Source organism: Rhamphochromis longiceps, linkage group LG18 (assembly GCF_057381845.1).
Source record: "Rhamphochromis longiceps isolate RC_006_pf linkage group LG18, R_longiceps_female_GT1.1, whole genome shotgun sequence".
NCBI lineage: Eukaryota > Metazoa > Chordata > Actinopteri > Cichliformes > Cichlidae > Rhamphochromis > Rhamphochromis longiceps.
This window is the reverse complement of record NC_140574.1, coordinates 24071774-24340520: the sequence shown is the minus strand read 5'-3', so window position 1 is coordinate 24340520 and position 268747 is coordinate 24071774. Positions and strand designations below refer to the sequence as shown.

Here is a 268747-nt window from a genome sequence, read left to right as displayed (position 1 = left end):
AGAAGGAATTCATTGTCAGAAAGACCCCAGGAGACATCTAAAGTGCATGATAAGATAATTATTTCCATGGTTAAAAAAAACCCCACTACAACATTTAGACACGTGAAAACACTCTCGAGGAAGTAGGTGTGTCATTGTCCAAGTAATGTGAATGCACAGGGTGCAAACGCCTGGTTATACTCAAGAACAGGGAGGACTTTGCCCCCAAAAAAGCCTTCACCGTTGTTTGGATTCACCTTTTATTATGGATGAAGTTTGGAGAAAGAAAGAACAGCTCATGATCCAAAGTACACCATGTGTTAAACACGGTGGAGGCAGGGTTAGTGCACGGGCAAATATGTGTGCCAATGGAAGTGGGTTACTAGTGTGTACTGATGATTTGAAACTAGTTTCACCCACATATTAAAAACTATCCTGATATTTAAAATCATTTATTTGACCAATTAATTTTGAAGCTGAGAAATTCGGGGAGAGGGTTTAAAAATGGCTATAACTCTACAACATTTAATGCAAAATTGTTCTCAAATCCAAGCTGAAACTATCCTGTTTTAACCTGAGCAGAAGAAAGCCCCATAAAATATCAGTGATCTAAGCCCAGGTGTATCTCCTCAGTGTCTGAGCATCCTCCTGGTCATAAATACAGCTGGATTTCTTTGTACATGTAACAGATGATACCGTCATACAGGTGTGCGGCAGGCTGATTCAGTGTGAGGGTAAACGCACCAGAGGGCACTTACTCATCCTGCTGTCTTATGTGATTACATCAGCTGACTGAGTCATAGGAGGAGTGACGTAGGCAAAACATTCTTTAGCCTATTGAACATGTTGCAACCCAAAGGCAATCAGAATTACAACCAGTAGGTGCCGAAAAACTGTTGCTTTACTACACATATGGCCAGTTTAAAAGGGTGGGATTATACTTTTAGACTAGTAAAATGTACTGTTTAATAACAGAGGACCTTTTGTAGCGTGGGCCCAGTAAAATCATAAGAATTATTGATGAATTTGAACCGATATTACTCTCATCATTTTACATCTCTGGTGCAGACAAAGAACACACATGGACAATGTGCACCCCCACATGGACGACATGTGTAAATGCACCAATTAAAAGTCCACCTTCAAACAAAAGGCACAGTTTAGATTAACTACTTAAACCATAAAAGACCTGACGGCAGCCAAGATTTAGATCTTTTTATTTTTCAAACAACTGAGAGATGTTAAACACTGAACAAATAAAGATGCCCCATCAAAACTCCAGAAAAAAACAGATTCTTTTCAACCAGTTGTAGCACTTTTCCATTATTGCCAGTGGTGTTGTTGATGACGACGTGCAGTTTCTCGTTGTCTGTAGCTTCACCCCCTCACTAGATCAGCGCGTAGAAAAAGTAACAGAAAACGGTGCATATACCAGCGTCAGATTGATCGTGGGGATTTGGGATTCTTACGTACAAATCCAGCTCCAGGCAGGCGTGTTTTAGGCGGAAGCAAATCCAGATTCACTGTTTTGTTTTTAAACCAAGGCACATTGGTAGGTAGGAATGGATGACCAAAAAGAATGAATGGACAGAGAGGCTGCACAGAAGCCAATCTTCATTTAAATCATGTGAGAATGGTGGTAGCGACTAAAAAGGGAGTCGAACTGAAGTACTGTCACATGGAAAACGCCAAGAACATTGGATGCGCACAGCTCGCTCTGTGTTTCTCTCTTAAATGTTTGAATCACTGTTTTGAACGGGAGCAAAAGAAGTGCCACCCTCATTCTGCAACTTAAATGATTTCTAAAGCCTGGAAAAAGCAGCTTCGAGAGCCGTAAATGTGTCTGAAATTCGTATTAATCCATGGGCACATTGTGGGAGAATCAGTCAGTTCACACTCGAATGAATGAATCAGTAAAGAAAATGACCAACAAGTCGTCAACTTATGTACAAGTGCATAAGAGGTCTCAATTCTGTACATTCACTAAGGCGGTATAAACTCAGAAAAAATATATATATTAGCAAGGAATTTCAGAAGGCAAACGATATCTAAAGAAACAGAAAAAGTTCCAGCATTCAAACATGTCCTTGCTTTTGTCATTGAACACCACCAGCAGCTGGGACATTCTTTAATATTTCGGAGAGAATTAATGGATGGAAACATTTGACTGCACTATTTTTTTTCCTTTTTGCATTAGCACCACACTACTTTAAAACGGTTACATCTCCAGAAGAATCTTCATGACCTGGAACCTTTTAGGAGCCGAGCTGATGAGACAGAGAGAGCGGAAATTGGTTGGAGGGTGGAGTCTGGAATGTAAATAACCAACACAACAAAACAAATCCGCACCGGCCAATCTTAAAGAAAGGACAGCACATGGGCTTCCTTTAACATTTAAGATTCAGCTGAGAGCACAGTGATGCAAACAGAAGAGAAAGCAAAAAGAATCTATAGTTGTTGTTATCGTCCTTTTTTTAACATTTGTTTTGATGAACATCCCGTAAATGAACTGGTCAAAAATAAATAGATGTATATATGATAAGAAGTTTATAATTTACTCTTTTATATCTCACATAAAGCTTCTTGTAACTGCCAAATATGTTCCAGTAACTTCAAACCCTGGACATATTCGGCTCTAACTGTGCTAGATGAACTCTTATTAACATCTTTCTGGGCACCAACATGGTGGTCTGTGCAGGACAGCTAAACCCCAGCCTTCCCTCAGGTTTAACCCTAGTTCAAAACTTCTTGTTAGAAACTAAACAGATTAAAAAAAAAGAAACAGCATCATCCCAGTGTGCCTCAAAGAGGGGTACAATTCATAATATTCAAAAAAAGAAAAACCTCACATTGTTACACCTATTTGGGTGATCTGGGATAATTCTGTCTTCTTTTTTTGCCTTTATGGTTAGCAGCAGTACTCTGCAATACGGGCCTCATTCCTGTGGCTTTCAGTTTGAAAAATAAAACAGAAACAGCCCTTGATATTACAAACTCAACTAGTCTTTTAATCTTTACACTTCTTTTATACCAAAATCTTAATAGATTATCACAGAAAGAGGAAGAGGCGTGGGGGAGTGGAGTTTGGCAGGCCTGATTTTTGCCAAACTCACAGTGAACAAAAAAAAAAAAAAAAAAAAAAAAAAATTAAATCACAAAGTATCTCGTCTCTGTGGTGAGATGAGGAAAGGAGTGGAAAAGTACTGCAACCTTCCCGTACCCCTTCAGTCTAGGCAAACGTATGGCAGGATGTTCAATTTGCTTTCATCCCCGTGAGGGTCCAGTGATATGCAATCTGTCCAATCGTACCAGGTGCCCTTGGTGTCACAAACGCCATTCACCCCCTGCCAGTGCTGTGTGTGTATCCTGTCCAAGTCCTCATCTGTCACGTCCCGGCTCACGCCCGGTAAATCCCCTGTCAAATTGTCCGTTTGGAGAACGTGCATCTTCCGCGACTCCTTAATTTCCTGTTCTTCCCTTTTCAGATATTCCGACATGAAAAAGTGTGCACTAGGGGCCTGAACCCCCGAGGAGTTAAGGACATTGCTCTGAAGGTTCAAGTAGGACTGGATGATTTCATTTCTAGACAGCTCCTTCCAGTTTGTGTGGTGGAAGGGGTTAGGGCTAGGACCTGGGACTGTGGCGGTGGCAGCGCACTGTTGTACAGTGCTTTCAGTTCTCTGCCTAGACTCAGCGAGGTCAGGAGTGGGTGCTTCATCTGTTTGAGAAGGTTCTTTATGCACCAGAGGTTTAATCTGACCTGTGACCGGGTCAAACGTTAATCTGCGTTCTTTTAACCGAACGGGTTTAGTGGTGTCCTCCATTTTCTGGCCATCTAAGTTGACAGAGTAATCTCTAGACCTGTACTTCCTCCTTTTATGTTCCGAATTTGGTACGGTTAGCCCATCTGCGTCATCAGACACAACCATAGCTCCCTCAGAAATCTGTCTGTGTGGTTCTGAGTTCTGCTGGGAGAGAGAAGGTGAGGGGGAGACTGATGGGGATTCCAGTGTTGCAGATATGTCTTGTGACGGGCAAAGAGAGGAGGCTTCTGAACTGCTGGCCCAGTGCATTGAAGACCTATTAGAAGAATGTGGCAGCTTGTCAGCATAAGATGAGGCCGGGGACGACACAGTGTGGGAAAAAGATAAGGGAGAGTCCCTGGAGGAAGGGCTTGGGACCGGCGTTCCTTTTGGTGCATATGCTGAAGAGCGCTTGGTCATTGTATCTTGCTTCGTACTCCTTGGGCTGGTAGTGAGACCACGAGGACTTCTGGCTTGATAATAGCCCCCGCCTCCTTCATCCAATCTGGCCTGTTGCTGCATCACAGCAACTTTAATCAAAGAGGAAGTGCTGGGTAGTTTGGCCACCCCGGGAGAGCTGGGGCGAGGCTTGACAGCATTAACAGGAATTCTGTTCATTTTATCATTATCAAGGTGCTCAACTCGAGATCTGTCAGGAGACGGGACAACCTCCTGGTCAGGGAGGGCATCCGGACTGCCTGCAATCCCATTGGTGGGTGGCGTTGAAACAGAGTTATCATATGGGGACATTTTGGAGATTTTTTCTTGCAAGTACACTCCACTGTCTCTGTGCTCTGCCCGCCGCTTGCGGCTGCTTGATTTCTCAGCTTTTGGTGAGTACGTGTTGTGAACGTCATTTCTGATTTTGACCTCAGGGACACCTTTCCCTGGCACAGAAATGTCAGAAGGAGAGGCATCGGTTCTGCAGGGATGAGAACTGCCATTGGTAGAGCCAGGAACACTTGCAGCCACAGCTGGCCCAGGTTCAATCAGCTTTTGCCAGTTCCTCAAGAGTTTCTTAGCTCGTTTAGCCAGGTCTTCATCCTTCGTCTTCTTCCTCACATCATTGATCAACTTTCCTAGTCGAGTTTCCTACGTTAAAAAACAAGCACTAGGATTAGAAACACTATTCAGTTAAACAGTTTGGTATAAAGCAGCAGCTAAGTTCAGTCGACTGTCTTACCTCAAGTGCTTCTTTGGTGATAGGATACTTTTCAAGGCAGGCAATTACTTCCAGTACGACCACCATATTGCATATCTGCAAGGACGATATATAGAGCTTCTAAAACATCACGGTCACACAAAGTGTATATTACCCAAAAATTACTGCTTACTTAAGTAACAACAAAAGAAGCTGTTAATGAGAATTACAATCACATTTATAATATTCTAGAAAGGCCAATGCTGGTGACAATTCAGTGATTAGCCAAGAGCCCTGCACTAATGCTGATCGTGGAAACTCCCCAGAAATTAGACAAATTCAAGGGAATTGAATCGTGCCTGCAACGTGTTTGAGGGGCAAGTTAGCTTAGAAGTTAGCAAGGGGAGGGAGGGGGGCATTAGCTTGTCTGTCTGCTTCAAGAGCAACAAAACGACGTTGCAAAGTAAAGATGGAAGTGTCAACTCACAAAACCTTCTCCTTTGTAATCATTATAACAATAGGGTAGCATATAGACCAAAACGGAGAGCACAAATTAATTAACTTTACGCGAGTTTCTTATCTTGTTGACAAAGTCAAGCGGAGCTCAAGTGTCTGTGAATTTGCCTGTGCTAGCCGATTTAGCCGCGGCTAGCATTTCAGCTGAGAAGGAAGGGTGGACTGTTTCAAAAAACGTAGCTTTAGCCGCTGGAGCTAAGAGTTTGCTAGCTCCCGTCCATGGCTTAGTAACACGAGATTTTTATTAAGATGAAACAGTTTAGGGTGAAAAACAAGTACGAGGTGAAAATAAATTCAGAATGGAAAATGAATTTGGAAGGAAATTAAGCAAATAGTTTTCTTTTTAACGTATACGCAAAACCCGCTGTGGCTAAGTTAGCCGCTAGCATGCTACACGCCAGATTATGGTCTGTCCAGGGTAACGCTGGTAGCTAAATTAGCTTTCAAGCTGTCAACTCAAGTACCCCCATCTCTAATTCCAACTTAAAATATACAATAAGAAGTTTGGGCACAGGAATATAATTAAATAAGAGTTGTCGGGCGAATTCTCAAGTCGAGTTGCCCCAGAGTGCAGGGAAACAAGGTAACTTAAGCTAGATAGCCTGCTCGCTTTAGCGCACTCACATTGCTCTGACTGTCGATGGCCTGCAGCAGCCGTTCCCTCATCTGCTGCGGGGTTGCTGAGACCGTTGTCATTGCCTGTTCGGTGCGATCCGGAGGATGGAGGGAGGAATCCTCCAAAATGAAAACCGGGTGACAATGATGACTCAAAAGCCGCTTCGGGAACACGTCAGGCGTCCGTACAGCATATTTTCTGTCGCCTGTAAGGTAACGGCTCGGCTTATCTCACATGGAGTAGGGAAACGTGTGAGCTATGTTGCCCGTTTGCTGCTGCCTCCTCGGCGCTCTCGCAACTCACTACCAGCTGCAGGATCGCTCCACGGCCTCCTGCTGCATGCCGGGATACGTTGTGTGCGCTTTGACGTCTGCACGTCCTCAAGTAAACATACCTGATACACTCAGGGATGTGCACCACCGCAGGACTCCATCTACTTGTGGTTACACAGTAAACATTGTACAGCAGATCATGTAGTATGTAAACGAATTACGCACTGCCTTTGACCCCTAAATAACAAATACTGATAGTTTTATAAAAGTGATTTGTAGCGCAAAATCTAATGGTTTTCCAACAGTTTCGTGCTGTGTTCAAAATTGTTCGCCACTGTCAGAAGCCAGCTAGCCACATCCCAAAAATACCAAAGCTCCCCCACGTTATCTTCTCCAAGACAGATTTAACCACAACCACTTAGTATTATTTTTTTAAAGTGTCTAAACGTTTGCTTTGTTTTGTTTTGTTTAGTTACGCACTCTGTTGCCAAAGCTGCACACATTCTGTCAGGCATTCGAATAAAAGAAACATATGTGTGTGTTTATCGCAACGAAGTACAGTAGTTACTCATGTCTAAAATCGATCCTTCTATATTACAGCATTTCACCAGTAGATGGAGTCCTGCAGTTTCTAAAACAACAAAGCATACGTCAAAGAGCACAGCCTGTCCCTGTCCACAGGAGCAAAGCAGGACGGGCTGTGCTAGATTGATGGGGCCATCAGATATGATGCAAGAATGACTTTGCTTTAAATGTGACCCCTTCTTACATTCAGAGTTGTCATATTTCATCAAGGTTTCTGAGATTTTGATCCATATTGACATACTAGCATTACACAGTTGCTGCAGATTTGTCAACAGCACATCCGTGATGTCAGTCACCGCAGCAGAAATTCAAGACATATTAGACCAGACAGCATTTTTCCAATATGCTATTATAGAATTTGGGGGATTCTGTGTGAATCATAGCCTCTGTTTCCTGTTCTTAGCTGGGGTGGCACCCGGTGTGATCTTCTGCTGCTGTAGCCCATCTGCTTCAAGGTTTGATGTGCTGTGTGTTCAGATATGCTCTTCTGCATACTTTGGCTTCAATGAGTGGTCTTCATCCTGAAGATGGTCTGGGCATTCTCCTCTAACCTTTGACGCCAACAAGGCATTTTAGCATTTGGGCATTTTGAAAATGTTTTTAGTAGGTCTTAATATTTTTAAGTAATATTATATGAAGGGCATGTCCCAGAGGCAAAATTTACAAGAATCAGTATAAGTATTATAATTTAAAAAAAAATGCACTTTTACACAGCAGTTGACTCAGTCTTGTAGACTGTAGGCAAGTTAGGATAACAAAGCTTAACCAATAAACAAATAGGAAGGGCATTTCCTCCGTATTTAGTTTTTATTTTTAATGAACATTTTATTTCAGATCTAGTTTTAGTTTTAGTTAAGGATAATCAACAATAAGAAGAGACACATTTAGGGTTAACTGTTGTAACCAAATAGAATTAAAACATTTAATCTCAAACTAATTTCTTGACAACCACAGCATAATCCAATCCACGCAAAGCCCAGAACACATTTAAGTCATAGAAAAGACTGTCCTCTCACCAGCAGTCTTAGCTTTAGTATCCATCCCACATAAAAAAAAAGTAGAAACTCATTAAAACTGTTGGTGCGGAAAGAGTGGGAGAGGCAGGGCAACTGAAGTCCTGGAGTGGGTGAGAAAGTCTAAGTTATGCCAGTTATGGGGGCTGCAAACACCATGAAACTACTGCTGCACGTCTTTGTTTTCTAGTACTTTTTGGAGTCAAGCTAATGAGAAAAAAACACAATACGAGAAATCAAGTGTCTTGGCTTATTCAGATATATTTATTTTCATCTCATTTACAAATAATAATGCAAAGATACAAAGACAGAAGCCTTCACACGAGAAAAATACATCAGGTACATTTTAAATGGAAAGCCCCGCCCCAAATCTATAACGTCGCTCACATTTACAGCCAACTTGGATTATTTTGGTCCAATTTTAACAGTTAAAATAGAAAACGCACAATTTGAAGAACAAGGTTTGGACCAGTTGCTTTTAAAGGGTTAGCTCAAAAAGAAAAAGTACAGACCTGCCAAGCTCTGCTGCAGAATGCTAGATTTGCATATTATACGAGCATAATGTTTCCTGTTGCTGCGAGTGCACTACAGAAACATAGTGCACCTCTTCACGGCAACAGGAACATAGTGCATTTGCAGTGTGTGGAATAGTTTCACTCAACTTAAAATACATTGTAGAACGTTTTAGCTGCCATTGTGTGAGTCTTGAACCAGCACTGGGCCGTCCTCGAAATGCACTCACAGGATTCATAGCTGTGGGCAACCCACTGAGTGACCTTACACTCTGTTTCATCTTCCTGATTCAGTTTGTGTTTTAACAGCTTGTGTCACAGAGCCACTATTAGTCTGACTGTACAGTATTTGTATGTGATTTTTCTTACTCGTGTTATTTCTCATCGTGTCCATGTTATGTCTCAGTGTTTTTTTTTTCACTACAAAATACGATTTCACCACAAATTTATAAAACAAAGGCGAAACTAAATGGTTAGTTTAAAGCAAAATACAATATGTCAAGATACTTTGAAATTCGGCATCATGCAGAAAATAGATTTCTCATCTAGTGGACAGGATATAGCAGTCATTTCTTTAAAGGGGACCTGTTATGCTCATTTCCAGCACCAAATTTAAAAAAACAAACAACTGCTGACTCTTCTAGAGTAGACGTGCAGGATTCACAGTACAGAATAACCCCCACGTATCTTATAGAGGGCCCTGGTGCAGCTTCTCAGGACATCTTTTGTTTATGCAACAGGCTGTTTTAGCTTTTTTCCCCTTAAACATACAGAAGGTTTGAACGAAAGGTGGGTGGAGTTCAGGCCTAGTAGTTGGTGCATTGTATTGTAAATTCACTTTGGACAAGTCACAAAAAAAAACAAGCAGGCATGCAGGCGTCTGCAAGGGCCTTCACGAAAGTAGCGCCACTGGGACCCAAGTGGCCCGAGTGACATAAAATATAAGACCCACAGACACGTTTTAGAAATCAATTTCATAGTGACTTAATTGCCAAACAATCTCTAGGCGTATCCCACTGGGGCCTTTGATGAGCATACTAAGACTATCCACTCTCAGTGACATCATACAGAGCCAAGAGCAGAAAAAAACTAAGCATTTAGGACAGGCTTTGGATAAAGTAATTACTGTGGTCTTGTTTATTATTAGTGTCTCCCATTCTAAGAGCAAATATAACTGGAAGGAGATGCATAACAGGTGCCCCTTTAATTCATGTTGTAGAAATCAGTAATTGTGTCCAACCTAAACAATGACTTTGTAGGTAAATATGAAATAATTTGAACCATAATGGGATCATTTGAGGAAAAAAAGAGGATGTTTTATAAAAGTTTTAAATTTTTTCTCTTACTTATGGCTATCTTTTTTTTTTTTTTTTTTACCTTTGGTTCAACTGTTGATTTTACTTTAAAAAGAAGGAGAAAAAAGATACAGTGCTGTAGGCAAATCTGCTCTGAAGTAAAGACCAAAAGAATCTAAATAGTCTAATATGTAACAGGAAGTGGAATTCCTGCAGAATAAAAGTTTTTCAAGTAAATGAAAAGTGCTTCAAGGGCCTTGAAATGCATATGGACGAGGTCCAAACGAAATATCAGATAACTCTGAATTAATAAATAATAATATTGAAATAACTGTTCAACCTTACTGATTCACTGTTTAAACCACAAAATTGTTTAGCTAATCTACACTGCAAGTGGTTCTACATGCATGTAGTCTGTTTTTCCAGATACAGTATTTAACTCAGCTGAAACATTTTAAGGTAGAGGAAAACAAACGTTGCTCTGCTGTAAACTCTTGTCTCTGTAAACACTGGTGCGATACCTGAACGTTACTGCTTAAAAAGGTGGCAGTAACAGGCGACGCATCAGTCAGCGCTTATCTACATGAGCACAAAAAGTGTTTAAAAAAAAAACACAAAACAAAAAACAAACGGAAATAAAGAACCCACAAAAGATGTCAGGCTCACTATAAAGTCTGGAGGTCCAGCAGAGAATATAGAGCCACAATGACATATTGCAGCACAGTATTTCTCAGTGCATTTTCTTACTTTGACATCATATCACATAAAGCACGAAAAACATTGTTCCTACCATACAGAAATATACAAAGCTAGTCTATAGATTTACAATGACATAATCAAAACTGTGTGGGTGTTCCACGGGAAAAAAAGCGCATACTGGATATTGCGGTATAAAACACAGTATCAAACAACGGCTTCTACATGTGCATGAAAGGCTGATTACCACATATCTGATGCTTTTAGGCTTCACTTAGCAGTCACGTAGCCTATACACGATGCAGAATCAAAGAGAGACAAAAGACGAGTTTAGCGAACAAGGGGGGAAAAAAAAAACGCTTGCTTAGACAAACAAAACCGACCTAACCCTTAAAAATAAAATAAAAGAAATTGTTAAAAAACAAGCCATAAAGAGAAAACACTTAAGGAGATTCGTGCAGTCACAAAATTATTAAAATAGAAAAACAACCACCCCACTTTCCCACAGTGATAACTAGAACGCAGGATCACTGACCAACATGATGCATCTGAAATATTAGAGTTTTGTTGTTGTTTTTTAAAGGAAAAAGCTTAAAAATCTAATTTTAAGATTCAATCATAGTTTTGTGTTGCATGAAAATAAATATGCTGGCACAGGGTTCCTCGACGCACATCGACAGACGCGATGTTTCAGGAACATAACAGCCGAATAGTGTCCTGGGAATGAATCTATATCTATTTTACATTTTATTCTACCTGCACTGAACTGCAATATTAATTCTGCAAAATACTTTTCAGGGACTGACTCATCCCATCTGGCACAGTATTACAATAACACTTACTGCAAATGTCCAATGCACTATTTTTGTAACTTGAACCGTGGTTTGTTTTTCTTTTTTTCTTTTTTTTTTTGCTAATTAATAATTTATTACAAACGTCTTCGAGCATTGTTTCGTTTTCTTTATTCCGACATGATGCAGTCAGAGCTGCAGAGACACGACAGACACACCTGCGTGCAAAAAATGTAGGAAAGAAAAATGTGTAACAGTGTAACAAAATACTCACCGACTGAGTAACAACTCAGCTCTCTTCAATAGATTTTTTTATAGAAGTTTTCAAAAATAACTATAATTCAATTTGCTTTTTTCATTTGTCTTTTCTTTTTTCTTCGTCTTCTTTTTTTTTTTTTTTTTTACAAGAAGGCAAGTTTTATCAAAGACAGGACAGACAAGTCCAGTGCACATAACAGTCACGAGGGTAGGTGGGGACGGGGGGTTTGGTATATACACTCTGAGAAATCAGTGTTTTAAATAAATGCATAAAGTGCAATAATGAGACACGTTTCTGAATGAACTCAAAGGACCCATCTACTGAAACACGCACTGATTTCACAGAGGATTTTTAAAGCACGAAAGCATACGACTACGAGAGCGACCAGAGCGATACGGAACGAACTGATAAAGGGCACGGACAACACGAGCGCTACGAGAAAACGGATACATAGAGTCGCTGTAGTGCCAGGGAAACGAGCAAAGCAACACATAAAACTTAAAGCAGGATGTCATATCCGCTTTGGGGAAACAATATGTGTCCTTAAGGACATAAAGGCTAGTTATGAGAGGCAATGAGGATGACAGGATGGCAACAACATGGTTGTACAGATGTGACCTAAATACATTCTCTTTGTATCAACAATTCTGTTCTATTATAGAGGCAGTTCAATTGTCTGGAAAAATATACATATATATATATAGATATTTCAACTACGCTGAGGTCACATCTTTGGGAGTAATCCTGTGTGCCACGCTCAGTGTGCCTTTTCCCCCCACCATCTCTACACCTCACTAGTCTGAAAGAACGGAAACAGTTTCAAAAGTAACATGGCACGGTCGCCGTGCGTCCTCTAAGAATCCTGCACGCTGCCTTCCTGCGTATAAGGGTTCGATGTGTGTGTTTCATTTTACAGTCCCAAATCGATCGCTGTAGTTTTGCATAGATACCGTTACGCAAACTCTAATCACATTCTGTACATGTAAAATATAAAACAAAGCCTGTAAACATCTAGCTCGTATTCCTCATTTATCCGTTTAGGTGCGATAAATGAAGTTGAAAAATGATATGGTAGTGACGACACAACGGCGGATTACGTAGGCCAAACCACCTGTAAAAAATTACTCCATCCCTAAAATGCTTCTTTGTTTTTTCCCCTCTTTCTTCCTCATCTACATAAGAGTCATCTTTGCATGAAAACCAAAATGTAGACGCTATTAAGGCAAAACAAGTATGCACAGTGATTTGTGATTTCATGCATAAACTGATGACCGCCACTGACTATGATAAAAATCAAAATTCACCATTCCCTAAAAATAAATGAGCTTGCAAAAGGGTGACTCATCGCCTCACCGGGGCTTCCATTACAGCTTGGGACAGAGGGAGGTTAAGCTCAACAGGTGTTTCCTCTGAGTCATCAAGCTACTCTATGTTAACAGCCGTGCGATCGCTATAGTGTGATTTATTACGGGTTTGCTCTACAGACATAGTTTAGTCAGTCATTGATGGAGAATTAGAGACCGGGCTGTTTATGCCCCCAAATTTTCATTAAGCTTCCTCGAATAAAAAACGGGTATATCATCTAAATCGCAACAGGATCCATCACAAAAGGTAGTGAGAGAACCATTAAAGGGAAGCTAGCAGCAGTCTTTAGAAACATTTTAAGAGCTCATTTGTGGGAGTCGATTGTGTTGGGTCGTGTGGAATTGATGCTCAGCCCAGATGAGGCCTTTGATCAGCCTGATTCTAGATACCTTCTCCTCAGAGACCCTCGGCTTTAGGTAGCAGAGTTCACACACCTGTTACACCCGCTACTTTTGTTACAGCCTGTCAAGGCGAAATGCATCCTCGGTGGCGGGATCGGTGAGGACCATGTCCGGGTCATTGAGCATGTGCAGGCCATCCAACGTCAGCGGGTCGATTTTCAGATCGTCCAGCGGGAACTGAGAGTCCACATCAAAGCTGACATCTGTGGGCAGGGAGCCAGACAGGTCCTTGGGCAGGCTGGGTGGAGACTCTCCACTCACTGTGGAAAGACAACAAGAAAAAAAAAAATACTATTCATCTCACTGAGGTTTCTAAGGAAGAGAAGGAAGGCTAAAATTAGAGACAACTTCAATGAAAACAAAAGAATGCAGAGGAGTGTGGGTTATGATTTGATAACAACTTAAGGGGACAGCTTGGCATCATAATTACATATCTAAGTGAAGCTGATTATTAGGAGGGCTAATTTTTTAAAAACTAATAAAGGCAAACCTTAAGAGGATGGTTATCTTTGAATCTACATGCAGATAAGTGTTATACGTCTCTGCAGCATTTAACAATGTCAGAGCTAACATTCTAGTGATTGAATGACAGGTAACCCGCTACTTTCATACTGCTCAGACCATAAATAATCAAGTTGGACTTTCATTTTTTTTATCCTGTGATTTATGCCCGATTTAGACTTCTGACTTAACACACTGTTTGCTGCTACAGCTACACGTTTCTTTTCCAAATATTTATTTATAAGTGACTTATGTATGTATGTATATATATGTATATATTGTACTATTCTTAGTTAGCGTATTGTCTGTCTTGTCTTAATGTTGGTTTAAAATGGAGCACTGTAACAAAAAATAATTTCCCCCAGGGATCAATAAAGTATTCTGATTCTGATTCTGATTCTGTGGGAAATCTACGTCGTAACTTCCGTCATAACTGCAACCACCTTTTTTATCCTTGATGTGCAACTCGTGAGAAATGTAACAACACGTCGGGTTGCGGCAGCATGCAACGACTGAATGACAAAGTGCTGTTGCTTCCATCCATTATACAAATCCAGTAATCAACCAAATCATTGTGAAGCTTCTTCTGTTCAGTTACTGTCACAAGACCCACAAGAAAATGTGAATCACAAGCGTTCCTCCGCACTTGGATCTACCAGTTCTACACTTTAGAGTCTGGGTCTCTGCCTTAACAGGCCACTCGCTGCATGTCTTGAGAAGCCGTGTGAAGCACCTGTGAGAATGATGTTGGGGATGTTGCCATGGCTACTGTATCCAAGCTGCTGCGAGTCCTGAGGGTTGCAGTGGCCAGTCAAACCCATCATAAGAGCCTGGGAGTAATTGAGGGTGGAGTTCTGGTTGTACAGGCTGTCAGAGCTGATGGGGGTCTCCATCATGTTGAACTGCTCCAACTGGCAATCCCAAAAGAAAGAAATAATGCAACAAGTCCCTGAAGTAGGAGAAAGCTAAATGCAGGAAAAACATGCGAAGATGATTGGTTTCTATCTGACACGGACAGAGCCTGTACCTGCTGTGAGAGCGCACTGGCTTGAATGGAAGGCAGCTGCTGGTCGTAGAAGTCTGCAAACACGCTGCCCAGTATGGAGTTGTGCTGCAACAACAAACAAGCAGTGATCGGTTTATTATAGATGTAGGTCAAAATTACAAGTGCGCACCATCAATATGAGCATATATATGTATTGCATCAAGGCTTCAGACATAATACATTAAACAAAAAACACGGGATATACAAAACGAGACAGTCAAAGCAGCTAGAACACTGCAACATGTCACAACGTCTGGAAATGTGTGAGGTTTTTAATGTACAAATGCCCACCCAGTTTGCATATGCCAACACATTAAGTGTTTTTATGTGAATGATGCACCATCAGCGTATTTATTTTATCTTTTGTGTTTTAAAAAGAAAAAAATCTCGGAATTACAGCACCGTCTAGGCAATAAACTACCAGATGTTTTACTGGAATTTTACACATTTATCATGTAGTTTCACTGGTCTGACCCACTAACGATCAAAGTGGGCTGCATGTTTGACACCTCGGGTCTAGACAACCAGATACAAAGGCTTAGAATAATTAGGATTTTTTTATATGCCTCTATAAAATGCTTATAGCCGATTTTCTTTCATGAGGAGGCCTTCACAAGTCTTTGAGCATCTGCCATAACGTTTTGCACATTTGTGTGACATTACTGCAGCACAAACCTTTTCATTTTAATTGCACAAAAACGATTTAAAACCTGCAAAAAATAAAAGAAAAAAACAGTTGTAGTAATCTGCAGATATGTAAATAAATGTATTATATGATAAAATAAATAAATAAATGGCTTAATTAATCACACGAGGCAAAATCTTTCAATATCAGCTGCCGATATCTTACAGCTCTCTGTATACATAATACACTGAAATGCAAACCGGCCAAACGCCCCAAATCGTCTACGTAAGGACAACAAAAGGAAAGCCTTACATGAAAAAGGAGCTTCCTCTCCTGCCTTCTGGCTTCCACGTTTTAATTAAGACAAACCAAACAGGATGTAATGTGCGTTAAAATTAAGGGAATCACTGAAAATGTAATCCCCTCTGTGGCTTTATTCTCCCCTCCACCGACTCATCCAGCGCAAGCAAATTCTCTTGAAAATCCTGATTTGTATGTCCTCATCGAATCAGCAGCAGGAATTCTCCCGTTTCATTGTGGCCCCTTAATGTATAAGTAATTGGATCATATTCTCAGTCTGTGCTCCACCTAGTTCTAAACCACATTATCTGTGTGCGCTGCACAACTCCCCACGGGGCAGAGCAGGTTAACAAGAGAACACAGACTGTTGGTTGTGGTTTGGCCCGTGGATAACCTCGGGACTACGAGTGAGCCACTTCAGCTCTGGAAAGGCCCGAGTTGGGAAAGCAAACATATAGAAATGCACACACAGCATGAATCAACTCTGTCACTCGCCACGTTCCTCTCTCTCTCCACATCTCAAACACACAAGGGCATGTTTAAAAGTCAGAAACTATAACTTCAATCTTTGGACCAGTAAAGGCTTACTAGATGGCACTTTTAAAGGTGTAATTCAAGACAGTATTTAAGAAAGAACACTTAGCAATAAGCGATTAAAAGATTATCAGCACTACCTTTTGCAAATCTTACATGCTTTTACTAAGTCTCACGCACATCACTAACAGCCCTAATCCATGTTTACCTTGGGTGTGTTCAGTTTATCTTAATGCACTACATTGCAAGCAAGGTTCAGTTTGCACAGCTTTTCCTGAAAAATCCTTCGAAGGGGATTAATACCTCCCTTGATGCTCACCCATTCCCCCCCATGCTGGTGCAAACCCACAATAAACACAGAGATCTGACAAACATGGGAAAGAACAAAACAAACTCCACTTCACAGTCTAATAAGCAAGACTGGGAGGGAAACGGTGGAGTTGCGATGCAAATACCACAAAAAGCAGCAGAGGAGGAGGAAGGTCAGGGACACGGCTACATCACAAAACACATCAATGACACTAAGAGACTGCTTAAAGAGACTGGTGGTCAGATCTGGGCAAAACAAGAGCTGCTCAGGGTTCACAGTTTGTCAATGCTTAATGTGATCATTCAGATCAGGAATAGAACTTTTTAATGCACATTTTCTATGTATATATTATTAACTTTAAGTACACACAGACAGCTTTCTCCCAGAGTATTTCCTTCACTGCGCGGTTTCACTTCCTCTTATGTCAAGCATGGAAAACACATCAGTGATTTATAAGGTTAATGATGCCGCTGTGCATGTCGGTAGACTCAGACTCAAAGAAACCCCAGGATTTCCTGCTATTGCTCGTTAAAATGTCAACTAATAGAGGCTGCACTGTGTTTTATCTACTTATTAGATACTAATAGATATTATTCTTTTTTGGCTTATAAAACACAGAAAGTAATCATATGTAAATGCATAAATAATGACAATACAATTAACTTAAGGGGGGGAAATGCTTGTTTTGATGTTATGGGTCTTGCTGAAGGGCTCGCTTTTTTTTTTTTTTTTTTTTGCCCAGATCTGTATCAACAAGAAAAAGCTGCACGGAGTCCTACTCAGCAGAGATAACCACAGCACTACGATGCAAGGGACGGTGATGTTTATACAAAGCGAGCCAGCAGCTCGTTCAGTCCATACGCCCTTACTTGAGGCGAGCCTCCGGGTGAGAAGCCTTGATTGGAGACGGGAGAGGTTGGAGATTGATTGGCAGAGGATCCAACCCTACTGCGGTACTGTTGAAGGGACGAGGCCTGATACAAGAGGATACATTTGAGTTATTCACACTGGAGGCCGTCGTTTTGTTTCCCCCCCTCGTTCGTTGTGTGTAACTCTTCTCCTATTGAACAAGGAGCTTTGGTTAACCATGTCTGTGGTGTTTTTCTTGCAGGAGACTGGCGATCAGAGGAATATTGAACCTGTGCATACTTGTAGCTAATGCTGAAATGTAATTAGTATGATCACAATATGTGACGAGTGATGTGTAGATCTCACGTCAGTGGAGTAGTAGAAAAAAAAAAGAAAAGTGAAAGACTGAGTACTACAGGGGATTAATTAGTAAGAATATCGCTGGAAATTAAACCTGAGCAAGTGAATATTTTAAAAATAGTGACCAGGGAAAACCCACTCTGCTATCTCTTGTTCTGTCCTATCATCAGATGTTTTTTATACTGTCTAACAAAATAAAAAAAAAGTACTATAAAACCTTCCAAGTAAGCAACAGATACGCCATCAAGTAATTGAGATTTATCAAATGAGGCTGATAATGTTTAATCAAGTCAACGAGGCGTTCAAACCTTTAAACTCCTAAACTATTAAAAGATAAGTTACCAAAATAATGGTAGCATGAGATGAGAGCGATAAAAAGGAGTTCAAGGTCTGTGGATAGAGCTATAAACCGGTGACCTGGTCAGTGGCGTCGAGTAAACCTGTTTGAACTCGCCTGAAAATGAAAGAAGGTCATGTTTTCCTTGACATTACTTTGACTGTAAAATGATAAAAACATTTCCTTATTAACGGTTTAATAACAAGAATACAAGTCTAAGATCCAGATCCCAGCGAGCTTCCTCTGCGTTTTCCGTGACCTCACGCCGCACAGTCTTTTACGGAGATGAAGAGAATGTAGGCCACTTCATTTCTGCAGTAATCCAAACACATTCCCATCGCAACAGTAGAGCGAAGCAGCGAGAGCCTAGATCTGAAGGAGAAACAGCGCCTTACAGAAGCTTTCAGATTCACGGATGTTTTGCGAATCTCTTTGTGCATTTTTTTACATTCTGCTTTAGTGGTTTTTGGGGGGGACTTGAACTCTGCAGAGAAACAAAGAAATTCTGGGACTGCAAAATTATGGTTTTGTATCATAGTTAAAATAACAAAGAAAGAACAATTGCACTGTCACACACAGTCCTATTTTCACGTCGTTTTTTCCCCCCCCAAGCAAAACGTCTGTTACAAAACACACTCTTGGACAACTTCACGTCACAGCTGAACGTCTACGAGATCAGTTCTGATTACTTCGACGTGGCAGTGTGTTCGCGAAACCCCGAGCCCAACACGTTAACACCATCTGAAAACAGTTCTTTGGGAAAACTGGGAACCAGCCAAGGAGAACCAGTCATCACTGGGTTGTTGTTGCAACAAATCAGCGAGACACAGACTGCTCACCGCGTTCATGTCGATGGTCATGTTGGTTTGCGAGGACGCCTGGTTGTCTGACGGGGAGCAGGAGTTCACCGAGGACGGCAGCTGGACCAGACCCGCCTGCTGGAAAATAAGCAGTGGACTCATAAATAGATAACTAATCTTTAAGCACCACTGTATAATTTTAATGCTTGCTTATCACACACGCATTATATTCATATCTTATTTTATTACATCTTGGCAGATATGAAAACACATCAAAAGAAGAAAAAAAAATCACATAAAAGGCTACAAGTTGCCTTTTATGTGACATTTTTAGGAGTTTAGATTTTAGAGTTTTATATGTTTTTGTTGAATTTTATTGTCAAAGATCATGCCAAAATGTAAAAAAAACACACACATAAACTTTCTAGTTAAAGGTGAAGAGTCTGACCTGACTATGCACAAGGACTGCTGCACTGACAATCTCCTGTGAAATGTCTTTTTTCCCAGACCCCGAGGCAGCAGGGATATGGTTTTACTTTTACCCCTCTAAGTAAATCATTGTGTATTTTTTGTCAAAATGTTATACTTGCGTCTCATCTGTTGTTCTGGGAGTTGAGACACACGAACAAAGATTTTAGCAAGTTAGCGAGATCTCCGCAGGTGTTTTGCAGTTGGCCTTGGGTTCTTTGTACCTTCTTCAGGACCGCGTGTATTCGCACTTGCTGTGATCCCAATAGCCCCACGTCATTATCTCCTCTGTTTATTTCATTGTGGACCGATGAACGCCTAGATTCTTGGAAATGTGTCTGTAGCTTTTAAGAGGTTTGTGCAAAAACCCAGCGAGAAAGCTTTTGTGACTGAGTCATAGTTATCACAAGAGAAAACTCTCTATGGCTTTCTTACTGAGAACAACCTCTACAACCCACACTTCTAGTCTCATCTTCATAATTGGAACACCTGAATCCAAACAGCTTTTGGAGAAGCAATTAGCAGGGATTCACTTTTTTTTTTTTTTTACAGCCTCTCTGATAATAACTCAGTATGTTGAATAAAGACATGGAAAGCACAGTTGTTGGTGCGTTTTTATTTTTAGTCAACTGTGGCAAAAATGAAGATCTGCTCAAAAAGTAATCAAAGTAAATGAAATAAAAGCAGACGTGACAGGAATATCAAAGAGTTTGCGAAGTTTTCTTCCAACTAACTGGTAACTGAAATCATCATAGGTTTTATTATTTATTTGGAACCTTATTAAAAAATATAGTTATAATAATTCATTTATGAACTGCTGCTCCTATAACTCTGGTGTGGTTATTCTCTAATTCCATCTCATTAAACATCTCAACAATAGAGAGGTGACTGAATCACAGACGAGTAAACGTAAGTAAGTCAAAGTAAGTCGAATGTTCCCATGAGAGCCAAAACGCATCATCGTCATTAAATGCAGTTTATCTATTTTTCCCCTCATTTTTCATCTTACTCACTCATTCACAATCTGGATGCTATCAATCTAATTAAAAAGCAGCAGCAGCTGCAGATAAACATTAAGTCTGAGATCTTAAAGTCTGGCTAACATCAAAGTTTTGTAATATTCTTTTTTTTTTTTTTTAATGGGCTGTGGAACACAAAAATGCATTTTCATTTCAGTTAAACATGAACGGCTTCATGATTACAGTTTGTTAGGACACGTGTTCAGTAACATTTAACATAAAGCTATAGTTTCAAATGATTTAGCGTTCATGTGATAAACAGAGATAAAATGTATGAACATTCTTAGAATGAAAAGAATGAAAACATTCATAAATCCAAAAATATTGGAAGAAGTTGGAAAGACTTGGAGATTGGGATTAGCTGTACTTGCATTAATAAACATAATCCCGAGATTGGAGGCTTAGGGAGCTGACAGACTGATGAAATGGAAAGCAGACCACAACGCCAGCGTCACAAACTGAAACACAGCAACAGGTTTGTAAAGGAATGGACTCGATCCTAATTTCCAGTGAAACTTCCTGAGGTCTATACCACAGCCACTGAAAATTCAGGACTCTGATTGGCTGGAAGACCCAGAATAACTTTTACTAAGTAAATTATTTCATCAATTCCAAAATTTAGACTTAACTTCAGATGATAATGACTCATTCTCTACTACTACCAATAACAAACATGATCAGACGCTTCTCTGTATGTTGTACATGACATGACAAGTTCGAGAGTGCGATTCGAGTGTGAATCCACTGCAGCTACTATAGCGGACCCAAGAAATATAATTCCTTATAAGGAAGAGTTTAAGGAACGGCTGCGGCAGAAAAGAGAAAACCGGAGAGGAAATGCAACCAAAACTGCGGAGAAAATGAAAAGATGTCCACAAACCACGGGTAAAAGCGAGGGAGTGAGAGAGAAAGTGAGTCAGTGCCAGGGGGAGGGGGCAGCGATATGCAACATCTGCACTGGCAGCATGTTGTGTAGGAGAGCACGTTGCTGAAAGTTTCCCATTATCTTTTCGGCTTCAAATAACTCTGACCTAAGGTGATAGACATTCTAAGAGGAAGTGACTAGCAGTGATTTGGCTTTAGCGGTGGGCAGAAAGCAAGTTAAACTACTCTCAACTCTGAGGTGATTGTTTGAAGTAACTAACAACAGGGCAGGGCGACCAACTGTCAGCTGTAAAGCGGCAGACAGTGAGCGAATTGCTTCATATGCAGATGGACTAACGCTCAGCGATCCTCTGGATGTTTAAAACGGGTAAATGAAAACAAAACGAGCCACACGTCCGAGTTAAACAACTGCTGTTGACTCATTCATTGATTTTTTTTGGCAAGTGGTCATAATACTATATAAAACTGGATGTTCGTACATATGAATGAGATGAAGTTTATTATGTTTTGAGCTGTGGCTTTGGATAGAAACTCACTTGCTGGTTTGGGTGTGTCTGGGACGACGGCTGCTGGCTGAAGAAGGCGTACTGGGACAGCTGCTGCTCCAGGTTCATGGCATTAATGGCTGCCTGTTGGGAGCACGGCACTTTATATGACAGAAACCTCAAAAAGCATTCATTTCAGTATTTGTAGCCTGCCTACAAATCATGACACTGTTTCTATGTCTATTAATGTACAACGCTTTCCTCTTGAGTACCTGGGAGAGAGTGAGAGGTGGAGTTGTTGGGGAGAGCTGCAGGTTCTGGTGCTGGTGGGAGTCTCCCGCGTTCAGGATGAGAGGAATCACACTATCCTGCCCGGCCTGGATTTCCATGGCTACTGTGGGTTGAGACGTGTTCACTCCTACCCAGCACAAGAAAACAGTTTCCTTAAAGACCCAACTTGGCACCAAACAAGTGGCAAATGCTGAAATCCAAGATCCTTCATATCCTGCACATAACTTTAAGATATGTCCAGAGAGAACAGAGGAGAGAGTGCTTATTACCACCTTGTGTGTTACCCAGAGCCTGCGTGCTGCTCTGGGAGCCGAACGAGGCGGCAGCTGGGTCGTCGTGGTCGAGCGGGGTGGGCAGCGGAGGAGGGAACTGGATGTTGGTCAGATCGGGAAGAGAGCCGCCAGTGTTGTGGGCTGCTGGTTTCATCGAAGCGGTCAGCTGCTGTTCTGGAGACGGGAAAATGCTGCAGAAAAACAGATGGGTGCCGTAAACTCTCCAGCGATGACATGCTCGATATACTCGGTGATGAAATAGCAGAACCGCCAACACCAGTAGCTTATTCAGATTACTTGGAAATGTCTCCCGAGGCAAACAAGTCCAGAGATATTTGGACTTCATGCATTTGGCCCAGGGTATTTTTGCAAATCTTTTGGCTCCACACTCTCATTCCTTTGGCAGTTGAGCGAGTCAAAATGAAAATGTTGAACTACAGTCAGATGCTTTCAGTTCAAAACTACGCTTTATTCACACCCATTCATCAGATTTGTGTACACACGTACCTAGCCGAAGCTTCCTTTCTGGATTTAAACACTATATCGTAACAGTGAGACCAACGTGCCCCCCAAAAATATTTACACTGAAACATAATTTCATTGTGTTACTCAGACTATAGAGGAAGGTATCCTTAGACAACCTAAGACATTAAAACTCACTGGATTCCAGGAACTTTGCAGGGCTTGGATCTTGAAATGTTCTAAAGTGGGAGAAAAAAAGACAACTAGTGTATCAGGAAGACCAGTGAGATACTCAAGTGAAAAACATTTTGTGTGAAGATTTACTTTTTTGCTGTCCCAGTTATGTTTCTGTCCATCTTCATCCACCTCTTGTTTAATTGCTTCAGACCCCGGTACAGTGAGTAGGAGGACTGGGGAGATCAAGAGCGAGAGCGAGAGATGGAGAAATTAAAAAATAAATCTCCTCAATCTCTTGGATCTACAGATGTCCTGCCTGTTGAAGCTCATAATAACTGCCTTCATTTAATCAGATCAAGTGAGTAAGTGCAGTCGTTAATGTATGTAGCGTCAAGTTACAACATATATATACATGAATTTATATATATCCAAGCACTATTGCATTGTAAGGTACAAAATGATGACAAGGTACCCAGCAATTCCCTTTGAGTAAGCACTTGATGACAGTGGGAAGAAAAGGTTCCTTTAAAAAGAGGAAAAACAAAAACAAAAAAAGAAAGTAGACAAGAAGTGTGACATTAGTAAAAGAAAAAAGAATTCTGAATGCAAATAATGGGTAAAAGCACAAGCACTTCTCCAAGATGATACATACAAATTCAACCAAAGTGCTTCTAAAATTGACATAATTCCCCTCACATGGCCATTAGGAGCGACATTCACATGGTACTTGAATGCGCACCATCTGCACAGCAATCAATTTTCCTCCTCTTGCCTTCAAAGCCGCATTCAAACCCTTTCATCATACACTGGAGGGCGCTTCCACTGAGTCGTCAGGAGAAAGCAACAAAATACCACAAAAACTAAACAGGATCACAAAAAAAAACAAAAAAACAAATAACACTGAATTCTGCAGATAATGCAAAAAAACACTAATTTAAAAAGCACATATAGACTAATTCAAGGCAGAGTTAAAAGCTCATTTCATGCAGGGTGTCTGTATGAAGTGAGCTGACACACACCACACTAATGAACATGTCTCTTACACTACATGACGAGAACATCTTCGAAATCTTGTGTACCTCGTTTTGGCTGCAGCTCCTGTGATCCTCCAGTGAAGGAGGCCTGCTGGGCAGGAATTAGTGTGCTCTGATGCAGTGCTGAGTCAGAGTTTGTCCTGCAGCACAAGAATTTTAAACTCACATAAGGCGATCTATAGACAAAATCTACCCGAATAGCACAAAAAAGTACATAGTGGGCAACTACAGCACTGCGCGACAACAACATCACATGCAGCAGTCAGTTATTTTTAAATGTTTAACACTAGAATAAGGACACTGGAATAGTTTTAAGTGTAAATATAAACATTTCAATAATTTTTCTCAATGGCAGAAACTGTGAAAGTCATTAAATATGTGACAATGCAGAAGGATTTCACAGTCAGAGTGTTAGCCTCTTGGGTCTTTCCACTCTGAATGTGTCTTGCGTTATTATCTGAACACGTTTCTTCATGACAGGTGAAAAAAAAATGCATTTAGTTGCAAGAAGGCCATGCCGAGACATTGTGTCATTATCAGAGACCGTCTTACCTCCTCCAACTAGTATCAGGTGGCGGCGAGAGATATACTGAGCCATATGGACAGCTGTCAATGTGACATCGCAGGTTAAGAAATAACAGCTGGAGAATAAAGCCTTGGCAGAATCAGTGTACTCTCTTCTGTGAATTCAAAAAATAAATAAATAAAAAAAGCACTGTGCTTGGTGATCTTCTACAATACAGGGTACACTTTCATTACCTACAGGCCGAAGTCTTTTACAAAAATGCCCACAAAGAGTTTGATTAAGATCTAAAAATCTGAAATCAAGAAGCACTTCCGTTTCAAAAGCTAGCTGAATACAACAGCATTATTAATGAAAAGGTGTTAATAATTGCTTGTTCTGCACTGTGTATTTTCCAATAATGCTACCACGAAGGAGCATTTAAACACAAATGTATATTTTATGCATATATTAAGCTTTAAAAAACAATAATACAGTTTAAAGATTTGCATTGACTTCTGCTGGAGAATGATGAGAGCCCGCAGGTGGTTTCACTTATACTGTGTGATTAGTCCTGTTCTCAGAACTGTGTGGGTGTGTGCAGACTATGGTTTATTAACATCTCCACGATGCTAATGTTCAGCTGTTGACACCATGTTATTCCCAGCCAAACTCCTCCCACTGAATATTTATCATAATACATGAAATCTCTGTCTGTCTGTGCGTTGGTTTCTTTGTCCACCAACTCCTCCGAGAGCATTAGAAGATGAGCAACCAAACCTGTGCACACAAGTTCATCTTAGGCCCCGGAAGGTTCTTATCTATATCAGATACTGCGGCATCATCGCATTGCCTAGCAACCACCCAGCAACAGTTTGAAACGATCCATTTTTTTGCACTTATGCACCTTATAAAAGCACTGTATCGTTTGTATTTCACAACAGTAACATTTAATTTGTATTCGCAAAAGCTAAATTATGCATGACACATTATGATGGCATCGTGTTGCCCCGCAACCACCTAGCGACAGGCTAAAATGACCTGTTTTTAGGCTTCATGCATCTACAGCAGTTTATGAGACATCCCTATCGTTTTTCATTTCAAAGCTACTTCTCATTTGAATCCACAAAAAGCTGAAATATTCATGCCTAGTAAGCACCTAGGAATGGGTTAAACTGACCCATTTTTAGGATATTAACATGTTTCTTTGTTTTTTCTCAGTGTGATTAAGTATATCAGGCTTCCAACAGCATGAACAGGCCAAAACAAATACTGTAGCATGGGGCATGCATTGGTAGGATAACATCTGTGTAAATTCCTAATAATCTGCAGAAATGCCACTCTACTGCTCCTAAAGAAAAATTTGACCGAGTGAAGTTTTGACCAAGCACTCTGATTTAAACTGAAGCTCAGAAACCAGATAAAAATGGTAATGGTAAATGGCCTGTATTTATATAGCGCTTTACTAGTCCCTAAGGACCCCAAAGCGCTTTACATATCCAGTCATCCACCCATTCACACACACATTCCCACACTGGTGATGGCAAGCTACATTGTAGCCACAGCCACCCTGGGGCGCACTGACAGAGGCGAGGCTGCCGGACACTGGCGCCACCGGGCCCTCTGACCACCACCAGTAGGCAACGGGTGAAGTGTCTTGCCCAAGGACACAACGACCGAGACTGTCCAAGCCGGGGCTCGAACCGGCAACCTTCCGATTACAAGGCAAACTCCCAACTCTTGAGCCACGATCGCCCCAACATTAAACAACACTTCACCCAACAGGCAGCATAAAAGGATATCTGTCGTCCGTGTTTGTCAACAGACAGGGGTTTCCGGTGGGGCGATGTGATGCGGTTCCGATCGCGGTAGACTCTTTCCACCAATCCGTGGTGTCGCGTCGACCTGTTCATGTCGAGCCCTGAATTCTGACAAATAAAGACAAGGAAAAAAATGGGTAATGAACTGGGCAAATTGCAAACATTACTTTTCAGCTCCTCACCGGCCTGCACTATTAGAGCTGAATGTGTAACAATAACAAGAGAGTTTTTGAGGTCATTAATCTACAAAAAGCACTGCGGCAGCCACGGTAGTCAGCACTTTACCTCAGTTACACTGCTCTTGGCCAGCAGAGAATAAACACTTCCTATGAGCATGTAGCACAGGAATGAAAGGTAAAGTGGTCCGGGGTGAAAAGGATGGGGGAAGACTGGAAAAAGAAAATCTGAAATGTGTGCATTATGTTCTACGCGTGTTCTTCAACTTGTTTGTTTGTTGTTTTTTTGAGGGTTGTCATTTCATTGGCAAAGAAAATTAAAACTACGAAACTGCATTACATTTTCCTTTTTTTTAAAGGTTGGTATCTTGTTCCATTTGTCTGAAGCTATTCCGTGGAAATTTCAAGGACAAGGGCTTTTTAGCCCACATGACAGATGTTTTCTGTCTTGCTGTGCAGCTTCAGTGCCTTTCAAGCAAGAGACTGTTTCCAGCACTGGCTGAGAGAATAAAACATGGAGAAGCTCTTCTTTCTCATATACACAGACTGACACACTAAGCAACGCAGCAGTCGCGTTGCAGATAGCACTGAACGCAATGATTTTTTCTTTTTTTATTTCCCCAAATAAAATGAAACCTATTATTCAGAACAAATTACACACAACCTCCTGACCCTTTTTCCCTTCAATTTCTAACATTCATTATTGTGCAATATCAGTTTTAAGGCTTTCACTGAAGACTGACATTTCTTTTATGTTTCTGTCGACAATTAATGCAAATCCTTTCCTGCCACCTTTGAAGCTGCTCCTGAAAACAATTTAAAGCAATAAAAAAACTTCTGCTTCTGTTCACGTTGTTGCCGAGTGCACTGAAGCCCAGCATGAAGCTGTCTCCCTGCACATAAAACACACAATTCAAATTTGGTGTGACAGACGTGGCTTCAAGAACGTTCTTATTACGCTGCGGCAGCAACATATAAACTTCAAAGTTATTGCAGGACTGTGTACACAGTGTTTATTGGACAGAGCCTGCGCCGAGCCATGCTACAACCGTATACAAACCTAATGTAGGCTGTGGCCTTGGATACTTACACTGCCTCTAAATAAAGTATTATTTTTGTTCATATACTGCTTACATAAGTGACTTACACAAAGTATGTGACTTCCTGTAGAAGAATATTTAGTCCAGGGAAAAAGAACCTCAGGATGTCTAAAAAAAGCGACCAGTCAATACTGCAGGATATTACTTACCCATAGAGATTGGGAAAAAATGGGGGTATTTATTTATTTATATCACACAATATATTTTTGCAGTTAAGGCCACAGATTGAATTGACCTACACCAGGTATATTTTAGTTGTAAATGTGAAAGGCAAAGGAAAGATAAGCAATCCTGTACCTGAAAAGGCACGTCGATCGTGCTGTTTCCAATCTGATTGACGTTTGGCAAGGATCCTCCATAGTACTGCCCACGGTTCTGCCCCAGCTGCAAATATTTGGTCTTCTGCAACTGCAACTGCAAGAAGAACAACATCAGGTAAATCAGCAGGCATTTATGGGAAATTTAGAAAAGAAGTAAAAGAGTTTCTCGCTCGCATTAAGTCCACGCTCCAGTTACAGCGATGTAATAAATTAGCTATTAACACCCCACACGCCTAAAAACCAAGGACCAGGCCGTGATATTGTTAATAACGAGAGCTGAATATGATGTTCTGCTAGAACATTTTCTTTTTAAGTTGCATGATTGTTTCATTTACATTACAGGACTGTTTGCAGATTTTTCTTAAATTTTTTGAAGTGCTAAAAGTGAGATTTGTGGATTTTAGCAGTAAAGGAAAGGAAGATCGAAGTGGTGGAAACTAAAAGCTGTTTAATTTAGTGACAAATTTTGTTGCAAGCTCTAACGTTTACAGCTAATTTAGTGTCAAATTTAACGGTTTCTTTTTTATTTAATGTGAATAGATTATATGAATGCCAAGGTGCAAGCAAAGCAGTATAGATATAATTCAGTATCACTGAATGTGCCTGTCTTCATTTCAGAAGAAAACCCTCCAAACTGTCACTCCAGTGTTTATTTCAAAACAGCCTCCTTTTCCATGTCCAATCAGAGAACCCATGACCAGTCAATTAAATTGTCTCATGCAAGCCCACTGCTTACTGTTGGCATGGCAGAAAATCTAATAATAACAATTACTATGCCTGCATCAGTGGTGTATTTTGATAAGCCTCCAACCTCAGAGTATACTTCTTTAGCTACATGAACGCAGTCTCTGATGCAACGGATTAGATACTGTAACAACAGAATATGAAGTCTGGGTCACTTTAATCACAAGAAGCCGTGTACGGAGAAAAGCACAAAAGAAAAATCAGAGTGAGAGTTGAGCATAAAGGGAGGCAACAGTGTGAAAGGGTGAAACTCTAAACCCGAGGCATCCTTCCAGCATGTCTAACTCTGGCTCAAACAAGAGCTACCTAATGTTTGTCTTTCCATTAATCACTGGAAAAGTGCATCCTTTCACCAGTTTCACTGCCCCATCTCGCAGTTTTGAAGAAAGCGATCCAGCTTCGCTCTGTTTAATGGGTTTGCTCATACTCCACCTCTCCACTGGGTTTTAATTATAGTCAGCTTGGAGGTTTTTGCATAATTTTACTGACAGCCAAAAACACACAAACGACTGATTGCATACTTAATGAAATCTAGATTAAAAAAAAAAACATAAGGCCACAGACCTCCACCAACCTGTCGAGACATATCGTCTACAAATATGGACCTATAATAATAAAGTCATAACTCTGATGCAACTTGTTCTATTAGTTTCCAGATAAGGACGTGTTTAAAGGTAAAGCATAGGGAGGCCATTTTTCTTAACATGTATTCCCAAACTGATGATTTTTGGTTATTTGGTTACACGTAACTATGTTGCATAAGTGTAATGTAAAATGTTACATTTAAGTTACCTGTTCAAATGAAATGTACTTGATTGGTATATATTCAGTTTATACCAAGCGATTTTTGTGCGTGCTCTCACTGGCCACTTCTTTAAGATACACCTCCTCAACTGCTTGTTTATGCAAATATCTAATCAGCCAGACACAATGCAGCAACTCAGTGCATTTATGCATGTAGACCTGTCAAGTCAAGATGCTTAAGTTCAAACCAAATGGAGAAGAAAGGTTATTTAAGAGATTTTGATCGTAGTATGGTTGTCAGGACCAAGTGAGCTGGTATTTCAGTATTTCAGAAACTGGGATTTTCTAAACACCTCTAGGGTTCATAGAGAATGGTCTGAAACAGAGAAAACATCCAGTGAGCGGCAGTTTTCTGGGTGAAAACGCTTTGTTGATGTCAAAGGTCAGTGGAGAAAGGCGCGACTGGTTCTAGCTGATAGGAAGATACAATATCCCCGAAAAAAAGTTCATTAAAACCAAAGCATGCAGAAGAAGAAGAAGCAGAAGCATCTCTGAATGCACAACATCTTTGAATCTTGAAGCAGATAGGCTACAGCAGCAGAAGACCACACTAGGTGCCAGTCCTGTCAGCTAAGAACAGGAAACTGCAGTTAAAAAAAAAAAAATCACACAGAGGATTTAAGGCACTTCTTAATGGGCCAACCCATCACTAGTGAGGTGTAGCTAACAAAGTGTCGGGTGAGCACGTATTTCTAATAATTTTTTTTTTTAAAGCAATGCACGTTTAGAAGTTTTGCACTGCAGTCTGCCATTGACGTGAGACTGTGAACCAGCATCCACGATATCTACTGTTACATGATACTTCTGCTTTTCTGATTCTAGAAAGACCTTTAAGTTGCTCTTTATCGTCTTCTGAGCAGACACAAACACACAGATTCAGAGAAACAGAGCTTAGATAGGATAGTGGCTGATGCTTGCAATGATGTTAAGTCCATCATATTTCCACTCAGTAGCGGTTTCCACTGAAGCCCTGCCTCCATAGGATTTATTCTGGAGGCCTGTGCTGTATGTGGCTTAAATTCCACATAATCTGCTGGCCTTCATCTTTGCCGTAAATGTCACTCATGTTGCAGTGCACACAGGCCTGAGGACCCGTCAGACAAGTTCACCGCGGTTTATATGCACAGAAACACACCTTAACATATATCCCTATATGCACCACGATTTTCTAATTCATTTTTTAAAATGTCAATCTCTACGTTCACGGATCATATCATATGCTTTAGGTTAATCGCTTCGTATCTAAGCCCACGAGATGAAGGGAAAATCGCGGTGCTGGACGCGCGCTGTCAAACACGGATGCACGCCCCTTTGCTTTACACTTGCGTGGGACAAAAATTGTAGCCAATAACTTTTAGGAAAGATGGTCCCCGCAGTACGCATCTACATTTGAGGACCGACACATCGTGTCGGCTCAGCTGGCCGTCCACCGACAGGAGAAAATCGGCCACAGCTGGCAGGAAGCGTCGTTTGTTATTGTTTACCTGTTCTGCGTGCAGCCGCGGCGCTACAAATGCCTATTTGACAGCTCGCTGAAAACAAACGGAGCGCAGACAGGAGGGAGGGAAGGAAAAGGCAGCAAACGGTGTCGTTACCCTCGCTGCTCGGGTTATGCTCAGGTCTTTCATCACTTCTTCAAACGCCGCCGTCTCCTCCGCCTGCTTCTGGTTATGTAAAGCGATTTTCTCGCTGAATTTCCGCGGATTGTTCGAAGTCGCCATGTTTCGCTCTTCTGCTCCGTTTTCCTTCAATGGTCAGCGTCAAGTAACACGGAGGGAGGACGCACAGCTTCCGGTTAGAGAGGCGGACACAACGCAGAGCGTAAAAACAGAATACCCCCCCAAAAAAGGCAACGTTTACCTGCTTTTCCTTCATCCTGAATGAAAAGTCTTTAAACTTATTTTTTTAAAAGGTTTTTACAGTGTCGTGCAGGCCAAGTGGGCTTCACATATTTGAATTTACTGACCACAGGTGATACCTATAATCTACAGCTAAAACAGTCTGTGGACTGACTCTAACTAAAACAACAGGAGCCAGTGTGTGACTTATTACAGGAAGGCCACATGTGCAGGATCCCATGAAGCCTCTCCAGTGTGCTAATAAAGCGCTGCGTGATCCTGCTGACACTTATTAAACATGTTAGTGTGTGGGGAATGACGTCCGCACCGGGATCTGGGACTACCTAAATCAAATGCAGCCATTTTTAGTGTTAAAAGCTTCAAAGACCCTAAAACCGTCGTTACTAACCTGCCGAGGCAAGAAAGGGACGGCATGTGAGCCTAAAATCAACTTCCGGCCACCGTGTTTTTATCTCATTATCTGTTAAACCGTGCAGGCAGATAACCGAACAAACATTTACTTTTACTTGATTAAAACCAAACGGTTTACACATCTTTTATTATGAAATCTGCTGGTTTCCGGTGTACTCAGGGAAGAGAACGGCAAACTTGACGCTTCTCCCTAGGTAGGCTTTGCGTGGTCACGTCGCTGCGCGGGGGTGTTGTGGAGGCGCACCGCACATCTGGACTGCGGAACCCCCGCAAAAATACACTATTTAAGAAGACACGCATCATTGTGTGCGTGTCCCTTAATATTTCTGAGGACAGTGTAATCTACAGAATTAATAATAATAATAATAACAATAATAACAATAATAATAATAATAATAATATTATTATTATGTCATTACATTACATTCTCTCTCCACATTACATTTGTGGAGAGACAATTTGCAGTTTGGTTTGGCCTTAGTGTACATGACTTGCGCCTTGAGTGAGAATGTAGAAGTCTCTGAATCCCCCTGGGAGTGTCTCTCTCCTCCTAGTTTTCCCACTTAGCAGATACAAAAGCTGTATGGACTACACATTCGCTGAAGACAAACGAGTTTTTTGTGAAAAACAAATGTGGTATTTGTGCCATCGATGACAAACGAATCCGTCTGCAGGGGAAAGAGAAAAAGAAAAGGTCTTTGCGTGTCCGTACCTGTTTTTTGGCTGCATTGGGATTTTTAATTTCACCTGCACTGCTTCATCCCCCCTAACACCCCCCCCTCCAAAAAACCCCCCTCTGATTTTAATTTATGACTCCGTGTGGAGCGCAGTGAAAATAGCTTACTTGCAGATTGAAGTTCGCACGAAACACAAAACATCTGGAGCATTTGTTTTGTTTTAAGGATAAACGCACCTAATTATTGTTTCTTGTTCTCAGACACTAAAGACACAGTGGAGCTGTTTCACCTGCCATTAAGTTGAGTGTAATTTGGTTGTAATGTAACCATGGTAACATAGGAAAAGAAGTGACTCCAGGGCAGGTGGAGGATAGGAGTCTGAACACAGGATTATTATTATTTATTTATTTTTATTGTTCAATAAGCCTCCAAGGGGCAAGAGGCTTTAAGTTGAGCCTGTATGTAATTCCCTTTTAAAACGGGGGGAAATGCATGTGGAGGATTTCTGTATCCAGCTGTCCTTTGTCAGATATTGTTAATGTTTATCTAATGCAAACATGCTGCGGTGACAATAACAGCCCAGCATGCAGCGACATCTCAGCTTTAGTGCACAGCTGAAAGAACGTTTCACTTCACTTTATCGGCCGAGCTCAAAGTCTGAAAGTCATTTAAACATCTACACCAAATTTCACACTCTGGCTCCGTGTTGTTCACAAAACGCTGATGAGATGGTAACAGATATAAATGATAGAGAGTTTGGTGAACCCCATAGTCTTTGATAAGTAACATTATTCTGTCTTTTGTGCTTTGCTCCTTTAATGTAGTTAGACTTGTCCTGAAGCATGCATGCTGCTCCAGCAGAGTGTACTAAGATGGCAAATATTAATTATCAATAAAATAAGAAAGGTTTTCTTTTTTTTCAGGTATGCCAAGCCTTTTAAATGGTACCAAATCTTCCTCTGAAACACCTCCAAAAACCTTTTTAATCTTTTAACACCATATAAAACATATGAAGGCATGTGCCAGGTAACACAAGGTGATCCGCATGAACAGTCTGGTTGGGTCACTAGTTCATGACTGGGCCTTGGTGGACAAATGGATTAAACCTTTGACTATAATAATATTCTATATCTGAACTCAGTCCATCTAGTAGATGCACAGTTACAATGCCAAAGCCACAATACCTGTTTCTGTCAAGATGATCCCACACGCTTTTAATAAACTTGAGGTCTGGGCTCTGAAGAGGCCGGCCCATGACTGATAGTGTTGCACTGTGTGTTTTTCTATTCAGATATGCTTTTACTGCAATGACTGGGTTTGGGATCATTGTTGTGCTGAAAAATGAAGTCATTGCCATTCAGAATTTTCCCAGACGGTATTGTATGGTACATCAAAATTTGATGGCAATTTTTTTCCCTCCAACCATTTTGGCAAAATCCACAACAACATTGACTGAAATTCAGCCCCAAACCATGACAGGGGCTCCACCATGTTTTACAGATGGCTGTAGACACTGTTGTGCTTCTATCCTGTTGATGATTTAAACCAAACCTGTTACATTTGAATTAATTGATCAGACCTGTTGACTCTGATTGTCAGCTCAGGTGTTGTAAAATTTGGCAGACCTCAGCCTTTTCTCTCTGTTTCCCTTCCTTAAGAATGGCTTCTTGACAGTTGCCCTTTTTGAGGAGACTTCAATGAACAGTAGGTGGATCAACTGGACTGGACTGCCAAGGACCAGCTGTATCTATCAGGTCCTGTGTCAGGTCATTGTTGGATTTTTTTTTTTTTACTACTTCTTAAGGTCATGACTTTCAGATACTGCTTATCTGCTGTAGATATTTTTGTTTTGTCTTTTTAAATTCCTGCTACTTCTTCTTTCATCCTCCTCTCGCCCAGTTTCCTCAAATTTTTTAAGGAAGCACTACACACCGTGTTGAGATATGCTGTTTTTGGCTAATAGTGTTTTGGGAATCACTTTGTTGGAGCAAAATATTATTTTATGTTTATCAAACTGTGTTATATTCAATATTTTTCATAGATTCAACAAAAGAAATTAGAAAAAATGTTTTTGTAACAGGCTGCTTTTAACAAATTGTCCAAATATTCAATTTAAAAGCGGTTCCTTGTTTTGTTGGCTGTTATGTGTAGACGCAACACTGGTTCATCCCTTCAGTTAGATGGCTTTTTGTGCTTGAATGATTCATAGGTCACTGCTAAATGGCGTAATAAGGATCTCCAAAAATAGTACTGACCTGAAAATGCAACCAATTACCAGAGAAAAACTTTAAAAAGACTTCCTGAAAACCCCAAGAACTATTGCTCAAGACCACTTTAAGTACTGATTCAAATTCTTCACTCAACTAAAAATGAAAAATGACAGGCTGTGAAGTAAGAAAGTAGCTCTTTTTCTACCACATTTTTCATTTATTTATTCTGCAAAGCTAACTGAACCTTGTGCTGTAATAATGTAATAATAAAATACTATCAGAAGATGGGAATAAAAACTTAGCCTGAATCAATTAATTAGAAAAACAAAATCTGGGGAAAAGAAGGAAAATTTAAAACTAGCTCTATTTTCTTTGCTTCTAAACAGGAACATTGGTACAGTCAGGGGTTAAAGTGAGACTCAGCAGGTAAAGAAAGCCGAAAAATCAGTTTAATGACTCAGCGTGAAAAGAAGCACAGCTCAGATTTCCTTAATCTACATGCTGTGTCCAGCTGACCTGCTGCTCTTTGTAGAGTTTCCCTGGCTGACTTCCATCCTCTACCACTGATTGGATACTGTCAGTGGTAACTTTTTCCTAGACACCCAGTGTGCACAAGTCACACACATGTTAAACCCATCACAGTGCAGCAAAATCAACCTGTTTAACCTGCACTAACCTGCAGAGGATGTTCATGCTACCTTTAAATAACACAGTTAGCCACAGTTTGTTTTGCACGTTTCACAATATGAAAAACCATAATGTCACATATACAGACCCAGTATCTGATTTAAAAACATGAGGAGCTACATTTAAGCTTTAACTTTCCAGTTTATCAAACACCACTGAGCCGTCTTTACTTTTAAATATAACCTCTCTTCTTCCTCTTCTGTCTTTCTTATCTTTCTCCATCTTCGAGTGAAGTTAGCTCTCTTTCTTTTCTCTCCCTGTCAAAAACAGCAGCTGGACCTTTTCATCTGTTTGTGTGCAGATAACCTGCACACAAACAGTCTGCATGCTTGCTGATAGAAATGCTGTATTTGAAATGACCTGTCACTTAAAAAATGTTACTGCCTTTATGCTCGCTTGTCTTCTGTGGGAGTAGCCAGATGCTGAAGTACAGCAACCTATGGATACTGCAGTCGTCCCGGTGCTGTACCAAAAAAAAAGAAAAACAGAAAAAGAAAATACAACCCACTTGAACCCCTGACTTTGCCACACGATTGTGCCTCTTTGGTCTCTTTCTATCCTCTGGTGACTAATAAACGAAAAGGATTTTCATGTGTTACTTTTTAGGCTTGATGTTTGAGGGCCAGTGACCCCTCAAATGCCTTAAAACCAAAAATAACGAGTGTGTTTTGAAAATGTAAGGAGTAGAAAGTCCAGATATTAGTTTAAAATTGTAGGGAGTAAAAGTAAAAAAAAAAAAAAAAACTACTCAAGTACAGATACCTGAAAAGTCAACTTAAGTACACTAACAAAGTATTTGTACTTTGTTACTTCACTCCTCTGCAGGTCACAAATGTTAATATGTTTCTTCCTCTGGGTAACACAAAAGTAATCGGATAGTTTTTGAGACTGACTCAGATAAACATTGCCATTTTTAAATCCTTGTCACAAGCACAGCTTTGCGTTCCAAGTGTTTATGTTGATTCAAGAACACAAATTTAAACTTGTAAGTGGTGTGAGAAAGTGTTTCAACAGAGTTTTTTAAGGCAGCGTGACTTTTGTTGGTCGACAGAGACAAATAAAGGATCTTCCAGTTGATTTGGTTCAGATAGTGGCAAAGTAGCAGCAGAAGCTTAACGAAGCGTCATTAATTCACAAGTTATTAAGGTGTATGGTCAAATATCCACAGACAGAATTAAAGTGCAGAGGTTATGAAGCATGAACGTGTTCTGTATGTGGAGACTAAGACTGACAGCAGGGGGAGGCAAAGGTCCTGTTGAACCAAGTGGCAGTTTGATCCTGTTTATGTCTGTTAGAGAGTGTGCTGGTAGCACAGTTTCACTTTAACGGCATCATGAGAATCCCTTATCAACACAGCTTGAAGGGTTTACATCTGAGAGAAAAGGGCGCAAAAAAGTTAAAGTTGTTTTTCTCTGATAAGTTGAATCACACAAAAAAAGACTTTTCTGTTGGGTGAATCTGAGACTTTTTGGAAAGAGAAAGAAAGAAGTATCAATTTAACCTAAACTCTCTGCTGTTCAAAAAACAATATTGGTCATAACCAACCAAGTGAAGCTAAAGTTGGATGTACCTCAGTAGAAGCAGGAAGAGTGTTCGCCTGTTGAGTCACAAAGTTTACTATCACACTTTTTTTAAGCTCTTGTCAGCAGCTTTCTATTTTCAGCCTGAGCTACAGGAAATATTCTAGTTTCGTCTCTTTTGCTCAGTTCCATGATTTCAATAAAGGGAACTTCAACAAAGCTAACGAACGGTGCTTATGATGAGCTACATGATTACGCTCACGCCGCAGACCTTGACCCACAACACTGAAGCAGCACTTCAAGGTAACATGAGTGTTTTTATTGACTTAACCTCTGCTGCTTGACTTGGCTTACATAATCATATTGATTTAACATGTCAACTTTGACTGTTTTGTTCATTTTAATCCATTTTTATTGTGTTTTTTAAACTTGTATTCTTAATCATATATTTATAATGTTACATTTTAACAGTGGAAGGTCTCTAGTTTAGAATCAACCTTTAACTTTCCATCTCAGCTATACTGCTAAACACTGTCTTGTGCTGTAGTTTGACAGATTATCACATTATTGTTTCAGCCATGCTTTTTGAACCATTTTGTTTCTTTATCCATAATTGCAGACCATGTATACCAATGGCACAGGAGGAAATAACACAGTCAGTGACAGTTCCTCCAACTCTTCTACAAGTCTAGGAGTCGGGCTTGGGGTCTTCTTTTTGCTGCTTGCGATCATAGTTGGTGTAATCATTTATAAATTCTACTCTATAATCGCCAATGTGATGCCGTTTAGACAAAGAACAGCGCAAGAAAAGGAGGATCACTCAGAGACCCCACAAGCAGATTCCCATGAATATACTGGTATGATTCGAGAGGAGTCAATAGGACAATCTTCTATCTATGAAAACCTGAAACCTCAAACTTGCGGCTACAGCATGGCAGCTTCAAACCAAAGCAGGTGAGCTGCATTAACTGTCTTTTCTACGTGTAGATTTTCATAAAATGTATTTCTTGGAACACTTATGAAACTGCAGAAGCTCAAAAGCAACGGACGGAAGTGGATTAAGAAACAATGTGTGTGTGTGTGTGTGTGTGTGTGTGTGTGTGTGTGTGTGTGTGTGTGTGTGTGTGTGTGTGTGTGTGTGTGTGTGTGTCAGTTTCCCCATTTTGCACAATCCTGTTGTGATATAGACAAATACAGAAACCCAAAAACTTTTACAGTTTACCTAACGAGACTGTTTTCCATCACATTTACTGTTTTTTCAAAGGTTCCCAGTCGAACCTGATGACGGCGTGTACCTGCAGTGCGACGTCATAGATGAGGCCATATACATTAATGACCAATCACATGACTGTCAAGAAGAAGACGTGTACGTTTTGCCAGATTAATCACGGGACACATTTATAGAAAGGCCTGCGCATTTTGCTCCAGTTGTTGTATGCAGCAAGCTGTCTCTTTTGATTTCTGTCTCTGTTTTTGTATAACGATGTACAGCTAAAAGTCAGCATACTGCTACTGCTGCTTTTTGATACAGTCTGACTGTAAACAGAAATGACTGGATGGTAGCAACATGTCAGTGTTATCTGTTATCTCCCATTTTGGAGGAGAGTAACAAACCTTTTTTTTTTAAAAATTTAATCCACTCCCTCCTGGTACGATTATCTATGTTACACATGTTTGATTGCTACTATTATTGGCACATCTCATATCACAACCACGCTGGAAAACACTGTACAAATTTTGACAGCAGTCCAAGGTAATCAAGTTTTGTTCTCTTGTAGTTACAGATGAGGCTTTACTTTGACCTTTGGAGAGAAGTGTGGGCAGTCTATCTGAGGTTTTGTGAGTCGTGTGTGTTCAGTATTGTCCTTTTTCTCTCACTGGAAATTCTTCACTTGGTCCTAAATCAAATCTAGAAACATTTAACTTGCGTAGATATTGACATCATGTTATGTTTTTAGTATTTTGCTAAACAATGCGTCCAAAATAAATCCAAGGTTTTAAAAATCAAACTACAGATATGGATATGGACACACATATCTTTGGAATTCCCCTTTTTGTGCAAAAACGTTTAACTACACACTGAATCTTTGAGATGTCTTCATATGAGAAAAAATGAAGTGCAGTTTCAACAGTACATCTCAGTTTTTCTGCTGGAGTAAAGAAAAAAAAAATACTAACATGAAGAAATAAATGTGTAAAATTACCTAAAAGGTTCTGGCAGATTATTGCAAAGACTGTCCTGCAATAATAAAGCAAAGTCATCTATTTTTTTTAGTTTTGTTGTTTTTGTTTGTTTGTTTTTTTATTGTGGACCCACTATAAAAATGCTCTCAATTTCTATCAATTAATTGTTTTTCTATAACTTAATTACTTTTAGTGCAGTCTAAATGGCCATGGGGGAGGTCTCTATCAGTAGTTAAAGCTGTAAAACTAACAAAAAATACAGTGAGAAGTCCAAAATCAATGCTCTCCTTCACATTTTCCACTGGGGCTGGATTGGAGTCTTGGGCGTGCCAATTCTGGCCCCCAGGACTTCAGTTTGACACCCCTGGCCAAACACAGGTTGCAGTGGTTTCTCTGAATTTTTTTCCTGTTTGAATAAGGAAAACTATTTTGCTGACCAAGTCATCATAAAATTCAGCAGCAATTTAAACTAAAGGTCATGTAGTTATGGAATAGCAACCAGCGGCGAGACCAATCATTTTTCATATCACAGACATGATATCATAGTATATTTACCCTAGACAAAGAAATATGTGTGCTTTCAAACATGTTACCACGGACGGACAGACAGACAGACAGACACAGCACCCAAACTTTTCTCTGTGGTTGTTGTTGCTAAAGCAAATGACTCAACAGTTTGTTGCAGTTACACACAGACGCAACTCTACATGGTGAAAACATTACATGCTTTAGACCCGATAAAGTTAAATAATGTTTCAAAATACTAAAACTTTTATTTAAATTAGAAATTAAAAAAGGGACAAGATAAGTGAGAAGCTCGATGGCTCCCACGTGATATATTTCTGGGATTTACTCTAGCGTCGGAGTGTATAGGCAGCCAACCAGATGTGTGGGATTTATTACTCCAGTTCATGCTATAAGATGCAAGATAAGATGCAAAGAGCAGAATTTAAATAAAATTCTTATCACTTTCCTTTAAAATGATAAGCCAATGAGGCTTTACAAACACTATATTAGGAATCAAAAAACTCATGATTAGTAGTAACTGCTACACAAAAATGTTCATATAAAGCAGAAAACATGTGGTTTATGCAAAGGCAGGAAAAGATGCAATGGTCAGCACTATTTTATCTAGTCTGTGGTTTGTCGGCTTTTTCAGGCGCGAGGTCCAGAGAGGATGTGAAAATCTGTCGTTCTTTTTACAGCTCGAGTCCAGATCTGCGCGGATTTCAGAGAGCAATCGAAATATGAAAGCCACAGAATAACAAGTGAGGTTTGTGACTGTGTTTAGAGCGGTTAGGTGAAAATAGACTGGGAGGATTATTTTTAGCTTTGGTTCCAGTTATTCTGACATTAATTTCGCTGATTGTTTTCCAGGTAGGCTATTTGAGGATCCAAAGGAAGGGAATGCCCAAACGAAAGCCTGTGTGTCTCAGGCCACGCACACTCACACAGAGCACGGTTTAGTAAATGCTCTGCTTGCTTGTATCGTTTGGGTGGAATGCAGCTCAAAACCTTTCAGCACATGAGAATCAATGCCTTTCCATCCATTCACACACGACTGTGCAGCAACCCTGAAGATGTCATCTTTGAAACAAAGCATTAACAGGACAAAAGCTAAGAAAAGAATGAGCAGTGACTCAATTGAGAGGCCCAACAGATGTTCCAGTAGGTCTGCTTAATCATCTATTAACTCAATGAGCTCAGTATGTCCCACTTTTTAAAAAAAAGCTCGGTCTATTGATCGCAAAGCAGCATGGGCTCCTGTTTAACTGACCTTTATCCCTTTCAAGATAAAAAAAAACAAAAACCTATAAAGCACTTATTACAGCCAGTTGTGTCAAGCCAGATATCAATTTGCTCACTTTTTACCACAGGCTCTGTTAATATTTCCTTTTCACCCTAAACCTTGAGCTGTAATTATGAATTCAGGGTTTTTTTAAGCTTCTTTTAAGTTATTTTTCAAGTTACTTGAGAAATATATATATATATATATTAGGGGTGCAACGATACTCGTATCGATATTGAACCGTTCGATACAGTGCTTTCGGTTCGGTACGCATATGTATCGAACAATATAAAATTTGTGATTTATTTTATCAACTTTCCTTCTGACGATGCTGTCTGTGTTGAGCGCTCAGTGAATCTGCGTTCGACTGAGATCCACTGAGCACTCAACACAGACAGCATCGTCAGAAGGAAGAGCGCAGGGCAAGCTAGCGAGACTGAAGTTAAGCTCTCCTTGCAACATGGCAAATTGAACCTCCCCCACCCTCATTCAGATCTGGCGTTTGGAATTATTTTGGTTTTCATGTGACGTATGACCAGTGTTGGGTAAGTTACTTTAAATTAGTAACTTAGTTACATTACTAGTTACTTCTATCAAAAGTAACTCAGTTACTTCAAGTTACTCGTTACTTACAGAGTAACTAGTTACTAGGGAAAGTAACTTTGGTTTTACTCAGAATTCTCTTGTTAATGTGTTGCTTCCATAACCCAGCAAGATTGCCAGTGTTCTAGCTTGCTTACTTGCCACACGTGCACTGTGCCACCTACCAATAGAAAGGAAAAAATAATGTGCACATTTCCACGAGAGAAATCCCACGCCTGATTCTATCCTAGCCTGCTTTTTACATCCAACACAAAAACTGCAGTCGTGGTGCTTTCGATTGTACTCAGAACTCGGAAATTCTGCCTTCTGAATAGGAAGATGTAGGTAACCCCAGACTGCAGATGAGCTGCATACAGAGCTGGACTGGGACAAAAAAATTGTCCCGGGCATTTTGACTAGAGACCGGCCCACCATTATAGGAAAAATCATAAAGCCTTTGAATGAAAATAAACTCTGTTGTGACAGTGATGTACACTGTTCTGATGGTATATATGTATCAATCTATCGATTGTTTGTTGTAAGACTCAGATAATTTTTTTTTTTTAAAGTGAGACATTTTAAATGAGAATAAGAAAGTATTTCCTTGTGCCCCCCTTTCCCTTTTAATGCTCTACCTGGCCCCCTGGCAACACTTTGCTAGACCCGCCCCTGCACAGTTACCAGCTGTCAGCTACTTAGAAAAGGATCCTGGTGTTATTTGTCTCTCAGAAACAGTTCATTTATTAAGTGTTCATTTATTAAGTATTAATAAATAAGCGCTTTTCACAGCGCTTATTTATTAAGCGATGTGAAAAGCGCTTAATAAATAAAGTTTACTTACTTACTTACTAGTTTACTTCATAACGTCCCTTCAACTCATTCATGTTAACTAAAAGGTAAACCTGTTTCTCCATCACAGCTCTGATGATTCAGTAAGGACATCTCCTGGTTTCATCTTCATGTTTCCCTCTCACCACATAACCAAACCGATATCATGACCAGCAGGTTTACAGCTGTGGCTCCAGCCAACATCAGCTGATACTAGAAATTAATAATAAATAAATTCTAACAACAGCTGATCAAGCTTAAACTGCTGCTGTTGTTTACCGAGACATCCGCTGGTTTCCTCTTTCTGGTGCAAAGTGGGCGATAAATAAATAAGAGAGAAAAGCCGATCAGCTGATCATTGATCAATTTCATGATTGAAGTAGAAACAGGAGAGGGAGGGGGAGAGGATGAGAGAAGAAGAGGCAGCTTTGCAGCAAAGACAGAATAAATCCAGCTTTGTGTCTTTTTCATTGTAGCTGAAGTCCGGGACAAAATGTTCCTTTTCACCTCAATACTAAACGCGTAATATTTTCTGAATAGAGACGATTCCGTTTTTACGGGACGGTTGGCAACTCTAATAATTAACCTTATGAACAAAATAAAGTTCAACATCAGTAACATAGCACCACCCAGCTGTATAGAAACTCATGCTAGCTAGCACGCAGTACGGAAAAAGTCAACATAACGAAAATAAACTCCACCTAAACTTGGTTCATATCTGACCCAGATGGACTGCAGGTTATAACTTCTTACCTGAAGTTCAATTCACCTGACACTCTCGGACCAGCGGCCGCTTCGGGTCTCTCCTCTTGCCTCCCTTTTCCTTCATCCACCTGCTGGCTTCCACCACTTGCTAATGTTATTGAATCTGTGGAAGCTCCGCGATAGCCACCACATGAAGTAACGAATAACGACCCTATTTAAATCCCAGTAACGAGTAACACGTTCCCGGTTTTGGCATAATAACTAGTTATCGTGCTCGTTACCACAATAATAACGTAGTTACTGTAACGCGTTACTTAATAACATGTTAGTCCCAACACTGCGTATGACCCTGAAGGTAAGCGAGTCATGGACTAAAGTAAAACAGTATGTTGGATGTGCCAGCAATGCTCAATTACATGGGTGGGAACTAGTGTGTTAGCGCAGTTAGCTCCTTAAGGTGTTGGCTGTCCAGCCCCATGCACGGGCGATCAGGGGTAGCTCATTAAGGAGATTTGCCGTGTTGTGGCGTTAAGGTCATTTCAACGAGATTAACCTGAAAGCACTAGTGGGAACACAACGAATATGACTGCACATTTACTCTGACATCATCCTAGTGCAAAGACAAGTGGAAGCAGACAAAAACAACAAGCATGCATGCTACAAATTTACCCGAGTCATTTAGACAGCGTTAGCACATGATTCTCCTTATGGGGACCTGATATGTTTAATATGCTGCTAAGAATATAGCCCAGAAGAAGCGTATAGTATAGCTTTTATTTTGGAAAGAGCCATTTCTCTGTAATAAACTCTCTTTTCCAAAGATGAGTGATTCCTCAATCAGATATAGGGCTTGCAATATCGCTAGCCCGACGTCCCGAAGCTAGCAATTTTTTCAGTCGGGCTACCAAAATCTATCTCTTCCCTGCCCGTCGGGCTATTGTAGGAAAAATATATGTCAATGCTTTTGCATTCTTTCAGAAATGTAGCTGGGTAATTATGTCATTGGCATCGGTGAGCCACTGTCAATATGTGACATATTGAAGTCGCGTTTGAATTTGTGACATATTGAAGTCGCGTTTGAATTTGCGCTTGTTTTTTTGCTTTCACTTTGCAATCGTGCGAACTGTGTATAGAGAGCGACAGCACTGATCTGTGAGTGATGATAATTTGTGCACCAATTCCTCTGACATCGTCTTATTAATCGTTAGCTTACTATGCAAACATAACAAGTGAAATCTCCTGCAGCAAGCTTAAACATGTGAGAGGTTGATCGCGCAGAGAATCGCTGAGCTTATGTGAGTGCGTGTGTAAAACCAGCAGGATATATACTTTAGTTCTGCTGAGCCAAGAAAATCGGGCGATCGTGGCTCAAGAGTTGGGAGTTCGCCTTGTAATCGGAAGGTTGCCGGTTCGAGCCCCAGCTGGGACAGTCTCGGTCGTTGTGTCCTTGGGCAAGACACTTCACCCGTTGCCTACTGGTGGTGGTCAGAGGGCCTGGTGGCGCCAGTGTTCGGCAGCCTGGCCTCTGTCAGTGCGCCCCAGGGCAGCTGTGGCTACAATGTAGCTTACCATCACCAGTGTGTGGATGACTGGATATGTAAAGCGCTTTGGGGTCCTTAGGGACTAGTAAAGCGCTATATAAATACAGGCCATTTATCATTTATTTAAATAAGACAGGTCAGGGTGAAGAAGTGACAACCAAAGAAAAGCTTACCACAAAACGGAAAAGTTATGACAAATCAGACTATAAGGCAAAAAGAAAGTGCAGCTTTATGGTTTCATGGACAAAAGAATTTCTGTGGCTGCGATATGATGAGCTATATAACCAGGGGTGCACATAAGTGGTGCGCATTCGCTGTCAAAATAAAAAACACGCACAAAGGTTAGGGTTAAATTTAAAAACTGTACTTTTGAGTTAAAATATATATTTATAATTTTAATAAATGACAAATTAAAAAGGCATGAACATTTTTTTTGTATGGAAAAAATATCGAACCGTGACACCAAAGTATCGAACCGAACCGTGAAGTTTGTGTATCATTGCACCCCTAATATATATATATATATATATATATATATATATATATATATATATATATATATATATATATATATATATATATATATATATATATATATATATATCAACCAAAATACAAAAAAAAAGAAACTCACAGAATCAGACAATCCAGTGCAATTAAATATTAAATAGTACTAAATAATGATGTAACAAATCAAAAACAAGGCAACACAAACAGTACCATAAATAGACTTAAATAAATAACTAATAGAAAATGTTTACAAGCACAGGTATTTTTGCTTTTTAAACTAATGCATAACTCTGATTTTAAATGTAATTGCTTCGTTAATACTCATTGAAAACCTTTGTTTTTTGTGTTTTTGTGTATGTAACGCTTAAAAAAAAAAAAGACAACACACTCCAGAAAATACACTTCTTTAAATTTTGAAGAAGTGGTTGGTTGCATTTTCTCCTCAGGCACAGTAACATTTACTGACAATAAAGTCAGTGAAAGTAGTCAGTGTCAATTTTCCCCTGCTGTCGTAGTGCATGAGGACCATGGGCTCGTAGGCTGCCGGCACGCAACAGGGATGAGGTGTCCCTCCTTTGGTGATCTGGTGCAGCCGAGACTTGACCTGAGTGTGCATGCTTGCCGGCTTGTAGTTGTGGGGGCAGGTGCCGTCGCAAAAATGCATGGTGTATTCGACTGGGGCTACAACCCAGTCTGTCCAGCCGATGTCTTCGAAGGACACGGTGACTGACTTCCGGCAGCACCATCCTGGTTCAGCACAGTCATCTTCCTTGTTGGAGCGACGCTGCCTCGTCCTCTGCGCGGGGTTGGCTTGTGTGAGGTCTAATTCCAGAGAAAAGATCGGCTTGAGGGCCCCTCTGTTAGCCACCCCTACATCCACAACCAGTGGCTTCCCATTAGTCTTGAACCACTTCTCTACCTCTGGGATGATGTCCAGGTACGCATCTTGAATGTTTGAGATATTAGTTTGGGCTACAGAGTCAGTCCAGGCAGCCGGCCACACTGCTGGCTTTCCCCCATTGACTTTAATTTTAATCTCCTCCCTTGCTTCAGGCCTGACTGAAGTGAGTTTACCCAGAACCTGTCTGGAAATCTTCAGCTCTGCTCGAGCTACAGTCAAGTCATTCTGAATATTCGTATTCTTTTGGAAAACAGCTCTGTACCACCGCATGCTTGGACCTGACCGTGAACCCCTCCGAAGCGCTATAACTGGTGAAACTAAAGAAAAACACACACAAAAAACAACAAAGAAAATTAGAAACAAAGTTGTTTACATCCTTTGATCATTAGCATTGTGTCATAGAATAATTGGGAAGGGGGAAATAAAAGAGTATTGCATAAATTCTTTATGAAACTCTTGTAATTGGTTGTTATTGATAACACTAATAAAGTATCCTCAAAGTAAAGCATTGTGTATAAGGTGTGCCTGTCACGCTCATGATTTCTAAAAGCTTGCAGGAATGTGTTTGCTTTTTTACACCACAGTTTCATGACTATAGATTCTATTTTAAGCTACATCAGCCTTTATCAGGAATGTGAACTATTAGGAAAGATATTATTCATAGTATTCATAACCACATCACTATAGCAGGTTTTGCAAGTACACAGTGTTAAACCTATACTATAATAAAGCCTCAGTCTTCTTCTTGTAATCCAACTTTCTAACCTGGCTTTTCACATCACTATTACAGCAGCTCAAGTGGGCGGCCCCGTCTAACAGAGTTCTCATCTGTACCTGGAAAGAGCACAGTGGACATGGTGGATTGCGAGTTTTCCCCCATTGGCTGGCTGGAATTTCCTCTTATCTCCCTTATTTTTCTCCTGTAGAGCTGATACATCTCCCTAAGCTCCTTTTTCGAGGCCTTTTGGGTCAGTCTGGGCTCCACGTCCATACCCAAAGAGCTGAGGATCCCTGTCTTCACAGCCTCCAGAAGCAGAACTGCCTGGCTGTCCATGCTCTCCATATCAGGTGTGTTTTCGTGGGCCTTGTGAAGCTGGCCTTCCCCTGAGGTGGAGGCGAGGAGCAGCAGCGTGCAGGTGACGAGTGGGAGAATCGTGTGGGAGATGCACATGGTGAGCCAGCCGGGTAGGTCTGATTTGTGAGAGCAGCAGCAGTCAATGGATAAGGTTTGCCTATGCTATGAACTAAATTCCTGGCATGCCTTCATTTATAGTGCTCCTGTGTTGCCACACCCCTGTTTGGTCAGGTGAGCCTGTGATGGGCTCATCCAGAGCCATATGTCATAATATGGTAGCATTTTGTGTTATGTGACAACAAGATGTCAACTATAACATCAGAAATGTAAGAAAGAAAATTTTTAATCGTTTGCAAGTTTTTTTGTTTTTATCAACACACAGAAGGAGGCGACAGCAGAAATGGGATGAAGAGATTTTGGGATAAGATTTGGTTACGTCCACCTCAGCATGATGAAGCATTTGAATTTCCAGTTATTCATTACTTTTCGCAAATAAATGATCCACACGGACCACTTCGAAGAAGTCCAACAGAGTTATGCATGTGATAGTTTAATGACCCTCACCAGTCTGTGTCTAAATGTTTCCAATGCAGCTGTGCCCAGTACAGTCAAAGGTCAAAAGCAAGTTCCAACTGATGAGAGATTCACCTAACATGTGTAAGCGGGCTGGCCATTTTCTGGCAAAGATAATAAAAAAAATAAACAAAGGGAGACAGTTTATTACGTCTATATCAAGGCTCTTAATGTTGAGCACCCTACAGAGTAAATGTCTCAAGGTTAGATAGAAGACAGATAAAAGAACAAAGAGGTAATCAATGTCAAAACAGGGAACTTTCTTAATCTGCCATGACAGCAATCATGTGGTCACACAATAGACCTAAGCTTAAATGTGTATTTTAGCACGAAATGGATCTGCATATCTGATCTCAGCCTCTTCTGTCCCCTGTGCTGAACAAGAGAGCAAAAATGCTGCAGTTTCCGTCACTGATGATTGATAGGACAGACTAAAGAAGTAAACAAATACATCATGAAGCTCTGCCAAGACCTTATCAGCACGTATAAGTCTCACTTTGGTCAGTAATAAGGGTCAGTGCACTGCCAAGCATTCTCCCCACCCTTATAATTGCAGAGATGTGTGCGAATCTGTAAACAGTGAGTCACCAAGGTGATGAAACAATCATGTGCTTTCCCAGGTGAGTTTTTGCCGGATGAAAGCGAGTGAAAGGTGTAAAGTGACTCACGCTGAACTGACACCCTGGTTTAATCTGTCATTAAATGTTTACAGTCTTCTCTGTCGGTCTTCATCTATTGTTAAGTGAGATAGGAAAAAACCCTCTGACTCATTTTGTCAGCATGACTGAGGAGTTTCAGAGTACTGACAGTGAATGTCATCTCACACACTGCCCAGACCTGATGCAAAGTGTCATCAGACAAGACTAAAATGATGTAAAAGTATGTGTGTCCTTCTGTGTGATATATATATATACACACACATATGTGTCTGATGACACGTTGCATCACGTCTGGGCATCAGGTTCGAGCTGTGAGTGCATATGATGAAATTCACTCTCAGTACGATATACAGCTGTTTTATATAGCTACATATATATATAGATACATAATATGTATTTTTATATGTTTTACAAACCCTCCAGGCACAGAAACGTTCAATTCAGCAGTCATTTCGATTGAACTGCACCCATGTCATACGTGTTTTTGTTTGAAAAAGTTTTCAGAAACAACGTGACAGTGGATCATATAGATAGATAGATTTTAATTTAAAAAATAAATAAATCATGTTAATATTTCATTGACACGATTTATGACATTAATAATAATAATGGATTGGATTTATATAGCGCTTTTCAAGGCACCCAAAGCGCTTTACAATGCCACTATTCATTCACTCTCGCATTCACACAACCTTAGCTTGCCTTCCACAGCTTGTAGCCACAGCTGCACTGGGGCAGACTGACAGAGGCGAGGCTGGATATCGCGCCATCGGCCCCTTTGGCCGTAAAGTAGGGTAAAGTGTCTTGCCCAAGGACACAACGACCAGGACAGAGAGGGATCGAACTGGCAACCTTGCCCAGGGATCGAACCGGCAACCTTCCGGTTACAGATACGCTTCCTCAACCCCCTGAGCGACGGTTGCCTAACAATCATATCTGTAACTGAAACCATTCCCATAAGATAACGAGGTGACGTTTTCAAGTTCAGACAGCTTGCGCATTGACTTATTGCACCGTGGCGCCCCCTCGTGATCGTAAAGCTACACTACAGAATTTAATTAGCTAAGTGAGGCTGGATTTGGTCAGGAGAAGGACGCAATTTTTAGCATAAACCTGAACCCAAGGTTGAGACAGACCAATAATACAGAAATGCTTTCTGTTCCAGATGTGAAATATTTTCTATATCTAACATGTCTGTGATTTCATCTCTAAACTGAGAAGTAACTACCAAACTTCACAATTGTACGGGGAGTTTTATCTCTTCCTCTTTACCTTTCCTTTTCAGTGAACAAAAATAAACTTAGACTGAGTAAAAAGAGACACGGACGACTGGTGCGGTAGTAAAAAGATGACTTCAGCGGAGCTCCAAACGCTTTCACGGTCAGTCTTGACAACAGGCCGATGCACAAGAGGGATTCTGTCTGTTTCCAGTTAAATTAGATTCAAAGAAAAATGAATCAGGTGAATACAACAGCAGGCCGAGCGTCACAGGGGGAATCCACCCATCTTCAGTGTCTCATGGTTGGAAATCACTTCCTTGTAGGATTATGGTGTGCTTGGGCTGTAGTCTTGTTTGCCGAAGAGAACAGATTTAAAGAAAGGCAAACAGAAAACCCAAACACATTACTGTTTGTCTGTGATCACCATGGCTGACTGGCCGCAGAGGTTTGAAGTCAAAGACTTATACAGAGAACATGAGGAAACAATTTCAAAATATTTAATTCAAAGGTCTAATGCTTTAAATCTGCCACAAAAAGTCTGAAACACTTTTCACTTTTCATAAAAAGCTGTTTCGAACAAATATGAAAAAATGTGGATATGTTTTAGTCAAGTGTTTCACACCTTCCCTCCGTAAAGCAGTCACACAAAGACAAAACAACACACCGTAGTGTGATAAACTGAGTCACTGTATTCAGTCACTCAGCTGAAAAAACCCAAAACTTTATTCTGACACAGTAAGTTTCCACTTTAGCTGTTTCAAATCAACAGTGAATTTCACGGGAGAACAAGGAAGGGTTCACATCCCCTCCCCTTATGTAAACTCACGTGTTACATCACAGGAGAAGAGATCGACCATTGTTTTATGAAAAAAACAAAACAAACAAACCCCAAAACAAAAAACATCATAGTGTCACTGCGTGACAGGCACAGATCAGTCCCCGCTGTTCAGCTTGACTTGAGAGCTCGGTTGTTGCGCATCCTCTCACTGTTAAAGCATGATTCCTCCAGGCACAAGCTGTTATTTGGCATGATGGGGTTTTTTTTCTTTTTTCACAAGCTCACGAGAAACATCCTGCGTGGATGGCAGCATGCGGAAATGAATGGAGTGCGAGTGTTTCATGGGAATTTTGGTGGCAATGAAGAAAGGTGTCTGTTTCACACCTGTGTTGAATATTCATGAATTGGTTTTTTTTTGTTTTGTTTTGTTTTATTTATGGGGGTGGGAGGTCTTGGGTTCTTAGGGGTTAAAAAAAGGCCATTTAGCTACAGACAGTAAGGCGGTCAGCTTTTTGACAACTAGATGATAGAACGTCGATAAGAAGGTCAAAGCGCCAACCCCTCTCTTCATTAATAAGGTTAACACGCTGCATCTCTTCCTGGTCAGGTGATCAGCTGACTGGAGGACTGGTGGTGGCCACCTTTTGTGGTAGGTCGTACAGCTCGCCCAGGGGAGGAGAAGGGGGAGGAGTAGGAGGAGGTGTTGATGGTGGTGCAGTAGAAGCAGCAACAGCAGGAGGGAGGAGGAGTGTATCCAACGCTCCCGGGGAGAGAACGGAGCGCAGGAATGGGCTGACTGACCGGGGATCCGCCGTGTGCTTTCATTGTCTTCAGTGATGGATGAGCCGAATATCCTGAGACGCCGCGGTCTACAGGTAAACGGAGGCTGGCTGTCATGACAGCGCGCGGTTGTGGTTGTTTCTAGGGAAACGAGATTAGCTCAAAGTGATGAGCCATTTGCCGACGATGCAAGGCATTGATGTCAGCGTGGCTTATGTGGCGTCAGCTTATTTTTCATTTTAAAAAACCCCCCAAAACTTTCACCGTTGCTCTTTAGATCTGTGCTTTATTGATTAGATTATGTGGCATCGTTAGAAAATATTATGTGCACTGAGCATCTTCCCCATGCCCTGTGGGCATCCTTTCAGAAAAGGTGGAGTCCCACGAACCGCAGCAACGGGGACACATAATAAATTTTATGAATGTAAGGTGTGTATATCAGACCTGACCTCACTACTACTTAGCTATGTGTTTATTTTGGAGCTCTTTCTGTGTGCTTTGGACAATCTGGTTGCCTTGGTGATCTGGAGCACAAAAGCCAATGGTTCCTGGGAGACAGTCAGAAACATCTTCTCCTGGGTGCCATGTTCATTTGAGATGTTCACAGAATAATTACGTGTTTGTTTTTGCTCCATTAATGTCTGTATTTTCTGAATTCACTTAGTAGGCAAAGCTGCATTGTTTCCACCCAGGGTCTGTTGAGGCGGTAACACTGATCATCAGTCCAAACTGGGTGTTCCCATTCCCTTGTCTCTGTTTATAGTAACTAGCCTTTTCCCACCTTGCATTCATTGAATTTCGATGGAGTGGAGCGATGCAGTTACAATGAAAATAACGGTCATGGTGGAAATGCTGTTTCAGTGCACAGTTCTCCCTTTTTTAAAACCATCTTCATAGTCACTTTCTCAATTTTCAGACCACTGGAGGTAATGAAACAAGTGCAGGTAGTCTCAAATTCTGTGCACAGACTCTCGCAGTGTGACATGGTGCCACCCTTCAAATCCTGACTGGCAAGAGCAGTTTTACAGTCCTCTTAGCTGAAACTCACGGACCGAGGATTTGCAATTAAATGGCTACAAGGCCCACTTGTCATCGCCAGAAACTAGGCCATTCAGCAGCTAATGATATTTACATAGTGCCGATGAAAAAATAAACAGGAGTGACACAGAACAAGGCCACCAGGAAAAACTGCAGCGTTATTATTAGCACCTTGTGACTGTAAGCATGAAATGTAATTCATAGCAGTGTATTCAAAATGATAGGTGTCCTCCTTGACAGCAAAAGAAGACCTTTAAGATGATGCCAGTGATTTCAGAGCAAAGGTGGAAGATGTCCCCACCACCACCATCACATTTTTCTTAATTCAACCTTTCCCTCTTCTCTTATAGAAAGAACTGAGTCTTCCTCGTAGGGGAAATCTGTAAGTATGTCATCTGGGCAATTCTGTGCATCTTTCGCTCTTTGTCCCCCTTTGCACCTTTTTTTGTGCCTCAAACCAGGCCAGTCAGTTGTCTGTCACATGTGGGCTTTATTGTGCATGCATGCTGCTTTTCCTGACGGTAAACATTTACTTCTTCACATCCTGAAGTGCAGGAACTTCTTAAAGCACCTAAGAAATTTGGCTGAAAGATAGAGCAGGCTCATTGCCCAAGACTGGTTTTATGTAAATGTTAGGAGGGGGAAAACAGAGGAAGAGAGTGGGAGACATTGTAGGTCTCAGTGTGAGAGAATAAATTAAGCCGCTTCTTCTTTTACTGAAAGAATCCAGGCTTTGAATCTGCTTTTGTATTTAGTGCTAGAGTTGATTTAACATCCTAGTGCCTATATCATTGTATATTATTAGCTGAACTGAGCGAGCAAGCTGAGGAAGATCTAACAGGTAACTGCTTAGTTGTGACTGTTTATTTATTTTTTTGCCAAATGTTTAGCCTGCACAAAATTCCTACGTTATTAGATCATCGTTACAGCTCATTTCAGACATTAGGAGTAGAACAGCAGTGATACATTGGAGTGCATGAAGAAAGTTACCTGAGAATTTGTTGCCAAACAGAAGCCGTTCTGGTTAAAAATAAATAAATAAATACATGTGACTCCAACTTGTCCAGGGACTTTCCCTGGAATGGGCTAGAGCTGAAGCCAAGATAGTTTCAATAGCTGGGAATGAAAGGAAATATCAGAATCACTGAATAATATGTATTCATCTCAGCTGACAGTTTCAAAGATCTTTAGAAGCTACATGTGTTTGTGCTGCTTACCTACACTTGTCCCACTGCCAGTATAGTGTTGTGAGACAAAGTTATGTTTGTGCAATAAAATCCTTTGTATCCCATTGTCTCTGATATCTGTTGGCCAAGTCAGGTGATTTCATTAAGGCTTTTCTGTCTTCTAATATACATCTATATGCATATATTGCTGTATTAACCTTATACAGGACAAAAATGAGCACCATATAAGTCCTGACATGGGGCAGTGTGTGTGTGTGTGTGTGTGTGTGTGTGTGTGTGCGTGTGTGTGTGCGTGTGTGTGTAAAGAAGTTAATTTAATATATTTATCACAGTTAATACCTGTATTTTAAAACGTAAGAAAAAAGACTTAAACTCTCCGAACCATTGTTTTATATAGGCTTTGAAATCAATAAAAGTCGCGAGCATCCCTATAATCTCTATTGAAAAAATGTTACCTTCAAGACTATCGGACGCTCTGAAAATAGTCTTTCTAATTTTGATATAACTTCTTGTCAAATGTTATATTTATTGTTTCTATTAAAAAAAATAAAAGAGAAGAATTAAAAAGAACAGGGAAAAAAAAGATTTATCGTTGAAAATCTTAGATTTTTGTACCGGATGGATTATTTGTGTCATAGCGTTTTAAACCAGTATTTCCGACAGGACATGAAAGCATCAGAAATCCCTCCTCCTGCTGGCGCGCGGCGATGCGGCTGCGCGTTGCGGCAGAGACGTTGCTGTGGTTGAAAGTTTCTGTCTCCAGAATAACGCTTTACGTTTTGTCGAAGCTAGTTATCGGTCGATAATGTTGCACCTCGTGGGAGACAGGCTGTCTCGAAAATTTTACTGATGACATTGAAAAGGAGCAGCGTGACCATGGCCGTCGCAGTTGCTAGCACCGCCGAGCTGCCCTGCCCGGGGTCTGGGGTCAGTCTGTATCGAAGAAGCAGAAAGGAGTTTGTGCCTTTGGAGTCGACGTACTAGCCTAAATCGACAGGGGAGACTGTTTACCGCGATGCCCCCTCTTTAACGACAGTATACTAATTCTCATATCGGATCGGATTTAGCGGTCACCTCCAACATGTCTGATCAAAACTACTACTGGACCGTGCTGCCGAGCTACAAAACTAGTTTTGTGACCGGGGCCATGATGAAAAGATCGAAAAGGTAACAAAACCTAAAGCCTGTTTCTAACTAGAAAATTATCCTTGAAAATGGAGACGAATGTTAATTAGCCTCGACCAAACTGCTGCAAAACGTCTGGGGGGGGTTGTATGTTTGTCATCGGCTGTGCCGTTCAGTCTCTGAGAAACAGCAATTTGTTGAACGTCGTAATTTCGAGCTATTTGATTCAAGGCGCTTAATGGCAACCTCCAGACTGTCTGCTAATATAGCCGCTTCACAGCTCAGACATCTGATCCCTCCGGAGGGTCTGTGATAGCCCCTCAGCATTGCACTGTATGTGTCGGTTACATCCGCCCTAGTTTTTGTTTCCGACAGAGAAACGTGGCCATTGTAGACTGTTGTGTGTATGTGTGCGGGCAGGCTGCATTGTCTGCTGCCAGCTGTCGCATAAAGCGACACCAGGGCCCACTGCTGATCGGTGCACTGATGCGGTTAGTGGGACAGTAGTGTTGTAAACGTGCTTTCATCAATCAGATAAATCCAGTCAGCTCTTAAGGTGTCTTAGCCCTTAATGCACTCAATATGTCTTTGGCAGTCAGTGAGTTCATAGTGATCTTAAATTGTCGCGTCTCTACCTCTCACCTCTTTGTCATAATCTGAACACATAATTGTTGGTTTGCTGGCACAATTTGCCTTTGTTACAGTGGTGTAAACCGCAAGAGCTGCAGTTTATATTGCAGGATTTAAAAATGTAAATGTACTGCTATTGAGTGAAGCTTCAGAAGAAGAAGCCATTAGCACGCTGAAACATAGGCTATCTGTGGAATGTCAAACTATCCACTCTTTCCATGTAGTTGGGGGGTCATGCATCAATCAGTGATGTGGCCGATCCACCACAGTGAGCTGATGAAATTGGCTTCAGTTAACAAATGCAGCAGACATAGTTAACACGCAGGACTGTTTCAGTGGCCTACATTCATCATGTTTCATGTCTTCCTGCAAGATCCATACAAACCATTATTGTTAGTCCCAAATATCAGTCGTCTTATGACTGCTAGCTGTTGATGAAGCGCTCACGTGGTGTGCCAGTGTGATACAGTGGTGCTCTCATGTCGAATTTCCCAGAGGAACCCACCCGAGGGATTAATAAAGTTCTATCTTATCTTATCTCATATCTTTCGGCACAGGTTCTGGAGTGTTTTTGCTGATGTTTATTTTTTTTAACAGGAGCAAAAAAGCGAACCTTCACAGTGTTTCTGTGGTTGGAGGTGTACTGTATACACTTTGAAGCCCAACTCTTGGCACACGTTGACCCTCTCATCCTTCTGTTTCTGTGGCACTTTGAGTCTTTATGGGTTGAGGGGCCATATAGTTTGTGAATCTGCCTTTGCACCGACCCAGAAATGTCAGGCTTTGTTGTCGTCTCAGCCCCTCAATTATTTTAGGTCACTGCCAGAAGGAAAGGGAGACAGGATCTACTTTACCGACATGAAACAGAAAGCATTGAGATCACAAACGGGGGGGAACAAAGAAAACTGAAAAGAAGCCAAAACTGTAATCTTAATGAAAACATGGAGTTAACACCTGCGTGCAGAAACCTGCAGGCACCAAATACAAACATACAGGAAATGGACAAGATAACACTGGTACTCTAAAGTAATGTTATACTTGGACTGGTAAGCCAAAAAGGCATTAGGTTGTTTGCTTTACTCCAAAAGCTGCATCAAAAGAGCATTTTAAACTCTACAAATATATGCAAATTAGAAGAAACACTGTTTGTAAATTGAAACCAAAAAACCGATCAGGACAAACAACACAGACCAGCTTCAAAAATACCAGCAGAAGTGAAACAACACTTCACAGCTCACAAAGACCGAAGTACAAACATGTGGACGGTGTGTCATGGCCTGCTCAATTATATCAGGGGTCACTTGGACCATTTTATTTATTTCCATCATGATAAAACAGCTTTCCAAAGTTCTTATTGTCTAATCAGGCTCTGCCAGTGGTACTGATAAGTAATATATTTCCCTTATCTCACATGACAATACTCTCAGACGTCATTGGATCGTACTACACTGCTCAATCCAGACTTCACATTATTTACTGATTAGAAGTGGCTAAAAGAAAAACAAAAAGTTTAATTCCTCTAAATATTAGAGCAGGTAATGTGTAGTTAGCGCTGATGCATAAGAAAGAAGTTGCACTCAAGTTGGTTTGTTTATATATTTACATGCCAACATGTTTGTAGTCATGCATGCTTTGTATGTATATACATAATTACAGTGGCATTACTATTGTCAGCACATCAAAAAAATATGAATTCAGAGGCTGATCGAGTTTGATTTTTTTTTTTCCCCACAGATTGATAAACAAAGTGTGCTTGGATCATGTTTGTTACAACACTGCATAAAACAGATGATCACTCTCTTCTGTTTGCTGTTTTCCACTCACAGTTCCCGTAACAACAAGAGAAGGAGTTTGGCGGTCGGGACCCCATCGCCCACGCTGTCACGACCGCTTTCACCTCTCCCACTCGCCACAGGTACTTGTGTTTCGGTTTTACCCGTTTGTCTGCTCGCCTCAGTGCAGGGTTTATTGGATTGGCTCATCAGAATTCCTGCATTTAGCCACCGCTGATTGCGTGTGAAGCAGAGAAGTTACAGAGAGTGGAATGTTGAGGAGAGCACAGGATTGCCTGTCTCATGTAGGATCATCAGTCTCAAGTTTTTTTTGATGCTGTATGTCATGAAGCAATCGCTAATTTACCTCTGGTGCTTTGTTTTATTTCCTTCTTTCTCATAATGTGCCCACAGTAGAGTGTAAAAGCCATACAATGCTTTTCCTTGTGATCATTTTTAATGTAGTCCCTTCTAGGCTTCCTCATCATTTGATCTCTCCACTTAAAAAGTGTCATTCCGTGTATCCCCCTTTTTTGTGACTTGTCCTCAGGGACAGTGGAAGTCCTTTAATTACCTTTTTAGCAGTATGCAATATGGTGTGATTGTACCAAATACCCCCTGCTGTCTGTTGACACAATCCTTCTTTGATTAGGACAGGACAGGAAGGGCCCTAGATAACTTTGTGTGTATGCATCACTGTCATTAAAATATTTGATTGTTTCAGTTTGAACTTGTAAAGGAAAACCATCTGCAAAGTTGACCGTTGCACACTGATAGTGTAAAACATTAGGAAGCCAGTCCAGTTATTCTGCATTTAGTAATATGCTTGGATTCCTTCAGCTTCCTCTCAATTTTCAAAAATTTTGTTTTGTTTTGTTTCCTCAGCTGGTAGCAGTCCTTCAGAAAGCCCCAGAAATGTCTCTGCTAGCTCTTCTGCCAATTTCCAGTTTGCCCGCAGGTAAGAATTAAATGAAATGCTTTTTAATATAGTCTTGGTTTAAACCAGGCACATTATTGCAGTAGTTTCTTTTCCGTAGTAATATCAAGTGGAAAATGACTAAAACAGACATATTGCAATGAAAAGTACTTTAATGGAGTGAAATGGCAGCAAATTAGATTAAAAAAAAAAAAAAGAGATATGTAGTCAGTGAAAGTTTATTTTTATTCTTGGCCCGCTTTGACTAAAAATTAAATCAGAAAAAATAACCAAGGGATCTTTGGTTCGGTGGAAACTGTGTGCACGCAAACTGAACATGCACTGGCTTGTTCCCTTTGCCCCTCAAATCGAGGCAGTGGAGAACCATGTCTGACCAGCTGAAAGCCCCCAGGGTCACTCACTTACTGGACGTGGGTCTTGGCATTTGTCAACCCAATTAAGGAGGCGAGTTGGTGCGCGCACTCATTACTCAGGGCTGCTGTGATAATGGAAGAAAACTGCAGAGCTTGCCTTCTCATCACGCGTGCCGTTTATAGACTCGCTGGGATTTAGAGGAACATTAGCTGCAACCAGCTTCCTCAGTCAGCAGCGGAAAATAGTGTGGTAGCCTGTCTCTAAGAAGACTTTAGTAAGGAGCAGCAACATGTATACTTGAATGTAGGATTTTCAAGAACACTGTAGTTTAAATGTATGTGATGACCGACTGTCCCAAATGTCATGAGTTAAGCTGCAGTGCAGTATGCCATATTGCACCATAGAGCTCAGGGATGCAGAGGGGAAGTCTTCTTAGAGGACTGCCTTGTGCAGCTCATCTAAATTTATTGACATTTTTAAGCTGCCAGAGTGTAGACAGATGCTGTGACTGCACTTTTGACAGCTCCACTGGGTTTATTTGTTATTCACAAAAGCTTCGTAGCTCTGCTTTTGGTGCAGTTATTTTTTTCATGTGAACGTGGAGTAGCCTTGAAGAGTAAGGACGACCAGTGCTCTGGTCCACTCTGATTTATTTATTTTGTTCCTTTCACAACTAAGCCATTGATTCCAGTATTGATTTGAAACCTTTGCCTTTATTAGTGGCTTCTTACAGCAACATGATACAACATGTTGTACATATCAGATAGGGATAGATAAGAAACCATACATGTAACACAGCTCACTAACCCTCAGATCCCTTCATTTTCACTGTCACCTCTAATTTAGCTACATGTCCCCAAGAGCTGGTTTCTCAGAGAAACTGCATTCGACCATCTTTTGTTGCCACAGATTGACTCCGTGAAGGAAACTGGGCCACTTCCTCAGAGTGTATTGGATGGAAAACTATTGGGACAGTGGAGATTTATTTATTTATTTATTTGGTAGAGAAAGGTTTAGGTTTTCTGCAGTGTTAATGAGTGCATTGTGTGTCTGTGTGCATAGTGAGAAACTGTCTGTAGGCCTCAATGCTGCAGTATGATAGCAGCTTGGCAGGTGTTCAGAAACAGCAAACAGCCACTGGCGGGGAGTTCTGTCAGACTAACAGGACTGTGACTTTGACAGGCAGACTTAATCTGTCACTGTCATTAAACAGTGTTTATTTTCTCTCTCACTTCATGCCTCCATTCGCCCCTTCTTTCTATCTGCATCTCTCGCCTCCATTCCCTTTTTTTGCATCTGCGTAGTCAACTGGCCCGGACTGAAAGGTAAGAAAATAACTAATTGCTGTTTCTTCTTCTTGCAAAGACTCAAACATCAAATGTTGTCTGTTGGCCTTTTTAGGCTTTGAAGATTGGAATGAGTCAACAGGATGTAAAGTTTTTCATATGAGCCTCCACTGAGCAGCTTGTTATTTATGTGTGCTTGTTTGTGTGTGTGTTTTTTAGCAGGGCAGACGGACGAAGGTGGTCGGTGGCATCTGTTCCCTCCTCTGGATACTGCACAAACGCACCAAGTTCATCAGTATCTGTAAGCGGAGAAGTATCTCTTACTGTCTGTCACCTCTTTCCATCATCACACATTCAACCTCTCTCTAAACCACTACCTTGGGGGCATTTAGTTCTCCACTTTACAGGACTGTGGTGTCTTGTAAACTTCCGATGCTGACTAACTGAGCTGTAAAGCCCATCAGCTTACAAAGTGTCATAAATCTGCCTATAAATGATTGTTGATTTTACAGTAGCTCAGGGATGTCAAACTCATTTTACATCGTGACCTACATACACATCTAAAGCTGGCCGGACCAGTGAAACTCCCCATTCTGCTAATATGGGGAGTTAAAGTTGGGAAGTTAACCTACATATTTAATCTCTGAATATAAAAAAGGGGGCAATTTCAACTGTATGTCTCATTTTCTACATGATAACAAAATGCTAGTACATGAAAGAAATGTGGTGGAATGACTCTTGGACCTAAATTGTAAGAAACAAATATTAATTTTACATATAGTCTAAAATTACAGCGAAAAAACTGTCCAGGTTATCCTGTGATTATAAAACAAAGATTTTATCAATTCACAAAAAATGTGGACCCATTGTTGAAAAAAAGAAAAAAGAAATCTCTGTAGTAAATAGTGGAAAAACAAACAAAACAGGAAAATATTTGACATGTAATTGTTTGTCTGTTACTTAATTACTTTGGTGTGGTTTGAATGGCCACAGGGTAGGTCTTTTGTTAGCTAAAGCTTTAAAACTTGTGCAAATAAAGTTTTAAAATTTATGCCATCCTTCACATTTTCCAAAGCCATCCTGTGGATTTGCTGATCCAATTCTACCCCCCCCCCCCCCCCCCCTTTTGTAGAACACCACCAAAAATTGTAGATGTTATGAAAAAGAATGGTCAACACTGTAAACATAGACTCTGTGCACACAACCCTTTTAAAAGTTATAAAATGCTCGATTGTCGACATGGCAGAAGTCTTCGAAAAATAACTTGCATTAATAAAAAAAAAAGTGTATGAATAATAAAATTTGTGTAACTGCCAAAATGTTTGGCTAGGTCTGTAAAGATTTGCTCATCGCTCTGTAGCTGACAGCTGGTCGCTGGACACTGCAGGCTTTGGTTATGAAGATAACGTCCTCTCCTTTTGCGTCAGTGTCCTCTCTCCCACTGAATGGCACTTCAATAGTTTGTTTCAGAGTTGAGTAGTTTAAGTCTGTGGGACAGTCTGCTAACTGTCCTACTTTTGTCTTCTCCCTTATTAGCAAGGCGTCGCCACACAGCAGGTATCTCGCATGTTTGATTGGAGTTTTTATCCTGAGGCAACCCCACAGGGAACTTTTCACAGATCTTTCACGTGAAAAGCAAAACAATCTGTTCCACTGAACCAATCTTACCACTGCTACCTGTAATTTTTACCTTTTTAAAAATTGGTATTTTGTGGTTACTGGTCACCAAATCAGTCGTAGTCTCGTGAACACCACATGAAAGCAGTAATTAGCCAAAAATATGAATTTTAATAGAATTGGCTTGTGTTATTTATTGGTTAGTTTTAGCCTATTGCACATACCGTACAAGGAAGGAATACTAGAACAAAGCTTCCACAGTGGTTGTGAAATATTTTAGAAGTAGCATCAGCATTACATAGCTCGTCAGAGTTACTTCACTGTATCTTGTTCATAGAAAAGGAATGTTTACTGTGTTTTAGCATAAAAAAAAAAATCTTACTGACTCACAGTTTAGAACTTGAACTTCACTTTAAACTTACCGGGTCACTCGCCATAAACAGTAGTAGAGAAAAGTTTTGTGGTTTTAGTCTTTGGTTGTTTTGGGTTTTTTGCCATTTCCTCTGTGACAGCTTGTCTTTCTCAGATTGAGTTGCAGTCGATATAAATCCAGACTAACTGCAACCTCCTTGGCAAGGAAGCAGACTGCCAACTTTTTACAACTAGCTTTTAAGTCTACGGGGGGTTTGGATGATTGTTTTCGTTACATCTACAGAGCATTCTTGTCGCTTTAGCGTTATTATCGCTACAAATTTGTGACATTTTTGATTATAATTAGTTTTACTGATACAGTAAAGTGGTTGGAAAACTTCACACTGACAGCTTCGGGCACCGGTTGGTTTATAAAGCAGCTGTCTGGAGATGGATCCTGGTATCCTTTTTAATGACTCAGGCAGCCATAACAGGATACGTCCAAGGATGATGAATCCCTCCATCATCGACCATGTGTCATATTTTCCACCTTGGAGAGGATATTAGAATTAGTCCTCAGATGCCTTTTCCCCCAAGTTTTCCTATAATTATTGAAACAGTATTAAATGTGGTAAAAAGTAAATTTTGTTGTCATTGTTTTGTTTTGTTTTTTAAGTCAAAAGGCATAAAAGTTTTCTCATAATGGTATATTTCTCTACCTCCTATTCAACAACAACAACAAAAAAAACTTGGGGAAAGGGGAAACCAAAACACAGGAGGTTGTGTGAATTATTTACCATGTGTCCATCATTAAATGAATGACATCACACGAGACGAACTGAGTTGATCTGAGCGTGTCCTCTTTTGACTGAGGGGAAAGTACGGGAATAATAAAGCTTATCATTACAATAATACCGGTCCTGTTGAAATTTGCCGTTTCTTTTTCCTGGATGACATCACAAACGAGCAGGGGCTGTACCACATCATTTCCCTACTCAGCTTTCCCTTTCAGGAATACTGCAAGCACACTTTGTGCTGCCCAGCTATACCTGTCAGCTGTTTGCCGATGTCTTCTATGGTGATTATTAGGATTTTATCTCGAAAGCCATCGCTGAACCTGCAGTTGGCTCAAATGGAAAACAATACCCAGCTCCTGCGTCTCTGCTGAAATTCTGTATGGCCAACCACATGGCTTTGAGACGGTGAAGTCAGCCCTCCCTGTACAATGCCCCTTTCAGGCCTGCTGTCAGTGAGGTCTTTATGCAGCTCTTAGTCGATTCTGACAAGTCTCTAGTTTCCTGCTCAGCGTAGCCCCTTCACCCCCACCCCCACCTTCCTATCACTGCTCTGTCACGTCCTTGCTCTGTTGCTTTCTTTTCTTTCTTTTCTTTTTTTTTTCTCCTCCTTTTAGTGTCTCTCACTGTCTCGCTCTGCTTTTCTTTCTCGTTGGCTCTTCTGTTTTTCCTCTGGCCAATGAGCCACTCTTCTCTCTGCTCTTCCTGGGATACACAAGATCCTAGCCAAATGGGAGTTCTCATAAATTCCAGGCGGTGTGTCACACATCCTGACTTGGAAAGGAAAAAAAACAAAGCAAAACATTCACACATGCTGCCTGTCTCCATGTGTGCTGCGTGAAAAGGGCGAAATCCTACTGAAAAATGCTTTGGGGAATCTATAAAGTTCACTGAGTCTTTCTTTTCATGTAGGAAGGGATTCATGATGTTTTTTACATCATGAATCAACTCTCTGCATGTCCATATAAGGTGGTGCATCTAATTAAGATCTGCAGTGTAACATGAAAGTCTTTAAGACTTTGGTATTAACAGGATAAAGAGTGAGTCGGAGAGAGCAGACGTGTGAGTCTTACCAGAGGAAGCCTTTTAACACAGGATGTTATATAATCAAAGCACAGCCCCGCCTACGTATGAATATTTAAATAAAAATGGATAAAAGTGGTAGTGGCAGTGGTTGCTTGCTTGTTTTGTTTTTTATTTCGTTAATTTAAAAAAGAATCAATAAATGCAACTTAACCATTGACCCTACTTCCCTGGGTTTTTTTTCTCTTCTCCACTTTTCCCTCCCAGTCCTCTTCTTCACAGGAGTTGTTGCACCAGTTGCCCTTTCAGCCCACGCAAGAGGATCTTCACTTCCTCTTCAAACATTTTCCGAGCCCAGAAAGTGTGGCAGATGAAGAAGGAGCCCACCCCATGCCCCCTGTCAGGGTCCGCTCACGCAGTCTCAGGTAACTTTCCTATACTATATGCTGATGCAGCATATAGACTGTCTCTGTTACACAAACATTTCTGTCATACTTCACTGGGCCGTTTGTTTTGAAAGGGTGGAACCGAAATCCCCCCCAACTGGCTTCAGTCTCGTAGATTTAATTATGTGCTGCAGTAGCAGTTGTATACAGCAGCTCACCACACACACCACTTAAGCACAAAGATAAAACTGTTGTGTTATTAAAGGCTTATTATACTAACTGTACATTCTATATACCCTTATATATCAATTCATTAGATACACTTTAATAGTACTTCATTGGACCCTCTTTGCCTTCACAACTGCCTTAAAATTTTCATGGTTTAGTGTCAACAAGGTGCTGGAAACATTGCTCAGAGAATTTGGTCCATATTGACATGACAGCATCACTCCGTTTCTGCACAATTGTCTGCTGTGCGTCCATGATACAAAGCTCCATTGGGTTGAGATTAGGGATGGGTACCGATATCCGGTGCCATTATGGCGGTTCTGACATAAACGGTAGTAACCAGACCGAAAAGCAGCGCACATTTCGGTGCTTTATTTCTGTGCTTTTTTTTTTTCTTTTTCTTTTTTCCTGAGATGTCATACACTTTGGATTCTAGCCAATCATTTTAGCTTTTCAAGAATAGTAGGCGGGCTCAGGTACGTACGCTCTTTTAGAGCAGAGCTACAGATTAAAAATGCCCAAGGCGAAGCGGTCAAAAGTCTGGCTGTACTTCACAGCAAAAGATGCAAACTCAGCAGCCTGCAACAAGTGCTTTAAGGTGACACTGTGCAAAGGAGGTGACACTTCGAATCTGATGAAACACCTAGCGACGCATAGCGTTTTTTAAAAGCCGAGAAATGCACCGTATTTGATAGCTTGCTGCAAGACTTCACAACAAGCACATCTGCTGCGGGTGTGGTAAATCTCCATTAGCGAGTTAGCGCGGATCGCCCCATGTGTGTTGCTTATCATTTTGCAGAAAAAAAGAGACTGCTAAAAATAAAAACATAAGTTTTTGGACAAAGTTTGTGTTCTCTATTCTTTAAGCACCGTTTAAGCACCAGCACCGTTTCAAAAGTACAGATTTGGCACCGGTATCAGATAAAACCTGAATGATACCCATCCCTAGTTGAGATTTGGTGATTATAGAGGCCATTTGAATACAGCGAGCTCTTTATCATGTTCGCACCAGAAATCAGAACTCATCAGACCAGGCATAATTTTTCATCGGCTGATGTTGAGCTTATTTGAATTGTAGCTTTAGTTTCCTGATCTTAGTTGAAAAGAGCGCCACTTGTTGTGGTCTTGTGCTGCTAAATTGTAGTTTCAAATCAAGGTTTCTCTTCACTGGTGTGATCATATGTGCCATATTTAAACTGAACTGTGCTCTAAATTTTCCCTTAAAAAAAAAAAAAGTGTGTTTGTTTTTTTTTAAATATGCACATTTTCTCACAACAGAAAGAGAAGATCTGCTAACGGGGTATAAAATGAAAACCTCAAACTTGTAACTAGCGTGGCTAACATGCTACCCGTTCCTGCTGCTTTACTACATACTCACCAAGTAATCAAAGCTTATAGTAAATTAAATAACTTTACCTGTTAAACAGTTAAACAGCAAATGTGGGATAGACTGTGCTAAGGTTTAAGCTCACGAAGCTTGCCACCTTAAGTAGTTGTAGTTGCTCTTTTTAGAACATTGTAAAGTTGTATGTGAATGAGCACTGCCCTGTTTGGTGAGGCTGCCACTCCAGCCCAGTCTAACAAAAGTAGGCTTAATGGTTTTTCAGGAGATATTTCGCACATGATTATAAAAAGATAAATTAAATACTGTCTGGAAAGAATATGTTGGGATAATTATTTAATGTGGCTCTGGAAAAACCCTCTGTGCCATTTGTGCGTGATCCCCTGGAATAGAATAAAACCTTTTCCTCATCACTTGGCATTGCTGGACTCATCCCTCTGAATAGCTGCAATGGCAGGCTGTTTTGAGGTTGCTGTAGAGTTTTTATGACAGGCTGGGGAGGATTTTGGCAGCCTGTTGATGTGGTTGCTTTTTTGGTGACGTGTCCATGCCTGTGCCACATGCAGTAATTCGCACTGCATGTGTACACTAATACTCTATAAGTACATCTGGGTAACTCTAGCAATTACACCGGGGAGAAATCTCCCCCTTGGGTTTTACCTGACCTTTGCATAGTTGTTAATGATGCATCTAAATCAACAGCAGCTGATTGACATGTGTCGCCGTTGTTCTAAATTTGCTCTACAAGTTGCGTAAAAGGATTTCTTGCAGCCTCAAAATAGTTCCGAATGGTCTAAGCAGTTGCCATTACCCTGAAATAAATTCATACCGCGTGTGCAACTGTTGTGGTTACCCAGAACAAGTTAAGTTCATGTCGCATATTGACATTATTGTCATTTTTAGTATGCAACGTAGTGTAAGGGAGCACCCAGGACTGTTATTTTTAACATTTGTGCTGACAGTACATTGATTTGGAACTTGTAAGGAGGGTTTAAAAAGACCCCTGCGTGTAACCGAAACCCTCTGGGTGCAACACGTGTGGTCGTGGATGGTGAACATGAGAGCCTGATCTGAATTGTGTCAAACACGCTGTTTGTATGACCTAGAATGTTAGTCAACACTTTAATTGTTAATGTGGTCATAAAATGTTATAGCTTGTTGTGTGTATGGCTGTTCAGTAAAGATATAAATGTTGATTTCATCAGTTCAGTTTGCCACTTAGTTCAGTTGTTTTTCATTTTATTTTAGTTTGGTCTCCATTATTTGTTAATGGCATTTGTGCAAAAAAATATCGACATTTGTAATATTTTTATCTGGTTTTTGTTTTTTTCTCCTTTTGTCTTCTTTCTGTGAAGCCCTGGACGGACCTGTGGGGTGTTTGACAATGAGATTGTCATGATGAATCACGTCTATAAAGAACGTTTCCCTAAGGTAGCTCCCTTTCTGTGTGAAAGTCTCATAATCAAAGTTAAAATCTTCAACTGCTCACTAAATGGATTAGAAATGTATGCAGTACTGGTTTAAACTAAGGCTTTCATTTTTGTTTCCCAGGCGACGGCCCAGATGGAGGGTCGGCTGCTCGACATCATTGCAGAGTGTTCCCCGGACACCGCTCTGCCCCTGGCTGATGGTGTGCTTGGATTCATTCAGCACCAGCTGGTGGAGCTCGCCAGAGACTGTCTGGACAAGTCCCAGAATGGCCTGGTGACCTCCAGGTACTTCATGGAGCTGCAGGAGAAATTGGAGAAGCTGTTGCATGAGGTGGGTGTCTCTCATCTTTAGTAAATGATTTTTCATCTTTTTCATACAGAGAATTTTTTTTCTCTTCTTTTCTTTTTCAAACAGTCAGGGAGTGTTGGTTCTTTCTAAGATGTTTCCAGCTGGTGTTATTGTTGGTAGCTCAGGTTGCCCTCTGGGACATTGCATGCTGTACTATAGCAGCACTGAGGACACTGAACATTGAAATGAAAAGGCCCATTTCCTCTGTTAATATTCTGCTGATTCCACTCCATCCGTCAATAATGTTCTGTATTTTGTGTTATTACATAGGGGTGTGCAATGGTCAAGTGTTCAGTTTTGTAATGATTGTGTATTCTACAGCAAAACAGTGGTTTAAATGATTATTTTGTCATATAATAATTTCTTTAATTAGTATATTCTTTGTGGCCACAGAAATTGTTTTGACCCTTCTCCACATGCTAAAATGCATATGTTGAGTTGCTTGCTAGTGTTGCTTTTTCATAAAGGTGTTTACAATTGTTTTTAGAGTGGATTTTTCTGTGTTTAGCAGGGCAAGAGTTTGTTTTAAACTGACTGCTGAATAATCGCTCCTCTGACTGTTTCACCACCTCTATCATACACTTTCTGAACCTGCTGTTTGATCAAAGCGCTGTTGGATTTAGATAAGCAAGAATGAGTGTTAAAAAGTCAAATGTTCCATTATTTATAAGCCTGGCAGAGCATGCAGTGAGTATTGATTCAACATGTTGAAATACCAGCCCTTGAATCACCACCAGACAATGTAAGGGGATGAAATGGATGCTAAAAATATCACCCGACAAGTGCAGACAGCTTCTTTGGATGAGTTGTGGTGGCTCATGGCTTGTGTCAAATGGATTAGGTCACTATAATAATCACATCACTATTTGTTCTGTTCAGGCGTATGAGCGCTCAGAGAGCGAGGAGGTGACCATCATCACCAAACTGGTCAAGAAGATTCTCATCATCATCTCCAGGCCTGCCAGGCTGTTGGAGTGTCTGGTAAGACTCAATGACAGACGCAGTAATAATCACAGCTTTACGAGTGACGTAATAACACTATGTCCATCAGCTTAGATGCATGCGTGAAAGTTGACTCATACATGATGTTGACATCTTGTAGTAGCGATTAGTTTGTGCAGTAATAATAACCCAGCTTACTGTTTACTAAGCCAAGTTCACCTTGCTAGCCTGGGTCTGTTGTTAGTAAGGTGCCAGTGATGCTCCAGTTTTCCAGGCCAGAAAAAAAGCCCAGATTGGAGCAGAAACATTTTTCTGTCATTTTTCAGCATTTTTAATTGTATTACAATGTTTGATCCATCGTTTCCCGATGTAGTAGTTGAAGCTTTTCTACATATTATGTCAACAAAGTAATGTATATTTGAGTGAAACCTGAACTGTCTTTCCTTTATTTTTTTATATTTTGAATCCAGGAGTTTGATCCAGAGGAGTTTTACCAACGTTTGGAGGCTGCAGAGGGTCAAGCCAAAGTAGGACAAGGCATCAAAACTGATATTCCCAGATACATAATCAGCCAGCTGGGCCTTACCAGAGACCCCCTGGAAGGTGCAGATTTAAAAAAAAAAATATATATTTCTATCTCATTATTGCTTACTTCAGATAAATTTGAAAACCCTAATGCAGTTAGCTTAAATAAATCATTGTGAACTAATCTCGTAAGATACAGTGACAGTTTTGTGATTTTTAACTTTGATTCGCACTGGCGTTTAATAAAGTTGGATCTGTTTTGTCTGCTGCCGTTACAGAGATGGTTCATTTGGAGCATACTAGCCCGATTCACAGATCAGCGAGCAGAGAGTCTGATGACACTGGAGAGGCAACATCTGCACAGGTATAAGCTTACATTAAACGGTTACCAAATGCATACAGTGAACCCTAAAGTGACCCAGGAAGAACAGATGGCGCTCATGTCTCACGTATTTTAAAAATATTCCACATCCTTTAATTAGATTTATTTGCTTTAAGATTGTCTTACTAGTTTTTAAGTCACCGAGTGGCAACCTTTGTTGATACGGTGTTGATTTCTTAGGTTTTTTTTTCCATATCTGTCACACATAAATGATCATCAAAGAAATTTTATTACTAAACACTTCTAAACCTACCTAACCCTCTGTGAAAAAGTAATTGCCTCCTTAAATAATAAATTAACTGATTAACCACATTTTTTTTGAAAAACTGAATTTCATTTCACAAGCTACATTCAGGCCTGGTTACGACCAGACCTGCTGAATCAAAAAGATCACTTAAATAGAAGCTGTCCATCAAAATGAGACGGGCACATCGTGTCACGATTTAAAGAAACAGTCGAGGGGAAAAAAAGTCACTGACATCTGCTAGTTTGGAAAGTTTGCCAAAGTGAACCACAGTGTGAGCCATTATCCACAATGGAGAAAACTTGGAACAATGGTGAACGTTCCCAGGAGTGACCTGCATTGAGGACTTATCACAAAAAAAACTAGAACATCATCTAAAAACATCCAATCCTCAGTTGCCTCAGTTAAGGTCAGAGGTTATCATTCAACAATAATGAAGAGATTCTACCAGAAAATCCTGAAGGAGGGTGTCTGGCCATTAGTTCATGGCGTAAACCAAAGATCACCTAGGTTATGTACCAGCACAATGATTCAAAACACACCAGCTAGTCCACCTCCGAATGGCTCAATAACAGCCTTTTTTTTTTTTTTTTTTTTTTTTTTATAAATACAGTCCAGGCAAGTTTGGATAGTTTTTTTTTTCTTCTTAATGAATGAATGAATGAAATCATAATTAAGAAAATTTGGCTTGTCTTTGTTTAATATTAAAATTTGTTTGATCTGAAACATTGAAGTGTGACGCATATGTGAAAAACCTAAGAAGTTTGGAATAGGCAAATACCTTTCCACAGCACTGGATGTATTAGCAGGTTCCCAAAATCCCAGCCTTCAGCCTTTCACTGTGTGGATTTGGCATACTCTTTGCATCATTGTTGTTGTTGTTTTTTTGTTTTTTAAATCATTTTTCTCTAGCAATTTGTGTTGCGTGCATAAAAGATGCTCCAGTTGATAAAGCAGAGCTGAATTGTGTCTGTGACAGGATTAACTGTGGTGGGTGACGAACTTGACGGCTGTGGCATATGCACCAAAGAAATATTAAATGCCATTTGGCAGAGCATGCAGATTATTCTTGATTCAATGCTATTTAAGTGATAAATGGAGCTCTCGTTAACATGAAAAAAATTCTCCAAAAGTAACACAGCAGCTGTAATTTTTTTCCTCTCCCCCTTTCTCTTTCTCTCTCGTTGGGATTTGCGTGATTCAGAGCCGTGCAGCCTGCACCCCTCCTCGTAGGAAACCACTGGAAAGCGACTTTGAGACTATAAAGCTCATTAGCAACGGCGCCTATGGGTGAGTAAGACAGACTTCTTTGTTTGCGTTTGACTGAGTCAGTCGCACCAAGAACCACAGAGATCTAAATAAAAGTGGAAACTAAAATGTGGATGTGTTTTTGTAGTATTTTTGTGTTCAGGCTGGAATTAGTCAGGGCAGTTTCATTTCCAGTCTGAACTGATATTTACCACTATGTGATTCCCACAATTGATTTTCTTTGTATTATCTCCCTGCTTTCTTTGTTGATGATTGCTGATTATTTATTCTGTCTCTCTTTGTGTTGTCACTGCCTCTCCCCTTCCTTTTGCCTCTGTTCTCTTACACAGGGCCGTATTTCTGGTGCGCCACAAAGACACTCGTCAGCGTTTTGCTATGAAGAAGATCTACAGGCAGAATCTGATCCTTAGAAATCAAATCCAACAGGTGTTCGTAGAGCGAGACATCCTCACCTTTGCTGAAAACCCATTTGTGGTTTCCATGTTCTGCTCTTTTGAGACACGGAGGCACCTGTGCATGGTTATGGAATATGTGGAAGGTACAGTTGGCTCAGACTGTAGACACATAGAGACACATGCACACCAAGCTCTTATATATCTACCATACAAGGTACACCTTTAAGTCTAAGTCACCTGACCTGAAAGCGTTTTTCATGGTGGCCTCATTTGTGTTTTTAAGGTGGAGATTGTGCCAATCTGTTGAAGAATATCGGTGGGCCTCTGCCTGTGGACATGGCCAGGATGTATTTTGCTGAGACTGTCTTGGCTTTAGAGTACCTTCACAACTACGGCATTGTACACAGAGATCTCAAACCTGACAAGTGAGTCAGGCAAACGGATGAACAAGGAGAATATTCTTATTCCTTCCCCCCTCCCCCATATTTCTTGTGAACGCCTTAAGGCAGCGCTAAATAACTTAAAAGCTTTCATCATTTTTAAACTTGCAGTGATCTGTAGGGAGATGGAATCTTTCTGAAGATAGAGCAGAATATTTTCAAACTTTGAGTCTTTGATATTTTTTTTTCTCTAAAGATGAAATTCCAGTGCTTTGAGGGCAAGCATTTGATGTAACATGAAACATTTCTGTGCTTACTTCCTTTGTAGTTTGCTGATCACCTCCATGGGACATATTAAACTGACAGACTTTGGACTTTCAAAGATTGGCCTAATGAACATGACAACCAACTTGTATGAAGGACACATTGAAAAGGATACCAGAGAATTCATTGACAAGCAGGTTTGTCTCTTCTCACTTGTCTTTTTTTTTCATCTCCTCTGATTTTGAGCTTCTCTAAAATCCGCCTTTTCTCTTTAACTCTGTTTTTTTTTTTTTTAAACCTGTCTACAGGTGTGTGGTACTCCAGAATATATCGCTCCAGAGGTGATCCTGAGACAGGGCTATGGGAAGCCTGTGGACTGGTGGGCCATGGGGATCATCCTTTATGAGTTCCTAGTGGGCTGTGTGCCTTTCTTTGGAGACACACCAGAGCAGCTCTTTGGTCAAGTGGTTAATGGTAGGAAATCTTTCAATTGAACTCATAGTTAGTTATTTTTATACACGTAAATCCAATCCATTTGTCATCCTCTCGCTCAAAATTCTGCAATAGATCTCTGTATTTTGGCACATCAGTCCCCTGGGCTTTGTAGATACCTTTAGTTCCCTTCGTTGCATTCTCTCCTGTGTTCAGATGATATTATCTGGCCGGATGGAGAGGATGCCCTGCCAGCTGATGCTCAGGACCTTATCACCAGACTTTTGAGGCAGAACCCTCTGGAGCGCCTGGGAACAGGTTGGTGACAGCATGATTGCTGATGGATGAAAAACCTTCTCTGGGCCTCGGGACAGTGTGACTCTGAGGTGGCCAGAAAAAGGCAAAAACATGCTTTTTGTGACAGATGTGTCACTGGGTGTCTTACCAGGAGGTCATAGTCTGCACAAGGCCTCATGTGGAGGAATTTAATTTTAAGAGTTTAAATAAAGTTGGCACAGGAATAAGGAAGGATTTGAGGTCTTCTGTGTGTTTATTTGGCAGATTATTCATTAATAGAATTTTACATTAACCAGGCTTGATAAAATTGTTTCCCATAGACCTCCCATAGAGACAGAGAGGTCGACTAGTTCACAGTAATCAATAAGCTCTCTAGAGCTTTCTGACTTGAATGTTTTAGACTTCAAATTTCCACTGTTTTGACTTCTTTACACTTTGTTTGTGTTTAGGTCACTGTATGGGTTAGGACCTCTTTACTTTTCAGGCCTTTTAATTATGCACACTTTCAAAAGATCATTAAGGTCAGCTGACCAGATGCTTTTGGTTGTACCGGGAAGCTGGTTAAACCACAGATCAGGCCTTTGCTGTAACTGCAGGTAAACTTTGAAGCAGTCCGTTACACTTAAGTTATTTGAAAACTCATTTTTACTCTTGACATTTAAACCTGACTGAGACTTGAAATTTAATGTCTTATTGCATCCTATGTTGCACAGCACTAAATGCTTGTTTTTAAATTTTCTTATTAATTAACTTGAATTTATAGAAAATAGCAGCAAATTAGTTTTACAATAAGCATAAAGCCAGAGACCAGGAGAATGGAATGAAATTCAGTTAAGTTTTATTTATATAGCACCAAATCATGGCAACAGATGCCTCAAGGCGCCTCAGTGCAACAAAGAGTCTGGCTGGGGATCAGACAAGCTCAGACTCAAGTCTGGGGACCTCGATGCCCATATTTGAGTTTAATAACTTCTTTCTCCAGGTGGGGCCACTGAGGTAAAGATGCACAATTTCTTCCTTGGCCTGGACTGGAATGGTCTCCTGAGGCAGAAAGCTGAATTCATCCCACAGTTAGAGAGCGAGGAGGACACCAGCTACTTTGACAGTATGTGGATTTACTGACTGTGGGCCTTTTATGAAGTAGATGCACTGCATTGTTAAAAACCTGTGAGGAGAAATTCATTTGGAAATGAGCTCTCAGAAAATGGATGATTTTATGAGCTAAATTTGTAGCAATGCAGCATGGTGGTAGTTTTAATTTGGATAGGAAACTGTTCCCAGTTTGTGATCATTTATTGCATGCCACCATGTTTCCCTCCAGCCCGATCAGAGCGATACTGTCATCTGGGCTCAGATGACGATGAAACAAATGATGATGAATCATCTCTGGAGCTACGACAGTTCTCCTCTGTAGCCCACCGCTTCAGCAAGGTACTCGTTACTACCCATGAGTTATAATCAATATTAATACCTGGCTCATGGAACAAAGCAAGACTTTTTGTTTTGGTGTTGTAATTTGGTTAATGAAATACCTCTGGTTATTTGTAGGATATAAAAAAAAAAAAACCTTCTTCTTTAATCCATGCCACCTTTTTCCTCTTAAACTCCAGGTGTACAGCAGCACAGAGCACCTGTCCACCTCCACTCCATCCAACCTGAGCCTGTCGTCATCAGACCGAAGCCACAGCGAGGAGAAGGAGGACCGATGGGAGGGCAGGGGAGTCCTTTCCCCTGGTGACGGACACAAACATTTGGCGAGTGCAGACAAGAGGGCAGATGGACACAGGGGGAGGTGAGAGCATGGAACAAGGGAGAGTGATGTCCTTATTATGAGAACAAAACTATCACAGCCCTCTCTGTATTCACAAAATATAATAGTCTCTCGTATTGGGTTGAAGCGTTTCCTATTTCAAAAGGGCAAATTTTATAGAGGTCTTTTCACGTCGTTTTGTATTAAACCAATGAGCCATTCTAAAGTTCCCCCAGTTGGATGTTTTCTTGCATGCATGTCAGATGGAGGCCTTTACATTGCCCACGGGTGTAAACACAAGTGATATATCCATTCAGCGTTTACTGAAGCCTCCCTGTGTGGTGCTGAATGGAGTGAACCATTAAACCATAAAAGAGAAACAGGATATCTAAGAAGAAAATTGATTAAAAACCACAAAATACCAAATAAGCTCATTTTGCTGCAGTTTTCGAATAAAATATTTAGGGCTGCAGCTATTGATTATTTCATTAATTTAGTAAAAGCCTTGACATAAGAACACCCCAAGCCCCCCTTTAGACTTCCCAGTGTTTACTGCTTCCATATAAAAAGGACGGCTGGAGTCAGCCTTCAGCTCATCTTCCTATTTTAATGTAGCTTTACTTCTGTAGCTTTAGAGCTGATTTTTTTGCTGTGTAAAGTAAATGGTGGTGGATGAAGAGGCCTTTCTTAATGTCTGAGTTTGTTGATCAGGTGCTTCAATGAAGGACTCTCACTAGCTGTTTCCCAGTAATGGTTTTAATGGTGATTACAGGAACAGAGCTGCTGTTTTGGACACTAGAAACACTTTTGTCTTTCACTAAACCTGAGCTCAACATCTCAGTATCAACTTGTTAAACTGTGTCATCATCACTATTGTTGTTGTTGTGTTATCAATGTTAAACACTTTTGTTAAATGTTAAATCGTTTACCACAGAGCCGTGTGCATCGAAGCAAAGAATGTGCGTCAAGCATTTTTTTTTTTTTTAAATTTAAAATAATTGAATCATTCACATTACTCAGTGACTCGTTGCAGCCCTATAAGTAATGCACTTTTTAAAAAACGTAGTGGCAGTTCTTCTTGTTTTTATTGTTGAAAGACATTTATTGTGTAGTTAGGAAGGAAACTGTTGTTTACTGCCCAATTTCTAAAAGAGAAACTTAGCTAAAATCTGCATTTTTATTGGACCTGCATTTTACCTTTATCTTTCTCAGTCTCCGTCCACGTGCGTCATCCAGCTCCTCACAGTCGGAACGCAGCACCAGCCCACTGGTAATGAACAACACCCAGAGCTTTGACATCATGCCTCGAGTTGCCATCCCTGCTGATGAGGAGGGTAAGAGTATAATAAATGCAGAAACTACCTTATCTACTTTTTTTTTTTTTTTTTGCTGCTGTGAAACACTAGTACTCACACATTGTACCCACTATTGTAGATGGGATGGTTTCCAACCTGCGCCGCATCCGTCTCCGGAGCAACAGCACAGGTACGAGGCCATCCTTCAGGAGGGGGGCATCTCGACGCATCGCACATCAGTTAGAGACCCCAGAGAAACCCAGGTCCCCCTCTGGAAAAGTCCCCAAGTCTGCATCAGTCTCTGGCCTTTCACTCATCATTACCCCAGGTATCTTTGCAGGATGAATGCATTATAGAAAGTGTTTGGAATTAAAAGAAAATGGTGACAAGAAACGAGTGTTCATGTATTCACAGTGCCCTCTACAGCCTAATATTGTGTAATTATTGTAAATATTGTAAAACACATTATTTATATTGAAGTCAAGATTAGAACAGTGTTTGTTTGGTTTTAATTACTGGATGCAGCATTTTAAAAACAGTAGTGCTTACACTTTATAAAGACTCAGCTGTGTTTCTTCCTGCTTCTCTTCTGCTCCTAACTAGATGACTCAGGAGGTCCTCCTACGAGCCCCAAATCTTCTTTGTCCTTATCATCCAACCCCTCGTCCAGAGACTCGTCTCCCAGCCGCGATCTGTCCGTCAATGTCAGCTGCCTCAGGCCTCCGGTGGTTATCCATAGCTCTGGGAAAAGGTTTGGGTTTGCGCTGCGAGCCATCAGAGTCTACATGGGAGACAGTGACGTCTACACCGTTCATCACATGGTCTGGGTATGCGATCTTATCTGGTACTGACTAGATTTATACTATATTGGGAATCAAAAGCATAGATGTTTAAATAACTTTATGGCCTCTTTTTCTGCGCTGGCCCTAAAAATGAGTGAAATCAGCAGCACCAAGCTCAGCAACATGCAAACACTGAGAGACTGTTTGCTAGTTTTTAGGTATGCGTAGGTATAATTTAAAACCAAATGACTCAAAATAGTTTCCAGCACATGGCAAAGAAATTGTGCCATCTGCTGGTTTCCTGTTGGAACATGTCAAACTTTTTCTTTTACTGAACTGAGGTTTTAAACAAAGCTTATGCAATTTGGTATGATTCGGTTTACATTCTCGTGATTTGACAACAGCTGCTTCACTCAACCAGAAAGCCAATAGTCAGACTCATAGAACCCCAAAAATTGACCCTCCTCACTCTTTTAAAAAAAAAAGCCTTTATAAAAGCTTCTTCATAGCCTTTCACTTTATAGGAGAACTCTGTGGTCATAATATGATGGACATGGTCAACAACAATACTCAGACAGGCTGCTGCATGTAAACGATGCTTAGTCAGTACTAAGAGGCCCAAGCAGCCAAAAAAATATTCCCCACACCATTACACCACACTGAACCGTTATTATAAGGCATGATGGATCGATGCTTTGTCAACCATCTGAACGTTGCAGCAGAAATTGAGACTCATCTCCCAACATTTTTCCAATCTTCTGTTGGCCAGTTTTGGTAAACCTGTGTGAATTGTAGCCTCAGTTTTCTGTTCAGGAACAGGAGTGGCACCCACTATGGTCTGCTTCAAGGTTCAGAGATGCTCTAATTAGATTCATATGAGTCTGTATATACCTTAACATTCACAAACGCTTGACTCTCATCTGGTCCTGAGGTGGGGTTGAAAATTTTAATTGTGCACTCACTGTCAGAGCCCTGAAGCTGTAGGACAAGCTGCCTGATGAAATCAAGTCAGCAGACTCAGCGACCTCTCTTAAATTTCTTCAAGAAGCATACCTTTATTTATGAAACCTTTATGCTGCCGTGATACTTTGTTGCTATACATGGCATTTTTTTCACACAACAAGTTTAAACTAAGTAAACCAAAAACACTAGTTTTACTAATTGCATAGGTGAAACGCAGCAACAGCCATTTAGATGGTTGCTTTACCAGTAATTGTGAGGTTGTGTCTGTTTGGATCTAGTGCGTTGAGGAGGGCAGTCCTGCACACGAGGCAGGATTGAGGGCAGGTGACCTCATCACTCACGTCAACGGAGAGTCGGTCCAGGGTCTCGTACACACTGAGGTGGTGGAGCTTTTGCTTAAGGTATGTGGATAACGTGTTTTGTTTCGGGGGTTTTTGTTGCTTTTTTAAAATGATCATTATAATGTATGGAAGATTAAAACTGTCAAATTAAAGAAAGAATTTAAATAGAAATTTCAATTTTTTATTTTATTTTATTTTTTTGCGACAGAGTGGCAACAAGGTGACCCTCCAAACCACTGCTCTGGAGAACACTTCTATCAAGGTTGGACCTGCTAGAAAAGCGAGCTACAAGGCCAAGATGGCCCGGCGGAGCAAAAAGAGCAAGAGGAAGGACGGACAAGACAGGTACACGGGCGAGAATGAAATCATATTGAAGAATTGGACGTTTTACTCCTCCTTGAAGCCTCATGTTAGATCTCAGATAAATAGCAGAGTTCCTATTTGCTGATTTTGCAATTATAAAGTCGGCAAATGGAAAAAAAAGGATTTTTTTTTTTCATTCTGCAAGTCTGATTCGTGCATTAAAAACCTTAAAGCCTCTGAAAAGCTTTTTGTAAGAGAGACGGAGTGATGCTCCTAGAGAAGCTTTGATTAGCATTACAGTAACACGAGTTGGCTCCTTGTCTCAGATGTAAATTATGTAAATTTGCTTTTTTACAATTTTTTTTTTTATTAATTTACTTTTGTAGCAGACGACGCAGCATCTTGAAGAAGCTGTCTAAGCATACACCGCCTCCACCCATGCAGAGCAGTCGTAGCTTCTCTTCGGGGTTCCACCAATCATCTAGTGACAGCCTCTCTGGCTCACCAACACAAAGCCTCTCTCCTGGGCCTTCAACACCTTGTCGCTCCCCAGCCCCTGACCACTCTGGAGGTGAGAGAAGAGGACAATCGTTCTTGTAGTGATGTAGTTGTCTCTTTCTGGAGGAAGTGTATCCACTAAATCTAAACTCTTTTTTTTTTTTGTTAGATTCAAGTTCTTCTCCTTGCTCCAGCTCTCCAAACTCGCCCGTACCGCAGGCTCGTCCCAGTTCTCTTCACGTCTTGGGTCGCTACACGAAAGCTGGTCGTTGCAAGTCCACCAGCAGCATCCCTCCTTCGCCTCTGGCCTGTATCCCACCACCCCAATCTCTTTCTCCTCAATGCTCGCCATCTAGCCTCCCAAGTCACCCCAAGTCCCTGCACAGTTTTCACGGCAAGACTTTGTCACCTCCTACAATCGCTCGTCATTCTGTGCGTCCTCGCAGCGCAGAACCGCCGCGCTCACCGCTGCTCAAGAGAGTTCAGTCAGCAGAGAAACTGACTGGTGACAAGATGACTGGGGGTTACCACGGAGATAGGAAGGCTTACAGCACCCGACGTCACACTATGGAGGTGCCCTTGTCTGAGGGAGAGGGGCTGGAGGACCTAGAGGGAGACAAAGCTACAGGGTTTGTTTGCGTAGGCGAGCACGGCCGCCAGGGCCTACACATTGGAGGGCAGAGAGGCCACCAGGACACAGCCAGCGGAGGCAGCGATCACCACCGCTCTGCTGCCTTGCCACAACAGCGCAGCACCAACAACCACTCAAAAGAGATGGTGGTGATGAGGAAGCTGGCTCTATCAGAGCGCAGAGACTCCTTCAAGAAACAGGAGGCGGTCCAGGAAGTGAACTTTGACGACTTGGAGGAGGCGGCTCTAAGCCCCACGCTTCCTGTCACACAGTCAAAGGCGTTCAAGGCATCCTGGATCAACTCGTCACAGTCGGAACCCAGCAGCAAGCTGGGATCACAGGGTACCACACCGCAGAAAACCAAGTCAAAAGACAAAGAAGGGCGTTAGTTGTTCAGTTCTATTTTGCAGGGATCAAAGGTCAGAGAAGATGAGGCTTTGACCTGCTATCGTACTTGCATTTAAAGGCCTTGCATGTGTCCAGAAAACTGTGACCAAGTCCCACATCATCACAGAAACAAAGAGTCTGCATTTCTCAGTACCACACGCATCCTCCAACACTGTTAACAGATTAATGACTGCCAAACGAAGTTTACTTCAGAGTTGCTCGATTTCTCTCTCGGTTCTCAAATCACTGTGGCGCCTCTAACGGATGTAATTATAAATATTTGTTGTTTTAAACGAAGAAACCTATTTATGACTTTTTAATGATTATTTGTTTTTGTTTTGTTGTTTTTTAATTTGTTTGTTTGTTTGTTTTTTAAGTTGCTATAAATGCCTCGGACGCTTCAGCTGTTCTAATTTTAGGAAGTGCACAGGAGAAAAGCCAGGCAACAACTTCTCAGTGTAGTCTTAGTAGGTGTGGAGGGAAAACAAAGATAATATTAGTCAATATTGCAATATTCATATGATTCTTTTTTTTTATACTGTTGTGTGTGTGTGTGCGTGCGTGTGTAACGGGATGTTGTTTCATATACAGACTGTAGTGCTCATCCTGCACTGTATATGCTAAAAAGTTCCATAACACGTTTTTTGCTGCCTCTCTGAAGAAATCTATCATGCGGATTGTGATCGTGACGATTCGGAGTCATTGTTTCTCGACGCAGGGCATGTACAAATCGGGACAAAAGGAAAAATAACAACATTGCAACAGTTGTCAGCTAAGCTGTGGCGCCAAAGCATGGTTTAGCTTAATAATAGGTACTGTAGTTGTACATAAGAAGCCTCATGTATGCTTGGGTCTACCGCCACTGGCTGTCCTGTTTTTTTTTTTTTTTTGTATCCGTGCTGCCACCCGTCTGTAAGTTGTTTAAATTATAACCTGATCAACACGCAGGTGTGTAGATAAAGCTTAGTGGCTACCTTCCCGGCTGCTGCATCCGACCTCCGATACCTTTGTGAACCTAACCTCCGTCCAGCTCCTTACAAGCGTAGTCTAGCAGAAGTGTTTGCACAAGTCATAGCTGCCGTGTAACAGTGAGAGTACATTTATATTTCAGGGTGATCTCTTTCTCTGTGGGATTCAGAAATTGTACAGTGGATGCAACAAACAAATCTGGCTCACTTGGCTGTTTTTTTTGTTTTGTTTTTTTATGTGTTTTATGGATGAATGTTTACATTTCAATGCAAATATGTGGGTGGACTTCAGTGGAATCTGTTAAATTATTGTATGGGGAAAAAAGAGAGGGAAGGCGCAGGAGAGGCAGACCTGAGGCCCTGGGTGGATGAAGGAATGATTCAGTGGTAATCTCCTTTTTGTATATTTTGATATGGAAACAGTCTTGTTGCAGTACTAATTACCTATGCTGTTGTATATCATATAAACAATGGTGGACCTTATAACAGCTATCAGTGAAATGTAAGGGTGGATGGACTCGTGTAAGATGTGAGTTAAGTGGCATGGCTTTAATCCCAAGTTGCGATTGACTGTAAAGAGTTGTGCATCTTTTACATCCCAGTAAATCTCCACGGTTTTACTCTGTTTGAGAGCTTGGAAGTTTTGTTGGATAGGCCTTGAATTCTTGAATTTGAGGCTTTCAGCTTTAAAAATTTGTTTTTACGGTGAGATATAAACAAATGGTATTTGGTTTTCCATTATGTACTCTTTAACTAGTTTTTACTTTAAAAAAAAAAATTCTAATCCTGTTCTTGTTTTTGTTTTGTTTTATTAGTAGTATTGTTTTACTCCCAAGAACTGTTTGGATTGGCAACTAAAAAAAATCAAACAAAGTGGTTAGAGAAGAGGAATTTGTTGATTGTTCCTCTTTTTGTGAAGGTTCACATCTATGTTTTGCAGTCAAGGGAGATTTAAATAAGGATTTCTCAAAGAATTTCAGCATATTGAACCTTGGATAAAGGTTATGTTGTGTGAATGAAAACGTAGACCTTTTTTCACTGTACTTTAGGGAGAAATGTGTGTATGTGCGTTTTATCACTAAATTTCTGATGCAATATACATTTTAATATGTTCTTAGTGTTGAATTGCTTTATTTTTCATTGTAGTATCCCATGACTTTTGTTGGGTCACCCTGTTAAACTTTTATAAATCAGGCACAGGTCTGAGCAGCAGCCCATTTTGCATCAAATGAAGCGTCAGAGTGAACTCCTTGTCTCTGATCGGCTTGTGCGTTCATGTGTATGACAAATTCACTGTAACAGCCCCCACCCTTCACATTTTTCACTTGTGTTTTTGTATTGGTGTGCCCCACCACCATCACCACTCAACCCCCTTGTCTCTACGTGGCAAACTGCCCTTTGTGAAATGCCTACCATGTGGGTATCTGGTGCAGACTGGTGTGACATTGTCTGTTATTCTCTTGTCTCAACAGTGCTTGAAATAAATGAATTTCCAGAGGACTGGAAAGTCCAAGACTACAAGACGTTGCACTTGTCATTTGTCCTCCTATAATAATATTTGCACATTTACAGTACTGTATCAAAAAAAATTATAGTTTTTCTTACTTCGTGCACCCTTTTCTTAATTATTTGCTTCCAAGGAGACAAACTTTCTTGTAATTCTTTAAGTGCTCTGGAGCAATAGTTCTCCATGATTTCTGAAGGTCTTTTCAAAGTTTTTGGGGGGGCGTTGGCTCCTTTTTTTAAAATCATTTTCAGTCCAGTCCTTGTACCCGACCATTTTAAAAGGAATTTTTTCTTTTTCCAATTTTAAAAAAAAAAAAAGAAAAAGAAAAAAAAAAGACCAGTGTTGTGTAGCTGAAAACTTTGAACATCTTAGCATGGTATGCAGCAGGTCCTTAAAACATTTGAGGAAACTGGACAGTGGGAGACAAAATAAGAAGCAGCAAATGGTAAAATGGTAAATGGCCTGTATTTATATAGCGCTTTACTAGTCCCTAAGGACCCCAAAGCGCTTTACATATCCAGTCATCCACCCATTCACGCACACATTCACACACTGGTGATGGCAAGCTACATTGTAGCCACAGCCACCCTGGGGTGCACTGACAGAGGCGAGGCTGCCGGACACTGGCGCCACCGGGCCCTCTGACCACCACCAGTAGGCAACGGGTGAAGTGTCTTGCCCAAGGACACAACGACCAAGACTGTCCAAGGCGGGGCTCGAACCGGCAACCTTCCGATTACAAGGCGAACTCCCAACTCTTGAGCCACGATCGCCCCGTGTAGTTAATCTACAAACTACAGCAGATGAACCTGAAAATCATGTCCTTAAAAATGGGGAAAAGATCCTCAAAGACCTGACACAGGACTCGGATACCTCTATCCCTTTTAGTTGATCCATCACTGTTCACTGAAACCTCATCAGAGGCTGTGTTAGAGATCAAAGTGATGGAATTATGAATGCAAAAAGGAGCCTCAGATTTTAATCAACCATTTGGAATGCATCTAATGAGCAACAGCTTCGTTTTCAAGCATGACAATGATCCCAAACATCCTGCCAATTACAGGTAGGAATCACCAGTATGCAACCAGCTGCCAGCGAGCTTGAATTGCGCTAATCTATAAAGACTCTTCACAGTCATGGCAGCATGTTGGCAATCTGCCTGTATTTATAAATTAGAAGTTTTTTGCAAGCCTCCAACAACCTTCATTTAGTGATTGCAGTCCGTCCAAGCCAGACAGCAACTCTTTTTTTTTTTTTTTTTTTTTTGAACATTAACAGTTTTTAATCAAACAAGTGAAACTGCAGTAGGTCCAGTGTTTCAACGAGTGCTTTGTTTCTGCAGAGAGAGGCCGAGGCCTTGGTCCACTCAACGGCTCCACGTTCTGGTTTCCCCACACTTCTCTGACTTCTCCGTCACAGAGTCCTTTACCAAACAAACACATGATAGTATCCGTCTGTACTGTGTCCAGCCAGTGTCACATTTAAAGAAAGAAAAGAAGAAGAAAAAAAAAAGCATGACATTTCCACCGTGTGATGATACAAGAACCTCGCCGTCTCATCTTGATTGCCAAGGCTGACAGATGCAACTCCAAACAGTCCTGTGAAAATCCAACCCCTGCTTTTTCCCCCTCCTCATCCTTTAAATACATCATCTCATACAGACAGCAAGGGTTTTTTTCCCCCTCTTTTCTTCCAGGAATTTTCTTCTCCCCCAAATCAGCAGTGCTTTGGAATTTGATCTTTGGATGGTAATCTGTGTCCATCAGGGTTCACGCCTCTCTTTGTGTGCAGATAAAATTCGTCTCTGGACACATTTTTGTTGCTGGTTAAAGTTCATCGTTCAGGCAAGTTGATGATGGGTACCCACTGGTCCATGCAGCGGCTCTCTCTGCAGAATCTGCAGACAGCAACTCTTTGTGGAAAGGTTGCCTTCTTTAAGGTGAGATGAGCCCTCTTGTTCATAAAATTTCCAGAGTATTTTCATTTATTTAATATCAATATCTGGTGTTCCTGTATGCAAGATATTGCAATGCCATACTGTATATATTTTTCCTCCACCCCTACTGCCAATGCAAAGTGAAAGTATCCCTAGGAAGAAAAGCAAATCAGTCATGGATTGGTCTCCCCAGAGCCCGGACCTCAAAATCATCGAAGCAGTGTGGGATCATCTAGACAGCCAACATCCAAAGAAGAGCTCTGAATCCTGGAGAACTATTCCTAAAGACTACTTCAAGAACTTACAAGAAAGCAGCTCAAGAGAGTCAAGGCTGTGCTGAAGAATAATTTACATTTGATGATGATCAAGTATTTTACGCTAATTGACACAATTGACGCACATGGATTTAGCGCGTGGTTCACCGCTTTCTTTTTTTCCACATGAACACATTTCTTTAGTTTAAATGCAGCTCAAAAAACACGATTTGGAGACTGTCTGCTTCAAATTTCCGTTTTGTTTTTTGTTTGTTTCTTTTTTTCGTCTCCGAGTCTATTCGGTGACCCCCTCACTGATGGTTCGGACGTTTCCGCTCACGTTCGTCACTTTCCGCGCACTCTTATATAGTTCCCACGCGCCCTCCTTCCCTGTACCGTGCTGAGCTGGAAAATGGCTGTGTGTTGGAGCAGGGAGTTATGAACGGGAAAAGAAAGAAAGAGCGAAAAGAAAGACGCGGAATTAAGAAGTGAACCAAAGGCTTGCTGGAAGTTTAGAGCTCACAGAGAAGCCGTCGTCTGCAGACAAGCCACCACTCGGAATCTTGTGTGCGACTTTTGCTCCGAACCCAAAAGTGCGAAGAGTCAAGAAATATCCGCGGTGAGTTTTTCCAAGTTATTGCACATTTCCAGTACGGCAGCCACTGTACTGGAAAATGGTGGAAGCGCTGCAAGTGTGCTCCACGCACGCAGCTTCACGTTGGTGACTTGTGTCCTACTTTTAAAGTTTAAAGGAGACCTACTTTTTTTGTCGCGCTCGTGTGCGTTTCTGTGCTCTTTGCGGTGAAATGTTAACTTTAATTCGCCCTCGCGCCACACTGCTCGGTGCTCGCGCTCGCTGACGTACAAATGCCGAGCAAGTTTTTTTTAAGCTGCTTCAAAGTTTAAACCGTTTTCCCTGGCTTATTTGTTGACGTGAAAACGATTAAAAATGACTTGTCAAGTTTGCCAGCATTAGTGCTAAAATATTCTGTAATGTCAGTGTCTCATTAGTACTGTTTAGTTGTATTTTAACGCTACTAAAAAGACCCATTTGCAATATATTTGCAGTGTACTCCCTGTGTATACCATTGCTAGTATGTGTTACTAGTGTCTTTACCTTGGCTGCAGACTATGGGAGGCCTAAAGTAGCTGAAGGCCTGACTAGATGCGTCTCTTACATCCCTGGTTTAAGGATTTGGCATCCATCGAGGAGTTAATGGAAATTGTGCCACTTGCATAATGAGACAAGCCACTCAACTGTGCTGAGACCCCGCACCCCCCTGTCTTGTAATTATGAATCGAGCATTATGCAACCAAATGTCAGTCCTCCATTATATGCTTTATCGGTGTGATGCATGACTTGTGGCTTTCATTCTTCTCTCAAATGTCTTGAAATGCTCTGAGTGACTGGCAGGGCTGTTGTATTTAAATGCCCCCCCACATACACACACACACACACACACACACACACAATAAAAAGAGAGGAAATAGTGGTGCTTCTTGAAATGCCGAGTGACACCTCTCAGAGGGGGTGAAGAAAACCTAAACTAGCCTCAAGTTCCAGCAGAGGCACTAAAGCTGTGGTTATTTTTGTTTGATGTCGAAGTTAAACTGAAATGGTCCTGTTTGATCAAAACAGCAGCAGAGTTCGTCTTTAAGGACAGTTTAGTCATGTCTCACCTGGAAATACTGCATATTCTGTGCTTTGTGGGGTTGTGATTTTTTTCTAACTTCCCAGAGACAATCATGAGTCTACTTAAAGTCCTAATCGATTACCCTCCCAACCACAACACACTGGACACAAATCTTATTGGTCACTTGCAATTATCTGGGACTTGTCCTTTTCTTTTTCCTGCAATCCAGGAATAACTTGCATTATTAAAACGTCTTTATTGTATCAGATTAAACAGATTCCTTTTAGAATTTGATTAGATTTGTTGTCATAAATGTGATATAGATGTAGACTGCAGTATGCTACCTGCATATTACCAATTTTTGGTCAAATGTAGTTGGTTATGAAAGGGTTTGGGAGATTTTTTTTTTTTCTTTGAGGAGTTGAGGAGGAGATAAAGGCACACATTATCTTGTTTGTGTCTGGTGTTTTCAAGTGATGCAGACTTTGCAGGTTTATCAGATTTGATTTCTTTGGTGAAGTGGAAATGTTTAAATCCATAATCTTGACCAGATGGATTGAAGTTATCGCTTCTGATAAATAGACCGAGTCCTCTTTAACTTTAGAGCCTTGCAGCATAGTTGACTTTCCTGAACAGTGCAGTCTTGGTGCTAAATAATCTAGCAGATGTTTCTATTTAGCAAAGTGAGCTTTTCGGCTTCATTTGCGACAGATAGAATTCAGGTGAACGAAACTGGAATCATAAAATTCGTAAGAACCAATTTTAGTCTGGAAAGTTAGTCTTTGCAGACTCCAGTGTTTTTGGCCCGTCCTATCTGCCTGTGGCGCAGCAGATTTTTCAGATCCATGTGGACAGATGGCCTGCGGCCAGACTGCATGCATGGTGGTTCTGTAGTCAGTACTTCCCCAGCAGCGCCGTGAAGTACCAAAACATGCATACACAAATACACTGTTTGTGCCCACATAAATGTCTGAACTTTTGGTTGCATTGTTGTGATTATGAAAGTTTTAAAGAGAAGAAATGATAGTAATGCTTATGAATAAAAAAAAAATCCCAGAACTTTGTCTGTGGAACAGGGAGTGATCTGTAATGTGACGTGTTAATCTTTTGTTTTGTTTGTTTTAAGCTTAGGGTGCATTCCTAAAATCCTAAACTCCTCAGCTGTTTTTAAAAAATAATTATTTGGTAGACAGGTTTCTCTTGCCACTTTCAGATGCAGTAGTAACTACTTTCTTTCTGGCCTACATGGATGTAATCAGTGTTTCCTTATTTTGGTGACATGGAGATGTGAGGGATCTTGCCAGTTAGCAACTGTTTGTTCACGCACAATCTCTCTAGTAGTTTTAGATGTGTTGTTAATTTTTGAGGAGCTTTTATTGCACTGCCCATTAAATTTCCTTTTTGTTTTCATTCTCTCAAGAAGATTAATACTGCAAAAAATCATAATCAGCAACATGGTGTTATACATCTGGTGTAACAGCTTAAAATGTCACACTGCACCACTGCTTGAGGGGGACTAAACCAGCTAAGGGACATGGACATGTGCACAAATGTTCAAAAAGATGGACCTTCTCAAAGTTAAGCTTCTTGAATGTAATAAACTCTCTCAGACATGACCACTGAGCTGTTCAGGTGAAAGTAGTAAGCTAAAAATGGCATATGGCAATGTTAGCCTCTTGGGTCTGTTATTTACCACAACTAAAATAACCTGATTACCTATTACATATATTTATTTACTGTGTTAAATAAAAAAGTTCTTAATCATCATGAAATCATAATTTTTCTTCGCTATGACTGAAGTGATCAAAATTTGCATTTTGAGTGTAAAGAAGCTCCCCAGCATCTAGATCTACATAGAAACTAATCTACCAGTTACAAACAGTGTAATTACTAATGATCTAACAATTATTACATATATTTAAATCACCATCATGGATCGGTCCTAAGGGAAAATTAGCTACAGTGATACTAGAGCTGGGCGATAGAACGATAACGATATGTATCGCGATATAACTTTTACTCGATAGAGAAATTAAGCTATCGCGATAGACCTCGCCGCTCTTGTCCTCAAAAAAAAAAAAAAAAAAGGTCAGCCAATCCAAATTAAGTAGCGCAGAGCCGAACCAATCACAGCTGCAGCGTCACGTCGCGTCACTTGTTACGTACAGCACAAGTGCCAAGCCGCACGTGTGTTTGTTTGGGAAGCAGCCAGCGGGTAATGGAGGAAATGAGTGTGCCGACTAGAAAAATCAACCGAGCGTGACCGAAGAGAAAACAGATGATGGTTCCAATGCCGGAGAGATTGTCAAACGGAAGAGCCATAGAAGTTCCGTAGTGTGAAGGTATTTCGGCTATTTCAAGTCTGACAAAAAACAGAGTAGCGTGCACTGTAAATTGTGCCGAAAGCAAGTCTGGAAATACAATAAACTGGTGCATGCGTCACACTGTGCGCCACGTTATTGTTTCTGTGAAATGAATTTCTACAATACTGTTACTGTTAATTCTACTCTCTGCAGTGTTTAAATGCTTACATATACACACAGTTACTGTCCCTCCACACTTACGACTCGGTTCTGCTTCTATGCCCCAGCTTTGTTTACTTTTTCCCACCGAGGCTTCTAGACTTCTGATTGGCCAACATTTAGGCACGGTTAGGAATCTAGCGCCACCTGCTGCTTTGGCATGTTCATAGCAGCGTTTTCCTTCATTTCTGCCTTTGTGTGGACGGGATTATTTTTTAAAACGAAAACGGAAAATCTCCGTTTTCAAAAATACCCGTGTACGTGTGGACGTAGCCTCAGTCTCTGACTGGAAGCGCTAATTCGTCATTCGGCTTTTGTCAGACTAAAGTAACTGTTAAAACTGTTTGAAAAGCTAAGCTATACAACAAGGAGAGATTGAGAATTTCCTTTTAGTTCTCAGTTTATTTGATATTGACAAAAGTTAGTCAGTTTTGTCTGTTCTTCTGTAAAACAAACTAAGATTTATTTTTAGAATTAATATTTTGTTTCTAAGTGGAACTGACAATTTAGTCTGTTTCGTTTGTTCTATTTTGAAACTTAAACGCTTTAGCGGCTGCCTTTTGTGTAGTTTGCAATATTTGCCTTTATTTATCTGAAAAAGTCTCATGTTCCTTAAGTACATCTACCCTGTTGAACTTATTATGGGAAATAAATATTTAAATAAAAACAAGCTGCTGATTATTTCACATTTTACTTGTGAGCAACGGCACATTTAAATCTTACAAATATAGTTATTTGGCTTATATCGTGATAGATATCGTTATCGCCTGAAATTAAAAAAACATATCGTGATATGAAAAAATCTCATATCGCCCAGCTCTAAGTGATACTCTACATGAACATTTCTATTTTAAATGTCATCCTCGAAATCACTTTCTCTTAATTGGCAAATTAGTCATCATGAACATCAAGTTTGTTTACTTTTGTTAAAACTGATGACCAAACCCAAAACAATGATAATAACATGAAAAAGATAAATATTTGTTCACATTTGAGTTTTGGCACATGCCTCTGCACTTGTATATAAACATTAGAAAAATTAGAAAAACAACCAGTAAATAAATAAAAGATTACATCTGTTTAAAATCCACTGATTCAGTTACACAAACCGATTTTACAAGTAATGATGATGTAAGATGTGTGGCATTTTGATCCTCGAGCAGTGTCAGTGATGCCTTTTAATAGCTTATTTGGCATTTTATATACGCATGCTGGTGCAACAAACAGGTCAGCACTGTGCTGGCTGACTAAACACATCATTTATTTTCTTTAGAAAGCAGACTTCAGTTTGTAGGTCTCGATTTAATCACACCAATAATAAATGCAATATATAAAATGTCAGTTACCAAAAAAAAAACCCACACAGTGAAAGACTAATAAATTATTAGTGACATGTTTTTAATAAGTATTTTATTTTATATTATTTATTGTATTTTTTTTAACTGTATCCCTCTCCCTGTGAACTCAGAAAAACAAACATCATCTCCTTTCATCCCATTGCACAGCTTCACTGTGACTCATGGAGTTTTCTCCAATCACACTTAGTCTGGAGTTTTTCCATGTTTTCTTTTACATCTTTCTCCCAGGGTAGCTGCACTTGATTTAAATCATCACTTCAATAAATATTACAAACAGTCATCACAGTTGCAAAGATGAAAAAAGTCAAAGGTGCTGGAAAAGGTGGAGTTGTTTAGGTCAGATGTTTTATCACTGCCTAGATACATTTTCTAATATTAGAACATTTCCTTGATTTGCCCGGTTTCTCTGGTGACTGGGGAGCACATGGCCAGAGCAGCAGCCAATCAGAGGCTGGGATTAGCTTTCCCTCTCTCTAGCAACAGTGAGTTACTCGCTGCCTATTCATTAATTATTTTCCTGTGGTCTTCCTCAGCCGTTTGGACTCTGCTGATAGCAAACTGCTCCGTCTCTCACTCTCTTTTCTCGCTGCTTTTTGCCGCTGTCTGCTCAGACTGAACGCAGAGTCTTAAAAAAAACGAATGGGTCCACAGACACTGAGCTTTCCAGCTGCTGTGCTGAACTGTGAGCTACTACAACACTGCCAGAGTAGGACAGGAACAGAGATGACTCCTCTCTCACCTTGTGCGACTTTTTCTTCTCTGGAACTAAATACTAAAAGAGGACTGGTGAATAAGAGCGCTCTGCCTTTTCCTCTGCCTCCTTTTCTTCTTGTTTTTGCTGCTTTACTGCAGCCGGACTCGGACTATAAAGAACTAAATTATTACAGCAACTGGAAAAACGGCTTGACTTTTTCGCTGGCTGAGGATCGGGAGGGGGGGTCAGTTGGAGGCAGGACTCTGTGTGTTTGGGGGGGAGTGGAGAGCAGGTGGAGAGAAGAGGGAGGGAGTTTAGGGTTGGGGGTGGGGGTGGGGGGGTAATGGTGGTGTGAGGATTGCGGGCTGTGGTTGGGTATGCCAGTGCCACGTGTCTAGCCTGGCACCTCTTGCTTCTCGACTCGAAGGATGTTGGACCGAGAGTCTGGCTGAGCCTGTCCGGCTTCCCTCTGAACCTAAAGTGGGGTGAGTTTTGCACTGTGCAGCGTTCTGTTATCACAGTAACTCTTGAACCTTTTTTATTAAAGACAACGTCCTTATTCACAAAGCTTTGCAGTGAATGTGCGTTCGCTTTCGGAATGTCGAGGGGGGTGGAGAGGATAATCTAGACTAAGGTTCAAAAGCATGCACTTTGGCATTCACGGCTGCAAACTGGACGTTTCGGTGAATTTTTTATGCTTTTACTCAACTGTATTTAAGCGTCTGCAGTACATTATTCAAAATACTGTCCATTTATGGACATTTATGAAACGCTGGTACAGCGTCGGGCCTCGCAAACCAGGCCTGTGGTTATTGAGATTTGGACGTTTTGGAAAATTGCCCCAAATGCCTTGTTACTGCCATACCACGATGAAACTTCTATCAGTCATTGTGCCACTTTCACCTTCACTCTCCACCTGCTTCTTTTCCTCTTTGACATCACGTCCAGGGAGGTTAGTAGGACCATTGTCCTTGATTGGTCCACAGACCACAGATGTCGTACTTAATCTGGAAACCATAATCTCTCTTTCTCGCCCACCCCGTCTCATTTCCCAGCATAGTTGCAGTTTAGCATTTAGCATTTTTAAATTTCAGCCGCTCGAAACTCGGCCAAAATTGCCCATTAATTTTTCCACGATTTACTGTGGATTTTATAATCAAGTGTTTCCAACATGTACTCCCAAAAAATGTAGATTTTTAATTTTTGGTCGATTGACCGACAGATTTCATTTATTTACTTTAGTCAAACCTTTAATACTGATAATATTTAGCATTTTCAGACTGTTGTGTCGCTTTTATAGGATATATATTGCGCACTTGCGCTTGGCATTTAATTGGGCCTTGCAATCGGCTTTATCAGAGGACGTTCGTTACATTTCCATGGACTGACCTTTTTGCTATATGTGGAAGCTATGAGATAAGTGACTTCAAGGGGTGTAATATGAATGGTGATGGTTCACTGTGGTTTCTCAGTTGGCTGTCCATTCAACGTTCCCATCTGAAGCAGGCTTGGTACAGTAAATTTGACAGAAGTCAAAATATTTCTTAGGCAACACAGAGCTACCTTTTTTCTCTCTGATGGAGAGTGAACTGTTGCAGAGGGTTCTGCATGCCTTAGAAAATTCTGGTCGCCCTACAGTCGAGGTGCAGTCCTTATTTTCCTTTGCATGCCAGTTCAGCTAAAACCCCTTTTTTGCGGTTCTGTTAATCGTACGTGCTGTTGTGTGAGTTGAAGAGACGTTCATTTCACAGGAAAACTTATTGTTCCTGTGGAAACTGTGACGAGTCAGTTAAGGCTTTGAGTGTGTGAATGTAGAGTGGAGGGAATTGGAGGCTCCTGTCCAGGGACCCAGTCTGCTGTTGGTTATGACGCAGCAGCATCATCCGAGCTCTCTGTCCTAACCGAAGACTGCACAAATGCATGGAGCTGTCGCAGTTCGCCATTTTCATGCGCCGCTTTAGGCTTCGTTTCACATAGATATAAGTCGCGTTAATTATTGCCATTTATCGAATAGATTTGACCTTTAATCCTTTTTTTTTTAAATTGTTTTTTTAAAATAGTTTTATTTACTTTAATTTTTTCGACTAAATTTTAAGTCTTTTTCCAAATTTTTTTCTTAATTTATGCACTTTTTATTTCCTACAGGTCGGTCATTATTCCTGCCCCAAACATGTGGGATATCTGAAAGAGCCAGAGAGGATTAGAGACCTTCCCACCCTGGCACTCGTCCGCCAATCGGGCCACTTGATTTAACCGCGGAGAGCCAACGACACGGGGCCTGTCACTGGGAAAACCCTTTTCCAGGCTGTTCCAGTAGCACCCAGCCAGCAGGTTTTTGCTGCTTGAAAAAGCATGTTGCCAACGATCTCCCTCTGTTCCATCATCTGGCTCAACCGGGGTATCAAGCTGAGGAAAGTGCACCAGTCCACCAACACCGGTCAGGTGTAAAGCCGCTGCCACTGCAGACACAAAAGCAGCAGAGCTCCTCGTTATTAACTTTTAAAAATGCTGCTGAGCTTCGGCTGACTTCCCCTCCTTTCATCCCCCCCGACCCTCTAAGCCACTGTACCAACACCAGACTCGAGTAACTCAGCCGCAATTTTGGTTTCAGAGGTGGATTTCTGTCTAGCCTAACCCTGTTGTTACAGCGGGACTCAGGCCGATCCTAAATCCTCGAAGCGGTGGCCATTTTACTTTTTGCCTCTGTCACAAAATGGCGGTGGAAGGTTTCCAGTACCGTGCCCTCTACACGTTCACCAAGGACCAGGACGAGGACTTGGATCTGCAGCCTGGAGACCTTCTTACAGTCAGCAAGGCCTCTCTGATGTCCATGGAGAACTACCAGGAGGGCTGCGTGGAGCACCCCGAGCGTCTGGGCTGGCTCCTCGGGTACAACGAGCGCACTAAGCAGAGAGGCGACTTCCCAGGGACGTATGTTGAGTATGTGGGCCCCATCAAGATGGCACTCCCATCGAGTCAGCCAAGGTCCCAGCGACCCCTGCCTGCAGCTCCCAAACCAGAGTCAACTCAAGGTAGGGGGCACTATTTAGATCATTTTCTTTTTTTCTGCTTTTTTGTTTGTTTTTAGCAGCCAGTGGTGAGACGCTCACGGCACATCACTACTGTAAACTAAAGGTGGCCTTTAAAGTAAAAAAGATAACATAATAACAATGAGAAAAGAGTGAGATATCATTAAATTTTACTTTGTGGCATTTTTAAAATATCAGAATAATTTAACTTGCACATATGGGGATGTGAGCGACTAGTCGGGTAGGCATTTAATCATTACGTGCCAGACATGCTAGCTGACTAAATAAATTATTCTTATTTTATTAGTGTACAGCAGCCACTGTTTCAAAGATGTTACAATGCTGCTGACCTCCACCCTGACAGTTATTGCTGCATCCTGCACGCTCTCTGAATAGAAGCTGTGAACGAGTAAAGGTGGAATGACCCTAACGAGCGCTGTTCTGCTGTAGTTTGATGTAAAAACGAGTGGCTGTATGTTGGGCGCACAATTTGGCGACATTTAAAATATGATTTAATTAACGAGGAAATGATAAATGGTTTCATTAAGCTCCTATATAGAATTTTTTGGGCCTGAATTTAAATGAGTCCATTTAAAGTAGTTTTAAGTGTTTTGCTGAGGGTTTTCTGCCTCTTAGTCAGCTAGTCTCATTTTTTCTTGTTTAAATGTCTAGACAATTAGTTAGTTGGTGTTAGTTTGTTAGTTGGCCTTGAATGTGCAGAAAATATTGATGCAGAAATTTGCTAAATAATAGTTTGTTTATTTTGCTCCCTTTTACCTTTTAAGATATGTTTGGTAATTTTGAGCTGCATTTGTTTTTTGAGGTGGGGAGCTTTTTGGTCTTTGTTTGATAAGACAGCGGGGAGAAGACAGGAAAACTGGGACAAAGACCAGGGGGAGACACACAAACATGGTGCTCCTTCATTAGCCTCACAGTGTAGAGATTTCTTGATTTTTATTTTTTTGGGGGGGATTTTTTTCCTCAAGTTTTAAAAGAAAAACACAACTTCTCGCATGCCCAGCTGTTAGCAGCAGCTAGTTTGGTGTACTTGATGTTTTCATAAGGCTCTCACATTTGGCAGTGACTGCCAGTTGACCCTTTAAGCTATACTAAGTAAGCTTTACCTCTTTGTAAGCGTAGCCAACTTAAGTCTGCGTTGAATAATAAAGTGCTAATCCGTCGACTGACAAGACTCTATCAGACTCTACTGGTCTGGTATTGATTGTATCGGTCTTTGCGGCTCTTGACGCAGGAAAACTTGTCTCTGCAGTGCACAAAAATGCATGCCTGTGACCCCTCCGAGTGTAATCAAGAATCACAATGGCTGGAGGGCCTGTTGATGCTGTTTTCAATTGGACGTGCCTGGGTTAAGGATACTGGCTCTTTTGACAAACTGACATTTTTATAGGTGTGTTTTTAGTTTGTACAAATGAGGAGTTATTCAACAGTAAAAGGAATACAACAGCCTTTTTTTACTCAGGGATAATGCTCTGCTCTGTCACACTCTTCACTCCCATGGCTTTTATTAAAATACTGACATTTATTAATAATGCTAAGAATCTGCTCTGAGCTGCAGCAGCTTCCAAGTCAAACATTGACTTGGCATGCACTGGTCTACCTTAGCAAGCTCAAGTTCAAGTAAAACTTTGATTTGTGACCAAAGTTCTTCCACACTCCCAAGATTTCCATCAATTTCTTCTAATTTGCACTTCATTGCTTTTGGATTCAGCTGGTTAATTTATTGCTTCCTTGTTCTCCACATAAAACCACACATTCCTCTCCTTATAATTCCTTTTTGCCTTTTTTTTTTTTTTTTTTTTTTAAATGACAGATGTGCTAGTACCACTCTGAGCATGTAGGCTGTGAACTCTGAATTACCTCTGGTGTATCCAATTGGCTGATCATGGTGTATGGCCAAATACACGGGGGCCTCATTCAACTAGTGTCATTTTTATTTCTCATTTACCATTTTTAGTATCATAGCTGTAGCACAAATGTCTGCAGAATTATCAAATTAGCTTTTTTCATGCCGATACTTAAATAAAGGCTGAGTGAAGGACATGAATTAGGGAATAAGCAGGGGGTTTTCTCCAGCAGAAGCAGGTAAGGACATACTGTAAGTATCCCCGTGCTTTGACCGACAGTGAGACAAACCAGTTGGGCAGCTGGCGCTTGTGTCTGTGATTTGGAAAGACAGGGGCAGAAGAAGCAAGTGAAATAGGGGAAGAGAAAGGGGGGAGGTGTGGGCGAGAGGGAGGCAGGGCAGTGGCTCAAGGAGGGGTACTTTGGCTCAGCACCAAAAGTGCATTGTACATTAGAAATGGTCAAACTTTTACAAATATCATCTTCATTTCCTTGAAAGAACAGAGGCCCTAGACTTGCTGTGAATAGAGCTATTGTTGCTGTGGCACCATTTGCTATTCACAGAGATGGTAACATTACCAGTACCAGGCCTGGTGCTTAGGGGAGTTGACTACTTTACAGGCTTGAATGCAACTAAGAACAATTCAGCCTCACTAAAAGCTGTTAAACTATAATTTATTTGTGTAGAGCACAACAAGAGAGGTCATAGCTCAAGTGAAAATTATTATATGCGATACACTCACCTCTTCTCTGTAATCCCTACTTTTACAGCTGTTTACTTACTATAGTGGCTAGCTAGTCATTTTTGAGCATAATTTTAGACTCTAAAACAGGGGTGTCAAACATAAGGCCCGGGGCCAGAATCGCCACAGCAAAGACTCCAGTCCAGCTCACTGGATGTTTTTGGAAAATTTTAACAAGGGCATAAATTAATGGACTTTAAATTGTATTTTGTATTGTATTGTAGCTTTATTTCAGACATATACAGAAAAAAAACAATATATACACAAGTACACATACTTGCATTTACAAATACGAATATATATGTAAATACACACATGTATGTGCTCAGATAAAACATAAAAATAAAATAAAACAAAGTCTAAATGACATGAAATGACAATTATTAGGTCTGAAATGGAGTAGGAAGTATAACATACTTATTAATCCCTACCCCATGCTCAACATTCTATTGAATCCCACTATTTCCATCATCACTTACCCCACACAATAAACAAGGAGAACATGTATAAACATAGCTACAGTGATAGATATAATTTAGATACAATTTAGCATAGTTATATATACAATGGATCATCAACTTTATCAGTTTCATATTCTTCCAAAAGCGGTTTTCGAAACGTCTTTATAACCTGACTAATGCCTGAACATTGCTGTAGGTCCACAGTAAAACTGAAACAATTTTACTGTTCCACAGGTGGAATAAATAGTAACACAAAAGGTTTTAACCTTTGTCCGTGCTTTAAGAGTCTTCAGATTTAATTTTCCCCTCAATTCATAGTCCCCTTCTCTGTCAAAAAACATCGTATGTAAATTTCCTGGTAACATATTGTATCTGATTTGTACATAATTTTTGCAGTTTTATATTTTATAAGATCCATAAACTTCAGAATTTTTAATTTCAAGAACATGATGTTAGTATGGTCTCTAAATCCTGCTTTAGTAATCATCCTGATTGCTTTTTTCTGAATTTTACATAGTGGTTGAAGTGAAGTTTTGTATGTATTTCCCCAGATTTCCACACAGTATTCCAAATATGGCAATATAAGTGAACAGTAAAGTACCCGGAGTGATTTGGAAGGCAACAAATGTTTAACTTTACTCAGTACAGAGATGCTTCTTGACAGTTTAGCTTGTATATGCTTTATGTTTTCATAAGTTTTCCAACTTATCCTACTGATAAAGACCTTCCCCACGGTCATTCATACTACATCAAAGGAATTAAATAATAGGTAAGCAAATAATTTAGTGAAAAAACAGGAACTTGTATCTATCTAGTATAGAATGCATGTTTCCACAATGTATCCACACTAAAATAAATATGATTTTTTTTGAACGGGCAATTTCTGTGAATTAACAAAAGCTTTCTGCTTTATAAATAAAGGGCAGTCTTAGCAATTTTACACATTTATTTCTTACAAATTAATCCCAAAGATTCATGCTGTTGATGTCTTTCATTTACTACATCATCATTTGTTTATGGTGTAGAAAACCTGAGATGTGCTGTTGTAATTGCTCTACTATTTCCTGTATTATAAACGGGATTAAATATGCAGTTAGACTATGTTACAGTGACAGAAAGGAGATTTTTCACTGGTCTGACTCACTTAAGATCAAATTGGCCTGTATGTGATCCACAATATAAAATGAGTTTGGCTTCCCTGCTCTAGAAGCTTTTTATGCATTTATTTTTTAGGACTAAGTCTGTAATATGTCTCCCTTGCTCTCCTCATGTGTGTACAAAGTGGTTCATTTACACTTGTATGGTATTTTTGTGTTTGGTTTTATTCAGATATTTGGATTTAATTAATTTGAACACTGCACACAGCAGCTGGAGAGGAAATGTTTCAGCCTCATGCAAAAGCTTGTAAAATTCTCAGAACCCAAGTGTATTTTTTTTTTTTTAATCAGAAGTCCTCCTGTTAACCATTATTTTCATCTCCATCTGGTGAAAGAAACCAGATTACGCATTTGCATTCGAGAAATTGGGTTACCGTAGAATGTCGACAACAACTTGGCTTAAGTACATGCAAAAACTGCGTCATTGTTTTTCAGCAGTAGCGAGTGAAATGCAAAACGGAGATTTCTTGCTGGCTAAAATATGCAAACAGTTTTTCTGCTTTTTAAAGTGACAGGGTAGGCTTGGCAGATGGTGTCATATAGAGTGCAAGCATTTTGTACCCAAAAAGAAACAGGGGGACTTCGATAGACTAACTGACTCACACTCCAGATGTGCTGCTCTTTTGTTGTTGAGTTTATAGAAATTAAATGTAAACAGAGAAAAAATGAACTCATGATATTTCTCAACCTGCGACGGTAACGAGTCTGAAAAAAGGTTTTTTTTCTGCCTCTTTGCCTTCCTTCTCTCCTCTCTCTGGCCTCACTTTAACTGCCTGCTGAAGTGAACCATGGCTTGGCATTTTTGCAAACTCCTCCCTTGTTCTCCTACTCGCACCCCCACCCTTCTCTCCTCCCTCGTCCTCCTTCCATTTCTGCAGCCCTGATTCACATACTCGTCTGACAGTGTCTCTGGGCGGCTATAAACCATGTTCACGAAGCCAGTTCTCTGAAAGAAGAGGCCTCTCCTCCTCGCTTTCTCTGCGCCTTACCAGGAAAACACTTTCAAAGAACCCACACGAGAAGGGTGGGAGGGAGGTTGAGACAGTAGAAAAAGACAATGGGAAAGTTATGGAGAGGCTGGAAAGGGAGGGAGGCACGGGTCATAGGGTAAGCAAAGGCCACCCTATCCAACTGCAGATACAGAAAACCAGCTGTACTTTCTTTTCTTTGCCGATCGTTGTGGCATTCTGCACCTAGAGAAAATGTTACTGCCGTACAGGAGAACTTATTTAGGTGCGAAATTGTGTTACTGACGATTATTTATTTTATCTTATCTCATTTTAATTTTCTTTACTTATGCTTTTAGCATGTACAGCACTTTGTGAACTCTGGTTTTATGTTAAAGTGCTTTATAAATAAAGGTGGTATGGTATGGTAAAAGCTTCAGTAAATCAAATGTTAATTTATGTATTTTGTAGCATGTATTGATTGACCTTGTTGACTAGTGAAAGCACAGGAAGATAATAAAGTCGTTCAAATTGTGGCAATGTGTTTGTAAATGACTAAAAGAAGTCACTCAAGATGCTGTGGGGAAAATAAAAAACGTGAAAGGATAAAGAAAAGCTGGCGAGCTGTGCCCACTCCACATCGATGGTGGCTGCAAATGGATTGACATAGAAAGTTAAAAAATTTGTGTGCATTTGTAGTCTATTCTGGCAGTTTTTTAAAATGTGTTAATAATGATAAATGATTTTGTATCATTGATCTGTTTAATTGTATCTTTATGAATTAACAGCCATATAATAATAAATGAGCTTACTAAAGCATTAAATATAATTTTCAGTTTTAGAAACTGTAGCAGTGTGCACTTACAATAAAATTTGACGTAACTCGATGATAGTGTCTCTTTTCTCTTAGTACTCTGTTTGAGGTAGTCTCAGAGTACAAACTTCCAGCTGCCCTTTTGCTTGCTCAGCATGCATTGTAAATATTGCACAGTCATGCTCATTTATTTGTGAAAAACCAAAATTGTGATTGAGATTGAAAATTTTAATAATTGTGCATGCCTATCTGTGCTGTTGCAGTACACCTGTAAAGGTTATAATCAGCTCGGTAACAAATCTAACTGGCGTTAGCTGATAACTTAGAATGCCATCATCCAAATATGGTAACGTCTAGCTCCAAATAAACAGTGTGATCCTAACATTGAAGCTACAATGCATCACACCCAGGATTGAGTGGTGAGAAGGTGGCTGTGTTCATCTTTTATGCTATGTTTATGTTGCACGAATCAACTCCCAGTGAGCCTACTCTTACGGGTATCACAGAAAGTGTCTTTAGTGCCATTTGTCGTTCTTCCCAGTAATGCCTGGAGGCCAGTAAAACCAGACTGAGCACTGAGAGCAGATCACCTCCATTTGTTGAGTTTTCAGGGGCTCACTACTACACGTGTAGCTTTGAAATATGTTGTGACAGGAGTGGATGGTGTGCCCAGTCATGATGCATTGCCTGTCAACATAGTTGGAGTGCAGTGAAGACATGTAGCGGTGAAACACGACCAGCAACTTACAGTGTTACCCACCATCTGTGAGCCAGACACCAACTGGCCCTGTCACCACTGCACATAATACACGCATTCATGGTATCACTTGCCATGGTTCAAAATGCGAGCAAAAATCTATCCCAAAGTTGTTGTTTTTTGTTTTTTTTTTCCATTTTAGCCTCAAATATTAAGTGCATTTGGAGAGCAATCAAACCTTTTTATAGGAATGGAAACACTTAAGTTAGGCTTCGATACCGACCAAAGGCCAGTGTTTATCTGGGGTTTGACATTTACTAATGTTGGGAAACTCAGACGGGCAGAGTTAGTGTTTCGATGGCTAATTGAAACCAGCAGTTTTACTTTATTGAAACCAATAAGCAAGGATGAAGCAGTTCAGCCTTTTCTACTTGTCGGTTGATAGCGATAGTAGGTGTAGTTGCAAAGTCAACAACGCTCTTCTGACCCCATGACCACAGAGCTCCAAATCTCTTCTTGCATTAAGATCAGCACAAGAACTGTGCACTGGGAACTTCGCGGTCGTGTGGGTGGCCCAGTGCTTTTGTCCATGTTGTGTTTAATGTAAATGGTTATAAAATAACATTTGTTTGTTTTTTAAATAATGAATGCTTTTCTCTTTTTTTTTTTTCTTTTTTTTTGTGAAGCTTATCACATATTATTGTTGCTGTTGCACTTGAAAGCCACACCCTAACTTAAGACATTAACCTGAGACCAGCATGAAGTGTGTTTTGCATGAGTGTTAGGCTAAAGCAAGGAAATTCCAGAGGTTTAATTCGACCTGGGAATTCATGCTGTACACGGAAAAATCTCAGCTTCTGACACAGAGGTCTGAGAGGGAGAGCGCAGCACAGCCAGCTACATATTACATAAGCACACTGATCGAGAAGATATCCAGCAAATATTTTGCTTCACATAGCTTTGCTTTCTCAAGCCTACTCTTGCCTGTCTTAGGCTTACCTCGGACTGAGCGAGCGAGTCAGTGCAAACATACAAATACTGGATTTGCAACACTGAGCTGACCTTCAAATTGTCAGCTTTGTGTATAGAAAGGTGGTTACATTACACACAACACTGTTTTTGGGTTTCTTCTCACTTGCACACATCGCCCGACTGCAAACCAGATAAAAAAAAAAAAGAGCGAGCTCGATGAGAGGGGGACAAGGCTGCAATCCAAAATGGCCAACAAGTATAAAGAAAACGAAGAGCTGTCGGTGCCTGCGAGAGAGCTGGAGACACCGCTAGGCAGAGTTTCCACGTTTAAGCCGACATGGTGGCACAGAGCGCGAAAGAAACAGCGAGGAAGGGGGAAAAAAAACAAGAAAGGAAATAGTCGAATAAAAACTTAAATTAAAGAGGCCTAAAGGGGGTTAAAACAAAAAGGAGCAAGAGAAAAAAAATCCACTAACAGGAGAGCAAATGAGAGAGAGCGAGTGAGACTAAGAGACATGGAGGAGCAGGAGAGAGAGCAAGGAATGTGCTGACGCGGCGTTTCTTGTCTGAACTCCCCAAATTAATAATCAGCAGTGGTTTAGCCGAGCCGTGCCAGGAACAGGAGCCTACTGCCAAGCCCCGGCCAGGCCAGGCCCTCCCTGCTCCCAGCCCCCCCTCCACTACCCCTCCTTAAAAAAAGAAAGAAAGAGAAGGGGGAGGAAAAAAAGAGAGACCCAGCTCACAGGCCTGTTCTGGGGCCGAATAAGAGGCGCTGCCTGCCTGTTCTAGCTGGGCCGAGCCTGGCACACTGCCACAGGGCTTTTGCTTGTTCAGGAGTTTTGATTAAATCCTTTATTGTGCTCCACTCACGCAAAGAGCTAAGGCGAAACACTGAGCAGGACAGAGTGAAGGGGAGGAGAGAGAACGAGAGCGGAGAAAAGAAAAGGGAGTAAAAAGAGGGGGAGGGAGGGAAATGGGATCTCCCTTTTTTTTTCTTTTTTCTTTTTTCTCCCTCTAGCTTTCTCCTTTCCTCTTTCTCTCCAACTGAAAAGATGTTTGATTTAGTCTGTGGGGAATTGTTAAGTAGATAAAGTTTTTTTTCTTTTCTCGATGCCTCTTTTTTTTCTGGTGACCTTTTTTACTTTCACTCCTGCATGAAATCCCCTTTCTTCCTTTAGTACAGTCAGTAAATTGTTCTGCAGTTATTGTCATATCCCATCATTCAGATTTGAGGAGGACAATGTGTCCCAGCCTTTGACATTTCTGTCCATTAATTATTTATAAGAAGTGTTTTGTTTTGTTTAATAAATACTGTGCAAACAAATGCAAAATAAATAAATCCCACGGGGCTTTTGAAAATGGCTGAGCTTGTGAAATAAATATCCATTATGTTTTATTGTGTTCCTCATAAGTTTTGTACATATTATGAACATATTTCGTGCTCTGCTTCTCTAAGTGCTCGTACTTAACAGCGGGGTTTGTCAATGTAGCAGTGTGACTGAGATTTGTGCTGTTGTTTCAGCTGTTCCTGTGCCGGACCTGAGCGAGCAGTTCACACCACCAGAGACGGCTCCCCCGGCCCTCGTCGGCCTCATACAAGCCATAGAAAAGAGAGGTATATTCATACAAACCAGCCAAGATATTCATCTGTTGTCTGTCACGCTGCCTCTGCTGTCTTTTCATCTACGTGCGACTGTCTCCCTCTCGCCATCTGCTTCTTGCTTTCATGCCAGCGTTTGCACATGTGCAGACATGCAGACAGTCGCACAGAGGTACAAGTGCTCTCACAAGCTCATGCGCATTCACATTCAGTACATATAAGTTCAGTGTGGTTTAACTGAGAGCAGACCCGCTAAGAGTCCTGCGCAGTGGGTTTGATTCACACCGTGTTATTAACAAATAGAGCTCAGTGGGACTCCATTCACAGTTTTGCCTTTTTTTTTTCTCTCTCTCTTCCTTCTAACTTTCTGTGTCATTCACACCAATTCACAAACTCTTTCATGTACAGAATGTTAAAAAGTTGTGAAAAACTGCTTCACGGCTTCTTACGGCTTTTTGTTGTCCAAGACGAGGCGTTTACCCTCATGCAAGACAAAGAAAAGCTAAATTGTGACGGCGGAGATGCAGGAACAAATCAGAGAGTTTGTCTGTGAATTGAGTTACATAGTGTTGGATAATGAGACAGCTGCATTTAATTTACTCAACATTTATGTGTATGCTTGGAAAAAAATCCAGTATATCAAGTATACCAAAATACATAATATACAATTTTATACAGAAATACTGGGATGCATGCACTCTTATAAGTGGGCTTGTTCTGTTTTTAAAAAGTATCAGAGTATAGAGCAGAGTATATTTTATACCTAGTCTAATATGTTTACAATATGAATATATCCTTTGCGAGTTATTATCACTAACAAAAAATATGAATTCAAAATTTTTTTCATCATCAGAGCAAGAAAAACACAAAATCCTGGGGGAGAGCTAGAGTTTCTACTCGCAGGGAACTACAATAAGCTGTTTGTCCAAAAATAAATTTTATTTTGGCAAAAATGAGTTGAACTGAAACGTGATGATTAGTGCTGAGAGTGAAATAGATGAGATGACCACAGTTTGGAAAGAAAAAAAGTCTCTGAATCCCCAAAATTAAAAAGCAATGGATAACTTGAAAATTCAAGTCCACCACTGCAAACGTGTGAGTCCTTCTTCGGTCTTTAAGATGTTGCTTTTGAACTTTGTGGGCTGGTCACATTCTCTCTGTTGTTGGATACAGTACTGAACTGTCACGTATTTACAGACATTCAGCTAGTAATGACACACATTCTTATTTTTAATTATTGTTCTTGTTGTTGTTACTTCTAGATTTCATAGTTACATTGCGCTGCCTTTGCCTTCTTTTTCCATTTCCAGCTTGTTGCACTGCGTTAAATTATCTAGTGCAAGTCCACAGCCATAGAGTCAGAAAACAATCTGTCACTACTTCTCTGTTTTCCATCTAAATGTGTCCTCTTTGCTTCTTCGTTCCTTCTGAACACATTTACTAAAATTGCTCTTTCTGTCTGTCTCAGGTCTGGATTGCAAGACGTTGTACAGGACACCTAGCTCCTCAGGTTCAGATAGTCCGGTGTACAGCCTGTGCTCTGGTGAGTTACATTTGTCATTTATCTGTTTTAGACGTTATTTGATCCTTTTCTTTAACAGAACTTGGGTATATTTGGGATGGTTTCTCAGCCTGCATGCTCTTCAGCAGGTCCAATTCAGTGATTTAAATAAGAAAATCCACTCCAGAAAATAACTGAAACAACACAAGTCAGTACAAAATAAAAATAAAAGCTAATTGGAAAATAACTTTTTTCCTCAAAAAAAAAATCATTTTTTGGTCTCCAGAAGATACAGTTGGTGTTAGGCTTCGGGGTTAGTTTCATAGCTTTGAAGTGGGGAAAAACACCAAACACTGACATGATATGTTCGCTCTTGTGTACTTTCCTTGATTAAACTGCCTTTTTATTCCTTAAACTTCTCCCTGACACTTGTTTGAGTTTTTTATTCTAACAAACTGCACCTTTTTGGTCTTTTGCTTTATGTATTGATCATCCAGAGAGTGACGTGGTTCAGAGGGATCTAGGTTTCCTGTCTGAGAGCGTCCTGCAGTACCTGAGAGACCTTCCATCACCTGTCATCCCTGCCTGTGTCTACCCTCACCTACAAACTGCTCTCATGCAGCAGCATGTCCTACAGCAGTCAGCAGGTACATCAGATCACAGATTGAAAATCTTAAAGTTGCTGCTTGTATTGACTGAGCATTTAGTTTTTCCAACAGGGACAGTGTGTCATCTTTTGTGCATTTTCTTCTCTTTTTACAATAATGTTAACAGTACAAATTAAATATTCTGCAGCTGCCTGCTCAGGGCAGTTAAGTTTATGCAGGTGCAGTTTGAAAAGCAACCCTAGGACCCGTTTGAAACAGTCACTGGTGTCTGCGTGATGAATTAGGCTTTTCAAGAGAAAGTCAAGTTTGCACAAGTTGACGTTCAAACGTTGACAGCATGACTTACAATGAGTGTTGCCTTAAGCTTGAAAAAATGAATCTAAAATCCCGGAGTATTCACCGGAAAATCTGCAGCACACACAGTTTGTACTTAATGGGCTTAAACGTGAACAAAAGAGCTGCATTCAGGACCTCATTGTGCCAAATCTTTTTCAATTTCAGCAAAAGAACATAATTAATAAAAGGTGAAACCATCTCACACTGGGGTATATTCTTGTTTGTTTTATTGAAATGGGCTCACATATAACTATAGGAAAAACATACGCAGAATGACTGATTAAGATGGAGATTTTATGGGGTGTGGACAAAATGGCAGTACAGTGTTATAGAACAGCACAGGCACAAATGAGCTGCTGCCGCCGTTGTTTTTGTGGACAGAAAGGCACCTTTCAGTGCTTCAGTGACTATAATTTAAGCGAAAAAATTGCACAAGGACTAAACTCAGCCTTGTGCACTGCTGTTTGAGTTCACTCTGATGTCAGCATTGAGAGAATGGAAGCAGGAGGGCAAGCTCCCTGCGGCATGTTAGATATGCTTCAGCTGATTCTCCTCCACACAAAGGACTCTCTGATTTCATTTTTGATATATATGTTTGTCCTGTTTTCAGCGACATGAACTAATCACATGCGTTTTAACTACCAAATACAATCAAATGCACTCCTTATATTCTCCTTTTTCAGCCAGCTGTAATAAAGATGCACAACTGAAGCCTAAACAGTTATTCACAACGTTTATGCCTCTCTCAGATGGTGCGGTAGCTGGAAGCCACAACAGAGAAGTCAGCCTGGTGCTTGAGAACTCGACCACCGTCCCTCTCCATCACCGTCTCACCCTGCAGTATCTCCTCACACACCTGGCTAAGGTCACTCAGGCACAGGCCAGCAATGGCCTGGATACAAACACGCTGGGAAAGATCTTTGGCCCCCTGCTTATCTGGACCGGCCCCTCCACTGCTTGGTAAGTAGGGTTTTTTTTACTTTCATGAAACAAATGTGTAACAAATATGTAAAGGTGAAATGATGATAAAGAGTTAGCAAATCTAAATCTACATGTTGGAAATGTGAACTGTTGAATGGCAGGTTTCCAATGGATGATGAGTTCCCCACCTTGGTGGTGGAGAAATTGCTGATAGAGAGAACTACAGGTCAAGACCTCACTCCTCCAGGTAAGTTATGTTGTTTTAACACTGCTTGGATCCATTCCTTTATTATAAAATACTGCTGAAGGAGGTGTGGGTTTCTGATGCGTTTGTGTCTGTTTGCAGTTCTCCCAGCGAAGCCTGTGAAGTCAAAAATGACACCATCAGCCATGACAGACACGAGCAGCCTGCTGAATGATGCAGAGTGGTACTGGGGCGAAATATCCAGGCAAGTTTTGGGCTCGTAATATTGATTTTGTTTGATGTATTGTTTAAAGAAATGTCTGATTAAATGGACACTTGTGACAGATCCATAAAGATTTCTATGTTATTGAAAATACTTAAAATTAGTGAAATCATGTTAGTATTTTGCTCTTAAATAAGATCCAATGCCTCTTTTTCTTAAAGAGCAACACACCTTTAATGTTTCAAATGTTTTACTTACTTTTTGTGCTAAGTTTTTAGATGCAAGTTAATTTGTGTTTGGTCTATTATTTCTTTGTTGTAATGATGCTTCTTGGCAATAAATATTACACCATTGGAAACTTGTTTATTTTCTTAAATGGTGCCACGTTCATAATGAAAATACATTTGTGGGTCAAGCAGCAGAGCAGCATGTGGCAGACTTGCTAAATCTTCTCTGCCAATGGCAAACGGCTTATTCTGCTACTGACTCTTGTTTGAGGTTGTCTAGAAGAAAGCGCTGAAGAAACATATTGGTAATTTAAGAATTTATTGATTTAACAAACGGGGTGCTCAGTATCATGTGGAAGACCCATACACAGCCACAGCTGCCTGGCACCCCTTCCTCTTGCTGCTCACCAGCTTGGTCACACACTGCTGCAGAATGACGTCGCACAGCAGTCGTGGCTTTGTGTAATTCTCATTGTTACAACAAAGAAATAGTCGCCCATAGACAAATTAAATTTTTGTCCTCAGTTTATATACAGTCTGCAGCAGCTCCTATAAGCTTATGGTGAAAAGTATCATTTCAGCTGCCGATGTGTCTGCTGATCATCTTTCATTTCAGTAACTAAGCATCCATCTTTTTTCCTAACCTTATGTTCTTTGTGACTTAGTGTGATATTCTTAGCCTGGGGGAGAACATTTAACAAAAAAGCCAGACTCTCCTTCCACAAGCTTCTTCCAGACTTTGTCATACCTTTTCATTTCTTTGCAGTAGTTGCTTAAGCCTGTACTTTTGATGACGGCAGTATTTAAAGTATCTGTTTTGCAGTGTTAACTTTCCATTGGAAACCTGCCATTCAACTAGAGTCAATCAAAATCCTGAAAAAAGTGGGACATCTGATCAGCCAAGAAAATAATGACCACTGGGGGGTGCTGCAACACACAAAACCAAGTTCCTGCTTGGCCTCCTCGTTGCTTCTTGCAGCTATCTAAATATGCTGCTATATTTGCAGAGAGGAGGTGAATGAGAAAATGCGAGACACTCCAGACGGCACCTTTCTGGTCCGAGATGCTTCAAGTAAATTGGAGGGCGAGTACACTCTTACACTCAGGTGAAGTAACAGCTGTTCTTCAATACTCACTTCAGATTTAGTATAGCCATAGGAAAATGATATATAGTAGAAACAAACCAGGCCTTTGCTACTTGACGGACAACATGTATTACAGTACATCGTCTTATTTACTACCATGTTCTTTTGGCTCCTGTCTCCGTCTGCAGGAAGGGGGGGAACAACAAGCTTATAAAGATTTATCACAGAGACGCGCGGTATGGTTTCTCAGAGCCTCTGACCTTCCTGTCTGTAGTGGAGCTCATCAATCACTACCGCCACGAGTCACTGGCCCAGTACAACGGCAAGTTGGACACAAAGCTTCTGTATCCCATCTCCAAATACCAGCAGGTGGGTGAAGCTGCACATTACATTAAAATAAATCAGCTGTCATCACAAGATGTGAATCATCCAGCTCATAATTTTCCCTCATTCCATTTACAAATCGAGAATGATATTCATTAATAACACGCGAATGTAGTCGGCCTGAATCTTCAGTAAGTGGTGATCTTGCTGTCGTCTGTTTTTCATGTGGTAAAAAATCAGCTGGTGAAGGAGAACAGCATAGAGGAGGTGGGAGAGCAACTGAAGATCTATCATGAGCAGTACCAGGAGAAGAGTCGCGAGTACGACTCTCTGTACGAGGAGTACACACATACCTCGCAGGTTTGAATAGCACACATGCTGACAACCACAAACAAGAGATGTATTTCAGAGTATTATAAATCCTAAACTAGCATAGTGCGTAGTGTTTGTTGATGTGATCCGTAACAATATGCAGTTTATCCTGAAGATAAAATGGAGCTGGATTGAAACGTCTCTCTCTGTCTCAGGAGCTGCAGATGAAACGCACAGCCATTGAAGCCTTCAACGAGACCATCAAGATCTTTGAAGAGCAGTTTGAGACTCAGGAGCGGTACAGCAAAGAGTCTTTGGAGAGATTCCAGCGTGAGGGCAACGAAAAGGAAATACAGAAGTACGTTTGTATGCATAATTCTGTTTTTAGCACAGATGCAAACAAAGCTGCTATATTTAAACAACATTTTGGTGAGTTGAAGGTATAATGTTCGAATTCTTGCAAATTAGAATCCAGAGCAACTCGGAGCGTTTGCAGTCTCGTGTGAAGGAGATCCACGACAGCAAGTGTAAGCTGGAGCAGGACCTGAGAGAGCAGGTGTCTGATAACAGAGAGATTGACAAGAAGATGAACAGCCTCAAGCCAGATCTCATGCAGCTTCGCAAGATCAGGGACCAGTACTTAATGTAAGTAAACTTTTATCCATGCATGAAATTGAACTTTACACATTCATATATTTATTCTGTTTACAGTCGTGAGAACCTTAAATGTCGTGCACAGGAAGTAACCAGCATTAATTCTGTTGTCCTCTGGTTTTTCAGATGGTTGACGCAGAAGGGGACGAGGCAGAAGAAGATCAATGAATGGCTGGGTATAAAGAACGATGCTGATGAGTAAGTGACTGCTCCGCAGCTTGTGCTGTCATGAGTGAAGGCAGCTGCACCTCTGACAGTAATGAAGGCAGTAGTTAAGCTCATTGTTCTGTCTGGAGTTTCTTTCCTGCTTGATAGTTTTTGTTCATTGCATCTTCAGCTCTTTCTCACTGGAAGAAGATGAGGGCTCACCCCACCATGACGAGTGTACCTGGTACGTGGGCGACATCAAGCGCACCCAGGCTGAGGAAATGCTGAGAGGCAAATGCGATGGAACCTTTCTCATCCGTGAGAGCCAGTCACAGAAGGGCTCTTACGCCTGCTCCGTAGTGTAAGTTTGTGTTTAACCCTGTGAGGTCTAAAGGCTTTTTCACACCTGTGGTTTGTTTATGCTGGTCCGAATCATTCAAGCTTGTAAACTTGTAGCTTTTCCCCGTGATTTGGTTTGTTTTCACACAGAGAAGAATACAAGTGAACCAAAATGCGTCACTACCAACTACATGCGAATGTTCAGTCTGCTCATTTTTTAAGCTCAAACCTGCATCCTACACCTGGTATAGTTCGATAGAGGTCAGATCACATTCACACCATAAACAAAGCGCACTGGAGTTCATTTGAAACCAAAATCACCTCCTCCGAAGGGTCTCAGTGTTGTTTTGATTCTCCCCCGAGTGCTTTTACTGTGATCTTATCTGCACAAACGAGCAGCACAGTGAGGGAAAATGAACCAGTTCGATTTAAATGGACTAAACAGCACAGGTGTGAAAACATGCAGTTAAAACATTTTTATTTATAATTGAAAATGTTTGGTTGTACCAAAAAATGTGGCTGGAAATCACTTCTTCTTCTTCACACTTGTTTTCGCCACAAGTTCAAGAAATTATGTGAGAATAATTATTCTGTCACTACTGCAAATACAAGGCTAAATTCACTACTGTAGCTCTTTCTGAAGATAAGGGAGTAAGTTAAGAGCAGTACCTCTAAAGGTGAATTATTAACAAATTTGAATTCATGCACAACCCAAAGTGTAAGATTAATCCAGTCTCATAAAACCGAAATGCAGAAATTCAATTCAGATACATTAAGTTATAAAATAAAATTTAAAAGGAGGAATAACTCAAGTAAATTTTCTGCAGACACTGAAGTTAACAGTTACATTACTGGTGGGTTTGTGAAAGACTTTTAAGACTAAGATCACCTCTAAACACGATCTCTCTCCTTGTTTCTAGCGTGGACGGTGACTCTAAACACTGCGTCATCTACAAGACAGTCACGGGGTATGGATTCGCCGAGCCCTACAATCTGTATTCGTCCCTCAAAGACCTGGTGCTCCACTACAAAAATGTCTCCTTGGTCCAACACAACGACCAGCTGAATGTAAATCTAGCCTACCCAGTCCTGGCCCGCTCCCAGAATCAGAACCAGCACCCCAGATGAATTATTCACCAGCAGCATAGGACACCAGCCAGAGTGGGAAAATTAGACATATGCATTGGGGGGGTAAAAAAAAAAGAACTCTGGACAATGCTTGTTCCTGTGGCAGGTAAAACAGACTCAATTGCCAGGATTTTAAAAAAAAAAGAAGAAAAAATCATGTATTTTTGGCCAGAAGCTGATGCTAATTTCCCACAGAGTCCAGCAAAGAGCACTCCTTGCTAACAGCATGGCTTCACAATAAGCACACTACTACTGATAACGAAGCACTGTACAGTTAGCCTGGCTGATGCAGTCAGTTAAAAGCTGATGAGAGTGGTGCATTAGCCAGCCACACTGTCCAGTGTCGGTTATGGAAAAAAGTGAGAAATTCATAGGAACATTCATTATTCAGGAAAAAAGACTAAAATACATCAAAGGAAGGCACACACAATGGGTTTTTTTTTTTTTTCTAAATCTTTAAAAAGCGGAGAGACCAGATGGTGGGATGATGATAGAAATTACAGGAGCCACATTTGGTTTTTAGGGTTTGTTGGGGTTTTTTTGCCTTTAATGCGAGATAAATGTCCACAGACAAAGGCCCGATCTGTCATTCCCAGACTGCCTGCAAACTCTCCATAGACAAAAGCCTGAGCTGTCATCCGAGGAAATTACTGGCTTGCCTAAACCAGGCTGCTCATTTCACACTTAAAGGTGGCTGAGAAAAACAATGGGCTGGGAGTGTAGTCACTGGAGACTGAGGAGGGGAAGGGGGTGAAGAGGGTTGCTGTTTCAGGGTTTTTTTTTAAAAAAGAAAAAGATTGATTCAGTTAAAAGCTTGCTCAAGTGCCATAGTAATAGCTTTGAATGACCACAAGCCTGTGTCACTAGAATAAGGGGGCACGTCGAGGTTACAAACCGAAAGAGAAGGGGGGGGGGGGGAGTAAACGGTTGTCGACATAGACAAAGCTACAGCTTTAAACAAAAACATACATACACATAGGTATATTTTTATGAAATGATCTCTATTTCCAACAGCTTTGGCTTGTTGCTCTCTTTCTCAGTGGGTGTCCTTTTGATCTGACGAGGTACAACGTACAGTGATTGCTGTATAACAGGATAAAAATGCATGGTACATATTTGGTGTATTGTGAATATAGAATTGTTTTTTAATCACAGTACACTAGATGGAGAGGTACATTGATAAATGCAGTTCCACGTGATTCAGGTTTCCTTTTAAAATGGAAATGGTGGAAATACTCCTGCGTCTCTTCGTTTCAGACTTCCTTCTTCATCCTCTGTAATACTGTAGCACCTGTAGCCATTGACTTAAGGCACTGTTAGTGCTCCTCCTATGTGTCTTGTTTCTATATGCTAAAGACACTTGCAGAGCATCGACCTATGTGATTATTGTATCTCGTGTACTGTATTTACTTCATCTCTAGTTAGATTAGACTGTTTCCGTGGTACAGTGTCCTTGCAGATGTTTATTGTTTTGGAGGTTGGTTTTTTTTTTATATGCAAATGTACTCACGGTACTTCTTCTCCCTTGCGCTCGACTGTTCATTTCATCACAAGCTTGACTCACAGAGCTGTAGAACATTTATGTACAAAAAGATAAAAGAAAGAAAGAAAGCAGTAATATAAATCATGTACAGTATATTTCAGACACACATGCAGCCTGTGTATGTGACTTTATACGGTTCCTTCACGGAAGATTTGCTATGCTTTTAGATTCTGTTTAAGGATGCAAATTATCCATTTTAATGTGAGCCAAATGAAGGATGTCTTTTCATGTAGCAAGAATGAAAAAAGAAACAGTCCTTTTTGCCATTTAGCATGACCTTGGCGGTCTAAGAGATTATCTGGTATGTTATGCATGGAGTCCTTCATTTGGGTTGTTGTTTATCTTTTTTTGTTTGTTTGTTTTAACTTCGATTAGTGGTTGAAATTGTGCTTTCTGTAGTGAATATACAGTATTCACTGGCATGTGGTCTTACTATGCACAACACGGTTGTATGCATATATGTTTTAGACTTGGGTTCAGTTCCCTCCCGGTGATGTGGCGATGAATTTCTCCTATTTGTTTCTCCGTGTTGGCTCGAGGTGTAGGTAGTACCGCCTCCGTTCAATGTCACGTTCAAAGCACAGCGGCGTAGATGCAGGGTTACTCAGTTATATTGATGTTCTCAATGAAAATGTGGAGCTGAAAAGAGGCGTCAAATGACGCTGCTTTTAAACTTGATTCATGTAGTTGGTGTTTTTTTCCCGGATGAACAAATATTAATATGAATCTTACACATTTTTACATTTAGTAATCTGAGAAAGCCAAAAAGAAGAAAAACTATTTTTGTAGTGGGATATAGAAGAGTCGGGGGTCATTAACAATAGAAAATGGGGAAAAATGTGTTTTAAAATCTTGGTCTTATTTTGGTTCCTTTTTGTTGAGAGAGAGAGAGAGAGAGAGAAAAATTTAGACGTTCTTCTTAAATGAGATATTCGTCTACTCTGTTGGTGATTAGTTAAGTCATCTGAGCTAGACCCAAGCTTCAAACAAACGCAGTGCTTTTCTATTTCTGAAATGTTCAGTTTCAGACATCAGGTAGCAACATTTTTCCCAGACATACCAACCCAGTCTTCTGATCAAACCTACCTTGACCTGAAAAGTTTTAATCATTTTGATTTCAGTCAGGACGAATCTATTGTACTGTACTTTGCACAGTTCTTGGCAAGTAAAGGACCCCAAGAATTAAAGTGGAGGTGACAGAGGTGCTTCTGATTAGAGGGCTATTAAAAAAACAAAACAAAACGTACAAGTGAGAAAGATTAGAAGTGCCTTTAGTCGTTGCGATGAGGTGGTCGTCTCCCTGTTTTCATTGGAGCGTTGCTGCATAAGACGATGCCACAACCACAACCACATGTAGTGCCCCACCGTTCACACATTTGTCATTTATCAAAACAAAGGTGTATCTCGCAAACGAGTGTAGTTGTTGTGTGTGATTGTGAGTGTCTGTGTGCGTGTTAGAGCAAATCTGAGCATGTTCTAGTTAAGAGAGTGGCAGATATTAGCTGTGCCTCTTTGGTATTGCATTTATAGTTGTTACATATTCCTTCTTTCTGTAGTGGGGCCTGTACAGTAGCTTGGTGCACCCAGGCTAGCCTACTTCAGTGTTTGTTTTTTTTGTTTGTTTGTGTGTCTGGTGTGTGTTTGAATAAAACTCATAAAAGATATAGAAATGTGAACAGTACACATCCGTGGCCCAGACCAGTTGTTTAAAGCTCATTTGGTAAGCTCTCAAGCTAATGCATGCAGCAGTTCTCAGTGTTTTGTATTAAGTTAGTAAACAGATGATCTGATTAAATCATCCACCATTATTCAGTTTGTTGGACCAACACTTTTGTGACTGCACTTTTTTTGTTTTTGTTTCACACACTCAGACTAGTGTGTCGCCCAACCACCGAAAACTAACAGACAATGGTGATGCTGAGTTGTTTATAGTGTTTTTTGTTGATAGTTATTCATTCAGTATATCAGGAATGATTGACATTTTCATTATGATATCAGAGTATACAGTGTACAGTATATGCTTTTGTTGTCTCGCAGTCAACAACTGTCTTGTAAATCTGATGCTTTTGACTGATTGCAATGTTTTCGTTATAGAATTAGTTTTACTATGTGGGCTGTGTAAACTCTGTAGTACTTTTCAAAGCTACTTTAAGGAGAGCTGCTAGCTCATTATGCAATTCTCATCCGCACAGCAGAAGTGTCCAGCTAAACATGAAAAACATAAATCTTCCTTAAAAAAGAAGAAGCTTCAGTTCATCCAGGTTTTCACTTATTCCTTGTGGTATTTAAACATGCAAATAATTGCACTCTTTCTACCTTTTTATTTGGTTCTACACTGTGTAAACAAGCGTATTGCACAACACCACAGGTGTTTTCAGTCTCATTGACACAGGTGTATAAAATCAACCAACCAATCAGTGTGCCTTTGCAAACATTTGTGAAAGAATGGGTTGTTCTAAAGAGCTCACTGAATATGGCCATGGTGCCAAAAGAGGATATCACTGTTACAACACAAACAACCTTTGTGAAATTTCTTCCGTCCATGATTTTAGCTGTAAGTGTTTTTATTCCAAAGTTCAAGTGTCAGATCACACAAAGTTACAGAGTCACATGGAGTGCATAAGTCACCGAGACCCTGCTGACTCAGTTACTGTAGTGCTCCAAACCTCCACTGGCATTAGCATCAGCACAAACTCAGTGTATTGCAGTTTGCAGTGACTCTATACATTATCCAGAGTACCCACAGCTTTCTTTTTTAGAAAAGTGATCCTATTTAATGTTCTCTGAGCACTACAAATGAGGTATTTTCAAACTTCCTTAAACCATTTTCCTCCAAAGCATGGGTCAAGAAAACATTACATTGTGGACGAGATATGGAAAAGGTGGCCAACTGTAGCGTTTCCTAACGAATACAATGGAACATTGTTTCCATTCGGGTGAGGACATAGAAGTGAAACTACATGCATGGCTTGATGCCACAAGGAGTCAGTGAAAGCAGTGTCGGGGATTTTCAAGGTGATTTTGTGTAAAGCATTTCTAGGGAAAGTCCTTCTAGTGGAGTCAAACTTTAACCCAGAACTGGTTGGTGTGACACAAGTTAATGAAAAAGGTGGTTCTGCTTCGTTTTGCTCAACTTTTTAGTGTCTGAAAGAAAACTAGAAATGTAGAACTGAACAGCTTCCAGCATCACTTGTTATGATGTACATTTTTGCAGTGTGCTTAAACACTTTGGTACGCCATGTTATTTACACGATTATTGGCTAGAAGCAATGCTAGCTGCAGTGAAATGTGGTCGCACAGTGAGACGGGCGTGAGAAGAGCAGGAGATGAAGACTTTATTGCGCTTTGACATGGAGTTGAAACTCTCAAACTCAAAGCTTTCATCCCGCTTCTCTATTAGATATGCATCTTGGAGCTTCTTGAAAAGAAAAAAAGCAACAACAAAAAAAACATTTTTCTATATGATACATAATCATTCAAGCAATTAAATATTTTTTCATCATTCTTTGGTACACTGTAAATGATAAACCTTGAAACGGCCTCATACACAAAGCACATCTTTCACTGACTACAAAGAAACACATATTTGTCTATTAAGGTTTGAGGAATGAGAGATACTAGAGAATAAATATTTTCAAATATATACTTAGATATCTATATTTTTGGATGATTTAATTCTGATTTGGTTGGCGCTTGAAACGAATCAGAACGAGGCTTTGATGTGAACACTTTTAGCTCCGTGGCTGCTTTGAAATCGAGCAGTTGTTGAAATGCAGACATATTTACTTACCCGCTGCAGCGAGCTTCATCAGGATCACCAGTTAAAACTTTGTGGTTACAGTCGATCGACATTCATGATTTTTACGCATGATTATCAGGTGTGTTCGGAGGATGAAGCAAGCTCATGTACATGTGTTAATATTTACAGAGCTGAGTCTATATGTTAAATGCAGTCCTGGCTGCTTTGCATTTTATTAAATATTAGTTGTTAGTTGTTTGTTTGTTTGTTTGTTTTCTTGTTTTGTCTTTTGGAAGACAGTTTTTGTTTGTTTTTGATTTTTTTGTTTGTTTGTTGTTTTTGTGAGTAGAGGCAGTGTTAAAAAGTTGCACCACAAAAGATACACTCGATGCTGCTGCAGAGATCTGGCACAGATTGGACACTGATGCTGTAAAAAGGTGATCCATCTTACCACTCGGTCTTACTGCGCCAGATCTCAGTGGCTGCTGAAGGTTTTTTGGGGGTGGGGGGTGGTTATGTGCTTACAGCCAGGAAAGAGGAAAAAGAAGAAAAGAAAATTAAACCTGACGCTGAGGAAGGTACACGACTCAATGGTTCACGATTGCTCCTCTACTTGGAACAATGATGGCATTAAAGTGATCTTTTATGGTGCCTGAATATAATTCTTTCTATTTTGGCTTTTTAAAAAAGCTGATAGATTTGTTTGTCCAAGTGTTCTTTGTTTTGTTTGTTTATATCTTTAATGATAACCTTACAGAGCCTATAAAGAAAAAATAAGCTAGCTTGAATTTTTTTTTCTCTATACAGAAAACACAAATACAAATGTTTACAATATGTAATTAACCAAATAGTAAATATGCGTTTGAGAATCAGTCTGTCCCTCAAAGCGGCTGTGATAGATTGATTTGTATTTCTTTATTTCTTCTGTCATTTTAAACTTGAAAATGTTATGACTGCTTGTTCTCTTCCCCCCACATTTCACTTTGTTCATCTTTTTTTTTTTTTTTTAATTTCCTGTGAACAGTGCTCCCTCTATTGCAAAATAGTTACTCAGCAATGTAGTTGAACTATTTGTGTGTCAGTCTTTCTTTACCTGCTGATTTCTTCACCTTACACTGAGCCTTGTATGTGCTGAATCTTAACTTGAGACCCTGTTGCATCTTTTGCTGTTTCTGTCATGCACAGTTTGGTGAATTCGAATATGAATCTGACTGATGTATCTGCGGTAAAGGATTCAAAGAATTTCATATTGTGTATTAGTAAAAAAAACAAAAGAGGAAAAACAAAAGCGCCACTTGGTAAAAATACTTGAGTACAGATTAGTACATAAGCGAAGATTAGAATTCAGGAATGACTATCTAAAGGCATCCTATTGTTGTTTTTTTGCACTACGCAGCAAATGATAGTCGAATAAAAAGCTGAAACGATTGCTCTTTTGGTTAGTTAAGTAGTTTTTAAGACCAAAATTCAGCCAATATAGTCGCAGCTTGTTCCGCCTGTGTGTTATTTCACTTAAAAAAATCTTATCATTCTCTTTTTATCTATATATGCTAAGAGCAGCACTTTTATTTCCCTTTATGTTTTTTAAATCTTCTCACATTGTCACTCCTCCGTGTGGAAAGTTGGCATTTGTTTGATTAACCTGATGTGAATGTTGTAGTATCGTTCACTGGTGTACAGTAGTTTATATTGCGTCACACTCTTCATGTTGGAGGCAACATTGACGGTGGTCCATGTTGCAACAGGCTGGGCAGTGTTACACAGCAGCAAAAATTTAAGAGGCATCAACACATCTTTACCCTAATCAGAGCACACATTGCATTGCAGCGTTGCCCACCGAGTTACCTCTTGAATCACCGGCTTCAGCAGACATACAGCTAAAAATTATAGTTAGTAAAGATGTTCCGTCTCTCTCACTCAAAAACAGTGAAGAGATGGACCGTCAGATAAAGCTACTCTACACCAAAGTGCAATTGAAGGCAGAGGGAGCACTGTTGTTTCAGCCAGTAGGGGCCTACTGGTTGCAATGTGCCCGACCCAGATGCATGAAAAGATGGTTATTCTTCTTCTCTTGTGTTATCCTCCCTCCGTTTATCTGTCTTAACTCAAATGCGGCATTTCTTTCTTTCTCTCTCATGTACGGCTTGCTTCAGAGTGGTATGTCCTCAGACAGGTACTCTTTGATCTGTACGGTTATTTCTTTAGGTTAATGCAATGATTTTAAAAAGACAATAAAAGATATCTAAAATGCCATGTGTTGTCCTCTTCTTTTTTTTCCCTGCCTGTGTTATCCTGGTACATTTTTACATGTCTGTCCTGATTCAGCTTGGCATAAAACATGATGGCACTGCATATTTGTAGAAATACAGAATATGCTGTTCATGACATCTAAACAAATGTCATGAACTGGCACATAGGTGATGAGGCGGGAGGCAACATGAGAGGTTTGCTCAATCATCCAGGTAAGGAAATGCCAAAAAAAGTTAATTATCAACTATTATTAAAACACAAGTGTTTATCATTTTTTTGGAGGATGCAGAGTTCCAATTGGTGAAAATCGATGTGTGTCACAATGCTGTTTGATCTGTGTTGGATCAAATATGGTGGACCTGATTTTTAGAATGAGTTTTGTTGTTATAAGTCAGTTATTTAGTCTGTCAATAGCTGTAATTCAGTGACAGCAACAAAGTGAAGTTTCACATTTTCCTCTGGCTAATTGTTCATGTGATGATGGATGTGCTAATGGATTTGCTGGGCTTGCAGGTGCTTGGCAGGATCCTCCATGTTTGTTTGCATGGTTTGACTAACAGAGCTGTCTGACAGTAGTAGCTTTGAAAAAACTTTAAACCTATAGTTAAACTGATAGTAATCTTTTCTAGCCCAAATATGTTTTGCTACTGATCATCCAAAGCAGTCCATTTAGCTCCCATATTAGCTGCATGTTATGACACTCCACTTAGCATTACCTAGAAAAAAGTCAGAACCAGTAGTTCAGTGCCTATTGGTACCTACTTCCTACATAGAAAGAGAACAGAATCTTTGCTGGTTTTTAAAAGTGGTAGGTTGTCTTAATTTAAGAGTCAAATCCAAAAAACTTGGCAAAGAACAAATTTTAAATTGTATCATAGTGTTATTTGACATTACTAGCTTGTCACAAACTGTTCACATCAGCCTCGTCATCCCATTCTTACGGAAAGGAAATGGAGAGAAAAGACTGAGGCATGCCAAATACATAAGAACTGGACGGAGAATCAGTGGAAACAGGTCTGATAGAGGCATCCAAATGTTGAATTTCAACCTTAAGGAAGCAGTGTGGGATCATCTTGACAGAGAACGGAACAAAAGGCAGAAACAAAAGAGCTCTAAATGTCCTTCAAGAGACCTGGACAACTATTCCTGAAGACTGCTTAAAGAAAAAAACGGAAAGCTGCCTAAGAGATTTCAGACCATGTTGAAGGATAAAGTGGTTGTACCAAAAGTGGACTTTCAAGCTGTATTTCCATGGATGTTTGCACTTTTTTTTTTTTTTTAAATAATTTGCTTCTCTTAACTTCCATTTACCTGGCAAAATATTGATGACCTTTGTACTCTACTGTAGAAATATGGTCATTTAAATTTGGGGAATTTGAAAGATGACACCATATAGAAGCAAGAAACTATGAGTTTTGTAATTTTGGCACAACCTGCAGGGATTCTGCTACTTCCTTTTTCATATGTTTGTATTTTATTTATGTTAATTCATCAGTTTTACATCCACTCTTCTATTTCCTGCCAGCTTTTAATGCCAGCTACTCACTGTGTCTATTGAGGAACTCTGACCTCCATATGCTTTCCCCTTAATTTTGGTGTAAGACCGCAGCCTTAAATAGACTTCTGTTTTGCCTCAGTTTCTGTATGCCTTGTGTGTGTGGGGGGACTTTTGATTCACACACAGAATATTTAATTTTTTGCTACTCTAATGTGTGCTCTGCATCCCCTGCCTGGGTATTTGGCCCTGGGTCTTCAGGCCGAGCCTCGTACCACAAATCATATTTCACAGTAAATATGGGAAAGGAAAGAAAATTTGGAATTCCCCTCCCCAAAAAAAGGTTTGATTTTCAATGAAGTGAGGGGCTTTGGTTTTGCCAGCTACACCCAATACAAAATAAAGGGCCGCAAGTCAGGAAGTTGAGTGAATCACACAGTCATGGCTCACTTCCCTGTTTTCAAAAACAGACAAAAGCTGTTACAGATCATGTGAGAATCACCAGGTAATCCTTATATAGTGCCCAAGGTTTGTGATGATTTTCTGCATGTCAACTCTTCTTGAGCAAGACCTTTGGACCGCCTCTGTTTTATAATGAGGCAAAACAAGAATGACAACAATAGACAGAAAACTTCCCCATTCATCTGTTGGAAAAAAAAAAACCCTAACATATCTTAAGAGGGAACTTCTTAACCTTTACAGAACATGATAAGATTTAAAATTGAGATGTTGCATCGTCTTAAAATGCCCTTTTGAATCCTTATTGTAAAATAAACATTTTCCAGTATTAGGTTTTAATTGTAGAGATACAATTTATGTCACACAAGTTACGGGATGTTCTTAAATTATACCTTGAAACGCTTTGTGAATAAAATAAATAACTCAGATATATATGTATTTCCTTTTAAAAACGTGAGCTATTGTGCCTGTACACGACGTTATTTTTTTTATTGATAGACTTGAAATGTCCACGTAGTTAAATCATTGCGAACTTCACGAACTTCAGGATGTGTAAACTTACTACATACTAACATGCCAATCATATGACAGTTCTATTTCCTCAGAACAGCAGCAGAGACTTCGCTCTCTTTGGATAGATGTCTCCTAGTTACAAGTGACGCTTAAGACCACAGCCAATCAAAAAACAGCTAACCTGCACGAGGAAGCGCGGTCGAGTATTAAAGAGTGGACTCGCACAGTTGTTTGTGGGTCAGTGTTGTGGTGCTAGTGACAGTTATAAACAGTTGTAGGTAAGGATGAAGGCACTACTGCTGCTGTTTTTGGCTTTTGGGTACGTCGGCTCCTCCGTGTACTCCTCATGCTCCCAGTCGCCATTAAACTGGTGTTCATCTGTTGACTCGGCTGTTGAGTGCGGGGTAAGAACTTTATACATAACTTTTTATCAAGAGCTAATTTTGAATGGCTAGTTAGTGTCGACGACGTTAGCCACTTTCATAGGTAAGGCAATAGCTAAATAAAAGTTTCTATATTTATGAGAAAAAAAAAACCCACTGAGAGAAAGCGTAGCAGCACCAATGAGTGCGTCGCTGTAATGTGATATGCGGTCAGTTTTCAGGTGAGTAAACTGACCTGACCGCAAATAATGGTTTCCTCTGATAAAGACTTCAAAATTATAGTCTGAATGTGGAGAGGTGAAACATTATCATGCACATGAAGTTAGCGGAGCCAGTCTCTTACAAAAATCAGAGTCATCCTTAAGCGTTGCCCTTGTCTTCATCTTTTAATGACGTCACGTGTGTTATTAAGTAATTATTTATAGCTAATGTTCGGTGTTAGCTAACAAGTACTCACTAAAACTCTGTAACCTTTTTTGTCTGTTAACTGGACTTCGAAAGAAACGGTTATTTTTAGGTTTTAAGGAAATAGGAAGTAAAACTTTCAAATACCAGTTCTTTGCCAGCTGTGCGGTCTTTACATGTACCACTAAGCAGCCAGTTTAGTTGGTCTTACCATAGTTGGCATACAGTGAATAAAAGATATAGTCATGTAAATGGTGATAGATTTATTAACAATATTACAATCACAATTATAATGCAATAAACAATATAAATATAATTCAAACTTTTAAAAACGATCGCTGCAACAACTTGATAGGTAATCTGTGTATGCTGTTTTTAAGTCATAAAAAAGGACCAGCTAATGCACATTTTCAACCTTTCTGTAGCATTTTCAGCTGAAATTGGCTTGATCACAAGTAATTACAACCACATGCTATTGATGAAAAGTCATAGTATAACTCTCACTGATGCTGAGCTTCCTCTGGAGTCTTGAACGTGGTGGCGTTTTGAAGAAGCTGACCTCCCTGTTTTGCTCTTTGCTGTAGGTTTTGAAGTCGTGCCTTCATTCCAACTACACAAAGTCCCAACAGACAGACGATCCCGTTGAGGTGGGGCTTTACTACGAGAGTCTGTGTCCTGGGTGCAGACAGTTTCTCGTTATGATGCTCTTCCCCACAGCGGTCCTCCTGAATGACATCATGGTTGTTAACCTGGTGCCTTTCGGCAATGCCCAGGTAAGCAGTCGGCTGAGCAGCTTGGTTGCAGACTGCGATTGTAAATCTACCTGTGCAAAGACATTTACGGTTAAAGGCAACCCAAGAGTTCTCATCACTATATCTGTCAAAAATTTAAAAAGATTTACCCAAGTACATCATTGGTAACTGTATTCCATTCCAGGAGGTCAAACAGGATGAAAAGTACGTCTTTACTTGCCAGCATGGAGAACAGGAGTGTCTGGGCAACATGATTGAGGTGACGTTGCACCCCAGACACACACCAACAACTCAAACTGCTGAATAATGTGTCATGTCTGGTGTCAAAAGCATCTTGCTGTGTTGCTTCAAAATGCTTAATTTTTTTAAAAGAATGAAATATTTGTTTTTTGTTTTTTCTCTAGACTTGTTTGATGAACATGTCCAAGATGGCTTTTCCAATCATTTTCTGTATGGAGTCCTCCTCTGATGTCATCAATTCAGCCAAAGCTGTAAGTGTGTGTGCGTGTTTGTTTGATTTATGCAGGCAATTGACTGGTCTAGACCACTTCAGTCCATGACTTTTTTTTTTTTCGGTCACTAATAAATTTCCGTTTACAACCATGTTTGGTTGTAGTGTACTGGAGTCTATGACCCCACTTTGAGCTGGGACAAAGTCATGAGCTGCGTCAATGGTCCTCAAGGAAACCAGCTGATGCATCAAAATGCCTTGGAGACGGCTGCCCTGAAACCTCCGCACCAGTACGTGCCCTGGATCACCATTAATGGGGTAAGACTTTACTGCAGTAACAGCCTATCCAGCAAATACCATGGTGTTCAGTTTTACTTATATAGTGCCAAATCGCAACAACAGTCACGTAAAGGCACTTTATCTCATAGGGTAAAGACCCTACGACGTAAGAGAACCCCAACAATCAGACAGCCTACAATGAGCAGCACTTGGTGACAGTGTAAAGGAAAAACTACCTTTTAACAGGAAAAAAACCCTCCTCCTCTGTGTTAGCTATCTGCCGCAACTAGGGATGGGTACCGGTGTCCGGTGCCATGATGGCACCGGTTCTGACATAAACGGTAGTAACCAGACCGAAAAGCAGCGCACATTTCGGTGCTTTATTTCGGTGCTTTTTTTTCCTGAGCTGTGATACACTTCTAGCCAATCATTTTATGTTTCCGAGGATAGTAGGCGGGGCCAGGTACGTACGTTCTGTTAGAGCAGAGCTACAGATTAAAAATGTCCAAGGCGAAGCGGTCAAAAGTCTGGCTGTACTTCACAGCAAAATATGCAAACTCAGCAGCCTGCAACAAGTGCTTTAAGCTGATACTGTGATACTGTCAAAGGAGGTAACACCAAGAATCTGATTAAACAGCTGGCGACGCATAGCGTTTTTTTTTAAAAGCCGAGAAATGCGCCGTATTTGATAGCTTGCTGCGAGACCTCACACCGTGCACGTCGGGTGGGTTGCCAGTTATCGGACCCGGAGCAACATCCCCCAAAAACCCGAAGAATAGAGTCCTGGCCCCTAGCCCTGCCAGTGTAGCAGAAATGATGACGGATGATGATGGCAGCAGCAGCCGTTCTTCTCTGCGTGAGTAGCTTCATGTTGGTCATGTGTAATTTACGTTGAGTAGGCTAACCACGTTATTACATTAATGCATGTAAGGTGAACTAGCAAACATCATCATAGCTACATGCGGCTGTCCTCTTGTTTGATGGCAGATACTCCCTTCACCCTGCCAAAAAGGCTAAAATGACCAAAGAAAAAGTGGGAAACAGTTAAACATGAGAGGGTTTAAGTTTGTGTTTTTTCCATTGTTTAAGCACTGCTTCCAGCCAAGAGTGATGCCATATATGCCACATAGCTGCAGAAAAGGCTAACATTGTTATATTTTTACAAAAAAAACCAGCTGAACATGAGAGGTTTTTGGACAAAGTTTGTGTTCTCCATTCTTTAAGCACCGGTTTGAGCACCGTTTAAGCAACGGCACCGTTTCAAAAGTACCGATTTGGCACCGGTATCGGATAAAACCTAAACGATACCCATCCCTAGCCGCAACCAACTGGGGCATGAGCAGAAAGGAAAAGGGAGACAGGACACAATACAAACTATAGGAGAGAGAAGACAGAATTGAATGACATACAGCATGGAAGTGGACGTTTTTCCTTTACTCTATAAAAACATAATGAAGAGGTGAGAAACTGTAAGACATCAGACTGGAATGGAGAAAGTGATTTGAAATGATCCAGATCTGATGTTGACTCTGTCCTTCAAAAGAAGTGCTGTTACTTTTTCAGTGATGAGTTTGACACTTGATCTGCCTCAAAGCCCAAATCTGTTAGTGAAAGAAAGCTGGGACTGATACATGTAAAGCTGCCTCTTTTTCACGTGACATCATGCAGTACCCTAACATAAAAATGGAAGTTTTGTCTAAAGCAAGTCACATGTGAATTGCAGGCACGCCCACGTAAGCCCCTCTTCTTTATTAGAGGCGTTAGTATTGGAATGTTAAACACACTTTTTGCTGTTAGGAGTTTTACTATGTACTGTACTTCCTGGACCAACTTAAGGTCTTCTTTTCGTATTTAGATTTCCAAAATCCATATGACAATAGGTGCATAGTAAGTGTGCCTCACCTGATTACAATTTTGCTAAGATCACATGACCCAAGATTGACGGCAATCACATTTTTGGGGGATTCCTATGAAAAGCAAGTCAAATGCTAAATTCAGATCATCCACAATATAAGGTTATCAGGCTGCTCAGCTCTATCTGTTGCATTTGCCTGTCCCTTTTTGGAAATGGTCTCTCTCAGCCTTTGCACTTCCCACCTTAGTCATTCACACCGGTCTTCCTTACAGTTATATGACATTGCTGTGACCTGCAATCACCTGCAAGTCATGCACCTAGCAATCTAACGAGGTCAATCAGATGATCTGTCTCTGACGGCCTCTTATTGCTGTTTTACATTCCAGTATCACCAGGTTTAAGACCTAAAGTGTACTGCTAAGTGTCTGTTGCCTTAATAAACCATTCAAACTGTGTAACTGAGGTATGAGAAGTTACTTATTTTTAAATGTTGGGAATATTAATTTTCATTGATTTGTAGGAGCATACAGACGACCTGCAGGACAAAGCCATGAATTCTCTCCTCTCTCTCGTCTGCAGCATGTACAAGGTACAGTCATCAATGTCTACTAGATATCTGCCTTGTAATTTACTTGAACTTAAGTTTTTGTTTTGTTTTTTCAGGGCACTAAGCCTGCGGCCTGCGGGGGGAGCCAGATGCACTACAAAACTTACTGCCAGAAAGTGTGAATGAGAAATTCTGCACATGCCTGTTTACTAGCCAGGTGTGGCCTCTAAACAAGAAACACTGAAGAATGTCATCAAAGATTTTCTTTTTCTTTTTGTGTTTTTGAACTTTGTTTCTAAGAATTTGATCACTTCACTTTTGTAATTCCAAAATATAAAAACACACGTTACCTTCTTAAGAGACTGTGTTGTCATTGAATTAATATCTATGGAAACCAAAAAATCATAAATGGCTTTTGTAGTACTTTGGTATTTGCCTTATTTAAAGTGTTTTTTGCTTAACTTTTTAAAAAACAGTTTAGATGGAGGTACACAAATTCACAAATCATCCAAAAAACACAAATCATCATTTGTTAGAGGTAATAAACACACACAGTAGGGTATTCATATCTTGTGGGGACAATGCTTTACCTAGCCCCTAACCATCGAAAATGAATGCCTAACCCTTGCCCTAAACCTAACCATAACCAATTGTTACACTGTGACTAAAACCACAGTCTCAGTCTCCAAATTCCCTTCAAACTTGTGAGAACCAGGATTTTGGTCCCCAAAAGGGCTGTTGGTCCCCACAAATATAGTAAGCTTACACACAGACACACACACACACAGACAGACACAGACAGTGTTGTCACAGTGCTGTATTAAAACTGATATTTTGAGTTTATTTACTAGATTCTTTGTCTTTGTAGTCTCCCACAGCGTCAGAGTAAGTGTTTAATGTAAATGGTAGGATAATAGGTAATCTAAAGCTCATGCCTAATGGCCTTGAAAACATGTGTCACAGTTGACCTTATACTTCACGTTCTGTTTGTTTGTTTTTTTAAACCTGAGTTAATGTGGGCTTAGCATCAGGAGGCACAGGTTCATTAAAGTTCACAAAATCTCCTGAATCTTTAACACAGACTCACCTACAGCTACAAATTTAAACCGTGTTCATGGAGTAAGAAAAAAAGCTTAAATGAGAAGATTTTAGGCAACCGCTTGATCAAACCCAGAGTTTTGCTGCACTGACCGGCAGGTCTGGATCTGCAAGGTCCACAGATTCTGCAGACAGACTCGCATGACTAATGGCATGCCACGCAGGCTGTTCCACCACCTCAATCTCTGTACCAGCATCTGCAGCCTCCACATACTTTCTGTTTTGGCGACTAATTGTCGTCATTTTCCAAAACATCGCTTTTGGGTCAAATCGGTTTACTACTACTACTACTAAGAAAGTTTGCTGTTTATCACCGATGTGATGACAGCTGAAAGTTTTGAAGAGGCGGGGAGACAGTTTGGTCTGTACTGAGTGACATCCCAGCTAAATGTTGGTGCCACAGACAGCTTCATATCTCATCTTAACTGTAGTTCCTGTATCCTCCTCGTTGGCATTTCCTTCTCATTTGTCTGGTTCCCAGTAGCTGAAAGTATGAGGAGAAATAACTCAAAAATTTTCAACTTCACAGAGGTAAGAGTAATAATTTCACGTTTAAGAAATTCGGCAACCTTTATTACGCTTGGCTTGGTTATTTCTTTCTTTATTTCATTTGCTTTCTTTTATGAACTCAAAAGAAAGTGAACTGGTTACACATTCGCAAAAACTAAATGGAAAGCTATGATGTGTGATTAATGTGGATTCTGTAATTGCACTGCTACGTGTTTTGTTTTCCTTTCTTGTTCCTGTTGCCAAATAGTTGTGGAAACTTTAATGGGAGCTTGTGTGTGAAAATAAGCAACAGCATTAAAGTGTAAAATTGTGTCATTAAGGAAGGAAATCATTTGGTGGCAAAGATAATGTGTTGCAGCATAGCTTTCTCTTGATCGATCCAACTCATAATCCATGAAGTTGACACATCGGCCCCTCTCGTGGTGATCTTGGATAGAAACGGTCAACAATAAAACTCCAGAGTCTGTTGACGTTTGTTTATGGAAAGGTGAAACTTCCAAGCAGAAGGAGAGATAGGGTCACGGGATACAGCGGCAAACAAGGACTCTTATCTGTTTCCCCTCAACGCTGACGCTGAAACAGAGAAGCCCTGAGAGCGAAATCCCGAACACTGTCTCCCTGTAAGAACCGTCTATTGTGTCCAAGGTGATAGTGTGTTTGGTCTCAGGACCTGAAATCAGATAAACCTTCCAAAAATAATGCCCGAGTTGGCTTTTGTGAGGCTTGTCACATTTTTAGTAGCGTCATAAAAACAGCCCTGTGCATGGCTCACCTTTAGATCTCAACAGATGGTCTTTTTTTTTTTTTTTTTTACTTCACAGAGACTTTTCAAGAAGCTCGGGAAATATAAAAACTTCTCCCTGCTGGCAAACATGCAGCTTTCCTTTATGTATGGTTTCTGTGATATCCCTGCTAAAATGCTGCTTCTGTATTGTTGCTCTGTCACCAGTTTGTGTAGTTCTTGTAATTATTGCAGGCCATAAACTATTAACAACAAAAAGGCAAATTTTCTCTGAACATCATTTTCATATTTCAAAGTAATAGCCCAGAAAGCTGCACATAAGCTAAATTATAGGATGAATGAGTGCCAAGTAGCTTTGAGCCAGGGTTTGCTGTTGAAAAGCACAGAGCTGCTGATTTTTGTGATGCATAGCAATCAATCTTGTTAGCGCCACAGCACATGCACATGCACATCCCTTTCATTTCAGTAAGAAAGCTGACATGCAAAGCATATGAAAGAAAATCGAGTTAACCAAGCAGTTTCCATTTCATAAAAATCTCCTTTCTTGTCTGCAGTTCACTCCAAACCTTTGAGTTCAGTGCAAAAAAGTGAACAAGTTAAAAAGCTGGCCCCCCTTTTTGTCTCCAATCTAATCTTTATGAATGCAGATTTATCCCGTCTTTATACCATCACACTCTTCTTTTTCTAGCTTACAGTTAGACATGTATGCATATATCATCTCAGTAAAAAAACAAATCGCCTGCCTTTTATCTGCCTTACAGAGACAGTGGGATTCCTTAGACCAAACCTCCTCTGTAGAGCCTCTCCAGGACTGTGATATCAGATGGGCTGTGAAGAGGCTCTTCTCGGGAAACCTGCAGCTGCCCAAGCTTTCCTGCAGATCTTCTGCTCAGGATGGCCCTCCGCCCGTCGCCCCATTGGGCCCTGCGACCTACAGGATCAAACACTCGAGAAGTTACGGGACTCTGACCAGCTGCATGTCCAGAGGCCTGTAAGTCACTGATGTTGAACATGTTTAGTGGCATTTTGCTAATGAATTTAAATGTGCATACCAAAACATCACACATCCTGCTTCAAAAGCATGTTTGGGAACACATGATACTTCAGGTATCTCACACATGTTAAATTCATTCTTTAAATATCCTCTGATTTCCTCTAGAAAGAACAGCTCTGGAGTTTAAGTGTTCCCAAAACCAGCGCTCTGTGTGGAAAGGAGTTAATTTTTTCCTAGTTTCCCAACAGCTGGGCCCCTTCTCAAGCTTAATGATTAAAATTATATGTGTTCAGTGTGAAACCAGCCCCTGTGAAGCAAGCTGTGGTCTTGTAAATCAACACAGATTAAGGAGTACTTAATGATCATCTGTTTTTAGGCGGGGCGGGGGGTAATTGTTTATTTAGGTTGAAAAAAGCTGAGTTGCTTCTCGAGCATATGATTGAACAAAGTGTCCCGCTTAAGGCGTTGCGCTCGCCTCTGTCACACTGCTGAACAATTATCGCCATAAAAGATCAGACAAACAAGGCTCTTATTATTGTTTTCACAACAACATTCAAGCTGCTTCAGCAATACATCTGTAGCAATTTCGGCCTCTCTAAACTTCGTGTGTGGGTGTGTACGTGTCTGCGTGTGCTGGCGTCTGTGAACGTGTGTGTACGTGTACCATCATTACGTCTCTTTTTCCACCTGTTGATGGAATCCGGAGACATCTGTTTGATATTGTTATTAGTTACAGTGAACCTCACAGGTGAACCCCTGTTGGCTTCTTCTTTGTCATGTGATTCATTGTTGAGTAGCACCTCTGCAAACACTGGATAAACTGAGAGTGATGTGGTGTTTTGTTCTTTTGCATTGCTCTTTATACGCTCACTGGCCACTTTATTAAGTACACCTATACAACTTCATGAAATATCCAATCAACCAGTGACATGGCTGCAACTCTGTGCGTTTGGCCATTTAGAAATGATTGAGACGACCTGCTAAAATTCAAAATGAGCTTCAGAATGGGGAAGAAAGGTGATTTAACCAACTTTGAACGTCACTTAGAGTTTGGTGCCAGACGGGCTAGTCTGAGGATTTCACAAACTGCTGATCTGCTGGGATTTTAGCCACACAGTCACCTCTAAGGTTTATAGAGAAGAGTCTGAAAATGAGAAACTACCTTGAAAGTTTATTATTTGGTTGGCTGTAGGTGGTGGTGGTTCAATGCCTGACTGCTCCAGTCTCCATGCCTAGGCATCCTTAGGCAAGATACTAACCCCAAGTTGCTCTACGATTCATCCATCAGAGAATGAATGTGTGTGAATGTTAGATAGAAAGCACTTGAGCAGAGAAAAAAGAGCTTGCGTGAATGGGTGTGAATGGGTATGAGGCATGTATAAAGTGCTTTGAGTGCTCGGGTAGATTAGAAAAGCACTATATAAGAACCAGTCCATCTACCATTAATGAAGTAGATGTGCCACAGCAGCATAAGAGCACAGTGGTGTTCTTGTTATATAAGAACAAGATTTGCTCGGGCTTTCCAAAATTGGATAGCAGACGTGCCGAGACATTCTGAGGATATGGTCAGAATTTGGTGTAAACAGCTTGAAGGCATGGATCCATCCAGCCTTGTATCAATGATTCAGGCTGGTTTTAGTGTATTCTAGAATTTTAGAAATTGATTTTGGAATCTGTTTAAAAACAGTGGGATACATGGAGGGTCTTTAAAAGAGATGGATGATACCAGCTGTTTAAAAGTAAGAGTGACTGACTGATAATTGAGAGAAACCCAGGGGAAATGACAGGTAGAGTCTCTTGAAGAAATTTGGGAGAAATAGTGTCAACTGGGCAGAAAGAAGTGCACATATTAGAAACTATATCAAGGAGATCATTCCATCCATTCCTTTTTCTTTCAGGTAATTCATTTCAGGGTCGTGGGGGGCTGGAGCCTATCCCAGCTGCCATAGGCTTCAGTAGATAGGCATAAGTAGATGACTACACTTGGACAAGGTGATAGGATCCAATCGTGAACTGTGACCTGATACCATAGATCTTACTAGCAATAAATAATAAAATAATAATAAAAAAAAATTGACACTCAACGGAGCCAGTGAAGTCGGACGTTTTTTCAGTTGAGCGTGGTTAATAAGTTCTTCATGTGAATAAAGTGAAAAGGGAGATCTTTGTTTTCCCATCTCTTTTCAGCTTTTTTGTGCTCTCTTCTATCCTGATGAATATAATCATTGATCCAAAGAGGAGGGATTACTCTGGACTTTTCAGAGGCTCTATTATCAGGATCTGATGTACACAGACTACTGAAAGTTAAGTGAGTCCCTGATATTTGAAGACAGCTGCAATGTTGAGATGGAGATATAAGAGAACAGAGCTGGGAACGTTGCTGCCAAGTTCTCATTGGGTGAATCCCATAGGCATTCAACCTATCGATTTCCTGTTTCTTGAGAGCAGGCGCAGGTTCGTATCCTACCCGTGGCGGTTGTCGCATGTCTTCCCTGCTCTCGCTCCCTCTGCTTTCTTGACACTTTTTAGTGTACCCTTTCAAATAAAGCCATCTTCATCACACAGTTCAGCTTCTTCACCTCTTTTCAGCAAATTGTTCCGCTTCTTCAGCTGTTTTCGGAAGACGATTTTCACTATATGGCATTTACTCGGCATTTTCGCAGGAAATGCAACTTTTGTGAGACAGTATAGCTCACTAGAAATCTAGAAGGGAACACAAACATGTTCAGTGTTGTTGAAAAGTAGCCAACAAAATTGGAAAATGTATTATTGTAATGGCAACGAGGACAGCAGGTTATTGGGGTCGGATGTGGCTCTGGAGGTGAAATGATTCATTCATTAATCCCTGGCTTCTTCTGTTGGCATGTCAATTCGTCCTTTTCATGCCGAACCACAAAAAACTCTCCACTTAATGCAGTGTATCCATCTCTCTCTCTTTCTCTGTGTACATGTGTGCGTGTGTTTGTGTGATAGGAATAGCGATGTATGTACTGAGTAGAAAAAGTACTTTATGATGTTTGCATGTGGATCGATGAGTGGCCTATCATGCGAAACACTTTCAGTGGTCAATAAGAGCACTACATAAATGCATTCTGTGGGTCATCTCCGGTAACAGTTCTCAGTATTACAGTCACATTTGGATACAATTGATTGCAGCACGAGACTTTGCAAGCTGGAAAAGATACTCATTGTTTTCTGGTAAATTGAAGTCTTTTGACACATATTATGCAACTATAAAAGGTCATAAGTTGTTGTTTTTTTTACTTTATAGCATGCTCTGCTGCAACAACACACACTGTGTTTCATGTGCTTGTGTAACTGTCAACTGATCAAACACGACCTTTTCATGTAGGAGGTCAGGTCAGCTTATAGTCAGTCTTAGGCCATAACACGTCCCATCAAAGGTGCTCTCCTTCACTGTGAACTTCTCACCACTTCTTGACTCACTCTCCTGCAGACCCTACCAATGCGCTGCAATCCCCACCCAGCGGGTAGAGCCTGGGGAAGTTGCACACAGTTGCTGCACACTCTCCTGCCAAAGACACTCTTTCAAAAGAGAATCTTAATGTCAAGATTGATACTTCCTGGTTAAGTAGCTTTAACTGCTTTTTCACTGACAGATATTTTATTCACAATTGAACAATATGGCAAATATGTAAATTGAGAAGCTGTACTGCTGTTAACAAAAATATTAGCTCATTTTGGAATTTCATTCCAACAGCACATCTAAAAACATGGGAACGAGGGCAACAATCGGGTGGAGAAAAATTTTACAGCTAATGAGGTTAACTGGCAGCAGGTCAGTGACATGATTGGGTTTAAAAAGTGCATCCTAGAGAGGCAGAGGTTCACCAAGCTGCAAAAAACTGTGTCTACAAATTGTGGAACAGCTGCAGAATCATGATCGTCAGCGTAAAATGGCAAAGACTTTGAATATCTCATCATCTGCAGTACATAATGTCCTCAAAAGATTCAGAAAATTGTTAGAAATCTCTTTGTGCAGGTGAAAAGACTGAAAATCAATATTAGATGGCTATGATCTTTTGGCCCTCGGGCAGCACTGCATTAAAAACAGGAACGATTCTGTCATGGAACTGTGAGCACAGTTCACTGTGCCATCCGCAAATGCAGGTTAAAGCTCTATCATGAAGAGAAGAAGCCGTAATTGGACACGATCCACGAACGCTGCTGTGTTCTCTGAGCCGACGCTCGTTTAAAATGGACTGAAACAAAGTGAAAAACTGTTCTGTTCTCTGTACATCTATTACATCTGCATGACTTTGTATTTGCTGAACTAACCTGTCTTTAGTCCAGACCTTTCACCAACTGAAAACATTTACAGCATAAATAAGTGAAAACTTCAACAAAGAAGAGCCAGGACTGATGAGCAGCTAGAATCATATATCAGACAAGAATGAGACAACAAAAGACCAGCAGCTGGTCTCCTCAGTTCCCAGATGTTTAAAAGAAGATGGGAATGGTGCACAGTGGTAAACATCGCCCTGTCCCAACTGTTTTTAAACATGTCGCTGCCATCAAATTCAAACATTTGATGCGCTTTCTGTGTTCTGTTAATACCTGTTTATGATATTTGCAAATCATTTCGTTCTCCTTTTATTTACATTTTACGCAGCATCCCGCCTTTTTCAGCATTGGGTTTGGAAAAACACTATCCTGCCAGCCTCTTTATGCACGTACGGGGCCCTAAAATGCAGAAAAAAACCTTCAGATGCACTATAAACATCACATCTAGATTTATACTAACGGATTACTGCTATAACGCAGCACATAAAAAATAGGTGCAAGTACTGTGATGTTTCACTTTTATTTACTTCATAAATGTTTATATGACAGCAGGTATAAAGTAGCACGGCTACAAACATGACAGCAGGGATATCGAAGGACTAGAAAGCCTTTCATTATGTTCCCTTTCTATGAAGAGAGCCATGTGCTCTCCTGTTTACCAGTTGGTAGTGCAGTTTTGATGGGATGCCAGAGAAAGTGTTTATAGAGAAGTCTCAGGATGCTTTATAGCTGACAATGCTGCAAATCTTAGGATAACCTTTTCCTTTTCTACATCATATACATCAAATTTGCATTAAATGACTCCAGAACGGACCTCAGCAGCTTGGAAGGGATGCGGCTTTTTATGAAACATCTGAGGAAGAATGTTCTCAAAAGACAAACCATTTCCTACCCGGAATAAAGCAGATGGTTTACAAACAAAGTGGATCTGGTGTGAGCCTTTTCTCCAAGTGTGTCATACTCGATGTCTGAAAGTGTCTGATGCACGCTTCCTGCTGGCAGCTGAGGCCTGAAAACCTGGAATTACAACATCACTCTGAAAGAGAAGGTTGTAAGCATGCTCTGTCCACAGCAGATGGGATCTCCAGATGGATGTTTGGAGACAGTGAGTCAGCGTAATGTTTTCTATGAGCCCTGTTTTTTCTGGGGGGTTTTTGTTCTTACTGTCTTTGGCATGCTTCATTGCGGGATAAACTTTCGGGTGAATCTCGTATCGAGAAACAAGCAGAAAGCCTTTTTCCAAACTAACAGTCATCCCATTCCAGACACTACTCAGTCTCAGTTATCATAGAAGCAGTCACATGAGAGGCTGCGAGTCTGAGCCACTCTTGAAAAGTTGTAAGCAAACTTTATGCTGACAGAAGCATCCAGCTGATGGTGCTGTCTCGATGTCTGATTCTGTAAAAAGGGGAACATCTCGAAACACACGAATGGCCTCAGTGTGAGGAACTCCACTCCAGATGTGCCTCAGGAATACTTAAATCTGAATCTGATTGGGCACTGGGTAGCTCTTAAGCCTCTGTGGCTCTGAGAGTTGATGACAACGATAACAGGCCCATAATTTGACTTTATTCATCTATTCATTTTGCTCTCATGATTGCACATCTCCAAGTGATATAGTATTATTTCCATATTCCTCACAGTCCTCTTGGCTCCGGCTGGCTGTGCTGTAGCTCCGTCCACTTGCAGAAATGCCAGAAATGTTTTGTTTCCGTGCTCGCTGATATCGTCGCTCTGAAAAAAACGAAACCTTAAGATGCCAGACAAATCGTGTTTGTGCTTTAGTCTGCTGCTGCTTGCCTGGTTCCAGTGACTGCTTAAAAAACATGTTTCTTTGGATGTTAAATGTTAACTAACTTTGGCTGGAGTGTGCTGAACATACAGGTACAGAGTTAATAAAGGGGAGCCTGAAGGTCGGGTTAATGAGCGAAGTGAGAGTGAACCGAGACAAAATGACAGTAAAACACATTCTGAGATGAGCTGCAAAAGATTATTTGTCTCATTTCTAGATATAAGGATGGATAAGCAGAAATGACAGCACCAAATTTAATGCAGTGCAGTGCTAATGAGTGTATGCACACACACACACACATGCACACACACACAAAAGCTCTCAAGCAAACAATTCTTATTTCCTGCTTTCCCTAAACAGCTGTTGGTCATAGGTTCAGTCCTGTGTCAGATGTTCCAGCTCCCTAGGTTATTTTAGTTACTCTAGACAGCGCCGGTGTTTAGTTATGAGTCCTTAATCACAGGAGGACCTTTTCTCACTCTCCGGCAATAAACAGAGAGATTGGGTGAGGGAGAAGATGTTGTTGCCTCTGGTCACAGATAGAGAGTGCCATCGTGACAGCACCCATGCTCTCTATAGCTTTTATCTACCTCTGCTTTTTATAGTCAGAGGCACTTCATGTGATTCTTCCTGGTGCGCTCAGAGCATGTGAAAGGCAAAGAAGCTGTCTCTGAGGAAATAGGCAACTTCACAACAGATAGCACCTCAGGGAGTGCAGGTGGGGGGAGGGGGGGGAGCCTGAGTATGCAAACTTGGGAGTGAGAGTAAGTAAGGTGAGCTCGAAGGCCAAGCCAGGCGACGGCTTAATGTTTATACACAGGCGGAATTTGGAAAGGAAGTAATTATGAAGCACAGTTTGAAGTTGATGAACAATATGTTCCTTAGGATTGCAAGGGAGAGAAGAGGGGGGAAGTAGAGGGATGGAAAGAGGGATAGAGGAGCAGAAGGAGGTAATCTGTCATGCTTCCACTCCCTGTAAATCAGACGTCCATATTTAGTTGGAAAGAGGGAAGGCCTCACAGTAATGTAAACAAAGCCTGGGGGAGGGAAGAAGGCAGGGAGAGTTTATCATCAACACTAATGTTTGAACGGCTAGCACGGCAGTCAGCATGGTCTTTAGGAAGAGACAACAGACAACGGAGCTGATAGAGCACAACTGAAGGTAGAGAGGTAGCTTTTGATTTTCTGAGCAGTCTTGTCTAGTCCATTTTAGATTTCAAAAACAGGTTTTTATTCTTGAGATCTCTGAGAGAATTTTGGAGCAATGATGAGCAGGACCAGATCCTCACCCGTCTCATATGTCATGTCACACAAAAGTCTTTAAACAAACCTGACGACAACATTTTTCAAAGGGAGAGCGAGCAAAGAGGGAGCGATCGCTTGACCACTGACCATCTATCTATTCATCATGAACGACCTGTGCTCCGAGAGCTCCGAGGAAGAACAATCTGAAGTCGATGAGACCCCCCGGGAACAAAAGCTGTCCCGGCTTCCCGTGATTCAGCTCATGTCCAGGACCGTAGGGGGTTCCACGGGAGGATCTCCAAAGGTTTCACCCAAGGATTCGCCGCGCGGGTCTCCTCGAAATTCCCCGCTGCTCTTCAGGAAGCTGCTGATGAACCGCAGCATCAACCTCCAGAGGCGCCGCTTCACCCTGGCCCACACCCCCAGGTAGAGTTTATGACTGCAGCCAAGATGATATAGATGACAGCTGTTGCACTTTGCATTATTCTCACTCAAAATAATGTAAAAAAAAAAGGTTATTTTTCGCAGATTTTGAAGATGTGTTAATGTTATGCAAGTTCTGCTCCAAATCCACCAACTAGGATTCTTATCATTCAAAAGCCATCTATTCTTATCGAATGTTTACATTTAGCACATCATTTAGACATGGATGATGCATATGGAGGGGGGTGGGGGGCTATGTAAGGGTTGTTTGGTGCTCTTTGCTGTTCCTTTTGGTATTTGGTAAAGAACAGCAGCCTTATGGCCAATCTTTACTCCACTTGGTTGGAGATGTTGATGCGTTCAAGTGTATTTTTGTCCAAGTGTTTCACACCACAAAAATGGTTGCCCTGAAGCTTATCTTATTAAAGTAAGACTGACCACAAGATGTTCTTATATTCATGCCTTTCAGTCATGCCTGCTCTCCTCTGCCAGGATAAAACTAGCCTTTTTTTTTGGTAAGAAAGATCTAATACAAATTTTGTTCTCATGATGTGCATTTTTTTTTAAAGTTTCATTTCCATAAATAGACCTGCCCTTATTTACTGACTGCACATAGGTGCGTGGTTCCTGCTTGTGTTTAGCTTTTTCTTCTTTCTATGAAATCTGCTAATTATAGAATTCATTCACAGCAAAGCTGCTGATGAGCATTGAGTTTATAATAAGAGACGCTTTTCCAAACCCGCTGTCAGCTTTAGTGCTGAATTACCAGGAGTGTTTTTCCTAAGCTTTGTTCACCTTTTGCTTTCCATCATGTCAGTAAACACAGCTCAGCGACATCCTTGTTGTCACAGGATCAGCAGTTTGTTGTTCCACTTGTTAAGGACACGCTTCAATCTTTCAACAATGTCTTCTTGTTTAACAGCCGCACTTTTTAATCGCTGCACTCGCTGCGAAAGCACGCCTCAAACAACTGGATATTTCCTGCCGAGTTTCAAACACCTTAAATTTATTCTTCCGTTGCAGCGGTCATAAATCTCTTTGGAAACAACGCAGCAGTCTCTCTATCAGGCAGCGCTGCTCTGGTACCTGTTGATAGCTTTAGTTTTATGATCCGTTATTGAATCACGTCAGGCTCATGATTTTATTCTTTTCAGTGCAATTTAAACATTTACCTAGTCCCCCAATTAGATTGCATTTGACCATAACTTCTTGAGATAGGGAGAATAAACAGGACTCAGGCGGGACTGTGTATTTCTCTTCCCTCACACCTGTTGGTGTCCTCAAAAGAAGAGCCTGTTGTGGAAAATTGTAAAGCACTTTAAAAAGCAAATGTCTCCAGTGTGTACTCTGAGCATATAAACACTCAGATGTAGGCACCATGCAAATCGGCGCTGTTGCACGGTGTCTCCAGCTTGTTGCACTGATGTCAGGCACATCCACCTCAGTGAAATCAGATTAAAAGCTCGAGAGAAACTCTAGCTGGTGCTGTAAAGTCCTGCCTTACTTTTATTGGCAGGAGCATTCCTACGAGAGCTGGGTGCCCCGTAGGAAATCTAAACATGCAGCATTTAAACGGTGGTGTATTTGACATTGGTGGATATGTTTCTATTTCAGAGTTTATTGTAAACTGTTTAATTGAGCTCAGGGTGTCTGTTAAAAATCTAAATATTAGAGGAAAAGAAGTCAAGTGGACTTCAAGGCTCAGTCTTGATTGTCAGATATCTGGAGGGCAGCGCAGATACTCAACATGTCAGGCTTTGTTTTACACAGCTCTGAGGCCAGGCCATTGAGGAAGTTTCCGCCTGCAGTGTCACAGCTCAAATAAATGGATGGACATGAGTTATTGCAGGATGACTGGCAAGCAGGAAGAATTAAACAAACTGGGGGTCCGGCGGAAAATTAATGTCGCAGGCCGCTCAAATATAGAACGTGCGCGCAAATTTATTTTCACTTTGTGTCTAAGTTGATGAAGTCTCTTTTTCCCCTTCAGAGACACCGAGTCAAAAGGATTTTTTTCCATGAAAAACTTTTAAACATTCAATAAACTTTTTTTTCAAGCCAGCTCTGTGATGACAGGTTTTTTTTTTCCATTCAGTGTTTCAGTCACGTTATATTAATGGAAATAAAAACTGTCCAGAAAACACGCAAATTGTTGCTTTATTTATTGGATGTATTCATTTCTCGAGCAGGAGTTTTTAAAATAAATAAAGCAGCGTTATCACTTGCAACTAAAGTGGTTTCAGTTTGCAGATCGTCGACTGTATTTCTTTTTAGAGAAGTGGCTGTGTAGACAGGTGACAAATTAAAGGGGAAAAAACCAACAAACTAAATCCTAGCAAGGTGTTGTGCCACCATGATCTGCAAGAGCACTGTTCAAGTCTCTGGAACTGATCCCTCCTTCGGTGCTTTGTTTTGATGATAATACTGGAAAGCTTTGAACTTTCCCACAGGTGCTAAACTGCACAGATCCGGTGTGAAGGGAAAAGGATGTGATTGTTTTCATGCTCAATAAACCGTTCAGGGATCCCTCAAGCCCTGCAGATGAGAGCACTTTCATCATGGAAGAGATTACTCCTCTCAGAATACACATTTTCATTTGTCCCCCATTTATAGGTGATGATCCTGACTTATTTCTTTCAATTTGAGCCACTGAAGTAATAATCCTGGGTCACTACTTCCATTAAAACATGGGTACATTGTTTATTTAAACCTTGAGCTTCTGCATATGGGTCATCTGCTCAACCCAGTGAGCTGCGCTCGCAGCCTCGACAGAGGTGTATGTTAAAATAGCAGAAGAAAAACGTGTGGCGACGCTGAGGATCCTCAACATGCATTTCCCCTTCTCTTCCACTAGAGGACATTAAGTTGTGAGATGCGGGCAGAGAGCCTCTCCGGAGGATGCATTTGTGTTTCTCTGATGGATCTGAGTCGGGGAAAGAGACATTTCCTTTGCTGGAGTTCGACTCTGTGGGGACTCAAATATTTTTAGGGGGGAAATGAGATGAAAAATGTTTTTCTAGCCTGATGCTGTTGAGAAATGTTGTTACTGGATCAGAGAAATTTTCTTTTCTTTCTTTCCTTTCAGTCTTGGACTGATAAGTATTAAGAGTAATGGATGGATTACAAACAGTCTTAAGTTTATCGATGTTCCAGCAGAAGGTTTAGCAGCCTGTAGTTGTTTAAGTTTTGCATTTTGATTGTTTCTTTGTTTCTGAGAATTCTTCACTTCCAAGTCGCTTCTTAATTAATTAGTTATTGGAGTAATGACCCCAAATCTGTTTTCCTTCTCATTAGGAAATATTTCCTCTTTTACTAGAAAACTTCTCTGAAATATTTCCACAATTACATGTTTCACTGTACCCCCCCCCCCCCCCCAAAATAAATAAATAAAATGAAATAAATAAAAAAAGATGGACTTATATTTATGATTTTAAAATCATAAAAGCTCAATATTGGAAAAGGAAACCCAATTTTTAGTTGTTGTTTTTTTTTCACCAAAAGAAAAATGATGCACTCTTAAAATTCTTCTTTTTCACTTTAAAACATAAAAAAAATAAATTTTTAACACAAAGTACCTTTAATATTAGTCCACTTTCACAGGCAGTGACCATCATTGTCCACACCCTCTCTCTTTGTGCAAGTTGCTCTCACTCACTCTCTCCCTCTTTACCACACAGCACCCTACCCACCTCTCTCTCTCTCCCTCCCTCTCTCCCTCTCTCTCCCTCTCTCAGTGGAGACAGTGTTGTTGTTTGTTGTTTTAAGCCCCGGTTTGGTCCCACCACTCTCAGGAGAGAAGAGAAGAGAGAGCAGAAGTCTGTTATGGCCCGCTGACTGGGACTACATGGGACAGCCCACTCCAGGGAGCATCTGATGGGATTATAACACTGTTTCCAGCTTTTTTCTTTCTTCCTCCTGCTCAGAATAACTCTACTCATTCTGTTGGTAGTCCACTTTCACAGAGGCAAAACTGTGTTGAGGTTGTCGGACCTGACTTTTAAAGATAAAGAATACCTGGAGGTTGTTGGTGAGGAATTCGGCTTTGACAGTTAGAAGCTCACTTGGACGAATTCAAGCTTGGTGTTTCCTATTTAGGAGTATGAAAGAGAGAGAGAAAAAAATACAAGAGAAGCGTTTATCTTGGCACATCTGTGGTGAGCCGAAAGGAGAACCAGTGAGGAATTAGTCCCAGATGAGCACTGACAGCTGACACCATCCTCAGTTTCATTAGATTTGTTTCGGCCCCATACTTTCACATACAGTGAGGCGATATGCTAACTCGCTGTGCGATAGGTCTTTAACAGCCAAGACTCTTTGCCTTTTTAGGCTGTTCACGTGCACACACTCTGAGTTGAACCTTTCTGATTTTCCTTCCAAACAAATGGACATATCCGTACAGCTGGGACCCAAACCAGAACAGCCAGTCAGTTTTTTCTTTCTTATGCACTTTGGTTCATGGATTTTGCACTGAGGTGGAAGTGAATCATTTCTAACAATTAGGTTTTATGTGATAAACGCAGACTCAACAGGCCTGGCTTATTGTTGCTCTCACTCCCATTCTTGCTCCTGTCAGGTGCAGCTGATGAGTTTTGCTGTTTTGCATGTTGCAGTTGTTTTGCATTCGTCCTTCTTGGATCTGTTTTTCCTGCTCCGTCCCGTCAAGGGAACCTGCCTCCTGATGCCATAACTTGTGACGGCAGTCGACATAAAGGAATTTGTGCAGACTCTCTTTCTGATTCCAGACAGTATGGGGGCTTTGCTCGAACGGCAGAAGTTATTTTTCTTTATTGACGCAGAAGCTGGTGCTTTGACGATTCTCTAAACTCAGGCAAACTTTTTTTTGAACCCGCCAATAAAATGATGAATAAGGATTCTCGCTTTTCAAGGAAGATGCACAGCAACTTCTCCACCCGCAGGCACTCATGCATTGGGTATGTATCCAGTTGTGCGTCAGGGGTACTGTGATTGCGATGATCTTTAGTGATGGGCAGTGTAGGCAACACGAGTTTGCAGACATTCAGGAAATATTGGAAGCTGGCTTGTTTCTGTTTCTGGCTGTATATAAATATAAAACACAAGCTGATGGGAAACAATTAGACACCTCGTCTCTGTCATCGCATCATATCGAGTTGATCATCTGCTCATTCTTTGTTGTGTATTTTTTCCAGTAGTTGCCATAGTTCATGCTTTAAGGTAAAATGTATTTGACTCAGTGCATGTAATGCTGAATCTGCACCTGTGTGCTGTTTAAAACTCTGGATTAACTTAAATCCAGTCTAATGCCCGTTAAAACTAACACAAGTGGTTGTGTGTGTGCCAGAGCCAGGGGCTGTTGCTGTTGGGGTGCAGGCCTTGGGTGGCATGCTGGATCAATGTCTATGTTCTCTGACGTCTCTCTTTGTCGTGGGACTCAAGCCAAGCTGTGCTGTCTGCGTTAGGCACGGTATCATCATCATGTGGTGCAGGACTTTTATGTTTTATAAGAGCAATGTCCATACGAGTGGCAGATGTGGGAGACAACATCTGTGTTTTTATGTAGTCCTTTAAATAATCTGTCAAATCTTACAGTACAATCGTGATAACTTACTGGGGAGACTGATGACGTGAACACCCGGCGTAATTGGAGATGTGCGTAATCAGGAAAAATGTCTGATCTACTAAATCTGTGAAAAAGACCACGGAGGACACTTTGTTTCAATTTACAGACATAAAAAAACAAAAGAAAACAAAACAGAGATTTTAAATTGTTAAAATAAGAACTTTGATGCACACCGTGGGGAACCTGGGGACCTAAATGACTCCAGATGTAGTGGGGAGGGTTAATCTTCTTACTAAAAACACCCATTTTGGAGCTGTTGTGGATTCTTTTCTTTTTTTTTTACAGTGCAGTATGCATTGCAGCAAACTTTTCTGAACTCTGGGCATAAGGCATGTGCCTCACGAGTGTCATCCGAACTCCTCCAGCTGTGAGCCTGTTTGGATCATATGAGGAGATCAAAGCAGGAGATTTAAGACCACAGCCAGAAATACAGAAGCACAGAAGGGAACAGAACAAGCCTCTATTCTCTTATTACCTGATTTGTACATTGAACTTTCTGATTGGAAAAAAAAAAGAAACCCTGAAAGCATTTAGGAAGTTTCTCTTTTTAAGCACAAGTAAAGACGGCGACAAGTTTATTTATTGTGCGATAATGAGAAGAAGCCATTGCGACAGGAGTAATAGTTCTGAAATTAATTTAGATAGATATTTGAAATCTTTAGGAAAAATAATATCTCTGCCCTCTTGCCCCCCCCCCACACACACACACACGCACGCACGCACACACACACAAACACAGACAAAGGAGTCTGTGTTATCCAAATGTGACCATCACAATAATGACACTCTCATCGTCTTTTGTACTGACAGTACCAGGACACTATTCATCTTCCCCCCCTCCACTTCACTCCTTATAACTTTCTCCACAACACACAACACATTTTTATGGCTTCTCTGGTCGTGTGTTGCATAAAAAAAACCCTCATCATGTCGCTGCATTAAGCGAACATAGCCGGAGACGAGAGCTCTCAGACGGTATCATGAGCAGATAGTTTGAGGAGACGCCATTAATGTGAAGCAGGGAGTGATGGGGAGAGACATGGTGAGGTGAAAGTAAGAGATACAGCAGCAATGGCTGACCGAGTGGAAAAAGAAATAATCTAAAGAAATGGGGGGAAGGCACAGAAGAGAGGGTGGTGAAGGAGCGATAGGGTGCTTGGGTGGAGATAGGGCGGCTTTTAGCACAGATAACGAGGGCAGTAGTAGACTAAGAGAGACAGCAGGCTCCCAGGCTGAAAACACAATATAACGATACTCTGTAGACATGCTTAGAAATGTTGGAAAGAATAAAAAGGAAAACAAAAAGTGCCATGTAAGGTCACTCAACCAAAGGTTAACAGTGTCAATGTCAGAGGTCCCAATATAGCTGCTCGTCCCCCCTCCACAACAAACACACGCCCAGATTAGTCAATAGGGCCTGTGTGAAGCTGCTCTGTGCGTCACTGCTGTACTCCATATTTTCAGCATGACTGATTTCCCCAATCGCCTCCAGAGCCTCATCGATTCCCGAGCAGCGGCCTGGGACAGCACTAACGCTGCCGAAACTCAGCACCAGCTGCTCTACTGTATTCAGAGTGCGAGAGGACGTAACAGGCCTTTCTTTTATCCAAACTTCAGAGAGGATCATTCGGCAAACAAAAAAAACCCAATAAATAAATAAATATATAAAACAACTTACATGATTGTTTTCCAAGAGAAAGTTTAGATAATTACTGATGAATATTGGCATTTCTTAAAAAACCCCACAAACTTTTTTTTCCAACACAATCTGTGTGTCGACAATACCAGGCCGAATGGTTTGCTACCACTAGAGGGGGAAACCGACTAAGTTATACCGAGACGTGCTGCAGAACGAGCGAGAGTTCAGTGAACGACTGGGAGCTGTGTGCATTTGATGCATTATAACTGTGTTTATAGGCTTTTTTAGTTCCACTAAACAGACTCCATGTTGTGATTGTGTAGTGATGCTGTATTCACCACATTAGATTACGCATTGCTCTGTGTGACAAGCTTTTTGTCTTTCAAATTCACAATTTTACTAATTTGACTACTTTTATTTCTGAATCTCTAGATGAGTCGTTACACATCGAGGGCCATCGCTTTTATTCTTATTCAGTTTGAAGGTTTTAAGAGTCTAAAACACTGCCAGACAAAAAAAACAAAACTGATCCTCACACTTCACTTTTTACTAAATGGCTGCTTTCCAAACAAAGGTCAACTCTAACAGTGTAGTTACAGGATGATCGGCTGCATTTTTAGTTTCTAAAAAAAGTACATTTATTGTTCAGTGAGGTATTAATTTACTGTATGTATAACTAGTTTTTTCACAAACCTTACTGCAACAATTGTACCCACTACAAACATGGACGTATTTATTGAATATACGAGGGTCACATAGTCGGCCAGAGCGATGACACTATCCTTTCTGTCTGTTCAAAGAAGTTTAGCTACACATTTAACCCTTGAAATGTGATGTTATTATTATTAAGAAAAAGAAGTGCATTTCCAACAATATGTTTTAGCCTTTCCACGTCACATATAAATGCTGCTGTAGGAAATGAAAGAAATGTGTCAGCACGACTGTTTGGACTTAAACTGTAGGAAATACATATGTAACTGTAGGAAATAGATATGTAACTGTAGGAAATACATATGTAACTGTAGGAAATAGATATGTAACTGTAGGAAATAGATATGTAAAGTTACAGGAGAGAGTTCTGGTAACTCATTGGTTGACTGACTTGTAATTAGAAAACTAAGAAAAGGTCTGTATCAGCAGAAAATGCTATAAAACGTGTGAAAATACAGTAAAAGTCCACATGTTTAAGCCCTCGTTTACATTTCCTAAAGCCATGGAGTGTGCCAGATTTGAGTCTTTAATAGGCCAATTTTAATCCCCAGGGCTTAAGTTTGCCATCCCTCTCTTAGGGCGTATGCAAAGTCCCTTTTTTCTTATTTATTTATTTGTTTTTTGGCAGAAATAAGATTCTTTTTTTCATACATTTTCCTAATTTTTTTTATTCCATAATCACATCCTTGGTAAAGCAGTATTCACCTGAGTGTGCACACAAGCCCATGTGCTTATTAATGTGAGTTTTGTGTGTATGCATTTGTGGGTTTTTCATATGTGTGCGTGTCTTTGTTTGCGCAAGTTTGTCATCCACCCAATCCTCAAATAAAATGAGCCTCAAAAGCAAGCCGTCGTGCTAGCAGATGGCAGCCTAATGAATCATGAGGTGACACACTAGCCTTTACTACAGTACACGGTGTAGCATGACGTTGACATCACAGAGACGCCGAAAGTTAAATATAGGCCACAAGCAACAGCCAAAGCCTGACACCTGGTGCTGCTTCTTTGTTACATGCTCAATATTTTTGATGACATTTAGCCTGTGAAGAAATAAGTTGAACTGCCTGTTTTTTGGGAGGGGTTTTGTGTTTTTTGTGAGGAGGGGGTGGTGTCAGTTTTGCAGTTCAGGTAGCTGTGAAGATGTGTAATTGATACGTATTCAGCAGCATGTAATTCCTTTAAAGGAAGCAGTTAGTTTTGTGAATATTCCTTCCTGGTGATCCTGTTACATGCCGTGTGTGTATGTTTGTGTGCAGCTGCTTTAATAACACTGCTAAACTTTGCTGTGCCAATCTCAGTCAACACATTTAATTTACGACAAAAAAAAGTGTATAAAAGCTTAATTTAGAACATTTCCACTTGATTTGACATGAAGTCTGGGTGTGAAGGTGTGTTCACACCCAGATGTTCTGCACCGGCAAATTTAGGAGGACAGCATGTGACGTCTAACATCTGTGTGATGCGATCAGTGCAGTTTACTTACAGAGCATTTCCTTGCTTCTACAGCGCAAGATATAGAAGAACAAACTGTTTGCAACCATCTGTTTTAATTTTGTTGGAATGAGATCATGATAAGCATTGAGCAATGAGAGGGCATTACTTAATTGCTTTTAACTCTTTTTTTGGAAGCAGTGTGGCTTCCACACATACCCACATATTCAATTTGAAGGTCATTTTTCACTTGATTGAAGCTTCTATCTAGGACTAGATGTTATGCAGGTGTGTAGATTTGTCATCTCTGGATGACAAAGGCAAATAAAATGTACATCTTTTGGAGAACTATGTCCTACATATTCTGCAATTTAAATATGTCCTTTTTTGCATTTTTTAAAAATAAATATTTTGGGGTTTTTTGCATTCATTTAAACATCTGGTTAGTTTTAGCTACTTTTACAAATCAGAGACGGTGTGTTCGCTGACAGTCGGCTACTTTGACACACAGTACTCCTCGATGACTTCAAAACAGCTCGTTATTCAAGAATGATAACTATTCGTTCGTGCGTCCAACACATGATGTCACGAGGCTTGCTTTGCAAATAGTGGACTATTAAATCCACCACTGAAAGTTCAGCCAGAATCTACCATTTTGTGAGTTCCAAAAGTGACCTTGTAACATCGATTCGGCCTTGGCATCCAAGCGCTTCGGAGCTCGACTCTCTTAAGTGGGGAAGTGAAGACACTGAGCAGAACCAAACATTTAATGTCTGTCTTTCTTCAGACATCAAGTCTCTTCCACCACCAGTGACGCAGATTCATGAAACACTCTGAAATCCTCTGGTATGCTGCCAACCAGCAAGTGTGTGTGTGTGTCTGTGTATTCATGTCCACTCTAGATTACAAAGAAAAATGCTCTTGCACCGTGTTGTATAAGCACTTTCAATTCTTCTAACTGCACATGAAAACAATTTTCCTGTCATGAAAACGTGTCAGAAAGTGCAGAGCCTGTAAAGTTTAATTCATAGCACAGTCTCATCCCGCTTGCATCAGGACACTGTTCATCCCACAGGGGATCGAGTCTTCCCTTTCATAAGCCTGGCTTGGACGCTAGTACAATATTTGTAGTGTATAAATTCACAAAGGATATTTGTGAATACAAGCAGGAAACTAGACTTAGATTTGGTGACTCCTTCATCAAATAATGATGGATCTGATTCTAATACTCTTCCACAGTCGTTCCTGCTCACGGCTAAATTTGAATTCACCGTAGTCGGTGTGATTGGATTTATAAGCTGTGACCGTTCCTAGTTCAGTCTCGCCGCAGCTGTAATGCAAAGCAGTATTGTATGTCTGTTCAGATTGTGGTTACGATTGGTCCTTTTTGTGTGCACCTCTTCAGATTTCCTTAAATGGAAGTTTTTCTTGACTACCGCAGACACAGAACCTTTGTATTATAGTAAAGGGTCATATCAAATACTTTGACTGCATGAGCAAACACTGCAGTTGTAATTTGTCTGTGCTGTGTGTGTGTCTCAACCAATGGAAATATAAAGTTGTAATATAAAACCAAGGCGTATGAAAAAAAAAAATGAAACGACCTTTCTTCATTTAGGGTAATAAGATTTTCATATGTATGTAGCAGAGCAGTGGTCCTGTGATGTGTTTTAAACCCTCTGGCCTCTGAAAGGAGCCTGGTTCATATTAAAGGAAACTATTGAGTCTATATTGTGATACTTTTATTTCCTTGCATTTTCTTTTCCATTCTCACCTATTGTCTCCGTGCTAACGGTTGTGAATTCCATGATGATGAAGTGATGCTATTGATTGATTTGCCAATTTAATTGAAGCATATCATAGCGCAGAATGAAGCACAACGCCATTTATGGGCATGTGTTTTGTGTAGCTTGACAGTAAGTCGTCATTCCTCGGGTCATTCTATGTCTGCTGGGCTTTTCGCTCGTCCTGGTTGTAGCTATGAGTTTTTTTTGCTCACGATTCTTGCGTTTTAAACAACAAAGTTATAGGCACACAAACACATTTCTGATTTCTAGCTAGCAGCAGGTGGTTTTGCAAAGATTCAAGTAGCTTGAAGATGTTATCAGCAATGTCTGTTATCACACTTTTTAATAGCTCCTGTTGGCTTGTTTTAAATTTAAATATTGACAAAAAAAAAAAGATTGACATAATTTCATTAACATGAATTCATCCTAATCTTAAAATAGCTTATTTTGGTCATTTAGCTTACGTGCTTTCATTGAACGTAACAATGCAGTGCTGTCTCGTGCAACACCGACCGTGGTTATTCAACTTTAAAATTTCATAAACAGAATGAGCAAGTGACCAATAGTGTAAACTAACCTCTTCTAAGGCTGGGGGCTACACAGTGGGGAAATGTTACACAGGTGCGTATGCAACAAGCATATACATGGTGTGCAGCATTGTGAAAAGGGAGGGGTGATGATTTGGGCTCATTTTGCAGACCTGGGCACTTTGCAATCACTGAGGCAACCATGAATTCCTCGATATAAGTATTCTAGACTCAAATGTGATGCCATCTCTCTGTGAGCTCAAGCTTAGCTGAATTGGGTTCCACAACAGGACAATAATCCAGGGCACAAGTGGTAAATCTACAACAGAATGATTTAAAGAGAAAAGAGTTGAGGTGGACCTCAACTGGATTAAAATGCTGTGGTGGGATCTTAAGTGAGTTGTGCAAACCTCCTTGAACTGAAACAGCAAAGAAAAGTGGGTCAAATTGTTGGTGTGGAGGAATTTGATGAAGTCATATAGAAAGCAGTTACCTCAAATTATTGCAGATAAATGTGATGCTGAATCATGGGGTGTACAAAGTTTTTAAGAGGAGTGCATAGATTCCTGTGAAGACTTCATTTTTCACATGAGTGCTGCAAACAGTACAGTTTAATAGTATTAATACTACAAGCATATAGTTAATGATGAGCTCCTTGGTTTACAAATAACATGGATATGCTAAGAACTGCAGTTTGTGCCAGAGCAGATTAGAGGCTGATCGATTTATCAGCGGAACGACGTTATCAGCAAATATTCTCTATTTGTTTATCTATTTTTTATTTATTATGGCTCATAAATGCAAATGTAATGATTTATGGTATGACGATAACATCTTACGAGTGTTCATATTCTATAGTTTGTCCACCAGAGGGCACTCTGCAAAATTCCGTGTTGGCACCAACCTGCTGATCCAAGCAGAGTCGGCAGAACATAAATGAGTAAATGAAAAAGTACACAAAACAACTCTGCTTTTGTTTTTTATGTCTGAAAAAACAGAAAATATCAGCGGATATATTGAAATATCAGATATTTAAATCACCAAATATCTGTATTGGTCCTAAATATCTTGTATCTGTTAGGCAGAGCAGATACACATGTTGTCCATGAATTGCTTCTACTTCTTTGCTTGCAGTTTTAGTTAGTTTAAAAAAATATATACTTATTAAAAAACACCACAGTTCATATCTTTAGGCTGCAATGTCCTATAGTCCAGCTTTAGCACCTGGTCAGTGGATACTATTACAATTAAAACTGATATTCAGTACCAAATGCTCTCTAAATTGTAACAAGGAATTATCAAATTATTAAAAATTTTACAAAGCTGTTTGTCCTCAGTGAAAAACAACCACATTTAATCTGTCTCTGTCTGTAAAATAGCTGCCTCGTGTCTCATTTTGCCGATTTCTTGTTAAATATTCTTCTATGAAAGATTTCGTTTGGAGACAGAAAGTTAACCTAAGCTAAGGTTTCATATTTACTTTTCACATTTATGCTCTTCAAATACACAATCTGTTTAGGTCATGGGTGACCTTGCGTGTGCCTAAGCCTGTGCATGAGTACATATTGTGTGTGTGTGTGTGTGTGTGTGCTTGTGTGCGTGTTCTTCGTTCTCAGCAGTCCGTGTCCCAAGAGCTACTTATTGTAATACCGTATCACACTCATCCTGCCATCAATCTCTTTACCTAACACATACATGGCCTCCCCAACACACACACACACACACACACACACACACACACACACACACACACACACTGTGCCCAACGAGAGAGTGCGATCCTGCAGTGGTATTAAGATTGTGTAAGAGAGAGAGCAGGAAGGGGTTAAAATGTCTATAACATTTAGGGAAGGCAGGGACTGTGCTGGCTCTTCTCCCGCCCCTTTTCTCAGCTCTGACCTCACTCTGAAACTTGCTCCCCTTTAAGTCTAATGCATACACACACACACACACACGCGCAGGCACGCATGCACACACACACACACACACACCTAGAGACACTTGTTGAGTCACATGCCTGCATACACACTTGTTCAGCAGTGCACACGCTCACCAACACACACATTTACACAACCAGCTTGTACAGCTCTGTGCACATTCTGTGGCACGTCTGAACAAAAAGTACACACACACACACACGCAGATGACAGGACTACTGTGACAGACTGGAGCAGGAGAGCAAGTTTGTCCAGGGAAAGGAAATAAGTCTGTTTGTTCGGTGATTAAAGGTGTAGCAGCCAAAGGGGGTAGGAGGAAGCACAGGGAGAGAAACAGAAGACGAGTGTGTGAGAGAGAGAGCAGACAGACAGAAAGGGAGAGGGGGAAGAGGGCAACAGTGTAGCGTTACATTTAGACCCAGAGCAAAGACAAGATGTACATGGGGGACCGATTAATGGAGCTCTGCTGAGAGTGATGAAAAGCTTTTTCTACAGCCTGCAAGGCAGACAGACGTGCAGCTGGGAGAGTGCAGCCTGGAGGAATTCAGGTGATCAGGACAGATTACATTCAAAAATTTATACGTATCATCCCGGAGAAAGCAAATCTTCACCAGAATACAGGAGCGACAGCTTCGCCCGGGGCGGCAGATTCCATCGTGCCATTCATCCTGGCACTCCTCTGGAGCCGCTGGTCATAGTGCTGGTGTCCACTCCTGCCAGAGGTAATGCCACCTCCCGGGAAGCCGTGGAGAGCTGGACAGCCTGATCGAGCGAGACAGACGAGGAAGCGGGACGGACTTTACAGAGATGAGAGCGGCCACAAGCTGAGGAGAACCAAGAGAGGGAGACAAGCGGAGTCGCTAAGAAGAGGAGGGTGAGGACGAGTTACAGAGAGTAGGCTAAAGAAAAGATGAGTGTGCCAACGAACTGTGGGTTCTTTTACTCTGTGGAACGGAGTATCACAGTGCGGAGTGGGAACATATGGGGATCACCGTGTGCTGTCAACAGGCCTATTGACATCATGCAGAAACGCAGGCGGTAATTAAGAGCTATGTTATTTACTCTCGGTGCTTTTGTCTTCCTTTTTTTTCATGTCTTCTTTCATCTCTTAAACACACAGACATACACAGCAAACGTGTCATTATGCAGATGTGCATGAAGTTGTGGAGCATGGGTCTACTGGTAAAACTGGCTTTTATTGAAACCAAAGTTTATTTCCAAGTACCTAAAACACTGCATCGCTCGTAGGGTATCACTGTCTATTTTTTTCTTTTAGATCCTTATAGTTCAAACAGGAACATACAGGAGTGACTCTAATGGGATTAAAAAACAAACCTCTTTTTTTGTACTGTATATCTGAATATGGAAGTGTTTAGACTTCAAACTATTTTTATCAGCTGCAATATTCACAAAAACATTTTTTCTTTATCAGTTGTTTTGGTCCAAATCAGCATTTCCTTAAATATATATATTGTTTTAATCACATTTCCTCTTCAGCCACTTTCAGGCATTGTTCCAGATGAGAACAGTGCCCGCTGTCGTGTCTTTTTTTTCATTATGAAGACATCTTGCAGCTTTCAACAAGAGTCAAACTAAGAGAGGGGAAAGGGCTTGTGAAAGTATTAGCTTTTGGATCATTTGAATATTGCAGTATATCCTGGTTGGGGGGGAAAAAAAACAAAAATTCTAGTTGCTGTCCAGATATTTTTTTAAATTCATAATTACCACCGTGGCTTATCCAAGAAGGTTTTATAATGTGTTAGGCAGAAAGCAGTACACAAGTCCAACTGTAATTTCAAATGTGTGTGAGAGATTTAATGCAGACTATACAGTGATGGAGTAGTGAAGTGGAGCAATTATGTAACAGGTTTAATACCTTTACAACAAAAATGGTAAAATCGGAGAAAACACATCCACACACTCTTCATCATTTGGATTTCACTGCTTTACCGAATACCTGCTGCCCTTCAGAGATGCTGATTTTACATGGTGGCTTACTTAATTCATGATTTTTGCTGCTGTAGCAGTGAGCCGGCCTGTTTCTGTTACACATTAACAAAGTTTTCATGTGAAGGAAAACGTCAGGATGTTTTTTCTGTGTGTCTCGCACATCAGTTTAAGAAATCCTGTTTCATAACGCAATACTTTTTTCTCATTAAAGCTTATCTATCTGACATGCAGCTTGAATGCTGCTGTCCTTCTCATAGGAAAAATTCCCGCAGAACTTTTGTAATTTCACACATAATCCTCAGTGCCAGCAGGGAGGCTCTGAAGGAGGACTCGGAGATAAAGCCGTGTTTACATTACTGTCCTCTGTCCTGTTTCTCAGGCTGGGTCTTTGTTTATCAGATGTAACGCAGAACATTTGTGAGCAGTGGTGCTTTTAACGGTCAGTTGCCCCATATGATTTCATTGCTCTTGGGGACCCGTGCCAGGAAAAGCAACTGACTTCTACTCTTAAACAAGCAAAATTACCTAAAAATGTCAAACTGTGGAGACACTGGACGTTTGCTCATTACGTTGCTGCTCGAATTACTTCCACCCGTGGATCTAAAAAGGTCAGAGCTTTACGAGCAGCAGTCTTTGCTGGAGTAGATCTGTATATGTGCTCAAAGAGGGGAATCAGAAACCGGGAGGTAGAGATCTTTATTTGGATTGAGTTATTTTATCTGGGAGGTTGTGCTGGTGATGCTGATGGAAGAACTGACTCTTGCTGGAGCCCGAGTTCCAATAAATGGCCTGTTTTCTTTCAGTAATTTGTTACAGGAAGTCCAAGCAGATTAGAAACACATGAGATTATCAGAGACAGCCTTATGAAGTATATGCATTTATTTTATAATCAGTAGTATAAACCATTTTTATGCTCTTTATATCTTTTTTCATACCTCCCCTCTTTTTTTTTATCCTCCCTTTTGTTATTTCTTAGCCAGTCCACATAAAGTAGATCACAGCTGATATCTATGGAGCCAGTGCAGACACTCTGATGTCAGCCTCGGCTCCTTTTGTCTATAAAATATAGTCATGCATGAGTAGATTCCCACATAGGCATGAGATGAACTGACAAATTAAACCTGCATGGGGAGGAAGGATATAAATCTGCAGCGTTTGACATCAGACACCAAACTTAGAGCGTCTCATGTGGCCGCAGTGCGTGATTTAAAGGCCAATTATCTCACTTAACTGCAGAAGAAAACATGAAAGTAGGCCTTCGACTTAGATGGATATGTGTTGAGGTTATGCATGTTTTTACATGTCTGTGAGCGCAGCAGATAGAAGGGTTGGTGCTTTTATGCATGCCATGCTATTTTCTTTAAGTTGGTGGGTGAGTGCTGACGACATTTTTGCGTCCGGTGGTGGTTACTGGTTTCTCCTTTCAACTGTTTTAAACTTTGCTGAAACGTGGATAGAGAAATTCCCACGCAATTCATGGGACAGTCGCAGCTCATCGGCGTGTAAAGCTTTTTTAATTTGAATGTTGTGGAAGTAATATTCGCCTTAAGGTATTAAAATAGCCTGTTAGGCACGTCTACTTTAATTATATTTGCTTCTATTTTGCTGAGAACAGCATGATTTTGGAGAGGGGGCCACAATAGCTGTAATGGTTAGCACCAACACCTCACATCAAGAAGTTCCTGTGTTTGAATCCGCCTGGCTGGCTTCCTCCCACGGTCCAGAACTTCCATGTTAGCTTAACTGGTGATTCCAAAGTGGCTGTAGGTGTGAGTGGTTGTCTGTCCCTCTTTGTTAGCCCTGCAACAGATCGACGACATGTCCAGAGAGTACCGCGCCTCTTGCTCTGTGATAGCTGAGATAGGCTCCAGCCCCACGCTGACCCTGAGTTGAAGTGGAAAAAGATGGAAGAATTGGGTGAATTTATAAAAATATTAAGACCAAATATAAAAACTGGCAGACAGAGACAGCAACAAACTATTTTAATAATACAGAATTTCATCTTCAACCTTTCAGCATGCTGGGGCCCAGCTGGGAGCTTCACTTTTACTCCCTAGTCAAACTTAAAGCCAAACAGTTTTGGAGCTCGCATGCAAGTCAAGCTATAGTAAAAATAAATGCAACACTGTGGTAACTGTAGTTGCATTGTATGGCATGGTAACAATATTTCTGAGTCGGTAAAAGTGGTTTGACTTCATCCCTTATTATGGAAAAATAGATGATGGTGGTAATTCTATTGCAGTGGGTCACAGTTAGTACATTTTTACATTCATGGTGATCTCAGGGTGAATCCCTCACAGCAAACTTTAAAAGCAAACTTTTAAACTGACCAGTGGAAATACCTGCAAAGTTAATCGTCCTCAGCAGGACGTTTATGGCTCTTTTTCTTTGTACCTCTCGTGGGTAAAAGGTTTACGTTGTTATTTTCTGCATAACAAATCACAGAGCCCGCTCTTGTTGTCGGGTCGAAAATTAAAAGCTGGGTGATTAGCTCCATCGATTCGAGCCGTTTCTCTTCTCCCCCTCTCTCGAGCCCATTTGCAGGCAGCTGTGTGTCCACAGGCTGTTGATCTAGTTTACCTCAGCCGTGTCAGCAGAGGGCTGCGCGCAAAATTAACAGTGACACAGAATATCATGCAGGTTTGACAGTGATGGAAGGGATGGAAAAATCCTAAAGATTATTTCTAAATAAACCACTGATGGCAAATACAAGTGTGGGCTTTGTTAGGTGTTTGGGAGTTATGCTCAGGGTAATTTAATATAAATTAAGTGCGTTACAATGCTGACAGTTTTGGCAGTAAAGCTGAGCTTTAGACGTGCGTTTTTAGAAACCCAACACTCTCCCCTGTCAGTTCAACCTGGGAGGAGAGGAGGAGGAAAGAGAAATCTTCATCTGCCTAATTTATCAACGTCTCTAAGTGTGAATGTTGGATCCACTCTAACGCTTTAGATGCCAACTCCTGTTAAGTAGTTTCTAGATAGATGTTTCTTGTTACTGCTTCATTTACGTACACAGACTCTTGTCTTTGAGATAATCGCACAACACTTGTGCCGGGGTCAAATATTATCTGACTTTGCCAGGTCACTGCGGGCTTGATAAATGAATCCAAGCTTTCAGTCGCCGTGCTCATTTGCAGAAGTGATTAACTCATCTTGTGCCCGCTACGCTTCATAACTCTCACAGGTCCTGGCGAAGTAGAGGAGGTTTCTCAGCCAAAAGCCACTTTGTCGTAATAAATGTCTCCTGAAAGTCTTTCCAAAGCATTTCTTAATTCATCAACGCTTCCTAGTCATGGTGTGGCCCACGGGGGAGTGAAGTGACATGGACCATCTGTCTCAGACGGAGGCAGCAGGTCCGCTGATGGGTTGCAGGCCCGAGGCGCACAGACGAGCATGGCTGTGAAACCGCTCTCTTACCTGTGTTTTTAAATGGACACGTGAGTTGAAGACTACTTTGTTTCAGTAGCCGGTGATGACCTCACAGGAAGAGTCATCATGCAAAGGTTACTTATATTTAAAGATGTGGCCTGTATGTGTCTTGGCAGCCGGGGATCAGTCCGCCAGGGCTAGATTACATCTCTCGGTTGGCCTGGGAACGCCTTGGTGTTCTCCCGGTTAAGCTGGAGGAGGTGGCTGGGGAGAGGGAGGTCTGGGCTTCTCTGCTTAGGCTGCTGCCCCCGCGGCCGGCCCCGGATAAAGCGGATGAAGATGGATGGATGGATGGCCTGTATGTGCACTTCAGTTTGTTACAAAGCATGAAAACCACACAGGGTTCTGAAATTGTGTCATTTTCTTCATAAAGAGGAATCAGGTTGCTTGATACAGGCATGAAAATGTGGGCAATACATTAGTATGTAGCCCACTGACTTGTGTTGAATAAATTATTTTTATTGGAAAAGAAGAAGCGTAAAGTTTTTTGTCTTTACTGTCTTGTCTATTTTATTTACAGCTTATAATTATACCCAAAGTGCTTTAGAGACAGGAACATTTACATTCCAGGTCTCCAAAAAAACACCTTCAAAATACATGAAAAGCTGAGAGGTGTATTTTGTTGTGTTTTTTTTTTCTTTTTTCTTTTTGCCTGTCCCATTTGGTTCTTTAGCCATCAGAATTGTTGTCTGAAGACCAACAAGGATACCCAATGGATTTACTTTGCCAAATGGATCATCGTGGCATTGCTGTATTGGTCCATTTGATCGACCTTTGTTTTTATTATTTATTATATTTTATTTTCAGATGTTACAGACGGGACAGACATGAGTGAGGGATAGGAAAGGGAGAAAGAAAGAGGAAGGAAAAGAAAAACAGAAGGGGAGAGGGACAGTGAGAAAGGGGGGGAGAAAAAAAATCTCCTGGATCACCTGTTGAGAAAAGAAGAATAGAAAACAAGCAAAAAAACCCCCAAAGCAACATACTAAACACAACGCCATCGCATTAATCTAGCTAAGTGTAAACAGCAGTAAATACTAAATATTCAATGTTGTTGTGCAGCACGCAGGAAAGACAGCGCACAATGTGCTTTGAAGTAGCAGCCAAGAAAGGTGTAATTTAAGTCTACGAGCAGTGAACACCCGTGTGCATACCTATTTTGTTGTGTTAACAAACTGAGTGATTTGTTGGTCATTAAAATACGTTCAGAATTTACAAACTTAATGATGATATTTTTAAGTACCTTATTTTTATATTTTTATCCAGAAGTCTGTTGACACTGCAGAGACCGTGGATGCACATCCATGCAGCCCTGTACTGATTGTGTGGCTTGTAGGCCTCTCCGGGCCTCTCTGCCTAACAATTACGCGACCAGGTTAGGTCCTTCCGGGTAAACGAGTCCCCTACAGTCTTTTGCAAACCTTAGGTTGGATCTTCTTTCCTCCTTTCTTGTTTGTGCAACTCCAGACCTGCCCCCTGCATTTCACCCCGGCTGCCATTTTCAGTTTGTAGGTCGCTTGATGTCATCCTACATTTGTGACATTCGACATTCAAATGAGCTGTGAGTCGTCCCTGACAGTTGTTTTCACCCTCCTCTGGTCTGAGGTTTGTTGTTAGCAATATTGCTTGTTGTTGTTGTTTTAATGAATCATTTTAATGTGGAAACAATTACGTCTATGAGTAAAGCTGGAATTTAACCCTTTGTTGCCTCACTTAAAACTGTTTGTTTCCAATGCTTGGCTTGATTAATAGTATTTTTTCCTTTGAGGTGCTCCTATCACTGGTCTTTGCTGTCAAGTTTGTTATTTAGAGGAGCGATGGCCACAGCAGTGGTTTTTAGACTTTTCCTCATTAAATGAAATTTGGTTGAAGTTAGATTAGAGATTAGATAAAACTTTATTAATCCCTCGGGTGGGTTCCTCTGGGAAATTCGGTTTCCAAATAGCACAGCACCGACAGAAGTTACAGAATGTGAGCAGATACCATATATACACATATATAAATACAGAGACATATATAAATAAAGAGTATACAAAAGGGATAAATGGAATAAATAGGAATAAGAATACAAGGGAATTGCACATTCAAGTATTGAAGTTTATTGCAATGTTGGATATTAACAAAAAGTATTGCACTACAGCTTAGTTGTTCCCCCCTCCTTTGTCCTCCTGTTTCCCCTCCCTCTCCCCTCCAGAGAGGAGTTAAACAGTTTGATGGCGTGTGGGACAAAGGAGTTTTTAAGTCTGTTAGTTCTTGTCTTTGGGAGAAGCAACCTGTCACTGAACAGACTCCTCTGGTTGTTTATGGCCGTGTGCAGAGGATGCCCAGCATTGTCCATAATGTCCAGCAATTTTAGTGTCCTTTTCTCTGCCACTGTCACCACAGAGCTAGCCTTCCTGATCAGTTTTTCCAGCCTGGATGAGTCCTTCTTTGCTGTGCTGCTCCCCCAGCACACCACAGCATAGAAAAGTACTCCAGCAACCACTGACTGATAAAACATCCTCAGGAGCTTCCTGCAGATGTTAAAAGACCTCAGCCTCCTGAGGAAGTGCAGTCAGCTTTGGGCTTTTTTATACAGGTGCTCTGTGTTGCATGACCAGTCCAGTTTGTTGTCCACCCACAGCCCGAGGTACTTGTTGACCACCTCCACCTCCTCTTCCACCTCAAGTTAATACCATGAGGTGGACTTGCATTGAAGTGGCTTTTAACTGCATGGAAATACTGATTTATTTATTATTTAAAATCTGGAGTTGAAGTTAGAGGTTTTCCCATGCAAGGAGTCCTTTATGTATGTGTATGACCCACTGTTCACTTGCAATTTAAACAACAGTTCGCAGTGAAATAGAGGTCAGCTACATATCTATCTTTTGCCAGCAAGATATCCACACATCATTCTACAGCTTGTCGCTCTAACAGCGAGTTTCTCTTTCAGGGTTCATTCAAGGAAAGGCAAAGAGGAACATTTGAAGAAAATGGAATGTGTTTGCAGTGACAGATTCCTTATGCAAGTTCAATTTCATAGATTAGGCACAAAATATGCAAAAAAAAATATCTGGGCAATTTGGCTGCACTGAAATTGTTGGAATTCTTGCAGCTGACAGTGCTTGTGTAAGTGTAACTTAAAACCATTTGTTGGAAAAACGAGTATTTCCTTCTTCCACAGCACCTCTGATTGTGACATCTCACCACTGCCTACACTGTATCAGCTAACTGATGACTGACAGCAAGATTGTCCTCGGCAGTCATTTCACATTGTAAACGGTATCAGAGCTCCACATCTAGACTTTATGTTGTTTTTCAAAGGAAGAAAAATATTGGGGGAAGACAGCTGGGTGACTGAAGCCATCAGAGGGAAAGTCCTGAGGAACCTGCAGTGTTTTACCTCTGACACTCATTTTCTCTAAGTTAAATAAATGCTGTTTGACAAATGTAATGTAATACTGCATGAGTGTGATATATGTATAAATCCTGGTAGTTATTCACCTTGACCGTAGTGAGGAGGGAATCCATCCTTCCAGACTTTGCACACAGTCATTTCCGAGCAATCAGTACTGGACCAGAAAATAAGGTTGCAGCTAAGTGAGTTATGATACTAGATAGACTACTAGATAGTCACCTTCCAAAATTTTTTCCTTGCCTGCAAGAACCGTTCAGATTTTCCTTACAGACATAACAAGAATAATCTAACAACATCCTAACTATTTACTTACCGATACTGACTTCCAAACCCTTTTGTTGCTTGAAATTAGCTGATGGTAATTGTTAATTTTAGTGTTAACAGATATATTCCTCTATAGGACTATCTAGGATTGCCTCTTTAGAAATCATGCATTGTTTTAGGTTAATAGTTAATCACATTAAACGTGAAGTCTTCCTTAACGAGAATAGTAACTTCTTACAGTATGTCTGTACAAAAGCTTTTATGTCTTCTAAGCCAAATGTTATTTATTCAGCAGGTAATAATCTAAGTATAGGTTGGGTCTTCATTTTTTAAGGCAATGATAAGATAAGGCAAATGATTCTGAGTCCCTGTCTTTGTTGTGTGTCTTCTACATTGGATTACACACTTTTAAAACCAGTTTTTACTGGTTCACTTCATTCTGAACAGTGGTTAGACATCTCTATTACCAATGCACAATGTCTATAATTAGCTCTCCTCTGTCACTCAGAGGCTGACCTGCTGGGCCTGTTTTTGTTGGCTGTAAAGTGTGAAAATAGCTAAAAGGTTATTGTTTGTGTTGCTATTCACAACTACTTTCTTAAGCAGTCACAGCTGCAGTCCGGTTTATGTCTGTGCTGCTTTGCTGTATGGTTTGAGAAAGATCTACAGTGTATATAGCAAAACTGCTCTGTGTGTGTGTTTTAGGAGGATTATTCAGGAACAGAGAAACACATTCTTACATATTTAGCTTATTCAGCTAAATGCTAATTTGGCTTTTTGAGAAATACACGTTTGCTTTGTTGTTGAACGTTAGCTCAGAAGCTAACTTTGCTTTGTGTAAGGGGCACAAAATCTACTTATAAGCTCCTGTAAAACTCACTAATAAACATGTCCTATCAACTAAAACATGAGTCCAGCACAGAGCCTCGAATGAGATTAAATGCTCGTTTTGTTTGTTTTCATGCTAAGCTAAGTTTAGCTAGGCTAATTGTCACAAGGCTGTTCCCTTTTTGGGTTAATGGTCCACAAGTCAGTTGTCAGTGACATGACAGACAAGACAACCGATAAGTTTCTTTCCTTAAATCTGTTGTGAGTGCCTTTATTACACATTCATGTGAAATGAGGAACATTTGATCCTCTGTGAAACACCACATGCTTTTTTCAGTCAATATCAAAATCTCAATAGATTTAGTGTTCTCCTGTAGAAAATGTACCCATAGCCTCAGAAGCTTATTTTGGGCCAACTGAGATATAAATAACTTACTTCCTGTAGGTTTTTTGCATAATTTGTCAGACCTGTGTCTGATATTTATTTCACCACTCTTTCATGCAACATTCATTTAGTGATCTGACAAGTCAAAGAGATTTTTTTTGTTTGTTTTTTCTGTTTGAAATCCACATTTCGCAGCATTTAAGTCCAGTCCTCTCCATGACCCCCTTTTCTTTTTGAGCCATTACTCGGTGGATTTTCTTGGATGCTTAGAATTTTTTATCATCTTCAATTCAAGGCAAATGACCTTGCATGATGTTCAAACACACTACTTTAACTGCGCCATATTCCAGAGCATGCTTGAGAAGGTAAATTGATAAGATGTACTCTTGGTCCCGCCTTCACTGTTGTGATTGGTGAGGGGGTAGGGACAGGCTTAGGGCGTCGGGGGGTTCCCCGGAGGCATCTTCCTTGGGGGGCTCAACCCGGGGTAGCGGTCACGTCCGGTTGGGGGCTCTGTTGGCTCTCAGGTGACTGTTTCCTCGCGGCTGCGTGCAGCGGGGCTAGGGGAGGGTCTGTGCTGACGGACGTGGGTTACTGACCTGGCAACCTGGCTGCCCCTGGGTGGGTCCGGGATGGGCGTGAGGTTCTGGGGGCGCTCCGTCTCTGGGCTGGGGCCCGGGCCGGGCCTCGGGGGCTTGGGTCCTGGTTGGTGTGTTGCCGGGGTTGTGGGCGGGTGGGTGCATGGGGGCCCGGCCCTGGAGCAGGGTGCCGCCGGTGCGTCGAGCCGCCTGGGGGGCTCTTCAACTGGTGGGGGGGATGGTCACATCTTGCAGGAGCTTTCTTCTCTTCAGGAACTCTCTGCAGGAGGGGGAGATACAGGAGAGGTGGAGGAAGATCTCAGCCTGGGCGTTTACCGTCTTATGTAGTCTGGAAGATGTGTGGATGGTGGGGTGGGTGCAGTTTTCTCTGTGGTGGGGTTGGGTGGACTGTCCAGGGCTCTGTGGAGCCGGGGGGCGCTACTGCACTGGGCCCCGGTCTGATGGGCCTGGGCCCCCCTTCCCTGGCGGGTCGCGGAGGGTGGGAGTGCCTACTGGGGTCAGCGGGGGAGCTGGCCCCAGGGAGGGGTTACCTGCCCCTCCCTTCCTTCCCTCCCCATCTCCAGCTGCCTCCCTCTTCCCGCTCCTCCACAACCACCCACACATGCAGGGCCTTGGAGTGGGGGTATGTCACCAGGGTGCAGAGGAGGCTACCCCCCCCCCCCCCCCCCCCGTCCCCTTCTGGCTGCCTCTGCCTCAATTTTATCCCACAACTTAGACATTCACATTATTCACACTCTCATTACACATACATATAGGATCTTGGGGGTGGGCACAATCACGGAGTCCAAATTACCATCAGGGTGTATACCTCACCCCTGACGTCGTTGCCCACCTCTCAATTTTAAATACACTTAGTCATTGAGGGCTAGCAGGAGGGACTATGCGCTTACCTGCTGCTCCTTGGCAGGTAGCTCCATGCCCTCCTGGGTTTTAAATGCACCTTAGAACACACATGCATCAACACTACAATGAGCGGGTGGAGGGAGGTTTGGAGTCTTCTCCCACCCCCATTCTCTGCGGCCTGCTGGAGCGGGAGGGCTAGTAGGAGGAGTTGGCCGTCCGACTGCGGTCTGGGGTGTGGGGCCTCCCTGCTGCTGCGGAGTCGGGGTGGTCTGCCTCTCCCCACCGCAGGGAAAAGGGTAACACCACCTGGGTCTGGGTGCAATTCCCCCCTCCAGGGGCAAGGGTACCTAGACCCGGTTTGTAGAGTACGCTTGGGGAGTGTGATTGTGTGTACAGCGTCTCTTTATGTCTGTCTCCACGTTGGTTGAGTGTGGAGTGAGTGCATATGAGAGCATGAGGGTGGGAATGGATGTTTGTGTCTGTGTGTGCCTGTATGTCTGTGTCTATATGTCAGGTTGGGTATCAGACGCCACCTCTCTGGGGACACCTCAGGCCCTCCAAGGTTTGGAGGCCTATCTCCACCCACCACCACTTCCCCTGCCGGTGGCGGACTCCCTCAGGTGTCGGTGTGTTGGTGGTTCTTTGTGTCTGGGGGTGGGCGTCCGGGTACACACCGGCTCACTCCTTGGCGGCCGCTTGTCGGGGCCTGGGGCCTGGGGCTCGCTCGGGCCCCTTTGGAGGTGGGGTGCCCCCGGCCTCTCGGCCTGGGGCTCGGTCACTCAGGCACAGCTGGGGGCCGGCGGAGCTCACGGGCGCGTCACTGCAACTCCCCCTGACTTCTGCTCCGCGGCTGCTGGGCGAGCCCTCATCTGGGACTCTCCTCAGCTCTTACTGGAACAGTGGCGCGGCTGCCCCTCTGTTGGTCTTCCATGGTCTCTTGTGTTCTGGGGGCCTCTGGATGTCTGGAGTTTTGATCTCCTCCATACCCGCTTCACACCCTGGAGGACGGGGCTGTGGCCCCCCCACACTCCCTAGCAGATCATTACATGGAGAAACCTTTGGAATGCAAGCATGCTGATCCACACAGGTATGCACACATGGGTATTCACAGACGCGGACTAAAGCTTTCTTGGCTGCTGCCTCAAAGCACACTGTGCGCTGTCTATCTTGCGTGCTGCACAATATCGTTTATTATTTAGTAAATATTGATATCTATGACTAGCTAGTTTATTGTGATGGTGCTTTGTTTTCTCTATTATTATGTTGCTCTTTGTTGTTTGCTGTCTCCTCTGTTTGTTTTTTTTGTTTGTTTTTTTTTTTTTGTTTTTTTCTCCATACAGGTGACCCAGGAGTTCTTTTTTTTTTTTTTTTCCCCTCTCTTCCCCCCCCTTCTCACCGTCTCTTCTCCCCTTTGGTTTTCTTTCTTTCTCTCCCCCTCTTTCTCTCATTCATTCCCCCTGTCCTATTTATTTAAAAAAAAAAAAAAAAAAAAAAAAATGACAAAGGATGAACTGAAGCTCTGCCATCACGTAATGTCGCATACTGCTGTTTCTGATGTCATTTAAGAAAAAAAAAAAAAAAAAAAAAAAAAAGATAAGATGTACTCATGGAAAAAGGAAACATTTTCCATGAGACGTGTTGTTTTACCATACTTCATTTAAGCCACCCACAGTGTATAACATAATCAGATTTATAAAATAATCATGACATTGCTTTTAGAAAATATTTAGAAGATGCAAGAAACCAATGAAAATATAAGTGTACTTTCAGAGATGGATTGCAGCTGGTGCTCTGGGAAAAAGATAAGGCAATTGTGAATTAATCTAGCTACACTGTCGACATGTAAACACATACCACCTCCATCGGGTTTCTTCACGGCCAGATTCAGTAACGTGATGTTACAGAATAGAAGAAGAAGACGCGCAAGATAAACAACAGGGTGGTCCTGGCTGTGTGTGTGCAGGGCCACACAAAACCAACATTTATCCCAGAGCACAAACTGATGACTTTGTGCTCTGGGATAAATAGAGCTGATTCACCTCTGGGTGAATCAAAATCACCTCTGTGGATTTCTACTGTGACCACTTTTACAACATCTGTTCTCCCTTTGTTCCCATTGTTCTGTGTGCTGAGCTACAGCGTGTGGACTCTTAGTTGCTGGTGTGAACTTTGTGGTCTCACTCAAGCCGGGCGGAGAATGTCTCTCGTGCCTCTTGTGCTGTAATAATTTCACAGCATTGTTGCTTTTGTTTCACACTGACACATTGTCGCATACTAGAAATCATTTCAGATTATCTCCCAAGTTTTACAAAAGCACAGTTTTCTCTTGCATGAAGCGAATGCTCTGTGCATCAGTTTAAACAGCGTTTGAATAAACGTCCCAGTTCGTCGCGCAGCTCGGCTTTGGTGCAACTAATTCTACCTCTGGCTGTGTCACAGCAAAGGCCTGGGAGTGATGAATGAAGGTTCAGATGACAGCTTGCCCTGGTTTACGGGCCTATCTCGCCCTTGCTTTCTCCCTCTCTCGCTCGCCGTTGCTCCTGTATTTTAATGCTCCCCAGATGGGATTGACGTTGCCATGACAGGCGGTGACGCAGGCGGGGTGTCAAGTATCAGGGCCACTGACAGGTTGCCATCAATCACACTTGTTACCAGCCAACCACTTAAATAACAAACATGGTAACACCTCTCTCTTTACACCTTTTTTTTTTTTTTTTTTTTTAACTAAAAGTCTTTGCCTTGTCCAGGAATGCTGGCTCTAATTGGTCTTTAGACAAGAGAAGTAATTAAGTGTGCGAGTGCATGTGCATTCATGTCCACCTTTGAAGCTTGGTGTGCGAATGCAGATGCCAAATTAGGATGGTTCTATTTAACCATATCCAATCTCCAACAGGTGGCACATTACGCATTTCAGCTGGCTTTTTAGCTTTTATATGAGATTTTATTTTCACCGTCTCTGCACGTATAAAAACTTTTCAGTCAGGGTTTTTTTTTTTTACAGCGTGGCAATAATTAAGAACAAAAGTAGCTCGGGTTTTTGTTCAGTGATTAATTTGATTTATCTGCAGAAAACTTCGTCTCTACCTCATTATTTTACAATGCATACAATGTGCAAGTTCAAAGACTCACCCCAAAATCGTCAGAATGCATGTTTTGTCTGTGCTGAAGCTACAATGATACAAATATCTGAATAATAAATTATTAAATGAATAACATGCCTTAGTTTTCTCTGTTCAGACATGAACATTGACTGGCTGTAGCAGTTTCACTAAGGCCCAGCAGAGGGACTCTGTCCTCAGAGAGAATGAATAGATTATTTTAATTCGGCAGGAAGAACCTAAAATACACGTTAGCTATCACTCATCACCAGTTTTATCGGGACTATAATTAACACCTTCCCACACTAACAGGGATATTTTTTAAAAATCCCTTTTTTTTATTCTTGGAGCAGAGAAGAGTGGAGAGTGGGAAGGGTGCCGGAGAAGGAGGAGAGGTGGGCAGGCGGGTGGGTGGGTGCCAGTTGTGAAAAACAAAAAGACAATGGAGGAGTCATTTTTGAAGACCAACCAGCCACGGAGCTTCTGTGGGAGCTTCCTGTTCAGACGATGCGCACACTGAGCTTGAACCTTGACCTTTGACCTCTTAGGACTACAGAATGCCTCAGCTGACAGAGTTAATGCACATTTTGTTAACTGTATAGTTAAAGATTGTGCACATTGGAGGTGTGCAGAAAATACTGGAATATTCTGGTTGCACTGTTCTTACTGTGAAACGACATTACGGGAAAAACTGTAAACTGCTTTTTTCATTTTTTCCGAATATAGAATATCACAATTCAGCTGTTTAGAAAATTATAAACTCCATAACTCACAACTTAACAGCCTCAACAACAACTATTTTTTTCAAAAATAGCATGTGTTTTTGAGTTATTGTTTTACTTTATCACCTATTTAGATCTCCATCGCTTGTTTCCATGGTAACAGCTACTTCCCCCCCCCCCTTTTTTTTTCTTTTTTGCCACATAAATTAAAGGATTTGTTATAAAACTGTATGAACCACAACTAGAAGATTGTGATTTCACAATGCAAAAATACTACGTGTTTTGTCTGCTGGGGTGCTGGAGTACTAGGTGAGCAGTGAAGTGTCACGAGTGAGTCAGGATTCCCTTTCCTGCACTGGGCTCACAACAGCTCAGCGAGAGATAAAGAGAAAAAAACTGGAAGCGAAAAAAAAAAAAGCAGTGGGGGAATGGCGTAGGCGGTATTTTGATCCGCGGTCTAATTTTAGCTCGGTATCGGCTTCAAATAGAAACTCCTCCATAAATATTCATGAATGGAGGGAAGAATCTGCTGCTCTGTGAGGCGGAGATGACAAACAGAGAGCGAAAGAGAGAGAGGAGGGCTCTGAATTCTACCTGAAGGTTATTTTTAGCTGCAGTGTTGCCTTTCTGGATTCACATGCGAACGGAGGTTAAATTTAGCTGCACAGACAGAGACGTGTGGAAATACAAACAGATTCATAATCAGAGCACGCGAGGAGAGCAGCGGGCGCAGCATTAATACAGAGATACGATGAGGGAGATGGGTTAAACTGGAAACATGAAAAGGTGAGGAGAGCGTGACCATCTCCTCACCTCAGTAATTTGAGATTAAAATACACACATTGTAGGCGTACATCATTGGGACTCATTGTTTGTATTATTTACACATAAAATTATGATTTTTTTTTACCCCTTGCACACACAGCCTGTCTGTCATTCGTGCACGCTCACTCTAGCAGCCATGCTGGCACAGTCCCACTGTACTGTGTCTGACATTTTAGTCACTCGCACTTTCTTCTGTGATGCAGTCAGTGTGTCTGAATCTGTCACATGGAAATCAGCTTCTGCTGTTATGTAATAGCCAGTAACACACCAACGTCTTGGGGGGGGAGAGTACTGCAGAACGCAGCAAGAGAGGAATGAATGCAGTGTTTTCATGCAACTGTAAAGGCTGGATTGTAGCAGCACAACTCTGCAAATGCCAAAGTTGGTCAATCGCTCATGGATTGGAGTAAAAGGTAGTCATTCATGGAGCCAGCAGATAGTTGTGGTTTTGCTCAGGTTGTGTCAAATGTCAAAAACTGTTGACTATGTGAAAAACACATTATTACTCCCCACCTTCTATACTGTGCACTCACTGACCTCCGACTTTGTTAGCTACACCTCTCCAACTGTTTGTTAATGGAAACATCTGCCAGTTGAATGGCAACAACTTGGTGCAGGTAGGCGTGTAGCCATGGTCACTTTGAAGTCGAACATTTAAACCGAGCATCAACTGCTGTATGCAACACAGTGTACAGTGAGTATATATGCGACATGGCAGTTGTTAACGTCTTTCAATGTGTGCATTTTGTTACACTCTAGACCCCACACAGCTGCACAAGAATCTGATTTTGTGGTAATTGTATCACTGACATTTTGGGTTTGTGTGTTATTATTCTCTAACACTTTGGAACCCATACCTACGCCATGAGATTTTTATTTTGAAATATTGGTTTCCCCGTTCCGTTTATTTGAAAGGGATCAAGTGTGTCTCAGCATCTGCCCTTGCAAAATCCTTCATGTTCTGCTAATGGTTGTTTTACTAAAGTGTGGATTTCTATTCTGGAGATCCTCACGCTGTTTAGCAAAAGGAGATGCGTTGCCAAACGGAGCTGCTGGCCGAAAGTCTCCGAGGCTCAGAGCAACGCTGTGGGAAAGTAGAAATGTAGATCACAGGAGAAACATGCCTAGACTGTGAAGAAGGACCTTGCCGTGCCTTCGTTTGTTGTTTTCCTCTGTAGTCAGACGGTGTTTTTCAGGAGGAACTCCTCTTCACCTGACGCTGCGCTATTTTTAGACTCGCCTCTCTCGTGTAACCCACGTCAGTACTGTGCTGCTATTTTTTATCTCTGCTGTTCGCTCACAGTCGGGATTCATCTGTATGTACACGCGCGCACGCGAACACATACACATACTTGTATCACGAGAGCATCACATTATCTAAACACATTTCATGCCTTTACTGTTTCTCTGCATGATGATTGTGTAGCTGTGGAGTTCAAGTACGTCCAGGCTGGTTGCCTGACAGCCTCAGGTTTCGCTTGATTCGCTGTTTCAAATGCTATACTATCTTTTAATGTTAAATATATTAATAATGAAAAATGGGTCCATCCTGCCAATCAGCTGCTCTTTTTTGGATCACTCTAATAACACACTTAATGGATTTTAGCGGTTAGTTATCCTATTTATAAATCAGCTATAGCATTGCATGCAGCCACCAGTGCTGAGAGCTATTCTTCCTCTTTGGATCTCATCACCTCCTCATTTTGGTCTCAGTCTGACTTGGATGTGTTTTCTTATCCACCATTGTTGCTCGGCTTGAATTGTGGTGCTGATTTTAGCTTACTTCCTGAGCTGTGAGCTGAGCTCATATATATATCACAATGTCTTATCCTTTTTTTGTCACCCTTCTAAATTTGAATTTTGAGTTTTTTTACTTCTATGTTACACTATTTCCTCTTCAAGAAAGGACAATATCAGATTGAAAGCTTGTGTGATAGAAGTCTTTATAAGGTCTGTAGCGATGTTTTAGATATGAATATTCCATCTTTTAGTAACTGTGTCCATGTTATTGGCACCAGAGGAGCAGCAGTCTGGTTAACTTGTAACTGGAATTTTGTAAAAAGTTTGTCTGTCAGTTTGGTCTGAAGGGAAATGCTTATTCCCACATTTATTCTCCCTTATTCTTTTTATTTTATGGCTGTTGCATTTATACTGCCTGCAGCTCTTAATGGAGCTCGTTTTCTCACCTCAGTGCATGCTGACCCGCTTGACCAGCCACTCGGTGTATTTCCAATAACGCTGTTGACAGCTGGTTTTCGGTTGCTCCTGCCTGATGCTGCAAACAGTCACAAAGTGCTGAACTGTATTTGTGTGACAGACTCAGGGATATATTCATACACACCAGCTATTGTACACATAAATGCACACATTGCAGATATTCTGTGGGAGATATTTTATGGCACTGTGTGTCTAAGAATGGAAAAACAAGCTTTCCAGGAAGCATGGACAGTTTGGATGGATTCATTTCTTCTATTTCCTTTCCTGATCAAATCTACAAGCTGGTAAATTCCTAAATAGCCTCTTAAGCCATCTAACCTTAATAAATTCTCTTTGCATTTATGTCTTCTTAGTTTTGATGTGGAGAATGGATTGTCTGTGGGACGCAGCCCACTGGACCCTCAGGCCAGCCCTAACTCCGGTCTGGCCCGACCGACCAATTTCCCTCACAGCCAGCGGAGGGAATCTTTCCTCTACCGCTCTGACTCCGACTTTGACCTTTCACCCAAAGGTCCCTCCAGAAACTCCTCCACTGCCAGTGACCTGTAAGTCCACCAGTTGAAACTGTTAATCCTCTGTCTCTATGTATTGAGAGGGGCCTAAAACAAACCCTTTGGATAAATCCAATGCCCCGCCTAGGAATCTTGTTGCTTTACATGTAGTAATCTGTTGATATCAAGTTCTCTAAAAGTAAAAAAGAGCTTTTTACATCTGAAAAACACGGGTAAAAGTTTTCAAAGTATCAACAGCCATTCCTGATGCTGTGCTTTTTATCCTAAAGGAATACCACTAGGATCACATGGATCATATTTGCATTTCTGCTTTTCTGTTCTTCTCTATCTGTTTGAGCTCAGAGGTTTCCGGGCTGGAGAAGCAGTTTTGTGCCTCGATTTACGTGCTGGCTCCCTTACCTGTTTGCAGTTTGAGTTCTGAAGCCAAATTGTCACGCAGTTTAACTTTTTTACTTGTTTTTCATAGAGTGAGGAGGACTGTTAAGAAAGGTCCACCTTGAGAAGACTGAGCCTTCTCAAATACTTTATTAGGACATGCTATGTATTGCTTGCAGCTGTTTTCCCATCACAAAGTGCTTGAATGTCAAATCTATTCCACTGGGATTCTAAAGAAAGGAATATTTTGTTTGTTTTTCTGTGTGTCTCAGTTACATCCCCAAGCAAGACATTATAGATTTCACGCTATCTAAAAAAAAAAGAAAGAAAGAAAGAAAACCTTCAGTTTTGTAATTGAAGCAGTCACAGATTTCTTCAACCTCTTGCCTATCTGTTTTTAAAGGGAAGAAAGCTTGAAGCATTGGGAAGTCAACTGGTTGTCATCTCGGTGAGAAGAACATGATAAACAAAATAAATTAGGGCGAAAATAAACCCACACTGGCTCTGTCCCCTGAAGGCCTCTTCTGCATTCCCTCTGGATGGCTTCATGATCATTTCCCTCCTTTCTCCCGATGACTAAATATCAAAAACCTCTCTTGTGACCCCTGTCAGGCTCTCTAAAACACCCCGTTCTGTTTTGTTTGTTCTTGCATGCGACGCTTAATCAGAGCGGAGTCAAGTATAATAACACACTTTTGGGTTTTTTTTACTCATATTTAACTGTTCATAACGTGTCGCCCACCCTTTCCACCTCACCCCGACTGTTTCCTCACCGGCCTCACTAGAAGCAGTGCATGTCTTTAATAAATTAAAATAAACTATAATAGATACGAGGAAGGTTTCTTTTTATCACTCTTTGGTATCACAGTTTAGGGATTTATAGTTGAGCTTCTCAGTATTTTGTGTTTTTTCATGCTTTTTTCCTCTTGTGTGTCTTTTCTGCAGACATACAGAAGACATGATAGTCACACCGTTTGCACAGGTGAGTCCTCTGAAATCTTTTCCAGTCAGCCTGTTTTACTTATTGTGTTATTTGAAAATTTGGCAGATGGACAAATTAAGAAAAAAAAAAAACAGCCTCCAGATGGTATGAGACTGGGTTTTAGTGCTCTACCGGAACATCCCCTCAGGATCATGTTGGCCCTGCGACAGGATCAGCATCCCGCTGGTGTTGCCTAGCTCTTGCGTGGGATGTGCGTCACTCCTGTGCTCACTTTACACAGTGAAAGGAGCTGAGAATCCAATACTGCTGGATCATGCTGTTTAAGATATGCATGGTGGCAGATAAGGCTCATGCATGGATCAAGTCTGGACATCTGATACTCTGTGGGCTTTCTCCTCATGCTGAGTCAGTGTTTGGTGACAGATGCAGTGGCAGACGTGACCTAGAGGAGTGTCAGTGATGCTATGAAAACATCAGAAAGGGAGTGGGGGATGCCTTTGGGTAGCACATCTGCCAAGAGTGGAGAGCCACAGTATCAAATGATAGTCAGTGATTTGTGTTGAGAAGCTCTTGTTCAATGAAAGTGGAAGCTTTTATGAGCATTTAAAGCTACACTTCATCACATTACAAATGCGTCATTTGATGAACTCATACATTCACTCCTTTGTTCCTCTCGTAGGTCCTCGCCAGCCTGAGGACAGTCAGAAGTAACTTTGCCGTCATAACCGGCCAGCAAGATCGCACGGCCAGCAAGTAGGCGTTTTGGAGACTTCCTAAGTCTTTTTGCTCTTTCACCACCACACCTGACTTGTGTCTTTAATATGTTCACTTTGGATGGTCTCTGTCTACAGAACACGATCTTCAGGCAGCAACCCACCATCCATGTGCAAGACCAGCCTCGCAGGTTGGTAGCGGCTTTGGAATGAGATATTTACTTATTAGCCCAAAATACACACTTGTTAAAAAACAAACAAACAAACAAAAAACACATACACACACACACAAACACACACAGATGGCAAGGATATTAACACGATTGGGAATCGGGAAATCTGGGTTACTGGAAACACATCACAGCTGTTTAATTAGTAAGCGAATGTTGTTCAACAACACATGAAATCCAGTGGTGGGCAAGTATTCCAGCCATGTGCCTGTAATGATGATTTTTTTAATGCTTATTGTAAGTCACTTGTATCCTCATCCCATGGATACAATTACTATGAAACAAAATGCAGCTCAATATTTGAGAGGGAAATACCATTAACATTTCCTCCCCGATGAAATTTAATATATATATATATGTGTGTGATATACATACAGAGGAGCCTCACCAGCAGCTGGCCATAGAGACTCTAGATGAGCTGGACTGGTGTCTGGAGCAACTAGAGACGCTGAAAACCCGACACTCTGTCAGTGAGATGGCTTCCAACAAGGTACTTTAACAAAACACTAACACACTACCAACAGCCTGCTAAGTTAGACTTTTAGAAGCTGGTAATTTAGGCAACTGAAAGACTGAATGAAAGTTTGTTGCTCTTTTGGACATTTCACAAACACACACACACACACACACACACACACACACACACACACACACACACACACACACACACACACACACACACACACACACACACACACACACACACACACACCCACGAGTGAATCTTGCAGTTGTAGAAAATGGATTAAGTGCAAGGTTGGGAGCTTAAATGGCATTGTAAAGCGCTTTGGGTGCCTTGAAAAACGCTATATAAATCCAATCCATTATTATTATTATTAAACATCTGCTGTAGTTGCTTAAAAGACGTATGAGGGTCAGAGAGATGAAGTTTTGAAGACAGGGTCCTCTGGTCCTGCTCTAATTGCAAGTTGGAAGCTTATTGGACTGTCCTTGTATATTTTGGAGGGCTTTTGGTATAGAAAGCACCAGAGAACAAACCTTGGAGGCTGATTATGCCGTTATTCCTGTATATGTCTATTTTTAGACCTCACCGCTGGGAAAGGTGCTCAATCTGCAGCCGTGCGGTCATTTTCTTCCAGCTTACTGTTGTCATTTCCCCTTTTTGAAATGAAATGCAGCCGATTTCTTTTTAGAATGGATAATATAGACAGTACATGAGGCATGTTCATTTTCATGCTTTATGAATTGATGTATTCTTTGGCTGTGCTTTTTTCCTGCCCAAATTAGAAAAGGCCCCAAATACGACACTAAACCCAAGGATTGTGTGTGGCCTCTCGTAAATACAATTACCATCACCGATGCTTTAACCAAGCTGAAGGCTCATTAACACAAAGAATCCATCATGAAAATATGAATAGAAGCCCCCATCTGTCCGCAGATGGAAGAAGCTTACATGCATAGGATGATTCCCGGCATGCAGATGGGGACTAGAAACAGGGACACACCTTTTTCCCTGAATCATATGCAGAAACATGTGAATGAGTAGTGGGAGTGGGAGAGATGTTGCACTGGATGAAATGGAATCCTCACCGTGCATGCTTCCTCCATCCTTCCCTCTCCTCTCCGATCAGCACTCACAAACACCCACTTCATAGAAGCGTCCAAACATAAGGAAACAGACCTCTTCTCATCACATAAATCTGAATTACATTATTAACCAATCACGTACCGTGCCTGCTTCCTGCTTCCTGCATACACCATTCCACACGTCACTCACGTGGCAGCGGAGGGGAGTTTCGCTGGAGGCACCCCCCCTCCCACGCCCACTCCTCTCCCCAGCCCCCACAATTGCTGCAGATCAGTCAATGAGCTAAAGAAAAGAATTATCCATGCCGGCCCTTGGGAACAACGACAGGTGCATGGGAGGCTGAAGTGAACAATGTTTCTGCATCCCTGACGACCTTATCGAACCGCTTTGTTAAACTGGATCTTTACTGACCCTAGAAAGGGTCTTTGAGCAATCGTGCAACCACTTTTAATCACTGAGTTATTTATATGTGAGTAGGGTATTTAAGAAAGAGCTTTTTACATGCCGCATAGGCATTTTTTTCCTCCTCTGATGGTAATTACTACCAAGTTTGAATTTTGTATAAAAGTGAATAAATCAGCTTAACATTAAGACCACTGTAATTATCCTTCAATATTTTCTATCTGCTTCTGAGCACGATTTAGCTGTGAGTGAACTTTTGGAGCCCGCTTTAAGCATTTCTTTGTCAAAGCATTTTGTCTTTTGCTCCTCTGATTGTGTTAATGGTCAGGGCACCCAAGTCTCTGTGGTGCGTGATGTACTATTTTTATTTTTGGCTACAAGAATGAACCCTCCTCCCCATCCATTCAAAGCTTTTCCTTCATACCTTCAAACTTGGTGCACATGGTGTGTCTCACAACCTCACTCTGCCCTGCCTACTGTGTATGTCTCGTGGCCAATGACGGCTCTCTGTTTCGCTACACGCTGCTGCAGCGGGTGTCTGATTGGCTGCTATTCTTAGGCATTTTTGAAAGGAGGTGGAGATTAGAGTACCCCATTCTCCCTCTGTTTACACACATAGTGGGCAGGCAGTAACTGAGTGGATGAGGGAGAGTCGGGGAGAGTCTGCCTTCTCTGCCTTGCATCCTGGCATCCAGCAGCATTCCCACATACATATGCTTCAATTCTCCTGTTCTTCCACAGACTTATAATCAAAGCTTCTGCAGCACTCGCTGGTGGATTTTTCCGAGACAGGCAGCTTTGTCGAACAGGCGTGTTAAACCTGAGAGCTCACTCGTTTTATTTTTGCTCCCATGCTTGACTTTACGCTGAAATGCCAGAAGTGACTTATTTCATCTCCATCTCGTTGATGTTCATTCAGGTGAGGAGAGGGGAGGAGAGGGATGAACTGGATGGGAGGGTAGGAGACTCCCTGAGGTTCACGTGTTGCTTGTTTTCTGACTTTCTCTGAGACTCAACACGTCTTATGTCAGCATGATCTGTGGCATCTGCTACTTGTATTTGACTGAACCGTTTGCAGGTTTTGAGAGAGAGTGATTTGCTTGTAAAGTGTTTCTTTTCTACGTTGTTGTTAAGAGATAACTGTTGTTCCAGCAGGCGGCTGAGTTGATCCGACCTAGTCTGTCCACAGTTTAGCAAACAGAGTGTTTGATCAAGCTCATTGATGCTTGCATGTGTTTGTCCTCAGTTCAAGAGGATGCTGAACCGAGAGCTCAGCCAGCTGTCAGAAACCAGCCGCTCAGGGAACCAGGTGTCTGAATTCATCTCCAGCACCTTTCTGGGTAAATATGCCGTCTTTGTACGCTACACACTGCTGCACATACATGTAGATATGCATGTAAATCACAGGACAGTGCTCAGACAGGAGTAGTTGAAATGCATGACAGCAGGAAAGTTAGTGTTAGTGGTGCATTTCTGTTTTCATCACTGTTAACTGGATGACTTTCACTGGCAGAGAAACAACATGACATGGACATCATGTCTCCCCCGACCAAGGAGAAAGACAAGAAAAAGCGTCCTATGTCCCAGATCAGCGGTGTGAAGAAGGCCACCCACAGTCCCAGCCTCGCTCCTTCAACCATTCCTCGATTTGGGGTCAATGCTAGCCAGGAAGGACTCCTAGCTAAGGTGTGAGGACTAGTTCATTTGTTATTTCCCTGAGGCTAATTCTCTATTTTTTCCCACATACTGAATGTTGTTTAATATACGTATTTATACTTTCTCACTGACAGGAACTTGAGGATATAAATCGATGGGGTATTGACATCTTTAAGGTCTCTGAGTATTCTGGGAATCGCCCACTGACAGTCACCATGTACACCATTTTCCAGGTACCACATCACAGCACACAGCGTACTGTATGGCTCCTGTACTTTATAGCCTCAAACACGGCAAAGCAAACAAGTGCATAATGAATTTACTGAAGTCAATGAAGCAATGACTTAGCAGACAATTTGTAATCAGTCATTTATCTTTACCTTGGATGAGCCATCCTCTCCTCTGCTGTTGCAGGAACGTGAGCTGCTGAAGTCCTTTAAGATTCCAGTGGATACTTTCATTACCTTCACAATGACTTTGGAGGACCACTATCATGCTGATGTGGCCTACCACAACAACATCCATGCTGCAGACGTGGTCCAATCAACACACGTGCTGCTGTCCACACCTGCACTGGAGGTAAACGCTCAAATACACAGTCCAGGTTGATGCCCTCACATACACGCACGCATACACACAAAACTAACTGTCTCTCTTTGTGTGTCATCCAAGGCTGTGTTTACTGATCTGGAGATCCTCGCTGCGCTGTTCGCCAGCGCCATCCACGACGTGGATCACCCCGGAGTTTCCAATCAGTTTCTCATCAACACCAGTGAGTTTGCTCGTAGCTCTGCAGGGATTATCTGAATGTGTGTGGGTGCTGAGTGTATTTAACTATGTAGCTGACGAGATCGTGATTTATTTTACATTCAGAGTTTTTTATGCCTTTTTGTCTTCAGACTCAGAGCTGGCCCTGATGTACAATGACTTGTCAGTGCTAGAGAATCACCACCTGGCTGTAGGCTTTAAGCTTCTGCAGGAAGACAACTGTGATATTTTTCAGAATCTCAACAAAAAGCAGCGTCAGTCGCTTCGCAAAATGGTCATCGACATGGTGAGTGGACCATTAAGATCGTAGACGTGCAGTAGCTCCACTCAGCTTAGGCCTTCTTTTTCCCCAGTGACTTCTGTTTGGTTTAATGTGTTTAATGTTGTTCTTGCAGGTGCTCGCCACAGATATGTCCAAACACATGAACCTGTTAGCAGACCTGAAGACCATGGTGGAGACTAAGAAAGTCACCAGCCTGGGAGTCCTGCTTTTAGACAACTATTCAGATCGCATACAGGTGAGAACTCTTTTTATACAAAGATAGAATCAATCTAATCTAATCTATATATTTGACATGTGACAACACCTGTTTAATTTGCCACTGCAGGTTCTTCAGAACATGGTACACTGTGCAGACCTGAGTAACCCGACCAAACCTCTCGAGCTGTACCGCCAGTGGACAGACCGCATCATGGTGGAGTTCTTCACACAGGGAGACAGAGAGAGAGAGAAAGGCATGGAGATCAGCCCCATGTGCGACAAGCACAATGCTTCAGTAGAAAAGAACCAGGTGGGGAATAACCTAAACCGCGAGCTTAGCCTCAAAATCAAATTCATGTATTTTTCCTCTTGGTGCTGTTCGTCAGCCTAGATTTAGATTGTTCTGTTGTGAGGGGGTTTTGGAGATCCCTTCTCTTTTATATAATGGAACTAAAAAGGCACTGAAGTGGTCCTCAAAATACATTTTATGATGAACCTGATGGTTAATGATAGGGAGACAGCCTGTAAAAATTAGCCGTATCTAGCTTCATGCTTCCTGTGGTTGATGGATGTAGACGTCAGGAAGAAAACTAGTTCGGATACAAAACCGCTCACGGAAAGATGGAGTTCTTTGATTAAGTCAAAGCATCACTGCTGAGTTTGTTATTCGCAGTCTTAAACATTGCTTTCTCTTTCAGGTGGGTTTCATCGACTACATTGTTCATCCTCTGTGGGAAACATGGGCCGACCTGGTGCACCCTGATGCGCAGGACATCCTGGACACGCTGGAGGATAACAGAGAGTGGTATCAGAGCATGATCCCCCACAGCCCATCACCTCACCCAGAGGGCCAGGAGGAGGAGGAGGAGGAGGAAGATGCCTTTGCAGGGGAAGCTTCGGCACATGGTCGGGGTAGCGGGTCTGCTTCTGCTGACAAGTTTCAGTTTAAGCTGACCTTAGAAGAAGAGGGGGAGTCTGACACAGAGAGTCCACCTGAGGAAGAGGAGGGCCACAGCAGCAGGAGGCATGAAATCTACAGATCCGATTCGGCCTCTCATGTATCTCGAAGGCTTCCCAAAATGCTTACAAGTGACTCGGGCAGGACGTTTTCTTTAGACTCGGAGAAAGATATGGCAGAAGAAAGAGAAGAAACAGATGAAGGCGTCTCTGGGGTTCCACGCTTTCGAATTGGCACATAGCACCAGTCAATAGTTTCGACTCTTTCGACTTTCTTTCGTTTAATTATTCTTGATTTCAGTGCCTCGCCCTCTGTCACACCCCACCTTCCACTTCGAGCAAACGCCACCACCTCTGTTTTTCTGCAGATGGGGTTTAAGAGCAGGACTCAAGGTGGGGAGTACGGGAGTGCGGGAGGCTGTGGGGGAGGACTGAGAAAGTCTGCAGTTTCACACAGCAGTCACTTGCACTGGAGAGAGACAGATAGCCCCAGTCGCTGTTCCAGTAAGGACAGGAAATCTGTGTCTCTCACTCAGACAAATTGTGGCTGAAGTTCCACAGAGACGATAAGAAGTTAGAAAAATACACGCTTTTCTACCAGCTAACCTAAAGTCCGCTACGACTAAAGACAGACGTGTCTTCCTCTAATGGAGTATTTTTTTGTGTGAAAGAAGCGAGGAAGTGATGAATGACTGCGAAAACACAACAAAGTCTTTTAAGACTTCTTGCCAAACTTGCAAATGCTGGTTTGCCTGCCTTTTGGGGGTTTTTTGGTTTTTAATTTTTGGTAAGTTTTTTTTTTAAATTCAGTTGTCTGTTATTTAGATTCACACACAGTAAATTGAAGCTACAGCTAACAGCAAACTTGAAAGAAGTGTAAGCAAATTCATAGCACAAAAAGAAGAGCTATGAAGGATTTTTTTTTTTGCAAAACACCTTAAATGTAGCAGATATTTGAAGTGACTCTATCACTGTGTTTGTATACATGCAGTAGCACTCCTTTCAGCTGGTGTTGCACAGCCGATTTAATTGTACTCAGCAGGCAAGTTGCTTTAATGATTATAACGACTGAGCTGGCACCGCATATTATTTTTTCTTGTTTTCAGATGTATTATTTCCATTTTTAATAATCTTAATGAGATATAGTCAGCAACAAAACTGAGCCAGGGTCAGTGTAGCGTTAGGCGCTCTAGGAGTTACATCCAGAGCGATGTGGGCTGTGCTTATGGTGCCTCCCAGTGTCCACATGTGGAACTAAAGTTCTGGTACTGTGGTAAATGATTTGCAAGTTCTTACATTGAAAACCTATTTAACTGTAGGACTACCCAAAAAAATGTCGGTTATTTTTCTGTTTTTGTTGCTTTATTGTTTGGATTATTTTTATTTGATTTGATGTTTGGCGCCCATTTTATCAGTTTGCCTTCAAGTTTTAGCACTTTGCAGTTTTGTTCATAGGTAGCCTTCGTTTTTGTCTGTTTTTAAGGGCTCGAGCCAAAACATGAACTCATTGGAGGCTTTTGACTGAGAAACACTAACTAGCACAGAGATCATGAAAAAAAAAAAAACATAAAAAGAAAAAAGAAAAAAAAACCTCAGTGTCACAGTAGAGTTACGAGTACATTAAGCTATTACAGTTCCATTATTCTTACTTCACAGCACCTACCTACTGAAATAGTGTTTTTGGTAACATCCACTAGCATAGATTACTGCACTAATGAGGGCAGTGTCTTGATGAGGTTGTAATGACAGATGTTAGCATCGCTGTAACTGTAAAAACCCAGGAGGTTACAAAGAGCCAGTTCCCTGTGCCTGAATCTCCCCTCTTTTTCCCCTCTCATTGATCAGTACTTTGCTCTCCACAGGGACACGCCGGTAGTCAATGACAAAACAAGTGCCAAGCAAGCATGACACAACCCGTACTGTAATTTCCATTTTGCCACTGGCTACTTTCCATCAGTGACTGATAAAGTTGGTTGATTGTAGCACCCAGTGTGCCAATCTGACCTCAGTGTCTCTGCTCTTTTCTCTCTCTCTCACTGAACTCCTGTTCGAACCGTAACAGTAACTGATATTGTCTTAAAACAGTGACGTGTTTGTTGTCCGGGTGAATGAGTTTTCTTTCTCATGTTTTTCTTTTTCTTTTCTTTCTTTTGAAGTATTTGCTAAAAAGAAGGAAAAAAACTCAAAGCACTTTGTACGGTTCTCTCACACTTCTGCACTTTTCTGTTGACGGACGGCCTGGTAGTTTAATTGAATTGGATGAGCTGGACCATTGACGCTCAGAAGGGCTGAAGTTCCTTGTCTTGTCTTGTCTTTTCTTTTCTTTGGTCCTTTTTATAATGAACTAATTGACTGTGCAAAAGAAGTGTTTTGTTGAGATGTGTGACATTAGCTGCCGGATTCAAACACTATGAAAGTAATGCAGAGAACTTACCAAACTCATCCTGTCGAGAAACTTTTTTATTACCATGAAACAGTGTAACTTATGTTTTAAATGTGTGACTGAGCTTTCTTTCTTCCTTTTTTTTTGTTTTTTTTTTTTGAAGCCTTATTTTTAACTTGGGATTTTTTTCTGGTCACTGACATGCTGGAGTAAAACATGTGCAATCCTTTCTGTAGCCGACGACTCAACTCTCAAAGATGCCTTCAACACCAAAGGACTATTTAACAACATTATAACCAGCACAACATGCAAAGAGTCAGTGTGTGTCTCTCTGTGTGTCACTAATTCATAGTGTTCTTTTTCCTCACAGTACTTTGTGTACAGTTTATTTATTGCTTCTGTATTACCTGTCAGCAACGATGTGACAGACAAGTAGCTTTTTTTTTTAGTCTAAGGTTTTAATACTCACACGTGGCTTCATGTGTGAGAAACTTTTCCTTTTCACTTCTAATATAAAATTATACATGAGCGAATACTCACTTTCACTTTTGTCTTGGTGTAAAAATTGCTGAGTGACAGATTTCCGTCTGGGTTTTCTGGATCACGTCCTATCGCCTGTCTTCCTCTGTCATCACTGATCTGATCGCATCACGTGTTCTTAAAGGATCTCGGAGTACGTGCACTCATCTGAAAGCTCTTTGACTCTTAGTGAAGATGTCACGTTGTCGAACAGCCTCAACAGCCAACCAAGACCAGTATTTCTGTGCGTGGAGATTTTTATGAATGTGTGTCATAAACTGAAACTCTGCAGCTTTGACAATCCAACTCTGCTGTTTAACTGTGGCTGCGTTAGCCCTCTGTCCAACTAGAACTGTATGCCTTGCCAATAAAGGAAAAGCTCTTCACTTTGTGATGTCCCGTTTTCTCCTTTTATGAGAAAAGCAAGTCATAAATGCATTTATCACTTAAAGGAAATGAGTATTGATTACTGCTTTTTTAAAAGTAGCTCCAAAGAGAATGCGTTTCTACGTGACACTGCAGACAAACATTGTTCAATGCTAATTTTATTTTCAGTTCTAATTTCCAAAGGGTGGATCTCGCTCTGTGAAAGCTCCAGCCTCGTGTCACCTTAAGTGGATAACAGATTAAGATGATAAATGGTTGTATTTAAAGACATCTTATCTTAAAGACCTTATAGTATCATATCACCCCAACAGAGCACTTCACTTTTGGACTGCTGGCTTACTTCTTAATATATTTAAAAGTAGTTTGAGAGGTACCTCTTCTGTGGAAACAGCTCCCAGTTTGTAATGTATTTAGGTGATTCACAGACACCCTCTCGACTTTTAAGATAAGGCTTCAAACTTTCCTTTATGATAAAGTTTATGGTTAGGGAGTGGATCAGGTGACCCTGGATAGTCCCTACCACTTGGCATTTATCATTAATTATTATTCATGTCTAGTTTTCTTTCACAACCTGTCTTTTGTTCTGTCTCCCTTCACTCCCTTCCCCTCACGGAGCCTGGTCCTGCTCGAGGTTTCTTCCTGTTAAAAGGAAGTTTTTCATGTCACCAAGTGCTTGGTCATGGGGGTCGTTTGGTTGTTGTGGTTTTCTCTCTTTTATTGTAGGTTTGTTGCCTTACAATATAAAGCGCCACGAGATAACTATTGTTGTGATTTGGTGTCATGTAAATAAAGCTAAATTTAATCAATTTTAATTGAATGTATTGAACTGAATGCTGAGTTTTGGAGATTAGTGCAAAATATGTATTATACATTGCAATTAAAATGTAGTAATAAAAAAAATTAAGAAACACAATGCTATACATCAAGGAGTGATAAGATGAATATTTATTTCTGTATTTTATCCTACCTAAGTACTGCACCAAACTTTAATCAGTTCGAGACACAGAATACCCAGTGGTACTTAGAGTAGAGTTTTACTTAACTTTATCAAACTACAGGATGGTTTATGCATGTATGTTAACTCTCATGTAACTCTCAAATTCTCCGAGTTTGTTTTATTAGAGCCTGTCCTCTCTTTTGGCCAATTTAAGAAAGAAAACGCACGCAGCGCTGTATGGTCACTCTGGCAATGTTGAAGTCTTTTCTCTTCTCTGATTGGTCAAGTCTCATGCCAATCATTCTTACACTTAGCAACTGCTTATGCCGGAGGCAGCCAATCAAGAAGCGTAAGAGCTACTGCAGGTGCAAAGCAGGGCTAGCCGCTGCAGTAAAGCCGAAGAGAAAACCCATTTCATGGTAAATTCCTGCGTTTTTTGTTATTTCTAGGCCTTGTCAAGTGTGACAGTAGCAGCAGAAAGCATGTGGGTTATAAATCGGTTATATAGTCTGAGATTTTGATAGCGTGTTTAGCCGTAAATTAAGAGGAGTAACCTTCATTTGACATAGCTGGGATGCTTAGCTAGCCCCTGCTGCCACATATAAATACTAGTAACGGTGGCTGTTGTGTTAGCATTAAAGGTAGCCGAATTCAGATTATTTGTAGAAACACCTCCGTTTTATGCGCAATGCGTTAATTTATTTTAATCCCCTTTGTTACCTTTCGTGGTGACTAAGGTGCATGAAAGCGCGTTATAGTGTTACCATGTATTTCTCTAGCTAAAGTGAACCAACCTGTCAATTTCTGGCTTATTCTCAGCGGAGCTAAGATCCGGTGTTAATTGGTGGTGTGGTTCAAGCCATTTAAATTAGCGACGTGATGTGAGAGGGCACTACTGTTTGGGCCGTTTCCAAAATACAATGCCCTACGAAGCACATTCTGGCCCACCATACGGGCATCCATAATTGGCTGTACAGCCAAGCGCTGGTCCCAGCCCTCCCTGGATGGGAAAGGGTAGTCAGTTTAGCTGACGCTTAGCCTGCTAAGCCTTAGTACTTCCGGCCTCTTATCTGTGTGGAGTGGAGGCGTGCATTTCTTATCCAACCTATGTTGATATGACGTAGAAACGCTCGTGTCTCTGATCTGTTTTTGGCTGGATGTGACGCAGCATCTGAGCGAAACGGCATCAGTTTTCATTCCTGTCCTGATACATCCAAGGCAGTAGCTTAAAATCTCACGCAACAGACCGTAATGCCATTATCTAGCCCCATCAGGGGTATGCATGAGGCTGTTTTTAGTTATGATCTCGTGTAAGATTGCAGTAATACCCTCTATCAGACCATCCTTGTAGTGCTGGAAACTTACACAAGTTTATGGCTATATTTTTAGACTATTTCCTTTTCAGAACATATTTGTCTGCTGTAAGGCTCACTTGATGCACAAGAGATGTCAGCATGCGATGAAATGAGGCACATCTTATTGAGTTCATGATGCCGTAATTGTTGCATCATATTATTTTCAGAGCTCAGGTACTTTCTGCAATAGAGTTGATCTCTATGTGGTACATGCATTTCAGAGCTCTGTGCCTTTGAGTTGTTGACTTCCTTACTCAGACAAATGTTGGTTTAGAAAAAAAGAGGCTTCAAAGGATGTTTGTGGGTAATATAGATTGATTTGGCTTTTCTGTGCGTCTGTAGTTTTCTTCTGATGCTTTTCCTGTCTGTTTGATCTGGTTAAAATTTAGCCAGAAAACTGAATATTTCACCACCTAAAGACTAACTGGAAAATGCATGAAAATTATAGAATTCAACATGTTCAACAGGATTCAACAGAACAGTAGCTAGATGGAAGTGCTTGCTGGCCATGTTGATTGGCCCAGTGTTTCCATCGGCTGAGTTCACCTGAATCCTCACTAATTTGTAGTTTTTCTTGCAGTCAGTATTTTCACATTTTAATACCATCAGAAGTCTTTCACCAGACCATCTAATCAGATAGTTTAAGGGTTTCTTTTACGCAGTGATCTGAATGAAAAAAATAAAGTAAAAGCTCTTTAATGTGCCAGCATATTTCAGTTTGACAGATTTCTACTAAATTTTGCTGAAGGCTGGTAGAAACTCTCCTCTTTCTCTTTCAAGCAACAGTACCTACAGCTTGCAGGAGAGAGTCTAAAGCATGGATGTCAAACTCATTTTACATCAGAGGCCACATACAGCTCGCTTTTATGTGGGCAATGAAATGTGTCTTTCTCTCAGTGTACAGAAAGAGATATGCTAATATAATCAGATATGTTAATATAAGAAAAAGAAGCACCGTTTCAGAAGTATGCTTCAGTTTTTCTGCATGAGAAAGAAATGCTGCTATAGTAAATGAAAGAAATCTGCCAGTGGGACTTTTTGAGCTTAAATTATAAGAAGTTAACTTGTAAAACTACAGAAATCTATAACTTCATTGCTTTGGTGTAGTATGAATGACTCTGGGAGACCTCTTTATTTGTAGAAAAAGCTGTAAAACTTGTGAAAATACAGTTAAAAGTCTTGAATTTATATCCGGCTTCACAATTTTGAAAGCCATCCAAAGGGCCAGGCATTATGTTTGACACTCCTGGTCTAAAGAGTGGACACAGTATTTATTTCACTACAAAAAATATATAGTTACTAATTAGTTTTCTGATATAGATTTACAGTAAATATAATGCAAAATAAATGTACTAATAAACAATTTTCTACTCTTGTAGATAATTCTAGGAGTATATAAAACAATTAAACTGTCTTTTTGCAGGTTAGTAAAGCTCTGATCTGCTGGCTGAGGGAATAGTGGGTGGAAAAATGTTCTGATGGGTACTGCACCAACCATAAAGTTTCTCAGCCACCAGCAGAGGAATTGTTTATTTAATTAAGGAGTTACTGTCACGAATACATGGCCTGCAAATTTGCTGGAAGTAAATATAACAAATACAACACATCTGCAACAAATTTGTTGCCGTTTTTTCAGGTTGCACAAATGTAGTTTGCAGTATTTTAAGTTGTTGTACTGTGCATACTGTAACGTGTTTCTGCTGTTTCATGCAAAGTAACATTGCACGCTGTTTCCTCAAGCTTTTGTTCTTTATAACTTACTTATGCTTATCCTTGCGTAGATGGCGTCTGCAAATGCCACATACGGGCAGAAGGAGTCTACGGACCAAAACTTTGATTACATGTTTAAAATCCTCATCATTGGCAACAGCAGCGTAGGAAAGACTTCCTTCCTTTTCCGCTATGCAGATGACTCATTCACGCCAGCCTTTGTCAGCACTGTGGGCATCGACTTTAAGGTCAAGACCATCTACAGGAATGACAAGAGGATAAAGCTTCAGATATGGGTGAGAATGTAATGAATAGCACAAAAATAGTACTTGTATGTCTTTATGGAACACACTTAACTCCTGTCAGTGTTTGATTGAAAATGAAAGCAAATTTTATAAGTTCTTACTATCTCCTACAATCCCATTTTGACGTAATAACCTGTATCCGACATACCGCTGTAGCTCCTTGTGAAACTTCAGGAGGTGAGATTGTAGGTACAGATGGTGTAGTGGTTACCAAAGCAGATCTTTGGGTTTAAAACGATAAATGTGGGAAATGAGAGGGTAACTGGTGAAAGGTGTCTGCCAGTCACTGATTGATCCCCAGCTTCTCCATTCCATGTAATGAAGTATCCTTGAGCAAGAAGCTGAACCACAAGGTCTTCCTAGTAAAAGGGAGCTTTTCTTTTGCGCTATCACCAAGCGCTTGCTCATAGGATGTAGTTTGATTGTTGGGTTTTTCTGTTGTTGTTATGATTTGGAGCTGCACATGTATATAAAATTGAATTTAATTGAGTTGTGAATGTATGCGTGATAGTGTGAATGAGACTTGCAGTAGGCACTATAATATAAGTTCCACTACATTACATAATTTTTAAATGTTCAAACTGAAATCAAGATTTTCTTATGCTGCAGTGGAGTTGGACAGCTGGAGAGCTAATTAAATTGAACCAAATGCAGCCTGCAGTGCGTGCATGTTTATGATTTTTTTTTTAGTGGTTTAAGTCCATATGACTGCTGCACACACTTGCACTCATATTTTTACATGATTGTTATTCTATATAAAACAACAGCAGATTGCAAATCCAGTTTCTCAAAGTTAAAGGAAGTCTATTTATCTGACTAATTATACTCATGGACAGATGGAGACAGCACTTACCGTAAGCATACTTGTTATACTTGTTTGAAGTCCGCCTCAAGGCCTCACACATAGTTGGTTCATCATTGTGTAGTTTCACTATAATTAAGAGAACGTTGACACCTGAGCGGCGGCTCACACTCACTGCCTGAGCCAATCAGATCCTAGCATGCTCACATGCAGCTTGATACTTTGAAACGTGCAAAATGATAAATCCATTTTGAGAACGTTGCCAGCTAACACTAAACATGAATTCCTCCAGCTTTTCAAACTGGCAAACAAATTAGATTTCATCATATTCAGAGTTATCATGAATTTCCCTTTTACCTTATTGCTTATTAAAATACAGATTTTTCCTGCCCATCGTATTAGTGACAGTGGAGTCTGTCTTATCGTGTGTCGCTAATCAGTACCAGAACTGGCCTCTTCTGTGCCTAGATTCATTTTATTTGTTGTGTAAACCCTTGAAGGGTACTTAATACGAGCCATAAAGCCTGACACTGGAACCAAGTACTCATTACATGAAACACCACAAGAATGTGTAATGCTCATGGGAGTTTGGAGACTCTTGCACAGCCACAAATCCATTGCAGGTGCCTCGTCAGTGTTCTTTGTCCTCTGCTCACAATAATCCTGCATATTCTCAAAAATGTCTCTGAATGTAGGACACTGCTGGGCAGGAGCGCTACAGGACAATCACCACAGCCTACTACAGGGGTGCCATGGGCTTCATCCTCATGTATGACATTACCAATGAGGAATCCTTCAACGCTGTGCAAGACTGGTGAGGGACGGCTGATTGTCTGTCTGTGAGAGTGGTGACTCATTAAGCTGCAATCTTATTTTCTCTTAATTTCGCTCAGCTTTCCTTTTGAGTTCAGCGTATCCTCCATCTAAATTTGAGATGTACAGCTGTGGTTCCACTACATGGAGATAGTCTAATACATCATTAGACTACAGTAGGTCATTACTGAAATCAGCAAACAAATGCACAGTGATGTTAAAAATAACCGTTGGTTTTTCTAACTCTGTGTTTGCAACACAGATGGAAGAAGTGTATGTCACTGCTGAACGAGAAAGAAACGCAGCAGATCGTATGTTAGATAGTTTTCTTCTCAGATCCACACAGCTCTGTGCTGAAGGGATGTGTCAAAATATTTTCTGATTAAATTGCTTTAATGTCAAAAAATGCTTGTGAGATTCTGTGAGTCAGAACATTAAACCATCCTGTTTTTGCAAACAGGTCGACCCAGATCAAGACATACTCGTGGGACAACGCTCAGGTCCTGTTGGTGGGGAACAAGTGTGATATGGAAGACGAGCGAGTGGTGGCTGCAGAGAGGGGCCGACAGCTGTCAGAACAGCTGGGTAAGTCATTTGGTCAGAATGAAAACTGGACACTGTGTGTGGTGTTGTATCACTCTGGGTGTGTATCTCCCATTTCCAGGAATATTTAAGTTTATTCTGATGGCCAAGTTTTTATTAGACTGTTTGTTTGTGAGGCTGTCGTTATGGGAGCAAACTTAATGCTTAATATCTGTTTAATGTCCTCTTCAGCTTTGCTGCACTGCATCGTTTCATTTGTGTGTGAAACTGATGTTTGCAAGAGGTTAAAGCTGCAGCAGCTCTTACAGAGAAATGTTATCGTTTGATGTGTGTTTGGGCTTGTGGCCTTCATCACGGCCATCATAAAATATTGCATTGTTTTCCTAAAACTCCCTCTATTAAAAACAAAAACAACAACCCAAACCTAACTGACAGAATCAACCCATCACCACAACAACCTCAACAACCTTAAACACACAAGTCTTGCCACCACATAATTTCACCTCCTCAATACACCGAAAGTCTCATTAAAACCACACAATTTGCACACAAAAATCACCCCCTTATGCTCTGTAACATACTTCAATTCAGCATAAAACATAACCCCCCTTACAACAACATATCACTAAACTATAAATTTCCTACCCAAATCTGCACTTCTCTTGTCTGCCATGCTTCCTCTTCTGAAAGTCACTTCCTCAGTCACACACACACACAGGAAGTTCCTTCGTCACCACTCACTCCAACTAATTTGCATACTGAGTCATCTCTCAATGAGTTGCTGTAACAACAGAAACATATGTTTAAACATCACCAACTCATTAAATCATTTTATTTCTTCCAACAGTGATCACTAGTGTTGATCACTCAGTACGAGAGCACTCCTAAGTCACTCTTTTAAAACTACTTTAATCACTTTTTGTTTTCATAAGTCACTCCCTTTGTCATATGGCTTCTTCTATTCCTCAATTACAAACTCAAATGTATTTTATTAAACATTCACACCATTGTATCATTCATACAAAATAGCAAGCTGTTCTTCATTGCATATGTTTGTGTTCTTAGCCAGGTTTAATCAGTGTCTATGCATTAAACTCCATGAGCTTGTCTTGTCTTTATAAGGTTAATGCATTTTCTGTTTGTGTGTGTGAATTTGCATATGTTGCTTTTGCAGTGTGTCAGACTCCTTCATAATTTTGCCTTTAAACAGTCAATTTTCTCCTCCCCAAATTTACTAACCCAAATTCTGATTTCCTACCTTAAATAGCAGCATTCCTTGTCCTCAGCCAGAAGGTAGGGCTCCACTTGCCACTTACCCCCTCTGCCTCAGCCCAGCGGCCTTACCCGTCAGGTCCCGTCTTCTTACTGAAGCCGAGTAATCGTGACTGTGCCTGCCTTAGGTTGTCCCAGGGTTTCGAGGTGGGATCTTACCCGTCATGGGCTATCCAGCCTTCCATACTCGCCTGATACGGGGCCCAAGTGGGCAGGGGAGGGAACACACTGGCTCTGGAAATTAAAGGAGTGTAAGCTGCTTCCTTCATTGCATCTTATATTAAACTATCTCACTTCTGACTCCTTCCTAGAATAATTTCACATATGGCACTTTGTGAATGTGTGTTTTCTATTCATTAATGTAATTGTCAGTTATTTTCTCTCTTCATTTTACCTTCTTTTGTTTGTTTGTGACGTTCTACTTTAGTTCTACTAAACCTTGATGTAAAAACAATACTCCCTTATTTCACGCACACACTCTGCATTTTGCCTACGCACACACTTCTCTCTCAGACTTCCTCTGTTCACACACCACCTTTTAAATAAACTAAACTCTTATAACATCACTCATGCATCTCTTAAATTAAAAACACTTTCAAACTTTAAAACATCCTACTTTACATCACCAAAGAAATACCTCTCACACCTTTATTCATCATTTAAAACCTTCTAGTCACCGCATTCACACTTAAACTGTGACCAGAGTTGAGGAATATAACTCAAAACACACTTCCCTAAGAGTATTTTAGACATGCTTGTCATAATCAAAAAGAGCAAGTCAAAAACAAACAAACGAAAAATTGAAACCTCCATTAATTCTCACCGCACACACAAGAAATTGAAAAAATAAACCACACCAGCAACTAATGCTGGAGAAAAGTTACTACTGCAAGTAATGTGTTAGTCTTAAATATATACAGTGCACTCAATATATTTATATATCTGCATCCAAACTCAGTCAATTACTATACATCCACTACGGCAACTCAAAACTTTATTTATAGTCCTCTAATAAACATAAATGGCATTTTAAACACACACTCAACAATGTTTGCAGCAGTATTTGTAAAACCAACTGTGGTTTAAACAGTTCACTGCTTACTCATTTGCATTTTCACTCACACACACCGTCTAAAAATAGCAGCAGGCAGTCAGTGCATTACTGACTCGACACACAGAGATCTCTCACACCAAATGTTCTTATTCTATATTACAACGACGTCTTATATTTACAACCACTGTCAGATCTGTCAGCTTTAGCGCCTACACAATTTCGACAAATTTAAAATAACCGCCCAGCGGATGAACTCCCTGAGTTTTTTGCGACCAATTAACCAGTATCAAGACTTTAACTGTTTCTGGCCTCATCTCTAAAGTCCCTAACACAATTTAAAAGCGTCAACCAACCCAAACTTTGCCTGAAGCTCTATTTTTGGCATTTCCCAGCCAAGGCTTACGCTGAAGTATTAGGTTAAAGTTACACGCCCGAAGTCCAACTTCTCCTGTCCAAAAAAGCGCAGGTACCGTTCCAAACGGTAAGGAGACTCTAACTCCTAGCTTCATTCCAGGATGCCCTGTACCCCACAGTTAAGCCAAACTGAACTAACCCTGTTCGCCGACAGGTCAATGTCGCGCGTCCACGACAAGGAGGGAGCGTAACCTCCGGGCTCTGCGCTTCCTAGCAGACTCGAACTGCCGTTCTAGAATAATTTATAATACTTTGAAACAACAATCAACACCCAACAAAGTGTATGACTGAGGCAGGTGCAACCTAGTGGTCAATGGAGACTCCAACTCACAAAATGACCGCTCAGGTCCACTCTTATGACCAAATTTGGACTCTAACCAACACAATAACCAATTCCCTACCAAACTACTTGAGACTCTAACTCAATTTCTTTGGGACTTCAACCCAGTATTTAAACTTTTCCTGGCAGACTCTAACTGCTTTAGCAGACTTTACTGCTTTCATTTCTTCTTAGCAGAACTCTAACTGCTTTAGCAGACTTTACTGCTTTCATTTCTTCTTAGCAGAACTCTAACTGCTTCAACTCATGAGATTTTTCATCAAAATCAAAACAGACATCCACCAGTAACTTCAGTGAGTAGACTTAAATTTTATCATGTCCAATTTGGCACACTTTGGAAATAATTCAACAGGTAGTGCCTTACCTTTTGGATAAGCCGGCTTATGCCCACTCACTTCGACCACTGGAATTCATGTCTGCCCGTCAGACCACCTCAGAGACCACCAAATTTCTCCATCTAAACCTCCTCAACCACCGGACGAGCCCCCAAATGTTAAGGTTCACAATTGAGGAAGGAGAGTACACACCACCCATGGTCCAGAAGCTCTTGGTCAAACGATGATTTTAATGAACACACGTGTGGGAAGACACTCTGTACGCAGACAGCCAGTAGTCCTCGACTCAATCAAAGCATGAACAGATATTTTATAGCATCAGGGTTTGATTTACTGACGCCCCTTCATGCGTCACAGATACATTTTATACATAGATCAGACTTTTAACCCAGAAGATCATCTTCTATTTTCATGGCTGGTATTTTCCGTTCTTATCTTAAAGTGAATTGTTCCTCTTTCTTGCCGAGACACTTTTGCAGTTACAACCAGACATAACTAATGTGTGTGTATGTGTTGACCTCACATGCTCTTTGTGTCACCTCTTCACCTACTGTCTGTGTCTCGTCCTCAAATGCTCTTTCTCAATTCACCTGTTGCACTTCTGACCTTTTACCAGACCAGAGGCTCACTGAGACTATGTGTATGTCTTCTACTAAATAAATGTTTTAACCAAGAACCTCTACTTAAAAGCTTAATATAAAATGATCTGATATATAAGTGTTTTGTAAGCATGTATTGCAATTCCTTCTATGGCTCCAAGTCACTTGCACAATAGATTGTCCGAACATCGCGCCGAACAAAGCTTCCGACCCCCAATTAATTGACCGAGCTCCAACTCTTTAATAAGCACAGATATGCATTGTGTATAAAATAGTCATAACTGCTTAAGGCCTTCTTAAAGCTATCTGTTACATTGTTAAAGCCTCGTCTTAGCCTGCTGCTCAAAATAACTTCCACTTCTGCAAAACTCTCCAAGCCTGTTTCCTGTCCTGTTACTTTTAGCCTTTCTGAAAGACACACTGTTCAACCCCTGAATGCAATATAAACTCCAGATTGTATTATTAATGCAATGGTAATGATGACAATTATTTAGCAATAGCAGTAAAATAATTTCCCTGCTCCACAAGAGTGAACACCAGGAAAGCAGCAGGACCAGACGGCATCCCAGGTCGTATCCTAAGAGACTGCGCATATCAGCTAGCTCCTGTGTTCACTGAGATATTCAACATCTCTTTATCTCAGTCGGTGATCCCCACATGCTTCAAAGAGTCCATCATTGTTCCTGTCCCGAAGAAACCCCACCCTGCTTCTCTCAATGACTATCGCCCTGTAGCCCTCACCTCAGTAGTGATGAAGTGCTTTGAACGCCTGGTCAGAGACTTCATCATTTCTTCACTACCAGACACACTGGACCCACTACAGTTCGCTTACCGTCCAAATCGTTCCACAGACGATGCCATCTCTCATCTCCTCCACACATCACTCACTCACTTGGACACTAGAAGGGGGAATTATGTTAAAATGCTCTTCATAGACTACAGCTCTGCATTTAATACCATAATTCCCTCCACACTCACCACCAAGCTGGAGCATCTGGGACTCAGCTCATCTATGTGTCTGTGGATCTCCAACTTCCTAACTGGCAGACCATAGGCAGTAAGGATGGGCGGACATGTCTCAGCCTCCACAACTCTCAGCACTGGAGCCCCCCAGGGGTGTGTTCTGAGCCCCCTGCTGTACTCTTTGTACACATATGACTGTGTGGCCACTACCAGCTCCACCACCATCATCAAGTTTGTTGACGACACCGTCGTGGTGGGCCTGATCTCTGATAACAACGAGACGGCCTACCTGAAGGAGATTAGGAATCTGGAGAACTGGTGCCAGAGGAACAACCTCCTTCTAAACGTCAGTAAGACAAAGGAGCTGATAGTGGACTTCAGCACTAAGCAGGAGAGGAACTACCAGACCCCCGTCATCAACGAGTGCCCAGTGGAGAGAGTGGACAGCTTCAAATACCTCGGAGTTCACATCACGCAGGACCTGTCATGGTCCTGTCACATCAACACCGTGGTGAAAAAGGCCCGACAGCGTCTCTACCACCTCCTGAGCACCTTGAGAGACTTCCAACTGCCCTCCAAGGTGCTCAGGAACTTTTACTCCTGCACCATAGAGAGCATCCTGACGGGAAACATCTTAACCTGGTTCGGGAACAGCACCATGCAGGACAGACGAGCTCTACAGAGGGTTGTGCGGTCAGCTGAGCGCACCATCCGCTCCGAGCTCCCTGACCTGCACTCAATCTACAGCAGGCGGTGCTGGACCAAGGCCAGGAAGATCGTGAAGGACCTCAGCCATCCCAACAACAGACTGTTCTCTCTGCTGAGGTCAGGAAAGCGATTCTGCTCCCTGAAGACCAACACAGAGAGACTGAGGAGGAGCTTCTTCCCGCAGGCGATACGGTCTCTCAATCACACCACCACACAGTACTGACCCACACATATAGTTCTTACACACACACTGGACATTCTGGACATTGTTTTCACTTCATCACTTAAATCACTTTAAGCATATTTGCACTGCACAAGACATAATGTGGATTGCACAACACTGGTCACTATATTCTTCATTTCCGGTTAATACTTGTACAGCTGCTGTTTTTGTGTATATATTTATTTATATTTCTTCATACATTCTTATATAGTTCTATATTGTGTATTTTGTTGTACAGTTATTTTATTTTCAACTTTAATTTATATATTTTATCTTATTCTTTCCCAGTTAAATTTACCCTTCATTCTAATTTGTGTTGTACAGTTATTTCATTTTTAACCTTAATTTATATTCTATTCCTTCCTAGTTAAATTTACCCTTTTTAATTTTTCATATTTATTTCCTATCTTATTCATAGCCTTTTCCTTTTTTGTTTTCTTTAGGTCACGAGCAGTTGTCCAAGCATTTCACTACATATCGTACTGTGTATGACTGTGTACGTGACAAATAAAATTTAAATTTGAATTTGAAATTTGAATTTGAATTTAAAAAATAGGAAAATCAACACAGACCTAACACAGGACTTAAGAGATGCATCTGACCTTCCAGTTGATTGAGCTGCCTTTTATTAAAGCCTCATCAGAAATGGTCTCAATGGAAGGGCAGCTGTCAAGAAGCCATTCTTAAGGAAGGAAAACATGTTATAAAATGCCATGGTGTGCCAAAATACACAAGAACAAGTACACTGTTGGTCATTAATTGACCTCCCCAGAGCCCAGACCTCAAAAATACTGAAGCATTGTGGGATCATCTTGACAGATAACAGAACAAAAACAGCCAACATCCAAAGACAAGCTCTGAATGTCCTTCAAGAAGCCTGGAGAACTGTTTTTTGCCTTTTTATATACTTTTTTCTATGTATTTTTGCACGTTTCCCACTATCCTTGCAAAACATAAAGAAATGAGGGGTGGCTGAAGACTTGTGCACAGTACTGTAACTCTAAATTAAAGGCAATTAAGCAAAAGTGAACTGCTAACATGAGCATTACACAAGATATCTGAAGTTTAACAGAGATCAGATCATCAGAACTTAAGAAATTACAAACATGGAAATGCACAAAGAAGCTAAGTAGCTGCAGCTTTGAGAAGGATGTGTTTTATACTCTTAGACTATTTGGTTCGATCTCAGACCACCAGTCAAAGGGAGACAGGTTTTAAAATCTCTTCAGTCCTCTGATATAAAGGAAAATGTCATCAGACTTGAGCTGCCTGCCTGACTAGTCTTGATATGTCTTGCCACGATGAGATCACTGGGTTAAGAGGATAAGCTGCACATTGAAACAATAAGTGTAACCACGGCGCATCTGTCTCTGTCACCCCTTCTGCCAGGTTTTGAGTTCTTTGAAGCAAGCGCTAAAGACAACATTAACGTGAAGCAGACATTCGAGCGGCTCGTGGACATCATCTGTGAGAGGATGGCAGAGAGTCTGGATAACAACGACCCCACCATCACCGGAGCTAAACAGGGGCCACAGCTCAGCGAGCAGCCTCAGAGGTCCCATCAGGATTGTGCTTGTTGAACACAGCTACACACACGTCTGCTGTCATGAGATCCACACACCTTGTTAGGTTTTATTTTTGAGTTTTGCTTTCTTTTTGTTTGTTTTCATACCACACACAGAAACTGCCATACATAGAGACAGACACAAGATGGCTCTTCAGTTCTCCACCCCTCTCACTACACCACAACTACTGTCCACATCAGCCAGTTCCCCCCAAAGATGTGGTGTTCTTAAAGTTTTTGTTGTCAGTAGTACAGAAATTATGAGATTATGCATATTTGGTCAGAGGGGTAAAGAACATTTAACATGGTTACCATCGTAAAAAGTCTTCAATAGCTGCACATGCACTATAACAGAACTGCAAAAGGCCAGTCAGGCTAAGGCTACATCATTCCTTATTTTTAATGTGTCTGTGATTGGGTTGAACTCTAAAAGGTTGTGAAGGAGCAGTATTCTCCTCCAGCCTCCACTCCCATTCAGCACCAATGCCTCAGACCTAAATAGATACCAATCATTTGGCAATTCCTCGACATTTATTTCCACTGAAAATATGTTTGTTGCTGTGTTGGTTGATGGTTTTTTTGTTTTTGAATTGGTCAGGTGTGGTTTTGAGCATGTGAAATCATCTTGTCATAGTTGTGTTTTAGTTTGGTGTCCTTACAGGGTTGTTTGAGAGCTCGTTTCTCTCTTTAATTTAGGGAATTAGTGGAAAAATAGCAAGTTGTGCATATCACTCAACCAATCAAGACATCTATGCTCATGGAGTCTAAAAATGCACTGATCCTGTTGTTTAGGGAGATTTTATACTAAATCAGATCAGAATCAGAAAGACTTTATTTATCCCCAGTGTAGTTCATAACAAAACAAAAGTCAACAGAAAAGGTATGACTCATTTACTTTGATAACATTTTGCATCCAAGATTAACAGGACGCTTAATCAGGTTGAAATTCGTACATCACTTAAGAGAACCTGTGCATTCCACCTTAAAAGATGCAGGTATAGGCATTTCTGAATTTGATCATATGGTCAGGTATAGCTGACTAATGTAGAAGATGCGCATGCCACCATAGGAACCGTGGTTGTACAACTTTAAAAAAGAAGCCCATGACTTAAGCTAGTGTGCACATGTGTCAACTTCTTACTGTTCTGTAATAACTCTCGGCTGGCTTGTACTCAGCACCATGACAGAGAATCAGGAGCCTATTGTTCTCCTACCAAGTCTTTATCACTTCACCATTACAACACTGGAAACACCTGAGTGCAAACTTTTCATAGGCATACAGTGTGTCAGTTTTAGTTTTGTTATGAAATATGTTAACTTTGAAAATAAGTGGTAGTAATAGAAGTGCATTTCTTTATTCTATGAGTGTAGATATATAATTACTTTGAGGCCTGTCTCAGAAATTTTAAACAAATGTTTATTAGCAGACTCGGAGAGTATGTTAATGCGGCGTTAAAAAAAAAAAAAAGCAACAGAGCCTCTTTTTAACCTTTTTTGTTACTGCTGCTTTTTAACACAGGACAAAATAAAAGGATACAGGATCTATTTCGCTAACTGAAGAGTGTATAAATGTTCTAAAGGTGAAATGCATATATAATATATTAAAGTGAGAATGATTTTGGATATTGGATTCATTCCTGTGCTGTAGTAAGAGGTGCATGTCGTTGATGTTCTTAATGGATTCTGGTTGACTGGATGGTTATCTGTATGAGCTGTTGTCTGATTTGAAATCCCACCTATCATGCAGTTAAGATACTTGGAGGTACCCGGTGGGGCTAAAGGTTTCAGATGTTAAGCCCACAGCCCCCTGCACATTGTATTACTTTCATTCAATGCGTACAATGTGCAGCGTGCACTCACTAGAAAGGCATGTGATTCAGTGTGAGCACTGGTGCAGCACAGTCCTGCCATATCCAGGAAGCCTCTTATGTCTTTGTAGATGATATTTATGTCTTTACGTATTTATTTTTGACAGAATATGATGTTTTTGAGCATGTTAAATTGTGACTCTTATTTCTCCCTTTCTTTCTGTGAGGCTCAGGTTAAGGGATTTGTTTGCTTGTGTATTTAGTGCAAACCTGTAAGTCGTGCATTCAGACATATGCTGAGGCATGCGAAGACATAGCTTCATCACATGAATTATTTATTTTGTATTATTTATAACTTAATTTATTTGTAGTATTCTTCCTAGATTACGCGTTGTGTTCTGCACTCAACTTTTTAAGAGATGTTCAGTAGTATTCAATCGCTAAACTGTCCCAGCTTTTAGATGTGTGTTTACAGTGCACAGTGTACAAAGCTTAAGATGATTCCTCGAGAGGAAAGTTAAACATTCCAGTGTAAAACCTCTGCTCATGTCCACATGACTTTGGTGGGAAGTTTGTTTGTCTTTTGATATCAGTTATGTAACTTTTAAGGCTAGGCTGAGCATAGAAGTTTTGTTTTTGTTTTGTTTTTTTGACCATCGTCAGCACAGTGAAGCCTCGCTGAAAGTTTTTGAGCACTGTACTCGGGCGTTTGAATGTACAGTTTCTATAAAGAGGGTCTTGCTGATGTGTTTAAAGCCAAAAACATTGCTTGTTGGACTTGTGCTATCAAACCTGTCTGGTAGTTTTTCTACTCTGTGCAGCAGCTCCAAACATCAAAAGTGTTTTGGGAATAAAGTGAATATGCTGAACACTTGATTAAAAAGTGATTCTTACCACATTTGTCCTTTTTTTTTTTTTTTTTTTAATTTTGGTTAGTGTATCTTACTGCAGCTGTAAACTTGCTAATAACTTAGGAAAACACATCCTCCCGTCCAGCTCCTCCTCCTCTTTCCTCACCCTGTTACATATAACCTGTGTAAATAGGAACTTTCTGCCCGTCAGGCATTAGGAATGTGAATTGTGCTGTAACTGTGTAATGCCAGGTTTACTAAAAATAAGGAATCAATAAACAACTTCTCAAAGCTGGAGTTCTGTGTGGATTCAACAACCTCTCCCAAAGTGTGGGTGATTTACAAGAAGTGCACATGTGATGGCTCAGAAATGGTTTAGAGTAAGTTGTACTGTGCCCAGCAGAGGGCACAATACTACAATGATGTGTTCATTTCTGCCCTTTGAGTTGTTTGACCATCTATGGTTTGATTCAGCTTCTCTACAGCACTTAATACAACACCCACAGTGTCAACTGTGCAAAAAGAGATATGTAGAAAAGATGTCGTGTAAGTCCTTTAAACTGTTATCAGCAGGCTGTCTTCTTATTAAGAAACAAAACGTTTGAGCTGTAGTAATGTAGTGAATTTAATAATGTCTTGTAGACTCGTTCATTACACATGATACATGGAGTTTCTCAGCACATACACATACATTCATGGAAGTTTGGCAAGTAGAAGTACAAGAGTAGCCATCATAAAGGAAAGTACAAAGGTTACTGTACACAGAAGCGACAAGACATGCAGTGTTCATTTTTCCAAAAAAAACCAAAACAATGAAATAAGACCATATGTAAAATAAGAAATGTTTCAGTAAATAAAATATAGATATTTGTCATTTTTAAGTGCTTGTAAACAAGTAAGGCATTATATTACACAGTGGATGACAGCACTTGGTGACACCCCGGTGTTTTGGTTGCGCCCACGTTGAGATTGTCCAGCTTACACACAAATAAGTGCCACACCAGTTCAGTGAATTGCACTTTGCTACATGGCTTTCCCAGAATAAGGACATCAAAGTGAGTCTGTTTGCTGCAAAACACTGCAAGCTGTAGTCCCCACCAGCTTTCGTTTTCCAGTTGACCTGCAGCTCTTATCGAGGCCTGTTCACTTCCGTGTAAACGTCTCTGTTTATGCTTCCCAACCATAGCCGTGAGGATGCATCCACACTGGCTTCGCGTTAAGCGTCTCGTGAAAGGGATTTTCTGTTACACGGGGCACAAATGTTCTTTATAATGCAGGCCTGTATCCTCGGGCCACATTTGTAGCAGTAATAAACATCAACTAAAGAGCACCATTATTGGAATTAATAAGCCTGGACCTGGTTTGGTAAAAGCTGGCACCCGCTGCTAACATGGTTCATCACCTTCTGCTTCAGCTGGGCCACTTGCTCCCTGAGCACGCTGGCTGTGGATGCCAGCTCGGTGTTCTGCGTTTTCAGGGTCTTGACCTTGTCCTCCAGCCGAGAGATCCTCTCCAGCTTTCTCTTGCGACATTTGGAGGCGGCTATCCTGTTGCGCAGCTTCTTTCTCTCCGCCTTGATGCGCTCTTGGTTGTCCATGTCGATGGGGGACAGAGGAGGACTCTCCCCGAAGCTCTGCATGTCCGGCACGGTCTGAGGTTCGTCCTTCAAAGCGCCGACAGACTGGAGTCGTGACAGAGCGGCCGCAGCGGCCGCCTGTTGCTGCGCGGTAGCCAAATGAGACGGCGGCGGCGGGAAGGGAATGGTGTCCGTGGAATAGTTAATGGTGGTGGCTCCGAGCGGACTGGCCGCGTAGCCGTTCAGCGTAGTGTACACAGGGAGGTCTGATGCCTGAAGGCTGGCAGAGCCTGCTGCGCTGGATGATCCGAGGAGCTCCAGCCTGTCCACAGAGACGCACCCCGTCTCGCTCAGCTGGTTCTGCTTGTGAAGATCCTCCAGTGCCTTTACGAAACCTTCCGCGAATTCCTGCTCGTCACTGGCTGACTTTGGGTAAAGGAACTGGGAGGTCGGGTTGGTGGTGGTGACTAGACCGTTGGACTGGATAATAAGTCGCTCTAGGTCCGGAGAGGTTAGTTTCAGGAGTCCTAAGTCTGAGGAGTTGAGAAGTCCGTCTGCGTCCCGGAGCGGGTTAGATTTGAGTTCGGAGTTCTGATTGTCTAGGTTCAGATTAATGTCCTTCTTCATCATCGTGTTCTGGGAATAGATACCGGAGACCCTCGAAGTATTCACCACGGTGCCTGTGTAGAGGCTTGTTTCCATTCTACACCCTCATGAGAGGGAGTGTTGAGCGTTAGGCATTAACGTTTGTTCAACAGTCACATCCAAACATGAGGAAATCAGCTGACTCTTACTTGGTGTATTCCGGTCTCCTTATCTCCTTTCTCGTCTTATCACTCGGTCGACCACTTCAACTAAGCTGTTGTGCCTGTTGGGGCTCTGATGTGCCTCTATATGATATGGTCTTTTCCCGATGGCACGACTGCTATGCGCAGCGCCAGACCTTGCTCGCTTTCTAGCCCTAAAAATTCCATTATGTCACTCCAGAGCGCGGAGATTGGCCCAAAATGACGTTGGTTTCCGGTTCAATTTGAATAAGGGGCAGAGCCGGCCTTTATCGCCATGGAGACATTAGGTAAACTCCAAACAGTGCAATGCATTGTGGTTTGATGTCATAGCATAAAAAAGCTCAGGGTCGCCAGAAGTGAGCAGAGACTGGGCGGGGAAGGTGTGAGAGGCGAAGGCCAAGGAAAGGGAGAAGAGCGCAGCAGGCTCTGCTGAAAATGTTCCTCCAACTCAGTCAAAAGAAGGTTTTTAATAGATGAAAATGAATAGAAAAGTGGAAGCAGAGCAGGCTTGCTATCTCGTTGTGTTGGTTAAAGTTCAAATTCAGATTACAGCGTTATTTATTCATCACACTCTGATTAGACCTGATTAAAGGCTCAGAGATCACGGTTAACTTTCATATAAACCAGACTTAAGATGAGGCATTATGTCTCATGGTGTTCCTGGTTAAACTGAGCATAAACGAGAAAAGGGAAGGAAACGTTGAAAGTAAATGGAGGAAACCAGTGTGCACTGTGATTGAAAGTAACTTGTGGAAATGTTAATGCCCTTACATGTCCATCAGTGGCTGCTGGAAAACAAACTCTATGTAGGGTATTTTTCTGAGGTCTCCAAAGCCGAATGTATTTGTTCAACAAAAATGCGTGCAGCTACTTTGCAATTATAATATTATTTTTTCTTTTTTTTTACCCGCATGAAATGACTCATATGGCTGGCGAATGTACTTTAGACCCTCACAGCCTCACAGAGCAGAGTGGGATAAACAAAGAGATGTACGAGAGACAAATACAGCATCCTTGCAGTACAGTATATCAGCGAGTTGAGACCCTGCGGTCGAGCAAAACATTGTTATTCCGCCCACCGCTCAGCGGTGACGTCAACAGCCCGCCTGCATCAGCACCAGAGCAGAGAGGGCATCGTTAGTTTCCGTGGCAACAGAGACACGGTGAGTGACGCAGGCAAGACTGAGAGAAAGGTGAATGAGTTGAGGCGGGAGAAGGAGAGAGGGAGGGGCGGGGTAGCGACTGCAGTGCAGGTTGTGTAGGAGGTCTGTGGAGGTGTCCTGTGCGTGTGGGTGTTTGATATGGAGACTGTAGCCACAGCGCCAGTAACATGAATGAGATACATCTTGTGAAGCATTCACTTTATAATGTTTCCAACACCGATGGAGAGCGCATTTTCTTCATTGTGCCAGCTACACAGGATGCAGTGTCCAGAATGTGTGAGTCATTTCGCAACCCAGGGGTGTGGACCGCACAGTGTACCGAGAATGAAAAAAGAAGGGCTGTTCCTGCAAGGCAAAATTAGATTAGCCGTGACTTTCTAACAACAAACCGAGAAGAAAGCTTGTCCTCTACACTCAGGTAAACAGGCCGTGTCAGAGGTTGTGTAAGTCACGGAGAAGTGTCCTTTGACTTTGAGTCTCTGGGGAGAAAGGCTCTGCAAAACCCTGTTCCACTCACCGTGCGTCTGAGCAGCTCCACCGGAGCAGCTGGTTGGGGGTTAAATGTTCACCTGAGGACTTGGGGGCTGGCAAGACCCCCCCCCAAAAAAAAAAAAAAAAATAGAGAGGGTGTTCATGTTTGTTATTCCTTTCAACTGAAACTTCTCTAACTTTAAATCTATAAATACAAAACAGATGCTTGGCTTTCATTTTCAGTATTCCCGTGGCTCGAATTGCACTGTCTTTCATTAAAACGCATTAAAAATGACTGTTGTCAGCTTCCTCCTGTCTCTGATTTATTTCCCGATTAAAGGGAGAAAAAAATAATCCACAAATTCCCCCCCCCCCCCCCCCCCCCCCCCGTTTATGTGTAGTATGAGCTGCTGCGGAGAGCGAGAGATGCATGCCCAAACAATAGATGGCAGTATTATCCATCCACGTCTTGTGTGCCGTTTCCTTTCAGCTGTGAATAAGAAGAAGACAGCACAAAGCGCAGACAATCCTGGGATCCTTGTTAGTGCTCATTTAACACAGCTCCAGTCACATTAACCGAGGACAATGGCCAGTAAGAAGAAAATAGTTGTCACAGGTGAGAGCTCTTGATTGGTCAGAGGACTGGAGATAGGCACAGTGTGTCTGCAAGTCTTTTTTTTTGTTTTGTTTTTTTGCAGAGCTGTTATATCTCAGAGTTCTTTATGTCTGAGCTGCACAGTTACTATTGCACTTGAGCTGTCGTGAATACATCATGAATGGATGATGGCTCTGCTTTCAAAGTTAACGCGCTGCAGAGAGTAATGTCGCTGTCGGGGATAAAGGATTTTTGTCTCCTGGCTTTGATAATGGCAAAGAAATCACCCCGTTTCTCTTCACTGTGTCACGTGCTTTTACTGCAATTAATTTTTAACTTGAAGTAACCTTTACACTTTAAATGAAGGGTCCCTTTTTTTAACATCAGTCCTGTACCTGCTCTCCATTAAAGATAAGCACTCTGTCTCTGTTGCTTGCCTCGCCACAGATGTGGTTAATTAGTTGATTCTTTTTTCTTTTTTAAAAAAAAATTTTTCTGCAGGGTTTGAGCCATTTGCTGAGCATACCGTGAACTCCAGCTGGGTTGCTGTACAGGTAATCAGAGATTAATGATTAAGAAAACGGTTTAATTTATCTCCAAAGTTGGGAAAGTCCTGCTTTGAAGCAAGGGATGCCTCAATAAAATGCAACAAATGAATACAAAAGAACACCATATACACTGGCCAATTACACTTAACAGGCCAGATCAGGGGTTATAATTGCTATACTCCAGCTTGACCATGACCCTGAATTGAATAAGTGTAAGAAATTAAGTGAATTTGTAATGAACATATATGGAAAAATGCTTTAGTAAATTCACAAAGGGCTTGTTATACATATTGCACAAAGCTGTGGATTAAAGGGTCTGTCACTTTGTGCTCATGTTTGTTTATTGCCTGGAAAGCTAATTGCAATTATCTTGTACATAAGCACTGGGTGTGTTCACAGGAGCTGGAGCGGTTAGGACTGGGCGAGGCAGTAGATCTGTATGTGTGTGAGATGCCCGTTGAATACCAGGCTGTTAAGCGCCTACTGCCGTCTCTGTGGAAAGAGAATCAGCCACAGGTATTCAAAGAAATGCACACTATTTTACAGATGGAGTTTTGTATGCATGTAGTGCTATGCAAAAGTCTTGAGCCACTCATTTCTTTACATTTTGTTAGGAAAACTGGAAATGAGTGTAGTGATTTAACAGAAACATGTGGAAGCACAGTATGTAAGGCAAAAACAGTGTAAAGTTTTAACGTGACAACCTTTATTCTTCAACACAGCCTGAACTCTTCTAGGCAAGTGTTCTTGTTATTTCTTCAGGAGTAGTTCTCCAGGTTTCTTGAAGGACATTCAAAGCATTTTCCTTCTTTGAATGTTGGCTGCCTTTTGTTCCAGTCTTTATCAAGATGATCGCACACAGTTTCAAAAATGTTGCGGTCCTTGCTCTGCGGAGGCCAGTCCATGACTGTGGCCATACACTTTCCAGGTGGTATTGAAATTTTAATTAGACTCGAATCATAGCAGAGTGTCTACTGTTTTACAGGCTGTTGACTCTCACTGTTGAACCTCTCTCCTGGCCTTCTCCACCCTGACAATGATTTGAACCAAACATTTCAAAGACTGGTTACTTGACAACTATTTCTGATGTGGCTTCAGTAACAGTATACGAATCATTTCGGTCCTTGTTTTTGGCTCTGCCACTTTGACCCTTTCATCTCCACTGTCCTCAAAATTTGCACACCATTTGGAGAACTAGTGGGAATCGCCTTGTTGGTGCAACAGTGCTTTTTACGCCTGTCAGCTGTCATCATTAGCGCATATACAGAAATCAAAATAATTGTTCTTGTGACAGGCCTCTAGTAAACAAAGTGCCAAAAGTTAAAATTTAAAATGTGATGCTTTGTCAAGTTGTCTGAGTTAGTTAATCAGGAAATGGTCAGGGTTGGACTCATAAGTGAAAAAGCAGTCAATATTCAAAGAAAGTCTTGAGTAATAGTTCTCCAGAGCACTTTAAAATATGAGAAGTTTGCTTGCTGGAAGCAAAAGACTTTTGCACAGTATACAGTAAATGCCCAAATGAACCAGTGTCTCCTGTTTGATTTCCTGTGAACAGCTGGTGGTGCATGTCGGTGTTTCTGGATTAGCCACCACAGTCACTCTTGAACGGTGCGGTCATAATAAGGGCTACACGCGTCCAGACAACTGCAGCTTCTGCCCGGCCTCCCAGTGCTGCGTGGAGAACGGCCCGGATTGCATAAAATCAATCCTAGACATGGATACAATCTGTAAAAGGGTCAATGACGCTGGCATTGGCATCACTGTGTCCACTTCTGAGGATGCCGGAAGGTTAGTGATGTTTTTGAAAATGTTTCATAAATAACTCACCTGCACACTCGGGGTGTGTTCAGCCACCGTATATGGGTGGCTGCCTTTTGTAGCAAAGGAACACAATAAGATATCTTTCAAAGTAAACGGTACCATACAGTCAGCAAACATACGGTGTGTTTGCACAGCTTTTGTTTACACGTCTGTTCTGAATGCTGCAGTTGGGGCCCAACAGACAGAATCCATAGCTGATAACAAGGGCTGATAAGTGTGTGTTTTATCTCATCACAAAATGAAGGCATATGTGCACATTATTCTATTTAAATGCTTAAAGCTGGTGCTACAAACTGCAGTCGGGGATACATCCATTACTGCAGAGTTGGCACACAGACTTTGAGTGCATCTCCCATCAGTTCCTCCTCCTGACTTTTGCTACAGAGTGCAAGTTTTTCTAACATCCACCTACTTTGGCCCCTTGCAGGTACCTGTGTGACTACACTTACTACACATCTCTGCACCTGGGAAAGGGCCGTGCTGCTTTTGTCCATGTGCCTCCTCTAGCAAAACCCTACAGCGGCAAGGATCTGGGTAGGGCCCTCCAGGCTGTCATACAGGAAATGCTGAAACTGCTGGAGGGGAGTCACAGTGAGGAGGCGCAAAAAGGCACTAAGCACAGCAGTGATAATCCTTAACAAAACTTGACCACTTTTGACTGACTTACAATATGAGGGTACGCACAACTGGCCAGGTGTAATGTTTTCATCTGAGGGAAGCTGTGCGGCTCCCAAACCTGTGACATCCAGGGCCAACTGTCGACCTGGAGCTGCAGAAAATGAGGGCTTGATATTCACATTTGTTTGTCACATCTGTGCCTCACCTGGGTGTGGTGTCTTAGAAATATTATGCCTCTAACACTCCCAATTAGGTTGGTGTCTGGAAATTGTCATTCCCCCGTGTCGCTTTGCACTTCACCCACAGAAATGTGATGACTTTCAAAATGTGAACCTGGAAAAATGTGTTCATCTCAGGGAATATATTGCAAATGCAATCAGTAATGTGATTAACTTAATTTGTCTGTCCTGTGTGTGTGTATGGTAGGATTGCAAAGGAAAACGAATGGAACACTGTGTATAATTAAAAAAAGCTTCATACAGACTTGGTCTTGTCCTTGTTGATCTGAAATCTTTGGTCAGATTATTTATGAACTTCTCACTTGCAAACTTTTAGACAGATCTTGATGTCAGTCATTAAATTCACCATTTCCCTTTAGGCCGTTCCTGAACAGCTGTTCATCAGTCTCTGTACAGCCTCTTGAAAATGCAAAAAGTTTTAGGCCTGCAGTTTATCTCGAGACAGTGAAGTGTACTCGGTGAAACAATTAACTACTTTGTCACACGTCCTGTCACACTGAATTCTTTCATAACTGACGTACTCTCGGATTCCTGTGATGCTCAGCTGAGTTACGGTAATGCTGGGCGTAATTAAACAGACCTGCTGAACCTGTTCTGACCTGATGGATTGGGGGAAGGTGGAGAAAGCTCATGATTACAAACAACCTGCTCCTATAGTTCTAATGCACTCCTCTCCCCCCCCCCCCCCCCCCTTAACACTTGTTACTGATGTAAAATCGGTGTCAAACATGAGGCGCGAGGGCCAGAATCAGCCTGGCAGAAGGCTCCAATACAGTCTGCTGGGCATTTTGCAGCTTGTCCTACTGAAGAAGACATCCCTTACAACTGTTCATGTCACACAAAAGTAATAATTAAATGACAGGATTTCCTTTTTCTTTCCCCCTCACCATCTACAGCAGAAAGTTCTTTTACAATGTGTCCATAATAAAAAATCAATAAATGGGACTTTTTTTTTTGATTAAAACTTTTCTGCTTTATATTTACAGGACAGTGTGGGCAATAAGCAACCATAATTTTTGTAATTTCACACATTTCTTACAATTAAAGCCCAAAGAGTCATGCTGACTAATTTATTTTGTTAAACAGAGCTGCATTTCTTTATCATGTTGTAAAACTGAGGCACTGTTAAAATTGCACTCCTTTTCCTTATATTGAGATAACACTGGGATTAAATGTATGGTTAAACTTATTTACAGTTTTCACAGTTGGCACTATTAGGACCAAAGTGGGCTGCATGTGGGCCCCAATGTAAAATGAGTTTGACTTCCCTGATGGAAAATCGTTAAAATACCATAGCAGAAGAAAGTGCAAGGATTTATGTGAACCTCATAAATGCTATAATCTGGTTGGACCTCATAGCAATTAGTAACTGATAAAGTACAACAGTGTGTATTAAAACCCTATATTTTAACCTCCAAGGACCTGGCGTCCACATATGTGGACATCACATTTTGGGTTATTTAGACCAAAATACTCAATTTTGCTCTACAAGGGCCTGATATCCACTTACGAGGACATTATACTGCTACTGTTCTATCAAACTTTTAAACAAATATCCTCATATGTGGCTCTTATTTTTCATAAAAACAAAAATAAGGTAAAAAAAAATCTGGTAATTCTTTGTTTTTACATTCATTGGGCCCCAATATGCCCAAATATCAAAGAGAAATTAAAAATGCATGCCGTGGAAGAGTTCGGGTCTTAGGAGGTTAACTTAATGTAGTAAAAAAAATAGATCTGATGTTGCAAATGACAAGTTTTTATTGTTGCTTGAAAAATGCCCACCTGGTGGAGGAACTACAAACTGTTATTTGGTTAAATGAAATGGTTCAAACTATTCAAGAATCATTCTTCCTGATGTAAAACGGCAAACATTATACCTATTTTGCCTGCTTCCTTTTTTTTTTTTTTAAAGAATGGCCGTTTGACAACTGAGACCATTTCTGATGAGGCTTCAGTGAACAGCAGATGGATCAACTAAAAGGTCAGATACACCTCCCAGATCCTGTGTAAGTTCCTCACTGAATCACTTCAGAACTGTCACAGGTACAACGAAATAAAAAAAAATCCTGTTTCTTCCTGTTTCTTAAGGACGTGACTTTCAGATAATGTTTATTTGCTGTAGCTACTGTTTTAGGCCACCTCTTCTTTTTACTCCACAAGCTCAGTTTTCCCAGTTTTTTTTTTTTAAGGAAACACTGCACCCCAGGCAGAAACTGTGCCAAGTTTTTAGCTTATGGCTCTCTGGGAATCTCCTTGATGCAAGAGGATGTTATGCCCGTCAAACTATGCTGTTGACATTTTTATAGATTAAACTACAGGAATGGGAACAAATTATGTGTTTTTGCAACAGGCTGCTATTGACAAAGTCTAAAGACACAATTTAAAACTGGTTCTTTACCAAGTTGCCTGTTATGTACAGACATAACACTGGTCCATCCTTAGATTAGAATCATTCTTTTGTTTGAATGGTTAATAGATTAGTGTAGCTTAAAACAGAAAAAAACGTCCTGTGAAAATGGTCAGGTACAAAGATGCAACTGAAAATGAGTGAAAAAGCAGCCAATGTCCAAAGGAAAACTTTCAAAGACCTTCAAAAAACTGGAGAACCGTTACCCTAGAGCACTTTAAACATTACAAGAAACTCTGGTTCATTCAAAGCAGAACATAAAGCAATGAGGAATGGCTCAAGACTTTTGCACAGCACTGTACTACACCAGTACTGTTACAACCTCTCATCCTGTTTAAAACAATGCAATATTTTATGATGGCCGTGATGAAGGCCACAAGCCCAAACACACATTAAAACGATAACATTTCTCTGTAAGAGCTGCTGCAGCTTTAACCTCTTGCAAACATCAGTTTCACACACAAATGAAACGATGCAGTGCAGCAAAGCTGAAGAGGACATTAAACAGATTGTAGAAAACCCCTGTGATTTGTGTATATAGACTGTTCCACAGACCCCCTCTAACCACTGCTAAGATGGTACATTCCTCCCATCCCTTGTTTGTGTTTGCGCTGGTCCACCTTGATAGCGCTGGTGGAGCTGGGCTGTTGTACTGAACATGTGTAGTACGTGTGCGTGAATGATAAAACACACACACATATACATATACTCACACGAATTCACTTCTGGAGATGTTTGGATTAAAAGAACCCTAATTATCATTGCTGTGGACCCTCTCTTTCATCATATAAGTCACCTGTGCCTTCTGACCGAGGATAGGAAAATCCTGCTGTAATTTGCCAGTCTATTAAGCACACACATGTCCGATTCAAGTGGTCCTTCGAGCCGGATTAATTACAGCATTTCCTAACATGGCGACATCCCGATATGATGAAGAACAACAAGGTGCCCTGCAAAGGAGACCACATAGGGCTCCAAGATATCTGGATGACTTCATCTGGACCTATCTCCCACAGCCGACTAACCCAGTTCCACCGAACACTAACGCAGCTACTCCAATACACCAAATCGCTGGCATCGATGGCTCACCAGAGATGGAGAGAATAAGGAGGATGGAGCAGTGTGTTACCCAGGTACAGGAGCAGATGAGGGAGATACAGAGCGCTATACAAGTGTCTTTGAACTTTGGCCAAAGAACCCCCCAAGTACAGTTACAAACCCAGGTCCGGAGCCATAGTATGCCTTTACTAACTGTGGATAATAATCCTACACAAGCTCCTCCTATGGGCGGACTAGAAAACATCCCTCCCATATCTCCAGTAATACCTAGCCCTCAGTTTCATACTGTACAGCAGACCTCCCCTTCCACAGCTCATCATGTTGATAACCCTCAAATATTACAGTCAACAGCTCCTACTCTCCCTGTTAACCGACCTATTCCTCAGTCCCCTCCATACGTCCACTCTTCTATGCCATCAGCTGCTCAGCCAACACCAGTGGTACCCCGGTCTGCATTTACAGCAACAGAACAGCCACATCCTCCCTGGTATCAGCAAAGAGACCTGAACTGGCAGTCATCAACCCCACAGTGGTCTGTGCCACACAGTGCTGCTCAGTTTAGTATCCCTGGCACTATGCAGTACCCTGTCACGCTGCCGCCTGGCATGCCCTCTCCAGGCTATCCGCTTTGGACTTCAGGCCCACCTCTCAGTCAGCCATACGTTACACCAGTGCTGCCACCTGCTGTTAGCTCACAGTATACCTATCGGCATCCTGCTCCAGCTGCACCTGTCAGTTCACAGCATGATGTAATTCAGAGCAGCCCACAACACTCCTCATCTCTGCTTTCCTCTCAGAGACCGAACTTGATGGAGATGGCTATTTCCTCTTCTTATGGCATCCCTAAACCCAACCTGATCCGCTTCACCACAGGAAAAGAGAGTGATTTCCTGCTACTGAAGAAAGGTCTGGATGGAGTTTTGGGACCACACCCACACCTGTCTGAGGATTACAAATTCCAAGTACTTCTGGATCATCTAAAGTTTCCTCCTGCGTTTCAGCTTGCAAAGAGGTATGTGCATGACACTATGCCCTTCAGTAAAGCAATGCAGGCTCTACAGCAGCGCTATGGACAACCACGCCAATTAGTCCAAGGTGAAATTAACAACATTTTGAGAGCTCCCACAGTGAAAGCTGGAGATGCACAGGGGTTTGAAGACTTTGCTCTATCAGCTAGTAGTTTGGTGGGACTACTAAACTCCATGGAAGGAGCTGCTAAGAGCGAACTAGAGTGTGGTTCCCATGTGGACAGGCTTTTGAGTAAACTCCCCTTCTCCTATCAAGACAGTTTTGCTGAATATTGTCTTGCAAAGGGCATCTTGCAGAGTGACTCAGCTAACACCTATACTCTCCCTGACTTTGCACAGTGGTTGGAGAGGAAGTCACAGGCCATACAGATATCACGAAGGGCTACAGAAAGCTACATATCTGATAAACCCCGCTCAGATCGTAGAGACAAGTCATCACGACCATTAAAGACATCCTCATCAGTCTACTATGGCACTGACAAGCCTACAACACCGACGGCTAATACCACTTCAGCCACTACTGACAGTAAAGAACCTATGAAAGGGAAGAAAAGAGAGAAATTTAAGCCCTACTGCCCCTTCTGTAGCAGTACAGAACATTACTTGAGTTCCTGTTCTGACTTCAGTAAGCTGAGTACTACACAGATTATTACATGGATTAATGACAATAAGAGATGCTGGAGATGTGGTCGGAGTCACCAGCCTGACATTTGCAATCTGAAGAAACCTTGTGCCACCTGTGGAGAACAACACCATCAGATCCTTCATGAAGCTGCCTCTCGCCCAAACAAGAGTATCCTGACATTGAGTACAGCCTCCAGCATGGTGTATTTGGACCAAGTCACTCATTCAGGCAGAGTCATGCTTAAAGTGGTCCCAGTTACCCTCCACAACAATGGGCGATCTCTGTCCACCTATGCCATTCTTGACGATGGATCAGAGCGGACTATTGTTTTATCTGCAGCGGTTCATTACCTGCAATTAAATATCACAGAGGAGTCCCTCAAACTACGAACCATCAGGCAGGAGGTGTCACAGTTACAAGGCGCATCGGTTTCTTTTGAACTAAGTGCACCCAGCTCTCCCCAAATCAAACATCACATCAGACGTGTCTTCACTGCTAAAGAACTTAATCTGGCAAAACAATCCTGCCCAGTGGACATACTCTGTCAGAGATATCCACATCTGGCCGACGTTCCCATCAAAGCATTTAAGGATGTGCAGCCTATGCTTCTTATAGGCTCAGATAATGTCCAGCTCATCACCCCTCTGTCACCTGTCAAAGTCGGTCCACTAGGCAGCCCTGTTGCTGTCAACACTAACCTCGGTTGGGCCATCCAGGGACCGGCTACCTTTCTACATCTACCTACTGAAGCTTCATGTCTGCACACATCCCTGTTACCATCTCCTTCTCAAGCGTTAAGACAGAACGTTGAGAAGCTGTGGCAGTTAGATGTGCTCCCCTTTCGATCAGAGAAAGAGGTAACCCGCTCTAAACAAGACAAAGAGGCACTGGAGTTACTGCAGAAAACCACAGAACGTGTACAGGTGGATGGAGTAGCTCGTTATGCTACTCCTCTGCTCCGCCGCAGAGACTCCACTAAACTACGAACTGACCATGACGCAGTGATGGCTCTCCTTCGGTCCACAGAGAAGCGCCTGATTAAAGATCCTGATCTAGCGGCTGTGTACAATGCAGAAATACACAAACTGGAACAAGCAGGTTATGTAAGGAAACTCACTCCTGAAGAGGCAAACCGCACAGATGAATCCTGGTTCATTCCCCATCATATTGTGCATCATAACAATAAGCCTAGGATAGTTTTCAACTGTTCCTTCCAATATAGGCAAGACTGCCTTAACGATCAGCTGCTACCAGGTCCAACTCTCGGTCCATCCTTAATAGGTGTCCTGCTGAGATTTAGGGAGCACCCTGTTGCTGTGAGTGGGGACATACGAGGTATGTTCCATCAGGTGCGGCTTCTTCCGCATGACCGGCCCCTGCTGAGATTCGTGTGGAGAGATATGGAAAGAGATCGGAGCCCGGACATTTATGAGTGGTGTGTCCTGCCCTTTGGAACCACATGCAGCCCCTGTTGTGCCACGTATGCCCTTCAGCGCCATGTGCAGGATCATAAAGATGGCAATGAACAAGTACTAGACTCAGTGCTGCGCTCATTTTATGTCGATAACTGTTTGCAATCTCTGCCCTTTGCTTTGCAGGCACGACCACTTGTCGATAACATCAGAGAGTTGCTATCTACTGGTGGTTTCGAAATCCGACAGTGGGCAAGTAACTACCCAGAGGCCATTGCTCATCTCCCCTCTGAAGCAAAGTCCCCTACCTGCGAGCTGTGGTTGACTGAACACCAACCAGATCCCCAAGAACCAACCTTAGGTTTGGCATGGCACTGTTCCACAGACCAGATCGCCTACAGATGTCGGCCAGTGGTTCCTCAGGAGTCAACCATGAGAAATATCTACAGCATCCTCGCCTCTCAATACGACCCACTGGGCTTCATCATCCCCTTCACGACCCGGGCAAAGGTTATTGTTCAACGTCTGTGGCAGAATGACAGGAACTGGGATGATCCCATCGAGGGCGAGTTACTCCAGCGGTGGCAAGAGTGGGTGAGTGAGCTACAGTATCTACAAGAAATCTGTCTGCCTAGATGCTACATAGCCCCAGCAACCCAAGAGGGAACTTTCCAGCTGCATGTATTCTGTGATGCGTCAGAGAGTGCTTACGGAGCAGTGGCATATTTGAGATTTAAATCGGCAGAACATGAGGTCCACACTGCCTTTATCATGACCAGATCACGTGTAGCTCCCCGCAAGAAACTGTCAATTCCCCGTTTAGAGCTGTGTGCCGTACTGGCTGGGGCACAACTGTCTAGACTCCTCCTCAGTGAGCTTACTCTGCCCATTAGTGAGACTACTTTATGGACCGACTCTACCACTGTGTTGAACTGGATCCAGTCCGAGTCCTGTCACTATAAAGTGTTTGTAGGTACTCGTATTGCCGAAATACAGGAGCTGACTGAGGCCGCCAGCTGGAGGTATGTCCCCTCGGCTTTGAACCCAGCAGATGACATCACCCGGGGAAAACCATTACGTGAGCTGTCAAAACCTAGCCAGTGGATGGATGGGCCCCCCTTCCTGAGACAAGCATCTGAGCAGTGGCCAGCACGACCTACTGTGAGTACAGACACTGAAGATAATACTGAGTTAAAGAAATCAGCTTTCTGTGCCTGTGTCACTACAGATTTGGCACAGTCTGATCCTGCATACAACACCTGGGCTGATTTGGTGCAGGCCACCCACCTGTCTTCTCACGGGGCGGCTGGCCTCCCTATGTCAGCAGCACAACGACTAGAGACAGAAGTTCAAATTCTCAAACAGGCGCAACGAGAAAGCTTCCCTGTTGAAGTACACACCCTTAAATCTGGGAAAGAGGTGTACAAAGACAGCAGACTGAGCAACCTTTCTCCCGAATATGACAGTCAGCTTGGCCTCATACGAGTAGGTGGACGCCTCCGGCGAGCAGAGCAGATGGATGTTGACACTCTGCATCCTATCGTGTTGTCACCAGACCATCCTACTACTCAGCTCATCATCAAAGACTATGATACACGTCTCCTGCATCCTGGCCCAGAACGTGTCTTTGCCGAATTGAGACGCAGGTATTGGATTTTAAGAGGCAGACAGGCCATAAGGAAGCATCAGTATCGCTGTTTGGAGTGTAAGAAGTGGAGAGCCAAGCCTGTTTCACCGAAGATGTCTGATCTCCCTGCTACCCGCTTGCGATTAAATCAGCCGCCATTCTGGTCCACAGGAATTGACTGTTTTGGCCCTTTCACTATAAAGATAGGCAGGAGACAAGAAAAACGGTGGGGCATTATATTTAAATGCCTTACGACCCGCTGCATTCACCTCGACCTTCTCACTGGTATGGACACTGACTCCTTTCTCATGGCTCTGCGCAGATTTATTGCTCGAAGAGGAAAACCCTTTGAAATACTGAGTGATCAGGGCACCAATTTCAGAGGAGGAGACAGAGAGCTGCAGGAGGCATTCAAAGTGATGGAGCCACGACTGCAGGAGAAGCTCAGTGAACAGAGCATCACTTTCCACTTCAACCCTCCGCATGCTCCACATTTTGGGGGAGCCTGGGAACGGGAGATCCGTTCAGTCAAATCTGCACTTCAAGTTGCCCTCAAAGGTCAAGCGGTGCCAGAGGATTTGTTGCTTACTGTTCTTATTGAAGTAGAGGGCATACTTAATTCCAAGCCACTGGGATACGTTTCCTCGGATATTGCAGATGTTGACCCGATCACGCCAAATATGTTGCTCATGGGGCGGCGCGATGCTTCCCTTCCCCAGGCAGTATATGGCACCAGAGAAGAACTTGGAAGGCGAAAATGGCGTCACAGCCAAGTCATAGCGGACCGGTTCTGGACTCAGTTCATTCAGCGCTACCTGCCTGGACTGCAGCCTCGCCAGAAGTGGAACCAGACTACTCCACCTTTGAAAGTGGGACAGACTGTCATGGTGGTGGACTATCAGCTCCCACGGGCTTCCTGGTCCGTAGGACGGGTAACACAGGTATTTCCCAGCCCGGATGGACAGGTGCGAGTAGCTGAAGTCGCTATTGGGGAACATAAATACCAACGGCCTGTGTCAAAACTTATCACGTTACCTGAACTGTCAGCTGAACGTCCTTAGTTATATTCACATGGGTTTTTGATGTTTACTAATGTGCTATACACATTAGGGGGCGGCTGTAGAAAACCCCTGTGATTTGTGTATATAGACTGTTCCACAGACCCCCTCTAACCACTGCTAAGATGGTACATTCCTCCCATCCCTTGTTTGTGTTTGCGCTGGTCCACCTTGATAGCGCTGGTGGAGCTGGGCTGTTGTACTGAACATGTGTAGTGCGTGTGCGTGAATGATAAAACACACACACATATACATATACTCACACGAATTCACTTCTGGAGATGTTTGGATTAAAAGAACCCTAATTATCATTGCTGTGGACCCTCTCTTTCATCATATAAGTCACCTGTGCCTTCTGACCGAGGATAGGAAAATCCTGCTGTAATTTGCCAGTCTATTAAGCACACACATGTCCAGTTCACAGATATTAAGCATTATGTTTGCTCCCATAACGACAGCCTCACAAACAAACAGTCTAATCAAAACTTGGCCATCGGAATAAACTTAAATATTCCTGGAAATGGGAGATGCACACCCAGAGTGATACAATACCACACACAGTGTCCAGTTTTCATTCTGACCAAATGACTTACCCAGCTGTTCTGACAGCTGTCGGCCCCTCTCTGCAGCCACCACTTGCTCGTCTTCCATATCACACTTGTTCCCTATCAACAAGTGTGATTTGTTTTTTAGATATTAAAGCATTTGAGAGTAGGCTCACCTTGAGCACATGTGACAGACGTGGAAAAGTATGGAGAAGCTGTGGAGAACATTTTGCTGCCCGTATCATCGTTCAGTACAACCAGTTTAGTGGTGGGTCCTGGGTGCTCAACAATAACCCCGCCTCATGTAGTGAGAGTATGCAGGCAGTTCCTGGAAGATAAAGGAATTGATACCACTGACTGATCTGACATAAATCCAATAGAACATCTCTGGGACATTATGTTTCAGTTCATCCAACGCTACCAGAATGCAGTGATGCCCTGGTTCAGATCTGGAAGGAGATCCTCTCTCTAAAAACATGGGATTTGTCAGGCATGCATACAAAGACGTGAGGGTTATACAACCTACTGAGTACCATTCTGAGTTTCTGCAGTGAAAATCTGGGCAAAATGCACTATCCTGCTGCATTATCAGTGGGTCTTAAACACAAATGCTTCGCTGTTTTTACATTTTACACAGCATCCCAACTTTTTTGGAAAGAAACTTTAGTATGATCATAGTACTACTTAAAACAAACCAAGCCTACAAAAGATTGAATCGTGTCTTTGCATGTTTTTGTAATAATCATTAGTAAAGTGTCCACTGTATTTTATTGTGTAAATGTATTGTTTTGTACATGGTTTTGTATGGCATTTTCCCCCATGAGTGTGAACAGTTCTCTGTCTCTCTGTGTTAGCCCTGCAATAGACTGCCAGGACGTACATTGCCTCTCACCCTATGACAGCTGGAATAGGCTCCAGCAGCCCTGTGACCCTGAACTGGATAAACGGAAGAGAATGGATGGATGGATGAAGGTATCACAGATGCAGATGTTTCTGACAGAACAACGCTGTTTTGTTATTCTCTGTGTTAACTAATAAGGACAAACAAATACATTTTTAAATAAATAAAATCAAAACCTTTTGTTTTGAAGGCATTTTCATGGGGCCTGCTGGCTATGCAAACCAGTCCTGATGGGTTTTTTCCCTTTAAGGTCCTCCTGCTAGATACATTCAAAATATAATAAAAGTTGTGATGCTGCAAATGTGCTTCCTGCATTCTTGATTTATCTTTAATTTTGAACATTTAATTTTAACGGTTAAATGTAGTGTAAGACAGTTTATGGAGTCATAAAGTTTGACAGTGCATAATAATAAACTTTTTCAAAGAGTATATATATCTATACATTTATATCTATAGATATATAGATATTTGAGCAATCAGTTGACACCTGTCCCTATTCTATCGGCACCTGTCTTCTTGTCTCCTTGCCTTCTCTCGCTTCCTACAGGTGACTTCCTATAGGAGACAAGTGGTACTGAGGGATGAGAGGAAAGGAGCGGGGGTGGAGAAGACGAACGGAACGCCGCCGCGATCAAGGCTCCCCCTGTCTTTCTCTCTTGCCACCACTGTTTGTCATTTTCTTATTATTAGCTTGTGTCCGTTGTTCGGTTTGATCTGAAGCATCAACAGTTGTGGAATATTGTAGCAACAGCCAAAATACCGCTGACAAAAGGGTGAAAAACATGAGTGTCGAGGCGTACGGGCCGAGCTCGCAGACTCTAACGTTCCTGGACACCGAGGAAGCCGAGCTGCTGGGAGCGGACACTCAGGGCTCCGAGTACGACTTCACCGATTTTACCCTGCCGAGCCAGACCCAGACTCAAGGCCAAACCCAGAGTCAGCTAGACGGCCAGGTTCGTGTGGTTATTCACGCCGTTTCTGTGCATGAATGAAGGTCCTGCTGTGTTGACAAAACGTGAATCAGCTAACGATGGCTAACAACATCGTTAGCATCTGACGCCTTGCCTCCGTTACCATGCTTTTATTCCGCTAATGGCTAGCACGGCAACTAGCCAGCTTAGCTCACGGCTAACATAGCTAGCATGCCGATATAACTAGCATGTAAAGCCACTTGACTTTATTGCTATATGAACTAAGACTGAATTTTCTGCGTTGTAAACCAGCAAAAATGCCCATACATATATGTACCGGCAGTTATTTATTTCTCTTACTTGTAGTTATATGCACTGAATACATTGTCACTGAAAAATAACAATCACTGGTCAGTAGAGGCAATTATTCTAATACTGTCAACAGTCCGTTTAATGATGGGACAGTATGACTGCTGCTGTGGAAAAATTACATTACATAAGACTTCATCGGTCTGGTTGACTGCCCAGTTTGGCGCCCATCTTTTCCAGTATCAGTTGACGATGTGTGATCCTGTGGCATATAATGCATAATGTCGACAATAAGTTTCGTTTCATGACTCTTAAATTCGTTTGTCTCCTCAGGTCAATGGCCCTGATGGTGTGTTACAGAATGGAGACGACCCTGTTGTGAAGGCCAGCCAATTACTGGCAGAGTTGAACTTTGAGGAGGATGAGGAGGACACTTACTATACCAAGGACCTTCCTGTGCATGCTTGCAGGTAAAGGACCAGACTAATGTTTCTGAATTGCCTGTCATCCATTGCTTGTGTCATTTTATTTTGTTGTTTTATGGTCTCTGTTTGCAGTTTGGATTTATTGTGCATGTATTGTTGCTTTACACAGCTGTAAAAGGCTACTGCCAGTTGATTTTTGGTTTTAATATGTGGGTTTGCCACACCAGAGGTCTTGTAAGAGTATAAGTTGGGGAAGTGCAATTTCCCTGTTTTCTGGCTCTTTTTTCTGTGTGGTCTTTTATATAAAAATGCTTTGCATTTCTTGTTCAATTTTGACTCTCCTTCAGTTATTGTGGGATTCACGATCCAGCCTGTGTGGTCTACTGCAACACCAGCAAGAAGTGGTTTTGCAACGGCCGTGGAAACACTTCTGGCAGGTAAGATGCACTCACTTACCAGCCTCTTTTTGCTCCATCCTATGTTAGGTCTTAACTAAATAACACTTGAGGGGATCATTTTACAGGTGCGCCATCCTTTAGTTAGACGAGTACAGTGACTGTAATAATGAGTTTCTGTTTTGTTGTGAAACAGCTATTAAAAATGGATGACTATAGTTTCATTGCTGACTTAAGGCAGAAGTCAAAGAAGATTGTTTGACTGTGAAAGGCCACTTAGGCTAATGTTTAATTTTGAAATCCAAAGTAAAGAACTGTTTAACCTAGTACTGTATTATTTCCTGAACTGTTACAGTTAAAACCAGACTATTGTGGATCACCTCTGTCATACAAAGCATTCCCTATTCATTCAGCTCTTCTAGTAAACACACACAGTGTATTTGCTTTGACATTATAGACAAATCAGGTTTCATAATTCTGTCACTGCACAGTGGGGTTTTGAGACGACAATTGCATGGTTAGAACATGTTGAGCTGAGACTTGGAAAGTAAGAATTATTAGTGTACTGAATGCACAGTCTTGCTTTTTTTTCCAGCTAGTGCCTTAATTGCTATTCTACTCACTTGTAGCCACATTGTTAACCACCTGGTGAGGGCAAAGTCCAAGGAGGTGACCCTGCATAAAGATGGCCCCCTGGGGGAAACGGTTTTGGAGTGCTACAACTGTGGCTGTCGCAACGTCTTCTTGCTTGGCTTCATTCCTGCCAAGGCTGACTCAGTTGTGGTGTTACTGTGCAGGTAAGGGCAAAACCTGAGTAGCTGACTGTTCACCCATAGGGGTCATTTAAACAAATTATGTTTGACTTTTTTGTTTTGATTTTAACACAGGCAGCCATGTGCTAGCCAGAGTAGCCTGAAAGACATCAACTGGGACAGCTCACAGTGGCAGCCTTTAATCCAGGACCGCTGCTTTCTTTCCTGGTTGGTCAAAATTCCCTCAGAACAGGAGCAGCTCCGGGCACGCCAGATCACTGCTCAGCAGATCAACAAGCTGGAGGAGCTGTGGAAGGTACTGTCACACCACCTTCACTATGTAAATATTCCACAGCACGAATTTGAGTGCGGATCAGACTTATCTATATAGTTACAGTTAACCAGATGAATTTATACAGCTGTCTGTTATGCAAATAATGTAACGGAAATGTCTGCACTGTCTGTTTCATGTGCGTGCTAGAACATTAATCTTTTTCCTCCAGATGTTTTTGACTTGTTATATTTGCAAATATATAACTGTACTAAATACTGCCTTTGGTTCTATTCATGTGTTCAAATAGACTAACATTAAGGTAGTGAGCCAGCAGACCTAATGCAGGAACCTAAAACTGAAGCAGTAAAATAGTAATGATCTATCATAAGATTTATGGATTCCACTGTGCTTACATACCAAATTATCGGAATGTTTCTTAGTTTGAATCTACTATTTTTCACCACAAAGGAACCTGCCCATCTCTAAATATTTTTTTGCTTTTCTATCCACATTTTTAATCTTATCATGCACGATCTGACATGTGGGTGGGTGGGTTTGTTTTTTCTCTTTCTTTCTTTTTTTTTTTTCTTTTTTTTTTTAAAAATTATTCCTTGGTAGGAAAATCCCACAGCAACCTTGGAGGACCTGGAAAAGCCTGGAGTAGATGAGGAGCCCCAACATGTCCTGCTTCGCTATGAGGATGCCTACCAGTACCAAAACATTTTTGGTCCTCTTGTGAAGCTGGAAGCTGACTATGATAAGAAACTCAAAGAGTCACAGGTAACAAACAACTTGATTACAGTTTGTATGATTTCTTGTCACAGTACTTTAGCTATTTGTTTTGTTTGTAAGTGAATTCTTTTTTTTACTGTATGACTTAAAAGCTTAGATCTATAGCCAGGGATTTTCTGCATTTACTTCTTGAGGATTTTGTAACCAAAACGTACTCATAGTTTTTATTGTGTATGATAATTTTGAAAAATGGGCGTCATTGCTGTTTCTGTTGTTTACATTTATTATTTTTATAATATAATTTATAAATTTATATATTAATTATAATTTTGTTATTAATTTATTTCTCAACAGACACAAGACAACATCACAGTAAGATGGGACTTGGGCCTGAATAAGAAGAGGATTGCTTATTTCACCCTTCCCAAGACAGACTCAGGTATGTAGCAGTAGTTTCACTGTGAAGTTTACAGCCATCACTTCATACTATGTTGCTTTGTGATTTGTGTGTGCACTCTTTAAACTTATTCGGTTGTATGATTTTATAATCCTTTGCACTCATTTTGATTTTTTCTTTTTTTCTTAATGTGCATTTAAAAAAATATTTTGTCTCATCACCCGTTGTTTAGATATGCGGCTGATGCAGGGAGATGAAATTTGCCTGAGATACAAAGGAGACCTGGCCCCTCCTTGGAAAGGCATTGGACATGTCATCAAAGTCCCTGACAGTATCCTTATGACTTTGAATAGGCATACCATCCCCAAGCTACACACTGCAGTTTAACCATATAATCTGTTTATACACATTTAAAACTACAGGTAAGGTGATGTATGGATCTTTAGGAACACCTAGTGGCGGCTGTGTGAAACTACAACCATATAAACAAACTTGTCTTCCTTCATGCTCCAGTGTATTTTGGAAACAATTTCTATATTTAGATCTTGTTTATACAGGATAATTTCTAATTTACACTACACCACAAGTACAATCCAAGGCTGTGGATCATTGCATTTTTAGTGACTCTCCTCCACAGTTTGAACATTTAGTGTTAATGAAACTAACACGAAGTAGAGACTGAATCACTTTAGGTGTTTTAACCAGAAATGCAAAGCAGTGTTTGCATGACTTGCATTCAAAAATGAATTGCAGAAAGGCAAAAGTTATGTAAAACTTTCATGCAGACCTTTTTATTCACTTCTTCCAAACCCAAAACATTCTACATGCACTGTTGTGCAGCTGGGTTTGCATTTCATTAAAGGACAGAGTAGCTGCTGCTTACAATTTTACATGCAGAAGAAGACTGTGATTGTCCCTCAGTACTTGTGAGAGACCGCTCATAAATTATTGGAATTTTGGAGTTTGGGATGGATGCACTTTTAAAATAGGAAGTTATCTAAAATGTATCATTAGGAATATCTGTGAGTCCAGTTGGGGAATAATCTGGGTAAGACATATAGTGCCAGAAATGAAATGTTTTTGTTACTCCAGTACATATTGAAGCGTTAGCTGTTTCCTTGACCTTCTGTCTCAGATTATGGTGATGAAATAGCCATCGAGTTAAGGAGCAGTGCCGGGGCTCCAGTGGAGATCCCTCACATCTTTCAGGTGGACTTTGTGTGGAAGTCCACTTCCTTTGATAGGTATTTCAAATCTGTGCACTCTTGTATTTGATGTGATTAGTGCAATAAAGACCTGAAACCTAAAGTTCTGTATCAGTTACAATAACAGTGTTTTGTTAAAAAAAAATGTTTTTCTTTTCAGGATGCAGAGTGCTCTGAAGACATTTGCTGTGGATGAGACTTCAGTGTCTGGTTACATCTACCACAAACTGCTGGGACATGAGGTAGAGGATGTGGTCATCAAGTGCCAGCTGCCCAAACGCTTCACTGCTCAAGGCCTCCCTGACCTTAACCACTCCCAGGTGAGTTGGAGAAGAAGGCGTGTTACATGACTGAAATGAGTTTTGCTTGCTACCTGGCCTCTTGGACTTTGTCCTGTCAGAGATCACATGGATTTTTTTGTTTTGTGATGCAGGTGTACGCTGTGAAAACAGTGCTGCAGCGCCCCCTCAGTCTGATCCAGGGCCCACCTGGCACAGGAAAGACGGTCACCTCTGCCACCATTGTGTACCACCTGGCCAGACAAGGAAATGGGTACGAAACTTGACTCTAGTCTTTTTTGTAATGCCACCTTTCTGTTTTATTCTTTATTTACTCTACATTTAACTTAATGTTATTTTTTTTACAATATTCCTTGAAGTCTTTATGACCTTAGTCCTGGCTGAAATAAATAATTAGAAAAAAAGACCATTAATACGGTTTAAAATTGTCTTCCCAGGCCTGTGCTGGTTTGTGCTCCCAGTAATATTGCAGTTGATCAGCTCACTGAGAAGATTCACCAAACAGGGCTCAAGGTGGTGAGACTCTGTGCCAAGAGCAGAGAGGCCATAGACTCACCAGTGTCATTCCTGGCTCTGCACAACCAGACCCGTAATATGGACAGGTAACACATATCTGTCTATCTTTTTTGTGCATTTGTGATTAGCCTGTTTTGTCTTCTTTTTAAAGAGTTGGACTAGCTGTTGGTCTGTATTGATTCAATAAAACTACCATACATGCTTTAGTTTTACACAGGCAGTCTAAAACTGCAAGGAGGTATTTCTGTAGTCTATTGATACTAGATAGTGGAAAAGGGGTGGGATTAAATAAGCTTATGCTTCTTCCTGCTCCTTTTTGAACATGGACGTTATTTGGAGTTGTGGTTCCTCGTTTTCCTTTTGTTTGCTTTGTTCATTTGTCTCTTTTAATTCTATTTTTTTTATACTTTTTCAACATGTTCAAAATAAAGATTCAATCAATCAATCAAAACTGTTTAGGGGAACCACAACTAAGATTATGATGTTGTATTATAACAGTTTGTGTCAGAGCAGCACACAATCTTTGCACACAAACACATCACTGATCTCACACTCTGATAAATGTGTTCATGCCTGCAGTATGCCAGAGCTTCAGAAACTCCAACAGCTGAAGGATGAGACTGGAGAGCTGTCCTCCTCAGATGAGAAGCGCTACAGAGCTCTGAGGCGCACTGCTGAGAGAGAGTTGCTTATGGTGTGTCATTTGGACTTGCTGAACTCTAAATATGTCCTGTTTATGACAGTGCTAGGCACAGTAATGTGTATTCATCCATATTTTTTTTGTCATAGTTTGTATGATGAGACTTTCCATTAACTTTTTACTAAAATATTATTTATTGTTGTGATGGTTTATTAAGGAAAAAAAACAAGTGATACTTCATCATAATGAAACTCAACTTTCTCTCTTTTCTCTTTGCCAGAATGCTGACGTGATCTGCTGTACATGCGTTGGGGCAGGAGATCCTCGTCTGGCCAAGATGCAGTTCAGATCTATCCTGATCGATGAGAGCACCCAGGCCACCGAGCCAGAGTGCATGGTGCCTGTAGTCCTTGGAGCCAAGCAGGTAGGAGCTCCATAAGTGAAAATAACACTTGATCAGTAATCTGCAGTATTGGTGATCAGCTTAAACTGCTGCAATTTGTAACGACGTGTTTATTTTCTTCGTAGTTGATTCTTGTGGGTGATCACTGCCAGCTGGGACCTGTGGTGATGTGTAAGAAGGCAGCTAAAGCAGGTCTGTCCCAGTCTCTGTTCGAGCGTCTTGTAGTTTTGGGGATCCGACCAATCCGTCTGCAGGTCCAGTACCGCATGCACCCGGCCCTCAGTGCCTTCCCTTCCAACATCTTTTATGAGGGTTCTCTGCAGAACGGAGTCACTGCTGGTGAGATGGAAAGACATACAACCTCACATTTCCTCATTTCTTACCAGTACAGACACTTAAAAGTAAATAAATAAAGATCTTTACCGTCTGTATATGCTGCTTTATGTGACACTTTATGTGTTGGATATTTCTTTAAAACCCACTCTAGGCTGTAAAACATTTGCATTTGTTTTTTATGCTCTTCTAAAATGTAGTCATCTGGCAGCTGACTCATAGATGTAACACAGCCTGTCGCTAATCATATCCAGCTTATTAATGTGATTATTAAGTGTACCAGACTGCACACCATAATCTGTTTGTTCTTTCTGCAGCGGACCGTGTGAAAAAAGGCTTCGACTTCCAGTGGCCCCAACCAGACAAGCCGATGTTCTTCTATGTCACCCAAGGCCAAGAGGAAATTGCTAGCTCTGGAACATCTTATTTGAACAGGTGCCAACTTTCTTGGACTCTGTTGCCTGTGTCTGCCTTTTAGTGCCTAAATGATGCCTGAAAATAGCCAATATTTGACAGACATAAATTTTCTGAATCACTTCGAACAATCCTGATATAAAGTAGATGACTTAGGTGTTCAGAAACACTGTATGCTTGAAGTGATGTCTCATCTGTTTATAGTCAAGGTTAATAGATTCCTGTGTTACTTCAGATTTTCTATATTCAAAAGAAAAATCATTCTACTCACTCTACTTGTTCATGCAGGACTGAGGCAGCCAATGTGGAGAAAATAACAACGAGGTTGCTGAAGGCTGGAGCAAAACCTGATCAGATTGGTATCATCACTCCCTATGAGGGTCAGAGGTCCTATCTGGTCCAGTACATGCAGTTCAGTGGCTCCCTCCACACCAAACTCTACCAGGTAGACTGAGAAATGTTTCATTCAAAATTCAAATGAATGTTAAATTGATTCAGTCTAAACTAATGAAATACCAGCATCCTTAAAGGAGAGGCCAAACACTAGTTGTAGCACCTACGCAGGACACAGGACCAAAGAATTTCAGGCACTTGTGTTTAGTGTTGGAATAAAATATAAAACGCCTCACCCAAGAATGTCTTCATACTTTGTGCAGGAGGTGGAAATAGCCAGTGTTGATGCTTTCCAAGGGAGAGAGAAAGACTTCATCATCCTCTCCTGCGTGAGGGCCAACGAGCACCAGGGCATCGGCTTCCTCAATGATCCCAGACGTCTTAACGTGGCACTCACCAGGGCCAGGTAATGCAAGAAACCTCACCAGCTTTTTGAAACCATCACTGTGAGGACAACGTGCCCTAATTTGTTACTGTCTTTTGCTCTGTCACAGATATGGCGTGATCATTGTGGGAAACCCCAAAGCCCTGTCCAAGCAGCCTCTGTGGAACCACCTGCTCAATTACTACAAGGAGCAGAAGGTCCTGGTTGAAGGCCCACTCAACAACCTGAGGGAGAGCCTCATGCAATTCAGCAAGCCCCGCAAGCTGGTGAACACCATCAACCCTGTGAGTTTATGTGTGTGTGTGTGTGTGTGTGTGTGTGTGTGTGTGTGTGTGTGTGTGTGTGTGTGCTAGTTACACACACAGTGCTTTTGATGCTAAAGTAAAGTTTTTTTGTTTGTTTGTTGTTTTTTACATTATGAATATTTGTTGCTTTTGTACTGAGGACTAAAAATAAATCAGTATAATACATCACTGCAAAGACGCAAAGATGAGCTTTCTTACTGTTTTCTTTTTTAGGGTGGCCGATTCATGAGCACAGCTATGTATGATGCGAGGGAGGCCCTCATTCCTGGATCTGTTTATGATCGTAGCAGCAACGGTGAGATGTCTTTCTTACCCCATACACACCTTTTTCCCCCAACTGAAAAAGTATAATTAACTAAGTGCATTTAACATGCGTACTACTGCAGGGCGTTCGTCCAACATGTATTTCCAGACGCATGACCAGATCGGTATGATTGGCACAGGTGCCAATCCCATGTCCTCCATGAACATCCCGATCCCCTTCAACCTTGTGATGCCTCCGATTCCTCCACCAGGATACTTGGGACAGGTGAATGGACCTACAGCAGGTGAGAAAGTCATAAATTTGTCATGCTACCTCCAGTTTCCCCTTAAGGCAGCTAGGAATTGTTTAATGGAATTTTGTTACCCGACTTGATCTACGAACAGGTCGCGGCGGCGGTCTAAAGGGCAAATCGGGCAGCGGAGGAGGTGGGGGAACTCGAGGTGGCCGTCAAAGAAACCGTGGAAACCACAGCGGTGGAACAGACCGCGGACAGCATGGAGGTCAAATGACTACAAGCCAGACTAGCCAGGACCAGGGCTCCCAGCCGTTCTCCCAGGGCCCTCTGACGCAGGGCTACATTAACATGAGCCAGCCGTCACAGATGAGCCAGCCTGGGCTCTCCCAGCCTGAACTCTCCCAGGTTGGTTTGTTTATCTGAAAAACTGTTTCTGACCTAGTCCAGCATTTGCCCAGATTTTCTCTTAAAAATATGTCCAAGATTTCTCTACTGCATGGAAGGAAATGAAGGAATAACTGTTGACTGATCTCTTTTTGTTTGTCCTGTTATAGGACAGTTACCTTGGAGATGAGTTCAAGTCTCAGATTGATGTGGCTTTGTCCCAGGATTCCACGTACCAGGGGGAGCGGGCCTACCATGGTGGTGTGACTGGACTGTCCCAGTACTAGACTGTAAGATATTCCACTGTGGGCTAAGATGACTCACTAAAATGAAAGTAGTTCAACTTTTTTGATTAAATTATGCTATCATGAGCTTTTAACACATAGGTTAGAACTAACTTTAACTTTGAACACACGTGCCAGAGCTCGATGTGCTGTTGTGTGGGTTTTGTTGCCCTTGCACATCAGGCAAGCCGTTTTTATCTTTATGTTAAGCTGAACTTACTAACGGGTTTCTCCAACTTTTTATTTAACATTTAAGAGACTTGGATTAATTTCAGAGTCTGATACAATGTGTATGTTGCAGTGCACTGAAAAGCTAAATGAATGTTCTCTGAAACAAGTGTGTTTGTCTTGCAGGTTGCAGGAAAGGAGCTAGGCCTGTGTGAAGCTTAGTTCATTGGTATTTTAATCTGGGTAATAACAAAAAAGAACAAACATGGATACCCGTTTTCCACTGCTACAACCGAAGCACCACTGTGTGAAAGTAACAGGAGAGAGACCGTGAGAAACCAACCAATCACAAGAGTGAGAGTAAAAATGGGAGTAGAGCTGGACAGGACGAGAGCAAGACGGAAAGAGTGGGAGACTGGTAGAGGAGAGAAGGCACTGCTGCTCACACGCGAAGACATAGCAAAGGAGAAAGCTGTTGTCCTCGGAGCGGCGCAGTTGGGAGAGGTGAGACCTTCAACAGGTCGAGGAGGGCGAAAAGATCTGAGGCATTCTGGAGAGGGGAAAGGGGCCGACTGCGTCATCTTGTCCCTCGCGTGCCCCCGAACCCTCGGATCTCCAGGCGGTGTGGTTGGGATTCTTGCTCCAAAAGCTGAGAAAGAAGGAGAAGAGGTGTCTCACACAAGTCCTCCAAGCTAACAACAGGACGTCCACTGTGACTTGGAGTGAGAGAGAAAAATAAATGGAGACGCAGCTCTTGAAGCAGTTGACATGGCAACTTTTTTAAACTCAAAGCTTGAATCGAGGTTCTGCATTTGATCACATTTTTAAGCAACCGGGAGAAACGTTTGGCATCTCAACAGAACTCAGAAATGCTTGTGGTGCTGTGCCTCAGAGGTTTAAAAGAAATTTGAGGACTAACCAGTTATGGGTCATTTGCTTTGCTTTCTCAGCTTTGAGTTGGAAAGTTTTCTAAATAAAGGCTGTTTTCATTGAGGGTTTTCAGTGACGCAAGCTAGTGTAGTTGGCCATCTTTCAAGGCGGGTCTTTCCCTAGGTGGTCTGCAAAGAACAAAGTGGTGGAAGAAGCTCTTAAATGTGTAAACGTAAAAAAGAAAAACATTTTTGTCTCCAAATCTGAGCTCCAAAGACCTGCGGATCGTGAGATAATTTTGTTTTTTGTTTTTGTTTTGTTTTGTTGTTCTTCTTTGTGTCTTTTTAATAGTGCAAAAGGACGAGTGAAGGCACTGTAACCAGCTTGTAACTGAATAAAGCGGTCATTCTTTTCTGCTGACCCCTCCCCCAAAGCTGCTAAAGCTAGCAGATAGCAGTCGCCAAGCACATATAGCTGAAAGCGCCTGATAAGCCGAATCAAGAGGGCAGAACTTCCCAAAGAGCCTTGCCCTGAAGTCAGACGTCATAAAACATGCAGACGGTGAGACAGAGGTGTAAATGGTACACGTGGTGGAGTACTTGACATGAATGCTCACTGAAAAGGAGGGTGAAAACATGTAAGGCTCAACTGTACAACGGACAACTTGGTTTCACCACGTTGGACACAGATGTTTTGATGATGCATTTGAGAAGTCGACCGATGACACATTTAGAGGTTACACATCTTAGGTGAAGTTACCTTCAAATTACGAACACATGTAACCCAAGTTTAACATTTATGTAGATAAGCACCCACCCACACCCCCCATTCCTCTTAATTTTCTTTGCTTTTTGTTAGTCTTTAACCTATAGAAGAGTGTGAAACTGTTAAAGCAGTAGTACAATCATGTTGAGGACAGAGCAGTTAGTTTGGTCTATGATGAACTTTGTATCTCTGTTTCAGTACTCGGTGTTGTAAGTTCTCGTTTCGCACTAGTGAAGCTTACATCAGTATCTTTCACCGCCTCATGTTATCCATGTGATGCTAAAAGCTTTCCTTTTTATGTTGTTGAATCCACTATACTGAAGAACTTAATGTAATGGCTTAGGATTGTCCACTCTGAGCCAAAGCGTCTTAATAATTTTAACATCCTGTTGTAGATGCTAAGAGGGCAGAGCGTGTGGTGAAGAGTGCTCAGGCTGCCAAAGAGAAAAGGCATCCACAGGAATGAAACCTGCGAAGCGTGAATTATTGGTTTTTCTTTAATGCTACAATAGTCAAGTTAAGTAGGTGTGTCTTTATGCTGTGTAGGACATCAAATTAATAGTCTGACCCCATTTATATATCTGTAGATTTGCTCTAAATTATTCTTAGACTCCACATCTTCAACTTTGAAAACTGCTCTGCTTTACCTTTTACATAAAAATCACCAACATACAAAACATCTCAAGCCTACACGTGGTTTTTGCATGTCTTATGAACTGAGGCTAACTTTTGAGTTCTTCCTCTGTACTTTTGCTGTGACCTTGTTTGGCTTATTGCTGTTTAAAGCTGAAGTGAACAATGTTTTTATGTTTGCTGCACTGTTTTTTGTTTTTGTTTTCTTCCCACTAACTGATGTTGGTGCTTAAAAAGTGTACTCACAAAAAGAAAATCTTGTGTTAATAATCTTGGAAAATTAAAGTTTGCTTCTTTTTGCTCATTCAGCTTGATTTGAGTCTTTTATTTCTCCTGTGAGATGAATTACTAGCATGTGGAGTTCTCTTTAATCTGCTTAAGAGGGCAAAACAACAGGAGGATTCTCATATTGCAAAATCTCATTACACCAATAGGTCCTAAATGGGCTGTTGCACGACTCTTCACTTTTTTTTCTTCTTTTTCTTTTTTAGGTCAAGGCAGACCTTAAAGCTCCGGTTTGCACTGCACACATGCAGGCGCGTTGACATAGTTTCCATACCTGACTGTCACACACAGCTGGAGCGGGTGTTTGGAGGCTGCAGAGCCAGCAGGTGGTACTATACAGCCGGCTGTTGAATGCGAACAGCCGGCCGGATGAAGAGCCAACAACTGAAGGGGAGAACAGAGAGGTTTGGCCGTACAGGATAAGCAGTGAAAGACGAGGAAACAAAGAGGTTCTGTGGCAGGACGAAGATGGACTCGGAGCAGCCCGCGGTCACTTCAGCCATTGCCGTCCGCAGCAGCTCTGCTCTCCCCGGCTTCTGACTCTGCGAGCTGCTCGGGGCAGGACGGTGCCACTTGGCGGGCTGCAGCAGGCGGAGTGCAGCGCCTTGCGGTGAAACCTCCCCCCCCTGGAGAATAAAGCAAGAATAAAGCATCTGGTAGCTGTGACTGAAAGGAAGAGGAGACCAACTGGGACAGCAGCAGCAGTTTCAGGACGCAAAATATTGTTAGATAACAGACTCGACGAGGTTTTACACCGAAATGGGGTAAGCGCCTCTCTATCCACGACACAGATTTAACTAGACTTTAAGTAAGAATTAAGAGCGGGGAAAAATGTTAAACTACAGGGACAAACTTTTATGATTATTCCGGGGTTTTTTTTCTGGTATAATTTTTTATTAAAGTAATTTACGTTAACAGTTGTCTAACCAATCCTCAGTCTTTTCTTTTACAGAAAAGAAGTCTTGGTGATCTTCTAAGATGTTTCCTCACCACAGAGAAAGGTATGGCCATCTACCAGCTTGTCCTTTAATATTTATTTATTTATTTATTTATTTATTTATTTATTTATATATCTATTTAGATTTCTTGTACTTGCATGTGACATTGGGATGGCAGACACTTTACATAAATCTAACACAAATACTTTGAGATCTTGTTATCAGATCAGGGGGACTTAAGCTTTGATTTAAAGCAATCATTTGTAGTGAGTTTAAAACTGTAGTAGTAAGGCTGCATATGAACATTTATCACTGCTCTGCTGATGTTGGCTGTGGAGCACATCTGGAGCAGCGCTCTGGTTTCATTTCAGACTTAATGAATCTGTTAAATTAAGACATATTGTTATGTAGTCCCATGTGGCCCCAGCTTAGTTTATTTAAAACCATTTTCAGCTGATTGGGAGGAGAAGCATAGATTCTGGGGCCATCCTAGGGGAGCAGGTGTTACCATGACAAAATCCTACTTTCACTCACGTTAATGTAGATATTTCCTATTGCTGCCTCACTCCCTTTTTTATTAATCAGACTGTGTAGTGTTTAACATTTCTCTTAGAAGATTTAGATCAAAAGAAACCAGGTGAAACAGATTTTAGATATTGTAGTTAGTGACAGAGGTCAGAGCTACGCCTCAGGATGAACACACTAATTCCTGTCTAATCACTCCCAGGCTTTGTTATCATGCTTAGAGACCTCCATTAAGTAGGCCACCCCCTCTACTGAGGATGAAGGTCAAGTAATTGAATTGTTCTGCTGTTCAGTTAACAGACTATACAGAGGGGGAAATAATTATTCGATCCCCTGGTGAATCACTTCATTCGACAAGAAAAGTAAACATCACATAAAAGTTATAATTGATTTGCAGATCAGTGAGTGAAATTCTTGACTGCTGCTATGCAGCTTGATGCTTCAGCTCCCTCCAACCGTTTTCTGTAAGATTGAGGTCTGGAGCCTGGCTGCACCACTTTATGACCTCTTCTTTAGCCACTCCTTTGGTGCTTTGGCAGTATTCACAGTTTCATGGTACATGGCCCCGTCTGTTTCCACCTCTGTGCTTGTCTGTAGAGGATGGTGTTCTTTTAGTCGAACTCAGCATTTCTCTTCCAAAGAGCTCGATATTGGTTTTCTCGCAAACCTTCTCTAAATCGAGATTGTGACTGGCAAACTGAAGACAGAGGTGTGCACGTGCCTTCTTGAGAAGGGGAACTTGCAGGTGCTGCAATATTTCAATGTATTGCAGCATCCTGTGTTACCAATGGTGTTCTTGGTGACTGCAGTTCCAGCTGCCTTCAGATCGTTAACAATCTCTTCCCGTGGAGCTTTGGGCTGATCCACCACCTTCCTCAACAATCATCCTCACCCCATTTGTCAAAATCATGCATGCAGCTCCAGACATAAGGTTTTTGTTTCATATTTTGTCTCTGTTAAAATGCAGCTGCCATAAAAACTACACTGTTCATTTCTTTCAGCATATACATACACTAGTTTGACCACCTTTGTGTTTCAAACGTTTTCTGAGAGAGGAAACTAAACATGTTGACACAAACACGTTTGCAGCCTGTGTTTGTCCGTTTGGTTGATTCCTGGTTCGTTCTGTTTGCAAAGCGGTCCGTGTTGTTCGGTCGGATGCCAGATATTATGTGGCAGAGCTCGTCACCTCAGGCAAGGTGAAAGCGTGGCAGTGATGGGATGATATTAGAGTTAATAGCAGGTCCACCTTCACTCTTACCCATTTTATGTTCTGTGTAAAACTAGCACTTTATGATTGTTTGACATCAATGACCTTATTGACTGACTCATGGGCTTCATGGAAAATAAAGAATAACATAAATATGACAGATTATTTGATAGTCCCTTGACTTTCTGATAACTGGTTAGTAGCTTTATTCCCCCTGGGCTTAAATAATGACCTGTTTTTACCATTTTCTGCAGAGGTCACAGCGGGCTGACCTTTATGCTGTTTCCTGTCTTAATCAGGAAGCATAAAAGCCGCAGGCAGCAGAGAGTTAATGTGACTGAAAAGCAGAATTGCAGCATGGCTTATTATCAGACTGGAACATGGTTGAAAGGGTTGGGCTTCTGCTGCTGTAGTCCAGCTGCTTCAAGGTTAGATGTGTTATGCATTCAGAGATGCTCTTCTGCTTAACTTGGTTGTAATGAGTGATTATTTGAATTAATGTTGCCCCCCAGGTAGGGTCAGAATTGAAGCAGGCTGGCCATTCTCCTCTGACCTTGGCATCAACAAGCTTAGTGGATATTTTCAGACCATTCTCTGTAAACCCTAGAAATTATTGTGTGGGAAAATCCCAGTAGATCAACAGTTTCCGAAATACTCAGATCAGCCTGTCTGGCACCAACAGCAAAGTCCCTTTTTTAAGCACCTTTCTCCATTCTGATGGTCATTGTGAGCTATAGCAGGTTATCTCAACCATGTCTACATGAAATGCATCCAGAGAAACCATTGTTGGTTTTTGTATTTGCAATGAGGTCACTGCACCAAGACTAGCCAAAATAATGCAGTTCCACTGGAAATAGCTATAGTGCGTTAAAGAATGCACGTCCTTTTTTTGAACTATTTCATTATCTTACTACATAGCAGCTCTTCTGATTTGCATTTCTATACCAGTGAATGACAGAGGCGTCTTCTTGTGATACTCACTTTCACCCCTGCTGAGGAGAAAGGAGGGGTTAGCAGTGCTGCTGTTCACACCACAGGGCAGTGGCTAAACCACCTCCCGGCACCACTGACTGTGTTGCTTTGATATATTTACCTCGTATCCAGGATACATCGGAGCAAAACCTGCCAGGCGCAGATCAGAGCGTGGAGGGTGACGACTCGGGAGAGGGTTCAGAGAGTTCTAGTCAACATGCTTTGCCAGCTAACCCTGTTTGACTGGTGGATGACGCAGGAAAAATAGTGGGAGATAGCCAAAGGATGATCTGTCCCTGGATGACAGGGGAGACAGAGATGTCCTGTTATGAAAAAAAAAAGACAGATTTGTGTTTTTCATGCAAACAAGAAAGGATTTTTAAGCAAAACGGTTTTATTAATGGACCATATTTTAATGGTTCGATGCTCATTTTATACATTTAGACTTTACATTCAGTTCCTTCAGTGCCAGTGCACATTACTTTAAGTCTGCAGAGGGATTTTTACTTTGACATTCCCTTCTCACAGCATCTAATCATCATCTCTCTGTGATTCCTCCTTCAGGGAGCAGCCGATCTTCAGCGCCCGGGCCCATGTTTTCCAAATCGACCCCACCACCAAGAGGAACTGGATACCGGCCAGCAAGCATGCTGTCACAGTGTCCTTCTTCTACGATGCTACCCGCAACGTGTATCGCATCATTAGTGTGGGCGGGACAAAGGTGAGTGCGTGGGAAATTGGTGTAGACAAAATTTTAGATTCAGCAAAGAAGAAAGATTAAAGATGGACAGGGGGAGAAACAACAAACAAATACAGATCTGCTGTCTAGAAGTAATAAGTAAAAGTTGGTGGCTTTGGAATCAAAAGGGGTTTTGAAATAATGCCACAGGTCTAAAAAAGCAAGACAAACAGCAGCTTGAGATTGAATTTTTACTCATCAACCACACTCCCACCAGAAGTCCTGTGAGGTGAAGAATTATATAACAAACTAAACCAAATCGAAGCTCAACACATCAGCAGCCAGAGCATCTTTGGTCCGGGCTTGTGGATTTAGATTAGGCGGGTGGGGAGGGGACCCATCTGATCTCATCTTAGCACCTCTAGTGTGACCCACATTTCTGCTTCCCAGAAGGCAGCGCGAGGCAGCAGTTGGCCGTTCAGTAGCCCAATCCTGCCAGGGCTGGTGTCTGGCTCCACAGTAATCTTCTCTGCCACTGCTGCTCCTGCTGCTAGAATCCAGCATGTTATGTCAAGCACGTCGGCACACAAACGCAGAGCGCAGAGTTCATGTAATCATTGGTTGGAGGGGAAAGGGGTGGGGGATGCTTCTTCTTAAGCTGCCTGCAGTTCTAGTATTTTCAGTGCCATTGCTCTAACACAGGAGATGACGTAAAATAAAACAGGTTTATAAATAGGTGTGTTTTCCTTTTCTTTTTTTCTTTTTTGGGGTCATGTGTTAGGAAGGACAGAGCCAGCTTTGGCAACTTCCCAGAGAATGATGTGATAAACCTGGTAGATATGTTTTGATTGTGCAGCTGCTGCCCTTTTGGCAGAAGTGTGAACAATTGCCGAAACAGGTCTCAAGGGAGAACATGCGTGAAAATGGCATCCTGGTAACCTCCTATTAATGTTCATGCCAAACCAACCGCTGATTTTAACAAAACCTGTTCAGTAATACAAATACAGTGGCTCAATACTCCACTTCATGGCCTTGCTACTATATCATCTATAGCTGTGGTGAGGCTCTGCTGAGGCCTATTTTCGATTTAAATGCTCCAGCATAAGTCTCTAATGTTAGTGCGCAAAGATTTACTATGAAATGTGAACCAAATGTAATAACAACATGTCCAGATGCTTGTGGAAGCATTAAAACTCTCAATCTCACTGATGGGAATAAACAAAGTGAGTAGGGACCGTGAGTGTCGGTGCTAAAGTCCAAGACCACCCCTTTCATGCCGTGGCTGATGAAACACTTAACTTTGGACCACAGAGTTAAATGCCAAGCTGGATGCCACATCCCTGACATAGCTAAAATGTGAACCCTGTTACAACATCTGCACACATCCTTTAAAGCATTCTGTTTACACACCAGTAAACAGTCTTCATATGGGGAGTTACATGGTGCATTAAACATTCAGAAGAAGGTGTGATGGGGACGTAAAGAGAGTGTGTATGGTTTGATGGGGCACACTGGCGTACTCGACCTTCACTTTGATCTTGGTACGCTTCAGTTACTAATATCGATCTCGCTCTGCTGTGACTCCATTGGTGTGACTAAATTTGACCACAAACAAACACGTTAACACCTGCCGGGCATTACTCCCAAAACATGTCCCGCTTTATACATTCAGATATTACATTCACTTCCTTCAGTGCTCACTGTAAGTCTGCAGAGGGATTTTCCCTTTGACATGCTTTATTTACTATTTTACTTTAAATGGAAATGTAATTTACAAAGTGAATATCATGCGGTATTTATTAGGATGGGAAAAATAGTGGAATTCAGTAGGAAAATGCATATTGAGGTGTTGTCTAGTTATTAAATAATAGATGGACTGGTACTTATATAGCACTTTTCGACTCTACTTATTCGCCTTAGTTCTTTTAAACCTAACATTCCCACTGAGGCTCAGGAGGTAGAGCGGGTTGTTTATCAACTGAAAGGTTGGTGGTTTAATTCCTGGTTACTCCAGTGTCCTCAAGTTGAAGTATCTTTGGCCAAGATACTGACATGGAGTTTTATCTACTGGGGTGTTTTAGTATAATACATACAGTGCTTAAGAGTAGAGATGTGTTTGAGTGAACGAAGCACTTTTTGTGCTCAGATAGAAGAACTGCTATATAAATATCATTACATCTGCCCAGGGATACGTCAGCAATCAGCCAGGGAACCACTTACCCCCCAGTTGGTGGATCTTCTGAGCAGCCAGAGGCACATCTGTAGAATTGGTTTTCACACCACAGCTAACTAAAGGCTTTTTTTAAATTTTTTTTTTTTTAATTAAAACCCTTGTTTTGCAGTCACTTTTTCAAACTGAGTCTGAGTGTCGCTGTGGTGTTTTCAGTGAGAAAAGTCTCATCTTCTGGAGTAAGACTCTCTCCAGGTTTTCTCAAGGCTGTGAGGATGTAAATTTTCTGCTGCGTGTCACATCTGGTAACAGTTTCCCCTTCATCACATCCGGGCCCATCTCTGCCTGTCTTATTCTCAGTCGTTCCCGGCTGCTTCAAGGAAAGAGTTGTATCAACTCCCAGGTTTTGGAGGCATCAGCCAAGCCTCCAGCGGCTCATCACCCACTGAGCTCATCCACAATGATCTCATCTCCTGACATAAGTCATTGAATTCATCCAGCTGCTCCAAAGTTTCCTTCTTTGTCTCTTCATGCTCTTCCTCATCCGGTTCTTCTCAGCATTCCTCCAGGTCCATGAGTTGATGCATTAATTTATCGAGTTGTTCCTCCATATTCTGCCTCAATTTGTGGAGAGGTCATCTACGGTTAAAACTGCATTTTGATAACTTTCTTAGTAAAGTAAGAGTAAAATGTTACCATTCACTGGTGAAATGTGTCATAAGTTATCATAAGAAATAAAAATAATAACTTGCAGTGCCTCAGTTAGAGCATGTTGCTGCCATAGTCTAAGAAGGAAGATAGCGTCTGCTCCCAGAGCCATCTGCTCTCAAGTTCAAGTTCAAGTTCAACTTTATTGTCACTTCAACCATATACAGTTTAAAAATACACAGTGAGGCGAAACAACGTTCCTCCAGGAACCAAGGTGCTACAAGACAAGTTAGTGCAAAAAAAATAATAATATATAATATATCTAGTAATAATATTGTGCAAAAGAGCATTTACAGGTTGGTGTGTGCGATGGTTTGGTGGTGTAGGTCAGTGTGTTTGCGCTTTGTGTTGGTTAGTCAGTCCAGTTTCAATGTTTTGAGGTATTTGAGTTAAGCTGAGTGATAATGTTAGTGTATGTGTGTGTGTGCGTGTTTATCAGTCAGTCCCTTTTTGCTGAGGAGACGGATGGCTTGTGGAAAAAAGCTGTTGTACAGTCTGGATGTGCGTGCCCGAATGCTTCGGTACCTTTTTCCAGATGGCAGGAGTGTAAAGAGTGTGTGAGAGGGGTGTGTCCGATCAGCCACAATGCTGGTGGCTTTGCGAATGCAGCGTGTGGTGTAGATGTCCTCAATAGAGGGTAGAGAGACCCCGATGATCTTCTCTGCTGTTCCCACTATCCGCTGTAGGGTCTTGCGGTCTGATATGGCACAGCTCCCAAACCAGACAGTGATGCAGCCGCTCAGGATGCTCTCGATAGTTCCTCTATAGAAGGTGGTCAGGATCGGTGGTGGAAGCCGGGCCTTTCTCAGTCTTCTCAGAAAGAAGAGACGCTGTTGGGCTTTCTTGTGCAGGGAGCTGGTGTTGAGGGACCAGCCGAGGTCCTTCTCCAGGTGTACACCCAGGAATTTGGTGCTGTCAATGATCTCCACAGAGGAGCCGTTGATGCTCAGCGGTGAGTGGTCGCCTCGTGTCCTCCTAAAGTCAACAACCATCTCTTTTGTCTTGTCAACATTCAGAGACAGGTTGTTGTCCTTACACCAGTCCGTTAGTCTCTGCACTTCCTCTCTGTACGCTGACTCGTCGTTCTTGCTAATGAGACCCACCACGGTCGTGTCATCAGCGAATTTAATGATGTGATTTGAACTGTGTGTTGCTACACAGTCATGAGTCAGCAGTGTGAACAGCAGAGGACTGAGCACACAGCCTTGTGGGGCCCCAGTGCTCAGTGTGGTGGTGCTGGAGGTGCAGTTCCCGATCCGTACTGACTGAGGCCTTCCGGTCAGAAAGTCCAGGATCCAGTTGCAGAGGGAGGTGTTCAGGCCTAACAGGCTCAGCTTTCCGATCAGTTGTTGGGGGATGATTGTGTTAAATGCTGAGCTGAAATCTATGTACAACATTCGGACGTGTGAGTCCTTCTTGTCCAAGTGTGTCAGGGCAAGATGGAGTGCAGTGGAGATGGCGTCGTCCGTTGAGCGGTTATGGCGGTATGCAAATTGCATTGGGTCCAGTGAGGGGGGCAGCAGGGTCTTGATGTGTCTCATGACGAGCCGTTCGAAGCACTTCATGATGGTGGGTGTAAGTGCGATAGGGCGGTAGTCATTGAGACAGGACACAGAAGACTTCTTGGGCACGGGGACGATGGTGGTGGCCTCTTCACCTGCACCTAAGGGGACGACCTCTGTTATCTCTTTATCTGCAGGCAATTATCAACTGCACTGTTACGCCCAGCATGACATTTACTAAGACGTCTCAGAAGTTTGGTCAGTGGGCTGACAGCCGCGCCAACACGGTCTACGGTCTGGGCTTTGCCACAGAGCAGCAACTGCATCAGGTAGGTCAAAGTACAGCATTTTTAAAAATGTGCCATCCATTTCTTGTAGAGGGTTTGTGCTGCATTGTCTAGGTCATGACTTGCCCTCTCCTGTACAGTTTGCAGAGAAGTTTAAGGAGGTGAAAGATGCAGCTCGTCTGGCGCGAGAAAAGTCACAGGACAAAGAACTGGCCAACACTGCACTCACCATCGCTGCTCCTCAGGTGAGCGCCGTCCTTTTAGAAAGCATGAGCATGAAAGAAGAGCAAAGGTTTGTGAGTGTCACCGAGAAGCTGTAAATGTGAAACCTCTGTTATTCATGCACATTTTGGGCATTTCAAGACTGAAATTAGATGATTAGATGAATGCTCCTGTATTACTTGCTGCAGCTCAGCTATTAGACAGGGCCGCTGTGACTAAATCAAAGGAGGGACGGGGAGAGAGGGGAACGAAAAGCAAAAGAAATGTGAGCTGGGTCAGTTGTCTCAGAGGGAAGTGAAAATGAGGAAAACTAGGACGATGGTAAAATTATCCGATGCTGCTCAGCAGTACACCACACTCACATTTTCTCCCCACAGCTACCCAGAAGCCTCTGACTTGAAACACTTCTAATGATGAAAACGTAGTCAGCTCAGGGCCCTTTTCCATCAATAAAGAATAATCAGCCTTCAGTTACATCTGCCTGATCTTGAGGAACATGCCTATTTCCTTTTTAATTCTACGGCTGAGCAGGTTCCAAGTGACGTCTCTCACTCCCGATCGATTTAACGAACACATTGGGAGAGCCAAAGCTCCAGAAAATTGCCAACTGCTTCAATTCATTGTACTTGCTAAGTGGCACTGCACTGCATAACTGATCAGTCCGCAAAGCACGCTTTCTGACTGTGATGTGTTGAAAAGGTCATTTCGTGTTGTGTGCTTCGTGGTGATATGTTCTTCTTTTCCGTTTTTTCCACCTCACGGATTTCCTCTGCAGTTCTCACAGGTGAGTCATTATTTAGAGGAAATGTAAAACACGTGTGCAGGAAGCATCTTTATTTTTTCTTCTTGCCTCTGAGTTTTATACATTTTATACCTTCTCTGATGGGCAGACAGCTCTAAGCTTCTCATTTATCAGACGCTAAAACTATCGTGTTACAGCAGTCAGTCCATCGAGAACAAGACCGCGAAGAGAGAGTCATTTATTATTATCACGAGCTGTATAGCTTTGCTTGATTTTATATGCAGACTTTGACTTGAATGGGATTTTAACATCTAAAAGCAGGCGGTCTCTCTTCACTTTGAATAAATCCATTTAATGCAGAGTCTGGTTTTTTTTTATTTCTTAATAATTCTGCATTAGTTATTATGAGAGTCCATTTACTGATGTGTTTCTCAGGACCTCTCGGATGAACTCCAGTCTCCACCGGTGATGTGCGTGAATGGACCGGAGGACAAGCTGTTTCGCAGCCAGAGCGCAGACATCACCCTGTCTTCTGAGAAGGAGCGCATTAAAAAGATGCTCTCTGAGGGGTAACTGCACACACACACACACACACACACACACACACACACACACACACACACACACACACACACACACACACACACACACACACACACACAGAAATGAAACCAAGGAAGCCTTGAAGTTTCATTACTGAGAGCTGAAACAGCCTGATTTCAAACACACCCCATGACCTTCTTCAGTGAAAAAGGTTTTCTAGGTAAATCTCACAACTCGACAGCCATGTTGGTAATGCCAAGTCTTTGCAGTTCCACTATACCTGGGTTTGCATCAGCGCAACATGGCTAGTTTTATGCTTTTGTATTTAGCCATTATGAAGAGGAAGACTGGCTTTTTAGAATATGAACAGACTGTATTTACAGATACATACGGTCATGTGAGAATTGAATTTTTTGGAAGTGGAATAACTTAATTTGTCATCTCTCACATCACCGTGGTGGAATTCAGACCCACTTTTCCTTATACCGCTGCTTCAGCTCATTAAGGCCTACAGGCATTAATTTATGCACAGCTCACATCAGCATTTCAATCGGGTTGAAGGTGGACTTTGACTGGGCCTCTTGTAACACCTTCTTTTTTGTCCATACTGTTGTATATTTGCTGCTGTCTTTAGGATCATTATCCTGTTGTGTGACTGAGTTTGGGCCAAGTTTTAGCTGTCAGCCTCACATTTGACTCTAGAGTACTTTAATATACGGAGCAGTTCAACTTTGTAGATGCAAAACAAGCCCAAATCATCACCCCTAACAGTTGGCATGAGGTGTTTGTGCTGACATGCTGTGTTTGGTTTTCTGGTGCTGTGTATTATGGCCTAACTTCTCCGCTTTGGTCTCGTCTGTCCACAGCACATTGTCCCAGTGTGCTGTCATGAACGTCAGCATTTACCATGCTAACCTCTAATGAGTCTGAGATGTAACTCTTGGTGTTTTTGAAACTTCTGTGAGTATTGCACATTGTGATCTTGGGTTTCATTTTCTTGAACATCCAATCCTGGGATGTTCAAGAATTGCGTTAACACATACCTGAATGGTTCAAGGACATGCAGCATCTACTTGAGCGTGTGGACTTATAGGGGTCAGAGATTGAGCCACTGACATTCTGATTGGTCGATGACCCGCTCTACGTGGCCACCCTGACGGAAAAATACAGTATAACAAACTAGTAGTTGCTGTAACCACGCACTGTGTTTTACAAACGGTCTTTGTAACATCATGAGGGTTTTTCAAATTTCAAGTGGACTGTGCTTCTGGCTGCACTTAACCAGACAATCCATTACCTTTTGGTTCCTGAGTGTTATCATGGTTTTCATTTTTTCTGTGTTAATTAACGCCGCTGACGTCATTCAGTTTGTGAAGCTCCTAAGGAAATGAACAGGCCATTGTCGAAGTGTTGACTCATACATAACACTGAATGAGGCTTGGAAGCATCCCTCCATTCAGTGCTTTGAGCCACCCACAATGCTTTTATACCCTATAGTCCAATTACCACGAAGAAAGCAGCTCCTGAACGGTTACCATGGCAAAGTGTGGCCAGTTTACAACATCAAGCTTTGGAGATGTTGGACAGAGCAAAGGAAAAGGATCAAAGATGAAGAGAGCATATCAAATTCAATCATCGTATATGTCTTCTGTGCAGGTGGCATAAAAGTGGACTCATGGAGTGGGAACTGGCTTGTCTTACTCGCTTACAAGTCATGCATTCATCAAATGTGCAGGAAATTCAGTTTAAAGCCACAGAGATAAAGAAGTTTCAAGGTCACTTCATTTTAAACTGGAACAAACGTCAGTGGGGACTGAAGAACCGTGATGGAAAGATGTGAAAAATACACAAATCTTTATCTGTCATCATCATCTGTCATCTTTCGTTTGTCTTTTTCCTTTCCAACGTCTCTTGATGCAGTTGGTCAGTTTGATCTCTGCTCTCTGGGTCGGGGTTGGGGCTTTAATAAGTGTTTCTTTGCTCTGTCACCAGACCTGTGAAGTAAGTTTCCGTCTGCCCTTTAGGTGTGCGGCTGCAGGCTACAGCCTCCTTAACACTTGTGTAGTGGCTCTGTGATTGTGTTAACCAGACTATCAGAGTTTCATCATGTTCCAGACTCTTGGCAGCAGTACAGCTTGCTTGTTACTCCACAACCAGCTATTGTTTTTTATCCTCATGTTGCAGTGCTTGACACAAGACTCGATTTAATATTGAAGTCATCAACATGTGGCAGTTTTGTTTATTACTAACACTGCATAAGCTTTTTTCCCTGTAAAGATTTGTAAGTACCTGAATCAGAATCAGCTAAATTTGCACTGCATTGTTTGATCAGTTTTCTCAATTTTATATAGCGGGATACAGAGTTAGATATGACTCCACTTAATGAAATCTAAAATCTAAAAAGCATTGTTGCTTTTGTTTAAATAAGTAACAATTTTTCTTCTTTGTGAGGAATTTTAACATTTTTTTTTTAAACTCTGATTGAAAGTTAAGGTCCAGCTCACTGAAACAGCAACTGATGAAACGGCTCTCGAGTCTATCCCAGCTGCCATAGGGCGGGAGGCAGGGTGCGTAGTTTTGGATTTGACGTAGATGTGTATTGGTATTCGTGTTTTTCAGGTCTATTTGTGAGATGAACCTGGAAGCTGAGCTCTTCACTTTACAGGACAGCAACTCTAAGTTGGTGGCAGCTTTGCATGAAGCGAATGCTAACGTGGAGCAGTGGAAGAAACAGCTGACAGCATATCAGGAGGAGACCGAAAGACTCAGAGACCAGGTGAGCCTCAGGGAGTTTGAGGATGCTCTGATGAAGTGTGTTCACCCTGAAGTCTCACCTATTAAATTATAGAAACATATAAAATACAGGATGTTTTTTTTTTTCTTGTTAAAAGCAGTAATTACTATTACTATTGGTTTTGTCTCTTTATCTTTATGACTGATTAAGTCAAACTCCTTGGATCTGAACTGGAAAAAACCCCCACTAAGAGTATACATCACTACTACTCCATCAGTGAACAATAACAATGAGATCCATTACTAAGCTTTATGCCAATAATATCCAAAATTGTCTGGCATTTGCTGGCCACAGATACATTTAAAAAAGCTGGGAAAAAAAGTGTTGTTTTGCTGAGCTCATGCAGCAGGAGATCTGGATTAAGTCTGGGAGTCCTGCTGCGTGTCACGCCCCCATCTCTCCCCATGTACCTGTCTAAAACCTTCAGAATCTAATGAAGACATAATGACCTAAATAAACTTACAAAAAGCTCAACAGAGTACATGTTTTAATTTTGAGTACACCTACACGCTGCAGACTAAATTCTTCTTCCTCATTCCCAGGACTTTTTAACCTCCCACTTTTTTATTGTGTATAGTAGCTTTTGTCTTCATAGCTTCTTTGTATCCCTGCACTCCAACTTTTATGTGAGACTATAACATCCCACATGTGAGTTTTGCTTTGGATGCTTAAGCAGAAAGTCACCTTGTAAACGAAATCATTTTAAAGCAGATGGTTTGAAACTGCATTTTAAAAAGAGTCATTTTTGGGTGATGGTAGCTTTATTGTAAAGTGAGTGTAGCAATGCAAACATCACCTTTCCTTTAAATCCTGTTAATGCTTTCTGAAGAGTGCTGGAGTCAGATGCTGAAATTGGCTGAATGATCTTATTGTTTTATTTCATAATAATTTGTTTTCAATAGCAAAAAAGCAGATTAAAATATCTCTGTACTCTGGGTTTTTACTTTTCTCCACTGGTCCAAAGACACACTCAGAATTTCCCACTGCCTCACATCGCCTCTTGTCTAATGCACTCTGGCTGAGAAGGCTCCATCCACCAACTATCAGCACAACAAGGAGTTTAAAGAACGGAGGGATTAGTTATTCATGATAATGCACCATCTGTGACCTAAAAGTTGAGACATACGGTTAACAAAAAGTTAAAATTCTGAGTCTAAAAGCTGAGAAGTTTTCTCCTCTGGCCTCTGAAGCTCTTATACAACTCTGCAGTAACCTGTGGAATAGAAACTAATGGTTAAGGTCACACCTAGTGATCATTTCTGTGGAACAGGAACACAAGTAAGATTGCACAAGCAACAGAGAGATATTGCTGCAAGACTGATCCGGGGTTGTGTGCCTCTACGCTGCTGAGCGAAGCCCTGCTGCTTTTGATTGGGTCGTCCTTTGCAGACACTATATTTCCTTGTTTTGAAACTGGTTGTTTGGAAAAAAGAAGCTTTGCTGGTAACACACTCCATCAATCTCTGACTTGTGCTGCAGGCTTTTTCCCTCAGAAGCTTTAATCAAGGCGTTATCTGTGCTGGTTGAAGCGGTTCACTAAGTACACGCCAAATTTCACGTTTCGCCACGAGGGAGTTCGGTCTAAACACAGAGCCTCACGAGGGTTTTACACTTGAATTACTTCTCAGGCTCCGGTGGATGCAGATGCCGCTGCCCTCCCTGTACCCGCTCATCAATAAAAGGTATTTTCATATTTGCTGGGAGCTGATTCCTCTGGGGACGACGTCGCCTCAGGCTGACATTTACAAACCTCTCTGATTTGATGCTTTAACACCTCGATCCCTTTCCATTATAGCCCAGCCTTACAGTATCGATCACTACTGTTTCATTCGTAAGCGCTCCCCTGGTATTTCAGTAAGAAACAGCTTTCACTATTTTGGTCCACATCGACTGATTTAATCATACAAGTGAGAACCCCGTCTCCTTTGGACCGAGCTAGTTCCTACTGTTTGAGGAAGGGGACCAGGTGGCTGAAAATGGTTCATGTCTCCGGGGTGGTGTGTGTGAGAGAGAGAGGGAGAGGGGGGTTTGTAGGACAGCAATATCCTACTTTCAATGCCCCAGTTAGGAAAAAATGAAAAATCACCAGAGGGAGTTGGCATCCACTTGTTTCTCTCTTCTTCTTTTTTTTCCTCTTTTCTTCTTTTGAGTCTAAACCATACGCCGTTTAAAATAATCCAACGGGGCATTCGGGGTGTTTTTGGAGGTGTCCTTCTGTTTTTCTTTCTAATTCATGGAGCTCAGATGAAATGCAATGCAATGAGGATTTCATTCGTTAAAGTGTTGCTCTTCTACGGCTTCATTATAGTAGAAGTAGCCGCTTATTGTTGCAGGTGAACGCTGTGAGCCATCTGTAGGTGTGACTGAAAGCAAACAGAGTTGAGTGCTCTCTGTGATAAGTTTAATTCTGTCCGCCGATGAGCTCTTTAGCTTTGATAAGAGTTATAGGTGTTAAAAGTCTATGAGTTTTCCTGTTATTCACCTTTACGTTTCATGTCGTTGTTAAAATCTTTAGGCTTTTATGTCTGAATTACTATAGTGTGGTGCAGGGACTGGGGCCTTTCGGTGTAGAGGGTTCTCCTGCCTCTCACAGTGCAAATGCATGCATGTTACTGTAGGTTAACTGGTGATTTTGACTGGCCATAGGCGTGAAAGTAAGCATGAATGGCTGTCTCTGTGTGTTATCTCTGTGATGGGCTGGTGACCTGTCCAGAGTGCATCCTATCTCTTGCCCTGGCACAGCTGGGATTGGCTTCCGCAGCCCTGCTTATCCCTAAATTGGATAAGCCGATAAGAAAATAGATGGATGGTCCAAACTGAGTGCATCATCAAAACGTTCTGACGAATGCTAGAATAAGTCCTTTTAATGTTTTTAGCTGTGCTTCAGTTATTTTGGTTGTGTTTTACCTTAATCCGGACTGTAAAATTCAGTGGGATGGGTTACCATGTTTACATTTATTCCTGGTGAATTCTAATGTCTATGCAGATACTATATTAGAGCCACACTTTGGTTAATATTTATAGCTTGACGTAGCAATAGTCATCAATGATTTGGATAAAATTTGGCATAGCTATTCCCTTAGGATGGAGTGTCATAACTGATCGCAGTGACATCATCAGGTCAGAAATCAGTTTATTTAGCTGAATATTAAGTACCTCCAAGACTAATCGGCACATGATAAACATGGTAAACATTACACTTATATAATATCAAGTGCTAACTCTGCACATTAGCATGCTATTCTGCTATTTGATCTCAGAGATAGCAGTGTGTCCACAGATTCTTGCTTAGCTGTATTAAATAATGTTCTATCAGCTGTGATCAAGCCATAACCTCCACCTTAGACTGTGTGTATGTGTATTTCAGCTCTTAGACTGGATGGCATGGTGCAAAAATGTGTAACTTACTGCTCAGGGCTTCCTTTTCAGTGCATAGAAAGCAGTGCTGCTGTTTGTGTTTGCCCACCAAAGCTATTTCTGGATTGTACACATGGTGAAGTGCCAGCCAGCGTGCGAATTCGTCTTTGTGGCATTTTGTCCTCTTCCACAGCACTCTTATGAAACCAAGGCAGATGGAGGAAGAGGCGTTGTGTTGGAGAAAAGCTGCACAGGATAGAGTGTTAAACTAGGCTGGATGGGCCGACTGGAGCCTTTCTGTGTGGAGTTTTCGTGCTCTCTCTGTGCCTGCAAAGATGTCGAAAAACATCCATGTAAGGTTAATTTTAAGCTGGTTAGAGGTGTGTTTGTGAGCATGAATGGCTGACCAAGGTGTTCCCTACATCTCAACCAAACACGAGGTCACTCTGATCTGCATTTCACATTGTCTTTGTTCTCATTATAGTTCAATTGTTTTAAGTAGACCAGGGAAAAATAATTTGAATCAAACCAGTAATAGTCTGGACCAAATAAAAGCTTTTTAAAACATTGTCTTACATACACAACATTTCCATTGGTGTGTTTTGTAAGGTGGCTGACCTTGAAGCCCACGGCCCCAGTGATCTGTTGAAGGATGAGCTGACCCAGTCCCTGGAGGAGCTGGAGGCCTTGCTGAAGGCTAAAGATGAGGTTGGATATTTGCTAAATAACAAGGAATGACATGACACATCAACAAAAACATACAAAAACTGACTTTTTGATGAGTACCTTTCATTCATTCTCTAGGAAATTCACATTTTGCAAAGCAAAAAAGCAGAGTACCACGAAATGGAGCATCAGCGCGACGAGGCCATCCACAGATTACGGGTAGGAGTGACGTTTTTACAGTAACTCGGCACGTTTTCATTGCTTATCGGGTTCTGGTAAACCTTCTAATATTTCCCTCTGCCTTTTCTGTGTTTACCGTTCACTTCAGGAGATGGAGATGCGAAACTCGGACCTGGAACGTCGCATCCAGAACACGGAGCAGAACCTGAGTAACTCTCTGGAGGACCGGGATCGCTTGGATACTGAGATCCAGAGAGCCATAGAAATTCTGGACATCAAGATCTTTGACCTTAACGACCTCCGCCAGAGCCTTGTTAAACTTATTGACAAATAGGAAGGGTGGGTGAAACACGGCAGAGTGCAACCTGTAAGAGAAATGGAAGAGAGGACAGGGGTTCCGGCAGGAAGCAGTAAACAAAATAAGAAGGAGCTGGTCCCGGTCCTCTTCAAGCACAAAACCCACCTCGGCTGCAGGAAGGTCTGTGTCACAGCAGTGACGGCAACATCGCGCTGACTCTGAGCAGCAGCATATATATGGTAGAGCTTGTCCCGACTTAACGTAACGCTTCATGTTGCTTTCGAGGGTAACACTCAGTGCAATAAACCAACTTATAAGGTAAGTGCTTAACAATGCTAGTCGTTTAGGATTTAGAACTGGTGCTTCTGGTCTTAAGGATAACCTTTGTACCCAAAATCACAATGCAGTGTCAATATGAACAATAAGAGGCCTTGTTTTTCATCTTTACAACAAAATGAGTCCATGCTTAGAAACAGAGGAGCTGAAAAGTGAACGCACAAGACAAAAAAAAAAAAAGAAGTTTAGCTTATTTAAGAGCCTGCATACGCCATAATTATTACTGGGTTAACAGTTCACACAGGTCTTGTAGTTACCCATACGTAATCTAGCAGCTATATTGTGTAATGTGAAGGACCAGTGTTATTTTTTCAAAGGAATATTCAAGGATAGTGAAGGCGTGTGCTCGTAGTTGTCGATAATGTGGTTAATCTAGGACATGCAACTTGAATAGCAACAGCATCTAAACATTGACACCAAAGATCAAATGCTAAGAGCAGAGGGGGAAAAAGAGTTTTCCGTGGCGCGTCTTTTATCACATCTTCATTTCTTGTATTAGGAAACTTTTGATTCCTCAGTAAGCTACTTAAGTACATGATAGTAAGTAGGAAATATTAAGCAATTAAAGTTAGCATAACAATGGTTTTCCAAATGATATAAATCAATAAGCTGCACTTAAGAAGTAACCATAGGAAATTAAAATGCATCACTTAGTCTTACAGGTAAATATAAGTGACTTTTGAGCTTTTCCAGTCTGAATGATATGCTGTGCATCATCTACTAACAAAGCACTAACTTAGTAACTTATTTACAATAGCTTCACATCTTAATGAACACGTTTCTCTCATTGGTGTGATGCATCTGAAGAAATGTAAGATGTTTTCTGCCTTCTGTTACTTTTGAGCACATTACCTTTAGCTGTGGACAGTATGCCATAGGCCTTGAGATTGTGGCCGTACTGTATGAATAATTAAATACGTTAAAAAAGAAAAACTCAATGTCTACTTCAGAGTCTTTTCATCACACAGACTGTATCATATGACATTTTTTAAGCCTTACTGTATGGAGGATGAATGTGAACAGTGATGTCGGCTCTCTGGGCCACGTCATGGTGGTTTGAAAATAAAAGCAAACATTAAAATCGCTTTATGCAGCATTTCGTCTTTTTTTTTCTTGGGTTTGTTTGTTTTTCTTTGGTGAATATTGCATAGAAAATACTTGGACACTGGAAAAAAATGCTTGTATGAAAGAATGAATGAGATGTCTTGGAAGTGCTCTGAGTACTTAAGTATAAGAACCAGTCCATTTACCATAATTTGCAGGTGCGACTAACTGACTCAAAACCCAAACTCAAAATGTAATACCTACCTACATTCAATAACGCTTTATTTAAAAAAAAAAAAAAATTATAAATTCAATCCAGTAATATTATTTCAAAATAAAAATTAAAAACACAGGGTTGCTATGTTGTTGGTTTACTCTACAGACTGTAGATAAATCTGATGTGCTTTTGAAAAATATACTGGCCAACTTTATAATCTATTTTTTTCTTTTAATCATTCAGCTCATATTCACATCCTGATTAAGCTGAACTTTGGAAAAGATCTAAATATGGCAAAAAATGTGTTACGATCACGTTTTCTTCAATTTTGATGTTTAACACATTTCAAAATAAGAGGTAAAAAAGGTTTTCTTCAGTATTAAGAGTTTTATTCAATCTGATGGAGCATTTTTAACGGCTGGATTGTGTAATCAGATTACAGAATCCTCAGTCTGATGTTGCGGGTGTGTCCACACTTGATGGCACGTGGATGCAGACGAGCATAGCACCTAAGACGGATGACAGAAATCTTTAGATTAGTGAGATGGAATCTGTAGATCGCTGCTTTACTGAGGGCTGTGATATGTATCTGCTAACACTCAACTTGGAGCCATCAAAGCTCTGGGAGAGCTTACTCCCAGTCAACCTAAAATCTGCCACTGAATTTGATTCTGACAACTGTTCTTTGAAAGAGGAAAATTATTTAATCAGCCACTCAGTAATTATTTAGCCTTGCTAATAATGCATTTTTTCCTAAAAACCTCATGTGCATAAGGAGCAACTAAAGGTTTTACTTCTTCGGACCTTTCCCATGCACCCTGCAAAAAGATGAAATCAAGTGGAATCAGTTTTTAGCAATCCGCTCAAAACATCTTATCTTATCTTAGGGGAATTATCCCCTCACCTCTCTGAGAATGAGTTCAGTCTCGCTAATATTTGTGTGTGCTGGTTTTGTATACATACTTGCGGCAGATTATCCTGTCACAGTTGTACTTCTGAGCCAGCTGCTTCAGTGATGGCTCAATGATGCCCCCTCTCAGACGTAGGACAAGGTGAGGGTTGGAATCTGAGAGAAAGACATGGGTATATAACCATCAATGCAACTTTAAAACATTTAACAAACAGCAGTTTTCTTCCATCGTGGTGAAATCCACCTTTTTGGATGTTATATTCTGACAGGGTGAGTCCATCCTCAAGCTGTTTCCCAGCAAAGAGCGTGAGACAGTAACTTAATGGTTACAGCTACTGTGGGCATGTACTACTACATGCACAGAGCTTTGTTAGTTACACCAATCCAGTTATAAAGCAAAATGAATGTAGTAATACTGTGCACTGAGTTCCCAGACAAAAATGATCGTTTCAGAAGTTAAGGAGAAGAAAGTTTATAAGCTTTCTGTTCACCAGCCGCTCAGAAACTCAGTGAGCAGAGCGCTGTGAACAAGTTTTATCCAGTGCTTTGTTTTTAATCTGTCCTGCTGACACTGCTGCACAGAGGGAGTAACTAACGTTGGGATGAAACTCACTAACAGGTCGCAGATTAACTGCAAGTGTTTGCTATGATGAATGACACAAAGGTACAATAAGAATGAAATAATAATTATTGAAAAAAACAAATATAGAAGAAAAGAGGAAGAGAGAAAAGCGAGGACAATTAAGTTTCATGATTTAATCCAGTTAAATATTGTTTTTCAGAAATTCCTTCAACTTTATTCTACATATTTAATTTAAGACTAATAGATTTAAACTAAATAGAAAAGAAGTCCTGCTCTTAGTAGCATTGATAATATAAGAATTAAGGCAAACACTATTGATTAATAAAATATGAGTCATCATTAAGCCCACATGAGAAACAATAAAAGAGAGAAGTTGAGCTTTTTCTTGTGAACAAACTGAATCACTTCTAGAGTGAATCTTTCTAATCACCCGTCAGGAGCTACTACATTTTATTCCAAAACAAAGGGCTCATGGAAAGACTTCCATCACAGACCATAATCCTTTTCGTCTCTTCTTCTGCTGGAACATTTGTAACTATGTGTGCATTTTAAAAAAACAACTCCTTCATGAGAGAGAGAGGTTTCACATAAAAGTGATATTATGGTCATTAAACATTTTTGCAATTCAAGTCTGTGGACCTCCTTAGTGTGGTTGTAGAAGCTGCCAGCAGATGGCGATGCACAACAGCGGTGATAGTGACACTGTTTAATCTACAGTACTGTGTCTGTGAAGGTTCTCGGTCATCCAGGTCATCATAGTCTAAGGTGCTCGGAAAAACCTCAGGAGTCTTCTCCAAGCACGGCATCCCAATGTACTTCAGACCCAGCAACACACTCAGCCAAAAACTGGTTCATCCCAAAGACAAAATTCCTAAACACAAACTCAAAAATGTGGTGTATGCTGTGCAGTGCAGCGAGGAATGCCCAGACCTCTACATTGGAGAGACCAAACAGCCACTTCACAATGCATGGCACAACATAGAAGAGCCACCTCCACAGGACAAGACTCGGCGGTGCTTCTCCATCTAAAGGATAAAGGTCACGCTTTCGAGGATGCCAAAGTTCACATTTTGGAGAGTTTGAAAGAGGACTGAAAGAAGACATCTCTGTCCACTGTGAGCGACCATCTTCGAACAGAGGCGGTGGTTTACGACACCAACTGTCGGCCATCTATAATCCAGTTCCCTTCCCAGACACCTTAACGCCCACTCTCATCCTGGGCCATCTGACCTCACACGAAAGTGGGTTTCACAATGAGCTCACCCCAAACCTTGGCTGATTGTGACCTACACCCGTCTTCACACCTCGGCTTGTGTAATTAGGTAGAGGATCATTAGGGGGTCCATGTCTCTCGTGGGGGGACACTCCCACAGGGCTTAAATCTGGGACTCTCCACCATTTGACCTTAGAACTGAAGAAGCTTCTTATGAGAGGTGAAACGTGTTCAAGCAACTTAAAGAAGTCCAGACGCTCCTTAGACTACAGTACTGTGCAGAACTCGTTAGCCACCCTTACTTATTTGTGTAAAGTGATCCTGGAAAAATAACACAAACAGTTCTCCAAGATTTCTGAAGATCTTTCAAAGTTTTTGTGTTTATTTAAGACTCTTATTACTGTTCTATAAATCATGAAAGCATTAAAAAGGCACCTAACCTAATGATGAATCAGTGACTGTATGAGATTTGATTTTTTGTTATAATCATTGGGATGAACTAGTGTTGTGTCTACACAGCTTACCAACAAAATAGTTTTTAATTGTATTTTTTGCCACTTAAACACATAATTTGTTCCAATTTCTTTTATAGAATCTAAGAAAAATACATCTGGCACACAATGAAACACTATGAATCATGGACTGTCCTCCCCAGAGTCCGGGCCTCAACATTTTTCGAGCAGTGTGGGATTTTTTACACAGAGAACAGTACAAAAGGCAGCGAACATCCAAAGAAGAACTTTGAATGCCCTTCAAGAGGTTTAGAGCAATAAACTTTTTCCTTCTATGAATTTTTTCCACTTCTGCGTAAACACTTTTGACTAAATGGCTGCACCTCCACCCCATCTTCCTGGGTGGCTGAAGACTTTTGCACAGCACTTTAATTCTACAGAATCACATACTGAAATATTTTTCAAAATCCATCCCTCCATCCATTTTCTTCCGCTTATCCGGGGCCGGGTCAGGGAGGCAGCAGCCCAAGAAAAGAGGCCCAGACCTTCCTCTCCCCAGCCACCTCCTCCAGCTCGTCAGGGGGAACACCAAGGCGTTCCCAGGCCAGCCGAGTGATATAATCTCTCCAGTGTGTCCTGGGTCTGCCCCGGGGGTTTCTCCCGGTGGGACAGGCCCGGAACACCTCGCCCAGCCCAGGAGGCATCCTTGTCAGATGCCCGAACCACCTCAACTGGCTCCTTTCGATATGAGGAGCCGGTTGAGGTGGTTTTCAAAATCTTTAACCAAAAAAAGAAATAAAGGTAGAAAGACTAAATGATCATTTTATTTTCAGCATTTAAATGTAACAGTATTTTACAGTAATTAAAGAGCACTTCTATCTACGCATGAACATACATCAACCTGCTCTTTTGTTTCGATATTGGTTTATGTTCGTGTTAATAATCTCTGTTGTACTTTTAAATGTTTGCTTCGTGAGCCTAATAAATAAAAAGAAAACCGTGTGCAGTGAAGGCTACAGTGGACATTAGCAAGCACAAAACATTTCAAATGAAGGCTGCCGTCCCTCTTTAAAGACAGTGAATCACTATGGATCATTGTACAGCGTTACTGAGGCTCAGGATTGTGCTTCCTGTGTGTAGCAGGGCGCTATGACACCTGTTTTATGACACCGGCTTTAAAGAGAATGTTTTCTGCTTCAGTTTCTCACAGTTAAAAGTGAAGGACAGTAGCATCATCTGACTCACAGACACCGCTCTGACTGAACACACCCAGTTCACATTAGTAAAGGAAAACAACAGACGGAGAACGTTCCTACTGAGCTTTACGCATTCTGTCCACCACAGACGACCTGTGGTTGGCCAGGTTGTTAAGGACACAGCTGTTGGTGAGCATAGACAGTTTGGAGTTAAGAGAGTCTTTACTTTTCTCCCAGTAACAGTCAACTCCTGGGTCCTTGTTCTCCTCTCCCCCTTTTTCCTCCTCTTCCTCTTCAACCTCACTTTCTTCATCACTGCGTTCATCTTTTTCCAGCTGAGGAAGAAAACAGAAGGTTTCACACTACAAACTACGAAGAAGGTCCAAAAACAAATGAGTGGGTGACACTGATTTATTTTCTTGTGACCACAGGGCTGTGAATGAGGACATAAAGCTGACTGGTTCAGTTTTCTGGATGCTCCCTGTCGTCCTTTTAATTGGACTCTTTGCTTGTTTGCATCAAGTGGTATCACGTAAGAATTAGAACTGCAAAACAATTGAAAACATGTCAGAGACATCTCGTGACGCACTATAGCTTCACTGCTCTTTCTCACCTTGCCTTTCAGGAACTTATAGAGCATGTGCAAGATCAACTTGGCCCAGAAGATGTGCAGACCTTGCAGCACCATCAGCAGGATGTTAAAAAAGTAGTAGCCAGCAAAAGGCTCAAACACCTCCATGGACAGTACCAGGGTGGTGTGAATGATTCTGTAAGTAATCGAATAGCTAGAGTCAAGTTGCTGATGAGAGAGTTCAAATTCATCCACACTTCTTTTACAGTTATCGAGCAATTTAACGACAAAAAAAGGAGAATTATCTCTTACTTGCTGGGAAAAATCACCAGCCGAGTCACGAGGAAGATCACAGCGAACATAACAAACAGGGTGTCACACGATCTCCTCCAGCCAGCGCCGTAGTTGAACATCTTTGCAGGCTGCAGAAATAATAACCGTGCAATAAAGTCACATAGCAAATCCCAACAATAGTGCTATGTAGATATGGATAATAAAATAACAAACTAAATGTTTTCAGAATGGGGAAAAACAGCTCAGTCTTTAAGTCAAGCAGAACACTAAGAACGCCTGCTGTTTTCTCATTTTCAGTGCAAAAATAAAAAGCATCAAGCAGCTCAGGTTTAGAAGCCTGATGTTATTCACAATTGTGTCTTTTGCACAGGTTAACAAAGGTCAGTCTGCACCGCTAGCTATCATGGCACAATCACAGGATCCTTCTGCTTCCTGCAGGCTACTGCAGAGGTCTTAGATAAATATTTTCTAAGAATAGCCTAAAGTGCAGTTTGAACTTCTGATTGTAGTTTGTACAGTCAGTTTTTCTCATTTCTTTCAATTTTCTACATTAATGTAGGATGTCTGGCCAAAGTGAATATTATATTTTTAAAGATTCCCAAGATGTTTTTTCCTGCACATGTAAAAAAAAAAATGACCGTAAATGACCTTTATTTTACCTTTAGAGCATAAATAAAAGGATCTGCAGGTTACCTCTAGCAGGATGTCAGAGGAGTCGTGGAGCAGCATGACCAAGGTGCCGATGCGAATGTAGTTGGCACAATAAGAGAAACTGAGCAGGAAGATGGTAGCCAAGTGGTGGACGACCTGTTCCTTAAAATCCTGCAAAGGCAAACATGCAGTGAGCAAAACAAAAGAACCATCAGATGTCAACAGAAGACAGTCACTCATTAACCATGTGCTGGTCAGGTTTCTCATTAAAGCAGAAGTGAAGTGAGAGAAACATGAAATATGACCACAGTTAGACCAACATCATCCCAACAGCTAACTTCTGTAAAGGGCATCTGCTGCGTGAGACAGGAAGAAATCTGGCAACGCACTCTGTGGTGGAATGTGTGAAACATGCAACTCAGTCAGCAGCAATCTGTATATAAACTCTGGCGTATCTAAAAGGGCAGCGCACGCAGTGAATCAGCTGCTTTCAATGCAATGCTTGCGTAACAAAACGGGCCGTTCAATGCACAAGCGCTTCTGTTTAAATAAACACTTTGCTACGTGTCGCCGGGGCTGAACGCAGCCTGTTGTGTAACATCCTCACCTTCCTCTTGACATCCACAGAGATCCGAAGGAGCAGAGAGCCATAAAATCCCAGCTCCAGCATGTAGTACCAGTAGTGAGCTCTCTCCATGGGCTGAGGAGGACAAATATAAAGGTGATTTTTTTATAAAATACCTGGACTTTAAATACTGGCAGAACAGTAGGGAGCACTGCACCTACACAGGTGGAGGATTTGAAATGTATTTATAAGCTTTTCTGTTTAAGAAAGGAAGGGAAACTATCATGAATAATTCTAGCGTGTCGCTATCCTTACACTTGCCACCGAAGCCTAAGAATCTGAGCAACTCATTTTGTTTTTAGTCCCACTAGGCGGTATAATGGATCACTCTTTGCCTATAAACTACAATTAGATGGATTGAAACTATTCTCAGCCATGACGGTATTTTTATTTATTTTTTCATACATATACATACATACATACATACATACATATATATATGTACATATATATATATATATATATATATATATGTACATATATATATATATATATATATATGTACATATATATATATATATATATATATATATATGTATATATATGTATATATATATATATATATATATATATATATATATATATATATATATATATATATATATATTCTCGTATGTGTGGCACAATGTGTTTTACTTTCCATTTTTAGGGATTATTATGCTTACTTTTAGAAACTTGTAAATGTATTTATCATAGACTTTTTATACACATAATTTATTACGTATTATTATTATTAGTAGCAGTAAATATGAATATAAAATATTTTACTTTTTTAAATATAGAACCAGGATGCGTTAAATATCAAACTAATGCAGTTTCATGGCCAAAGTTAACGACCAAGCCAAATCAGTAACCGGGTAAATGTGTGATTCTTTATAATAAGCCGTTAATTATCAGGGCCTCTAATTCTTGGCTTGTTTAGATTTATTTAACCCCATCTTGAGTAACTGAATATAATCAAAGTTACACATGCACATATTTAACTTTTTAACTTCATTTCTGACATCCTGGCACTATATAAATAACCTGGTTAACTCTCTGTAGTTTGAATGCCGTACATGAATTTACTGTATTGTGCTTGTTTTACAGCTCCTCTGTAAAATAGGTGTAATTGGATTACCTATCCGTACACAGGTTACACTTTCAACATAAATAATGAGACTTTCACAACGGTTATTTTAATGGAGCACACTCTGTTTTACCAAAGTAGTCATGTGGTGTATGTAATGTTTTCACCTGAAATGGATACTGCCTCCAACATTCCCTGAGGTCCCAGAACCACGGTTTCTGCACAGACAGGGAAAAATTTAGAATAAACCTGAAGAGGTGGAAACGTATGAAAGGACAGAAATAACTTTCAGATTATCCCTCATAATGTCCTCCCGATTTCCACACCTGTTGTCCTCAGGGGTCAAAAATGACTCCATCTGGTTTGATTGATACTTAATTAATATGAAGTGGATTTTTCCCCCACTTTTAATTAAAACTTAATTCAAACATTTTGACACGATTTCTTTATTCCATTTCAAATTTATGTCTGATAAAACCTCATTTAAATGAAATGTGTCTTTGTTTTTGGGTAAAAAAAATAAATTAAATCATCAGTTATTGTGATTATCGTTTCACAACCAGAGTTGGTTTCTTTAACAGATGATCACAGATGGGTATATGTCAAAGTTAATTTAGGAAGCTGTTTTTAAACTACTTCAAGTTTTTCACTGGCAGCAAATAATCACATCTGTTGTCTTCTGGGGTCAAAAATGACCGCATCTGGTTTGAAAGCAATAAGTATAAAATATCATCCATCTCTGTGTTTCAAGGTTTTATACAACTTTATTCCAACTCATTACCTGACATCACATACTGCACATGTTTTTATCTCGTAGTTCCCCGGTTTACTTGGGATGTTCTGTTGGAATGGACAGAGTCCTCTGAAGGGGACTTGGTGCTCACACAGTCATATCAGTACCTGGATCTTACATCACAGCAGGAGAAACACCCACTTGTTCCATACACCTCCAATGGGAGCATGTTTGTGTCATGAACAATGATCATTTATTGTTTCTTTATCAAGGAATGATATCCTTTTTGCGATTCTGTGATTAATCTTGTGTCAGTCACGGTAGCATGAAAACTGCCCTAAAAGACTCTGGATGTCATAAACTGGCCGTAGCGACTCTACTGGATGCACGGCAGTAAGAATCAACACACCCACATATGCCTACAGCTGCTCTTGATCCATTTTTCTTCCTCTCTTGTTGTCCCTCCTTGTTTGTCATTGAGTTGGCTGTAGAGCAGGTCATCTGCTAATTGGATGGTTGTTGGTTCAATCTCTGTGTGCTCTAGTCTGGAGTTCTTACCAAGGTGTCCTTGGACACGTTACTGAACCCCAACTTGGTCTCTGATGCATCCATTGGCATGTGAACGTTAAAAAGCATAATACAAGCAGAATACATGGTGTATAATGCTTTCAGCGCTCGCGTAGAAAAGCAATCTAAGGATTTTAGGTAATCAGTATGGGACCTGGCATATGTGCCGTGGTAGATTGTCTTTCTCTGTGACGCACGAGAGAGTCCTGCATCGTCTGTCACTGGGAAGGATAGAAGACCAGATCAATGTTTCCTCATATTACTGCAAATATTCCTGTCTCAGCTGACTCCTCGTTCTTGCTTGATCTTCATCATAATTGAAATAGAAGATGTGTAGTCCTCTGACACATCTTCTATTTCAGTTTCACATTCTGAAAATTCAAGAAACTTCAAGAAGCCCAGTCACTTTCTTTCCAAGCTCTTCAGACTACCACATTCTGGATGCCTGAGAACCTACTTGAACATACTTCAGATTCTTCATCACTTTCCTTCACTTCATAGCCTTCTTCCACTTCTGCAGGTGGGTGATGTGATTTTTCAGAGAAAAGGTAGCATTTGATCTAAATATTGGCAATATTTTCTTTATCTTCTAACCCTGGATCTTCCTGAACATTGATTATTCCTCCTCATTACACTAGAGGACAATATGTGCATTTCTTTACTGGTCATTCCTTTCCACAACATGGTAAAAAAAATTATCTCACAAGCCTCCAGTGCAATGGAGGCTTGTGAGATAATTTCTGTGTAGGTATTATTGTAGAGTCTACCTTACAATATGAAGCACCTTGATGCGACTGTTGTTGTGATTTGGTGCTGTATAATTAAAATTGAATTAAATGTAGAGCACCTGCCTCCTCATTGTGCTTCCTGTTTTGTTGTTGTTGTTATGAGCATTGCATGACCCCACACATCAGTGATCCAAGATGTTTGAAAGCAGTATGGTATGAAAATATGGCCCTTTGCAACACTTTTTACTTTGGGCCGTTTTTGACCCCCAAGGACAACAGGTGTTACAAAATCCAATAAAACCCCCATAAATAAATCAAATTACTTATTCCAACTTATTCCAATCATGCATAGCATAGTACTGAATAACTTCACTTATTTTCAGACCATTTAATGAATAAAAAACACATTTTTGATAGCAAAAGATTTCTTTTTGGGACAAAAATGACCCCAGGACAACACAAAGGTTAAATTGATTTTTTTTCACTCACTTATTGTTTTAGCATCAATAGTAGGAGTAAAATGTCATTGCTATAAAATGTTGTCACTCACATCAACCAGGCAGGACAATCCAGCCACAAAAGCTGTGAGGTAGAAGAAGAACCTCCAACTGAAAGACAGCGACTGAGATGAGAAACTCTGGCCATTTAAAAAAGCACTTTAAAAATGTAACCAGCCAAAGCTTTGGACAGTGTCAGAGTTCTTGCGAGCTTTTCCAGGATCGGTCATTGTGGAGACTGGTGGAGGATCTTCTATTGAAGGAACTCATCAGTAACTGGACAATGACGGAGGCGTGGAGGGGAAATACTTACGCAGCTTCACCAAACTTCTTGGTTTTAGACGGCTTGTCTTGGCTCCTGCGACGCTTGAACCACGTCTCTATTTGTCTCTGCGTTTTGCGGCACGACAGCATCAAGCCTTCCATTTCACTCTGAAACAAAAAACAGCACAGAATGAGTTGAGGTGGAGCAAGCGACGCTCGAATGCAACGTGTTCGTATTGTTCTTTTAAAACGTACTTTAAGAAGTTTGTAGTGCAGTAAAAGTAAGTGCGACGTGCAGGCTTCGATTTATTTCTCCTGTTCAAACCCATTTGAATATAGTTGACATCATTTTTGAGTATATTTATTTTATTATTTCTTATTAATGTTTACATATGTAGCATTCATTTCATTGTTTAGTGAAATTTGTTTAAATAATCTTGATCACATGTTCATTTTGCTTTCCAAAAACAAAATAAACTTAGTCAGAAACTTTCTATATGTATCTAAACAGTATTTTAAAAGTTATAACCTGTTACTATATTGTACATAACAAAGTCATAAAAAATAATGTGATATTTACATATCATTCTTTATATGCCTACAGTGGAAACAATGGCAGAAAGAAGCATAGTTTTAAATAGCTCTATATAGCATTATTAACATGTTGACCTTCAGATCAATCTACAGGGGTCAGAGGTCAAATGTGACCTGCTATTTCAAGTCTTTGTCTATATGTTAAAAGAACACACCACACTTGTAAGAATCATAGTTTCTAAGTTCCATCCATCCATTCGCTTCCGCTTATCCTTTTCAGAGTCGCGGGGGGCGCTGGAGCCCATCCCAGCTGTCATAGGGCGAGAGACAGGGTACACCCTGGACAGGTCGCCAGTCCAACACACAGGGACAGACAACCATTCGCACATTCACACCTAGTGGCAATTTGGATTATCCAATTAACCTATCCCCACAAGTTGCATGTCTTTGGACGGTGGGAGGAAGCCGGAGTACCCGGAGGGAACCCACGCAAACACGGGGAGAACATGCAAACTCCACACAGAAAGACCCCGGCCTGATGTTGGAATTGAACTCAGGACCTTCTTGCTGTGCGGCAACAGTGCTAACCACCGTGCCACCGTGCACCGTTTCTAAGTTATGAGGCTTTTTGTCAGTTTTCAGCCAATAAGTCATTAAGCTGACCCTCCATATTTCTTCAGTCTTTAGAGCAAAAGCAAATGTCTGCTGGACTCATTTCTATTTAGCCAGAAGCCTGTGAAAGGTCACAAGATGACCTTGTGGGGTTGTGTGTTTAATGCTGTGGGGGAAAGGGAAAACAAAGTGCCTTTACACACAAATTTAACTTTCAAATGAAAACACGCCAGTTTAATCATTTGAAAAACACCTGACTTTAAAGAAATACAAATTCAAAGACTAAGCCACGTGTTTGCATGCGTGCAGAGGCCTCCTCAGGCTCACCTGTGTCGGCTCTCTCCTGTTCTGGATGTAAAACGACTCCAGATTCGGCGATGGTGCAGCGGTCACTTGAAATCTATTCTTCACCCCAAGACACCTGGCCATGGGTGGGGCAACAAACCTGAGGGCAGAGAGAACAAAAGGTATCTTAGAAAGAGGACGGGGGATACTCGGGGTAGCAGTCACTGTTTAGCTGTAAATAGAGCGCTGGGTGACCAGCGTGTGACTGCACTTACATATGAATGCATTGTATTACCACTCACTTAGCAACACAACAGTTAAAAAACATTAGGTTAAAGCATTGTTACAAACCTGCAAACAAGCCTGCTTTTATTAGTTAATCATAGCCATGCATGATTTTTTTCCACTCCAGGAACATGAGATCATTTGACAATCACATGACATCTTAAGTATGATTAACAAGCAATTTGAGTCTCTTGACGCATCTTCTGCTTGTTTGCTCACAGCTAATATGTTAAATTACCTTCATTTAGGTTTGAACATCTCTAATTTTCTCCCTCATTTCATTTCTGTTTATCTTCCTCTCTAGTTTCCAGAGTCTTTCTCCCCCCATGCTAACAATGCCAGCTCCACTCACCAAAAACACAAAAACACCTGCTCACTGTCCCACAGCTCGGATCCTCTTACAAAGTCCTCTCTATTGATACTGTGGATGGCTATAGGAAGCAAATGCAGTGCGACTACTTTTTTCCCCAGTGGTGACAACGACTTCATATGATTGCTGTATTTTCGAAAAGACTTGTAAGTGCTGTTTCAGCTTCAGTGGAGTGAAATGTTTGTGTGCTCTGCTGCAGACCCTTCACTATCTCAAACACTCACTCACCCATTTCAAAACAAAGAAGGCCTGTGTGCTACCTTTCAAACATGTAGCGGAGGGCTACGAAGCCGAGGGCGAGGGGCAGAGCGATGAGAAGGTCCAGGGGTCTGGGGCGGTTGGAGTCCCCCATTTGTTCCATGTCTCTCCAGGTCACACCAGGAGGAAGCCAGTAGTCCTCCTTCCATAAATCAGGCAGCATCTCCATTTTTTTTCTGATGCACAGGTGAAGAAGAATAAGAGAACATGGTGGACAGAACAAAATAAGAATAGATTAGATTTACTGTCATTTAAAGGTATATAACTCAAACTGTGAAATTAAGTTTGGCATCTAATCTGAAGGGCAAATAATATACAATATACAACACACACACATAGACACAAATGCACAAACCAATTATATTATGTACAGTACACATTAGAGGTTTCCACACAGTTAAGCTTGAGCGCAAACAAATATGAATTCATCCAGGTATAACAGCAGGTGAGGTGTCACGTGAGAGAGACAGCAGCTACAACAAGAAGAGCACTATGTTGGTGCATCCTAAGCATCCTATGATCCTACATCTGTCACCTCAACTACAATATGTTATCAAAAATCAACAATAACAATAACTCTTAAATAAATAAAAATGTCCCACAATAAGAAAATTCCTGTCCTACAAGATCAGAATTAATCATCCTAACAACCATAAAGCACGGGTCAGGTGAATAACGATCTCTTTTAAACAAAGTGCAGAGAAATAGCCGACTGCACTTCAGTTGGTTGTTTCCATGGATAAACGCAGTAAGCTGCAATGAGACCGCCGAAAGAAACGGGATCCAGAGCAGAAACCTACCGACCAGGACCTCCGTGTGAATTACAAACCGAATTAATGAGGCAGGAATCTGAAAGAAAATCCAGCTTAAACCGAGATTTCAGGCTGAGCCCTGGGTGGCTGACGATGCGCCGTGGTGCTCCTGTGTCCTGAAGACGACAGCAGATCCGAGCCGCTCGGTCATCATCGATCTGCAACGGTTGTTAAGTCAGACGGGGTTTTAAAAAAAATGAAGCGGGAAAGGAAGCTGTGGGACAACCTTCAAAAGTAAAAGCCCTCGGAAGAGTATGTTGTAGCTTTTAGTAGTTTATTTACTTCGTTTTAGTGTCCCCCCCGATAAATTTGTATAAATATAGAGTAAATAAAGAAATATCACTTCTCTCTCTTTAAGTCCAAACTGAAAACTTACTTGTTCAAAATAGCTTATCGCACGTAACCTCTTCACTCTACTATTTTCAATTTGTTTTATGTCTTATGCTTTTATGATTGTGTAAACTGTTTGCTTTTATGTCGCTTTTATTATTCTGCTGTCTACAGTGTCTTGAGTGTTTTGAAAGACGCTTTCAAATAAAATTTATTATTATTATTATTATTATTATTATTATTATTAATTTATTAATTTATTTTGAATATCATTTTTAATTAATGTAAGCATATTTTATTAACACCTCATGCTTTTTGACCTTTTGACCCACAGCCAAATACAGTCAGGTCGTGGTAGGTTCAAAAATGTAGCAGTGAACCTTTATTGTGAAGACTTCCGGTCTGCTCTGTCTGTCTGAATGATTGATAGCTGTGGGGGGACTGACGCACCAGGGGTGTCTCCGGCTCAGGGGGAATGATTCACAGTGTGAAGTGGGCTCTGTGGTTACCTTTTAAGTTATAGTGGGTGGGCAGGCTATTGCTGATTGCTTGCTACAATTTAAGCAGAAGGATAAGTGGTTACTAGCTGGGAAAGCAGGGATAGGCCTATTTTCAGTGTGCATGGTTTTTAACATATCAGGCCTTATAGTTGTTAACCTGTCATGATGTTCCACTATATAACCATTATATGAATAACACAAACTGGGGCAACCATGGCACAAAAGCTGCGATCTATTCCATTTCATTACACTTTGTTTTACTGTAAAAACTGTTTGATTAAATCCTTGATTGAATATCATGGATGGGAAACATGCCTGATTACATTTCCCTCTACTCCTTAGTAGATTATTCTCATGGCAGACTTCTCCCGGGTCACCAGCTCTCTCTGGGAAAGCAGCTCCAGAAACCCATTGCAACGAGCTTCGAAGGTAAGCACACCTCTCTGCACAGGCTGGCAGGCAAACCTTTTGAACTTTTACCCTTAAGAAAACTCAGGACAACTTTAAATGGTTCACTTCTTCCAAAGCCACACTGTGGTCCTCCTCACACTGTCCTCCTCCACATTCAAGCACTGCAGACAACACTCCTCATGTCCCAAGATTAGCAGATAACATCAGCACTGTTATGCAAATGTGCAGATCTTTATTGCCAAACAGCTCAGCTGGGGAGCTGTTTGGCAATAAGCTTGTGCATGACACACTAGAATTGTGTGTGTCACGCCTCAGGCATATAGGTGCAATATTCGGTCACATACAGGTAAAAGGTGTTTAAATGACTTGTGTTCGGGCAGTAAGGGGAGAGTTTGTGTACATTATGCAGCAGACAAATTACTATGATTTGCATGTGGCTGGGTGTGGGCTGTCCTTCACTGAAGTGTATGAGTGTATGTATAACACCGGTGTACTTGTGTTACTCGTGTTAATGCAATATTAATAATATCTCTTTGTGGCGCTGCACTCCAAAGACTTAATTCCCCCTTTTTAAGAGTTCAAATATTTCCATTATGTAAATATTTAAAAGTTAAGCTTTAGGTGTCAACTGTCAAACAAAGAAATGAATGTAAATCAGTGGGAATCCTGGTACGCGCAGGTGTGTTTTTCTGTGTATTTCATGTTTGCATATTCAGGAAGGTTTGATCTGATCTGCATTTAGTTGGTATGTTCTTGAGCTGGAAAAAAGGACAGCTGTTAAAAGGTCAGACGTGAAATATATTAAAATGAGAGTCAGTCATATCACCTGAGCCAGATTTGAGGCAATGTTTTGTGTGTGTGATCCAGACGTATTTGCATGTTTGTGTGCATGTGCACATGTGTTTTTCTGCAGACAGTCTGCGGGAGGGTGAAGGGAACTGAATGCCTTTTTTGTGTTGGCAAGGAAGTAAATTGTCAGAACTCAGTGAAGCAAAATCTGTCGAGCTCAGTTCGACACTAATGAGGTCGGGGTTGTTATACAGTGTTTCCAACCATCTGTTGGACTGCACTGGACTGTTTTGGTCAGGTTAGAGAAGTCTGACTGCACTCTTTGTGCTAAATCTCTAACAAGTTCCCCACTGAGTAATTAATAGAATAGAATAGAATAGAATTCAACTTTATTGTCATTGCACATGCACAGGTACAGGGCAACGAAATGCAGTTTGCATCCATCCAGAAGTGCTTTAGTGATATAGATATATTACAATATATATTAGCAATAATATAGATATGTGAGTATATTACAGAAATGGGTCTAAGGCAGCTATATTAAGGCAGCTATATTGACTAATAAATTGCTGTGAGCAGTTCAGTTCAGGGAGATTCCAGCTGTACATCTCAGCTCTGTTCTCTGGATTTGGCTCAGTGGTACTTTGAACTAAAAGCTAAAAGCACTGGACGAGATCATATATGCAGTAGCATCTTATTTTAATATGTTTCCAATGTTTCCAACTTTTTCACTCTCCAAAAGACACGGGACCAAATTTTATGACGACTCCAGCAGTTCCCATTGTTGTATTGTAGGTTCTTCACCTTACAATATAAAGTGCTCTGAGGTGATGGCTGCCGATGAATTGAAATGTCATAGAACAAGAGGCAAGGTAGACCCTTGACAGGTCACCAGTTAACCTAACATGCTGGGAGGAAGCCAGAGTGCCCAGAGAGGACATACAAACTCCACAGCAAAAGGCCCCAGCTATCCTATAGTTTCAAACCCAGGACCTTGTCGCTGTGATGCAACAGTGCTAACCAGCACTCCACTGTGCCTCCCTGGGGATCACAGTAGTCATTAGGATTAATCCTCTAGACACCCTGGTTGTCAGCAGTTCATCTAATGCTCACTCAAAGTGGTGGACCAGAGGCAGACAAACCCTAGATCAGTGCTGCTTTTTATCTATACAGTACTATACAGATTTTCTATATTCTTTGAAGAGAGCACGGGCAAAATGAAGTCCACAGAGAGAGTCTATATTTTATCCTTCTGAATAAAGGATTGTAGATGACCATGTGGTGTTTCTGAAAGTTATACGTTTCTTATTTTCCATTTTATCCAAAATGTGTGTGTGTGTTTGTTTGTGTGCTTCCTTGGTGCTGCAAAGCTGTTTGAACATAGATTGTTGTTCTCCAAGTAACCAGGAGAGGTCAGAAACTGAAGCAGAAAATCTGACAGGAAGGGGAAAGTTGGAAGTAAAAGGAAACCTCTGGGAAATTAATGGCATTGCCTTCAGGAAGTAATTTTAAAAATGATTCCACCTCAACTGAAATGGAGTCTTTTTAATCCATGGGAAGGAATACTATTAATTTTCATCACAAGTCCAGCCGTCTCCCTGTAACCGAATCACACATTGAATGTCCTAAAACTCTTTGTTATAGCCACAGTACAGGAAGGCAGTTTATTTTAAATTTTATACACATTACATGATCAGTTTCTAGCTGTTGCATAAGAAGAACATGACATATAAAGATATGCGCATGTGTATTTGACTGGTTGTTAATTATGTTAGCAGGATGGAGAGCTGTATTAGACATGTGAGCATACAGTGTTTCTACGGAGTGATGATGTCATTTTGATCATTTCAAAGTAAGAGTTTTAAACTGAACTACATCTCCTGTCATACATGTCAGAGCTACGTTACTGTGCAAGCAGCTAAAAAGTGGTTTGTTTAGAAACTTAGAAAGAACGCCACTGCAAAAACATTTCATTTGGAGGTTCATCTGGTACAATTAGGTTCCACCCTACTCTGTGTATCTCTTTGCAAGCCCCTAACTGATTATTCGATTGATGTCCCTCGCACTAAATCTTCCTGCTATCGATTTTAGCACAGCAACAAGGACAGCCTTTGCACAGGAAAGGTTCATGTGTATGAGTTAGTAGCTGACATGGATTTGTGTGCATGTAGTTAAGTGCAGTTTGCAGATCTGTAAATGAATTAGTGTTTCTAAAAGCAGGGCAAGACGAAAGCTTTTATTTCATTTTAAAAAATGAATTCCACTTTCATTCTTTCTTCTTCTTTTTTTAACAAGCGAGTGTGCACGTCCAGTAAGTTTGATCACAAACAGCAGTTTGATATTTCAGTCTTTAATCATTATGGAAACAGAAAAATCAGTGAAATATCAATACTAGCCATTATTTATAAAGTCTTTCAGAGCCACGTTTCAAAGGGCTTTACAGTATAACACGGACAGAAACAATATAAAACAAGAGGCCAAAGGAGCAGTATTAGTATGAAATAGATCTATTTTTACAGGTACTGTTGAACAGATTTGGCTGGTGTTTCACTGGATGGGGCCTAAAGCCAAAAAGGATTAGCGGGAGGACATTGGTGCACTTGCATTTCATAATCAGAACTTTATATGACACACATTCAATCAGAGCTGTGAGCCTCATAAGCCTTTTAAAGGGATGGTGACGTGAAACAGCAAAACCCCGAAGAAAATTTTGTGATGTTTATTCATTATAAATGTAGCTTTTATAGACATTGAATTTAGGACAAAGTGAATTTGAAAAGAAAAAGATATAAATAGAAGCTAAAGCTCAATTTCAGAAGGAAATCTAAATTACATCTTTAAAAACAGGTGCTTTGGTTAACTGGTCAAGAACTTTACCTGAGGGTCATCAGAGTGGTGGCACAAAAGCCACCAAATATCCAGCATGAGTCAAAGCTGATTTAGAAAAAAATCAAGTTTACAGTTTCAAGCAAACTCAGACCTTCTTTCCTGATCTTTTCAATTAAACTAATCCAGCCTTTTACCTAATAATCATAGAAAGCATATGCTCCTTTTTTCTAAAGCTCTTGCAAGTGAGTGCAGTTGTGTCTAAATGATTTCCATGTCTATCCTAAACTCATTTAGTTTCTCTCTTATTTGATCAGGACATCTCCTGCGGAGATCTGCTTTCTGGAATTTGTAAAAGAAAAAAAAAACATTATAGAATTATAAAATGACATGATGAGCACGAGTCATGAAGAAATGCGGAGATATGGATCCTTCTCTTCCTGCAGCGTCTGTCACTGAAAGCACTGTACATAACACACACACACACTTAATGTCTGTAAAGTAAAATGGAAACTGGGCTTCTGGTGTTTCTGCTTGTTCTCTGTGCTGTGCTGCATTTTGCCCTCATACAGTTTCTGTTCAGTGCTTTCATATTGTTATGCAATAAGGACTGAGAGCTTCCTTTTACACCAGGAACCGAGCTTTTCACTGGATATTTCTCTCATCCCTAGCCGCTTCCGCTGTTACACAATGGCGTAATCAAACTGTGCTCTGTCGAGACCTTCCTTGTGGTCCGTCCACGATGACGATGGCATGCTGCTGTAAGGATCTAAAATGATGCGGACACAACGAACCACGAGGAAGAGCAGCAGCAGCACGAGGAGGCCAACAAAACACAGGGCTGATCCTTGTTCTGGGTGACCCGGCACGGGCTGCAGCACGGTGGGGCCCCGGGGATACCCGGGCGGAGCTGGAGAAGAAACATCATAGTCCATGAGCCAGTAGTTTGTGTTGCTCATCTTGGAAGTGAGGGAATGTTTTTGGAGTTTGAAATCGCTTAACTAAATGACTGTTTCTTTGCAGTCAGAAGCTCTGAGGAGTGGCACTGCTCCACATAGCCGTCTTTGTTAATGTTCGTGGTTTCTAAACATGGAGGAAGCTCACGTAGTGAAATCTGGCAGCTAATAGCTGACTGAGCTCAAATGCAGTGTTTTCCACAAGCCGCAGGGCAACAGAAATAACATAGCACAAATTAGCAGTGCAAATTAATCAGTCCTCTGGTAAATGGTGTGGCAAGCTGGGGCATGCTCAGCATGGCAAATTAGACTGAACTGGCTGGTGTTGGCATGATCCCTATATAGCACTCATTTGTTCTCAAGAGATCTAAACAATACAAAAGTAGAGGTCCCTGATTTATTTATTCTGTGTAATCCTCCGTTATTGGTCAATATTTTAACTGTCATCCAATAGCAGCTCTCTGGAAGCCTTTATTGTAATTACAAAGTGAGTATAAATCTCAGCTGAGTGACTGAAGATGTCCCATGGATCAATCAAAGTGCCTGCCGGCTGGAAATGATGTGTGTCGTGCTGCTTCACAGAATTATTTTGCATTCAAATTGTTTTGACTGTGTCGGCCTGGTTACTGAGCAAAGCTTGTATTTTTGTGTCTATTTCTTCATCCGGAGTCACGAGGAGCTTTTTCATTTGGGGTTTCAGTCATCAGGATACCTAAAAGGAAAAAAGAAGCAATAAAAACTCAGTAAATTTCCAGTATGCACTTCCTAGATGTAGAGAAAACCCACTGATTCAGGATTCGACCAGGGTTAAATTTTATTTGTTTGTTTCTGGGCACCAAGTGAATATTTTGGGGGTTTTCCTGCAAGCACAAAAAAAATTGTGTGAGAAAAACAATCTCTCCTGAATTCAGATATAGCTTAGTAGAAGATAAATAAATCAGGCACTGATGAGGGGAAAGAAAAAGAAATATGGAGAAAACCCTTAGGGAGTTGCTGCACTCTTGCATGGATACACCCTGCACAGCTTCTTTAATGGAGAGACATTTTCCTGCGATAGGTGAATTCCCCCATCCGCAGATTCTATTCCAGGAGGTTTCCTCTTCCTCCTTAAGACCCCGCAGATCCTCACAAAGACACGCTGATAGCACTCTTGCTCACCCAATGATGGGACTTAAGGGCATAGTGAAGGTTTAATAGGGGACCTTTGGACACAATGAAAGAAAGTGCCTGCCTCAGTATCAATTATCAAATGGCCTGTGGTTGCATCAGGTCTGGACAGCACGGAATAGCCATGTGTAGAAGAAGAAGAAAAGAGGCTAAATAGGCAGGACGGGCTCGGCAGTCAATAGAGCGGACATAACGTTTACACGGCAGGACAGAAATCACTTTGAAAAAAGGCTGATAATGAAAACAGGGATAGCAGTTTCTCACCGTTTCCATTTTTTTAAGGATTTGATTGATTTTTAGCAGCTGGCTGTAAACACAAAAGAAGATTAACTGGATTTAAAAGTTAAAGATTTGCTTTCTCTTAAATCCTTTTGAGCAGTTGCCCTGACAAAATACACTTTAACCAGTAGTTATGCAACACAACCAAAGTTATGGCTCTCTGGAGCGCAGCTTTACCAGTTTCCTAAATGCATGAGGTAGGAATCACTCAGCACTTTGCATCCTTTCCCCACCTTTATTTAAATCAAGGCGTGAGACAAAGCACTGATTATCATATATGTGGGTCTGTCGCAGGTCTGGGGTTTCAAAGATGTGACCAGAGAAGTCATGTTTTATGTTTTTAGGTCATTCCACAGCTCTGCAGATTAGCCAAGGTCATAATGACAAACAAACAGCAACAGATCCAAGAGCACAGGTGAAAATTCATTTTCCCTGAGAATCAAAGCAAACACAAAAGCTTTAAAGAATATAAAAGAATAAGCCACATCAATTTCATGGATCACTGATCTTCATAGCGAGACCTGCTTTGGTTCCTAAACAGCACATAAATCACACTTTATTGCCTGACCATCTGATTTACGCAAAACAGCAAAATGAAAGCCTGGTGTGGACAGTTCAGGGCTCCAGATTTGTAATAAAATCTGAAGCTTTTTTTTTTTTTTT

The 268747-nt window shown here is 41.4% G+C and overlaps 13 protein-coding genes and 1 long non-coding RNA gene across 29 annotated transcripts; 9 read left to right on the top strand and 5 right to left on the bottom strand.

Moving 5' to 3' along the window:
- Positions 1-1196: 1196 nt before the first annotated feature.
- Positions 1197-6395, bottom strand: crsp7 (cofactor required for Sp1 transcriptional activation, subunit 7). Its single transcript, XM_085389906.1, has 3 exons — positions 6064-6395; positions 4966-5040; positions 1197-4874 (listed from the first exon to the last, which is right to left on the bottom strand). Exons 1-3 carry the CDS (start codon positions 6133-6135, stop codon positions 3204-3206), a joined length of 1818 nt encoding a protein of 605 aa, XP_085246032.1. The 5' UTR covers positions 6136-6395; the 3' UTR covers positions 1197-3203.
- Positions 6396-8809: 2414 nt separating this feature from the next.
- Positions 8810-31204, bottom strand: crtc1a (CREB regulated transcription coactivator 1a). 3 transcript variants are annotated; one of them, XM_085389368.1, is made up of 15 exons: positions 31060-31204; positions 27894-28010; positions 26303-26428; positions 24551-24612; positions 24044-24138; positions 23112-23197; positions 22986-23026; positions 22326-22516; positions 22035-22180; positions 21814-21906; positions 18945-19043; positions 17429-17533; positions 14773-14856; positions 14479-14656; positions 8810-13504 (listed from the first exon to the last, which is right to left on the bottom strand). In XM_085389368.1, exons 1-15 carry the CDS (start codon positions 31183-31185, stop codon positions 13299-13301), a joined length of 1755 nt encoding a protein of 584 aa, XP_085245494.1. In that variant the 5' UTR covers positions 31186-31204; the 3' UTR covers positions 8810-13298. The 3 variants fall into 3 exon arrangements, with proteins under 3 accessions (XP_085245494.1, XP_085245492.1, XP_085245493.1); XM_085389366.1 differs by lacking the exon at positions 17429-17533; XM_085389367.1 differs by lacking the exon at positions 17429-17533 and having other exon boundaries at positions 18945-19040.
- Positions 31205-34899: 3695 nt separating this feature from the next.
- On the top strand, positions 34900-40745 carry LOC146648336 (uncharacterized). Its single transcript, XR_014908553.1, has 3 exons — positions 34900-37131; positions 37448-37782; positions 38093-40745. It is a non-coding gene; the product is annotated as an uncharacterized LOC146648336 (long non-coding RNA).
- A 4321-nt stretch (positions 40746-45066) lies between these two features.
- gdf15 (Growth differentiation factor-15) lies at positions 45067-47667 on the bottom strand. Its single transcript, XM_085389237.1, has 2 exons — positions 46703-47667; positions 45067-46185 (listed from the first exon to the last, which is right to left on the bottom strand). The coding sequence occupies exons 1-2, from the start codon at positions 47037-47039 to the stop codon at positions 45410-45412; spliced, it is 1113 nt and encodes a 370-aa protein (XP_085245363.1). The 5' UTR covers positions 47040-47667; the 3' UTR covers positions 45067-45409.
- Positions 47668-50931: 3264 nt separating this feature from the next.
- Positions 50932-81371, top strand: mast3a (microtubule associated serine/threonine kinase 3a). 6 transcript variants are annotated; one of them, XM_085388338.1, is made up of 28 exons: positions 50932-51048; positions 52342-52373; positions 56760-56848; positions 57591-57663; positions 59301-59321; positions 59502-59583; positions 63335-63492; positions 66379-66454; positions 66575-66784; positions 67682-67783; positions 68215-68347; positions 68548-68633; positions 70100-70185; positions 70494-70702; positions 70843-70984; positions 71268-71400; positions 71512-71677; positions 71852-71953; positions 72915-73037; positions 73254-73363; positions 73543-73724; positions 74895-75016; positions 75117-75305; positions 75581-75804; positions 77001-77123; positions 77272-77408; positions 77753-77937; positions 78034-81371. In XM_085388338.1, exons 1-28 carry the CDS (start codon positions 51010-51012, stop codon positions 78882-78884), a joined length of 4185 nt encoding a protein of 1394 aa, XP_085244464.1. In that variant the 5' UTR covers positions 50932-51009; the 3' UTR covers positions 78885-81371. The 6 variants fall into 6 exon arrangements, with proteins under 6 accessions (XP_085244464.1, XP_085244468.1, XP_085244463.1 ...); XM_085388342.1 differs by lacking the exon at positions 59301-59321 and having other exon boundaries at positions 59505-59583; XM_085388337.1 differs by lacking the exons at positions 50932-51048; positions 52342-52373 and adding an exon at positions 53869-54345 and having other exon boundaries at positions 59505-59583.
- Positions 81372-83919: 2548 nt separating this feature from the next.
- On the top strand, positions 83920-115027 carry pik3r2 (phosphoinositide-3-kinase, regulatory subunit 2 (beta)). Its single transcript, XM_085389414.1, has 16 exons — positions 83920-84166; positions 91901-92787; positions 101961-102053; positions 103507-103581; positions 104037-104186; positions 105233-105443; positions 105566-105651; positions 105751-105853; positions 107046-107144; positions 107312-107492; positions 107688-107807; positions 107975-108117; positions 108228-108404; positions 108540-108611; positions 108751-108921; positions 109820-115027. The coding sequence occupies exons 2-16, from the start codon at positions 92469-92471 to the stop codon at positions 110025-110027; spliced, it is 2208 nt and encodes a 735-aa protein (XP_085245540.1). The 5' UTR covers positions 83920-84166; positions 91901-92468; the 3' UTR covers positions 110028-115027.
- A 5172-nt stretch (positions 115028-120199) lies between these two features.
- Positions 120200-125056, top strand: ifi30a (IFI30 lysosomal thiol reductase a). Its single transcript, XM_085389415.1, has 7 exons — positions 120200-120430; positions 121399-121587; positions 121751-121825; positions 121971-122057; positions 122183-122335; positions 124672-124740; positions 124815-125056. Exons 1-7 carry the CDS (start codon positions 120311-120313, stop codon positions 124878-124880), a joined length of 759 nt encoding a protein of 252 aa, XP_085245541.1. The 5' UTR covers positions 120200-120310; the 3' UTR covers positions 124881-125056.
- A 10187-nt stretch (positions 125057-135243) lies between these two features.
- Positions 135244-180397, top strand: pde4ca (phosphodiesterase 4C, cAMP-specific a). Of its 4 annotated transcripts, none has more exons than XM_085389410.1 (16): positions 135244-135810; positions 168349-168540; positions 169286-169330; positions 169828-169864; positions 170505-170578; positions 170677-170729; positions 171146-171258; positions 173966-174059; positions 174233-174405; positions 174510-174608; positions 174790-174954; positions 175048-175147; positions 175275-175429; positions 175539-175661; positions 175752-175934; positions 176323-180397. In XM_085389410.1, exons 1-16 carry the CDS (start codon positions 135548-135550, stop codon positions 176821-176823), a joined length of 2370 nt encoding a protein of 789 aa, XP_085245536.1. In that variant the 5' UTR covers positions 135244-135547; the 3' UTR covers positions 176824-180397. The 4 variants fall into 4 exon arrangements, with proteins under 4 accessions (XP_085245536.1, XP_085245537.1, XP_085245539.1 ...); XM_085389413.1 differs by lacking the exon at positions 135244-135810 and adding an exon at positions 149739-150312; XM_085389412.1 differs by lacking the exon at positions 135244-135810 and adding an exon at positions 150209-150476.
- A 736-nt stretch (positions 180398-181133) lies between these two features.
- rab3aa (RAB3A, member RAS oncogene family, a) lies at positions 181134-196773 on the top strand. Its single transcript, XM_085388462.1, has 5 exons — positions 181134-181226; positions 183944-184168; positions 185675-185793; positions 186253-186377; positions 193633-196773. Exons 1-5 carry the CDS (start codon positions 181224-181226, stop codon positions 193821-193823), a joined length of 663 nt encoding a protein of 220 aa, XP_085244588.1. The 5' UTR covers positions 181134-181223; the 3' UTR covers positions 193824-196773.
- A 300-nt stretch (positions 196774-197073) lies between these two features.
- Positions 197074-199011, bottom strand: LOC146648329 (transcription factor JunD-like). Its single transcript, XM_085389752.1, has one exon. It carries the CDS (start codon positions 198742-198744, stop codon positions 197809-197811), a length of 936 nt encoding a protein of 311 aa, XP_085245878.1. The 5' UTR covers positions 198745-199011; the 3' UTR covers positions 197074-197808.
- Positions 199012-200949: 1938 nt separating this feature from the next.
- Positions 200950-204554, top strand: LOC146648328 (pyroglutamyl-peptidase 1-like). 3 transcript variants are annotated; one of them, XM_085389052.1, is made up of 5 exons: positions 200950-201080; positions 201561-201613; positions 202007-202123; positions 203163-203395; positions 203856-204553. In XM_085389052.1, exons 1-5 carry the CDS (start codon positions 201050-201052, stop codon positions 204064-204066), a joined length of 645 nt encoding a protein of 214 aa, XP_085245178.1. In that variant the 5' UTR covers positions 200950-201049; the 3' UTR covers positions 204067-204553. The 3 variants fall into 3 exon arrangements, with proteins under 3 accessions (XP_085245178.1, XP_085245177.1, XP_085245179.1); XM_085389051.1 differs by having other exon boundaries at positions 201989-202123; XM_085389053.1 differs by lacking the exon at positions 202007-202123 and having other exon boundaries at positions 203856-204554.
- Positions 204555-215541: 10987 nt separating this feature from the next.
- LOC146648327 (regulator of nonsense transcripts 1-like) lies at positions 215542-227111 on the top strand. The gene is made up of 24 exons (XM_085388302.1): positions 215542-215903; positions 216504-216640; positions 216943-217032; positions 217620-217787; positions 217878-218058; positions 218635-218796; positions 219103-219187; positions 219378-219476; positions 220281-220389; positions 220511-220670; positions 220784-220902; positions 221087-221251; positions 221745-221859; positions 222086-222229; positions 222334-222547; positions 222859-222976; positions 223244-223400; positions 223612-223754; positions 223843-224017; positions 224252-224333; positions 224425-224586; positions 224687-224943; positions 225093-225212; positions 225561-227111. The coding sequence occupies exons 1-23, from the start codon at positions 215733-215735 to the stop codon at positions 225207-225209; spliced, it is 3330 nt and encodes a 1109-aa protein (XP_085244428.1). The 5' UTR covers positions 215542-215732; the 3' UTR covers positions 225210-225212; positions 225561-227111.
- A 1109-nt stretch (positions 227112-228220) lies between these two features.
- On the top strand, positions 228221-247134 carry LOC146648326 (homer protein homolog 3). Of its 3 annotated transcripts, none has more exons than XM_085388305.1 (10): positions 228221-228691; positions 228880-228928; positions 232137-232293; positions 236829-236960; positions 237059-237163; positions 238339-238451; positions 241045-241201; positions 245186-245284; positions 245381-245461; positions 245571-247134. In XM_085388305.1, exons 2-10 carry the CDS (start codon positions 228906-228908, stop codon positions 245754-245756), a joined length of 1053 nt encoding a protein of 350 aa, XP_085244431.1. In that variant the 5' UTR covers positions 228221-228691; positions 228880-228905; the 3' UTR covers positions 245757-247134. The 3 variants fall into 3 exon arrangements, with proteins under 3 accessions (XP_085244431.1, XP_085244430.1, XP_085244429.1); XM_085388304.1 differs by having other exon boundaries at positions 228865-228928; positions 238318-238451; XM_085388303.1 differs by having other exon boundaries at positions 228223-228691; positions 238318-238451.
- Positions 247135-247697: 563 nt separating this feature from the next.
- Positions 247698-260995, bottom strand: LOC146648325 (ceramide synthase 2-like). Of its 2 annotated transcripts, none has more exons than XM_085389416.1 (13): positions 260815-260995; positions 260017-260190; positions 259144-259261; positions 257720-257838; positions 257460-257517; positions 255049-255099; positions 253795-253887; positions 253230-253358; positions 252555-252664; positions 252285-252438; positions 251898-252006; positions 248281-248383; positions 247698-247826 (listed from the first exon to the last, which is right to left on the bottom strand). In XM_085389416.1, the coding sequence occupies exons 2-13, from the start codon at positions 260181-260183 to the stop codon at positions 247754-247756; spliced, it is 1284 nt and encodes a 427-aa protein (XP_085245542.1). In that variant the 5' UTR covers positions 260184-260190; positions 260815-260995; the 3' UTR covers positions 247698-247753. The 2 variants fall into 2 exon arrangements, with proteins under 2 accessions (XP_085245542.1, XP_085245543.1); XM_085389417.1 differs by having other exon boundaries at positions 260844-260995.
- Positions 260996-268747: the final 7752 nt, after the last annotated feature.

Bases quoted from the DNA above. Each gene is read 5' to 3' on its own strand.
- crsp7 (XM_085389906.1), bottom strand. From the start codon at position 6,135: ATGACAACGGTCTCAGCAACCCCGCAGCAGATGAGGGAACGGCTGCTG. The intron at 5,041-6,063 runs GTGAGTGCGCTA...TCGTCCTTGCAG, and splicing joins CCATCGACAGTCAGAGCAAT to ATATGCAATATGGTGGTCGT. The intron at 4,875-4,965 runs GTAAGACAGTCG...TTTTTAACGTAG, and splicing joins TCACCAAAGAAGCACTTGAG to GAAACTCGACTAGGAAAGTT.
- crtc1a (XM_085389368.1), bottom strand. From the start codon at position 31,185: ATGGCGACTTCGAACAATCCGCGGAAATTCAGCGAGAAAATCGCTTTA. The intron at 24,613-26,302 runs ATATCCTTTTAT...CTGCGATGTCAC, and splicing joins TTGACAAACACGGACGACAG to ATTGACAGCTGTCCATATGG. The intron at 14,657-14,772 runs GTACAGGCTCTG...TGGGATTGCCAG, and splicing joins CCAGTGCGCTCTCACAGCAG to TTGGAGCAGTTCAACATGAT.
- gdf15 (XM_085389237.1), bottom strand. From the start codon at position 47,039: ATGTGCATCTCCCACACGATTCTCCCACTCGTCACCTGCACGCTGCTG. The intron at 46,186-46,702 runs GTACAGATGAGA...GTTTTTCTTTAG, and splicing joins GTCCACTGTGCTCTTTCCAG to TTTCACCAGTTATAGCGCTT.
- mast3a (XM_085388336.1), top strand. From the start codon at position 54,260: ATGTCTGATCAAAACTACTACTGGACCGTGCTGCCGAGCTACAAAACT. The intron at 66,455-66,574 runs GTAGCTCCCTTT...TTTGTTTCCCAG, and splicing joins ATAAAGAACGTTTCCCTAAG to GCGACGGCCCAGATGGAGGG. The intron at 73,725-74,894 runs GTGAGAGCATGG...TATCTTTCTCAG, and splicing joins GCAGATGGACACAGGGGGAG to TCTCCGTCCACGTGCGTCAT.
- pik3r2 (XM_085389414.1), top strand. From the start codon at position 92,469: ATGGCGGTGGAAGGTTTCCAGTACCGTGCCCTCTACACGTTCACCAAG. The intron at 105,854-107,045 runs GCAAGTTTTGGG...CTATATTTGCAG, and splicing joins TACTGGGGCGAAATATCCAG to AGAGGAGGTGAATGAGAAAA. The intron at 108,612-108,750 runs GTAAGTGACTGC...TTGCATCTTCAG, and splicing joins ATAAAGAACGATGCTGATGA to CTCTTTCTCACTGGAAGAAG.
- ifi30a (XM_085389415.1), top strand. From the start codon at position 120,311: ATGAAGGCACTACTGCTGCTGTTTTTGGCTTTTGGGTACGTCGGCTCC. The intron at 121,588-121,750 runs GTAAGCAGTCGG...ATTCCATTCCAG, and splicing joins TGCCTTTCGGCAATGCCCAG to GAGGTCAAACAGGATGAAAA. The intron at 124,741-124,814 runs GTACAGTCATCA...TTGTTTTTTCAG, and splicing joins TCGTCTGCAGCATGTACAAG to GGCACTAAGCCTGCGGCCTG.
- pde4ca (XM_085389410.1), top strand. From the start codon at position 135,548: ATGAACGACCTGTGCTCCGAGAGCTCCGAGGAAGAACAATCTGAAGTC. The intron at 170,730-171,145 runs GTTGGTAGCGGC...ATATACATACAG, and splicing joins GTGCAAGACCAGCCTCGCAG to AGGAGCCTCACCAGCAGCTG. The intron at 175,662-175,751 runs GTGAGAACTCTT...TTGCCACTGCAG, and splicing joins ACTATTCAGATCGCATACAG to GTTCTTCAGAACATGGTACA.
- rab3aa (XM_085388462.1), top strand. The intron at 184,169-185,674 runs GTGAGAATGTAA...CTCTGAATGTAG, and splicing joins GGATAAAGCTTCAGATATGG to GACACTGCTGGGCAGGAGCG. The intron at 185,794-186,252 runs GTGAGGGACGGC...TTTTGCAAACAG, and splicing joins TTCAACGCTGTGCAAGACTG to GTCGACCCAGATCAAGACAT.
- LOC146648329 (XM_085389752.1), bottom strand. From the start codon at position 198,744: ATGGAAACAAGCCTCTACACAGGCACCGTGGTGAATACTTCGAGGGTC.
- LOC146648328 (XM_085389051.1), top strand. From the start codon at position 201,050: ATGGCCAGTAAGAAGAAAATAGTTGTCACAG. The intron at 201,081-201,560 runs GTGAGAGCTCTT...ATTTTTCTGCAG, and splicing joins GAAGAAAATAGTTGTCACAG to GGTTTGAGCCATTTGCTGAG. The intron at 202,124-203,162 runs GTATTCAAAGAA...TCCTGTGAACAG, and splicing joins GGAAAGAGAATCAGCCACAG to CTGGTGGTGCATGTCGGTGT.
- LOC146648327 (XM_085388302.1), top strand. From the start codon at position 215,733: ATGAGTGTCGAGGCGTACGGGCCGAGCTCGCAGACTCTAACGTTCCTG. The intron at 222,977-223,243 runs GTGCCAACTTTC...TTGTTCATGCAG, and splicing joins GGAACATCTTATTTGAACAG to GACTGAGGCAGCCAATGTGG. The intron at 224,334-224,424 runs GTGAGATGTCTT...GTACTACTGCAG, and splicing joins TTATGATCGTAGCAGCAACG to GGCGTTCGTCCAACATGTAT.
- LOC146648326 (XM_085388304.1), top strand. From the start codon at position 228,906: ATGTTTCCTCACCACAGAGAAAG. The intron at 232,294-236,828 runs GTGAGTGCGTGG...CTTTATCTGCAG, and splicing joins TTAGTGTGGGCGGGACAAAG to GCAATTATCAACTGCACTGT. The intron at 245,285-245,380 runs GTTGGATATTTG...TTCATTCTCTAG, and splicing joins TGCTGAAGGCTAAAGATGAG to GAAATTCACATTTTGCAAAG.
- LOC146648325 (XM_085389416.1), bottom strand. From the start codon at position 260,183: ATGGAGATGCTGCCTGATTTATGGAAGGAGGACTACTGGCTTCCTCCT. The intron at 259,262-260,016 runs GTAGCACACAGG...CTCTGCCCTCAG, and splicing joins CTCCGCTACATGTTTGAAAG to GTTTGTTGCCCCACCCATGG. The intron at 253,359-253,794 runs GTGAGGATGTTA...TTGCCTTTGCAG, and splicing joins CTGTGGATGTCAAGAGGAAG to GATTTTAAGGAACAGGTCGT.